Below are 288,358 nucleotides of genomic sequence, written 5' to 3' on the forward strand. Positions count from 1 at the left end.
CTGTTTTAGCCTATGGGGGACCTCCTAGAACCTATGTGGAGTCAATTGGTGGACTTTGAAAAATTGAAGTGTTTTTTGGGGAAAAACTTGGTTTCGAATTCGATCAAATGCGCTATTACTTCAATTAGTACGATTCAAATTCGGCTGAATACGGACCTATTCGATCGAAAACTGACCTATTTGGCTAAAAACTTAGCTTCAATTGGTCTTTTTGAATTCGCATTTCGAAGTTTTTCAAATTTGAAATTAGACCCTTGATAAATATGCCCCTAAGTGTCAACCACAATGACAAAGGAATTCTGGGGGGTGGAGGGGAGGGGCTGCATTGTGACGAAAAAACTCATATATAAAGTGACTTCTATATACAGGGACTTCTAATATCCTTATAATTTACAATAGGGGGCAGATTATCTTATAATATATTAGTTATAGAATTCCCTGTATAACTCAGCCTGCAGCCTTGTGCCTTTATATGGTCACAGAACAACCCCTCAGTGACTTCTAATATCCTTATCATTTACAGTAGGGGGTACATTATCCCTTATAATACATGAGTGATACTCAGAGTTCCCTGTATAACTCAGCCTGCAGCCTTGTGCCTTTATATGGTCACAGAACAACCCCTCAGTGACTTCTAATATCCTTATCATTTACAGTAGGGGGTACATTATCCCTTATAATACATGAGTGATACTCCGAGTTCCCTGTAAAACTCAGTCTTCAGCCTTGTGCTTTTATTTGGTCACAGAACCCCTCAGTGACTTCTAATATATTTATCGTTACCCTTATAATACATGAGTGATACTCAGAGTTATCTGTACAACTCAGCTGCTGCCTACTACCCCCCTCTGCTGTCAGGTAGCTTATAGTTGTAGCTGAGTGGGAGGGGCACTGAGGATCTGGGGGTGGGGCTTGCAATGCTTTAAAGTCCACACTGTAGTGAAATGTGTCCCTGGATCACAGAAGAATAATCAGCAGCAGTGTGGGAGCAGTCATGGAGATTTCCACAGTAAGTGTGAGCCTTTGACATCTGATTAATCATGTAACCCCAACTCTCCCCAACAGGTTACCCTGCACCTACCGGTGCCACCCCTTCTTTCTGTAGGTCTCAGACTCCCAAGCCTCTCCCACTGACACCACAGGCACTGGTACAAAGGGAACTGGGTTAGTGGACATTGGGGTAGTGCAACTGTCATAACTGTTATCATATCATATTATAGTCAGAATATAATGGAGGTGTCATTAACCCCGTGCAATGCCAGGGTCTGCTTTTAGCCTTGGCTAGGATTGCCAACGAGTGTGCCTGGGGCCCCCAGTATTAAAGGGCCCCATGGGGGGTGCGTTATTTGTATATACAAAGTACATGTTATATTGTTTTTTATATATATATCTAAAGCATCAAAATTAGCCAGCACTCGCGTTACAAGAAAATCAAAGTGCTTGGATGCAGTCATAAAATATAGAATAATCAAGCAATAATGCTTTCTAAAACCTGAGAGTGAGGACATTAGTATTCAAATATATATATATACACATATATATATATATATATATATATATATATATATATATATATATATATATATATATGTACGTAGTCAATATACGTCACGCTCATAGGTCTTAGAGTAAATCAGAAAAGTTTTCGGCCTTTTTCAAAGACCTGTGAGTTCTATGGACTACGTTACTATTGATATTTCTAGGACTGCACCCAGGCATTCTACTTTTCGTGAGTGCTGATATTCAACAAAAGTACTATATAGAGAGAGAGAGGGTTGTGATACTGGGGCGTGCTGGGCAGACCGTGATTGGTACAGGGGGCTGTGGCACTGAGAATGCTGGGAAATGAGTCTATTTATGTACTGCTGTACTACTTCCCATCAGCCCTCCTTGCCTGCAGATTCTATTGAGCTGCAGCTTTCAGCATAACTGGCAGGGTCTTCTGGGAGTTGTAGTTCAGCCACATCTGAATTAGTTACAGGGTAAAGTTCATGGGTACAGTGAATAAAATAGGGATATTTATATGGAATCTCCCCCATTCATTCCAAGGGGAACATTGACTTTCCCTCTTCTTGTCCCTCTGCTCATTGTCCATGTTACTGTGAGCCAATCAGGAGCGAGCTCTGAGCTGTGAGACCAGTGAGAGGGGCCTGTGTTGCTGTAGTGCTGCCCCACGCTATAAGCTGCTCTCACACCATGGGAGGGGCCTACGTGCTGTGTGTGTGTGTGTGTACGTGTGTTGGTGCGAGTGTGTGTGAGAAAGGGGATTGTGGGAAATGCCACTGAAATACAGAATATAACAAAGTACACTGAGGCGGAGTTCAGGGGTAAATGAGAATAAGACGTTTTGGCCCTGTATCAGTCACAGTTTGGGGGATACTGCGCCCCTTATTGTCTGTGAAGGATTTATTCAATGATCTTTTCTTGGGAAAGAAGGAAAAGTTGAATATCCAGTATTTTCCTGGGGTGGATAGTAAGGTACACTTAGCAAAAACAACAGGGGTTCCAGGTGCTCAAGCCCTAGACCTTCAGCTTGGGGAGGCAATTTGGCAATAATATGTTTAGTTGTAGGCTGGCACAAACCGGACTTCACTCGAAAAACTGCAATTAGAAAAGTAGTTTTATTTAACATCTCATGCGATAGCCTTATGCGTTTCGTGCCTTGGCATATTCCCACAAGGCACAAAATGCGTAAGGAAAATGTGTTCAAACGTTCCATAACCTGCCAACTTTTGTAAAAAGGATGTGGTATTTAGGGGGTGTGACCATAAAATGGGCAAATCTTTTTGTCCCTCTTTCTATTTACAAAATGCTGGAAGGGAAGCCTTTTTAAGCAGGATTTGGCCAACTCCAAAAGCCTGGCCCAACCAAAGCCAAACCCTTAGTGCTGACAGGACTGTCTGAGTAAAGCACCAAGGCAGCTCCCACTCCAGTGTATGAATGTAAATATGGAGAAAAATGTTCTGCCATCAAGATATGCTGAGACCCAGTACTGACTTAGCAAAGTACTAAGGCAGCTCCTAATCATATGTGTAAAGTAGGGATGCAGCGAATCCAAGATTCGGTTCAGGATTGGGTCTTTTTCAGCAGGATTCGCCCGAATCCTTCTGCAAATTAGGGGCGGGTAGGGAAATCGCGTGAATTTTTGTCACAAAACAAGGAAGTAAAAAATGTTTTCCCCTTCCCACCCCTAATTTGCATGTGCAAATTAGGATTCGAAATCAGTTCGGTATTCGCTAAGAATTCGTGGGTTCGGCCGAATCCAAAATAGTGGATTTGGTGCATCCCTAGTGTAAAAGGAACTACATTAAGAAGAAATGTTCTACAGTGGGAGCATCACCCACGGCCAGTGGCATAACAAGATGTTACTGAGACCCACAGCAAAATAGTTTGAGGAGCCCCCAAACTCTCCAGAGATTATCCTGTTTTACCAATATACGAATATAAAATTTACTTGTTAATTAGAACCTAATGGGGCCCCTATACCTCCTGGGCCCCCCTGCAGTGACAGGGTCTGCTTCCTCTTTAGTTACACCTCTGCCCACGGCTGTGGGGGTCCTGAAGAAAACATGGGACCCTGTAAGGGACCGAACCCTCCCCTTCCCTGGCCAAGGCCTGTTCCGTAGTCTTCAGCAGCACAGGGACAGTGTATAGATGAGGAATATGAAGAATAAGACTGGAAATTCAGTATGGCAGCTCCAATGCATGTCTAAGTGCAGATATACACTGTATAACAGACTTCTCCTTTTCTTGCAGGACTCAAACACGCTGGTAGCCCTGGCAGTGATAGGAGTAACAGTCTTATTGTTCCTGATTAAAACTCTGGGATCTGGGGCAAAGAAAGCACCAGTCACTCTGCTGGACTCCAATGCCAAGTACCCACTACCTCTCATAGAGAAACAGGTACTGACGCCATTGTTACAATCAGTCATTAACTGCCTCGTTTGGAATGACTCAGGCAGTAGCAGCTAATTGGGCCAGGGTTGAGTTTCTATTAGTGATTAGTAACAGGGGCCTGTCCTGCCTCCTAAATACAGTATAAAAGTCATAAATAAGCCACCCAGTTGGCTGCAGAGCATGGATATAACGTTTAAATCTAACTTTTATTAACAATGTTAAAGGTTATATTCAGAACAGTATGAAACAAACTAAAGGGGATATGAATCTAAAAATAAAAATTGAATTCGGAGAAACCTTTCAATACACATTCAGTACCAGGTTTCAATGGTTTTAAGGTCATTGCTATTGGAATCAGTATTTGTCTGTCCCTTGTTATTCTATGCACTGCTGTTTCTGACTGTGGAAACAATGTAGCAGTTGGTAAAGAGACCTGTGAAGAAACTGCAGGAGGTGTGACTTCTTCTACATTGAGTCTATAGTCAGAACCGGTAGTGCGCACAGAGAATAGCATAATAATAAAAAACTTGGAAAGTTACTTAGGATCATATTTTTTTTTCAGAGGGCGAAATTAAGCTGTTGCGTTTACACCTCCTTTAAATGGCAGTTCATCTTATTGTTTTTCTCTCCCATTTCTAGGAAATCAGCCATGACACCAAGAAATTCAGGTTTGGACTCCCCTCTGCAGAGCATGTCTTGGGGCTCCCTGTAGGTAATGGACGATGTTGCTTGCTTTCCCATTTGTGCATGAAAGGGTTAATTCACTGAGTGTTAAATGATAATTAGGAAGAACTCAGCAGGTTGGAGATTGAATATAGACATACTTGACTTTTTGGGTCTTTTTTATTATTACTCTGGGGGCAGCCATATTGGTCACTGGGGGCTGGGCTTCCTTCTTTATGACACTCCCACCTGTATGTAAAGCAGTGGAGCCAGCATATAAGTGGGGTGAGAGTGATATCACTGATCTGTTTTTATACCCTGCGTGTATATGGGGTGCTGGAAATGTTTAAAGGGTTCATTCACCCTTAAATGAACTTTTATTATAATGTAGAGAGGGATATTCTGACACAATTTCAATTGGTTTTCGTTTTTTATTATTTATGGGTTTTAAGTTATTTAGCTTTGTATTCAGCAGCTTTGCAATTTCAGCAATCTGGTTGCTAGGCTCCAAATTACCCTAGCAACCATGCATTGATTCGAAAATAAAATCAATTAAATATTCTGCATTGTTTCTGAAATAATCAGGTTCATCTTCACTATCCCTCTCTTAGCATCTGTTTCTCCTCATTATGTCTTCATTCAGCATTTGGGTGTCAGATAAATGATCCAATATATCTTATAGGGGGGCTCCTTTCCCAGCAGATGTATTAGAGATCACTAACTGATTCCAGTACAAACAAAATGTACCAACATAACTGCATTTTGCACAAATCCTGCATGCAGAGAGACATGATGTCTGTTGATTTTTATAGATTGAGCTCTAATACATCTTCTAAAAAAGGAGCCCCCCTATAAAATATATTGGATCATTCCTCTGACACCCAACTGCTGCGTGAAGACAGAATGAGGAGGAACAGATGCTGAGAGGTGTGTAGTAAAGATAAACTTGATTATTTCAGAAACGGTACAGAATTTTTATTTGATTATATTTAGAAAGTTTCTTATTTCAGTATGATGAAGCTTATATTACATTTTCATTTTCACGATCGTTCCCCTTTAAGAAAAGGTTAGGGGCAGGATTGGGTTAATCAGGGGCAGAATTGGGTGGATTGGGTGGATTGGGGATGGGCCTATGGGCTCTAGAATAGCTGGCTCAGGCAGGCTTGGGGCAGATCCATGAGATTTAGCATCTACCTTACTGATTCTCCTCCCTGCACAGGTCAGCATGTTTACCTCTCAGCCAAGATCAATGGCAGCCTGGTGGTTCGGGCGTATACGCCAGTGTCTAGCGATGACGTCAAAGGCCACGTGGATCTGATTGTGAAGGTTAATTGCTACTACTAAACTCCTATATAAATGTAATAATTGTATACTTTATTATTTTTAATTATATTCTGGCTTCTGTATGGTTAACAGAGTTTGCCATGATCATGTCAATCATCAAATCATGGACACAAAACGACCCTTTGGACATATTTATTAAAGGATAAAATGGCGCAATGTTCACTGTGGTTCCCCTTTGTTTCCATATTTGCATAAATCCATACGAGTGGAAGGCTGCCATACTGCTTGCCGCGACAGCAGTGAGCATAGGGTTAACAATAATCAGCAGCCAAGTGTGCATAGAATCATGTTCAAATGATCTAATGAATATTATCCGACCTGAGGTATGTAGTGAGACCGTTATTAGCAGTGTAAAACCGCTATTATCATGAAAATGGGTTGCATCACTGTTGTGGAGCTTCTCATTTTACTGCAACGTGTTCTGACATATTTCCTCTATTTCCAGGTATATTACAAAAACGTAAATCCTAAATTCCCTGATGGAGGCAAAATGTCCCAGCACCTGGACAGTCTTAAAATAGGGGAAACGATTGATTTCCGGGGTCCAAATGGGCTTCTTGTCTACAAAGGAAAGGGTAAGTGATGTTTTCTATAAGGGTTTTATGTAGGGGCCCACGCATTAGGCACACACAAGAGGCTACATAGATGAAATAATATATTATAGTATGTAAAGAGACTAGGACTATAGAGGTTGAGTGAGGAGAGGAAGAATAATAGTACTGAGAGTGGGCCCCTGGTCTAAGGTTTTTTGATGGGCCCCTGGTGTTCCAGTCCGACACTGCCAAGCTAAAGGGCAATATGGAGAGGCCTGATGGGATACTGTTATGGGTGCCCCCCACCCTGTGCAGTCTTGCCTGATTTAAGCTAGGTATTGGATGTGATGGGCGAATAAATTAGCCTGACGCGAATTCGCAGCAAATTTCCACTTTCGTCGCAGTCGAATAAATTCACAAAACTCCTGGCTGCGTCCAAAAAAATTGCCAAAAATCATCAAAAAATCAACGCCAGCGTCAAAATTGACATGAACGACTTTTCGGATGTGCGTCCAAAATTGACACGGGCGTCAATTTTCGAGTTTCACAATTTTTTTACCGTTTAGTGAATTACGCAGGAAATTCACACATTTTTTGGCGAAGCGAATCGGGCGAAATTCGCCTATCACTAGTCTCTACCATAGAGCAGAGCCAACAGCAGAACTGGTGGGAGCTGAATATCAGTTGCTCTTTGAGTCTAGGTGCCTCTGGTGGAATTCTGTACTTGATATGGATGTGATGGCAGATACATTAGATAGTTTCAAGGAAGAGTTGGATGCCTTTTTTTTTAGCAATGGGGAAAATATAAGGTTACCGATATTAACACGTTCTGTTCTTTCCAGGGAAATTTGCTGTGAGGCCAGATAAGAAGTCTGAACCCAAAATCAAGGTGACCAAACATGTCGGGATGCTTGCTGGCGGAACTGGTAAGAGCGTCATAGGGAAATGGAGAATTATTTGCTCGTACAGATGTGGGATAGGTCAATGGTTACCCAGCACTATCTATCTAACTAAGAGATAATAGATATGTGATTATGAGGACTATACTGGGAGGAATGCAGACCTGAATTTGGTCTGTCTTAGAGTCCTGAGTCTTCCCTGCTCAGTTCTATCACTCCCATCACATTGACCAATAGAACTGAGTGGAGAAGCGTCTGACGATGCCAGCTAGTCCAATAGGCCTTCAGGCTGCCCCCATACAACGTTTTGGTTCACCCTTGGACAGGTGAAGGGGTGGAGAGGAATTTTTATAATGTGTAATTAATGCTACTCATTGTTTTTCTTAATTGGGATTATTTTAAAGGGGTTGTTCACCTTTAAAGGAGACATATAGGATACATGAAAAAAACTATATAATTTTGTAGGCAATTATAAGTAATACATGGTGCTAAAAATTATTATTATCTTTAAAAATAGCCCCTTTTTTGGAGATCCCTATAAATGTTCTCTAGTCCCTGCCTATGTTTTAAATGAGGGGTGGGCGTGTCCTAACGGTCCCTGCCAGAAGAACAATAGGAGGGGGACAGCCAATCACAGCCCTGCAGTCACACGAGCACAGACAGGCTTCAGTTCCCTATCAAGTCCTGCTAGCTGCTGATTGGTTCCTGTCCTACAGTGCAGTGAGCTGAGAGCCGCCGGCTCCCCTGCACAGCCTGGGAATTCAGGGAGCAGGAAGTGGAACAGAAGGGAAGGATTATTAGGATTTTCGCAGAAATATTCAATAAATCAGCCTGAAACACTACTTTTTTAAGCACAATTTTTCTATATCTAAATGAGTATAATGCACTGGTACATTCTTATTTTTAACACAAAATGTCTCCTTTAAATTAACTGTTAGTCTGATGTAGAGAGTGATATTCTGAGACACTTTGCCTTTGGTTTTCATCTTTTACTATTTGTGTTTTTTGAGTTATTTAGCTTTTTATTCAGCAGCTCTCCAGCTTGCAATTTCTGCAGTCTGGTTGCTAGGGTCCATATTGCCCGAGCAACCATGCAGAGAGGGGCCTGAATAGAGAGATGAGTAATAAAAAGTAGCAATGAGAATACGTTTGTAGCTTTACAGAACATTTGTTAGATGGGTCAGTGACCCCCTATCTGAAAGATGGAAAAAAAATCAAAAGAAGTCAGCAAATAATTAAAAAACTATAAAAATAAATAAATAATGAAGACTAATTAAAATGTTGTTTAAAATTGTCTATAATATAACATACTAAGGACCAGGAATGTTTTAAACTCAGTATCAGAGCCCATGTCCTTAACGGGGAGGTTCTCCTTTAAAGGAGAACTAACCCCCCCATTGTAACAACAGCCTCCAACTACCTTCTATAACCTCCCTTTTACCTCTCCGGGCAGAAGATGGTGCCTCTCTTCATTTTAGGCTTAGGTTTTTATTCAGGGGCACCTTTCTGTCCAATGCACAGAGAGGGAGGGGTGAGGGTTTAGTTCTCCTTTAGAAGTGAACTACCCCTTTTAAAGAAATGGGCTCTGATACTGAGTTTATATTATAAGGAATAAAAAAACAAACAAATACAAAAAGTATTGAAGTATTGTAGAAGTGATACCTATATTGGCTAACAATAAAATGTAGAGATAATACAATGAATTAGGGTGGGTTTAAAATAGTCCAGGAGTCTGGATTCACTGGGGCAAATTTACTTAAGGGCAAAGTGGCTAACGCAAGTGAAAATTCGCCAGCGTGACGTCATTTTGACACTTCACCGATTTACTAACGGGTGCTGGCGTAAATTTGCTAGCGAAGTAGACATACTCTAGCGCTACTTCGCACCCTAACGTCAGACGTATTTGCGCTCTGGCGAAGGGACGAAACTACGCTAATTCACCAACTTGCGGATTTTACTGAACGTTACCTCTTGCGCCAGACTTGACTTCGCCAGCTCAGACCAGGCAAAGTGGAATAGAGCAGATAGGAGTTTCTTTAAAAATAGTTGAAAATCTTTCTAAGTCCCAAAAAACGCTGGCTTTTTTTTACTTTTTACTGGGTGATAAGAAGAAAAAGATCGAAATCTTTTTTTTTTGGGGTACCCTCCTTCCGCCTTACATTTGGCACATAAACTATACAGTGGGCACATGTGTAGAGCAATATAAGGACCTCTATTTAATTTTGTTACGTTTCCCAGGCTTGTGTAGTGTAATGTAGTTGCTGCAGCATACACGTCCATTGTACATTAACTGCACGCCATATGCTAATTAGGCATCACTAGCGTAACTTCGGACTACTTATCATATTATCGCAAGCACAACTTCACAATCGTTCAGTAACCTGTGCGCAACTTCAGATTTTCGTGAATTTGCAGAGCCCTGGCTAAACTACACCGGGCGCAGTGTGGCGAAGTGCGGCGAAACGGTTACTAGCGCATTTTTGGTGCTTAGTGAATTTGCCAAAGTGAGTTTATATAGAATTCCTGGTATAAAGCAAGACAGGGCTTTTATCGTAGCCCATAAAGGCTAGAATTAAAAATTGAAAACTTTATAGAACTGTATTTGTTTATTAAACCCATTTATTATGATGCCAGGTTTGTTGTTTTTTTGTTGAACTGCTCCTGACATACACCCATGTGTCTGTTTCAGGCATTACACCCATGTTACAGCTGATCCGTCAAATCACCCAGGATCCCAATGACAACACGAAATGCCACCTCATATTTGCTAATCAGGTAAATATTAATGTCACAGTCCCGTTGTGTCTTTTGTTCCAGGACTCATTTACTAATGTAAGTGCAAAGTGGAAAATAAACGGCTGCACATCACATTCTGACCTACAGACTCCACTTTAACAATGACATCTACCAATGACTCCAAAATCACGAACATGTGTAATGTAATGTTCCCTGGAAAGTTGCTTCTATTGTGCCAAAAATAGTTTGTTGTTCAGGTTCCCAATAAGGAGCTTCCTTCCTATATTTGCCTGCCTGTAAAACCCAGCAGAAGGATTCTTACAGTTTCATATTATCGATGTGTTTGCAGACGGAAGACGACATTTTGCTACGATATGAACTGGAAACTGTAGCCAAGAGCCACCCGGAGCAGTTTAAGCTTTGGTACACGCTGGATCAGCCCCCGCAAGGTATGGTTTTGCTTGTTATCGTCACTGGCCCCACTGATATTTCATGCACCCTGCCTAGCACCCAGCGTTGCATGAAGCACAAGGACCTGCATCTGTAGGTGCTATAGGAGGAGTAGGGTAACCCTAACCCTGCACTTCATCCATGAATACAACCTGTGATTGGTAGAGGGTGAGGGGAGGCAGGTTGGTGTCCCCACTACCTTTTCAGCTTTCATGTCATTCAGATGTGCAAGTTAGGGACGGAGCCCATCTCCAGGGGTGTAACTGCAGAAGGATCAGACCCTACGGCTGCAGGGGGGCCCCAGGAAGTATAGGGGAGCCTATGAGGCCATAATTAATGTGCCATTTCAATATATATTGGTATAACAAAAAACCTCGATATTTAGGGGGACCTAAAATTAATTTACTGTTGGGCCTAATAACATCTAGTTACACCACTGCCCATCTAATCTCAATTTGGAGAAGTTCAGACAGAACTATCACCCCCAGGGCCCAGGTGCCGGCAGAGCAGCCAGGCGCCCCCACCTTCCCCCTGGATGCAGTTTTCAGTGCACATTCTGGAGGGCCCCTTGGGGGTGCAGGCCAAGTGCAATTGCACCCCCCACATCACTGGTAGTTCCGCCCCTGATTTCATAACCCAGTAAGACCCCCAAATGCAAGTCCTTCTTGAATTAGCACTAAGAGGTGCAATTTTGCTCCATTCTAGCATCAAGTATTATAGCAGTCCACCAATGACCTTTATGCCCAGTCATGCCTTGCCATACCACCTCCTAAATATCATGTCTTGGGCCCAACAATATAACGTTCTGCAGTTGTAACTCTGCCTTGTCCTGTACTCTCCCAGCTGAGAATGCTGGGAGTTGTAGTTCACAAAACAGACCTTTGTATTCTGGTAATTTCTACGGCATTAAAGGAGAACTAAAGACTAACTAAAGAAGCAGGCAAGAAATGTTGTACAATATGTTTTGGGCTTCTGTACCAGCCCAAGGCAACCACAGCCCTTTAGCAGTAAAGATCTGTGTCTCGAAAGATGCCCCAGTAGCTCCCCATCTTCTTTTCTGCTGATTCACTGCACATGCTCTGTGCTGCTGTCACTTACTGAGCTTAGGGAGCCACTCACAATATACAGTACACATAGAATAGAAATGTCACAATATAAGGCTGATTAGTAATTAATACAGATAATTACTACATGGCAGCACAGAAACCAGTGCAATTAGCATCAGAATTTAATAATCAGCAAACCTGTAGCATCATCTTATATTACAGCCAGGGAAGCTCATTTTCTGCTGGATAATTAGTGACGAGCCCTAAGCTTAGCTTCTCAACAGCCAATCAGAGCCCACTGAGCATGTGAGTGTCACAGACACTTTCCAAGATGGTGACCCCCTGTGACAAGTTTGAAGTCCTGGATCATTGCTGCTATTGACAAGCTGAAACTTTAGCCTCGTGCAATAAGTTCAGTATATAAAATATTGCATTTTTAGCCACATTAGTTCTCCTTTGCTTTGCAGGGTGGAAGTACGGCTCTGGCTTTGTCACCGCAGACATGATTAAAGAACATCTGCCGCCTCCATCCGAGGATGTCCTTGTGCTGATGTGTGGGCCTCCTCCCATGATCCAGTTTGCGTGCCAAGATAACCTGAGCAAGCTTGGCTACCCTGAGGCCACAAGGTTTGCTTACTAGTGTGGAAATGAATGCAAAGCCGACTGTGCCAGGGGATACTGCCAAGCTGATGTTTTACAATCAATGCCATGGACAAACTTCAATATCAGAACAGCTGGGGTATCCCATAACATTCCGATGCTCAGGTTCTGCCACCTGTCCCAGTGGTACCACCAGGGCTGTGCCAAGACCATTCCTGTTCAGTTTTGCTGCCTTTAAATCTGCTGGGAACTTCTTATTTCTGTCCAAGTCTCACATAACTCAGTGAGTCTTTTTATTATCTCACCAGAATCCAGATGCACAGAGCATGCTGGGATTATTTTAACCCATTCCTTGGATCTGATGTCTGTTTCATATCAAGAACTCTTGATGTGGATTATGATTAAATGGAGAGATGCAGAATCTGCAAATGTTTAATAAATATGTTTTACTTACTGCCTTGCTCATCACTTAATATACAGGTCGGGAACTTTCAGTAGCTCATGGATTATAAGGGATAATGTAGCCCCACTGTAAATGATAAGGATATTAGAAATCACTGAGGGGTTGTTCTGTGACCATATAAAGGCACAAGGCTGCAGGCTGAGTTATACAGGGAACTCTGAGTATCACTCATGTATTATAAGGGATAATGTACCCCCTACTGTAAATGATAAGGATATTAGAAGTCACTGAGGAGTTCTGTGACCATATAAAGACACAAGGCTGCAGGATGAGTTATACAGGGAACTCTGAGTATCACTCATGTATTATAAGGGATAATGTACCCCCTACTGTAATTGATAAGAATATTAGAAGTCACTGAGGGGTTCTGTGACCATATAAAGGCACAAGGCTGCAGGCTGAGTTATACAGGGAACTCTGAGTATCACTCATGTATTATAAGGGATAATGTACCCCTACTGTAAATGATAAGGATATTAGAAGTCACTGAGGGGTCTGTGACCATATAAAGGCACATGGCTGCAGGCTGAGTTATACAGGGAACTCTGAGTATCACTCATGTATTATAAGGGATAATGTACCCCTACTGTAAATGATAAGGATATTAGAAGTCACTGAGGGGTCTGTGACCATATAAAGGCACATGGCTGCAGGCTGAGTTATACAAGGAACTCTGAGTATCACTCATGTATTATAAGGGATAATGTACCCCTACTGTAAATGATAAGGATATTAGAAGTCACTGAGGGGTCTGTGACCATATAAAGGCACATGGCTGCAGGCTGAGTTATACAAGGAACTCAGAGTATCAATTATGTATTATAAGGGATAATGTACACCCTACTGTAATTGATAAGGACAGTAGAAGTCACTGAGGGGTTCTGTGACCATATAAAGGCACAAAACTGCAGGCTGAGTTATACAGGGAACTCTGAGTATCAATCATGTTATTATAAGGGATAATGTACCCCCTACTGTAAATGATAAGGATATTAGAAGTCACTGAGGGGTTGTTCTGTGACCATATAAAGGCACAAGGCTGCAGGCTGAGTTATACAGGGAACTCTGAGTATCACTCATGTATTATAAGGGATAATGTACCCCCTACTGTAAATAAGGATATTAGAATCACTGAGGGGTTCTGTGCCCATATAAAGTTGGTCTCTGTGCTTTTAATGGAGTTTCTTTCAACCAATATAGATTTATACTTCAGCATCTGGTATTTCCATTACATGCATACAAGAAAATAAAACAAATTCATATTGACCAAATGCTCTTTATTACATATTAGACCATAAAGATATTAGCGCAGCTAAAAAAATATACTTTTTTTTTATAGAAATGTTATCTGTTAAAACCACCCTGGGCATGGAAACTCTCTTCAACTTTATATGAAGTGCTCTCTGTGTTAGTTGGTGCAAACAATAGAAAGAGAAGCTTTCATCTTCACAGAGGCGATTCCTATTAAGACCCCCAAGTCTGATGTGACCTTCTTTCTTTGGCTGCCCAATTGCACAACTGATTAAATTACTAAAGGTTTAATAAATGAGGCCGTAAGAGTAACAAAGGACCTGCCCACAACATGCTAGAGGATGATTTTATCTGTAGTATTTCATTTATGACTTATTTTCTGTTCTATATTTACAAAACATAAAAGGAAACAGAAAGGAGGTACCACAAAGCTGGTCCACTGATAAACATATACTACTGTGACATAAACATACATGTCATATGTCTAAAAATTCTAGGTTCAATCACATGCCTGTATGCTCTATAATAAACTGAATTTATGGGAACCAAAGAATATTCATTAGCTTCTTGTATTTTGCAACTTGTCAGGGATATGGGTGGAAGTTCTGGATTTAGAAGTCCTGGGTGGGCAGCCTCTCGTACTTGGACATCCTGGCTTTCTTCACGTAGACGTGTACCGATAGTGAGATGAGCGCCACGATAACAACTCCAGACAGGGCCACCACAACCGTGTTCATATTGAGAGAAGAGCTTGCACTTGAATCTGAAAACATGAAAACAGGTTTCTACTTGTAAATCGAAGTGTTTCAGCAGGTAGAGCATGAATAGCACATGTCCCTCTAAATGGTACCATGGCTTCTTTGATATGACTTCATAGCACACACAGATGACTATGAAGATTTTCATTCATCCAGGTCATGGTATATCTATTATAGGTAATTCTAAAACAACTGGACTTGCTGAGTAATCATTGAAGACTTTCACTACTCATCCAAGCAGCTTCTTCAGTTCAATTGACTGATGTGGTGGGAAGTCCTTGGCATATAATCCTTCCACTAATAGCACACACAGGTTACACAGGTGCTCTCAAAACCATAAGGACTTGACCTTAATATAGACTGATTGTGGTCCAACCATCTGGGGTGAGCTTGGATTGGCCTATCTCCTACGTTCTTCTGAAGGTTGCACTTCCATTATATTCTAGCCTTTAGGTGCGCTTGGCCTGATGACCAAGACGTTGATTGTCTGGGAGATCTGTCCCCTATTAAAAGCTTCAGTAGGAGGATCAGCCTTTGAGACTAGGTTAGGAGACACTTTTTGACAAGATAAAGAAACTAGGCCATCTACGGCCTATAAAAATATGACATGAGGTACTGTAACTAGTTAGGACCACCATATGGGGCTTATTTTGTCATTCTATGATGGCTTAGCAACATTATAATCATAACTGAAGAACCTTAAAAGGCCACCCTTACCTCTACTGCCCGAAGATGTGTTTTTTATGCGCAAAGGACCCTGGGAAATGAAGTGCTGCTGGGATTCAGAAGCAAGGTTCCTTCTCTGACGATATCCTTCTTTGATGGTAGCCAATGGCTTGATACATCCCTTGTTACAGCGGGTGTCTGGCTCACCCAGCTTGCATAGGATAACTGTGCAGCTCAAATAAACCTATTAAGAACAATCATTTGTAGTAGAGTATCAATATCCATAACAAGATCAGAGAAAACGTTTTGATTGTACAACCACCTACCCCATCACAAACCATATCAAAGGTGATCTCAATAAAAGTCCTGTTCCACCATTCCACCTACTCTCCAAACACCAGAGCTGAGCAGCTACGTTGGCAGTTTGGCTACATCACTTTCAGTCCTTGTCTCCCTGATTACGGACCAGGATCAAATACAGACAGAATGTAGGGAAAGGGAGTGGTTTGATTTGATCTGGTGGTGGGGCAGGGTGGGCTACATAGGGGCTTAAATGATTAAAAAGTGATCTTGGAGAGTAACAATTTGCTAAAGAACTTACTTCTTCATAGCTTCCAATGAACGCAAAGGCCTCCATTCCAAACCGAACTCTTGTCCTGCTCCCAGGATACATGACCACAGATTCATCTATAATACACCTGTATTGAAAACATTGATAATATAATGAAATAATGAAACTATTTTGGTTTGTAAGTAAAACACCTGTGCTCTAAGATTGCATAGGAACACAGAACCTATACTATTTAGCCAAACTGGAACCCTAAGCTTTAGGCAGATTCCATAAATATGACAGGCCAGAAGATGAAGAAGCCTTAAAGATCATGAAATAATTAAATTTCCCAAAATGCTCACTTTGTTAAGGTTAAAGCTTATGTGAATTTACCCATTGTTCAAGATGTCATAAAACACAACGTCGTTGGGGTCATCATGAGGGGTAGCTCTGCAGGACTCTACAAATAACTGGACATTGGGAACTGTTGACGTGACCTGTATTTCCATAAAGAGTTGGTCCCTCAGTAAGACTTCCAGAGGATACTGCGTCTGAATATCAATAAACTGCTCATCTGTATAGAACTGAAACTTGTAGGTGAAGTTTCCAAACCCGGCCTCCATGAACTCATAGAATGCCTTCTGGGGACGGAATGATGAAGACACCCGGTTCTTTTTTGGGAAGGAGCAGTTAAAGGGAATAGCCAGTTGGTGCTTTCTAGTAATCACCTCTCCAGGGTTATCAAAAGAGGTGACTTTGTTCTTGAAGACAATGTCCTTCTCTGTTTCCTGAAAGAAAGAAATATAAAGCAATGACATGCCACATGCTCTCCAAATTCCCAACTGGTTGTCCTCAAGACAGCTCCTCAAGCTTGTTGTTGGTTAAAAAAAAGCTCATTGGTTGCTATGGATTATTACTCTGGTGCAAATCCACCTAAAAAAGTCCATTATGCCACAAAAGGAGAAGATAGTTGGTATGGCTAATGGGGATATATGGGCTTTTTTAATGAAAAGGTACAGGCTGGATTAAAAAAAATGCTAAAGGGGTTCTCCCATGAGGCTAGACAAGCACCTCAAACAGACTTAGCAGAAAAGGTTCTGCTGGGCTGTTTAGTAAATAGAAGGAAGCCAACAGAGTCCATCAAAGATATCATGAATTAGGTATGTTCATATTTTTGGAGAAACGACTGCTAAATCTCAACCAAAGGAGGAGGTCATGAAAGCTGTGTGAGGTCCAGGGTATATTGGGGCATAAGAATGACCAAAACCTTTCTTGTAAGGCACATTACAGAATTTTCCTTTGCATGCAACTTGCTTAGACATACCTCAGTTTTTGTCCCGCAAGAATTGTATCCAACACTGGCTATATAGTGGGTGCTGTTAGAGGTAACCAGACAACGTTGGTCATCAAGGCGCCAGTTATTTTCATACAGGCCATTCTCAGGGGATTTTGCAATGATCAATGTCATGGTATTCTCAGAGCATGTCAGAGAGGCTGTGTCGGATGAACAAAAATATTGACTTTTGTGAAATAATGCTACATATTTAGTCTGTAAACACAGTTGCTAGATAGTCTACTTTTAGAGATGGCACAAAGCTACCACTTTACTTCTCTTGTATGCATTTCCCCCAACAAGCTTACTGGAAAACACAGGCAGTTTATTCTATGAAACTTCCATAAAAATCAAACGGGAGCAGGTTGGAGGTATTACGCCAGAGTTTATAATGAGGAGCAGCATACCTAGCTTGCTGGATCCAACAACTACGATGATGCATCTTAATTCAGACTGATACCTTAGGAGAACAAAACAAAACCCTTAATAGATATTCTTTAAGAAGATAGCATTACATTGTACTTCTCAGCTCTCAATGCCCAGACACCCAGTTCCTCATGGCCCCATACAAGACTTTACACCAGAGAGTCATAAGCAGAGGGCCAAAGCATGGTCTCATAGAGACGGGACTGTGAGCAGGTCAAAAATTGAACTAACATTATACTGACCCATTAAATGTTTCAGCCACAAAGCAAAAGGGAACGCGGTCTCCAATGTCATCTTCTTCTGGTGTCCACTCCACTACCATAGAAGTACTAGAGGTGAACTCTTTGGTTATCCCAGCGGGTCCACTGATCTTAAAGTCTTCAATTCTAGAGAAATGAAGGACAGGAAAAAATGCATATGGCTTAATTAATATTATAGACTCATGGTGAGCTATGGCATTATATCTGTTAGATTTATTGAAGCTCCAACTTGACCAAGAAGTTCAAGAGTCCTAATCCTGCAAGTTCTTGATCAATAAAAATAATAATAATAATAACCCCAGTGTCAGCTCCATGGACAAGCCAATCCTCCTTAACCCACATGGTTGGTCCAAAAAATATTTTTTGGACTGCTGGGAAGCGTATTATTATATTGTCCTTTGCATGATCTTCCTATTGATCATGATGCTCTCAATTTTAGTGAGGACAAGGAGAGGGGGCAGCGAAAACTGGAGACATAGTTGGCATTATTTTTATCAGAAATATGTTACTAAGTACTTGCTGACTATAAGCATTTGATTAAGCACCCTGGGGATGGAAGTTGTTCTTTTGTTTGCAGAAATTGTTTGATAGAGCATTATAAGACCACCAACTAAGGCAACTTTTATGAGCAGCAAATATTTGATTCCTGAGCCTGATTGGGTGCATGACCCCAAACCTTCAAGCTTTGTTGTTGGAGCTGTCGGTTTATCCTGGCAACTCTACAGGCAAATGAAGATGCTGCTTTACCTTTCCCTTGTTGTCTGTGCAGAAAGATGCAGTTGGAAAGGAGACCCGGCCATGGCCCTCAGGATTTCTCCGTGATTAGGAGTCGGAGAGAGAAACTTTGGTCTGTATTCTCCATAAACACATGAAGACACCGGACTAGTAACTGCCAAAGAAGAAATGTTGTTACTCATTAAGAATTATACACATGCTTACTTATCAAATGAACACTATCCAGAATGCTACAAATGCTGCCCACATGTAAAGGTCTGTATGTACTTGTAGACTTCACCTTGAAAGCACCTTTGTCACTCATGTAGAAGCCAAATAAAGTATGCACCACTCTTGGTAGAGAATGTTGCACTTTGTGCTTTGCTCCAAGTGCAGCAATACGATGCAAAGAGCATTAAGCTTATACTGTATTGTGTCATTAGGAGCTCAATTTAATACCCATCAGTATTTATATCTCTCCTTTTAGTGACATGAATAAACCTGACACCAGGGATCCCCAGCCAGTGGCTCATGAGCACCATGTTGCTCACCAACCCCTGGGATGTCCCAGTGGATTCAGGCAGTGGATGTGGCTCATGGATGAAAGAGGTTGGGGACCCCCACCTGGCACAATGACATTGGTATTGGTAGGCCCCATCCAGAACTCCAGTTGAACATCCTTGCTTTAGAAGCATATGTAATCTCTAATGAACAGGGCCCTTTTTACCTTCTGTAGTCAACTTGTATGGTTGAGTTATACATAGACCTTTTTGTTGTACAGTTATGGCATATATGTTGGTGCTTTGTAAATACTTGTTCATAATAAGAATAACAACCATAAAACGACTTCATTACTGGCCAACAAACAAATGGCCATGATTGTTTCTGTATGTCTTTGGATCCCAGATCTCTAACCCAAACTGACTTTTTTTGCATTAGAACCCACCCCATCCCAGTATAATTACCTTCCAGTATGAACTGCAAAGGAATCTTGCTCAGAGAATTCATATATGGAATATGCGGTGAGTAAGAGGAGTCCCATGATGGCATTGATGTTTCATAGTGTTCAGTGTATGCTGTTGTTGTTACTGCAGGAAGCGATTGAGTGGCAAAGTCTGTGACATAGTGACCGGTGGTGGACTCATGTGTATAATATTCTGAACGATCAGTTGGACTGGTAGCTATATGTCCTTCTGTGGGGTCCTCAGGAGTAGAAACCTCATGTGTAGGATACTGTGTGTGGGGCTCAGAAGTAGCAAAGTCATGTGTAGGATACTGCGTGTGGGGCTCAGAAGTAGCAAAGTCATGTGTAGGATACTGTGTGTGGAGCTCAGAAGTAGCAAAGTCATGTGTAGGATACTGCGTGTGGAGCTCAGAAGTAGCAAAGTCATGTGTAGGATACTGCGTGTGGAGCTCAGAAGTAGCAAAGTCATGTGTAGGATACTGCGTGTGGAGCTCAGAAGTAGCAAAGTCATGTGTAGGATACTCAGGCCCTGTAGTGTATTCTGCGGTTTGGTGGGATTCAAGTCTTGCTGTATCAGTTGCTAGGTAACCTGGTGTTTTTTCTTCTGTGTGCCATGAGGAAAGGTCAGGATGGGAAGTTGGATACATTGGAGCTTCTGATATTAAAGAGTCAACTGTTACTGTAGTTTCCAGTTCAATAATTGTGCTTTCTTCAATGGAAGTTATTGCATCGGTTTGATATGTCTCGGTGCTGTACCAGTAATATTTACTGTCCTTCTTCGCCTCTCTGCTTTTCCGTGCCCTATTTCTGTACTTGTAGCTAATGCTCCCGTCGCTGTATCTGAGGAAAATGTTTGTACTAGGGAAGTCTTCCAAGACCAACTCAAAGGCGTAGGTGCCCGTGCTGGGGGTGGAGGAGAACGACAGGACGCAGTTTTTCTGCAACACAGAGAAGGCATAATAGTAAATAGAGGTATGGGATCCGTTATCCACAAACCCGTTACCCAGAAAACTCTGGATTACAGGAACGCCATCTCCCATAGACTCCTTTTCATTGAAATTATTAAAAAGTTTAAAAATGATTTCCTTTCTTTCGGTAATAATAAAACAGAAGCTTGTATTTGATCCCAACTAAGATAAAATTAATCCTTATCGGACCCAAAACCAGCCTATTGGGTTTATCCCATTAAAGGTGGCCATACACGGGCCGATAAAAGCTGTCGACAGACCGTGTCGGCAGCTTATTGGCCCGTGTATGGGGCCCCCCGACGGGCTTCACCGATCGAGATCTGGCCGAAAGTCGGCCAGATCTCGATCGGATGGGACAGAAAATCCCGTCGGATCGCGGCCGCATCTATTCGTTGATGCGGTCCCGCGATCCGACCGCCCGTTAAGGCATCGTTAGGATCCGATCGGATCAGCCCGATATTGCCCACCTCAAGGTGGGCATATCGGAGGGAGATCCGCTCTTTTCGCGACATTGCCAAACGAGCGGATCTCTCAGTGTATGGGGACCTTTAGAATGTAAGCCCTACGGGGTAGGGTCCTCTAGCCTTTTGTTTCCTTGACACTGAGCACTTCATCTGTATTGTAATTATATTTTTTATATTTATGTGAATTGTATTTCTAATAATGCACTTAATGTTACTTTTTATTCCGATGACCCCTTGTTTGTTACTACTAATTTATTGTTTTGCTGTACACCGCTAGGAGTTTTAACCCTGCTCCATCGAGATCTCCCCAACTTTCGGCCAGATATCGATCATGAAACCCCGTCAGAGGGCCCCACGCATGGGCCGATAAACTGTTTATGCCAATTAAGGCAATTATGGGAAGGCCGTGTCCCATAGACTCCATTTTAATCAAATCCAAATTTTTAAAAATTATATCCTTTTTCTCTATAATAATAAAACAGTAGCTTGTTCGTTATCCCAACTAAAATTGAATTAATCCCTGTTGGAGGAAAAACAAACCTATTGGGTTTAATTAATCTTTGAATGATTTTTTAGTAGACCAAGGTATGGAGATCCAAATTACGGAAACATCCCTTATCAGGAAAACCCCAGGTCCTGAGCATTCTGAATAAAATATCCCATACCTGTATATAGAACATTTTCTGTAATAGGGAGCACCATTCCTTAAAGCTTCTAATAAATAGTTGAGCATTGAAAACAAACTCCATTCTGCAGACTGCAATGATTTCTGTGCAGCCTTGCAGAATACAGTAAATACAAATGAATTGCAGTGACACTTGAAGTCTGAATAAGGTGGAGCCAGGGCAATCCTGGAATACTTACTTGATCTAACTGGAACTGGGAATGCCAGTTACAAGTGCCACACTCCCCGTATTGATATCCATATCTGCACTGCACTGTGTCTCCGTCTGGATCATGCGCCATTAATTTATAGGAACTGGGGCAATTTCTGGGAACCCTGCAGGAGGAAAGAACATGAGTGTCGGAACAGTTAATCCTTACCCCATAAGCTGAAAGGGGTAGTTCACCTTTAAATTAACTTATGTTAGTAGTATGCTGTAGACATTGACAACTTGCAAATGGTTTTCACCTTTTTATTATTATTTGTGGTTTTGAATTGAAAAATAAAGAGCCAATTGGCAATTGTAGAACATATTAAATGTTAACTTAAAGACGAACCACTCCTTTATTAGAGCCCAGGCTTTTACCTGATCACTGGGATTATTGTAGTCACCGGGGAGTTGTTCGGTTTTGTTGTGTCAGATCTGGTTCCCAAATCCACACCGGTCTGAAGACTCCACGAGCCGTAGTTATTATTGGCGTTCACCCAGCAGCAATTGCTATCCCTGTTGGAAAACATGAAAAAAAAACATGTTTTTAAAAGAATTCATTTATGGATATGGGATGTAGTTACGCAGTTAAATTGGGTTGAAAAAAGACCAAAGTCCATCAAGTTTAACACCCTCCAAATGAAACCCAGTTTTCCAACTTAGACAAATGACTCTGCAAAGTGGCAGCATCCTGCATGGAACCTATAGTTCTGCACAATTTAGTATCATCTGCAAAAATAGAAACAGTACTTTCAATGGCCACCTCCAGGTCATTAATAAACAAGTTGAAAAGTAAGGGACCTAGTACAGAGCCCTGCGGTACTCCACTAACAACACTGGTCCAATTAGAAAATGTTCCATTTATTACCACTCTTTGTAGTCTATGCTTCAGGGATTTTGAGGTGAGGGGTCTTTTCATAGCGCAAAGCTCCATACATTGTAAATATGTTGGATATGCTTCCTTTTTTTGTCCACTTGGCATCCCTTTTCCGGCAATTTATATAGGGGAAAAACAGAAGTAGACTGTCCATAAAAACGCTGCAAAGACCCAAAACTGACGGTGGCATGGCCCTCCAAGACATGCACTTGTATTATCTCTCAGCCCAACTCTCACAAATCCGTACTTTGAAAAGTGCTCAGCCCGAGGACGCTCTATATCAGCTTTGCCAGTGTTTATTAAAAACTGATCTCCCCCCATTCTATGCCATTCTGGCCCTGAACCTATATAGGAAAAAGCAGTTGATAAGTAATTCCTTACTGGTGGAATCTCAAAAACTCAGTTTACAATGGTCTCTCCAATTGGTTCAACCAGCAGTACTAGAACTGCAAACCCCCTTATGGTCTAACAGTAAACTGGCACCTCTAGATAAACTAACTACTCCAAAAGAGTGGATACAAGCCGGGGTATGGTCTATAGGCCAGGTTTGGTCTGATAAGGGCATGATACCCTTTAACGAACTAAGACAAACATATTCATTGCCCAACTCTCAGTGGCTAATATACCATAAAGTGAGAGCTGCGCTTTACAAACTGAATAAGTCCAAGTACCCGGCCCGCAGTTTGGTACCTCCTCAATAATGGAATTATTGATATCAGAGAACTCCAGGCACTCTATAACCTACTTTTACAAAGCGCTACAAAACTTGATTTTACGGAAAAACTCAATATAAGCAAAGGCACAATGGGAACGCTCCTTTGACTTTATAACTGATGACCAGTGGACCCAGGTGTTATTGACCCCACTGACTATTTCCCCCATATATAAATATAGAATTTTGCAATTGTATTTGATTCACAGCATGTACTAAACAAGATCTCGGCTGCACAAAATCAACCCTGATATTCCAGATACCTGTGTGAGGTGTAATGCAGCGGAGGGAACTTTAATCCATACGTTCTGGTCCTGCCCTGTGCTAAATGAATACTGGGCCAGAATACAAAACCGAATTACCACTATCCTAGGCTTTGAGCTTCCACTTGACCCCAAATGGTATATTCTGGGTATGGGCCCACCTAATCAGCTGACTCGTCCTGCTAAAAAAATACTACACAAAATATTATTTCAAGCACGTAGACTTATAGCCCAACTATGGAAATGGCAGCTCCCCCCCCTCTATATGCAGACTGGGAAAAGTCGGTTCAAAACATGTGTAACGTGGAACAACTAATTGCTAGGCGAAACAATAACTCTGACCAATGTATGAAAATATGGCAGTTGTGGATTCTGGAGAATGTATAACTACTTATGCTTACATGTACCTAAATGGAGATATTGTTTTCAACAAATAAAAATCTCACCTGAGTTAAAACCTGAGTTAAAAAAAAAAATATGTTGGATATGCTTATGTAGAAACCCAAAGAGTTAATGCCCTTGGTTCCCTTGCCTTTGCCTTGTAGGATGGAGGTTTTAGGGAAAAATAATGGGAGGAAGCACATGGCTGTTCTTCTCTGGTCTCCACCTTGTACCAGGGGTGGATGTGCTGGGGAACCTGGAGCTTAAGGCTCCAATATCATGTTTGAGCCCTAAGGAGACCAACAACATTAGAAGTTGGGGACCAGGGACCTCATGAAAAAAGCACATAGACATCAAAAAGAAAAGGACGGCACTCCGGTGCATGGAATATGTTTTTTATTCCAGATTGAAACAAGGATCCAACGCCCCCCCTCATGAAAAAAGGCCTTATAGTTTGGGAATCAGGGTTCCAAGATAAGAGGACCCCATACCTGTATCTAAAAGCTCAAAGGATAAAAGTAAATAATGAGTAAAACAATACAAAATAGAACTTACGCGAGATAAAACGGCTTGTCATTCCTCACGTGTGTGACAATGTGGCCTTCAGATTGGTACCACCTGTATGTGCTGTTATCTACCCTTGCATAGGAGTGTTGTACTTGGCTGCCGCAGTTGCCGTACTGACAGTACCAGTAAAAGTTGAGACTATATTCATCGATAAACGCAGCTTTGTATTTGAAGTCGACCTGGAAAGGAGCAAAAGCTACAGCCACAACCACAATAAGGAGGTGCAGGGGAATATATACAAATCTATGGCGCTCTAATGGATACAGAACACCAGAAATTGCTTCACCTGTCATTAAAGGGGTTGTTCACCTTTGTTTTAACTGTTAGTATGATGTAGAGAGGGATATTCTGAGACAATTTGCCATTGGTTTTCATTTTTCATTATTTGTGGTTTTTGACTTATTTAGCTTTTTATTCAGCAGCTCTCCAGTTTGCTATTTCAGCCATCTGGTTGCTAGACTCCAAATGACCCTAGCAACCATGCATTGATTTGAATAAAAGACTGGAATATGAATAGGAGAGAGCCTAAATAGAAATATGCAATATATTTGTAGTCTTAGGAAGCATTTGTTTTTAGATGGGGTCAGTGACCCCCATTTGAAAGCTGAAAAGCGTCAGAAGAAAAAAGGAAGTTATTAAAAAACTATAAAATAAATAAATAATGAAGACCAATTGAAAAGTTGCTTTTAAGTTCTATAACATGTTAACTTAAAGACGAATCACCCCTTTAAAGGGCGTGTAAATGCAAAAAAATAAAATCCAATTTTTACTTTCTTTAATGAAAAAGAAACCTATCTCCAATATACTTTATACCCAAATGGAAAAATCTCCTTGAAACTATTGATCCACCAACCCAGGACAAATTCTAATTGGCTGCAAGCGTATGCGCCTATACCTGCACCAATCAAAGGTCATAGTAGGCAACTTTCCATTTCACCTTAGTTAAAAGGACGCTAAAGTTATTTGTAAATATAATATAAGCTATATGTGTCAGTATATTCTCTGCATCATGGGTTCTGATTCAAGAAACAATGTATCCAGTTGATAACCAGCATAAGCAGAGGTATGATTTCTGCTTGTTTCAAGAGTCAGAACGAGCAGTGAGTGCAGAGAACAGAAAGGGACAGACACTGCTTTCATTAGCAATTATATTTACACATAACTTTAAAAATATGTAATTAATGCATATGAACAGTTGCTTTAACCACAATTTAGACTAAAAATAACCCCAAGTCTTGGTGAAGATTTACTATAACACGAGTTGTCTTATTGTTTTCCTTAAAAGGATAAGTAAACCTTAAAAATAAGTGAATGTAAAATTGATGAGGGGGCTATTCTAAGCACTTTTGCAATGTACATTATCAATCAATCATTATTTATTTATTAGAAACCTTTCTCAAATCTTTCCTAAGCAGAAGAACATCAGAGCAGCCTCTTTCTTTCTCCTGACAACTTCCTTGACTACTTGGTGGTCAGACTGGTCAGAAAATGACCAGCAGGTGGCGCTGTTGTAACAAAATTCATTTATATCATCAATACATGTTTCCCTTAATATCTTGGAATTCAAAAAAAAATAAAAAATGAATGTACATTGCAAAAGTTTGTTAAAAAAAGCACCCTTATCAATTTTACATTTACTTATTTTAAAGGATTTATCCTTTAATAGTGGTCCAAAATGTGCAGAGAATCTCCATATGCAAGGGAAGATTTACCCTTCTGGCCAACCAATACTTTTCCCTGTTGAGTGTTAATGCTGGACAATAATTGTAGCCCAACAGCATTGAATTAAAGGGCAAATAAACCCTTCATAGAGTGATAAAGTTATCTTCCATGGAGTTGCTCCACCCAAGTGCTGATAGACTACAGCTTCCAGCATTCAGCTGCTTATTATCAAGGATTAAAGCATGATGGGAGTTGTAGTCCAGCAACCCTAGAATTGCTTTGTTTATCGTTGACCCTCTTGTTTGGTTAATTTTTGCCAATGCAATTAAACATATATTTACCCTATGAAAGAAAATGTTAACAATGTACATGCATTACACGTTTTAGTGGCTATTACAGTTGTAACTGTGAAAGCAGTGTCTGTCTGACCCTTTCTGTTCTCTGCACTGCTGGTTCTGACTACAGCAACAATGTAGCAGTAGCAAGCTGATTAACAAACCTGGCAGAGAGAACAGATTTCTGCAACAACAGAACGGGGCAGACGAATCCTGCTTTCAATAGCAATCACATTTACCAATACGTTTACAACCACCGACATTTTTAAAAAAAGAATATTGAAAAGTCTTGAAATCCTTATAAATCCCCCATTTTTTTTGGTGGAGTTTCCTTTTAAATTTGGGAGCACTAGAGGGACAAGGTCACTTGTAGTGAAGGTTTATATCCTCTTTACCTGTGAATACTAAAGTGCAATATAATTATACTTTATTATAGTAGTTATACTCCTACGTCCCATTTTAATTTTTTTAGAAATTTATTTTTTTCCTTACCTTTAATGATCCGTCAGGATTTATGCCCCTTGGGCGGAAAGTCATGACCCCCCCCATCATGTGTGATGCGGTCACCGCCGCTAATAGAGAGGAGCACCAGATTAAGACTCTTAGCAGCGCCATTGTAACTCTTTGGGGTTCATATGAAATGAGAGACAGGATACCCTGCTCCTTATATATCTCAATTTCAAGGAAGTGCTAGTTATGACCTTTCTGTTGTTAAGTAATATCACAGTTCAAAGATAAGGAGATCTCATTTGTTTGTGAGTGGCATGTAAATCAAACCCAGGCACGTTACACATTTGATAAGGAAGCTGCTCTGTTCCATAAACACATAATTGATGTGACATTATGATCTTAAAATGTGCATTATTGCTGCAATATATCTCCCAGTGTTAATAGAACAGGTACGTTGTGAAACTCTATGTCTATAAATAAAAGATTTCCATAATGTAGGACTGTCCCCAAATGGAAATGGGGGGCACAAAGTGTCTGATAGGGGCCCAGTCTGATATTTGTACTATGGAAGGATAATGTATTAGACCATGTTAAGAGAAAAGGGGAGCCCTGGCCAAACAGTGAGCCATAATAAGTGCATTGGATTCAAAATGTCTTCAAAATACTGCTTTTCATACAGTAAATATCCCCTGACAACACTACAAAATACGTCAAGCAGTAGTTCCTGAACTGTCGGGTGAAGGCTACCTACGATGAGATTTAGGAAGAATTATTTGCTTTCCTAGATAAATCTGAAAGCCCAACTAGAGTTCTACAGTTATAGTGAGATTTAGTGAGAATGGTTATTTGATCTACTAGATACATCTGAAAGTCCTGTTAGAAGCTTAGTTTGGGTGTATTTTTTAGAGAATGACTACTCTACTAGATACATCTGAAAGCTCAAGTAGACGTCTGGTTAGTTGAGATTCGGAGAAAATAATAGCTACTTGCTCTACTAGATACACTTGAAAGCCTAACTAGAAGTCCAGTTAGGGTGAGATTTGGAGAGAGTGGCTATTGGCTCTATCCTCTGACAACAGTACAAAATATGTCAAGCAATGGTTTCCAAAATGTCAACTAAAGGCTACCTAGGGTGAGATTTGGAGAGAATGGCTATTTGCTCTAGCCTCTGAAAACAGTACAAAATATGCAAAACAATGGTTTCCAAACTGTCAACTAAAGGCTACCTAGGGTGAGATTTTGCTCCCCTAGATACAGCTGAAAGTCCAATTAGATGTTCAGTTAGAGTGATATTTGTAAAGAATGGCGATTTGTTCTCCTAGATACATCTGAAAGCCCATTTAGAAGTTCGGTTAGGATGAGATTTGGAGAGAATGCCTATTTGCTCTACTAGATTCATCTGAAAGCCCAACTACAAGTTTAATTAGAGTGAGATTTGGAAATAATGCCTATTTTCTCTCCTAGATACATCTGAAAGCCCAGTTAGAAAGCCCAACTAGAAATTCAGTTAGGTTGAGATTTGGAAAGAATGGCTATTTGCTCTCCTAGATACATCTAAAGGTGAAAGCCCAATTAGAGGTTCCGTTAGGGTGAGATTTGGGGAGAATTGTTATTTGCTCTCCTAGATACATCTGAAAGCCCAGTTAGAAATTCATAGAGGTGGAATTCTGAAAGAATGGCAATTTGCTCTCCGAGATGTAACCCTGATTATTTAAGGGGCATTCTGAAGAAAAGGTTGTCCTGAGAAGGGCTTAATCCATAAAAACATCCAACAATCACAAATCTAACCCATTTCTCTGTTGGACAGGCTGCTTCTCTCATGCTGGTCCATTCCTAATGGTACTTCCTACTGGTGTTTCAGAGGTTGATGTCCCTGACCAGTCAGGTGTCCTCAGAGTTTACTTTCAAAATCTGGTAACTAGAAATCTTATTTTAACCAAATCCTGGGTTGTTAAAGCTTTCCCTATCCTATCCTTATAGAAGTCTCTTACTTTAGGCCAGCACTTCCCAGCCACTGAGGTTTTTGCTACTTGTGTTGAGTCTCACGTTTCTTGGATCAAACACAACCTTCCTCACATATAACACTATCACTGTCAGGGTTGAACTGGCCAACTGTGGCAACGGGAAAAATTCTGGTTGGCCTAGAACTTGTCTGCCCATTGCCGTCCCAATTGTGGACATGAAACTATGAAACTAACTCATTACATAACTAAATGGAGTCATATTGCCCTGCTCTCATTCCAATCCCACAGACAGACAATGGTCTCAACTGCCCTTAAAGTCTACTTCACAGTAGAAAAGATAGGCCTTCCATTAGTACCCATTACTTCTAATATATGTAAGAGTCAGCCCTTGATATAAGATTCTCTGGTGGTCCTTTGGGGCCCAATCTGAACCAGAGTTCACTGACTTATAAGAGAAGACGTCACATGGCCTGGTGCATTTATAGAACAGGAAATTCTTCCGTGACCTTAATACTACTTATATTATATGTCTGAAGGTTTAGTTATTGACAGACCTTGGCATATAAACTAGATAACATGATTATCATCAGATTATATCTTCTAGACGTATCCCATAGAGTACCAAGCACTGCTGTGGTGACATTTATAACCCTTATTGCGCTTATAGTTCCCAACTACGTAGTCAATAAAATATTATACACGTATGTATCCAGAAGGCGGAAGCCTAAGTATCTCCAAAATATATTATCATTTCCCATGGGGTATATTTAAACCTATTTTGCATCTGTTATAAGAAGCCGATACCGTTCATGGAAAAAACAATCCCTTTAGGTTTTATAAGCCCCCATTGGAAAGATCCCTTATATATAGGTCCCAGTCACCCCAGCTAACTGATCCCACACCCGTACATATACATTACAGCCATTACCTTCAAATGTCCAAAATTCAAAAAGTTCTTAAAGTGCCTTATTATGAATAGTGATGGGCAAATTTGCGAATTTCCTGCGAAATTCGGGAAACGTAGAAAAATTTGCTAAATTGTCAGTTTTTTTTTATCTCTGGCGGCCGTTTTTGACGCCAGCGTCCATTTTTTCTTACGCCGGCGTCAATTTTTTTGACGCCGGCGAATTTACGCGGTCGTTTTGCGAAGTTATTCGCCAGCGCAAATTCGCCGCAAATTCGTGCCTGCCTAATAAATTCACCCATCACTATTTATGAATACATTTTGTGGAACCAGGCCTTGAGATTGGGGGCTTTATATGTAAAATACTGGTGGGTGTAGCTACAATTCCCATAGCTGGTGTGCAAATTCCAACGCAGTGTGTTATCAGTGGTTTACATAAGTGCAGATATGCAAAAATGTTATAACAATTTCTCAACTTTTTACAAATTCTTATTGCCAGGTGAAATACATTTTATGCTCCGAAATGTGTTTAAGAATTGTCTATTCTACAACATACTAAAAGGTAAATTAAAGGTTCCCCTAGACTGCCCCTTAAAAAAAAAATTGTGATAGAATTTTGGCAAAAATCACAACAATAAAATGTACAAATATCTGGAATACATATTAGCTACAATCAGCTCATATAATAAAATATTTTTTATGGGGTATAAATCATACACAGGAGAATAAAATTGATTTGCACCCAGTTTATCACTCTAGGGTTGTTCTACTACTAAAGGGGAAGTGAGAAAATTATTAGCAGAATTCAAATACATTCATCTGATCATCTAAACCCTAAAAATGAATATGGTATATTTTATATAGTGAACTTATTGCACCTAAAGTTTTAGCCTCTCAATAGCAGCAATGATCCAGGACTTCAAACTTGTCACAGGGGGTCACCATCTTGGAAAGTGTCTGTGACACTCACATGCTCAGTGGGCTCTGATTGGCTGTTGAGAAGCTAAGCTTAGGGGTCGTCACTAATTATCCAGCAGAAAATGAGCTTCCCCTGTAATATAAGCTGATGCTACAGGTTTGCTGATTATTAAATTCTGATGCTAATTGCACTGGTTTCTGTGCTGCCATGTAGTATTTATATGTATTAATTATTAATCAGCCTTATTTTGTGACATTTCTATTCTATGTGTACTGTATTTTGTGAGTGGGTCCCTAAGCTCAGTAAGTGACAGCAGCACAGAGCATGTGCAGTGAATCAGCAGAAAAGAAGATGGGGAGCTACTGGGGCATCATTGGAGACACAGATCTTTACTGCTAAACGACTGTTGTTGCCTTGGGCTGTTACAGAAGCACAAAACATCATGTACAATATGATGCATATAAAAGCATACGTATAATAGAATTTGCCATCGCTCGGCAGTGTGCATCAAATGAAAGTTCAACTTGAAAGTTCTGTTGGGTTATAACCAGTAATGTCCACCTGCTTCCTCCTTGCGTGTGTACCTTGCACCTGTATCTGCACTAACCCATCAATTAAACGATGCCGTCATTATGCACGTACCCTTCTATCTCTCATGCTTTTATACTGAATGTGGCTTTGTTTCATGTTTTATAGGATTTATGGGTTAGGGCAGATACAGGGGACATGATTGGTTATAACCCAACAGAACTCTAAGATATAACCGACTGCATCTCAGATTGTAGAAGTGCCCGTTTACATTTTATTGGAACAATATACTAAAATAACATGACACCCTCTGACACACTGACGTAGTTAATCAGTGATTGAAAGGCATTTACTAACATCGGTGCAAAACTCACACAAGCTCTCTCTTCGGCTAGCACCGATGCTCTTGTTGCACCAACACGGGCTAATTAGGTGTTGGAGCAACGTGCAGCCCCTAGAGGTGCCAAGGAACCCGTATATAGCTCTTGCTTTTCTTCTGTGTGTGCCAGTTTTCCTGTGCCCTGGGAATCACATGTATTTGAAGGCCTTCAATATACACCTAATGATACATTTGAAGAAGATTTACTATTTATTGTAGCAGAAGGGGGATCAGGGGCGTTACTACAGAGGAAGCAGACCTTGCGGCTGCAGGAGGCCCAGAAGGTTTAGGGCAGGCATGTCCAAAGTCAGGCCCGGTGGCCAATTGTGGCCCTTTTTCAAATTTACACTGGCCCTCAGCCTCCATCATAAAATGAATAATAATGTGCCCCCCAGCACAGTGTGATCAGGAATCCCATAGCAGCAGGACCGCCATCAGAAATCGCAGGGCCCCATATGACAAAATTTCCTGGGCCCCCTGGGCTAGGCCCACTGCAAGCCCCACCTACAGGTCCGCCCTCCCCACCACACCGTAAAAAAACAAAAAAATATTGGTGTTCCCACATGTTAATAAAAAGTAAAAAGATATTGGTGGTCAGGGCACCAATAAAAAAACATTTGTGGCCAGGGCCCCTCCATTAAAAAAATATTGGTGGCTAGGACCCCACATGAGAAAAAAAAATTGGTGGACAAAATTGGTAGCCAGGGCCCCCCCCTCATTATACGAAAATTGGTGGCCAGGGACCCTTAAACGACCATGCCTTCCCGAAGTCAGCAGCTCTCAGAAAGATGGGGGGCCCGGCTAATCAAGTAAGTGTGGTGTGACCTGGCCCCCCTTACCCTCCTACAACTCTCCCCCCTGTCCCCCCCTGATGGCTGCCTTGCATAGCAGTAATATTTGGGCACATAAGTGAAATGATCTGCCACTCGGTCTATACTGCTGCCTGTGTGCTGAAGGTGTTAGTAATAGACACACTGGCACATACTGACGCGCCGCTCTCACATACTTCTTTAGGGCTGAAGGTGCAATAGACGTACTGACGTGCCGGTACATTAAACTAAAGAAGTATGTGCCAGTACGTGTCTATTACTAACACCTTCAGCACACAGGCAGCAGTATAGACCAAGTGGCAGATCATTTCACTAATGTGCCCAAATATTACTGCTACTATCAGGGCCGGACTGGGAGGAAAAAGCAGCCCTGGCAAAAGTATCGAAGCAGCCCATGTATTCACACGCATGCAAAGCATGATATCTATTTCCAACCTCAAGGTTAACTAGAACTTGTGTTTATTAATATATATTTTAAGAGTCCTTTAGAATATAATTCCCAGCAATATTATACACCCTGTGTGCTGGAACAGGCCCTTGCAACAAATATCTCACCCTAGTTTCTATCACAACTATTCTATCAGATGGATTAGTGGCCCTATACTTACAGTTTATTCTAAATTATCCTTTGTGTGCCCCCAGCTGGACCAAGCACCGTGGCAGATAATTGGACTTTAATTGCCATGTGTGTCATAGGGCCAAAGTGAAAAGACTAGGCTGCCTCACGCAATTAATGGTACATATCTAGTGATGGGCGAATTTATTCACCAGGCGCGAATTCGCGTCAAATTTGCGCGATTCGCCGCCAGCGAATAAATTTGCGAAACGCCCGCGAAAATTCGAAAAACGGACGCCCACGCTGTTTCGCGAATTTTCCGCCGTTTCACGAATTTCGCGCAAAATTCTGCGCAAATTCGCTCATCACTATACATATCACGGTTTTCCATATACAGGCTGCAGCTCCTGTTGCCAACATACCTATCATAATAAGCATAAGGAATTGGGTATATAGCAAGCAACTCTAGTATTACTAACTGAAGTTGGTCAGAATTCCTGGTTCCGCCCATATGCCAGTACTGACATGTATACTAACAAATGCAGGCATCGACTTAGCTGTGGCTAGTTCTTACGGACAGCTAATTTACATTTCTAAAGTGAGTGACTCATTTACATATTAAAGACATATCTAATTTGCATTTTTAGGTGAGCAGTCCATTTACATTTAAAGATAGCGGCCCATCTGGCATTTGCCCGAACTCACAGATTACCAGTCCGGGCCTGGCTACTATTACTCGATTCCTGTTATTTAATGTTAATGGTTCAAAGAATGTCAGGCTGAATGGTCGGCCCCACACATTTTCACCTTACCAAAATCTGGCCCTCGTTGCAAAGAGTTTGAACACCTCTGGCATAGGGGGCCCCATAAGGCCATAATTAAAGGGGTTGTTCAGCTTCAAACGACTAGTTGTTTTCAGACAGATCACCAGAAATAACGACTTTTTCCAATTACTTTTTATTTTCTATATGTCACCGTTTTTCTAAGATTAAAGTGTAAAGTATCCTTTTTCACCTTCTAAGGGCAGAGACTAATCTCCCCGAACTGCCTCCTGCCGGCTAGAATCTAAATGGCCGGCGGGAGGCACTCGGATCGCTTCATTTTCCGAAGTCGCCCGAAGTTTCTGAGCGTGTGTCTCTGCCTAAAAGCATCTCTGGGAGGGGAGGTCGTCGACCCTGTAAACTGTTCTAAATTGATACATTTAAATGATACATTTTTCATCTTTGTCTCTGCTGAACAGAATCTCTGAGTTTCATTAAAGGCAGCTGTTAGAATTGATACAATAGTTGCTGATACTCCAGAGATGCTGCTGAGAAATGGATCAACTAATTGCTGCAAAATTGTTTCACTAGTGTATATCTTCAACATTTTTATATTTTATTAAATGGACCTCATGCTGGGGAAGTGCATAAACTTTCAGGAAACAATAACAGATGTTTTTGCTAATGTTCTGACAGGTGAGTTAATTATACTCTGGGAGGCAGAAAATTTCCAAATCATAAATCCTGCAAGATTCTGGCATGAAAGTGTTTTAGTTCTCACTGCCCGTGTGCTGAGCCTGACCTTTATGCTCATAAACATGTTTATCATTCGGTGCCTTGATTTCACTGATACAGTGTATAATACATCCCTATATGTTAATCATCTTCCTCTGCTCTTCCCACATTTGTACATTGACACATGAGGAAGTGAAAGGTTTATATTCCGGACGGTATAAAAGGGACTGATCAAGGTGTTTGCACCAAACCCAGAACACGGGAACAAAATGAATTCCTTTCTGCTGAAAGTCCTGGTGTTCGGCACACTGGCAGGTAAGGGCTAATGACATCTCTACTCTTTCTTGATGTATCGGAGAATTGAGTTGTTACATTTTTACTGCCCAATGAAAGAAAGTGCAGTTCTGAGCAACTTTCCTCTATACATTCACGTTATTTGTAATTGTAATTGAAATCATTATCTGTCTGTCTCTTTCTGCACTGGTGGTTTGGACTCATATAACAATAAAGTCAACTCTCCTTCAGCAAAACCCTATTTCTTCCTTGTCTCTTCACTGGTCTGATCATTTCTCCTTATTTGAGATAATATATATATATATATATATATATATATATATATATATACAAATGTAGAGACAAGTTATATATATGTTTATACATTATCTATCATCTGTTATCTATATACCTATCTATTTAAAATGTCATATCTATCTATCTATCTATCTATCTATCTATCTATCTATCTATCTATCTATCATCTCTCTCTCTCTCTCTCTCTCTCTCTCTCTCTCTCTCTCTTATCATCTATCTATCTATCTATCTATCTATCTATCTATCTATCTATCTATCTATCTATCTAACTGCCATCTATTTATCTATCTGGCTATCTGTCATTTATCTATCTATCTGTCTGTCTGTCTGTCTGTCTGTCTGTCTATCTATCTATCTATCTATCTATCTATCTATCTATCTATCTATCTATCTATCTATTTGTCTGTCTGTCTGTCTGTCTATCGGCCTATCGGCCTATCTATCTATTGGCCCATCTATCTAACTGTCATCTATCTATCTATTTATTATCTATCTATCTCTCTCTCTCTCTATCTATCATCTATCTATTGATCTATCTATCTAACTGTCATCTATCTGTTTTCTATATACCTATCTATCTAAAATGCCATATCTATCTATCTATCTATCTATCTATCTATCTATCTATCTATCTATCATCTCTCTCTCTCTCTCTCTCTCTCTCTCTCTCTCTCTCTCTCTCTCTCTATCTATCTATCTATCTATCTATCGGCCTATCTATCTATTGGCCCATCTATCTAACTGTCATCTATTTATCTATCTAGCTATCTGTCATCTATCTATCTAAACAGTCATCTATCTACTTTATCTATCTGTCTGTCATGTGTGTCTTTCTATCATGTGTGTCTGTCTGTCATCTGTCTGCCATCTATCTGTCATCTATTTACCAATCTATCTATCTAAACTATCTATCTCTCGCTCTCTCTTGCTGCCTATATCATTCTGTTGTATATATGTGTGTGTGTATATATATATATATATATGCCATCTCCTGTATGTAAGACACATTTCACCCTCTGATCACTCTTAAACTGACTCTGTATTTATATATATTTCTCTTGCAGGCATGGTGATAACAGCCCCTAATGCTCCGAAGGAACAAGAAGTGAGTTGCAACTTAAAATCTCCTTTGTTTTAAAGCAACAATCAGCCATTCGGACCATTAAAAACGGCTTAAAGGCAATGTTCAATGCTCAGAGCTCTTCTAAGCACTTTAGCTATTTTTGCACAGGTGGTGCTGTTGTTCCAAAATCTTTATATCAGCAGTGTAAAAACTGCTAATATTTTGAAAACTAGGGGGGAAATTATGTAAACTGCAAAAATAAACAAGAGTACTCTGAGCAATTTTACATTCATTTATTTTGAGAATTTTCATTCAATTTAATTCAGTTTCTATGAATCCTTGTACGGTCTGGTCATTGAGCAGCTCTGAAACAAGTATATACTCAATTTACTGTGAATTGAATGGATTATCATGTATGGATGGTGTAACTAACATCACGGTAGCCTCTATGTTCCAGGTATGGGCAGACACCATGTAAACTGGAGCACAACCCAGTCTGTGGGACAGATGGAAACACATATGGCAATGAATGCAGCTTGTGCCATGAAAACAGGTACGGAAATGGGGCCTGTAATGCAATGCAATCTGGTCATCATATATTTCACCAAATTACAATATCTGACTCCCTATATCTGACCCACTAATAGATGAATTGGAACCCTTAGTTAATATGTAGGTTGCGCAACATTGGTTGCACCCCCTATTATAAAGTATAAGGATACTCAAAGTCATTGAGAAGTATCATTGCCACATAAAGGCATGAGGATGCAGGCTTTGTGCTTTGGAACAGGTCATGTGCCTTCTAATATCCTAATTTTTTACAATGTCATGTGGCACAGGTGACATCACTAAGCACTGTTTATGACTGATGACATCATCACCATCACCTCTCCTTATATTTTTATATTTTATACTCTGACTGGGCTGCTAGTGCCGTGTTCTGACTGTTAACCGACTCCCCCTGTTTGGTTCATACACTGTGTCTCTAGCAATTGAGCTGTTGTGACATAATAAATTCCAATTTAATGACATCATATTTCTTATTTCTCTTCTTGTGCCTTTCAGGCTTCGCTCTGAGAAAGTCCACATAAAACACGTTGGACATTGCTGAACCCAGAGACCAGTGCCTTGAATTCTGGAAGATGAACTTGATTATCCTGCTAATTTGGCGTTTTGTGTACTGAAACCCTAGCTCCCTCTAAAACGCAATCAAGTCATGTCTTCTTGGTGGGAAAGTGTAGCCTGTATAGACACTGTTATCTTCCAAATAATCATATAGTAAAGAGTGCTGACTGGGCTGGTGAGGACCCAACAGAAGACCATCCTCCTCTTCTCCTTCCCTTTTTTATACTCCATTTGTCCATTTGTATTTCTCTTCTCTTTGTTCTATTCACACCAAGCCTTTGGTCATACTCATACTCATAGTTCATTTTCTCTCTTGTTGGCCCTCACCAGCCCAATCAGTCCAGTGATCTCCTCCCATTGGTCTATGTACTTCTCAAACTCATTACTTATCCTGTCTCTCATCTGCTCATCTTTGATTTCTGTTCCACCCCTCTGGGCTTTTACTCACCTCTTCTGTCCAACTCCTGTCCCTACTGTTTCTCCATCTTCTGTCTTCACAGCTCCCTCAGGAGAAGAATAGCCACAATAACTAGGTTAGAAGGGTGGTTACCAATGTACATCAATTCTGGGACCATAACATACAATATGTGTAACTATCCATAAAGTCATGGGGTAATTAAATTCCTTCTTATATTGGACCCTAGTGTGCTTCTTGGGTTATCCATTGGGGACTTGCTTAGGAAAACTGTGTTTTGATTGGTCGGGATGCACAACTCTGAAATACATACAGTGGCCCAGAGTAAGGAATCTGAGTGGGGAAATAGACTGGGTGGATACTGTCAGCCCACATATTCTTGAGGGGTCTGAGATCTTTAGTTTAGCAGCCCCTGTAGAGCTATAACCTGGAGTCCTCTGTGCTCGTTTCACTGATAAATTTACGAACTGATCAGAAAGAGAATAAAAAAACAGTAGCTTTATTGCTTAAGGAAATTGTCATCACTTTGCGCAAATTGAATAAATACTATTTTGTATCTAAAACTGACACCTGTTTAGTGTTTAGTGTTTTGATACACAAAATGATTAAGTGTTAAGTGATCTTGTTCATTTAACTCAGCCTTAATCAAAGTAAGGCTAATGTAAAGCAGGCCACTAATTGAGTTACAGCTCCCACAAGCCACTGCATAAAGGACTATACTGCTTACCGAAAAGTCTGAAGCCACATGAAGAATGTAAATCCCTACTTTTACTTATATGAGTTTGCTCGTGGGAAGGGATATAAGTGGCACTTGCCTTGGGCATAATTACGTCTTGGTCCAACTCTGGTGTTATCTCCTACCTGCATCCTGGTGGGGGCCCACAATGAAATGTGGAAATAGGGAGGTTATTTAATGGTACAAGAGGGCATATCTGGAAGTAGAAAGACTGTATAGAGGTTCATGAGGGGACATATAAAAATATGCGGACTGTGTAGAGATACAGGAAGGGAAAACTGGAGGTAGGGAGGTTGTGTAGAGGTTCAAGAGGGGAAATAGAGAATTATAGAGGGTGTGAAGAGGAACAAGAGGTAATATCTGGAGGCATGGGGGATTGTGTAGAGATACAGGAATGGATAACTGGAGGTAGAGGCGTTGTAGAGGTTCAGGAGGGGAAATAGAGAATTATAGAGGCTGTGAGGAGCTACAGAAGGGAATATCTGGTGGTATGGAGGCTGTGTCAATGTTCAGGAGGAGATACCTGGGGGTAGGGAGGCTGTGTAGAGCAGGGGTCCCAACTTTTTTTTACCCATGAGCCACATTCAAATATAAAGAGAGTTGGGGAGCAACACAAGCATGAAGATGTCTCTGGGTGGTGCCAAAGAAGGGCTATGATTGCGCATTTGGTAGGTCTTAGGTCGACTGGCAGCCTAAAGGAGGCTCTGTTTGGCAGTACCCCTGTTTTTTATGAAAGGAAAAGTTGCCTCCAAGCCAGGAATTAAAAAATAAGCACCTTCTTTGAGAGCAACATCCAAAAAATTGGTGAGAAACATGTTCCTCACAAGCCACTGGTTGGGGAACGCTGGTGTAGAGGTTCAGGAGGGTAAATAGAGGTTGTGAAGAGGTACAGGAGGGAATATCAGGAGGTAGGGAGGTTGTGTAGGGGTATGGGAGGGGACATACAGAAGTATGGGGGTATATAAGAATAAGATCTATATGGTCTAAGTAAGTGATGGCAAATGCATGGTCAATATTATATTCTATAAAGTTCTGGCCTTCACCCACAAAAGGAGAAATGCTGTATGTTACTTTATTCCTCCTCTGTGCCTGTGATGGAAAATGACACCAGCAAAGAAGAATAAAAAAAAAATACACAACTTTATTGCACTCATTAATGTAACAGATAACAGCAATGGATAAAAGCAGAGATCTCCCTATACAGTTTTGGGTGTAATATACAATTATAGTGCAGGGAAGAGGCTAAAGCCATAAAAGAGTTCCTGATATAAAAATAAGAAAATAAGAAAAAAATAACAATGATAGTGGCCAATGGCTTAACCCTTTATGTGCCATGCACTTTAAAATTGATGCTACTGACAAAAAGTACCATTGTCCACTATAGATTCAACCCAGTTCCATTTTGACTGATGACAAACTGAATCTGGGCCTTCTGGAACTACCTTTATTACACAGCTAGAGAAAGGCACTGCTCTCTCTTCCTATGTGGCCCTGAAGTGCTATTTACTCATCTTACAAGGCCCTTAGAGGCATTTGATCAGGACTGATTTAACTAGAAAATGAAAGCTAACATCTCTGCACTGGAGCAATATAGCACCTTTAGTAAATGGGCCTCCGTGTGTCCCATGCAGTTTATCCTGTACAGACAAGTGGCCTGTTTTCGATTTGCCATTGAGTTTCTGGCATTGTTTTAAGCATCCATGGGAATACTGAAATATGGAGTCCTCCTTTGGTCTATCTCCAAGTATCATATGCAGATAAGAACCTATAATTTTTTAGCAGCTCATCTTGACTGAGCATGTTCTGTAATAGAAATGGTTATGCATTATTGAACCAATAACCTAACATGTGCATCATATATAAATGAGAGAATCCAGAAAAGCCTCTGTATTATAACAGATATAACTGTTGGGATGGGGCTTTGATGATACAGGTATATTAGGGAGAGATGGTGCCTATAGTAACAGTGGATAATAGTCTCTGGGAAGGGAGTGTGACTGTGGGATAACAGGTATAGTAGGGAGCGATGGTGTCTATAGTAACAGTGGGATAATAGTCTCTGGGAAGGGAGTGTGACTGTGGGATAGCAGGTATAGTAGGGAGAGATGGTGCCTATAGTAACAGTGGATAATAGTCTCTGGGAAGGGAGTGTGACTGTGGGATAGCAGGTATAGTAGGGAGAGATGGTGCCTATAGTAACAGTGGATAATAGTCTCTGGGAAGGGAGTGTGACTGTGGGATAGCAGGTATAGTAGGGAGAGATGGTGTCTATAGTAACAGTGGATAATAATCTCTGGGAAGGGAGTGTGACTGTGGGATAGCAGGTATAGTAGGGAGAGATGGTGCCTATAGTAACAGTGGATAATAGTCTCTGGGAAGGGAGTGTGACTGTGGGATAGCAGGTATAGTAGGGAGAGATGGTGTCTATAGTAACAGTGGGATAATAGTCTCTGGGGGAGTGTGACTGTGGGATAGCAGGTATAGTAGGGAGAGATGGTGCCTATAGTAACAGTGGATAATAGTCTCTGGGAAGGGAATGTGACTGTGTGTATAATGATCACATTAACATGAGACATGCAAAGTGACTGTGGCAGGTACTGAGGCAGAGATAGACACAGTGAGATGACATGGAAATAACCCTTTATATCAGTGTTGCATCTCTTCCGATTATTGTGACTCCAAGTGGTTTTATTTTATGTTTATTTAAACAATAGCTGCAGCCTTAAATCCATACACAGAATCCATGATATACGTGTATAGGAATCTATTTCTGATATTTCCCTAAAGTCTGGGATAAAGAGTAGGAACAAGGAAGGAAATACTTACTGTGAGGTTATTGATTCCATCAGAGAAAGCCCCTATTTGCTTTACCATACCTTCTGAGTGCTCCATCTGTAAAACCAGCCAGCAGTCACATGAATAGGAGACCTCCAAACGTACATGTTTTTGTCTCATGCAAAATGAAGTCACGTCATGCTCCAAAGGTGAAGGATGGCAAGACAGCAGTTATCAAGCAACATGCTGAATGATACAAGCATTCCTTTGTCATCCCCAACTTGTGGTAGTTCGGACCAAGTGGACCCACAATACCCCTAGAATCACCACCTGTTCTTCTGTTTCCCAACTACAATGCACTGTGCAAATCATCTTACCATGTCCCTATTCTCTCTTTGCTTCTTGTCCCATTTATAACCCAGCTGCATTACTTCAAGCTTCTTCACTGCACTTTACTTTGGACACTTCCTCTCGTAACCCAACTCTATTGTCTAGAGATTCTTCACTCCTCTCTGCTCTTGTCTCTTCTTTTTCCATCATTGACCAATCTTGTGCTCTCAACCTTCTTTTCTCATCTCCACTGATTACAGGATTCACTACTCAAATCATAACCCAACCGCCATACACTTAAGCTTCTATACTCCACTCTACTTTGGGCCACTGTTTAACTTCTTCCTCTTAACCCAACCCCATATTCTTGAGCTCCTACATGTATCTCTGCTTTCAACATTTGCTTCTCTTCCCCACTTGTAATCCATTCTTTTTCCCTTGAGCTTCTACACTCCACTCCGGTCTCCGGAGTTTGATTGCTTCTCTTAACCCTCATAACTCAACCCCATTCTCTTGACCTTCTGTCCTCCACTCTGCTTTCAGGATTTGCTGTTCTTCTCCCATCACAACCAACCCCCCTTCTCTTGAGCTTCTGTCCTCCATTCTGCTTTCAACCATTTTTTATTCTTCTCACATCACAACCCAGTCCCATTTGTTTTTAGCTCTTTGGACATTTGGAACCTTCTCCCCTCACAACTCAACCTCATTTCATCCAGCTTTTCTGGATATTATAATGGATTATCACCAAAACTCTTCTACAACTTTATGGTAAATGTGTTCTACTGATCTTCCAGACTATACACCTGTATGAGCAGGGCCGAATAATGGCCTTGTTTTATTCTGCTTAAATTTTAAATGCTTGAGTGTTAAAGTAGTAATCAAACTTTTGCTAACTCACTGGTGCTATATAAATAAATGGTGGCGATGAAGGTGTGAAGCCACTGTAAAATCTTGACCATCCTTTGATAGTTCATGTTGTACAAGGAAAGGCAGCACTTATTATAGTTATTACCTAACACTGAAATGTTCCATTTTTCAGCCACAACTACCTCCAAGTTGGTCTTTCTCATCACATTTAATGGACACCATAAAGATCATCCCTTTAGATGTGGGCTGCTTTGGACATTCCAAAAGCTTCGTTACACTAAGCTTGGAAAGTTTGACTGAAATTCACAAGTTTCACAGAATTTCAGTGACACAACATTTTTAATAAACAAGGTTTCCATCAGATTTTCCTCTCATTTTGCCAACATTGACATCTCCTGTAGGAATGTATGTTTTTAGCCAGGTCTGGAGTGCAGAACAGATTTCTATATAAATTGGTTGACAGACAAAATGGCTGAAATACCATCATCAAAATCTGTTGGGGATGATGGACATATAAACAATTTTGATCAAATAAGGATTTTATAAAAAGCCTAAATAGGAAGCTCGGACTCCTTTGTACTAAATGTTCTTCACCCAGACTGCAAGGTGCATACGTATCCCAGCATGCAGTGCAGTTATCTCAGATAGACACTACTTGTTAATGAAACAAGAAAGACCATGCAACCTGTAGACCAGGGATCCCCAACCTTTTTCCACCCGTGAGCAACATTCAGATGTAAAAAGAGTTGGGGAGCAACACAAGCATGAACATTTTTCCTAGTTAGTGCCAAGTAAGGGTTGTGATTGACTATTGGTAGCCCCTATGTGGACTGGCAGCCTACAGGAGCCTCTGTTTGGTAGGACACCTGGTTTTTATGCAACCAAAATTTGCCAAGCCTGGAATTCAAAAATAAACACCTGCTCTGAGGCCACTGAGAGCAACATCCAAGGGGTTGGGGAGCAACATGTTGCTCACAAGCTACTGGTTGGGGATCACTGCTGTAGACCTTCAACTACTGGACTACAAAAAGTTTACATTTTCTGTACTCAGCCTCCAAGGTGCATAAGTTTCCCAGCATGCCATGCAGCTAACTGAGAATGCTTGCAAGTTGCATCTTCCAAGTCACACTCAAAAAGTACAGTAGGAAGCAAATGGTAACATATGGGCTGGGGGAATAGCAGGCACAACTGAAGAGTTGCCTCTGATCTTCTGCTCTGTTGGCCAACCAATGCCTGCCTTAGGTTGACTTAGTTTTGGTTACTTTGTTAAAATAGGACTGACACTGAGTAGCACTTGCATATGGTAAAAGGTGACTAGAAGAACATAATGGTGCCTAATAACTTGCCACCTGCCAGGGATTCTACGTTCCTTCTACTTTAATAGATGGAAGTTCTTTGAGAAGAACATAGTTGGTCTTCCTAGTTTGGATAACTGCTACTACCAGTTTTTGGCAAGAAGAGTAAAGTAGGTGTCACTGCTTCATTAAGGGTTTTGGATAAAATGACCTGATCAGAACAATAAAATGAAGATTTAAAGAAAAAAAAAATGACTCTCTGGGCAGAAGAACCATTTGTTTTACTAAATATTTATAGAAAAATAAAAGTAAATGTAAAGCCTCTTTATACACAGAGCACATTATCCTTTAACAAGATCCATTTATTACATGGTCCCTAAAGCGAGTGATCTTCTCTTTGAACCATATACACTAGGATACATAATTTGTATTTAATCTTTTGGGGATCACAATTTTATCAACATGTTCTCTCTGTGCAAGTGATATTTACACTGTTTTAATCCGGGGATATTTAAATACTAGTGGATAAGGTAGGACACAGGTGTATTGGGTTGGCCATTAGCTGGTGCTCCTCAAGTCTCTTGGGAAAAGTTCTATGGAATGTTCTGTTGCCTCGGTGACGATATGGGGGGGAATGAAACTCTGCCCCCCACATTGATGCCATGTATGTGAGGTTAGGAAGATGAGCTAAATGAAGATGCGTAGTTATTTGATAAACACTGAGGATTATGGGAATGGATGCCAGATGCCATCAAACCAGTCTGCCCACCTGCTCCATTTTGTCACTCTCTTTGGTGGAGCTCACGCTTGTGACTTTGAAGTCACTGTAGCCCTTTTGGGTACCGTTAGCATTGTCCACCGGGCACACGTAATCTGTTGTTTCGTCGAATTTCTTCTTCCGCAGCTGGCCGAAATTCGATAAGCCAATTTTCTTTGGCTGAAACGAAAACAACATTTTCCTGACAATTATAATGAATCCAGTGTATCTTAATATAAATATATTCTCAGTATAGAGAGTGTATGTGTGGTTATTTTATGGGTGTTTATTACACGCGTTTCTCCATGACTGGTATTTTTATTAAGTTGCTATCAAAATTTTTTAGTTCAGGTTTCTATCAAGGTCCAACCTTTGGCCAGGGCCTCCCTTAAAAGGTCTAACCTTTGGCCAGGGCCTCCCTTAAAAGGTCCAACCTTTGGCCAGGGCCTCCCTTAAAAGGTCCAACCTTTGGCCAGGGCCTCCCTTAAAAGGTCCAACCTTTGGCCAGGGCCTCCCTTGAAAGGTCCAACCTTTGGCCAGGGCCTCCCTTGAAAGGTCCAACCTTTGGCCAGGGCCTCCCTTGAAAGGTCCAACCTTTGGCCAGGGTCTCCCTTGAAAGGTCCAACCTTTGGCCAGGGCCTCCCTTGAAAGGTCCAACCTTTGGCCAGGGCCTCCCTTGAAAGGTCCAACCTTTGGCCAAGGCTTCTCTTAAAAGGTCCAACCTTTGGCCAAGGCTTCTCTTAAAAGGTCCAACCTTTGGGCAAGGCTTCTCTTAAAAGGTCCAACCTTTGGCCAGGGCCTCCCTTGAAAGGTCCAACCTTTGGCCAGGCCTTCCCTTAAAAGGTCCAACCTTTGGCCAAGGCTTCTCTTAAAAGGTCCAACCTTTGGCCAAGGCCTCCCTTAAAAGGTCCAACCTTTGGCCAAGGCCTCCCTTAAAAGGTCCAACCTTTGGCCAAGACCTCCCTTAAAGGGTCCAACCTTTGGCCAAGGCCTCCCTTAAAAGGTCCAACCTTTGGCCAAGGCCTCCCTTAAAAGGTCCAACCTTTGGCCAAGGCCTCCCTTAAAAGGTCCAACCTTTGGCCAGGCCTTCCCTTTAAAGGTCCAGCCTTTGGCCAGGGCCTCCCTTTAAAGGCCCAGCCTTTGGCCAGGGCCTCCCTTAAAAGGTACAACCGTTGGCCATGGCCTCCCTTTAAAGGGTACAACCTTTGTCCAGGGACTCCATTAGCAGATGTAGACCAAAGGTTGGACCTTCTATGTACCTATCCTATTCTTCCATGCCCTGTATCTGTCCAAGCCTCCACTCTCATAATATATTGCTTTCACTCATCTACCCAAACTCCACCTCTGATGTCATTTTCCCATCCACCCACTACCAGTTAACGTGAATATTGGCAACTCTAAATGAAACAGGATGGGCCTGCCAATCCATTAGTCAAGGTATAACAGAGCATTTATAGCCTTCTTCTTATACAAGGTTCAATCCATTGCGGTACAGAAGAGTTGGGCAGTGCACGAAGCTCAGCTGGAAATATAACCTACCCGGACTTTGGCACTGGTAGACAGAGGTGAGAAGGTTGTGGAATCCATTATTTCTCTCTTTTCTTGTTGGGCTTCTGGCCCAATTAATAAATTGAAGTTGGTTTTCAAGTGTCTTCTTAATAAGGTCTTTTGGGGTGGAATGTTTAAAAGCATGGCCAATGTGTCAGAGTTAAAACGAGGTTCCAGTATCTGTAAGACAATGTCAAAGCCATTCAGGTGCAGCAACCCTAATGAATTTGCTTGTCACACACTGTACATTAAAAAATACAAAATGTAAATGAGTATACAGGTACCAGCACAGCTGACTATCAATTATTATACAATGGCAGCAACAGCATTGGGCATCTAGGCCTGCTTTTATATAACCGAGCCTGCTTTAAATGTAACCCAGCATCTCTATGACTATGACTTCTTCTAGTGCCTCAATGCCTTGTTCATGTCTTCTCCACTATGTCAGATTGGGCTTGCTCAGCAGTTGTCAATATACTCCAGTTCTGGTAGCCCATTGCAACAAATCAAGTGGTTGCTTTCAACAGGCAGTCTAGTAAATTCTCAATTCTGATTGCCTTGGAAAGTTGACTTTACTAACCACTGGAAGTACTGTAAATAATGCGCAAGTCCGCCTGAAACCTGAGGGACTCAAGGGGTGGGCATGTTCTAGCTGAAGTCTGCACATCATTACTGGGTTTGGGTGATGGTTACAAATTGGGCCTTAATGGTCCTGGCACCAGCTGATTAAATGAGGCAGGTATTTTAGTGCAGGTGGTCATGTAGTGACATTACAACTCCATGCATGTTGTATAGGTCCACACTTAAAGGAGAACTAAACCCTAAAAAATTATATTGCTAAAAATGCCATATTTTATATACTGAACTTATTGCACCAGCCTAGAGTTTCAGCTTGTCAATAGCAGCAGTGATCCAGGACTTCACACTTGTCACAGGGGGTCACCATCTTGGAAAGTGTCTGTGACACTCACATGCTCAGTGGGCTCTGATTGGCTGTTGAGAAGCTAAGCTTAGGGCTCGTCACTAATTATCCAGCAGAAAATGAGCTTCCCCTGTAATATAAGCTGATGCTACAGGTTTGCTGATTATTAAATTCTGATGCTAATTGCACTGGTTTCTGTGCTGCCATGTAGTCATTATCTGTATTAATTACTAATCAGCCTTATATTGTGACATTTCTATTCTATGTGTACTGTATATTGTGAGTGGGTCCCTAAGCTCAGTAAGTGACAGCAGCACAGAGCATGTGCAGTGAATCAGCAGAAAAGAAGATGAGGAGCTACTGGGGCATCTTTGGAGACACAGATCTTTACTGCTAAAGGGCTGTGGTTGCCTTGGGCTGGTACAGAAACCAATTACATAATGTACAACATTTCTAGCCTACTTCATTAGTTAGACTTTAGTTCTCCTTTAAGTTATTCTAACAGGAAAGGGTATTGGACTGGTCCACCTGTATCAGAAACCTCTCTGTGAGCCCAGGTGCCAGTGGGCCCTGTTGTTCACCCAACTATGAAGCCTTGTATGTATTTTCTCCAACCATACCATGACATGAGTCGGCTCAGGTCACAGAGAATTTTTATTTTCAGATAATTATTTTACTTACAATAAGGCCGCCATGGACACCACTTCCACGTAGATTAGGTGCGTACTCTGCCAAATCCACAGATCTCAGCCACTCCATAACCCTGTGATTGGACCACTGAACCACTTCCGATGGAGAGATGTTGTTCTGAAAAAAACAAAAGCCCATTTCAGTTTGAAAAAACAGAATCTTTTTTTTTTTTTTTTTTTTTTTTTTTGTGAACTAGACCAAAGCAGGAAAGCCCACCTCATCTGCTGGTCGGCGACGTAAGCAGTGCGGATTGAACTTGTTGGCGTGTAAGACGTGAATGGCGCATTTAATGCTGAGGTGGTGCAGCTGGCTGGTGACTTTAAGAAACAGGAGATCATTCTGGAGAATAAAATAAAGAAACATAATATAATGTGTTATAGACCACGTCATTCATTGATAACGGTCATTCCCATGAAGGTCTAGCTCCCTTATGGACTAGGGTGGTTGACCCTTGAATGAGAAGACCCTTGAATGTTTTAAGTTAGCCCCTTTCATGTTGCGCTGCTTAGAATTGACCAGAGAATTGTCACACCGCTCTTCTCACCAACTTTCATTTTGTGAACAAGGGCAAGGTTTCCCTTTACTCGGTAATTAATTTTTCGACCGCTGTTGAAAACAAACAGCAGATGGCGCTGTTGCTTCAAATTCATTACATTAGGCCACAACCTGTGAGCAACATTCAGCTGTAAAAAGAGTTGGGGAGAAACACTAGTATGAAAAGTGTTCCTGGGGTGCCAAATAAGGGTTGTGATTGGCCATTTAGTAGCCCCTACGTGGATTGTCAAACTACATTGAGACTCTGTTTGGCAGTATACCTGGTTTTTATACAACCCAAACTTGCCTCCAAGCCTGAAATTCAAAAATAATCACCTGCTCTGAGGCCACTGAGAGCAACATCCAAGGGGTTGAACATGTTGCTCACGAGCTACTGGTTGGGGATCGCTGCATTAGGAATTTGAAAACGGCTAATATCTTGAAAAGTAGAAAAACGTGACTGACTGTAAATTGCTCAGTAGAGTGGTCTGAGCAATTTTACATTAGTTTGGATGATTTAGATGTGTTTTAAATGGGAAATTTGATCTAGTTTATAGAATTTTTTTTTAGTCCCCATTTACCTCCCCTCCCCCCCACCTCTCCTGTAATCCATTTGGTTTGACCAGGAAAGGCAATGGAGTCAGCCAGTCCAGTGCACCTGTTCCCTGGAACAAGAAAAAACCTTGTGGGAGCTGAAAATATCCGTGTTCTGATCTGTTAGGTATAAACCACTAAAAGCTTGAGATGTGCCAGTCCCAGTAGTCAGAACTCATTAAAAAAAAAATCAACATATCAAGGGGAAGTTTACCTTACAAGGACCCACCAGCTGTTGGTTTATAATGTGTCCCTGCACCATCCTGTTCCACTATACTCGTTACCCCTCTACATCGGCTGCCCTGTAACCGGAGCTGAGCAGCCCCAAATACATACAAAAGCCACGTCCCACTTACCACAGTTAAAAATTGCAGCATTTTCCCATCAACCCTTGAGTCGTGAAACTGATCTTTGTATTGCGGTAACCCAATGTCATCCAGCCACCCTGCCAATAAACAACATGTATAGGTCAATGTGCCATTTCTTATCCCCCTGTATTTGACTAGAAACTATAAAAAATTATAATACAAATATGGGACCGGTTATCCAGAATGCTTGGGACCTGGGGTTTTCCAGATAACAGGTCTTTCTGTAATTTGGATCTTCATACCTTAAGTCTACAAGAAAATCATGTAAACAGTGATGGGCGAATCTGTGCTGTGAAAAATCCGAAAATTTACTTGAAATTCGCAAAACACCGGAAAAATTCGCGAAATGCCTTGAAGTCAATGGACGTCCAAATAATTTTGACTTGCGTCAATTTTTGACTCAACAATTTTTATTTGCAGAACTATTTGGTCCAAATGCGTTAGTCAATGGGCCTCTGAATAATTTTGACACGTGACATTTTTTTTTTGACGCGGCAGATTTTTTGCCGGCTAATTGTCGCCACAGTTTCGTAAAATTAATTAAAGTGCGGAAATTCGCTGCAAATTTGTGTCTGGCAAATTTATTCGTCCATCACAAGTGAACATTAAATAAACCCAATAGGCTGGTTTTGTTTCCAATATGATTTAATTCTATCTTAGTTGGGATCAAGTACATGGTACTGTTTTATTATTACAGAAAAAAGGATAATATTTTTAAAAATTTTGATTAATTTGGTAAAATGGAGTCTATGGCAGACGGCCTTTCTGTAATTCAGAGCTTTCTGGATAAAGGGGTTCCGGATAACAGATCCCATACCTATAGTACAATAAAATGAGCTTACGTGTCACCCATATATGGTCCAGCTGCCCCGATTTCTCTTCCTTTTTGCCGTTTATGGTATTTATTGCCAACTGAAGTTTCTTTCTGTGTAACGGGTGCTTTATTCCTAATTCCTAAAGAATAAAGAGGTGATAATAATAATAATAATAATATGCCACAGTTAATATCACGGTCTCCTGTAGGGTAAAAAAAACAAACAAAAAAAACACACAACTTTTTGGCTACACCTCCAGTCCATATAGGCCACCAGGGCCCCCATTGGCTCTCATGGTGCCCCGTATTCAGTGGCTTAACTATAAAGGAAGCAGACCCCACTGTCACAGGGAGGCCCAGACTGTGGGGTCTGCTTCCTCTAGAGCGAATAAAAAAAAAACCCTCCTCCCCAGCTGATCGTCTGGCGGGAGTGGGCGGAGTCAGGTCTGGATGTGGGCGGATGGAGGCGGGGACAGGGAAGTGGGTGGGAGGATGGGGATCGGAGTACGCCGGGCCCCTCTGAAGATATTTTTGCAGGGGGCCCGGTGCACTCTAGTTACGCCACTGCCCGTATTATTAAGTTAGCCCCACTGGGGACCCAATGTACTAACCTACAATCACCTGTGCCCTGCTAATTTAAATGGTGCCCCAGTGTAAATGAATTGCCCCTTGCATACACGACTACACCACTGATCTGTCTGGGCTGCTCTATAATTAGTCTAAATCCCTCCAAAGACCCTCGCTGGTTTTGATAACATTTTATATGAATAAGAGTCATAATAATATTATTATAATAATATCATTATAATGACAGACTATAATAATACAAATCATTATTAGATTAATAGGGTTATTAACCCCAAAATAAAATGTTTCCTAATTGAAGAAAATCATTCTAAGCAGGTTTTAATGTTCTACGGTTTTAATGTTGTTTGTAAATATTATTGCAAATTTGTCTGTCCCCTTTCTACACTGCTGGTGTTGACTCATGAAACAATGTAGCAGAAGTCGAGCCCAAATTGCAATTCCCACAATGCCGTTCATGCTTCTTCACAGGTCTGCAAATCAGCTGGCTTTAGCTAAACTGTTTCAAGAGTCAGAACTAGTGGTGCAAAGGGACAGATGGATAGCAAATACATTTCTGGGGTTATTTATCAAAGGTCGAATGTTAAGAGTATTTTTATACCTCGAATTAACTCACTTTTTAAATGGTATTTTATAGGGATGCACCGAATCCACTAGTTTGGATTTGGACAAACCCCCGAATCCTTCGTGAAAGATTTGGCAGAATACAGAACCAAATCTTAATTTGCATATGCAAATTAGGGGTGGGAAGGGGAAATTTTTTTTACTTCCTTGTTTTGTGACAGTCATACGATTTTCCCTCCCGACCCTAATTTGCATATGCAAATTAGGATTTGGTTCGGCCATAAGGATTTGGCCGAATCCTGCTGAAAAAGGCCGAATCCCGAACCGAATCCTGGATCCCTAATATTTTATTACGAAAAAACTTGAATGCGAAAAACCCGATTCTGTGAGTTCGAGTCCCAATACCCAAAAACTTCAATTAATCAAGTTTTCCTGTGGAAAAAACTCGAATCTCTCAAATTATTTGAGTTGTCGGCAAACCCTTGGATTAGAGCCATTTCCAAGGTCGGGTATATTAAATATCCAAAAATTTAAGTTTTTTTAAAAAAAAAAAAAGGTAAAATTTTTAAATCCAAAAATGTGAGTTTTGACCAAAAAATACAACTTTAAAAGAATTTTGGAAAGCAAAACTCGAACCTTAGGGGCATATTTAAAGTATCAAGGGTCAAATTTCGAATTGAAAAAAACATTGAAATTCAAAAAGACCAACCGATATTAAGTCAAAGGTTTTTTGTTTTTTTTTGGCCGAATAGGTCAGTTTTCGAATAGTTTAGAATTGTGCGAACCAATAGTGCATTCGATCGAATTTGAGTCGAAGTTTTTTCCCAAATAAAACTTAGATTTTTCAAAGTCCACCAATTGACTCCAAATAGATTCTAGGAGGTCCCCCATAGGCTAAAATAGCAAATCAGCAGGTTTTAGATGTAGAATGTCCAAAGTAGAAATTTTAAAAGAGACAGTACATGATAAATTTCGATTTTCGATTTTTTTTTTTAATTTGGACTATTCCCTAGTCGAAGTACACAAAAATAGCTCGAAATTCGATTTTTTTTCATTCAAAAATTCACCTTGACCTTTGATAAATCTGCTCCTTAATATAGCTACTCCTTACTGTTAAAGGGCTTACCTTCTCCATAGCCTGCGGTGTGGCCATTAACAGGGTGTGACCAGAACTCACCCACTGCCGGGCAAAGATGAGGTACTGGCCCAGGCCCAGGTCTTCTAACCAGCTGCACACTTGTTCATTGCTCCACTGAGCAAAAGGAGCGTTGCAGTCACTAGTGGAAGAAGATTGAACACAGATATTTATTTATTGGTGGAACACCACTTTTAGCATGTTATATAATGACCAATTATAAGCAACTTTTCAATTGGTCTTCACTATTTTTTATAGTTTTTTTTTCAATTATTTGCCTTTTAATCCTGACTCTTTCCAGCTTTCAATTGGGGTCACTGACCCCATCTAAAAAACAAATGTATTGTTGTTTCTACTTTTTATTACTCATCTTTCTATTAAGTCCCTTCTATTCACATTCCAGTCTCTTATTCAAATCAGTGCATGGTTGCTAGGGGAATTTAGACCATAGCAACCGGATTGCTAAAACGGCAAACTGAAGAGCTGCTGAATAAAAAGCTAAAATAACTCAAAAAATACAAATAAAAAATGAAAAACAATTGCAAATTGTCTCAGAATCTCACTCTCTACATCATACTAACAGTTAACTCAAAGGTGAACAAAATAAAATATTATGAACAGAAATACGGAATATTACTAGAGACATGTTGTACATGTAGGAACATCTCTCTGACTAACCACAGGCTGCCGGGAGCAGAATCCCAAGTTTAGGCTTGAAAGCCGACTGCTAAATGAGTTCTTTTAGTGATTATCCATGTGGCCGACTTAAAAGCATCAGCCCCGAGCAGAAATATCAGCACAGGAAGTGGGAATGGGGAACACGTGTTATTCATTTAGCAGCTTCCCATTTAGTACATATAGTGAGATGCAAAAGGCTACTTCAACAGTGGCTGAGGGCTGTATTCTTTTTTTATGTCTCCTGTTACTGTGACTATTATCCCACTGTTACTATAGACACCATCTCTCCCTACTATACCTGCTATCCCACAGTCACACTCCCTTCCCAGAGACTATTATCCACTGTTACTATAGACACCATCTCTCCCTACTATACCTGCTATCCCACAGTCACACTCCCTTCCCAGAGACTATTATCCCACCGTTACTATAGGCATCATCTCTCCCTACTATACCTGCTATCCCACAGTCACACTCCCTTCCCAGAGACTATTATACCACTGTTACTATAGGTACCATCTCTCCCTACTATACCTGCTATCCCACAGTCACACTCCCTTCCCAGAGACTATTATCCCACTGTTACTATAGGCACCATCTCTCCCTACTATACCTGCTATCCCACAGTCACACTCCCTTCCCAGAGACTATTATCCCACTGTTACTATAGACACCATCTCTCCCTACTATACCTGCTATCCCACAGTCACACTCCCTTCCCAGAGACTATAATCCACTGTTACTATAGACACCATCTCTCCCTACTATCCCACAGTCACACTCCCTTCCCAGAGACTATTATCCACTGTTACTATAGACACCATCTCTCCCTACTATACCTGCTATCCCACAGTCACACTCCCTTCCCAGAGACTATTATCCACTGTTACTATAGACACCATCTCTCCCTACTATCCCACAGTCACACTCCCTTCCCAGAGACTATTATCCACTGTTACTATAGACACCATCTCTCCCTACTATACCTGCTATCCCACAGTCACACTCCCTTCCCAGAGACTATTATCCACTGTTACTATAGACACCATCTCTCCCTACTATACCTGCTATCCCACAGTCACACTCCCTTCCCAGAGACTATTATCCACTGTTACTATAGACACCATCTCTCCCTACTATACCTGCTATCCCACAGTCACACTCCCTTCCCAGAGACTATTATCCACTGTTACTATAGGCACCATCTCTCCCTACTATACCTGCTATCCCACAGTCACACTCCCTTCCCAGAGACTATTATCCCACTGTTACTATAGACACCATCTCTCCCTACTATACCTACTATCCCACAGTCACACTCCCTTCCCAGAGACTATAATCCACTGTTACTATAGACACCATCTCTCCCTACTATCCCACAGTCACACTCCCTTCCCAGAGACTATTATCCACTGTTACTATAGACACCATCTCTCCCTACTATACCTGCTATCCCACAGTCACACTCCCTTCCCAGAGACTATTATCCACTGTTACTATAGGCACCATCTCTCCCTACTATACCTGCTATCCCACAGTCACACTCCCTTCCCAGAGACTATTATCCCACTGTTACTATAGACACCATCTCTCCCTACTATACCTGCTATCCCACAGTCACACTCCCTTCCTAGAGACTATTATCCCACTGTTACTATAGGCACCATCTCTCCCTACTATACCTGCTATCCCACAGTCACACTCCCTTCCTAGAGACTATTACCCACTGTTACTATAGGCACCATCTCTCCCTACTATACCTGCTATCCCACAGTCACATTCCCTCCCTAGAGACTATTATCCACTGTTACTATAGGCACCATCTCCCTACTATACCTGCTATCCCATAGCTACAGTCCCTTCCCAGAGGCCATTCCCATATTCCCATATAAATACCTGTTTTTAATGCAGTTATCCTTTGTTCTGTTAAGTCTTGGCCCAGCAGTTGCCCGCAAACCCCCTCTTTTAAATTCAGACAATCCAACGCCATCCATGCTAAAATTTCCAGAAGGAGTTCTCCTAATTCTGCAGATATAAACAGCACAAAACTTGTGAAAATAAGGCAATAGCAGGAGAATCTATGTCTTTAAAAATATTGTTATAATAGCGAGGCCATAATAATTATATAGCTATCACCCACATGCTTGGTTGCTAGGGGTTAAACCTGGTTCAAGCTTGTAACTTTTATATCATTTCACCCTCTGTAAATTTGGTATAAATAGTGACACCTAATGGTGGTAAGCAGTATTGTGTGTCGGGTTTACTCCTAGTTTGCAATGAGTGTCAGGAGAACAAAAGAAATCCTATAAACTTACTTTCCCCAGAATTTTTTGATTCCTTTAGGGCTTTTCTTTGATTCAGGAGACAGAGGGGACTGTGGTGCCGAATCAGTCCCAGAAGAGAGGGAAAGATCATTCGAAGTAAATGTGATATCCAGATTGTTCTCCTTTTCGCCTGCAAGAATTAAAGACATCTGCTCAGTCTGCTCCCCCAGAATAGAATCCAACATTTAATAGTCTGGTTTTAACCCCAGAATCCACTGGCTGTTATTGGGACACACTATAAGGCAGCTTCTATAGTTAGAGAGACATCTGTCTAGTGCTACCAATTTCTGCAGGGGAAATGAGATCAGAGCAGGCAGTAAAACTTCTAACACTTTCCTCTGTCCCTATATATTAGGCACCTATCTAGTGCTACCAATCTCTATTTCTGTAGGGGAAATGAGAGCAGAGCAGGCAGTAACACTTCCCTCTGTCCCTATATATTAGGCACCTATCTAGTGCTACCAATTCCAATATTTCTGTAGGGAAATGAGAGCAGAGCAGGCAGTAACACTTCCAACACTTTCCTCTGTCCCTATATATCAGGTACCTATCTAGTGCTACCAATCCCTATTTCTGTAGGGGAAATGGGAGCAGAGCAGGCAGTAAACCCTTCCAACACTTTCCACTTGTCTCAGTCCCAGGGTCAGACTGGGCCAATGGAACACCGGGAAAAAACCCGGTCGGCCGTGGTTCACGGGTCCAGACGGCCCAGATCCGCATCCTGCTCCTCTTCTTCTCATCCTCCCTTTGCGTGTAAGTACGATTTCGCACATGCTCCTCTTACTCTCTTTGCCGGTCACGGGGGGTCCCTGAGGCAGAGCCCTTGGCCCCCCAGTCCGACCCTGCTCAGTCTCTGTATTAGAGATTCACGAATCCACTATTTTGGATTCGGCCAAACCCCCAAAACCTTTTCTAAAGATTTGGCTGAATACCGAATCAAATCCTAATTTGCATATGCAAATTAGTGGTGGGAAGGGGAAACCATTTGTTTCTTACTTGTTTTGTGACAAAAAGTCACGCAATTTCCCTCCCCGCCCCTAATTTGCATATGCAAATTAGGATTCGTATTTGGTTCAGCCGGGCAGAAGGATTCGGGCGAATCTAAATCCTGCTAAAAATGGCCGAATCCTGGCTGAATCCCGGCCAAATCCCAGATTCGGTGCATCCCTACCCGGTATATTAGACCCCTATCTAGTGCTACCAATCCCTATTTCTTTAGGGGAAATGAGAGCAGACAGTAACCCTTCCAACACTTTCCTAACGTCTCTGTCTCTATATATTAGGTACCTATCTAGAGCTCAACAAAGCTCAGCAACACAAAGCATGACACTTATTACTGTTAATATGGCTGGTACAGTACCTATGACCGGGGCACTGATACTTCGGGTGATATCTTCAACCAATCCCAAAAGAAGAAATGAAGAAAGAAGGAAGAAGAAGATGAAATTTCAGCCAGGAAAGCAAACCAAAAGCCACAAGCTCAAATGAAATTGCAGTATAGAAAAGTGGAAAAGAAAAATTTTATAGCACACTGGTTGCTAGGCCAACTCACTGTAGCAACAACTGCAATTTCCTTGTCCTTTAATAAGGAAAATAAGCAGCACAAAAACAGATTGCGGAGTAATATTTAAATTTTCAAGCAAAACAGAAAGATGTATTTGACCAACTGCAAAGCTGCTAATATTTTTGTTCCATCTGCAAAATTAAAATTAATTTGAAAGCAGAATTCCAGTCCAAAGCCCTCTCCCTCAAAAGCTCAAAACCGTCATTCAGCCAATCACTTAGCTGGATTCCATCTGCAAGCAGCCAATCCCAACTGCAGTAATAAAAGATAAGCATTGTCCCCTTTAACATTTCCATTGTTGTAGGTTATTGTTCACTGATTCACAGCAGTATGACCACACGAATGATCCCCATGTGACTTACATGAGTCGTAAATCCCATTGGTTTCACTGGGGACATGGAGGAGATTTTGGGAAGTAGGCTTCCGGTGGGGGTCGTGAGCTCCATTCTGATTGGCCCGAGAAAGCTTTCCTGGCAGGGTCTGGTACCGAGGATCATCGATGTGAGCTTTACTCTGGTAATGCAAGTTTTCATATAGTAAATGTCATGCAACGTAATTGATCTTCATTCTATCACTCCCTGAGTCAATAAGCACCTATGCCCAACCTGTGCCCTATCGTATTTAATTTTATGAACGGTTAAATAAGGCTAAAATAATGGCTGTGCCCCCTGCTGTTCTGTCCTGGTGGTGGCTGGATGAAACAGCAAAAGCATAAGTTACTTAAACTGGAAGCGCCTCCTGATGCTTCTCTGCTCAATTCTATCACTTTAAAATCGAGGGAGCGTGGCTCAGTTCAGGCAAAAAAAGTACAGCAGATGTCAACCCCAATAGGCCCAATATGAAACAAGACTGTATGAAGTAGTGCGGTTAATATACCTCAGGAGTTACAACAGGATCAGTGACTTCCACATCAACATGCTATGGAGGTGACGAGGAGAGAGAAAAACAGGACAAGGACAATGATGTTAGTGCTGGGTGCAAACACAGACTGGTGATTGGTTAACATGAACGTGGCTTTACTTTGGTGCCAGAGAAGCATATCACTGGCACCTCTAGCAGCACTAACTCTAGCAATTCATCCCTCTCTCATCATTGGCCCTCCCTTATGCTTTTAATGAATTCTTGGCCTTGCCCTAGGTATTATCAGGGGTGTAACTTAGAGGAAGCAGACGAGAGAGAGAGAGAGAGATGATCGAGAGAGATGATCGAGAGAGAGAGATGATCGAGAGAGAGAGAGAGAGAGAGAGAGAGATGATCGAGAGAGAGAGAGAGAGAGAGATGATCGAGAGAGAGAGAGAGAGAGAGAAAGATGATCGAGAGAGAGAGAGAGAGAGATGATCGAGAGAGAGAGAGAGAGAGAGATGATCGAGAGAGAGAGAGAGAGAGAGAGAGAGAGAGAGAGAGATGATCGAGAGAGAGAGAGAGAGATGATCGAGAGAGAGAGAGAGAGATGATCGAGAGAGAGAGAGAGAGATGATCGAGAGAGAGATGATCGAGAGAGAGAGAGAGAGAGAGATGATCGAGAGAGAGAGAGAGAGAGAGAGAGATGATCGAGAGAGAGAGAGAGAGAGAGAGAGAGAGATGATCGAGAGAGAGAGATGATCGAGAGAGAGAGATGATCGAGAGAGAGAGATGATCGAGAGAGAGAGATGATCGAGAGAGAGAGATGATCGAGAGAGAGAGAGAGAGAGAGAGAGATGATCGAGAGAGAGAGAGAGAGAGAGAGAGATGATCGAGAGAGAGAGAGAGAGATGATCGAGAGAGAGAGAGAGAGAGAGAGAGAGATGATCGAGAGAGAGAGAGAGAGAGAGAGATGATCGAGAGAGATGATCGAGAGAGACAGAGATGAACGAGACAGAGAGACAGAGATGAACGAGACAGAGAGAAACGAGAGAGAGAGAGAGACAGAGATGACCGAGAGAGAGACGATCGATCGAGAGAGAGACGATCGATCGAGAGAGAGACGATCGATCGAGAGAGAGACGATCGATCGAGAGAGAGACGATCGATCGATCGAGAGACGATCGATCGATCGAGAGACGATCGATCGATCGAGAGACGATCGATCGATCGACGATCGATCGATCGAGAGAGAGACGATCGAGAGAGAGACGATCGATCGAGAGAGAGACGATCGATCGAGAGAGAGACGATCGATCGAGAGAGAGACGATCGATCGAGAGAGAGACGATCGATCGAGAGAGAGACGATCGATCGAGAGAGAGACGATCGATCGAGAGAGACGATCGATCGAGAGAGAGACGATCGAGAGAGAGACGATCGATCGAGAGACGATCGATCGAGAGAGACGATCGAGAGAGAGACGATCGATCGAGAGAGAGACGATCGATCGAGAGAGAGACGATCGATCGAGAGAGAGACGATCGATCGAGAGAGAGACGATCGATCGAGAGAGAGACGATCGATCGAGAGAGAGACGATCGATCGAGAGAGAGACGATCGATCGAGAGAGAGACGATCGATCGAGAGAGAGACGATCGATCGAGAGAGAGACGATCGATCGAGAGAGAGAGAGACGATCGATCGAGAGAGAGAGAGACGATCGATCGAGAGAGAGACGATCGATCGAGAGAGAGACGATCGATCGAGAGAGAGACGATCGATCGAGAGAGAGACGATCGATCGAGAGAGAGACGATCGATCGAGAGAGAGACGATCGATCGAGAGAGAGAGTCGGACTGGGACACCAGGGGCCCACCAAAAGTTTTTAGACCAGGGGCCCACCCTTAGTACTATTTTTTTCCTCTAATCACTCAACCTCTATTCTCCTAGTCTCTCTCCGAGAGAGACCAGCTCATGTTCTATATAGGCCCCTGTGAAGCTACAGCCCTCAGATTCCGATACAGAAAAGTCAGCTTGGGCCCTCCCCTAACCCAACTGCTCCCGAACCAAAGCCCACCTGACCCAGGACAACACATCCTTAAATACCTGTGCCCACCCTGCCACTCTCTGATGTCACTAGAAGGGGCAGTGCAAGTAAATCAATAAGCAATCGCTATGCTGGGCCGAACCCACAAAGAAGTTGACTTCTTTAATATAAAAAGTGTGAAACATAATGCTGTATATTGAAGCCTCGAGCGTTGAATTGCCATAGAGATTAGAATAAATGACAATTAAAAGACACATTAAATGCATGCTGACCTGCTTTACACACATTCTCTAATATATTAAATACTAGGGATGCACCGAATCCAGGATTCGGTTCGGGATTCTGCCTATTTCAGCAGGATTCAGATCGGCCGAATCCTTCTGCCTGGCTGAATCCGAATCCTAATTTGCATATGCAAATTAGGGGCGGCGAGGGAAATCACGTGACTGTCACAAAGCAAGGAAGTAAAAATGTTTTCCCCTTCCCACTGCTAATTTGCATATGCAAATTAGGATTTGGTTCGGCATTCGTCTGAATCTTTTGCGAAGGATTCGGGACTTCAGTTGAATCCAAAATAGTGGATTCGGTGCATCCCTATTAAATACTATAGTCTCCAACATATAAACGAGCATGCAATACAGACTGAACAAATACAACACTGAGCACAACCAGCCAATTCCATTCAGCACAGCTTTCGAAAAGGGGGTCGCTGACCCCATCTAAAAATTATATACTCTTATTCAGTCTCTTATTCAAATCAATGCATGGTTGCTAGGGTAATTTAGACCATAGCAACCGGCTGAATACAAAGCCAAATAACTCAAAAACCACAAATAATAAAAAATGAAAACTAATTGCAAATTGTCTCAGAATATCCCTCTCTACATCATACTAAACGTTAATTTAAAGGTGAACAGCCCCTTTAAAAGAAAAGGGTAACTACTGAATAGCTGTGACTGTGCAGCCAGGGTGTAGGTGACAATGTGTTACCCATGTTTCCTCCAGTTATTTGGGAACAGACCATCTGAAAGAAATGATTTACACACATTTGCCTTTGGGTAATTACCTTTTCCGCACACTGTAAATCTTCCAGGCTAGTTGAAAGCTTCCTGGGTAGAATTCTATAGCACCAAGAACAAAGCAAAAATGTCACTTTGTGTTGCAACACGACACCAGTATTTAAACATCTTGGTTTAGAATTTCTCGGGAACGTAAAGCCACCACCTAAGTCTTTTCAAGTAATAACGGAGATCTAAAGGCAAGGAAATGAATGCAACATTGCTCTGCTGAGCACTTTTGCAAATTACATTTTTTTTCCAGCTTCAAAGACATGAGATTTTATACCGGACTTTTAAGTAGTGCATAGTGCCCATGTGCTAATCAGACTGCAGAAAATACGTTCTCAGCTCTTACCTGTTTTTATATTCGGGTGTTTCTTCCCAGGAGATCGGGCAGGGTTCAGACGGACTCAATGAGCTTATACTGCCAGGGAATAAATGAGACATAAATCAGAGGCATTTTTCTTTAATCCATATTAGGGATGCAGCGAATCCAGGATTCGGTTCGGGGTTTGGCCTTTTTCAGCAGGATTTGGACGAATCCTTGTACCCGACTGAACCAAACCTGAATCCTAAATTGCATATGCAAATTAGGGGCGGGTAGGGAAATCACTGCAAACTAGGATTCTGTACGGTATTCGGCCGAATCTTTCGCAAAAAATTCGGAGGTTCGGCCGAATCCAAAATAGTGTGTTTTTTCCCCCAAATCGCTCATTTTTTTCAGATTTTTTCCTGACAAACGTAATTTTTTTGGATTTTTGCCTGAAAAGCAGGGGTGATCCTGGCCCCTCCACTGCCTGAGGCAGCTGTTGCTGCTGCCCCCCTCCCCCGGAAATTCGCTCTTAAAGTACCAGGAGCAGCATTTTTGCTGCCCCTGGTACCTAGTGGGGCGCTGCCGCCTGAGGCGACAGCCTCAACTCGCCTCATTGGCGAAGCACCCCTGCTGAAATAGTCTAATTTTCTGGCTAATTCCAGCATAGACCACAGAAACTTCCAAATGGGATGGGGACCTCTCCCATTGACTTATATACAACCTTGGCAGGTCTCAGATGGCTGATTTTCTGATTCTGTCTTTTTGCAGCTATGAGGTATAATAAATTACAAAAAATTTTTGTTTTTCCCCCACTAAAAATTCGAATTTTACAGTAAAAGAAAAAAACTTTAATTTTTCAAGTTTTTGCCATTTGAGCTTTAATAAATAACCTTTATTTCTTACCTGGTTTGTATGTTATTTGGTGCAGACAAAGGGGATATGATTGAGGGAGGATCTTCTTGGCACGTCTGTTTAAAAAAAAAAAAAAAAAATTGGCATTTATACTGAAAATAAGCAAAATGTTCCATATTTTTTATATATATATAGCTTCAGTGGTTGTAGCACCCCATACCCCCCCTTTAAACTAGTGGTGATCCTATGCTTTTAAAATTGGGCGTTTGTTTTGGGAATATCTCTCCTTTAAAAGCCTGATTGCTGGCTGGGGAGGATTTAGCCTTCAGTGAAAAAACAGCGTTCAACGGACATTGATTACAGGTAATGCTTAAATGCACATAAAATATAAAACAAGTTAGGGACCGCCATTCGGGGTTTACCTTGACGTGGTATGGTGGCTTATCAATTTTATGATCATAACTTTGTAACAAAATAACCCCTGTTTTGGGTACATATGCAATAGCATTTATTATACTTATATATATACTTTAAAGCCTTTAGAGTGCTCCCACAACCCCCCTGTTTTGATATTATATATATATATATATATATATATATATATATATATATATATATATATATATATATATATATATATATATATATATATATATATATATATATATATATATATAAATAAATAATTATTGCAGCTCATATATGATCACAGGTTGAATTTAGGTCCAGTCTGATTCAAAATTTCAGGTTCCCGGTTTTTGAAAACCAGCCAAATTTTCATCCAACTGCAATAATATCATAACCACACCCATATCATGACCCTACCCCTAAAAGCCTCTGTCCCACCCCCTGACATCAAAGTCCCACCCCTCTCTACGCTCCTCTCCACTCAACAGGTTGGGCAGAACTTTTTATATTGGCACCCAAAGGCCTCCTCCTTAAAGGATAAGTAAACAGTGAATAGAAAAAAAATAAAATAATGAATGTACAATGCAAAAGTGCCTAGAATAGCTCACTCGTCAATTTTATGTTCACTTATATTTAAGGTTTACTTATCCTTTAAAGCTGCCACCCTAGGTGGGGAAAATATGGTTCAGTGTAACGCTAATCCATGGCCCCATTAGAAAAAAAAAAAACCCCCTTCTTTGAAAGATGTAATTTCATATTTACATAAGCTATGTATGCAAGAAGCTGTTAGATTTAGGATGGATGATTCTATTCAAAGAAATAAAGTTAAAATCAGATGGTCCCTGTATATTTCATCTTTAGATGTTTCTAAAAAAGATTTTATCCTTAAACTGATGGGACAAGATGATCGCTAATGAATGAATTTGGTAATAGTGTGTTAAAACTATTTGTACTGACTTCCCATGTCTTAATTATCTTTTTTAAAAAAAAGTACGGGTCTTTTTGTTTTTGTTTTGATTTGTTTCTGGTTATTTCATGGTTCAGATACATGAAAACATCTCTTGAATTTTACTCATATGAATTGTTCTTTTATTCCATAATATGATTGTTCATATATTTAATTCATTGTATTTTCATGAAAATTCAATAAAAAGAATTTTAAAAGAAAGAAAGAAAAAAAAAAAAAAAACAACTCACTGCCCATCAAAGTGACTTACATCTGGTTTTGGTAACTCGTTAGTCAGGTTATTCACTGGACTCAGTTTCCTTAAAGTGGCCTCCACTTCTTCCTCGCTGCTTAGGGACAGCATTCGCTCAGAGGAGGCTGTAGAGAAACATGGCATTGCTTAGCATGTAAAACGCCATCACTGTAGCTTAATGATATTAAAAGCTAAAGGGGAACTACCCCTTTAATTCTCTGCAATTGGCCAGGCCTGGGTAATGGCCTAAAAGATAACTTTTAGTATGTTATAGAATGGCCAATTCTAAGTAACTTTTCAATTTGTCTTCATTATTTTTCAATAGTTTTCTAATTGCCTTCTTCTTCTGACTCTCTCCAGCTTTCAAATGGGGTCACTGACCCCATTTAAACATGCCTGGAAAAGGTACAAACATACTGTTACTTTTTATTATTCATCTTTCTATTGAAGCCTTCCCTATTCATATTCCAGACTCTAATTTAAAGGAGAACTAAACCCTTAAAATGAATGTGGCTATAAATGTCATTTTATATACAGATCTCATTGCAGCAGCCTAAAGTTTTAGCATCTCAATAGCAGCAATGATCAAACTTGTCACAGGGGGTCACCATCTTGGAAAGTGTCTGTGACACTCACATGCTCAGTGGGCTCTGATTGGCTGTTGAGAAGCTAAGCTTAGGGCTCGTCACTAATTATCCAGCAGAAAATGAGCTTCCCTGGCTGTAATATAAGCTGATGCTACAGGTTTGCTGATTATTAAATTCTGATGCTAATTGCACTGGTTTCTGTGCTGCCATGTAGTAATTATCTGTATTAATTACTAATCAGCCTTATATTGTGACATTTCTATTCTATGTGTACTGTATATTGTGAGTGGGTCCCTAAGCTCAGTAAGTGACAGCAGCACAGAGCATGTGCAGTGAATCAGCAGAAAAGAAGATGAGGAGCTACTGGGGCATCTTTGGAGACACAGATCTTTACTGCTAAAGGGCTGTGGTTGCCTTGGGCTGATACAGAAGAACAAAACATTATGTACAACATTTCTAGCTACTTCGTTAGTTAAGCTTTAGTTCTCCTTTAAATGAAAGCATAGTTGCTAGGATTATTTGGACCATAGGAACCAGATAGCTGAAACTGAAGAGCTGCTAAAAAGTTAACTCAAAAACCCCAAAAATAAAAAATGAAAACCAATTGCAACCTGACTCAGAATATCACTCTCTAATTTAAAGGGGAACAACCCCTTTAAAGCAATCTGTAACATTATAGGAGTTTTATGTCACCGTCATGAATCGCTAAAACTGCTAAAATCATTCATTTTTGCAAAAGCAGGGAATACGTATGTAATATGTTCTCTAATAAAGTCCATTAAGTCCCAGATACTTAAATACAGAATAATATTTACTCGCTGCCATGGTCCCAAGCAAAACCAATGCTGTTTAGTCATCTGGAACAGGGAGTGCTGCCCATGCCAGAGCTTTGGGGCTGAACAGCGGCAGCAGTAATAAAATCAAATGTCTGAATCCAGAGGTGCTTTTATTTCTTATATAAGAACTGCTGATGAATCATGTGCTTCATAAGACATTAAGGGATCTGTATCATCTATGTACATTTCCTATACAGGTATAGGATCAATTATCCAAAAACCCATAATCCAGAAAGCTCCAAATTACGGAAAGGCCGTCTCCCATAGACTCTATTTTATCCAAACAATCCATATTTTTTAAAATGATAAAACAGTCGCTTGTACTTGATCCAAACTAAGATATAATTAATCCTTATTGGGTTTATTTAATATTTAAAGGGGTGATTCACCTTTAAAGTAACTTTTATTATGTTATAGAACGACCCAGTTGGAATCAACTTTTCAATTAGTTTTCATTATTTATTTTTTTATAGTTATTTGTCTTTTTCTTCTGATTCTTTGAAGCTTTTAAATGGGCGTCGCTGTCCCCTTCTAAAAAACAAATGCTCTTTAAGGCTACAAATGTATTATTGATACTTTTTATTACTCGTCTTTCTATTCAGGCCTCTCCTATTCATATTCCGGCCTCTTATTCATCTCAATGCATGGTTGCTAGGGTAATTTGGACCCTAGTTACCAGATTGCTTAAAATGCAAACTGAAGAGCTGCTGAATAAAAAGCTAAATAACTCAAAAACCTTCAATAACAAAAAATGAAAACAAATTGCAAATTATCTCAGAATATCACGCTCTAAACCATACTAAAAGTTATCTCAAAGTTGAAAACCCCTTTTAAATGATTTTCTAGTAGAATAGATCCAAATTACGGAAAGATCCCTTATCCGGAAAACCCCAGGTCCTAAGCATTCTGGATCACAGGTCCCATTCCTGTATAATAATGAAGTCATATTATGTGCAAAAAAAAAAAACAAAAAAAAAAAAACCATTACCATGAGCTGCCAATACGAAATTCTTCACTCGTCTGTATTGACTCAGCAGCATCGTGAGTTCCTCTATTCGACGGTCCTGAAAGCAGAAAGTCGCAGTCGGTCAGCAGTTCACTTCCCCTTTGTGCCCCAAATCACTAACAGCAGAGCCACAGTTGTTCCACATTTCCCTTCTTATCACTATTAAACTTGGAAGGTTTGGTGGTTTGTAACGCAGCGGTTTTATACACCTTTATTAATCCCCCTCTATAAATTGCTCTGTTAAGTGAACCCAAATGTTTTTGTCAGGGGGACAATTAATTGGAAACATTTTTATTAGGAGGCTGCTTGAGAAAATCACTTCCAGACTGAGCACTGGCTAATAACTCTTCAGGGGGGACTGTGTGCCAGAGCAGGGGCCACGTCTTCACTTACCCACTCCAAATTCTCCCTTTCAATTTAAATGGCTGGCCGTCTGCTTGTGCCTCTCCCTCCCCCACTCACACCCCGCTTGGTTACTGCTAGGATCCAAATTACCCTAGCAACCAAGCATTTTTTTTTATAATTCGTGTTTTTTTGAGTTATTTAACTTTATTCATCAGCTAACCAGTTTGCAATTTCAGCAATTTGGTTACTAGGGTCTAATTTACCCTAGCAACCATTCATTGATTTAAATAAGAGACTGGAATAGGAATATAAGAGGCTTGAATAAAAAGAGAAGTAATAAAAAGCAACAATAACAATACATTTGTAGCCTTACAGAGCATTTGATTTTTTTTTTTTTTTTTTTTAGATGAGGTCCATGACCCCGTATTTGAAAGCTGGAAAAAGCCAGAAGAAGAAGAAAAAAAGCTATAAAAAATAACGACCAATTGGAAAGTTACTTAGAACTATAATATAATAAACTAGATTCTATAATAAACTAAAAGTTAACTTAAAGGTGGACCACCCCTTTAAGAAAAGTAAAAAGAAGTAAATTAAATAACAGAATTCAATTATGCCCAATACTCCTATAATCTCTAACGATATATTCCCATTTAAAGCTCAGTCGCCAGCCATTCCCCTTATCCAGTGTCGGACTGGCCCACTGGTATACCAGGAAAACTCCCGGTGGGCCCAGGTGTTAGTGGGCCCTCTTGTTTACATTTGGTCTATTTCATGGTCATTTTTTATTGGGGGGAAAATAATAATAATGGGAGAATATTGTAAGTATATATAAAAAACGAGGAGAATAAAGAGGTTGAGTGGGGAGAGGAGGAGTAATAGTTTGGAAAGGTCCACTGTCTTAGGTTTTCTGGTGGGCTCACAGTTTTAGGTTTTCTGGTGGGCCCAAGGTCTAATGCTTTCTAGTGGGCCTCTGGCATCCCAGTCCGACACTGCCCTTGTCCCGTTGGCCTGAAACATTCCAATAAAGCACACTCACTCACCTTTTCTTCGTTTGCAGCTAATAATGTCTCCATGCCCACTTTCAACCTCTGAACTTCTTGATCTAATGTGTAAAACAGAGACAAATTGGTTACTAGTGTCCGATGGTGAAAGAATACTGTATATAGGACACGGCCAAAATGATGCTCTCCCATGCATCCTCCATGCCTTACAACCACCATTGGAGCTGGAGGCGAAAACACGCGAGAAAACTCTTTTTGTACATAAGACACAAATACAATGCCCCATTGATGACAATTTTAAAATCCACCAATAACAACACAATGATCAGATTAGGAGAAAAGAAGGTTGGGGGTTATGGAGCTGAAGCCGCAGCAGTTACTAATCACAACACTGTCCCCAAATTCCAACACAAATCTCTATCCGCTCCCAACCAATCACAATGATGGAAAGCCTTGTAAATATGCTGCCTGATTTGGCCATTGGCTGGGGGGGGGGATGCTGCAGGAAGTTAATGGGGTCAACATTGACTGGAGAAGAACAGCTTATAACCGAAGGAATACTGAACTTTATGAACATTGAGAGCAAAAAAGGAGTCGGACATTTGGACGCAACGGGGAGGTGGCAGGGTTTACCATCCTGCTATGAGAAATTCTACTTGTCCTGTAACAATAAAGGGTTAGCTGGATGTCCAGGAATTCTGAGCTAGAAGTTCTGAGTTGGTGGCTCAGGGCTGAACATTCAACCAGGAATGGAACTTACTTGGTGTGTGGCTTAACCTAAGGGGTTATTTATCAAAATCTAAATTTGTTCTGAATTATACTCCGACCAAATCCTGCAAGGCTTATATCCCCTTATTTATCAATACATTTTTCAGAAAAATTTGAGTGCTGGAAAAAACTCCAAAAATATCTTGAAAATCTTTCGAAAATTCGAACCGTACAATTCTAAAACCGGGAAATCTTCGGATTTTTGCACGAAACCCAACTCAGACCAAGATATCTTCGGGACTTCTATTGATTTATATACAACCTCGGCAGGTCTGAGATGCCAGATTTTCTGACTTTTTTGGACTTTTTCCATCCTCTGGGTATAATAAATCACGAAAATTTTTAGTTTTTTTATGGTAAAAAACAACTTGGATTTTTCTTGTTTTTGGCATTCAGACTTTGATAAATAACCCCCTAGTGTCAATGGAACCACAATGACAGATAGAGTATGGAGGGTGAGGGATATAGAAGACTAGAGGGGGTAATAATTTAGAATCATAAGAAGGGCCCTGCTTCACATTCTCTACTAGGGTCCCATAAGCCTCCAGCTACATGCACTCAACAGGAGGTGGCTCCTAGGGTAGCTGACCTTGTAGAAGTTCTCTATGGGCTTGAGCAGTCAACACACCCTTCCCCCATGTCCAGGGGGTTCCAATAGGCAATGGTCCCTTTCAGTCAGGTGCTGCATCTGCCATAGGCAGCTTGTTTTTGTTTGTGTCGATGGACAGTTGCGGCATTTTACAGTCATACACTATGACAGTCAGAACCCCTAGTGCACTACAGACCTAAAATACTTCTAGGCATTATTAAAGTCAATAGAACAATAACTTGATGGCCCATGTTGGGTTAAATAAAGGAAACGTGTAGAGCTGCACAATCAAGTTAGGAAATGTTAGGTGGAATCAACAATCTGGTCAGTTGCGGCATTTTACAGTCATGCACAATGGCAGTCGGAACCCCTAGTGCACTATAGACCTAAAATACAGCACTTATCTTACTTCTGGCCATTAATTAAGTTAATAGAAAAAACTACTAGATGGCCCAGGTTGGGTTTGATAAAGGGAACTTGAAGTAGAGCTGCACAATCAAGTTAGGGAATGTTACTTGGAATCAACAAGCTGACCCCTACCAGAAAGGAGACAGGCTTTGAGCATCCTCTACCAGATAAAATTGCTCCTCAGCCACCCAGTTCTTCACTTCTATTTGGGTGAAGCCACGAACATTAATTTAGCCAACATTGATAATTATGCAATAGGAGACACCAGCTAAGGAGAAGTGATGGTCAGTTGTGGCATTTTACAGTCATGCACAATGTCAGTCAGAACCCCTAGTGCACTATAGACTTAAAAGTTCTGGGCATTATTTAAGTCAATAGAAAAACTACTAGATGGTCCAGATTGTGTTGGATAAAGGGAACTTGGACTAGAGCTGCACAATCAAGTTAGGGAATGTTAGTAGTTGGAATTAACAATCTGAGCCCAACCAGAAAGGAGACAGGATTTGAACATCCTCTACCAGATAAATTTGCTCCTCAACCACCCAGCTCGATTGGTTCTTCACTTCTAGTTGGGTCAAGCCACAAACATTAATTTAGCCAACATTGATAATTATGCAACGGGAGACACCAGGAAAGGAGAAGATTCTGGTAACAGGTTAGGTGGTGTGTTTGCGATGATTGGTAAAAACAAATCAACAGCACCCTGGGTGGGTTATTGCAGCGGTGCCATAGAACATTACTGGCGGGGAAGCGCAAGAACAAGACAGGTGGCTTACGTTTGTCTTTTATCCTTCTCCTAAATGCTTCTTCTACGTGTCCCATAGGAGTAAAAAAACAAAGTGAAATTATATGGTCATCTGGATAGTCATTGCTCAATAGGTTCATCAAAAAAATGTAATCTTTTACCATAAATATTAGATCCATGGCAAATATATATATATATATATATGACTTTACTTCTGGGGGTTCCAAGCCACCTAGTGACCTGCCAACAAGTATAACCCAGTGCAGAATTGTGACTGTATCCATACCCATACCTCCCAACTGTCCCTTTTTCGGAGGGACAGTCCCTCTTTTGACAGCTCAACCCGCAGTCCCTCATTTGTACTGGAAAGTCCCGCTTTTCTCTGCACTGAACAGCCAGAAAAAGAAACAAAGTTTCTCACTTAATTGGCTTTTAGCAGAGAGCCCAGAACAGGTAACAGGTGCAAATAAGATACTTTGTAACAATTTTGAGACACAAAAACACAGTTTAGATAAGGAGAAATATTTTCAAACTTTCATAACCTGCCAAATTTTGTAAAACAAACATGGTGATTAGGGGTGTGTGGCCACAGAAAGGGGTGTGGTCAATGTTGTGTCAAATGTTGGGAGGTATGCATACCATTCTTGCTCCTGGCCTTGTACCCATACCAGCTGAATGCTGAATGGTTACAGTAGTACTGGTGGGGCAAGCAATACTTCTTAATGGCAGAAAATGTTATATATTAGATATATCATGTTGGTTCAATAAAAGTTCTCATATGTGTTGTACTACTGTAGCAATGGCAATAAGCATGCCTTAGAAATAGGATATATTTTCACTTTAAGGAAGGAAGAATCCATGCACGGATATATATGTTTGGGAAACAGATCACGCCGTGTAACAGAATAGCTTGGCAGCCTATTGGATCCAGTCATGACTCTGCAAGCCTGCATTTCCGAATGGGATACGAGTTTCCGGCACGCCTGGGATCAAGTTACGCTTTCATTCACTTCTCACCGAGAGAACGGATTTCTCTGGCACATACTGGAGACAGTCTTACTGGCAGGAACTGGGATATGTATCAGGGGATGGCATGAGTATCACAGGGGCACAGTGCCAACACTCAAAGCACCATAAGAGAACATGGTGAAATAAACATATACCTATGTGAGTGTGCTAATGCACGGGGCTTGGATGTGTTAGTGCATGGGGTAGATACACATGTGCGTTAGTGCTCTATTGCATAGGATGTGTGTGTTGCATATGGAGGGGGCAGATACAGACAGACTGGAGCCCAGACACAATTACAACATGAATTAATACTACAAAGTCATATTAGCTGACTGTTACCTCTTTCTGCGGATTCATTCTGTGCAATGGTCCTGGATGAAATTTGGCTTTTTAACCGTTCAATTTCAGCATCCTTTAATGCCAGCTGCTCCTGTAGTTGGGCAATCTCTGCCTGAAATATACAGAGTACACCATAAGCATTTTCTTTAAAGGGCACCTCTCAGTGGAAAATTGTTTTTCCCTCACTGCAAGCGTGGGGTAATAGAGGTTGCATTTCAGTTGGGGGAAACAAAACCATTGAGGGAGCACTTAGTGTGGGTGGCCAGTTGGGATACAAGCATGGAAATAATGCTTAATGCTTCTTTAAAAAACAATTAATAGAAGAAGTAAAGGTTAAAATAGGGGTTGTTCCAGGATACTGGGAACCTGCCATCAGTCAAATTATTAACCTTGCAGCCATAGCTGGTGCTTCCATAAAAATCACATGGGCCCAGAGTGCCGCCATATTGGACACCATCTGCAAAATGTTTTACTGGACTGTATGTGAAGGGGGAAGACTAGGGATGTCATAGGGGCAACAACAGGGTAGATTTGGGGCAGGACTTTGGGGCAGCTGACTGGCTTGGGAACAAGGACTGGGGCATATTAAAGGAAAAAGGGGGTGGATTGAGGGTGAAATGAGGCAGGAGCTGTAATTTAACAAACCAGGGTTGGAAGTGACAATTATTTTAATATAGACCCCAGCTGAAGATTTATTGGCTTTGCTGGTGACATACTGGCTGGGACCTGGGTTGCAAGCCTAGTCAGTGTTGGACTGGGCTGGCGGGACACCGGGAAAAAACATGGTGGGCCCTGGACTTCATGGGCCCTGCTGACCTATACCTGCTCCCCCAACTATACCATCCCCCCCCTCCCCATGGCATTGGCAGCGTGTTGTTGGACACCGAGCTCCAAGAGGGCCCTTCAGTTTACATAGAGGGCTCTTTAAGTCAAGGTCCCAGGGGGCTCCAACATCCCAGTTTGACCCGGAGCCTAGTTCCAATTACCCAACAATCTCCCTGCTTTTAAATGGGCATGTGCAGGTGCAGTATATTAAACTTGGCCAAAGTATAAAACAGCACAAGTGCCTGCCCAGCGGCTGCAGGGGATCCACTGACCTATGGGAGCCAACATGATGGTGTGGGGCTGTTTAAAAAAGTACCTTGGGCTGGTGGAATTTTAAAGGAAGACATTCTATTGGCTCCAGCTGATTCACTTAGCGGTATTGGCACCAAAAGCGTATTTAACTTAACTTGTCCTTTAATGATAGTGCATCTCAAATTAAACAACAAAAATGTAAAAAAACAAAAACAAAAAAAAAAACTCACTCACTTTTGTTGCCTTTAATTTCCACTCATACTGGGCCCGCTCATTTTCCAGCTCTTCTACTTTTATTTTAAGGTTTTTTAGTTCCTGTAGCAGCCCCTGGGATAGAAAGGAGAAACGATAAAGACAAGATTGGGCCAACACGCGGCATTATCTGAACATACCGAAACACCCAAATCAACGCCCCTGATTAAATAAATATATATCCACTCACCTAAGCACAGGCTGACCTGTTTGCACATGACTATAAAGCAAATAGCATTGCTAAAGCAAATAGTTTCCACTTGTGTGAACTATGATTTTATAGGATATTTGCAGAGACATTAAGATGCTTTGACAAGTCTCTGCAGAACTCCATTTATCATAAGCAAGTTGTCTGTCAATTCAGATCTCCGTGTCAGCTGCATAAAGGGGCTTTAGAAAATAATTCTTGCAGTTTTAAACTCCGATTAGAGATTAGAAAGGCACTAGGAATCCCCTCAGGTTTTATTATAAAACTATAGATGGGCATGGCAGGGATTACAGTTTCTGACTTGCACAAGGACAACATTGTTCTCAGGCTTCTATTTCTCTCTCAGTAGCTTTGTAATGTGATAAATCTCTTACTCTCAATACTTTATTACACTAGGGACATGGGCAACCAACAATGACCAGTTTAAAGAGATGGTGGCCATGTTTGAATCTCTTACACAGGAATTCTTCTGTACTGAGAGTGATTCAGTAACAAATGTTCAGGGATTAGTAACCTATGGGCCGGGACCCCGTGCTGTTTAGGGTGGGTCCCATTATGTGAACGTTCTTACTACAATTTATAATAAGGTGCTATGGTTCTATGCCAAATTATGGGTCAAGAAGCTGGTTTACTGAATTCATTTGGGTGCCCTGCAGAAGCTGGAAAAGCTAATTTTAAAGGAGAATTCAACACTAAAGTTAAAAAACCCCAACCTCCCTACCCTACATAGACCTCCCTCCTCCCCCCAGCTTAAGTGTTACCCTGGGCAAATGCCCCTAACGTTTTACTTGCCCCTTGGTGCAGATTCAGGCATCGGAGTTCATGGAAGCCATCTTCAGGCAATTTTTATGACTTTCGGCGCATGCGCACTTGTCACAAACCAGAAAATTGATCCAACTGCGCATGCGCCGACCGCGCCGGTCTCATTCCGAGGATTTCTGGAGAGAAGAAGATGGCACCCGTGAACTCGGAATCTGCACCGAGGGGTAAGTGAAATGTTAGGGGCGTTGGCCCGGAGTAACAATTAGGCTGGGGGGGAAGAGGTTCTAAGTATGGTAGGGGGGGTCTATGTAGGGTAGGGGGTAGGGTTTTTTAAGGCACTATGTGCTGTTTAAGAAGAGTATACCATTATTGTCGGTGTCTGACTGAGACACCAGGGGCCCACCCAAAAACCCTAGACCAGGGGCCCACCCAAAAACCCTAGACCAGGGGCCCACCCAAAAACCCTAGACCAGGGGCCCACCCAAAAACCCTAGACCAGGGGCCCGCCCTCAGTACCATTATTCTTCCTCTCCTCACTCAACATCTATTCTCCAAGTCTCTTTTCTTTACATCCCTGAAAGTGATGAGTTTTCACAGCTCTGGACAATTGAATGTGACATGTTTAGTTTACAGTTGTTGGTTGTCCTTTTTATATGAACGTTAAGTGTTCGGATTTCGTTTGGTAGTTTAATCTTTTGTGGAGGATTCCATATTGAGCCCAGTGGGTTAGCCTATGAGTAAGTGCCCACCCTAGGCACAAAACGCGTCAGGCTTGAATGTCCTAATAAAGATTTTCTATTTTTATATATCATCTGGGCACCTTTTTCAACCAACAGTAAGTCTAACCCATTTTTATTTTTTGTTGGGTTAGCTACTTGCCTACTAATTTTTCCAAGTGAAAATAAATCTGTAGGTTCAAAATGATTCAGCATTTCATTTGAGTGAACCACAAGGACCTATTTATTAAACATGTTCATTATTTCTTAACAGTTTGTCAATGAGAATCACAAACACTCAGTCCTGTTTCTAAAGCAGGTCACATCTTGGCAGGCAGAACTAGGATTCCAAAAGACCCAAAGGAGAATATTTCGATCCATAGTATCGGATAGCCCTTTTGCCAGAAAAAAAAAACCACCACCCTATATTGGGTACAGATTGGCGACAGGAAATCTTAAATGCTCCAGCTTTTGCAGAAAAACAAAGGACAATAACCATCATCCCTCACCCTACCCAATGCAGGACAAGGCAGGGATTGGAAATTAGTCTTTAATCATTTGAAATAATACCCAGTATAGTTTGTGTAGAGTCCAAGCTCTAGAAGACCTGGCAAACCCAAGACCAAATTGTTAAACAAAAAGTTCTAGGTCATCATAGGACCCTGTTTTTATTGTCTTAAGTCTCTGCCTCCTCTACCCTGCAGGCTCTCGGCCTCCTCTACCCTGCAGGCTCTCGGCCTCCTCTACCCTACAGGCTCTCGGCCTCCTCTACCCTACAGGCTCTCGGCCTCTTCTACCCTACCCTACAGGCTCTCGGCCTCTCCTACCCTACCCTACAGGCTCTCGGCCTCTCCTACCCTACCCTACAGGCTCTCGGCCTCTTCTACCCTACCCTACAGGCTCTTGGCCTCTTCTACCCTACCCTACAGGCTCTCGGCCTCTTCTACCCTACCCTACAGGCTCTTGGCCTCTTCTACCCTACCCTACAGGCTCTTGGCCTCTTCTACCCTACGGGCTCTTGGCCTCTTATGTCCTATAGTCAACACCTCTTCTAGCCTACAGTCTTGACCTCCTCTAGTCTACAGTCTTTACCTCCCTTAATTGTTAAATCTTAACCTCCTCTTGTCTCAAGTCTTAACTAGACCATGCGCTTCTCCAGTCTTAAATCACTAGATACATGTATAATCATATGAAAGTGCAGATTCACACAGATCTGCATCAAATGAAGACATACCAAACTGAGGTTATTTAGCAAATTTGCTTTTTGCACCAGCTGGAACACCGATTTTTTTATTTTTTGGAACAGGGTTAGATATTAAGTCACACTGCATATTCTTGTTAGTCTACAGATGAGCAAGATGAATTGAAGCATCTGGAATGCACAGAAACAACCTTTTTTGTTACCAATCTAAATAAACATTGTTTGGTGTACACCAGATTCACCAATTTTGCTTCATCTGTACTTCAACAGCCCCAAGAAGGCACAAGCACATGCTGAGATAGAGAATACTTCTCGTACTTCCTTCCCTTCACATCCCGGGCACTGCATCTGCTGGGGGCTCTCAGTAAGGCAGAGAGTGCTGACATAGGGAGACTCAATTATTAAGTCAGATTGGCTACCCTTAGCCTCCCTCTCGTGGATCTTATTATTGATCTCCAGCTGAAGTTTGCACATCTGCTCCTGCAGCTCATTTATCAGATTCACTACCGACTGTAAAAAGTTTAGACACACAAGTCAATCAGGGACATTTGCTGAAAAATAAAAAAGGAATATAATTTCCTACCCAAGAATGTCATTGCTGGAATTTAAAGGATAACAGACTAAAGCAGTGCATCTGTGGATCTAGTTATCCAGTAGGCATGTGTAATAAAATCAGAAAGAGGACAGGTCGACTGGAAATCTTTTAAAGGAGAAATAGACCTGGAAATGAGTATGGTTAGATATGCTGTATTATACAGGTATTGGACCTATTATCCAGAATGCTCTGGGTTTTCCAGACAAGGGCTCTTTCTGTAATTTAGATCTTCATACCATAAGTCATGTAATCATGTAAACCCAATAGTCCAGTCCGACCCAGAGTACAAACTACTGTTTTATTATTACAGAGAAAAAGGAAATCATTTTTAAAAATGTAGATTATTTGGATAAAATTGAGTCTATGGGAGGCAGCCCTTTCCATAATTCAGAGCTTTCTGTATAAACAACTTCCGGATAACGGACCCCATACTGGATTTTCTGTACCAGCCCACAAGCTCAGCAGCCCTATAAAAGAAATGATCCAGGCCTCCCTAGAAGCTCTCCATCTTGGATCTTTTGAGTGTCAGTGGCTCTGCACATGCTCAGTGGGCTCAGGGCTGCCATTGTGAAGCTAAGGTTAGGGGGCGTGGGAAATCATCAAGCAGAAAATAATGGTTTGCCGTAGAAGCTGATGCTACAAGGACGATAATTATCTTCTGAGCAGACGGCACATTAATTACTAATAAACCTAATTACTAATAAAATGCGAGCCGGAATTATTTACTACTAAATCTTGCATTGTAACTTTCATATCATATATATATATATATAAAAATGTGTATATGATATGAACATTCTGAGTGGGTCCCAAAGCTCAGTAAGTGACAGCAGCACGAAGCAGGTGCAGTGAATCAGCAGAAAAGAAGATGGGGAGCTACTGGGGCATCTTTAGGGGCACAGATCTTCCTTGCTAAATGGCTGTAGAGGCCTTGGGCTGTTAATAAACCCTGTTAATAAATGTTGCAGTAGAGAGAAATAAATGTGGCCTAGACTCTATTAGCAATGGATAAAAGAGGATTAAACAGCTGAGAAGAGAAGGGATAGGGAAGGGATAATCCTCCATGTGTTGTCTCCCCATAAATAGACCATAAAGAAAGAACGCAGAGCTTGTTATGTGCTGAGTAATCCCCATCCTCTGCTTATTTGCATGGAAGCATTCAGCATAACCCACACCAGCTATACCGCCTGTCTCAGATGAGGGATTCTCCAAAGGCGCCGGATATTTACAGCCTTGGTGCCATTTAGGTGTATACAATAACCCTTGCAACAGCTACGGGTGATACTTCAACCGAGGCAAGCACCATGGCAGCTCACACTTTCAGCAGTCTAAATAGTCATTTGAATTTCAAGATGTTGACCATGGATGGAGCCAATAAAGGGACATTTCTTGTAATTAGGGATGCACCGAATCCAGGATTCAGTTCCCGATTCGGCCTTTTTCAGCAGGATTCAGGATTGGCCGTATCCTTCTGCCTGCCGAACCCTAATTTGCATATCCCTATTTATAGTACAAATGAAATATAGAATATATTTGTATTTTAGGTGCAGCGTGTGCACAAAAATCCTTTTAGCGCACACTTGCACACCAATATGGACCCATTTGTGGGGCTTATTTATAAACATTGGGCAAATTTGCACTGGGGCAGTAACCCATAACAACCAGTAGTAATTGGCTTTTTGGTTGAACAATGAAAGCAAATATTTGATTGGTTGCCATGGGTTAGAAACCATTTGCATTCCAAACTTAGGAACGGTCCTAGGAAAAAAAACAAGATAACTGGCATCAATTAATCTGATTTAGGGAGGATACAGATACCAGCCAACCAGCATTAAAGGTTGTTCTCCTATAAATGAACTGTTAATATGATGTAGAGAGTCATATTCGGAGACAATTTGCAATTGGTTTTCATTTTTTATTTATGGTGGTATTTGAGTTATTTAGCTTTTTATTCAGCAGCTCTCCAGTTTGCAATTTCATCAATCTAGTTTCTAGGGTCCAAATTCCCCTAGCAACCATGCACTGATTTGAATAAGAGACTGGAATATAAATAGGAGAGGCCTGAATAGAAAGACGAGTAGTAAAAAGTAGCAATAATAATACATTTGTAGCCTTACAGAGCATTTGTTATTTAGATGAAAAGAAAAAAGAAAAAAAGAAAAGAAAAGAGTCAGAAGAAGAAGGGAAATTATTAAACAATAAAAAATAAATAATAGAGAGGAGTCTAATGAAGGAGTCTAAAGGCAAATGCATTGTGGGACTTGTAGTTCCTTAACAGCTGGAGAGCCAAGGTTGCAGATCCCTGCTTTAACATATGAAAAGTTGTTTTTTAAAGGCGCAGCTAAAATAATGAAAGCAAATGCATGATTGGTTGCTTTGTGATACTGCACCGCTGCCAGCTTGCTTTTGCCTGGCTCGTTAATTTAAGGGGTGGTTTACCTTTAAGTTAACTTTTCGTATAACATAGAATGGCTAATTCTAAACAACTTTTCAATTGGTCTTCATTATTTATTTTGTATAGTTTTTTTTTTTAATTATTTGCTTTTTTCTTTCGACTATTCCAGCTTTCAAACGAGGGGGTCATTGACCCCGTCTAAAAAAAAAAAAAAAAAAAAATGCTCTGTAAGGCTACACATTCATTGTTATTGCTACTTTTTATTACTTGTCTTTCTATTCAGGCCTCCCCTATTCATATTCCAGTCTCTTATTCAAATCAATGCATGGTTGCTAGGGTAATTTGGACCCTAGCAACCAGATGGCTGAAACTGCAAACTGGAGAGCTGAAGCGAAATAACTCAAAAACCACAAATAATAAAAAATGAAAACCAATTGCAAATTGTCTCAGAATATCGCTCTCTACATCCTACTAACAGTTAACTTAAAGGTGAACAACCTCTTTAAAGGAGAAGGAAAGGCTAAGCTTTATCAGAAAGATCTATATAAATACACCAGTAAACCCTCAAAGTAATTCTGCTCTGAGTCCTCTGTCTAAAGAAACCCAGCATTTCTTTCCTTCTATTGTGTACTCATGGGCTTCTGTATCCGACTTCCTGTTTTAAGCTTAAACCTCCAGGGCTAGGGCTTGAGCATGCTCAGTTTGTTCCTCTCCCTCCCTGCTGTAATATGAACCCAGAGCTATGAGTGAGCAGGGAGAAACTCAGGCAGGAAGTGATGTCACACCAAGCTAATATGGCAGCTGCTATCCTACACAAACAGAGTTTATAGAGCTGTTTACTCCGGTATGGTAAAGCATTTGTAGAATATAGTGTTATAGCTTACACTATTGTGGCTAATCTATTATCTTACCTTCTCCTTTAAATCTTTTATAACGTTTTTACTGTGACTCCAACTCACCATTTTAAAACTGGTAGATTATACGCCAATAAATTATAGGAATCGTTAGGAGGCATGTTTCATAGCTTCACTGAAGCAAGTGCAGTCTGCAGCAGACATCCACAACTACACTGCTAATTAGTCTTCCAGATCATAACTTGATATTGTGTTAAACCAGAAACCTTTAACACAAATCCTACTAAAGCCACAAACACACAGCCACGGGATGGGGGAAACAAAGGGAACAAACGGAACTCACTTCTGCTTTACTGTGCGAATCCTCAAAGTTAATCTTCTCCTTCTCGAGGCCGGCCAGCTTGATCTTGAGGTCGGAAAGCTCAGCCATGAGATCGAGCTTCTGGGTTTCCAGCGAGGTGCGACTCAGAAGCTCCTGAGAGCAGAAAAACAAAATAGTTCATGAGCAACGCGGGGTTAAAGGGGAAACTAACACCACCCTATAGATATATATATATATACCCTATACAGAAATAGATTGTTTCCTCTTGGGCTGTGACAGGAGCCAATGAACTGAGCAGAGAAGCATCAGGAGGCGCTTCTTGACATGAGCAGCCAAACAGATACTATACAATGATGTCAGCAAAAGTGCCCTTTCTGCTGCTTCATAGTAAATATCGGTCATTTCATGCTGCAGTTGTTAAATTGGATGCATCTGGGTTTTACACGGGGGTTAAATTATTCCCTTATGGTTTTTGGTATCTAATGCCATCAGACCAGTAAGAAGGCAATTCTGCTTTGCAGGGTAGACGAGGAATCATGGCGGTTATGTTATATAAATCACCAAACCTGCTACTAGTAGCTCATTCCAAAAACATCTCATACCTCCCAACATTTTGAAAATAGAAAAAGGGACAAAAAGATTTTTGGACCACACCCATTTTGTGGCCACACCCCTAATTACCATGTTCATTTTACAAAATTTGGCAGGTTATGAAAGTTTGAACACATTTCTGTGGTTTTTAGGTGTTATTACAGTTTTGATAATGAAGGTGAATTGGTCTTTAAGCTGTGAGTTGCAGTTTCCCCAAGAGACCTGCTTATCTTAAATTGTTACCAAAGTATCTAAGTGCAGCCAGGGTAGGACTGGAGCCTTCGGGCCCACTGGGGCTGCACAATGAAGGGCCCTCCTGGAAGTCCCCGGGGACCCCCTCGGACTGCTGAATTCCCGGAATGCATGAAAAATGGTGCCGATGCGCATGTGCAAAAACGCAGTGACGCGAATGCACGTAAATCCGCATACACAAAGAATTTCAACTCAAGCCTTCGGGCCCCACAACAAAGGGCCCTCCTGGCAGTCCTCGGGTACCCATTCCAACCGATAAATTCCTGACATACGCATGCGTGAAAAACCACGCTGACGCGCATGTGTAAAAACGGGAATACGCGTAAATCCGCATGCGCAAAGAATTTTCGAAAAAGGGGGGCCAGGTCTGAGGGTTGGGGCCCACCGGGTTTTTTCCCCGGTGTCCCGCTGGCCCAGTCTGACCGAGTGCAGCTGCCACATATTATAGGCTCTCTGCCAAAGTCAACTAAGTTTGAAACATAGTGGGGCTCATTTACCAACACTGGGCAAATTTGTCCAGGGGCAGTTACCTATAGCAACCAATCAGTAATGAGCTTTTTAAAGCCAGCTGCAAGTAAAACAATGAATGCAGCAATTGGATTGGTTGCCATGGGTTACTGCCTATGGGCGAATTTGTCCAGTGTTGATAAATGAGCTCCAGTATCTTTTTCTGGCTTTTCACTACAGGAAATCAGAGATTTCAGTAACAATCCGGGACTGTGGGTTGAGCGGTCAAAATCTTGACTGTCCTGCGTAAAAAGGGGACAGTTGGGAGGTATGACATCTGATTGGTTGCTATTGGTTACTATACCTGGTGCCTACTTTTCACCTCTTATTCAGGCCTCGTGGGCCCGCTCCCCCAGCAGGACATGTGGGCGCCGGCCCTTCCCCCCGCCCCCCGGTGGGCCCTGGACACTGCGTTTATTTTATTACCCCAGAGCACTGCTGTACAACTTTTTATATGTAGTTCCTTATACGAGTGAGCCCATGGGATTTAGCTATAGATATACTGTATTTAAATATGTTGGTGTCACTTTAAGCAGGTATGTTAATGAGAAAATTAATGAGAAAATTCCTAAAGCACAAGCTCATAGCGTTTGATAAGTCCCTGCTTGTTCTTTTTTTTTTCCTGTATGTTAAGAAGTTATTTCTTAAAGTTGATGGGGGAAATAAATTGCAGATGTTAAACCTCCCAGATTTATGTACATCAATCTATAATTTCACAATACATTATTTATAACGGTTTTAACGTTTATTTGCAAACGAAAGCAGCAGCTGTCCCTTTCTGCACTGCTGGTTCTGATTTAGCGAAAGTCAGTCTTCACAGCTCTGTTATCAACTGGCTTCTGTTCAGTAGTCACAACCAGCAGTGCAAACAATAGCTAGAGATGCTGTTCATTAATGTATATTGTCCACAAGCTTAAAATGACACTTTTTATTAGGCAAGATTTTATCCTAGGGTTTACATCTAGTGATGAGAATTTCTCTCGCAAATTTCCCATGAAATGGCGAAAAATTCACAAAAAAGTAGTAAATTTTTTTTTGAAATCTATAATTTTCGCAGGTGTTTTGCGGCGAAACACGGAAATTCTCGCCAAGCATATTCGCCCATCACTATTTACGTCCCATCAATATTACAGGTATTCTGTTATCCAGAAAGCTCAGAATTACGGAAAGGCCGTCTCCCATAGACTCAATTTTATCCAATTAATCCAAATTTTTTTTTTTTTTTTTTGTAAACAAATCCTTTTTCTGTGTAATAATAAAACAGTAACTTGTACTTGATCCCAACTAAGATATAATTAATCCTTATTGGAGGCAAAGCCAGCCTATTGGTTTTATATACTGTTGTACATGATTTTCTAGTAGGTATGAAGATCCAAATTACAGAAAGATCCCTTATTCAGAAAACCCCAGGTCCTGAGCATTCTGGATAACAGATTCTATACCTGTACAATATAATACAATATTTTAGACTTGATAAACAAGCACCCTGAAGATAGGAATCAATTTCAAGGGTCAATATTTACAAGAGGGATATCCAACTTGAAATTCTGCAGCTCTTGTTGGACTACAGGTTATCCTTGCCAGTCACAGAGGATGCTGGGAGTTATGGTTTTAGCAGCTGCTTCAGTACAGTAAGCCGGACGTCTCTGTTTATTGCTCACATTCCCTAAGCACAAATTCAAAACACACTCGTTTTCTTAGCCGTCGGGGCACAGGGTGAATCACTCAGGAGCCAATGATCTGCAGTCCTTTGGCTTCCGACCCCTTTGCTACAGCCAGAGACTAACAAGCTGCACATTTCCTAGCTCTGCTGCTTATTTATATAGAGAGTAACTTGCACCTCTTTAAATTCACTCTCAAGCCTACTGTTAACCTAATGCGATACAATGTGTATGTCCAGCATAACAAGATAGTAGCAGGGAGTAGCCATTTCCATAGTGCCCTGGCTAGATTGTAAGCTCTTTGGGGAATGCATTCCATTCTGCATGTTTGCCCCAGCCTTGTGCATGGGTGTATGTTTCCCAACATCAGACTAACAATAATACTGTTTTATTGCCCAACAGGGACTCAGGCACCCCTTCATTCAGTGCTAATGTGAGGGAGGGCCCTAAACTATATAGGGGGTCCCTTGGCACATACTGTATCTGCTCTTACTTAAAGGGGTTGCTCACCTTTAAATTAACTTTTAGGATGATGTAGAGAGTGACATTCTGAAACAAAAGGCAATTGGTTTTCATTTTGTATTATTTGTGGTTTTTGAGTTATTCCGCTTTTTATTCAGCAGCTCTCCAGTTTACAGTTTCAGCCATCTGGTTTCTAGGGTCCAAATGACCCTAGAATTAATGAACTGATTTAAATAAGAGACTGGAATATGAACAGGAGAGGCCCGAATAAAAAATAACAATAACAATACATTTGTAGCCTTACAGAGCATTTGTTTTTTTTTTTAGATTTGAAAGCTGGAAAGAGTCAGAAGAAGAAGTCAAATTGAAAAGCTGCTTAGAATTAGCCATTCTATAACATATTAAGGGTCAGGGCACACGGGCAGATTCGGGAAGATTAGTCGCCCGGCGACAAATCTCTTTTTCGGGGTGAATAATCTCCCCGAACTGCCTCCCCTGCCTTCCTGCTGGCTGAAATGAAAATCACCGGTGGGATGGCACTCTGAGCGATTCCTTTTCCGAAGTTTCCTCGTGAGGCAATTTCGGGCCACTTCAGAAAACGAATTGCTCCGAGTGCCATCCCCTCTGCGATTTACATATTAGGCGACTAATCTCCTCGAATCACCATGTGTGTCTCTGCCCTAAGTATGATGTAGAGAGGGATATTCTGAGACAATTTGCAATTGGTTTTCATTTTTTATTATTTGTGGTTTTTGAGCAATTTAGCTTTATATTCGGCAGCTCTCCAGGTTGCAGTTTCAGCCATCTGGTTGCTAGGGTCCACAATACCCTAGCAATCATACATAGATTGGAATAACAGACTGGTATATGAATAGGAGAGGCCAGAATAAAAAGAGGAGTAATAAAAAGTAGCAATAACAATACATTTGTAGCCTTACAGAGCATTTGCTTTTTTAGGTGGGGTCAGTGACCCCCATTTGAAAGCTGGAAATAGTCAGAAGAAAAGGGCAAATAATTAAAAAAGAACTTAAAAAAGAAATAATAAAGGCCAGTTGAAAAGTTACTTAAAATTGATCATTCTATAATATACTTCTTCAGGCGACAAATCTCCCCACAATGCCTTCCAGCCGGCCAGAATCGAAATAGCCGGTGGTATGGCACTCGAAGCACTTCGCTTTCCGAAGTCGCCCGAAGTTTCCTCATGAGGCCACTTTGGAAAACAAAGCGATCAGAGTGCCATCCCGCCGCTGATTTATATTGTAGCTGGTGGGAAGGCATTGCGGGGAGATTAGTCGCCCGAAGAAGAGGCGATTTGTCGCCAGGCGTCTGAATCTCCACGTGTGTCTCTGCCCTAAGTTAATATAAAGGTAAACAACCCCTTTCACTAAAAGGTATGGAGTCCCCATCAAAATCGTTTTAGGGCCCCCTTTTAGAAGAAGATATTTTTTGTAAAGTTATATTTAGTCTTCTTACCAATCACTGCTCAACTGGGCCCCCCAAGTAGGAACAAGATGTGCCGCCTCTCTAGTTACACCCCTGGCTGCTGCCACCCAAGTGGATGTGGCAAAGGCTCCTGATGCTTTTGGTGGTGCACAAGGACCTACCTTGGAAGGAACTCACAGCAATAAGTGGTCATTAAGATGCAATTCAGATGCTCCGATACGTATCAGTCTCCCCAGGGAGAAAAGCTTAGTTCCTTTGTACTGTAAAGTTAATATCCAGTAAAATAAAGTAACAGCCTCTGCCCTGAGCAGACAAGGAAATGGCAAGAGGGAGCAGCCGTCTCTCCACTCGGCCATACGCTATATTCAGGAGATAATTAAAAGCCAGGCAACCGCACATCAGCTAATCACAGGCTTGCTTATGCATCCACCTTCCTAACCAAAACTGCACCCGAAATAACAGCCCGAGCTCCATGCAAATAGGAAACAAATGTGCCCTGTACAGAGAGAGAGAGAAGAGACAGAGCTCGGCACAAACTTAAGGAACAATAAGAATGCACAATCCACATGTTCCCCTATTTAGCCTGCCAAGTAGGGAGGCCTTTTGATGCTCACAATTTACTGATGGGACCCAGGGCTTTTATATTTTTTGATATTCGGAGGCCAAGTCCGACGTGTCTCTCGTCAGCCTGGAAATATCCCGGGTATTTTTGGGATCTCTTAAGTGCAGGTCGGGCAGCTCCTCGCACAGGGCGATGCGATTTATTAGGAGCTAATTGGACAGATCGGACATGAGATGTTAATGAGGCTACAGGGCGTTAGACTGTAATCTCACAATAATTAGCGATTGCTGGGATGGACGGGTTGATGATAGAAAGATAGAAGCAGAAGACAAAATTAAAAGTTAAATGCAACAGGTTTTGGGCAGGGAAGTGTTTTCTCTATGGGCACATGAAGCACATGCCTAGTGTGGCAGCTCTAGGAGTGACACCTTAGGTGCCTATGTAGATTTTTTTTCCTTCAACCACCTCCGAGGTAGTGACGGGCTAATAAATTAGCCAGGCGCGAATTCACTGCAAATTTCAGCGTTTCGCCGCTGGTGAATTAATTTGTGAAACTCCCGTGAAAAATTCGCCGGCATCAACAAAAATCACAAAAAGTCGATTGCGTCAAAACCGTTGAGCATCAACATTATTTGGACACCCAGTGACTTTAACACTGGCGTCAACATTGACGCAAATTTCGTGGGAAATTCGTGAATTTTTCGTCAAAGTGAAACGGGAGAAATTTGCCCATCGCTACGGCTCCCAGCCCTTTGTCCGACACTTGTGGGTAAATCTAGCAAATCAGCTGAGTGAGGCACCCTTCTTCTACTAACTATAATGTAGGGATGCACCGAATCCACTATTTTGGATTTGGCCGAACCCTTCGCGAAAGATTCGGTCGAATACCGAACCGAATCCGAACCCTAATTTGCATATGCAAATTAGTTGTAGGAAGGGGAAAACATTTTTTACTTCCTTGTTTTTATAACAAAAAGTCATGCGATTTCCCTCCCTGTCCCTAATTTGCATATGCATATTAGGATTTGGTTCAGCCAGGCAGAAGGATTCGGTCGAAACCTGCTGAAAAAGGCCGAATCCCGAACCGAATCCTGGATTCGGTGCATCACTACTATAATGCACAACCAGATAGAATAGGGGCAGGTAAGGCAGACATTAACCACAGACCTTGTCCCATGGTCCCACACTAATCTAGCACCCTTCGTGGGAAGCCCCACCACTTCTGTGAAACTCTGGGCCTCCTGTCTTGACAAGGTCCCTGGTAGGATTTCTCCCTGCCACCCAACCCCATCTGTATTAAAGGGGTTGTTCTCCTTTAAATTAACTTTTAGTTTGATGTAGAGAGCAATATACTGAGACAATTTGCACTAGTCATTTAACCCCTTGGTGGTTGGCCAGCCAGCACCTAAAGCTCAGAAATGCAGCAAAAAAAAAAAAAAGCATATCAGCAGAGTAAAACTGTTAATATCAAGAAAACAAAAAATTTAGAGAATATACATATGCATTTACAATTTTACTTTCATTTTAATTCCCTTTATGGTGACGATAATCCACTTTGGGAAGCATTTGCCAAACATTTTCGGTACAAGGTGAAATGTAAAGGTTAGAGAAAGGCGACCAAGCACATGCCAGCAGCGAGCTTCCAATGAAACGTTGTGCAAGTGTTCATATCGTGTCTGATCCAGGCTGAGCGTCTGCTGCACAAGTGGAAACCTAGACACAACAGTAAAATATTCCGAAAAGCTGCCAAGGACGGCAACTGGAAATTCAGCTGATCTGCTACACGATGCACAGGCTCAGCTTCCCAGAGACGTCCCAGACGGTGGTTAGAGAAGCCGGTCCCATCGGTGGCTGTTTCCTATTGAGAAGGGCTGGGCGAGTCTTCTACACACTGTTCAGCAAGTTGTGATGAAAAAGGGGCGAGAGATTTATGTGTTGGGAATTGTAGGAAGTAACCCCCCAAAGTGGCCTCCATGGATAAAACCGATAAGCCCAAAGTGGCAGTTCCCACGTGAAGGGACGGCCATCAGGAAGGCCTCATACATGGGCCATAAGCTGTAGAGTTGCCAGTGTGTATTCCTATGCAAGCACCTAGGCAGTTACACACAGGTTTCCTTCCTTCATTGACAGAAAATAGCTGTCTCAATGGTGTTAGAGTTCCTGTTAGAACTCCAATGGTGGGCATGGGAGCTTTTAAGAGACGCAAATAATCTCACTTCCTTTACAGTTGTCGCTCCATCTGTACCTTGTCGGTGGGTAACTGGATATTGGGCATACTTACCCTTTAACAGCTAAGCAGGATCCTTACATGGACAGTACTGTTCCGACGCATTCCTTTTGAAGCCAAACATTTGATAAGAGGGAAGGTGACAGATTTTGCATTTACTGTGAGTGTTCCCTTTCATGCCAGAGGCACATAATGGGCAACTCATGCTCACGGGTGACAGTAGATCCTGCTCAGCTGCCCAACTTGGCCTTGGGTAAATACTGACAATGCTGGCCACAAGGCAATGCACAGATCAGATCTGCACTCAATCAACAACCATATTGGCCAAATAAATGATTATTGAGTAATTTGTCAGATTAGATGTAACAGGAACTCTGAGTGTACTATGAATTAGTCCCATCCTCCTAGGAGGAGCCATTCTGTACAGTTAGGGGGCAACATCCCATCCTCCTAGGAGGAGCCATTCTACAGAGTTAGGGGCAGGCCCGGATTTGTGGCGAGGCCACATAGGCCCGGCCTAGGGTGGCAAAAAATAGGGGCGGCATGCCGCCCAGCCGCATTATGGGGACGTGTGCGTCCCCATTCAATTACACCAGTGGAAGTGTAGGCGGGCGTTAGGACCACGCGGCCGCCTGGTCGGCCTCGCGGCCTAGGGGCGACCAGCATACAAATCCGGCGCTGGTTAGGGGGCAGCATCCCATCATCCTAGGAGGAGCCATTCTACACAGTTAGGGGGCAGCATCCCATCCTCCTAGGAGGGTCCATTCTGTACAGCTAGGGGGCAACATCCCATCCTCTGTTCTTACATAGTTATATAGTTAGTTACAAATTTGGTTGAAAAATTACAAAGTCCATCAAGTTCAACCCCTCCAAATGAAAACCCAGCCCCATACACACACCCCTCCCTACTTTTAATTAAAATTCTATATACCCATATCTATACTAACTATAGAGTTTAGTATCACAATAGCCTTTGTATTATGTCTGTCCAAGAAATCATCCAAGTCCCTCACTGTCCTGAGTGTGAAGAACCCCCTACGTTGTTTCAAATGAAAGTTCTGTACAGATTGGGGATATTTTCTTAGTGGCAGCTCTAGGTGGCTATTTATACAGAATCCAGTTATACAGTTTTCCCAAAAATAAGTATCCAGCTCACAATAACAGATCTGACTCTGATCCAAAATAAACACAAACAATTCCAGAGCATATTCCCATAACAAACACTGGGTCACAGGTCCCTTAGAATCATTTGAATGGGAAATATTTGCCCTTTCAACCAGTTTCTATCAGTCATATCAAGCAAACAGCAGTCCACTGGCAAAATTATAGAAGGAGGGACCCATGCAATATAGATAACCCGGGGGCCCCATCTGATATCTGCTGTTAGACTACAACTCCCACAAACCCCTCTGTCAGTCTATCATTAAATCAACATTTTCTCCTGCCAGTAGGATATATTCTGAACATTGTATGTTTCCACTTCCTATTTTATTTGGTTTGGGTGTCAGAAATCTTGCCTACTCATTCCATAACTTAAAAAAAACAAACAAAAAAAACCCCACAACAAGCAAAATGGAGAAGTCAGTTTCTTTGAAGGGGAAGTTCACCTTGAAACTGACTCAAGTGGAATGGGGCCCTTTTAAATTTAACTTTTTGTTCAGCTGTTCCCTAATTTGAATCTGGTTGCTGGGGTCACATGTAGCCTAGCAACCAGGCTGTGGTTTGACAGGATGAATAGGAGGGATCTGAATAGAAAGCGATTGAAATAGGAGTAACAATAAACCCCCAGCCTTGGAGGTGATGCTGCATTTTGGTTGCTGGGGTCACAGACACATATTTTTCAAGGCTATTGAACCCAATGGGGGACATATCAACACTGGGCAAATTTGCCCATGGGCAGTAACCCATGGCAACCATTCAGATTGCTGCATTCATTATTCCACTTGCAGCTGGCTTTAAAAAGCTAATCACTGATTGGTTGCTATAGGTAACTGCCCATGGGCAAATTTGCCCAGTGTTGATAAATGAGCCCCAATGTGAGAAGCTAGAGGAACTTGCACCCTAAAATACACGTGCCTTTCTAACAGGCCGGCATTGCCCAGTATTCCTGCACCTTTGTTAGCTTTTGGGCGAAGCCGAGAGGAGGTTCCGTATACCTTAGGGAACAATGGGAAGTTATGCTACTTTAAACAAACACCAAGCAATCAGATCAACAAAAACCCAAGGTGTTACCTAATACAGTGAGTTGCGACTGTCGCATCCCATGTCTCCCTAGTTGATGTTGTACTTGGAGCAAGTTCACCTTAAGGGCAGAGACACATGGTCAGATTCAGGGAGATTAGTCACCCGGCGACAAATCTCCTCTTCTTCGGGCGACTAGTCTCCCCTTAATGCCTTCCCGCTGGCTAGAAAAGTAAATCGCCAAACTCGGATCGATACGTTTTCCGAAGTCGCCCGAAGTTCCTTGTGAGGCAACTTCGGCCAACTTCAGAAAACGAAGCGTTCCGAGTGCTATCCCGCCGGTGATTTACATTCTAGCCAGCGGGAAGGCATTAAGGGGAGATTAGTCGCCCGAAGAAGAGGCGATATGTCGCCGGGTGACTAATCTCCCTGAATCTGACCATGTGTGTCTGCCCTTGATATAACTTTTAGTATGCTATAGAATTGCCAATGCTAAGCAACTTTTCAATTGGTCTTCATTATTTATTTTTCTAGAGTTTTTTTCAAACTATTTGCCTTCTGACTTTCTAACTTTCAAATGGGGGTCAAGGACCCCATTTAAAAAAACAAACAAATGTTCTGAAAAGCTACAAATGTATTGCTATCGTTACTTTTTATTATCCATCGTTCTATTCCGGCCCTCGCCTATTCATATTCCAGTCTCTTATGCAAATCAATGCATGGTTGCTAGGGTCATTTGCACCCTAGCAACCAGATTGGTGAAATGGCAAACTGGAGAGCTGCTGAATAAAAAGCGAAATAACTCAAAACCCACGAATAATAGACAAAATTTCGACATCATACTAGAACTGAGCAGGGAAGTATCTGAAGATACTTCTTGCTTCAGTAACTAAAGCTTTTGCTACAGCAGGGGGTGCTCAGGTTACACATTCACGTAACAGTTGAGGTACACGGTGAAAGGGCTCAAAAGAGCATTCTCAGAAATGTTACATTAACTGCTATGCTGGGGAAAAAAAAGCTACCAAAGAATAACATTCCTTATGCAGCAGTAAATAAACACTGCCGGTTCCCACCACCTGAAAGCAGAAATGCCTCTCAGTAGGTCTGAGGAATAATCACAGAGCATCGAAAAATGAAAATACAGAACCAGTTCTACAGGTCCCCCCCCCACGCACCCTCCTATCCCAGTGTCACCTTTCATCTACACGCACAGGGCAAACAAGTTCTGCCGATTTCTTTCTAAATAATGTCATTATACAGTGTGGGGAGAGCACAGAAATTCAGTATGGCAGCAGCAGGGGCAACAAAGAGCCCTGGAAATCTATGCGAGCTTGCATAAACCTCAACATAAACGTCTGCCTAAGGAAAGTTAAAACAGATCTGAGGGTGGCCATAGACGCAAAGATCCTATCGAGGATTCGTACGATTTTCGGACCATGTGTGGAGAGTCCCGTAATTTTTGGTCCTGCGAAGATCGGTCGTTTGGTCAATCGAACAGGTTTGATTTTGTCCCGACCGTCCCGCCCATTGCGCTCTCATTGTAATCCGATCGTTCAGCCATAGAGCCGAATGTTCAGATTACCCCCGATATAGCACAAACATTTCTCTTTCCCACTCTCAGCGCTGACAGACTTCTCACCGGGAGACCGTGCGTAAAAATCAAAAGCGGCTTTATTGAAGACCCTGCTGCCACGGGCTAGTGCGCATGCGTGCGGCGCCGTGTTTGTGTGCACGCACGCAGTGCTACGTTTGTGCACAGATCTTCTATTCTACCGCGACCCGGACAAAGTGGGGTCGCACCGCCCCACTAAGTAGCGGATCTGGGCCGGCGGGGCCCAAAAGAGCCAGGGGCCCACTGGGTTTTTTCCCGCCAGCCCAGTCCGATACTGCCTGCACGTTAGTGGCATATCGGGGAAAGATCTTCTCGTTTGGCGATGTCACCAAACGAGCGGATCTTTGCGTCTATGGCCACCTTAAGACACTTGCCAGTCTACATTAATATTAACTTTTCAGTGGGTTTAATGTTACTAGTAAATTTAATTGCTAATAAAAGCATTATCCGTCTGTCCATTTCTGCACTGCTGGTCCTGACTATTATAAAAAGAAAAAAAATGTAGCAGAAGGCAGCACTCTTCCAGCCAAGACTGGTCTGTTAAAGGGGTTGTTCACCTTTAAATTAACTTTTAGTATGACGTAGAGAGTGATATTCTGAGACAATTTGCAGTTGGTTTTCATTTTTTATTATTTGTGGTTTTTGAGTTATTTAGCTTTTTATTCAGCAGCTCTCCAGTTTGCAGTTTCAGCCATCTGGTTGCTAGGGTCCAAAGTAACCTAGCAACCATGCATTGATTTGGATAAGAGACTGGAATATGAATAGGAGAGGGAATGAATAAAAATGGGAGTAATAAAGAAGCAATAACAATAAATGTGTAGCCTTACAGAGCATTTGTTTTTAGAAGGGGTCATCCATTTGAAAGCTGGAAGAGTTAAAAAAAAAATATATAAAAAAGAAAAGGTCATTGAAGGTCAATTGAACAGTTAATTAGAATTGTCTGTTCTATAACATACTAAAAGTTAACTTGAAGGCGAACCACCCCTTTAATCAGCTGCTACATTATACGGGGGGGGGAGAGAGAAATTTCCTGGGCCCCGTGGGCTGTGCCCACCGCAAGCCCCACCTACAGGTCCGCCCCCCACCACACAGTAAAAAAACAAAAGAAATATTGGTGGCTAGGGTTCCCACATGTTAATAAAAAATAAAGATATTGGTGGTCAGGGCCCCCCATAAAAAAATATTTGTGGCCAGGGCCCCCCCATTAAAAAATATTGGTGGTTAGGACCCCACATGAGAAAAAAAAATTGGTGGCCAGGGCCCCCCCACATTATAAGAAAATTGGTGGCCAGGGCCTAAACCTCCATGCCTTCCCAAAGTCAGCAGCTCTCAGAAAGATAGGGGGCCAGCTAATAAAGTAAGTGTGGCCGGGCCCCCCTTACCCTCGGGGCCCCCTACAACTCTCCCCCCCGTCACCCCCTGATGGCGGCTCTGCCTCCTGGGCCCCCCTGCAGTGGCAGGGTCTGCTTCCTCTGTAGTCCCGCCCCTGTCTGGATCCCTAAAGTGGCTGCCTGTGACCCTAAATCTTTACCTTTGCCCCCTGAACCAATTGGACCCTGAATAATATGAATATGCAGAATAACCAGTTTCCATTTATTTCTCCTCCTAAGCCATAAACATCCGCTTTTGAAGTAAGAATGTGCTGGGCCAGACGTGTGACTTAAAAGGGACAATAAAGCAAAGTGACAGGGGGCGGACGTCAGGTGAATGAGAGCAGGGGACTTGCCTTGGGGCGCCCTTACCTTTTGGCCCGACTCTGACACACGCTCTTCATACTGTCTGGGGAAAAAAATACCTATTTTTGTTGACTAAAACATAACATCTCTATGTCTGAGCAGTGTGGAACAATCAGATGGCAATATTTCCTTTTTAAAAAGAGGGGGGACCAAAAATGTTCCCCCTTTTTTTAAAAGGAGATATTGGGAGATATGATAGACTTGGCCAACAGAGGGGGCACTTGCTTGATAGCAATCAGTGGTGTAACTAGATATTAGTGGGCCCACAGCAAATTATTTTTTAGGCCCCTAAAATCTTGAGGTTGAACTGTTTTACCAAGTGTTATTGAAATTGTATATTAATTAGGGCCCCTATACCTCATTGAACCCCCCCCCGCAGCCGCAGGGTCTGCTTCCTCTGTAGTTACGCCCTTGAATTAGAAACCTAGAACAAGTGAACCTTGTCAGAACAATCATGGCTGCTCCCAGGCGTACAAACAATACTATGCAAAATAAACTATAACCTATAGCAGTGTTGTGCCACCCAAGTCTTGCAGGACTACAGCTCCCAGCATTTATTATCCATGCTGCAATCACTTCACAAAACTGCCACTGCAAGAGTTAATGTTTCCCATAATGCATTTCAGCTGGGACTTCTTCCTTATTAAATTATCCATGCAGATTTTTGTTTCCTTTGGCTCATGTGTGTACAACATCACCAATGATTCTTCACTGTGCAGTAGGGGCATCAGTGGAAGGGGGTGTATAGTAAGGCAAGCTAGTGAGTGTAAAATAAGGCAGCAAGCTAGCGAGTGTATAATAAGGCAGCAAGCTAGCGAGTAAAATAAGGCAGCAAGCTAGCGAGTGTAAAATAAGGCAGCAAGCTAGCGAGTGTAAAATAAGGCAGCAAGCTAGCGAGTGTAAAATAAGGCAGCAAGCTAGCGAGTGTAAAATAAGGAAGCAAGCTAGCGAGTGTAAAATAAGGCAGCAAGCTAGCGAGTGTAAAATAAGGCAGCAAGCTAGCGAGTGTAAAATAAGGCAGCAAGCTAGCGAGTGTAAAATAAGGCAGCAAGCTAGCGAGTGTAAAATAAGGCAGCAAGCTAGCGAGTGTAAAATAAGGCAGCAAGCTAGCGAGTGTAAAATAAGGCAGCAAGCTAGCGAGTGTAAAATAAGGCAGCAAGCTAGCGAGTGTAAAATAAGGCAGCAAGCTAGTGAGTGTATAATAAGGCAGCAAGCTAGCGAGAGTAAAATAAGGCAGCAAGCTAGTGAGTGTAAAATAAGGCAGCAAGCTAGTGAGTGTATAATAAAGTAAGGATGATCAATGGATACTGGGATTTGCAGTTCAACAATAGGACTATATATATTTATATATATATATTGTATATAATTGATATTTTTACCACCAATAAGAACAAGAACAGCTTTAATGAGTAACAGGGGACACTGAAAGCCCACTAGGACCCCCGTCCCTTGCCTACCTGCTGAAGCATTTCCTCGGTGGCATTAAGCTTCAGGTGGTGCTCCTCCACACACGACTCCAGATCCCGGATCTTATCCCCCTGGGCTTCCACCTGGTCAGTGAGCACGCTCACCTAGTGCAACACAAACACACACAAACGGAACAAGGTCACCCAGTGGGAGCGTTTGCATATCAAAAGCAGAACAAACAGCACTTCCTTTTCTGACACCCAAGAGCCTGATCCTCACCTTCTCATCCAGCTCCCCCCAGGCACAGCAGTCACTTTATTTCCCCTGCCTGTTTCTCAGAGAGGCAATAAAGGTGCTGTGGGAGCAGAGTGGGTGCTATTAGTGCTAACGAGCTGCCTGGAGCCTTGCCTGTAATGTGCTGTGATTGGGGCACGTAGTATCACTTTAAGGCGTTCAGCAGTCGGACTTCCCAAGCGTTGCAAGTTCCTGCATGACTGAGAAATGCTAACGTAATGGGGCTGAGTGTTTATCAACAAGGGCAATAAACAACCAATGGGATTGGCCCGTCACATTGTTCTTTAAAGGAATTCTTCACCTTTGGCTTAACTTTTAGTATCGTGTAGAAAGTGATATTCTGAGACAATTTGCAATTGGTTTTCTTTTTTTATTATGTGTTGTTTTTGAGTGATTTAGCTTATTATTCAGCAGCTCTCCAGTTTGCCATTTCAGCAATCTGGTTGCTAGGGTCCAAATTACCCGAGCAACCATACCTTGATTTAAATGAGAATATAGAATATTAATAGGGGAGGGTCAGAACAGAAAGAGGAGTAATAAAAAGTAACAATAACAATAAATATGGAACTTTACAGAGCATTTGTTTTTTTGACGGGGTCAGTGACCCCCTTTTCGAAGCTGGAAAAAGTCAGGAGAAGAAGGCAAATAATTCATAAACTATGACAATGAGGACCAATTGAAAAGTTGCTTAGAATTGGCCATTCTATAACACACTAAAAGTTAACCTGAAGGTGAATCACCCCTTGAAGCCAAAAACTACACTTTGGTCTGTTGCCTTTAAAAGGATTGTTCACCTTTAAATTAACTTTAATATGATGTAGAGAGTGATATTCTGAGACAATTTGCAATTGTTTTTTTTTTTTTAGTTATTTAGCTTTTTATTCAGCAGCTCTCTGGTTTACAGATGTAATAATCTAGTTGCTAGGGTTCACATTACCCTAGTAACCACACACTGATTTGAACAAGAGATGAATATGAATAGGAGAGGGGCTGAATGGAAAGATGAGTAAGTAGCAATGACAATAAATGTGTAGCCTTTTTTTAGATGGGGTCAGTGACCCCCCCCATTTGAAAGCTGGAAAGCGTGAGAAGGCAAATAATTAAAAAAAAAACTATAAAACAATGAAGACCAATTGAAAAGTTGCTTAGAATGGGCCATTTTATGACATACTAAAAGTTAATTTAAAGGTGAACCACCCCTTAAAAACACACTTAAAACTTCCATAACAGTGTTGGGCCACCCAAGCCTTGCTGAACTACAATTCTCTGCATACACCAATATTCCATCAAGGGTTAAAGCAGGCTGGGAGCAGTAAGCTAGCAACACCAGCAATTAATACTTAAAATGCCAACAATGAAACAACACATTTTCAATGTTTCAGTTTGCCTTTGCTATTCTCTGCACTGCTGATTCCGACTCTTCAAACATAGAAGAAGGCAGTTAAATGGGTTGTTCACCTTTGAGTTAACTTGTAGTATGACGCAGAGAGTGATATTCTGAGACAATTTGCATTTGGGTTTAAATTTTTATGGTTTTTGAGTTATTTAGCTTTTTATTTAGCAGCTCTCCAGTTTTCAATTTTGGCCAAAATGACCCTAGCAATCCTGCATTGATTTGGAATATGAATAGGGGAGGAGTAATAAAAAGTAGCAATGACAATACATTGGTAGCCTTGGTAGCATCTTTTTTTAGATGGGGTCAGTGACCCCTATTTGAAATCCGAAGAGTCAGAAGAAGAAAGCAAATAATTAAAAAACTATAATAAAGAAAAAAAGAAGACCAACTGAAAAGTTGCTTAGAATGGGCCATTCTACGGCATACTAAAAGTTAAGGTGAACTGCTTCTTTAAAGGAGATAAAAACCCGAAAATGAAATGACACTTTTGAATGTTTTAGTCTGCCTTTGCTATTCTCTGCACTGCTGGTTCCGACTGTTGAAACAAAGATGAAGGCAATTAACAGACCTCTGAAGCAGCATGCAAGAACTGGAGACATGTCTGATTTCTGCTACATTGCTTCAAGAGTCTGCATGGCCTCCATGGAGGATCCTCCCATAGGAATTTTGTTAGCTCTGCTGCCCACTCTGCTCACTGTTCTTTGTGTGATTAAATCTATTTCTTATAGCTCTGAAAATGCCTGAACAGGTCTGTCTCCTCCCCTCTAATGTCTCATTAGAGTGTAATAACCACAGGCACAAATAGCTCGGTAGCCTCCCTACTTTATATAACAGAAAGATGACTGCCTCCAGCCCGCTAGAATGTAAATCACCGGCGGGATAGCAATCGGTGCGCTTCGTTTTACGACGTTGCCCGAAGTTACCTCACGAGGAAACTTTGTGCGACTTTGTAAAAATGAAGAGCTCCGAGTGCCCTCCCGCCGGTGATTTAGATTCAAGGGCAGAGGGAGGCAGTTCGGGGAAATTAATCGCCCGAAGAAGAGGTGATTTATCACCGTGCGACTAAAGGCAGAGACACACGCTCAGATTCGGAGAGATTAGTCTCCCAGTGACAAACCTCCTGTAAATTGCCAGCAGGATGGCAGTCGGTGCTCCTCATTTTCCAAAGTCGCCCGAAGTTTCTTCGTGAGGCAACTTCGGAAAACGAAGTACAACGATTGCCATCCTGCTGCCGATTTACATTCTAGCCGGCGGGAGACAGTCCGGGGAGATTAGTCGCCCGAAGAAGAGGAGATTTGTCACTGGGCGACTAATCTCTCCAAATCTGAGCGTTTGTCTCTGCCCTTAGTTGCCCGGTGATAAATCCCCTCTTCTTCGGGCGACTAATCTCCCCGAACTGCCTCCCTCTACCCTTGAATCTAAATCACCGGCGGGATGGCACTCGGAGCTCTTCGTTTTCCAAAGTCGCCTGAAGTTTCTTCGTGAGGCAACTTCGGGCGACTTCGGAAAACGAAGCACACGATTGCCATCCTGCTGGAGATCTACATTCTAGCCGGCGGGAGGCAGTTCAGGGAGATTAGTCGCCCCAAAGAAAAGGAGATTTGTCACTGGGCGACTAATCTCTCCGAATCTGAGCATGTGTTTCTGCCCTTAAGGAAAACATAGGTGACTGCTGCGGGCTGCACTGATTTCTATGTAGCTATGTAGTTGGCATCTATATGAATATCTAACTAGCCATGCAGTATTAGGACTTTATATATGTTTGGACTTGTAGACTGTGCTGATTTCTATGCAGCCATGCAGAACGCTGCATTTGGGCTTGGCTTTATAGGGTTGAGGTTTAATCAAAGCATGGAAGGGTTGGGTACCCCATACCCATTAGGCCCTTATAGGTGTCCAAAGCCAGCTAAATCAGCTTAGGCAAAGATAATGATCCATTCTTGGTTTTTGCAATGATCCATTTAGCTGGTGTTTATGTTCCCCTTTAACATATAGAACAAAGCCAAAACTAGAAGTGGAGTTGAATGTTACTGATGGAATGGATTGAGTTCAGCTGGTTTACTGTCTGCCTGGGAACAGGTGGGAAGATCAACAAGCTGATCCTTATCACATACATTGTTAGGGCTCTTACTGACGAGCGGTTGAAGCTGCGCTCCCCTGCGTTTCGTTTTTCTGCGTTCAGCCGCAGGGGAGCGCAGGAATAGACGCATTACGTTTTTTCCAATGGGGCTGTACTCACACAGGCGCGTGTAGGTTGAGACGCAACATGCTGCATTTTTCCTGCGTTCCGGGCCTACATGCGCCTGTGTGAGTACAGCCCCATTGGAAAAAACGTTATGCATCTATTCCTGTGCTCCCCTGCGGCTGAACGCAGAAAAATGAAACGCAGGGGAGCGCAGCTTCAACCGCTCGACAGTAAGAGCCCTTAGACTGGGGGCCAGTCTCTGTGCCTTTGAAGAAATGTACGCACTAAAATGACCCGCGCTGTCCAGTAGTTAATAATTAAAAAGTCACAGACTCTATTTGCTTAGGAATAATACAGGAAAATAAAACTCTAATAATACTATACTAGGTGACCACAGCGCCACCTATTGGACATTCCTACCCTACTATAGAAAATGGGAAGTTTTCCCTTTAATAAAATAATTCTCTCCCTATGAAAGGGGTGGTTCACCTTTAAGTCAAATTATAGTATGTTATAGAATGACCTATTCTAAGCAACTTTTCAATTGGTCTTCGTTATGTATTTTTAATATTTTTGTCAATTATTTGCCTTCTTCTTCTGACTCTTTCCAACTTTCAAATGAGGGGGGGGGACCCATCTAAAAACAAATGCTCTGTAGAGCTACAAATGTATTGTTATTGTTACTTTTTATTTCTCATCTTTGTATTCAGGCCTCCCCTATTCATATTCCAGTCTCTTATTCAATTCAATGCATGGTTGCTAGGGGAAGTTGGACCCTAGCAACCAATTACAATAGAATTACAAACTGGAGAGCTGCTGAATAAAAAGCTAAATAACTCAACAGCCACAAACAATCAAAAATGAAAACCAATTGCAAATAGTTTCAGAATATCACTCTACATCATACTAACAGTTAATGTAAAGGGGACAAACCCCTTCGTTTGTTTAACTACAGCTTTGGGGACCAGGCCAGCCCTATATTTTGGGAACTGATGATGTAAGGAGAACCTATTTTATCTGCCAGGGGCAGTGTTGGACTAGGTTCAGGTGGGGGAGGGGGGGTTTAGAAGTCTGGAGGGGGCACTCGGTGACACCAGGAGGGCCAATCACTTTTTCTGGAAAAAAATACTGGTCTTCCTATATATTTTTCCCTATTAATAACATTGGTACAAACCACCATTTTTACCGGCCAGGCCGGTAAAACCCCGGCCAAGTGGCAACCCTACTCCCAATGGACTTGCCCATTCATCCATCATTCTAAAGGAATGGTGACTTGGTGAAGACGAAATGCACCTACATACCTGCGGAACACCCATCATTTACTTGCTTACCGATGAGCTGCATAGAGATAAATAAATCATAAATGTACCTGTAATATTAGAGATTCCTTGTCACCTTCCAGTCGTGCCAGTCTTTCGTGGTATGTTTCATTATTTACTGCTGTGTAATTTACCTACAAGACAAAAAATACACCAATAAGCCATTTTCAGCTAACTAAGGCCTAATATGGTTACAGAAGAAAAGCCTGATATGTACATGTGTATAAAGGCACAAGGCTGCAGGCTGAGTTATACAGGGAACTCTGAGTATCACTCATGTATTATAAGGGATAATGTACCCCCTACTGTAAATGATAAGGATATTAGAAGTCACTGAGGGGTTCTGTGACCATATAAATGCACAAGACTGCAGGCTGAGTTATACAGGGAACTCTGAGTATCACTCATGTATTATAAGGGATAATATACCCCCTACTGTAAATGATAAGGATATTAGAAGTCACTGAGGGGTTCTGTGACCATATAAAGGCACAAGACTACAGGCTGAGTTATACAGGGAACTCTGAGTATCACTCATGTATTATAAGAGATAATGTACCCCCTACTGTAAATGATAAGGATATTAGAAGTCACTGAGGGGTTGTTATGTGACCATATAAAGGCACAAGGCTGCAGGCTGAGTTATACAGGGAACTCTGAGTATCACTCATGTATTATAAGGGATAATGTACCCCCTACTGTAAATGATAAGGATATTAGAAGTCACTGAGGGGTTGTTATGTGACCATATAAAGGCACAAGGCTGCAGGCTGAGTTATACAGGGAACTCTGAGTATCACTCATGTAGTATAAGGGATAATGTACCCCCTACTGTAAATGATAAGGATATTAGAAGTCACTGAGGGGATGTTCTGTGACCATATAAAGGCACAAGGCTGCAGGCTGAGTTATACAGTGAACTCTAAATATCACTCATATATTATAAGGGATAATGTACCCCCTACTGTAAATGATAAGGATATTAGAAGTCACTGATGGGTTCTGTAATCATATAAAGGCACACCGGGGCTGGCTGAAAGATCCCTTTTGCTCCTATAAACACTGTATTTTTAATAGAAAGCCTTTACTTAATTAGAAATGAAGCCATTATACATCCACTCAGGTTTCTGCCCCTCTATTGAAATCAACACATTGAGGTGCTGGTGTAACCCTGCAATAGTTATGGCTTTCTCCTTAAAGACTCTGAGTCAGCCAGTGGTGCCTGTAACATTATAACGCCCAAGCAATTTATGAGGGCCTCTGGCAAACAACACCAATAACGAGAAGCTCATAAGTGATGTCATCCCGTGTCGCCACTTTTATTAGAAGCCGCCCTGCCTAATCAACCATAGCTTATCCCAAATGCTGACTGACTCCATCATTTTAATCAGGGCTCCGGCAACACACATGCTAAAGAAAATGTAAAATTGCTCAGAACTCTCTTCTAAGCATTTTTGCAATTTACTGTACATTCATTATTTTTCTAGTTGTCAAAATCGGAGCAGTTTTTAAACTGCCAATATAAAGAATTCGGAACAACATCGCCACCTGCTGTTCACTTGGTACATTTGTCTGCAAACCAATAAAAGCAAAGGCCTGTGATGTTGCTCTTCTTAAAAAATGGAGTTAGTGAGCAGAGAAGAGTCATTTGATGTATGTACGGACAGTTCTATGCAGAGAAGCATCATCAAGTCATCCCTTTTCTCGCTAAATTAATTTTTCTGCTGTGATTGAAGCTCGTTGGCTGTAATGAACAGCAGGTGGCGCTGTTGCCTTGATTTTATGATATTAGAAGTGTAAAAACTACTACTATCTTGAAAAGTAGAAAGAAATAATGTAAACTGTAAAAGTGCTTAGAGTTTTTCAGCAATGCTCAAAGAGTCATCAGGCCCTCCTAGGTTTGGCAAAGCTTTTGCCAATGTTTCGTCCGAGCAATTTTAGGGAGGCCCAAAACCTGATGGACACACAGCCTTGCCTAGCTCTGCAGGACATGTCCATAATGGGCCCACTGCACCCTTTTGTGCTTGTTCTGAACTCCAATATAACCTTCTTTCTAGGAATGCACCGAATCCAGGATTCGGTTCAGGATTCAGCCTTTTTCAGCAGGATCCTTTTCGGCCGAATCCTTTTCCCCGAATCCAAATCCTAATTGACATATGTAATTAGGGGCATTTCGTCACAAAAGAAGAATTTTTCCCACTTTTACCTTTCCTGCCCATAATTTGCATATGCAAATTAGGATTTGGTTCGGTATTCGGCCGAATCTTTCACCAAGGATCCGGGTATTCGGCCGAATCCCAAATAGTGGATTCGGTGCATCCCTACTTCTTTCTGTTGGTTGATTCCAATATAATATGAGCCTGTTAGATAAAGAGCAGTATAGCCCTGGAAGGTTTAGTTTGCATTGGTGCCTTCTCTTGCATCTGCAATGAACTGTTTGGTTCACCTTTAAATTAACCCTTAGTATGTTATAGAATGGCTAATTCTGAGCAACTTTTCAATTGGTCTTCATTTTTTCTTTTTCATAACTTTTAAATTATTTTTAGTGTTGGGCAAATTTGCCCTGTTTCGATTCACCTGAAAAAACGATAATTTTGACGGCCGCGTCAATTGTGACGCGCACGTCGATTTCGACGACAACGTTAAAGTCAACGGGCGTCCGAATAATGTTGCCACACGACGGTTTTGACACAAGCAACTTTTCCGTTGCGCGTCCAAAATAGTTTGACACAGGTGAATTTTCGCTACAGTTTTGCGAATTTAATCACCGGCGGAAATTTCCTGTGAATTTGCGCCTGGCGAATTATTTTGCCCATCACTAATTGTTTTCCTTCTGACCCCCTCTAAAATACAAATTCTCTGTAAGGCTACAAATGTATTGTTATTGCTACTTTTTAATTACTCATATATTTATTCAGATCCTCTCCTATTCATATTACTCTTATTGTCTCTTATTCAAATAATACATTGCTAGGGTAATTTGGATCCTAGCAACAAGATTGCTAACAATTACAAACTGGAGAGCTGCTGAATAAAATGCCAAATAACTAAAAAAACACAAATAATAAAAATTGAAAACCAATTGCAAATAGTCTCAGAATATCACTCTCTACATGATACTAAAAGTATTTTAAAGGTAAACAACCCCTTTATGTTTTTTGTGCCTACTCTAGAGAGCACAGTGGCAGAGTTTTATAGAAGGTTTAAAGGGTAAACATAAAGAATACAATCAGACGATATTCATTTTTATGAACCTGAAACCAACTGTCCAAGATTTTGTTGCAGAGGGAATCATATTTATCAAATCACTACGGCCGTCACTTGCTTATTAAGATGGTGCTTTCAAAGGGGTGGTGTCTAATTCTGAATTCCCAGAATGGAAAGGGAAATCTCACAATAGACCACAAATGTGCTGAGCTCAATATATATTTATTTTTCTTACTGTGGCAAGATACCACCAAGTCACAATGCTTTACTGTACTTAAAGGGGTTGTTCAAGTTTCAGCTAACTTTTAGGGGCACATTTAATTAGCTCGAGTGAATGAATAGAATAAAAAATACTTCGAATTTTGGCTACTTCGACCATCGAATTGGCTACTTCGACCTTCGGCTACGACTTCGACTTCAAAACTAAAAATTGTTCGACTATTTGACCATTCGATAGTCGAAGTACTGTCTCTTTAAAAAAATCTTCGACCACCTACTTCGCCACCTAAAACCTACCGAACATCAATGTTAGCCTATCGGGAAGGTCCCCATAGGCTTTCCTACCAATTTGGGATTGAAGGAAAATCATTCGATCGATGAATTGAAATCCTAAAAGGATTTTACTTTGACGGTCGATTATCGAGGGTTAATTAACCCTTGATATTCGACCAACAGTAAATGTGCCCCATAGTATATAAATATATATATATATAGAAGTCCAAGCTGGTGCACTCCTCAAAAAGCGAATAAATGCCTGGGTGCCGGTAAAAACTTACATATACAGGTATGGGACCTCTTATCCAGAATGCTCAGGACCTGGCGTTTTCCGGATAACGGATCTTTCCATAATTTGGGTCTTCATGCCTTAAGTCTACTAGAAATGCATTTAAACATTAAATAAACCCAATAGGCTGTTTTTTCTTCCAATAAGGATTAATTATATCTTAGTTGGGATCAAGTACAAGCTACTGTTTTATTATTACAGAGAAAAAGGAAATACTTTTTAAAAATTTGGACTATTTGGATAAGTCTATGGGAAATTACCTTTCAGTCATTTGGAGCTTTCTGGAAAACAGGTTTCCGGATAACAGACCCTATGCCGGTATTTTAAAAGAAAACTGCAGATTAAATAAACTGAGCGTGTCCCCCTATTATTACTGGGTCTCCTCAAGGTCTTACGCCTAATTATACAAAGTAACAATGCCTCATTGTGTAATACAATTTTGTTACATTGTGTTATTATTGCAATGCCAAACAAGTATTACATATGTATCCCTTCAAGGCTAACACCCGGGCAGCTGCCTCTAATTACTCTGTATAGGGCCTCATAATTTAAAGGGGAAATAAGTAGAACAGAACAAAGTACCTATAATCATGATATATTGCCTATACCATTATACACTATAAACAGTTTTACTATGTAACAAAGGCAGACTGGGCCGCAGAGATAAGGCAGGTAAACACACACACACAAAGCTTTAAATCAGTTTCTAGGAGATCCAGTGTCTGCCCAGAATGTTATCGGTAATGAGCAGGAGTCGGAGACTGAAGGCGGCGGAAGGAAAAATGACATCCAGTTCCAGTTTATGGGAAATCAAATACACAACTGAATGCGATGAAAGTGTTTATGCTGCTGCTGCTTGTGTTGATTGGGAGGAGGAAAATGTACTAAATCAGTAGCCTTTGTTATTACTTTATGACTCGGCGCCTCCAGCAACTGAATTCGATTGTAAGCTCTTTGGGGCAAGACAGGAGTGAACAATTCTGTGTGCAGCTTTCTACAATTACAATAGATTAGTTTTTAGTAATCTGAATTAGGGTAGGACTCCATGAGCGTTTTTGTCGCAATCCGACGCGCTGCAAAATAAGGTAAATCATAGCATTGTCGCACCGTTGATCCGACGCAACACGACTCTCAGATGCAGACGCTGCAGTCGTGTCGCGTCGGATCAACACTGTGACACCATGTGACAATTCTATTGCTTACTTTGTTTTTGTCGCATGCATCAAGTCGCATGCGTTTTGTCGCAGTGCGTCGGATTGCGACAAAAACGCTCGTGGAGTCCTACCCTTAATCTGATTATTTGCTCAAAGCTATGTGTCAATTGTAGGGAAGCACCGAATCCACTATTTTGGATTCGGCCGAACCCCCGAATCCTTTGCGAGAGATTCGGCCGAATACCAAACCGAATCCGAACCCTAATTTGCATATGCAAATTAGGGGTGGGAAGGGGAAAACATTTTTTACTTCCTTCTTTTGTGACAAAAAGTCAAATTAGGATTCGGATTCGGTTTTGGCCGGGCAGAAGGATTCAGCCGAATCCGAATCCTGCTGAAAAAGGCCGAATCCTGGCCGAATCCCGAACCGAATCCTGGATTCGGTGCATCCCTAGTTAATTGGGACCTCACCATCAGCCCCCGTTTTGGGAGACTACCCCCCACCCTTCCCAATCAGCTATTGGAGGATTTTTGTCTCACTAGGTAATCTGGACCCGTGTGGTCAACTGCCCAAAGCGACGCAAAATTGTAACATTAGTATCAACACAATACAGAGTTGTTTATTCCAGACTCACAGCTCAGGAAATGTTTGTACAGTGAAATCATCGGCCTACCATCGGCCTTTAAATTTGAGATATATTAGCAGACGTTCTTGGTGGTAACTCTAAAAATCAGTGTAGTAAAAAAATACAAAAAGTAGACAACGGCCTTGCGCGTTTCGTGCCCATTGGGGCACTTACTCAAAGGACTATGAGTAAGTGCCCCAATAGGAACGAAATGCATTGGAGATCACCCCTTTAGATGGTGATGCATTATTATGCACCCTAAGCACCCACAGCGTTCCAGAGCCAGTATCATTCATCCCCACATATGTCCTCGCCCCATGAGCTGACAGCTATTTGTCCCATGTCAAATGATTGCAACACTTTGGACACACCTTTTGCACAGCCCTTCCCTGTATATATGAAAAGGTGCTACAATAGGTGCTGAGTACTTTATGGCTAATCTTCCTTAATGTATTCTTTCCATTAAAGGGGAACTGTAAGCTAAATTCAACATTTATTGGAATATATCTTAGCTGTCCTTATTCTACAGCTCTTTTATGAAATCTGGGATTTCGTTGCTAGAGCTTGCTTTCCTAGCAACCCGGCCATCGTTTTGGTAGTCAGAATATAATATCGAGCTGATAAGGAATACACTATAATATAATATAATAATATACAAGAGCCATGATTATCCTGTAAATTATATCCTTATAAACGGTGCTTAGTGATGTCATTAGTTATAATTAGTGATGGGTGAATCATTCCCGTTTCACTGCAAATTTCTCTCGATATTGGTGAAATGGGCGTCTGCACAGTATTGACGCGGAGTGGTTTTTGGATGCGCGTCCAAAAAATTTTTTCGTTGGAGTTTTGTGAATTTATTCAATGGCAGCGAAACGTGGAAATTCACAGTGAATTTTCGCCAGGCGAATTTATTCCCCTATCACTAGTTATAATTAGTGATGTAATTTCTGTCACATGAGTCACTAAGACTTGTGTATTATAATAAATAAAGTACCATCTGTTGAGGATATTAGAAGTCGCCTTCAGCCTTTTATTCTTTTATATGGTCATGGAACTCCTCGGTGATTTATAATATCCTTATATATTACAAGAGGGGGTACTTTATTCACGGGTTAGCAATGGGGATTGGGCTTCAGTGGAAGTGGTGGGGGAGCTTTTCAGTGGACCCAGATTTTGGCACACACTTTGTTCAGGGAAAAGTAAAAATGACCCAACCATAGATAAGACACTAATGTATCTCTATGGAAGGTTTGCATTCCGCCAGAGCATTCCATTAGTAGCCCTTTACTCCCCTCGGATTAGATCACAGTTTAATAGTTATACCATATATGGACCCAAGAGGGACACACTCTCCTTATATTCCTCTTAATATCTCTCTACAGCATTAGTTGTAATGGAAACAATATCCCTACAGGGTCACACTAGGAACCAAAATCTAGTGGCTGCTGCAGAACCTCTTTTGAAAGCCCAGCTGTCATTCTTCCTCTTCCACAACTTTCCCTTTAAATAGATAAAACACTGTTTTGCAGCAGCTCAGTTAATAAGGGAGATTTACCTACGTATTATTGAATGATTATTATCATTATTATTATTACTGTTATTTAAGCACTAACATATTCCTGTATAACAAGGGATGTAAAAACCAAACATACACGTCACATACAAATACTGACCAATACAGGAGGGTCTATCTCATTGAGCTTACATAGGGAAGTACTGCTATAAATATAGATTTTGTTGGCCCACATGAAGTCAAACAACACCAGGGGATAGGCCAGGTCCCTTTGGCTTTTTGTAATTATATTATAACACAGCAGGAGGCCTGTGGGAGATGATAAGAAAACATCTGCACAGGGAATACTTAGGCAACACTACAGAGTATTGGAATTGTGCTAAGCTCTACCCAGTGTTGAACTGGGTGTCTGGGGCCCCCCCGGGGCCGTCATCTTAAGGGTCCCCTCTACCAAATGCTCCAATGCAAACCTCCTCTTCCCATTACTTTCAGCCAGCAGGGGGCAGACCCTAGCCATCAGTAAGGGAGGAAGGCAGCAGTTCTGGGTCGGCGGGGCCCACCTGGTTTTCTCCCGGTGCCCAGTCCGACCCTGATTTTACCCTCAGCATCTCATCAGATTTTGTTTTCAAACTGCTAATGACCAATACATTTTAACTGCTGATTGGTTGCCATAGGTTACAGGACTTAGAGCCGGGATACGTCATTGTATGGGGCCCTATGATGGCTGCTTGAACCAATGGCAGATTTATTGCATTACACCTGCAAACCGAGCTAGGCAATAAAACAAATGGAAAATAAATACAAATATAGCTCTTTCTATTACAAAAATCCATATATAACATATACAATGATAGCGTAGTGGCCCTTTAAACTACCAACTCCCTTATCTTCCTTTTCTTTCAACTGCCCTTTTCTCTCCTTTGTGCTAAAGGTATGTGATTGATGATATGGAATGCCCGTTATCCAGAAAGCTCCTCTATACAGAAATGCCATTTCCCATAGTCTCAAACTGTCCTTCATTTTTAACCCTTTTTCTCTTTGCTCTGTAATGATAAGACTGTGCCTTGTATTGAATGGTCACTAAGATGCAGAAACCGATGTTGACGGCAAAACTATTTAAAAGTGTTTTACGAGTCAATGACGTGGGGCATTTGATTCCAGAGGCCTAAGTGGTTAAATTAGATCATTAATTCATGAAGTCGTGAATCCAGTGCAAGGTGCAAAGCAGAGAGTGAATGCAGCTGCCCTTTAAATCTAGCTGGCAGTGAGCTGGGTTTTGCTTTACATTTGAACTTGGGCAAAGACAAATAAACAACCACAGGGTAAGTGGACTAAGCTAAAATATTAGCGCTGAAAAAACAAACAGCATTCCAGCATGTTATTTTTCGGAACCAGTTGGGCAACAACAGGGGAGGGGACGGCAATAGGGGGAGCTCAGTAATCAAGTTGCCCCATATACAAGTTAGCAGGGCCCTCCCACAATTATTTGTGGCACTTGGGGTGCCCCTGACTGGCGTTTCCCTCTGTACCCCCTGATGCCGGCAATATATAAAGTATATAACAGATATTATCAACATAAGCTATTCTCTCTCTTAACTCTCTGTCAAAAGGAGACACCAACTCCTATTGATGAGTTGGAGATATTTCAGTTTGGTTGATCACTTGAAACTATTTTATTTCCCAAGGTTTTGTTTTGTATGTTCCCAAGTTCTTGTTTGCTGCCAGTTGCTAAAGAGGGGTCACTGACCCTAGCAACCTTTGCAAAGTTCTGCGGCTGAATGCTGGGGGAAAGTAGTAAATCGTGCTGAAAATGCTATCAATATTTATCAACTAAAGGTGGCCATAGACGCACAGATAATATCGCACAAAACGAATTTTCGTATGATATTCGGTGCGTGTATGGTGGGAAAAAAATCAACCGATCTCGGCAGAAGACTTGGATATCGGTCGGCTCGTTGATCAGGCTGGACGGAAAATTTTAATCGGGTGCCTTTGAAGTAACCCAAAAATCGGCCATTGTTAGTGCCGAATCGTCATTAAAAAGAGGTTAGTCGCCCTGCGAGAATCTAAATCGCCGGTGGGATGGCACTCGGAGAGCCTCATTTTCCGAAGTTGCCCGAAGTTCCTCCTGAGGCAACTTTGGGCGACTTCGGAAAACGAATCGCTCTGATCGCCATCCCTCCAGCGATTTACATTCTCGCAGGGCGACTAATCTCCTCGAATCTGAGCCCTTATGCTTCACCCTAAACTCAATACCGTTATTAATTCAATAACAAACGTTTCTCTTTTCTGAAATAAAATGAGACTCTCTATTGGACGTTCCCAGTTCACCCCCTGCCTATCTACATATCCTGTTCAGCATTCCGGTACCACTACCATGTGAATCAAAGCACCAAACATCTCGTACAATATTGACACAAACTAAACAGTTAACCGTTAAAGATTAACACAAGCTAGTATTATTAGTAGTAGCTATTAAAGGGGTAAACACCGCTGTTTTATAGTTGTACAATAAAAGAAAATATACAGGTATGGGACCTGTTATCCAGAATGCGCGGGACCTGGGGCTTTCCGTATAATGGATCTTTCTGTAATTTGGATCTTCATTCCTTAAGTCTACTAGAAAATCATGTAAAGATGAAATAAACCCAATAGGCTGGTTTTGCTTGCAATAAGGATTAAGTATATCTTAGTTGGGATCAAGTACAGGTATGGGACCTGTTATCCAGAATGCTTGGGACCTGGGATTTTCTGGATAACAGATCTTACCGTAAATGGGCTCTTCATACCTCATTAAGGGCCTGCGCTCCCCTGTGTTGCGATTTCTTCTGTTCAGCTGCAGGGGAGCGCAGGAGTAGACGAAGTCAATTATTTTGAAGGGGGCTGTACTCACACAGACGCATATATGCGCCAAACGCAGGTGAAATGCAACATGCTACGTCCCAACCTGCGTTTGGCGCCAAACGCAGGTGAAATGCAACATGCTGCGTCCCAACCTGCGTTTGGCGCTTACATGCGTCTGTGTGAGTACAGCCCCCTTCAAAATAATTGACTGCGTCTACTCCTGCGCTCCCCTGCGGCTGAACGGAATAAAGCGCAACGCAGGGGAGAGCAGGCAAAAACAGGTATGGGACCTGTTATCCAGAATGCTCGGGATCTGGGGTTGTCCGGATAATGGATCTTTCTTTAATTTGGATCTTCATACCTTAAGTCTACTAGAAAATCATGTAAACATTTAATAAACCCAATAGGCTGGTTTTGCTTCCAATAAGGATTAAATATATCTTAGTTGGGATCAAGTACAAGCTACTGTTTTATTATAACACAGAAAAAGGAAATCATTTTTAAACAATTGGATTATTTGGATAAAACGGAGTCTATGGGAAACGGCCTTTCTGTAATTCAGAGCTTTCTGGATAATGGATCCCATTCCTGTACAATATAAAGCAAGCTACTTATTAACAACTGACAGCCGTTGTCGTGGCTGTACTAATGACTTCTATGTGTAGTTATCCTTCTCTAAACACAACTTTGTGCGCATAAAGCAACTCACCCTCTTCAGCCACCTGAAATGCTTGTATATATCAATTTCAATATCCATGCTGTGTGCCCATTTCGCAAGGTCAGATCCCCGGCTGCTTTTGAAAAGCTCCTTTGTCTTTGCCTTTTGTTTTACGTGTGATTGGAAAATGGCTCGTTGTGTTCCTCTGAAGGCAAATATCTGGTCACATTTTTTTTTTTTTACCAGTCAGTCGTTCAGCCCCAGAGGCAGGCGGTCTCTGCAGCGATTTAACTGCCGCGCACACACTTAAAGCAGCAGTCTGTCGCGCGGTGCAGCCTCTCTAATAACGCTGCTCTGGCACGGGATGCAGAGACCGGTTCTACAATGAGCTATACTCTCTGAATGGAATTAGGAACCTCCTGTAATGTAGATCCTGGCACATGGACAGAGAGAGAGTAGAAGCTACACATTGCTGAGCAGTCACAGGGAAACTATTTTCCAGCAATGGCAGAAGCTGGAACTCATTAGAAAGAGACCCCTGTTTCCTGTCTCCCTCTGTTTATGAGCAAACGCTATAAGCAGCCCCTGTCGAACTCCCTGGCCCGCTCCTGTGTTCTCTCCACTACTAACAACAATAACCAAATATTAATATTAATGGCAATAACTAAGTCTGGCATGCAAGGAAAGAAAATGATCATTCTTCATAATTACGGGGGAGTTGTAGCAAGCCACTCCGAAAAGAGAACAAAATATTCACTAGAGGGGCAGTTTACCTTTAAATTAACTTTTTGTATATTCCACAATGGTTAATTCTAAGTAACTTTTCAATTGGCCTCCATTTTTGCTTTTTTATAGTTTTTGAATTACACGTATGGGACCTGTTATCCAGAATGCTCGGGACCTAGGGTTGTCTGGATAACGGATCTTTCTGTAATTTGGATCGTCCTACCTTAAGTCTATTAGAAAATCATGTAAACGTTAAATAAACCCAATTAGGCTGGTTTTGCTTCTAGTAAGGATTCATTATTTCTTCATATTTGGGGGGGGGGGAGCTGTATCAAGCCACTCCGAAAAAAGAACAAAATATTAATTAAAGAGGCAGTTTACCTTTAAATTCAATTTTAGTATATTCCAGAATGGCTAATTCTAGGTAAATTTCAGTTGGTCTCCATTTTTGCTGTTTTATAGCTTTTGAACTACAGGTATGGGACCTGTTATCCGGAATGCTTGGGGTTGTCTGGATAATGGATCTTTCTGTAATTAATTATATTAGAAAATCATGTAAATGTTAAATAAACTCAATAGGCTGGTTTTGCCTCCAATAAGGATTAATTATTTCTTCATATTGGGGGGGGGGAGCTGTATCAAGCCACTCCGAAAAGAGAACAAAATATTCATTAAAGAGGCAGTTTACCTTTAAATTAAGTTTTAGTATATTCCAGAATGGCTAATTCTAGGTAAATTTTCAGTTGGTCTCCTTTTTTGCTGTTTTATAGCTTTTGAACTACAGGTATGGGACCTGTTATCCAGAATGCTTGGGACCTAGGGTTGTCTGGATTACGGATCTTTCTGTAATTTGGATCTTCATACCTTAAATCTACTAGAAAATCATATAAACATTAAATAAACCCAATAGGCTGGTTTTGCTTCCAATAAGGATTAATTATATCTTCGTTGGGATCAAGTACAAGCTACTGTTTTAATATTACAGAGAAAAAGGAAATTGTTTTAAAATTTTTGGATTATTGATTAAAATGGAGTCTATGGGAGACGGGCTTTCTGTAATTTAGAACTTTATGGATAATGGGTTTGAGGACAACGGGTCCCATACCGGTACTAAAAAAATAACCAAACCGCAATATTAATGGCAATGACTAAGTCTGGCATGCAAGGAAAGAGAATTGTCATTCTTCATATTTGGGAGGGGGGGGGATCTGTAGAAAGCACCTCCAAAAAGAGAACAAAATGTTCATTAAAGGGAGTTATACATTGATACAGTTGAAAAGTTTAATAGGTTTGCTTAGTCAGTGAAGCTTTTTTCTTCTCTTTCTCCAGTTAAATCCACCTCAGTGCAGCAGTGAAGTAAATGAAGCTACAATGGGCCTCATTTACAAATCCTGTGGTGCAAATGCCGGAGCTCTAGGGGGCGTGGGATTTGTGCATCTTGTGCTGTGCAAAGCAAATAGCGGTGGGTGCAATGAAGTCCTATAAATAAAGTACTCCAGTGTTTCTTGCACCCATTGGCGCTCCGTAGATTGCACAGTTGCTTAACGAATAAGCTTGGGGGTGCCCATGTATGCAACTTAGCGTCATGACTACAATGGCAATGGCAAATATATTCTGTGCTCCAGACCTGCACCTGCTGTGTTAAATGAGGGGCATAACAGTTTGCACCCACTTTTTGCACTTTGCATTGTGCTGTGCAAGTGAGGCTTCATGTGTCCTGTGAGACTCTAGTTATGAGTATATATCTTCTCCTTGGCAATTGTATAACTAAATATACATGGGCCCCTGGGAACTTGCAGCCTTAAACCCTCTCCCATCATATTGTACTCTGTAGAATTAATTTTTGAAACCCGGACCCAACCTGGAACCACTACCTGCAGCCTGCATTTTTACCCACTAGGACCTGACCCTCAACTGTTATTTCATACCTCCCAACATTTTGGAAATAGAAAGAGGGACAAAAAGATTTGCCGCACTAATCGCCGCAAAATTTTCGGACAACGCCCATTTTGTCGCCACACCCCTAATTACCATTTTAAAAAATTTGGCAGGTTATGGAAAGTTTGAAGACATTTCTGTGGTTTTTATGTGTTATTACAGTTTTGCTAATGAAGGTGAATTGCCCTTTAAGCTGCCTAAGTTCTCCCAAGAGACCTACTTATTAGTGATGTGAGGGTCGAGAATTTCTCGACCCGCACCCAACCCCAACCCGCCTGCTCCCTACCCGCATCCTACCTGGGCCCACTGCTCCCCTTTGTTTATAGACCCATGCAAGCCCCGCCCTGTAATGATGTCACAAAAGGGGCGTGGAGGGGCAGGCAAAAGTCTATAAATTCTGGCGCCGGAAGCCGGAAGCCAGCAGTACTAGGTCGCAGGTGGGGAGAGCAGGAGAAGAGCTCGACCCGCACCCGCCCCGCGCATTTCATCCAGGGGTTGGCCCGAACCCGCCCGACCCACGGGTAAACCCGCGAGTCCAGCGGGCCTCGGGTCGCAGATCACTACTGCTTATCTTACATTGTTACAAAAGTATCTAAGTATGTATTCTGGGCTCTCTGCCAAAAGCCGATTAGGTTAGAAACTTTGCATCTTTTTCTGGCTTCTCAGTGCAGGAGATCAAAGAGAAAGTTGGGACATTTCAGTAACAAACCCAGGACTGCGGGCTGAGCTGTCAAAATTGGGAAAACTGGAGGCGTTATTTGCTAGGCTCCAAGTAACCCCTAGCAACGACGCACTGATTTGAATAAGAAACTGAGATATGAACTGACAGCCATTTGCCAGTCCAGTTTATTGAGCAATGTTTTGGCAGTTGTCTGGGATTATGATGATTGAGGCCATTCTGACTGTGGCAGCTGCAGAACCTCTTGCCATCCTTGGGAGCTGGCACTGCTAGGGCCCCACCCCTTGGTTCACTCCTTATTATCCTGCCTTTCACCTCTTCTGCTGCCTGCACAGTTACATTTCTTTGTATAGAGCAGCTGCACCCTGGGGCCCCAGAAACTCAGGGATGAGTAATGAAAAGTAGCAATAACAATACATTTGTAGCATTACAGAGCATTTGTTTTTTAGATGGGGTCACTGACCCCAATTTGAAAGCGGGAAAGAATCTGAAGAAGAAGGCAAACAATTCAAAAATTATAAAACAGAATAATAGAAGGCCAATTGAAAATTTTTATTTCTTTTTAAAATAACTATTGAGCACAAAACTTTAGAAGCCCCCCCCTTTTTTTTACTAACCCTTATTTTCATAACCACAATAACACCTCCAAAAAAAGTCCACATATCCACTAAAAATAACAATTGTGTCCTATGTTACGTCTTTGTTCTCCAGACTCCCTATCTAAACAAACGAGGGGTTCTGTATGACTTCAGCCCTGCCGAGATTAGCCCCGGAGATAGGTTTCCTTGCAGCTGTACCCCTCGCAGTTAGGCTAATTTATGTCCAGCACAGGAGATGTAATTCAATCCCAACACTTTCCAGGCTACAGACGGGAGCAGCTTGGCAGCTCTTTCCCAGGGATCAGATTAATTTTAGGGGTCCAGATATCAAACCATTGGTCGCTTTTACACATCCGCTGTATATATAGACTGGGCTGCTAAACTCATTAGTATGTTTGGACAGGGGCGAGGAAATCAGAATTGAAATGTCTCAGCAGCTGCAGAACCTCCAAAAATAAAGAGCAGTCAACATAGATGTAAAGGGGGTGCAGGCTGAGTTTCTGGGGCCCGCAGTGCAGCTGCTCTATACAAAGAAATGTAACTGTGCAGACAGCAGAAGAGGTGAAAGGCAGGATAATAAGGAGTGAACTAGGGGGCCCCTAGCAGTGCCAGCTCCCAAGGCTGGCAAGAGGTTCTGCAGCTGCCACAGACAGAATGGCCTCAATCATCACAATCCCAGACAACTGCCAAAACATTGCTTTGCCCGACACCTCAATAAACTGGTCTGGCAAATGCCGCTCAGTCGTGCGCCTGTGAGATATCCAAGTTCTAACTGATCAGAAGTCACAACTGGCAGGGTAAGTGGCAGATTACCCACGAGGCAAAGCGGCAAATGCCAATATGTGCCCTGGTGTCAGGTGGCAGTTTGACAGCTGGGCTTCCTCTGTTCTATTATTTTACTTGCTTGGCCTTTCTCTAGTTCTACGAAAAACCCCCGAACCCAGAAAAGGTGGCCCCTGGCCATACAGCAAGAATGGGGCCCTTTATGAACTTTATGAAACCCTCCCGGTGGTTACTTGTCAACACATCTGACCATCTGGCTTAGAGCCGCCTGAGTTTATCCTTCAGCATATAAATATTTACAGCTCTGTATTTCCTTTATAGCCAATTGGTTTACACATTAATAACGGGCTTCTTCTCAATGTTTTGGACTGAACTACAGACTCGCTGACCTTCAACTCTCCCCCAGTCCATTCTTATTCCCACTGAGAGAGTATTTACTGGGGTTATCTACATCTTGCTCTAATGGTTTTGCTACGGCACTAAAATAGTAGCTATTTTTGATCTAAATAATTGTGTCCCATGATGGGGTGATGTGGTGTCCCCATCTGACATGGCATTTTAGCATATGCTGCATCTTCAGTTCTTTCCCATGATCTATTGGACCCCAGCATTTCATGCCACATTGTAGCTCTTTCTAGAATTTCATGATGCAGTAAAAGCCCCTGCACCAGACTTTAACATCAGTGCTGGTGTCCCCCTTCCAGTAATGTAACTAACGAGGGTCAGGCCCTGGAGCAGGTCGTGCAGCCGGGGCCCCCTCTGGATGCAGTTTTCTGTGCTCCTTTGCATCAACGTGATGTTGGGGGCCTGGATACGATCACACCCCTGCACCCCTGGTAGTTACGCCCCTGCTCAATGCAGGTAAGAGAGCAACTGGGGAGGAGGGTATTCTTAAACTATAAAGCAAGCAGATCTCTGTTCCCAGCCCCCCCTCCCCAGAACTGCAGGGTCTAGTTCCTTTATAGTTACACCACAGCTACTAGGGGTGTCTCATTTCGAGTGATTGTCACTTACACTCTGGAGGGGGACAGCTGGGAGGTTTGCAGTGCCAGGACAAGCGAGCCAGGTGCCCTAGGCAACCCATTCAGCCTCCTTGCCACACTGTGTTATGACGGGTGGTAATTCGGGGTTGGGAGGCTTTGGGCCTGGACTAAGGTAAGTTAACAGAGGAGAAATGTGTCCAGCTCCCACCTACAGCTGTGCCCTAGGCGTGTGCCTCTTCTGCCTACCCCTAGTTCTGGTCTTGGAGGTATGCCACTGTGCAGGGGCCCCCTATCAGGCTCTATAGGTTCTGTGTAGACCAGTGGGTACATGGTTGCCACCAGGCAGGTATTTTACAGGCCTAGTCTGGAAAACACCTGCCAGGGCCGGTATTACAAAGTTAATGTAGTTGCCAGTAAATTTGTAATACCCCAAAGTGCAGTCCATGGCCGGACCCCAATCTGCACCCTTAAGCCCCCGCCCCACCCCTTGAGCCCCTCATCCAGTAAAAATATACCTGTCACTTACTCTTCATCCTTCCCAAAGACTTTCGCAGAAGTCTGGTGATGCCATCGCCGCGCCCCTCGCCGCCATCATCCCACCCCTTTACGTCATCGCCCCGCCTCCTGGTGTGTAACCGCCCTCACTAGCTGGTAAGAATATTTTAAAAAGTTGGCAACCCTAGTGGGTACCCATTTAGATCATTTACAGGGCTTCACCTACCATGAGCCAGAGCATTGAGCATGTTCACAGGGCTATACCAACCTGCAGCCAATCATATCCTTTAAACATTCACATGGCTGGACCAATCTTCATGCCAATTAAAACATTAGACTGTTTAGTCTATTCAAGCCACCCAAAACAATAGAAAAATGACCACGATCAACCAGTGTCCAATCAGAACATCCACTGGGCCCCACCAGCCTGAAACCAACCATGTTCACAGGGCTGGACCAACCTGTAGCCAGTCATACCACTAGAACATTTGCATGTTCATATGGCTTGACGAACCTGTAGACCATTGGAACATTCAAAGCAGTATTTCAGCCTGCAGTCAATCACAGCATTAGCATGCTCACAGGGCTGAACCAACCTGTAGCCAATCATATTACTCCAACATCCACATAGTGCATCAACATTTATGTCAATCAAAGCATTAGAATGTTTAGAGGTCTAGAGCAGGAGTGCCCATACATTACTACTGCAAGGTCTACTTTAAGTGATGTTGTCTGATTAGGATCTACATCCATAAAAGCATTGTTAGCATGCTGTTCCATGGAAAATATTACTTAAATAGTATATTGATTTTTGGGAGAATTTATATTGCTATATTTAGCCTAAACATAGTAAATATCTGAATGAAAAGTTTGAAACAGGAGGATGATACAGACAAGCAGTTTGTTGACATTGTTGAGATCTACTGAACCCCAGCTAAAGGTCTACTGGTAGATCCAGCACCCCACCCCTGGTCTAGACCAACCCGCAGCCACTCAAAGGAGTAGAAGATTAAGGCCAGGGCCAGATCATGTCCGATCTCAGCCTGGCCAAGAATCTTCTGCCCCACTACTCTTCCGCTCAGCGCCGTTTCTGTATGTATTGCCGCCTGAGGCGGCTCCAGTAATGCCGCCCCCCCAGCCCGATTCGATTTCCGGGGGGGAGGCAGCAACGCTAGTGCGGAGAGCGCAATTGCGCTCTCTCGCCCTAGTAAAGCCGAATTTCCGGTTCAAAAACCGGAAATTCGGCTCTTAAAGGCACCAGGAGCGGCTTTTTGCCGCCCCTGGAAACCTAGCTGGCGATGCCGCCTGAGGCGAGCGCCTCAGCTCGCCTCATTGACGGATCGCCCCTGCTTCCGCTCCTGATCTGCCTGAACCCGGAAGCATTGTTTCCGCTCGGGTGGAGCAGGCAGAAGCAGTGGATTTCGGCAACGAAATCCAACATTTTACATTTTGTGCTGAAATTTACAAACAGCTCCAAAAGGCTAGGGGCACAGCAGGGCAGTGGATTCTCCTCTTATGGGAAATCCGCAATGTAATACATCATCTAGCCTTAGCCTTAATGGTCTAGATCAGTGGTCCACAACCAGTGCCTCACAAACAACATGTTGCTCACCAACCCCTTGGATGTTGCCTCAAAGCAGGTGCTTATTTTTGAATTCCTGGCTTGGAGGCAAGTTTTGGTTGTATAAAAACCAGGAGTCTCCTGTAGGCTGCCAGTCCTTATAGGTCTACCAAATAGTCAATCACAGACCTTATTTGGCACCTCCAGGAACTTTTTTATGCTTGTGTTGCTCCTCAACTCTTCGTATAGGTGAGTGTGGCTCATGGGTAAAATAGATTGAGACCTAGATCAACCAGTAGCCAAGCTTGGGTGCAATTTTACTAATATCCTATATCAGGGGTCAGCAACCTTTACTATCAAAAGAGCCATTTTGCCCCCTATTCCATTAAAGAAAAATAGTCTGGAGCCGCAAAACATAACACAGCTTATAAACTTTTAAATGTTTAAACCTTTTTTTAATTGTAACTGTTACAACAACAGAATACAACAAACAGAAGTGCCGTGTGTATGTGTAGGTCTTACTTTGAAATAAATTAAACACTGAATAGCCCTATTAAATGCTAGTGTTCTCATCTGTTTAATGTGACTTCTGTTTCTGAAGCTCCTGTAACAACTGTACCTGGTGGTCTAGCGGGAGGGGGTCTGCAGGGACGCCTGAAGCCCCCTCAGCGGGGATGCCCGCCACGCTGCTCCTCTGGGCCGCAAAAAGGGGCATGGTTAGGGGGCGTGCGGCGCGTTCCTTCCTGATTTATTTGCGCGCTGGCGTGTGACGTCAGTGCACAGTGGCGCGAAATTTAAAAGTATTTAAAGGCACAATTTGGATTTTCACATTGCCCTTATAGGAGTTTATTCCTGGTGCTATCTGAGCTTTTGCTAATCGGTTTTGAACCTGTTTGTTTCCTGTTGTGACCCCCTACCCCCTTTGGCATAAAGACTCTCGCTAACAGTCGTGCCCCTCTGCCTATCCAGAACCTCTAGCCTTGCACCTCTCCTTTAAGTCCTGGTGGCATCCAAGTAGCTGAGGGCTCCTCCCGAGGCCAAAGGTGGTCACACTACAGAAGAAGCACAAGCCGAGACCAGGGTGCTTGGCATTTGTTCTGGTGTTGGGTGCCGACCGTGACAGCTCCATGCTGATCTTCCCTCTCTTGTCTTGAGTGTGTGACCGCGGTAAGGACCATAATGAATGATCTTGTTGCGGCTCGGTCTTACATGTCACTCCTGGGACATCTATATAGCCCTCACACCTGCTGGCGGCTTCCTGAGTGTGCGACCGCGGTAAGCTTACCGTGGTCGCACACTCAAGAAGCCGCCAGCAGGTGCGAGGGCTGTATAGACAATGTGACAGGCAAAGCCGCAAGACTGAGCCGCAGCAAGCAGGATAAAGAGCCGCATGAGGCTCCAGAGCCGCAGGTTCCCTACCCCTGTCCTATATATTAGTGTATTTATACAAATGACACTGCTACTGTAGCTACTCCTTGTCATATCTACCTGCACTGACGCTTTAAAGTCAAATTCCAGTGGTATAATAAGAAGTGCGGGTGTGTGCTGGTTTCTATCAGGACACAATGGAGCCTTTATACCGGCCAGGAGGAGAATGCTATAAAGAAACATCCTGACAATCTAATATTTGATTGAAGCAGAGAAGAATAAAGAAAAAGGTGCAGCAAAGGAATACAAAGGGGTAAGTGGGACACTGATATCATCAATGTAACCACAGACTCCAAAAAACAAGGTCTTTCAGTTTCTTAAAGCAATACCAACCCACGTCCTTTCTTTCTAGTTATCCTAAAAAATAAATATAAAAGGTGTCAGCTCTGGGAGGTTTTTAATCACTTTCTGGAACAACCAGCCATGCCCAGGAATGCCCAAACTACACCCCTGGCTCCACCCCCAAATACCCGGTTTACAAATCCAGGTAACACCTTCTAATATTGCATTGTTTGGTGTTCACCTCCCCTTCGCTCCAAAATGTACAAAAAAGTACAGCTATGAACACTGGGACTAACCCTTATCTATCAAGGGGTCCCCATTCTGTACCTTTATTATGTTCCTGTTAATCCTCAAAACAAATTAACGCTCTCCTAAGCACTTTCACAATTTACATTGATTATTTATTTTCTAGTTTTCAAAGAAATCATCATTTTTTACACCAAAACAATGAATTTGAAACAACAGCGCCACCTGCTTTGCATTTCGGCTGACCGGCCACAGTCAGGAGAAGGTTAAAGGGTTTGTTCACGTTTGTGTTAACTTTTAGTATATAGAGAATAAAATTCGGAGACAATTTGCAATTGATTTTCATGTTTTATTATTTGTGGTTTTTTAGTTATTTAGCTTTTTATTCAGCAGGTCTCCAGTTTGCAATTTCAGCAATCTAGTTTCTAGGGTCCAAATGACCCTAGCAACCATGCATTGATTTGAATAAAAGACTGGAATATGAATAGGAGAGGCCTGGATAGAAAGATGAGCAATAAAAACAATAAATGTGTAGCCTTACGGAGCATTTGTTTTTAGATGGGGTCGGTGACCCCCGTTTGAAAGTTGGAAAGAGTCAGAATAAGAAGGCAAAAAATAATAAATCTCTGTGAGCTGTGGCATCTATGTCAACACTAAAGAATAATAATAAAGGCATTCTTGGTACACAGGCAGTTCATTTATAGTGTGTATAATACCCCTGCTTGGCAATCGTTCAAAACAGAGATTCAGCCTTGGTTGATAAATGTTGATAGTGTTTTAGCACGAATGACTTCTTTCCCCCGGCACACAGCAACAGAATTTTGCATGGTTGCTAGGGTTAGTGACCCTCTTAGCAACTGGTCGGATCTGCAGCTAACAAGAACTTGGGAACATACAAAGCAAAACCTTGTTCACCTTTGGGTTAATTTTTAGTATGACGTAGAGAGTGATATTCTGAGACAATTTGCAATTGGTTTTCATTTTTTATTATTTGCGGTTATTGAGTTATTTAGCTTTTTATTCAGTGGCTCTCCAGTTTGCAATTTCAGCAATATAGTTGCTAGAGACCAAATTACCTTAGCAACCATGCATTGATTTAAACAAGAGACTGGAATATGAATAGGAGAGGCCTGAATAAAAACACAAGTAAGCGAAAATGAGCAATTACAATACATTTGTAGCCTTATTTGTTTTTGGATAGGGTCACTGACCCCATTTGAGTCAGAAGAAAGAGGCAAATAATTCAAAAACTATAAAAAATAAATAAATAATGAAGACCAATGGAAAAGTTGGTTAGAACTGGCCTTTCTACAACATACTAAAAGTTTACTCAAAGGTGAACCACCATCATAGAAGAGGCATCTGACATTTCTCTAGTCAGTTATTAGCAGAGCAACCTCACAAGTCTTTCCTCTTCTCACTTACTTCATTTTCTGCCGACTGTGGCCAAAATTATTGAGCAGCGGGTGGGTTTTTTTTTTTTGCAAATGCATTATATATATATAGTTGCAGGTAAAACTTAGTCCCTTTGTAAAATGTATAATGAAGCAATTGAATTCTTAATGAATCAGATGAAAATTAAGCGTAGGACTGGCCAGATATGGGATGACTTTGACGTAGTTGTTCAGCTTAAATATATTGCAATATATGGACAAACAATCCCTGTTTTGTTTAAAGGGTAAGGCATTTTTTAGTAGCAGTATGCACAAAATGTCGCTGTCTTAAATATATTGATAATGGGTTGAGTGCAGAGGACTCTTGTATTTGTCTATATATATATATAAATAACTTACCACATTTTTTCATCAAAATCCTAGGAGTGCGGTTTCATTCTTCCGTTTGTATATATATATAAATATATATATATGGGTTGAGTGCAGAGGACTCTTGTATTTGACTATATATATAAATATATATATATATATATATATATATATATATATATATATATATATATATATATATATATATATATATATATATACACACACACACACAGGTATTGGATCTATTATCCAGAATCCTTCGGACCTGGGGTTTTCCAGGTAACGGATCTTTCCATAATTTAAATCTTCATGCCTTAAGTCTACTAGAAAATAATGTAAACATTAAATAAACCCAATAGGCTGGTTTTGCTTCCAATAAGGATTAATTATATCTTTGTTGGGATCAAGTACAAGCTACTGTTTTATTATTACAGAGAAAAAGGAAATTATTTTCAAAAATTTGGATTATTTGGATAAAATATAGTCTATAGGAGATAGTTCTTTATTATCGACAGCAAACAATGCACTAGGCCTGCAGCACTAACCTACCCACCCTGTGCAACTAACTGTTTGTTCCCCAATACAAAGGCCTATTGTTTCCCTTGCCAATGTGTTGTGCTCCCTTCTCAGTTCTCACGGTCACTGCCTGAGATATTGGCTTTTATTGTTTTATATCAGGGAGGTCTGAGTGTCTCTGAGGGGGGCAGGGTCTCCATGAGAAAGGAGTTTAGATCCCCGTTGCCCCTGTTATTGGGATTTTTCACCTATTCCGCCTCTGTTAAAACTGAATTGCCAATTGACTGGTCTACAGAAAGCATAGTTCATAGCTACATGTCAGGTTTTCCTTATACAGGTATAGGATCCGTTGTCTGGAAACCCGTTATCCAGAAAGCTTCGAATTAGGGAAAGGCCGCCTCCCATAGACTCCATTTTCATCAAATAATTCACATTTTTTACAAATGATTTCCTTTTTCTGTGTAATAATAAAACAGTAGCTTGTACTTGATCCCAACTAAGATATACAGTGATTAATCCTTATTGGAGGTAAAATCAGCCTATTGGGTACATTTAATGTAATGATTTTTAGTAGACTTATCTAAATCATGGAAGGATCCCTTATCCGCAAAACTCCAGGTCCCAAGCATTCTGGATAACTGGTTTGTTTTTCAGATGGGGTCAGTGACCCCCATTTGAAAGCTGTAAAGAAGGCAAATAATTCAAAAACATTAACATAAATAAATAAATAATGAAGACCGACTGAAAAAAGTTGCCCAGAATTGCCCATTTTATAACATATTAAAAGTTACCACCCCTTTAATAATCATTCCCTTAGGGCTCTTACAGACGAGCATTTGAAACTGCATTCCGTTTTTATGCGTTCAGCCGCAGGGGAGCGCAGGAGTAGACGCATTCAGTTTTTTTTCAATGGGGCTGTACTCACACAGGCGCATGTAGGTGCCGAACGCAGGAAAAATGCAGCATGTTGCGTCTCAACCTGTGTTTGGCGCCTACATGCGCCTGTGTGAGTACAGCCTCATTGAAAAAAACTGAATGCGTCTACTCCTGCGCTCCCCTGCGGCTGAACGCATAAAACCGGAACAGCAGCTTCAAACACTCGTCTGTAAGAGCCCTTAAGGTGGCCATACACAGGGAGATATGCACGTTTGCCGATGTCTCCAAATGTGCGTATCTGTCCCCCGATGTGACCCCGATATCAATGTGGGCATACCGGGGAGATCCGCTTGTTTGGAGGTCGGATCGAGGGACCGAATCAACGTACAGATGCGGCCGCGATCCGATGGGATTTTTTTCCCTGCCAGATCGGCTGCCCGACTTTTGGCCAGATATCGATCGGGGACGCCCGTCGGGTGGCCCCACACACAGGCCAATAAGCCGCCGACTCAGACTGAGTCGGCAGCTTTTATCGGCCCGTGTATGGGGGCCTTTATTTGACGTTAAAATCATCTCACTGTTTAATTTCGCAGCAACCTATAACACACACAGACAGGGTCGGACTGATGGGCCCGGGGCCCACCAGGGTTCTGCCTCAGGGCCCCCCCGGGGTTCTGCCTCAGGGCCCCCCCCCTGCCATGTGTGTGCGCATGCGAGCAGTTTTTGCTGCGACCGGCAGAGGAAGAGGCGCAGGTAAGAGACTCAGGGTGTGGACGTAGGCTGGCGGGACCCACAAGAACCGCGGGCCCACCGGGTTTTTTTCGACCTTGCACACAGAGTGAAAAATTACTGGTATTCTGGGTAAAAAGCACCATGTCCCTGTTGCTTTAAGAACTCCCCCCCACAACATGTATAATAATAATACAAGGCACATGCAAATAATTGTTTATACCAGACCCTACAGAATGCAGTAGAACATGAATATGATATGAAAGTCTAATAATAAAACAAGAGAAATACCTGCTGGTAACTGTGGGTCAGTGATTCCTTCTTTATCCCTGTGTCACAATGAAAGTGAATGTCACCTCCCACACTGACTCAGCAGCACCCGATCTATGTGCCCATTCCTCATGTCCGCATTCTCTCTGGCACCCAAACACCCTGGCCCTTTCCTTATGGGGCTGAACTTTGCACCCAAACACCGGAAAGGAAGAACAAGCAATAAGGGACAAGTGCTGGGCAAAGGTCGTAGCTTTCAGCAGATACTTGTGGAATGCTAAGGAATTTTAATGACCTTTTCTTATTATCTGTGTCTCTTCCAGAAACACCAGGAAGAGAAGTTTCGAGCGGTTTTAAAGGGATTGTTCACCTTAAAATTAGCTCCTGAGACAATTTGCATATGTTCTTCATTTTATATTACTTGTGTTTTTTTTTTTAATTAGTTAGCGGCTCTCAAGTTTGAAATTTCAGCAGGTATCTGGTTGCTAGGGTCCATATTAACTTGGCAACCTGCCATTGATTTGAATGAGAGACTGGAATATGAATAGGAGAGGGTCTGAATAGAAACTAACAGTAGTAATAAAATTGTAGCCTCACAGAGCAATAGTTTTTGGCTGCTGGGGGTCAGTGACCCCCATTTAAAAGCAGAAAAAATGTGGCGTTGATATACATCTTACTACAAGGTAAACTACCCCTTTAACTGAATAATACTCTTATGGCTTTTCCTTATGGTATTCACCTGCCACGGCACATCAATAACCCTGTGTGTTGCAGGAATTGCTTGTCACTGACTCCTGATAAAACTACTCTGACTCTGGCTATACTGATCCAATAATATCCCTGTTAATAAATCCTAGAGGCCAAGAACCAATTACTAGTGAGTAAGTGATAATCAATTTTGCATACCTGGGCTTATATATATAACACTCTCTCTATAATTTCTGCTTAGGTCTGGGCTGACTGTACCTTTAAAAACTTTCCAGCCATAGAACAGGACTCATTGATTAATTAATTAATTGATTGATTAATTAATTAATTAAAGGGATACTGTCATGGGATTTCCCCCCCAAAATGCATCAGTTAATAGTGCTGCTCCAGCAGAATTCTGCTCTGAAATCCATTCCTCAAAAGAGCAAACTGATTTTTTTTATATTTAATTTTGAAATCTGACATGGAGCTAGACATTGTTAGTTTCCCAGCTGCCCCCAGTCATGTGACTTGTGCTCTGATAAACTTTAGTCACTCTTTACTGCTGTACTGCAAGTTGGAGTGATATCAACCCCTCCCCCCCCAGCAGCCTAACAACAGAACAATGGGATAGCAGCTCCTTGGTCACGATCGGCACCCTAAATCCAGAACAAGTGCTAGGCTCCCTGGTCTCGGCTCTGCTTCCGCCTGTAGCAGCCGCCTTTCAATTTGGGAGGAGCCCTCCGCTAATGGGTTTCCGCCAGGTCTTAATAAGAGACAAGCAAAGGGGCACGATTGTTTACCAAGGATTTAGGATGGCAAGCCATAGAGAAACCGGGGCTTGAGGAGAACCATGCAGCGAGCATCCCCACCGGCCACTAGACCACCAGATATGGTTGCTACCTGCCCGGGTCAAAACTCCCTTGATTGATACAATGATAGTACAATTTTCCGCATCATAGCACCAGCCCCTGATGTCACGACCCCACCCCCCTACCCGGTCTCCACCGTTTCAAAAGGTGGCAACCCTACCACCAGGGTAAGCTATCATTGCATCCCTAACACAAGATAACAGCTGCCTGGCAGATCTAAGAACAACACTCAATAGTAAAATCCAGGTCCCACTGAGACACATTCAGTTACATTGAGTAGGAGAAACAACAGCCTGCCAGAAAGCAGTTCCATTCTAAAGTGCTGGCTCTTTCTGAAAGCACATGACCAGGCAAAATGACCTGAGGTGCACCTACACACCAATATTACAACTAAAACATACACTTGTTGGTTCAGGAATAAAATTTTAATTTGTAAAGTGAATTATTTGCAGTGTAAACAGTGTCATTTAGAAATAAAAAAAATACATCATAATAATCAAGACAGAATCCCTTTAAACATTAAGCATTGTTTTCCGATGCAAATACTATTTTCTTTGATTGCGTCCCATTAAAGGAGAAGTAAAGGGAAAATCACTGGGGGTGGCAATTTTGATAGCCCCATTGCCACGCTACAAGGTAAGGGTGCCCAAGGCAAGCCCCCAACCTCTCAGGGGTGTAACTATAGAGGAAGCAGACCCTGTGGCTGCAGGGGGGCCCAGGAGGTATAGGGGCTCCATGATGCCCTTATTCATATTCAATTTCAATAAATATTGGTAAAAAAGGTCATCTTCTAGACATTTTGGGGCCTGAAAAATAATTTGCTGTTGGGCCCAGTAATATCTAGTTACACCCCTGGTTGTCCTCGTAGCTGTGTGTGTCTGTAGGTACTCAAAGAAAGACTGTCAATCATTGGCTGATGCAGCCAGTAGGGACTACTCACTAGGTTACGCTGCAGCCATTCCATGACATAAGAGGCCGTCGAGTTTGGTATCTGATTGCGGAGTGCATCTCTTTCCTGGGCGTTCTGTACCATCTCCAAGGAAATCTTCAGCTCCTCCACGAGATGCAGTACCGATATGTTTCCAAAGTACTCCGCCAGAACTGGAGATCCGATTTCATACACTCCGTTCGCATACTCCGTGGCTGCCTTTGTGCCTGAAACATTCCCACGGGAAGAAGAGAATATTATTTCTAGCACGTGTTTTAGGCTGCTGTCATCTGCCTGACATTAATTAGGGAGCAACTCACCATATATAGTATATATACAATATAACATTTAAAATGCAAAGATTAGTAAATAATTCAGTCATATTACACAGAGGCTCAGAAACCAGTGTAGTCTACATCAGAATATATTAATCAGACCTGTAGCAGCAGCTTCTATGCCAGATTCTAACATCCTAATGTTTTGACAAATCCCTAATCTTAGATTCCCAACAGCTGCTTAGAACCCACTGGGCATGTGCAGTGTCACTGACACTCAAAAGATGCCTAACCATGGGCAGCTGTTGTGAGAAACTCTGAGATATTGACTCCCATTTTAAGGGCAGAGACAGACGCTGCTATTTCGGGAAATTAGTCACCTAATCTGGCTACTAATCTCCCCGAACTGCCTTTACTATCAGCTAGGAGGGCACTCGGAATGCTTCGGCTTTCCAAAGTTACCCTATGTTTCCTCTTGAGGCAACTTTGGGCAACTTCAGAAAACGAATCTTTCCGAGTGCCGTCCCGCTGGCGATTTACATTCTAAAAGGCAGTTCGGGGGGATTAGTCGCCCCCGAAGTAGAAGCAATTTGTCGCTGGGCGACTAATCTCCTGAAATAGCAGCTTGTGTCTCTGCCCTAAAGGAGATTTTAAGCTTCCCTACCAGTATTTCTGGACCATGGATCACAACAGAGGATCCAGAGGAGAAGGCATTTTTAGTGTTTAGTCATCTGCCAAATCTGTATTTGTCCTACAAGTCTTAGGGTTAGTTCACACGAGGAGATTCGGGGAGATTTTGTCGCCTGGCGACTAATTGCCTCTTCTTCTGGGCTCCCTGAACTGCCTGCGCGTGTCTTCCCATCTGCTATAATGAAAGGTTGACTGTGCTAAAGCACACACAGCGCTGCGTTTTCCATAGTCGCCCGAAGTTGCCTCATGAGGAAACTTCGGACGACTTCGGAAAACAAAGCGTCGCGTGTGCTTTAACACATGCGACTTTTCATTATAGCAGATGGGAAGACACTCGGAGGCAGTTCAGGGAGATTGTTGTCCAGAAGAAGAGGCGATTAGTCGCCAGGCGACAAAATCTCCCCGAATCTCCTCGTGTGAACTAACCCTTAGAGCTAATGAGAGTATTCGACAATGTGACTCTTTGTTGCTGGTGGTTAAAGACAATAAATATCTAGCTCAGCTAAGGCAAACAGTATGGCTGCTCCTACTCAAATGCTTTTGTGTAGAGATGGAATCTATAATGTGCATAGAAAGTAATGTTTTTGAAACTCTAAGGGTAAGGCCACACTGGGCGTTTTGGGGAGATTTGGTCGCCTGGCGACCAATCGCCTCGTCTTTGCGGTGACCAATCTCCCCAAACGCCTTCCCTCACTCTGCGCCGGCTAAAATGAAAAAAACTCCAGCGCTAATTACACGCGTCGATTTGTTTTCCGAAAATGAATCGCCGCGTGTGATTAGCGCCGGCGTTTTTTGCATCTTAGCCAGCGCAGAGTGGGGAGATTGGTCGCCGCAAAGACGAGGTCATTAGTCGCCAGGCGACCAAATCTCCCCAAAACGCCGTGTGGCCTTACCCTAAAACTAGGTATGAGCCATCTGGTAGGGAGTTGTAATTTAGCAACATCCACAGATTTTTCCACCCCTGTTTTAAATGCCTGTTCCTTGATCTGTTCTAAATAGATTTTAACTTTCCTTTGTTTTCCCCCATACTCCCATGGAAAACCACAAGGTGTCCCCACAGCTCAATAATGTGAAATATGTGCATTGATAATTATGAGGATCTAAGGGAGAACTACATTTTATGTCCATCGGACAAAATTAAAATCGATGCAATTAACGCTGATTGATAATCCTCCCCCTGTTTTATATCATTGTTTCAAATTGTCTTACTTGAAGGGTCGTTAAACCTTCCCTAAGAATAATTATTTTGCTCTCCAAAGTACACATCTCAAACTGTCGGATACCGAGGGCTTAGAAGAAAAATATTAATAGTATAATGTTGCTTTAAGAATATAGCTCAATGGTTTTTGGGACTACAACTCCCATCATGCTTTAACCCATATTAATATGCTTGAGAATAGTCTATCAACATACGGGTAGAGCAACAGTTCTATGGAAGGTTTATGTCCCATTTATGGAGATGACTATGACTATGATTGAAGGAAGCCATGGCTAGTAACATGCAGATGAGTTAAAGAGGTGGTTCATCTTTAAGTTAACTTTTAGTTTGTTATAGAATTCTAAGCAATGTTTTGATTGGTCTTTATTATTATTTTTTTTAAACTATTTGCCTTCTTTGATTCTTTCCAACTTTTAAATCAGGGTCACTGACTCCATCTAAAAACAAGTGCTCCGTAAGGCTACAAATGCTACTTTTTATTACTCCTCTTTCTATTCGGGTCTCTCCTATTCATATTCCAGTCTCTTATTCAAATCAATGCATGGTTGCTAGGGTCATTTGGACCCTAGCAACAGACTGCTGAAGTTGCAGCTGCTGAATAAAAAGCTAAATAACTCTAAAGCCACAAATAATAAAAAATGAAAACCAATTGAAAATCGCTCAGAATATCACTCTCTACATTATACGCAAAGTTGATTTAAAGAGTTTAAAGTTGAACAGCCCCTTTAAAGGGCATAGGACTGAAACTCCCAGAATTCCCCAGCATATTATCAACGGTGAAAGGAAAGCATTATGGGAAATGTAGTCCAGCAACCATAGAAATGGAGTCTTAAAGAAACAGCATACATACAAACACCAACTTTTTTTTGAAAAATGTTTTTTTATGCATCTCGCTGTTCTGTTTACATTTGACTCTCTATTCTTGGTAGGGATGCACCGAATCCACTATTTTGGATTCAGCCGAACCCCCGAATCCTTCGTGAAAGATTCGGCCGAATACCAAACTGAATCCAACCCTTAATTTGCATATGCAAATTAGGGGTGGGAAGGGGAAAAATGTGTAACTTCTGACAAAAAGTCATGTGATTTTCCTCCCGGCCCCTAATTTGCATATGCAAATTAGGGTTTTGATTCGGTTCGGCCTGGCAGAAGGATTCAGCCAAATCCGAATCCTGCTGAAAAAGGCCGAATCCTGGCCGAATCCCGAACCGAATCCTGGATTCGGTGCATCCCTAATTCTTGGTGTCATATGTGGCATGACTGCGTGTGTCTTGGGTCGACCCGTGCATCGCTAGTGTTTGTGGCTACTTATTTAAGCATTCATATTTTTAACTGTTTATATTTATATAATACACAAGAGCCATGAATATCCTGTAAATTATATCCTTATAAATGGTGAGTTCTGATGTCATCCATTATAAACGGTGAGTTCTGATGTCATTTCTGTCACATGACTCACTGAAACTTGTGTATTATAATAAAGTACCCCCTGTTGTAAAATATGAGGATATATACGGCCTCGTGTTTTTATATGGTCATGAAACTCATCGGTAACTTATAATATCCTTATATTTTACTAGAAGGGGTACTTTATTCACTATGTAATACACAAGTGCTTAGTGATGTCATCAGTCATAATCTGAGTTAATAGTGATGTCACATGACTCACTGAAACTTCTGTATTATAATAAATAAAGTACCCCTGTTGCAAAGGATGAAGATTTTAGAAGTCACAGAACTCCTCGGTAACTTATAATATCCTTATATTTTACAATAGGGGGTACTTTATATACGATTATAAAATCTCAGGCAGGGAAAAAGTGCTGATATGAACAAAGAACCAGGAGGATGGGATTGTTATTATGGGAGGTGCTCTGTACTCCCGGGGCCCCCACGGCCCTGAATGCCAAAACATCACGAGTAACTGATTAGAAATTGGAGTCGGTTTCCATCCCCAGAGCGATTGTTGATTTAACAAACTTCTTTAAACAGAGCGTGTCAAGGTTATGACTTGCAAACATGTGATTGCTGGTGGGTTTAACAATTAGTAGCAGGAAAATAGACTCCCGAGCACAGTTGGGGTTGGGAGCCTCTGTTAATGTTCACAGGACCTTCCTCTACCTCTGAGCGGTTTAATCATTGAACCAAGTTAACCCCCGGCTTCTACTGTACCTGTAAAATCCTTTCCCAACTTTATATCTGGGTCAGAACTGGGCTTAGACAGCAGAAACGCATACCTCCCAACTGTCCCTTTTTAGGAGGGACAGTCCCTCTTTTGACAGCTCAACCCGCAGTCCCTCATTTGTACTGGAAAATCCCTCTTTTCTCTGCACTGAACAGCCAGAAAAAGAAACAAAGTTTCTCACTGGATTGGCTTTTAGCAGAGAGCCCAGAACAGCTAACAGGTGCAAATAAGATACTTTGTAACAATTTTGAGACACAAAAAGACAGTTTAGATATGGAGAAATATTTTCAAACTTTCATAACCTGCCAAATTTTGTGAAACAAACATGGTAATTAGGGGGTGTGGCCACAGAAAGGGGTGTGGTCAAAAAATTGCTGCGCTACGTGAAAACATTTTTTGTCCCTCTTTTTACTTCCAAAATGTTGGGAGGTATGGAAACACATGCCTAGGGTGCAACCAGTTTGGGGAAGGGGTGGCAGAATTGCAGAAAAAGTTTATTTTAGTTTATTGTCCTCTCCAATGAAATATCAATAACTGTCTCTTGTCTCGTCCCTTCCACAATAGGAGTCTCTACTGGTAAATTAGGAACTGTTACATACATGTCTATTCTATATTTCTTCTCTTTTGGCTTCCCCTCTCCCAGTTTCCTACAGTGACAGATCCCTTTCTCTTTTCTTATAGTTTGCGCCCAAATTCATTTTAAAGGGGTTTTTTGTCTTTAAATTAACTTTTAAAAAATGAATCAGTTAATAGTGCGGCTCCAGCAGAATTCTGCACTGAAATCCTTTTCTCAAAAGAGCAAACAGATTTTTTTATATTCAATTTTGAAATCTGACATGGGGCTAGACATATTGTCAATTTCCCAGCTGCCCAAGTCATGTGACTTGTGCTCTGATAAACTTCAATCACTCTTTACTGCTGTACTGCAAGTTGGAGTGATATCACCCCTCCCTTTCCCCCCAGCAGCCAAACAAAAGAACAATGGGAAGGTAACCAGATAACAGCTCCCTAACACAAGATAACAGCTGCCTGGTAGATCTAAGAACAACACTCAATAGTAAAAACCCATGTCCCACTGAGACACATTCAGTTACATTGAGAAGGAAAAACAGCAGCCTGCCAGAAAGCATTTCTCTCCTAAAGTGCAGGCAAAAGTCACATGACCAGGGGCAGCTGGGAAATTGACAAAATGTCTAGCCCCAAGTCAGATTTCAAAATTGAATATAAAAAAATCTGTTTGCTCTTTTGAGAAATGGATTTCAGTGCAGAATTCTGCTGGAGCAGCACTATCAACTGATGCGTTTTGAAAAAATTTTTTTCTGATGACAGGATCCCTTTAATATCTTCTTCTTGTTTTTGTGGGAATTTTACCTGCTATGATGTCATCCATTTGCTCCAGAGCCGCCTCCAACATGTGACTGGCATCCGACGCCATGGCTGCCGTCACTCTGCCTTTTCAGGAACTAAAAGAAGGAAACATATACACATACATGAATGATTTTTTATTATAAATAGTATTTATAAATGTCGGCAGGCCTCTACAGCCCTAGGTCAGCTCTTGGGATCCAGGCCGGGCCTATAGGCAAGTTATGGTGGGATCTGATTTCTGATATTCTTGTACAGGTATGGGACCTGTTATCCAGAATGCTTGGGGGTTTTCTGGATAAGGGATCATCTTGTAATTTGGATCTTCATACTCGAAAATCATGTAAACATTTAATTAGCCCCTAAAGCTGATTTTGCTTCCAATAAAGATGAATTATCAGGGATTAGGCACAAGCTACTCTTTTATTATTACACAGAAAAAGGAAATCATTTTTAAAAATGTGGATTATTTGATTATAATAGTGTCTGTTGGAGACGGCCTTTCCGTAATTCAGAGCTTTCTGGATAATGGGTTTCCGGATAACAGATCCCATACTTATACTGAAAATGCAAATAGTCATGGGGTGGGATCAGTGTTTCCCCTAGGGCCCTATGGAGGTTTTACTTGTGAATTTAAGTGTTAAAGCAAACATTTGGAGTAATAATATCGAATACTCATAGTCAATTAAATCCCAAGGTTTCAGGCGAGTAACTGCAGAAACCCATTGTCTCTGTTTGGCTCAATAGCCCAGCCCTCTGTGTATTGAATGGGCATCCTCCCTTCCTTATTCTGCCCCAGTTTGCTCCATTAGTTCAAGTTTATATTTCCCAATACATTTAAATCTATCGTCCGTCCTGTAAGGCATGAATGCAAATACTGTATACAGCCTGCACTGTCGGTTTCATGAAAACCAAATTAATGTGCTGGCAGGGAGGTGAGCGAGAAGAAGGGCCACAGGCTGCTTAGTCATATTGTAAACTTAATTATGAAAGCTAAAGAAACCGGCAAGCCAAGAAATAGAGCAGCAAACATTATACACAGCATCAGCTTGTAAATATTTCTCTCTCCCAAAATCCCTTGTGCTGACATGAATACAATGCGGCCAAAGAACTGGTGTCTGTCGGTGCATTCTGTCTCTTCTGCTCTTTAAAGGGATCCTGTCATGGGAAAACATGTTTTTTTCAAAACGCATCAGTTAATAGTGCTGCTCCAGCAGAATTCTGCACTGAAATCCATTTCTCAAAAGAGCAAACAGATTTTTTTATCTTCAATTTTGAAATCTGACATGGGGCTAGACATATTGTCAGTTTCCCAGCTGCCCCTGGTCATGTGACTTGTGCCTGCACTTTAGGAGAGAAATGCTTTCTGGCAGGCTGCTGTTTTTCCTTCTCAATGTAACTGAATGTGTCTCAGTGAGACATGGGTTTTTACTATTGAGTGTTGTTCTTAGATCTACCAGGCAGCTGTTATCTTGTGTTAGGGAGCTGCTATCTGGTTACCTTCCCACTGTTCTTTTGTTTGGCTGCTGGGGGAGAAAAGGGAGGGGGGTGATATCACTCCAACTTGCAGTACAGCAGTAAAGAGTGATTGAAGTTTATCAGAGCACAATCCCATGACTTGGGGCAGCTGGGAAATTGACAAAATGTCTAGCCCCATGTCAGATTTCAAAATTGAATATAAAAAAATCTGTTTCCTCTTTTGAGAAATGGATTCCAGCGCAGAATTCTGCTGGAGCAGCACTATTAACTGATTCATTTTGAAAAAAACATTTTTTCCCATGACAGTATCCCTTTAACTTGCTTGTGGGTTGAATCCGGCAAAATATAGTTTCGGTGGCATCATGTGAATGTGAACGCTGACCATCACAAGCTGGAGGGGTAAGGTGAAAGGGACCTGAGAGCCCTTAGTCTTTCATTTCTAAGGGCATCAAGGCTCCTGCCATTATTGAGACATGCCAACATGCCAACATGCCAGGTTATCTCTTGATAAGGCTTTCTATTGTGAGTAGGGTTGCCACCTGCCCGGTAAAAATTTTGCTAGAGGCCAATGTTATTTATAGGAAAAAATACAAAATATGGGAAGGCCGGTATTTTTTTCCAGAAATGGTGGCAACGCTAATTGTGAGTGAGGTCTAATGTGCAATGTTCTAGGCCCAATGGAGTGCTGATAAGTGGCCACAAGGTATAAAATAGATTGGCCCACTGTACCCCTCATTGAATCTGATGTGCCAGGATGTTAGTGCCAATATTTTTTAAATATTTAAAATATTTAGGGCCAGAACTAGGGGTGGGCAGGGAAGGCACATGCCTGGGGAACAATTGGTAGGGGGTGAACCTGAAGAGAAAACCAGCAGAGTTTTGTTCCTTCCTACTGGAACCTCATTATAAGTGGTGTAACTATGGAGGAAGCAGACCCCGACGCAAGGGCAGGATGGGTGGCAAGTGTCCGGCAATTTTGCTCACGTCTGACTGTCAGGTTACAATTCCAGCCAAAACGCAAGACCTCACAGTATAATATCTGAATAGAGATCACTGATAATTATTAACTCTGAAACAATGAGATTTAAGTTAAAGATAAAATAAAGTAGGCATTTAGCCAAATACTGGGCCAGTTAGACAACTGCCAGTTTTAACATACTAAATGCCTCCTTAACCCCTTACCATAGGCCTGGAGTTGACTACAGTAAGCTGCCATAGACAGGGTTCAGCCAGGCGATAGTGCTGAGTGACGACGCTTGCGGCATTTTGTGTGTTGCAACTATAATGGCAAATCTGGTGCAAGAAACGGCAGTAATGAGTTAAGCACTCATGGGTGCAATGTATGCAAGCAGTGCTGCATGCTGAGAAAAGCGCAAGTCTAGGGGGCAAACTTACTTAACTTCGAAGTTGCGCCAGCGTTGGCTTCGCCGCACTTCACCAGGGCATTGCTAATTCACTCAAATCCGAATTTACGATCAGGGAGGTGAAAGGTAGCGAAGTTGCGCTAGCGTTAATTCGGCAAGCAAATCGAAGTTGCGCTAGCGATGCCTGATTTGCATACGGCGCCAAGTTAAAGTACAATGGACGTATATGTAGCAGCAAATACATTACACTACACAAGCCTGGGAAAGCTTCATAAACTAAAATAGAGTTGTTATATTGCCCTATACATGTGCCCACTGTATAGTTTAGGTGCCGTATGTTAGGAAATGTAGGGGGGAAGGAGGGTACCCCCCAAAAAAATTTACGATCTTTTTCAGCCTATCACCCTTAAAAAAGTAAAAGACGCCAGCGCTTTTTGGGGCTTTTTAAAATTTTAAACTTTTTTTGAAGTAAGTCCTATCTACTCTATTGCACTTCGCCTGGTCTGAGGTGGCGAAGGCAAGTCTGGCGCAAGAGGTAATGTTCAGTAAAATGTGCAAGTTAGTGAATTAGCGTAGTTACGTCCCTTCGCCATAGCGCAACTTTGCCTGGGGTAAGGGTGCGAAGTAGCGCTAGAGTAGGTCCACCCGTTAGTAAATCGGCGAAGTAACGAAATGACGTCACGCTGGCGAATTTGCACTAGTGTTAGCCACTTCGCGCTTTAGTGAATTTGCCCCTTTGTATCTTGGATGTGCCTGTCATGCCCTGACCTCACTGTGCCCTTGAAGTATTGTACACACCTAGCTATTTCATTTTATTCCTTCAATCCCCAGCCCCAGTGATAAATATGCCCTTCACCACTGATTTAAAGGGTAACTTTCCCTGTGAGAGCAGATGCTTCTAAACCTTTTGCTACCACAGCTGACACCAAAGCCTGTTAAAGCGGTTGTTCACCTTTAAATTAACTTTTAAGATCTTATAGAAAGCCCATAGGCTAACATTGCACTTTGGTAGCTTTACTGTGACGAAGTATGAAGTCGAAGTTTTTTTAAAGAGACAGTACTTGGTCGAATAGTCAAACCATTTTTTTTTTATAGTTTTTGAATTATTTGCCCTTTTCTTCTCACTTTTTCCAGCTTCCAACAGAGTAAGGCTACATGTCATCTCCTATTCATGTTCCAGCCTCTTACTCAAATCAATGCATGGTTGCTAGGGGAATTTGGATCCTGGAAACCAGATGGCTGAAATTACAAACGGGAGAGCTGCTGAATAAAAAGCTAAATAAGTCAAAAACCGCAAATAATAAAAAATGAAAACCAATTGCAAAATGTCTCAGAATATCCCTCTCTACATCATAGTTAATTTAAAGTTGAACAACCTCTTTAATGTGCCAACAGCTGCTGCAATTACTTATCAAAAGGTCCCGAAAGAGTTACAGTATGGAAGTCCCGGAAGTGTGATAGATACCAGGCACCATAATTTGAATCCAATCAACTCGTCCCCTGCATGTGTCTAATAAATCAGGGCCAAATAACAGACAGGAGCCCCCAACATCACAGGGGCCCCTTGTGGGGAAAAAAACATAAATGAACACGGTTTAAGCACTTTCAGCTATTTTCAGTAAATACACACCACTTGCAGCCTTTGAGTTGTTGTTCAACTGCAACTCCCCTTGTAGGCTGCCACTTTCAAGTTGTAGTTTAATGGATATCAGGCTGAAGATTGGACATCTGCCTTTATTACAGGGGTCCCCTTTTCTTGAAATGAAATATACCCAGTCCGTATGTGTCATATCAAATGGCACGTCAGTCCGCAGCCTCCTAGCTTGCCTCATTAGCCCAAAGAGATATATGGGCGTCAGGAGTGATACAAGAACAATACAGACACAGGGTAAGGCATTTCTGGTCCTACCTGTTCTGCCACTGTCACACTAATTTGTGTTCACCCCAGACACTCCTTAAATGCTGTACAGATTTTTATTTTCTTTCTTAATGCAAAGAACCCATCGCTTTCAGCGGGAAATCTCACCCATGAGACGGATACAATATAATATCTATATATGTATATATGGGAATGACATCACGGAGATGCCCTTATTAAATGCCTGGCATCATGCACCAACAATGTGACTTTCCCCAGGACAGGGCAATGGCAGGGATACCAGCACAACATTACAAACCTCATGGGTAGCAAAGCAAACGTACCTTTTGTTATCTCTTCCTACAGGAACCTTATTATTTTCTCTCTCCCTCTCGGCTCTTTAATGGGTACGAGTCTTCCCATGTAATCAGACCATAGTGATGACTTTGAAGCTAATGACAAGTCTTGTGAAACACGGCACCACACCAAAGGCTCCGGCAGAACACGTCCCATAAAAACACACACACACAAGCACATCTACAATTCGATTACAACAAATATTCAAGTTCAGCCTCTTCTGCCTGTGCAGAACTAGGGAGGGCATAGGGAGAGATCTCAGTCTGGCTGAGGTTAAAGAGTTCCTTTAAAGACAGACCCACATGTTACAGTGCAGACGATAATCACTGCCCTAGGGCTGTTGTATTGACCTACAACTCCCAGCATCCTCAGCTAGACAGGATGGCCGGACTTATAGAACAGCAACAGCAATTGTGACATCACCAGGGCAAAGCAACACTTATAAACAACAAGGGAAGGAGGGGGAGTTAATAAAAACAGGTGCACCCCTGGTTTGGGAACACATAACAGCCAATCGGTTGGCTGCTTTGCTCATTCTCGCTCTTTGACAGCCGGGCATGCTAATTAAAGAAACATCAAACGGAATATGAATATTTATTAATACAGAAAAGTGGCTTGTTTTTTTTTAAATAGGACAATCAAACAAGTTTAAATCCTATGATTTTAAAGAAGAAAAAGTTACAGAGTTACAGATTAAATGTGCTATTTAAATGACTGGGGGGGCAAATTATTAGGCACCCAGTCACTTACCTGTAGGGATGCACCAAATCCACTATTTGGGATTCGTCCGAATCACAGTGCTACGCAATATGTTGGCGCTATATAAATACATGTTAATAATAATAATCCCAGAATCATTTGTTAAAGATTCGTCTGAATACTGAACCGAATTCAAAATCCTAATTTGCATATGCGGGAAAGGAAAAAGTGTGAATATTTTTTTTTCACTTCCTTGTTTTGTGATGAAAAGTCACGTGTATTCCCTCCCTATTCCTAATTTAAATATGCAAATTAGGATTTGGATTCGGTTTGGCCAGACACAAGGATTTGGCTGAATCTTAATCCTGCTGAAAAAGGCTGAATCCTCACCGAATTCAGAACTGAATCCTGGATTCTATGCATCCCTAATTACCCGCTACCCCAGGTTCTTCAAAATATGCACCAGCCGAGGGTTCTGCTTGCTTTATCCTTTTTTGTTTTTCTGACAGCCCCCACCAGGCTTGGGTGAACACATGTGCAGTACTATAGATGTACCCACCTGGAACTGGCACAGGGGAGACCCGGGGGAACGAATAATGGTGGCTAACAACTTGGCTCACCCTAGTGATTTTACCTTTCTTGCCCTATATTGTCCCAAGGTCAACCAGATGGTGGTCCTTGGTTTGATAAAGACAACTCCATCTCTGTACTTTTTAGCTATTATACTGCAGGGAGTGACAAGGGATGAGAGTCTGCTTAGAAGAATAGGGTGAAAACAAAGGGGCAAGAGAAGGAGAACATTAAGCCAGCATCAAGGCAGCTAAATTAATACACAGCCCAAATGTACCCTATAAAGTGTAGATTCATCCTATGGCATCAGATGCTATAAAACACGGGCACTTTACAAAGTAATGAATATCTTTAATGTGTAACCAAAAGTGAGGCTCTTCTAGCATAAACAGTGCAATTGAGGTCTCCTCATCAGTGATCCCACCCACCCGTACCCTGATTTCAAGATAAGTTTGGGGGATGCCTCAGGTGTGTTGGAACCTGAGGCACCCCCCAAACTTACTTTGTTTTTCTAAATTCTGACCCTGCTAGGGTTGCCCCCTTTACCAGTGTTTCATCACTCTAGGGTTGCAAAAGGTGAAGAGAACATGCACCTGCCTAGGGTGCAATGGGGAGGGGGGTGTCACTGGGCTGTCTAACCCCACTGCTGCTCCTCATTTCTTGTCACCACATGTTTCCCATCATGAGCGTCACTGCAAAGGTTGGATTGGGGTGCCGGGCCCAACCAAGGTTGACTTGAAGGGTCCTCCTCCCAACATCATCCCAACCCTCCTATGCCCATAACTTTTATCTCCCTCTTTCTGAACTTTCTACATATGATTGGGGAGATGATTGGCAATCATGTTGGGGGAGTGGCCGGCTAAAGGAGCGGTCCAAGGTCAGTAGGGCCGATGAAGGCCAGGACCCAGCAGGTTTTTCTTGGTGTCCCACCTGCCTAGTCCAACACTGGTCACTGCGCATGTACATGGTGGAGACGAGGTGGTCTGTCAGGTTGCCACCTCTGGATGGAAATGCCTAAGGATGGGGAGGGGGTAGATCGGGAAAAGTGAGGGGGTGGGTCAGGGTGGATCCAGTTGGATGGCTGAGGTGGGATTAAACATTTGGGAGGAATGGGCCAGTAGGGGATTTAAACTGGATAGGGAGATGGACCCGAGGTCTCCTTGTGAGGCAACTTCGGAAAACGAAGATGCCGAACGACATCCCGCCGGCGATTTACATTCTAGCCGGCGGGAGGCAGTTCGGGGAGATTAGTTTAGTAACTTTAAACATAAAAGTCTTTATTTCTGGGGAACAATCTGAAAAGAACTGAACTGAAAAAAAGTGTTTGGAAGGTGAACAACCCCTTTAATAGTAATTAGAGTAACTGTGCCTCACTCAGGATGGAATACTGGTATTAAAGTCTATATAGAAATATCTATGTCTTATAATTAAACCCTTCCCTGGGATTGAGTGACTTTCTCCAAGCAAAGAGCATCCTTATATCTTCTTACAGGCTCCAGTCATTTGTTTCGGTAGCCATAACAAGCTCAACTGGGGACCAATTAGCAAAGAGAATGCGGCACAGCAGAAATAGTCACAGGCTTATTAAGAACACATTCCTATAGATCGCGGCTGGATTAAGGCATCGGGGAGTCGTGGCTGAAATCTAATTTGTACACCCCATACCAATAAGGACATTGGGAACCCAGGCTGTATAGGAATGTATCGGGTGCTGGATGATATGTCATTGCTGTCACCTACAAGTTAGTGGACCCCATAGAAAGAATCCATTTAGGGCCCCTTTACTTTGGGAATAAGACCTTTTTTTTTATTAGTCAGTACCCCAATGGGCCCCTATACCTTCTGGGCTCCCCAACAGTCACATGGTCTGCTTCTTCTATAGTTACGGCCACATTTGAGTGCTTGACCCAATGGGAAGCAAGAGGTTTTGCAGCTATTTTGGGCAAGCAATTGGCCAAAATTCCCAATGGAAATATTTTTTTGCATTCTCACACATACATTAATGGTGGCCTGTAGATTCCTGAGCTATATGTGCCCAGATTTGGTCATGTTTATAAGCTTAGGCTGGTGGCAATGGGGAGATTAGTCATAAAGCGATTAATCTTCGCACTGCTTGCGAGAGACTAATCCCGAAATGCCTTCCCACCTGCAAGAATGGGAATCAATGGCGGCGTTGCTTCATTTTCCGAAGCGCCCGAAGCTGCCTCGCAAGGAAACTTCGGGAGATATTGTCATCTGCCAATGGACCATGTTGGCCAGTCTATCTTCAGATAAGGAAGTGAAGAAGAACTATTGGCAGAAAGAAATGGAACAATTGAATGTGGTCTTCTTCTCACATGGAAAGTCATAAGTAGATATGGGCTTCTGCTATAGATGTAAACTAAAAATATGAACTCATGGGAATAAAAACATTTCTGAAAAGACTAAAACAACATGGCGGCAACCAGATAAGAATCTGTAACCTGAAATAAACTGAAATCCATTCACCTGGTGCCTTTGCCCTCTGAGCTCAAAATAACGTAGGTCAAGCCAATGGGTTCCCAGAAGTCCAGCAGTTTGGGCAATATCACACAGGTTGCTATGTTTAGATTGGCCATGGAATGTCTGCTGAGGAATGTCACTGATAAACATACAGCCGCTTATCTCCCACACGTACCTGATAAGAACATTCTGTTTTGGAATAGCTGCAGGCCCTGTCCACCAGACACCAGGCGTGTAACAATTAATAGCCTAGAGTTGGCTGTCCATTGATTCTAATATAGGTTAGCATTGTAATGTTAGGGTATGGATCTGATCAAGTCTAATCTACGGGAAGGTTTTTACCAATATTGACCTTTAAGATAATGTTACTCTGAGCAAACTAACCACTCACGCCCTACAGTTGAAAACAGCAGTGATCAGACTCCTGCCACCACTTGACCTATGTGGAGAAGTGAAAGGAGACCTCGAAAATACTCAAGCGAGCAGGTCTGTCTATAATGGTCCTTGTGGGTCAGATGGAACTTTGAGGACTGTCCATGGTGAAATGCAGATGCTGTTCCCTGCTAGAGGGTAGTGGGGATTAATACGAATGAGTGGCCGCCCAACGTGTGATAACATTGTCGTATGGCAGTTGGCTTCTCATAATACTGACCCTAGTGTGTGTTTGAGCATGTGACTGGGAAATTAGATTGTAGGTTCCACTGGGGGGAGTGGATGATGTGAATAATTATGGAGCTGTGGAATAGGTTGGCACTAGATTGCAGAAAGTAAAGTATAAGGCAGTGGTTGTTAGACCTTTTCAGTTCAAGCACCCTTTGGAGGTTCAACCGTTGGTCAAGGCCCCCTTTAGCTCCTAACAAGGATACAGATTTACAGCGGCATAAAAAACAGGGGTGCAAAGGGGTGCAATGCATTTACTGTTTAATGCATGAGCGTCTGTCCCGCAGCAAGCAATTTAAAGGAGAAGTAAAGTGAATTTTAAATCAAAGAACCTCTGGCCTACTGTAACACAACATTGGCATTGCTCAGAACTTGCTCAAGCTTATTCTTTATTGCTGGTCCTCCTGGGCTGTTATCAGTTCCTTCCAAAGGAGTTCAGTTCAAAACAGCCACAGAGACCCTTCCTTTCCGATTGGCTGCTGAATATGTATGGGTGGAACTTAAAACATTCTAGGGAACCAAAAAAATTTAGGAGGCACAATTGCACTTCACTTATTGCTATGGAGAAATGCAGGATGGGAGCAGGGGCCCAAAGCACAGGGATTTACATTTATTTACTTCCCCTTTAAATTTGGAATGCCTTCTTTTTTAGGGAAAATGTATGTCCAATTTCAACAGTAACCATATCCCTGATGTATCTAATGATGTATCTGTCGTTTCTACCCTGGTTTTGGGTTTCAAAACTACTCATCAGCCTTGGGTTTCCTTTCATTCACAGCATAGAGAACTGTATCCCAACCCCAGGTGCCGTTTATATTTAGGAATATTTAGGAACACCCTTGCCCTTCAGTTTCAGCAGTGACAGTAATAGGGACACGGTGCAGCCCGGGGTTATCCAGAGAAATATAAGCCGGCCGATTAAGTTCAGGATGTGATGTGCCATGTGATACCCACTGACTCTTCCCTTGTTTACACAGCCAATATTTAACATGCCGGCACCGAGCAGAAATGGAAAGCCTTCTTTTAACTGATTGCAGAGTATTTTTCCAATTAACCGGGGTTACATTTATTAAACAGGCAAAAATGATCACGCGGCCAAATTTGAAGCCCTGTAAAAATACATCTTGGTTTTTGGCTTCAGACTCAGTCCGGACCTGCTTCAGACTATAATAATAATATTATTATAGTATTTATTCTGGGTATTACCTGCATTGAGGCACCAAATACATATCTCCCAACTGTCCCTTTTTTCGTGGGACAGTCCCCATTTTGACCACTCAACCCGCAGTCCTAGATTGTTACTGAATTGTCCCGACTTTCTCTTTGATCTCCTGCACTAACTCAATTGGCTTTTGGCAGAGAACCCATACTAGATACTTAGATACTTTTGTAATAGTTTCAGATAAGCAGGTTTCTTAGGAGAACTTAGACTCACAGCTTTAGGGCAGAGATACACGCTCAGATTCGGGGAGATTTAGTCGTGAGGCGACTTCGGAAAACGTGCCATCCCGTCGGCGATTTACATTCTAGCCGGCGGGAGGCAGTTTGGGGAGATTAGTCGCCCCGAAGAAGAGGAGATTTATCGTTGGGCGACTAATCTCCCCGAATCTGAGCGTGTCTCTGCCCTGAAGGGCAATTCACCTTCATTAGTAAACTGTAATAACACATAAAAACCACAGAATTGTGTATAAACTTTCATAACCTGGCAAACTTTGTAAATACAGGGTAATTAGGGGGGTGTGGCCACAAAAAGAGGGTGGTCAAAATTTCTCTGCTCTCCGCACTACACGCAGCAAATCTTTTTGTCCCTCTTTTTATTTCCAAAATGTTGGGGGCGTTATGCAAATAGCATCTTGATAACCTGTAATGGCAAAGGGGCATATCTCCATAAACAATGGTAGGTTTCATTGTATTCAACTCACGTGTCCGTTCTCCCTCTTCCTCACTTAAGGCGCACCTCCCGCTGATATTCATTCCTTTACATGCTGGTCTCCGTTCCAGCCAGTTAGCAGTCATATATTCAGGGGAAAAAAAGGAGTTCAGGAATAGATTTAACAGCGGTTCCTTAAAATCAAAAAGCTTTATTCCAGGTTAGATTTAAAAACAGTGGACAGGACTTCACAAGAGACATACTTCCAGTTCTATGATCACCTTTTTTGAACTCCTTTTTTCCTGAATATATCATTGTAGGTGAGTAGTTCCATGCTGTGATTGGCTCATTGGTATGGGCTGGTAATGGAGCAGTGGCATAGGGATCAACCTTAGGTTCAGTTTGGGGCACATTTGAGAAGAATTCATTTTTCTTCTAGATTGCACCTGAAAACCCATCTTAAAGGAAAATTAGGGTGAGATTGGGGTAAAAACGTATTTGCTGCCAAGATATTTTGGAACTATGGCAGAATGAATGGTGCACCAATGTTTGCCCCCATCTGTGATTTTGTTATTAGCCAATGGGGGCCTTGACTAAAGATTTGGGACCTTCTTTAGGATCACCAAATCACAATCTAGAACAGGGGAGGGCTGTCCAACTAAAGGTCTGTTGTCTAGATAAGCTCCTTCGTGGGCATTTTATGATCCTCAAAGACTGTTCAGAGGCTCCATAGACTTCTGTTTGTAACATCAATGTTTTTATATAATTAATTTCTGTACAGGGCCACTACCACCATGAGAAAAGGTAAAAATCTTATTTCAGATGGCAGCGCCCCACAGGTTACTTGGGGCAGCAAAAACTGCTTCTGGTAACTTGCCAAAAGTTCGATTTGTGGCCTCTGCACTAGCGATGTGGCTCACCATTGCCCAGCTCCAAACCTTGTAAAGGTAAGCACAGGGGTGGTATTTCGAAAGGCCCCTTAGGGTGACCAGGACTACCCCTGTCTCTGTAACAAGGTATAACAAACAATTGGCTCACTATATTTGTATAGCACTCACCTAGATAAGATGTTGGACTAAAGTTTCTTGTCGGCCCAGTCTGACCTTTGTTCTTCAACACTGTTATTGAAGGTTTAAGCCCCTATTAGTATATCTAGCCCAAATATATTCTTTATTTTGCTGCAAACACACCATATGCATATAATGCGACTATCCTCTGAAGCACAGAATATATGTTTGTATTTGTGGTTGCATTTGTTTAGCAAGTCCATGCCAGCGAAGTGCTCACCGAGCAGTAATAGAAAGCGTTTGTCTTCTTTCTTCTCGACCCCAAGTGTTGTGACTCGGGCACCAGACCTTGGCTTGGTGTTGGTATAACGTCTGTATAAGCAAAGCATCAAGCACACGATAAAAGCTTTGCAGCTAATTTGTAAGATACACCCATTATGTCACGTACCATAAGTCTCTTGTTAGAAGATACATTCCAGACAATGCCCTGCACATCTTCAGAAAAACAATACAGCTCATGGAATCCCCGACGTGTCTTATGGATTCCCTTGTTGTACAATAAATACAGGGCTGCCATGCTCAGAAATGCGTGCGGGAGGCAATCATCCTACAAGGTTTGTGGGGCATCTGCCATACACCAATTGGTTGCACTAAAATTGCTTTGTACCATATGGTAATGCAGTGGCTACACCTATCCAAGGTGAATCCCTCTATTATGGACCTCTTCTTCATTATACCTTAATTGGGTACAGTGTGCTGGACATACATGGGTGTCTTCAAGATGATGTGCACAGACTGGTATCCTATGGCATGATAGTTTGGTCTGGGTATGTACAATGATGCACCTTCTTAGAGCTTCTTCCAGGTTCTCCTTCATCTCCTCGGAGAAGATATGGATCTTCTATTAGTCCTTAGGGCTCTTGCCCCTTTATGATTTTCTAGGCAACCTCCAAAATCCAACAAGACCACCCCTAGTAACATATCAAGAGGCTTGTCTTGCTGGCCCAGCCTGACCCTGATCATATCGAGGGCCTATGGAGATCCCATCAACAAGCTTCATTGCAAAAGATAGGCAAGGGGTCTGTTATTCTTGGGGTTAAGAGAGGATAAAACGTCCCATCATGGCTTGAGAGTTCTCAGAAAAGGACCAAACTGCTTGTTTTGTCATTTGTGCACTCAATTCAGTGGTTACTGGGAACATGATATACAGCACTGTGTATCTTGTCGGGCTATATAAATAAATGATAATGATGATGATGATGTGAATTCTGGTGAGCACAGCGCTGTATAATAGACATACATGTCCACAACGATCAGCATCTCCTGAACTAGGCCAGTGTGTTGTCAGTTTATATAAATAACCATAGTTATCCCTCTGTATGAGCCGCACATTTAAAGAAAGTTATGTAATTCAGTATTTTTATGGATTCTCCATTGATGTGTAAAATGATTGAAGGCAATGCAGCAGACTTCCCCCAGACTGAAGGGCAGTCACCAGTTTGAACCATTTACTCTCTTGAATACAAACGCATATCTACTGCCTGGGAAATTATAGATGAGGATGAAAAAGTGCAAATGTCCATTGATTTTGCCCAATACATTCTATCTATGGTACATACTGGGACATGTAATATAACCAGTAATATCTAAGGGTGTTACTTTTGGAGCCCAAATATTTAATATTTTATAGAATGACTAATTCTAAGCAAATTTTCAACTGGCCTTCATTTTTTCTTTTTTTATAGTTTTTGAATTATTTGCCTTTTTCTTCTGCCTATTTTCAGCTTTCAAACGTGAGTCACTGACCCCATCTAAAAAAAAGAAAGGATCTGTAAGGCTACAAATGTATTGTTATTGCTGCTTTTTATTACTCTCTCCTATTCATATTCCCGTCTCTTATTCACATCAATGCATGGTTGCTAGGGTCATTTGGTCCCTAGCAACCAGATTTCTAAAATTGCAAACTGGGGAGCTGCTGAATAAAAAGCTAAATAACTCAAAAACCATGAAAAACCAATTGCAAATTGTCTCAGAATAGCACTCTCTACATCATACTTTAGAGTTAATTTAAAGGTGAACAAACACTGTAACTAACACAAAGTCCATGTGTTTTGTTGTCGGATGGTGTAACAAAACGTGCAGCAGCTGCCCAAAACCTTGCAAGAAGGGAAGCATCAGAGTTTGTTGTTTATTTATAGAGAGAGATTTTAAATGTCATGGAGCAGAGAGATACAACAGTGGGCAGAGCCAAAATAGAGGTGGGGGGGGGGCATGGAGCAGGTCTGGACTGGGAGTCAAAATAGGCCCTGGCATTCCAAGTACACAGAGGCCCAAACAGCCCCCCACCAGCCACTAAATATCGACTGTATATGACATCTTACATTAGTCCCTCTGGCAATTGTTAAAACCCACAGATTTCCAGTTAAAACCTGGCATGGAGTGTGTTCCGCGGGTCCCCAGTCTCAATAAATGACTTACATAAATATACAGATATTATTGGGTATTTTTAGCATTTTAATCAGAAATGTCCAACCTCTGCTGCTCCACTTGTTGGCCACCTACAACTAGAGGCCACCTACAACTAGAAGCCACCTACAACTAGAAGCCACCTACAACTAGAAGCCACCTACAACTAGAAGCACGTCATAGATGACCAAAGGCTGGCAGGGGATGCGGGGTGTTGTGGTTTAACAGCATTTACAAGGCTGAAATCCGTCTCTTTACTATCCAAGTCTGATCTTTTTTGAAGGATATCATGGCTCGAACAAAATACGTTTCTGAGAACCTCAGAAAAACTGAAGTTCACTAGGTCAGAAAAGGTTCCAAAACTATTTCTAAAGAGTTAGGAATCCACCAGTCTAATATCATGCAGGTCATGTACAAATGGAGACAATTCAACACCATTGTTACCTCCCCAGAATAGGTCACCCAACAAGGATCGCACCAAGATCACACCAAGAGCAAGGCGTGTAATAATCTCTGGAGTATCTCAGAAGGGAAGGAGGTTGGCTGGCAGGAGGGTCTAGTGGGGCAATAAGTAGACTGGGACCCACCGGGATATTTCCTGGTATCCCAGTGGTCCAGTCTGACCCTGGGCAGGGTTACAAAGAGAAAGCCACCAGTTTCCAAGAAGAACATTACTGCCTGTCTACAGGCCTTGTGACTATTAGATCAACGTCTTGTGGACTGATGAGACCAAAATAGAACTTTGACTTGAATGAAAAGAGTTGGCGAAAAGGTAAACCCTGGATCCCAGCAGAAGAAACTTATCCCATCTGTGAAAAATGGCGGTATCATGGTTGGACCTACGAAGAAAAACATCCAAGTATGCTAAAAATCAAGTCCATCTACCAAAGAATGGCTAACGCAGAAGAAAGTCAATTATAACCTTCCCATTCAGGACATGCCAGCTTTGATATAGAGAATTCCATTATTAGCACAAAACTCCCATGCACTTGTACATTGATTCTCTGCCTAGAACCTCTCCTACGTTCCACCACGGGGCGACCCAGAGGAAGTGACTTTTATTCCTGACACGACAGGGACATTTAACTGACATCTGATGCTGATAATTGCTCTCCTTAAATATATTAGTAACTCAGCTAAGGAAATAGAGCACAGCTCTGGCAAATCCCATGGCTTGTCAACAATTCCTCAGAATGGCAGAATGAGCCACCGTCTCTAGTTAAACCTCTAATTATAACCAAGCAGCCGAGGTTGGACTGAAGGGAATGGGGTAACTGCTTTTAAAGAACCAGTAACTGGTATTTTTTTATGTGCCATAAAAGCCTTTGTACATTTAAATGTTGGAGGCCCCAGACCAGATGTCTGTGCATTTCTTGTGTCGAGAATGGATCCTGCTCCGCCGGGAACAATGTGCTTCTGTGCGAGATCAGTACCCCGAGCGCAGGGGCTGATAACCCATGGATGTACCTTAAAGGGGTTGTTCACTTTTAAATAAGCTTTTAGTATGACTTAGAGAGAGATATTCTGAGACAATATGCAATTAGGTTTCATATTTTTATTGTAATGGTTATTTAGGTCTTTTATTCTGCAGCTCTCCAGTTTTCAACATCTGCAATCTGGTTGCTAGGGTTTAAATTACCCTAACAACCATGCATTGATTCGAATAAGAGACTGGAATATGAGTAGGAGAGGGCCTGAATAGAAAGATGAATAATAAAAAGTAACAATATATTTGTAGCCGAAAGGGCCCCATAGACGCAAAGATTTTTCTTGCCGAACGACCGATTTTAGCGAAGTCCGACCAATCCTTCGAAATTATTGTGCGGTTAATGGGATTCGAACGATCGTACATCTTACGATTTTTTGGCTGACATCTGTCAGGAAATTGATCGGCCAGGTCCCAGTGCAATCTATCTATGTTTGCAGGGCCAAGCAGGCAGCTCCCCTTTGTTTTCCTGGCAAATTGGTCTTTTTAGTTGATGGACAATTCGTACGATCGTTTCGAGATAATCGTGGTCTCAGGATGACGATCGGATCTTTTAAAAATCTTTATATCTATGGCCAGCTTAAGGGCAAAGACACACGCTGAAATTGGGGGAGATTAGTTGCCCACAGGGCCGTATTTTATCTAGTCGCCCATTTGTAAAGATAAGATTGTCTCTCCACAGAAAATAAAGATAAAGGTGCTGATAAAGGTGCTGTATTTGATGGTTATAACAGTTTGTGGCTATAGTCCCAGGTGCTTGATATCATGTGGCATTGCTGGGGGTCTGTTGGTTTATTCTTTAGTGCTGTTGCTAAGGGCGAGGGGTCGCTGGGGGAATACAGCAGATACAATAACTAACCGGATAGATGCAGAAGACAAAATGCAGACCAGATGCAAATTGCCATAAAATGTGTACATTCCACTAAAAGTGAAATAATACAGTGAAGTTCCCCTTTAAGTTTCCGTATTGGTACTTATGATAAATGTAGGACTAAGGCCGAGATCCTGAGGCCTGGGGAGGGCCATCGTTTTCAATCATACATTAAACGGGTGGTTCACCTTTAAGTTAACCTTTAGTATGTTATAGAATTACTAATTCTAAGCAACTTTTCAACCGGCCTTTATTTTTTCTTTTATATAGTTTTTGAATTATTTGCCTTCTTCTTCTGACTCTTTCCAGCTTTCAAATAGGGGTCACTGACCCCCATCTAAAAACACACATGTTCTGTAAGGGCAGAGGCACATGCTCTGATTCGGGGAGATTAGTCACCCAGCGACAAATCTCCTCTTCGGGGACGACTAACCCCCCAGAACTGCCTCCGGCCGGCTAGAGTATGAATTGCCGGTGGGATGGCAATCGTTACGCTTCATTTTCCGAAGTTGCCTCACGAGGAAACTTCGGACGACTAAGGAAAACAAATCCCTCCGAGTCCATTTTAGTTTAGGGAGATTAGTCGCCCCAAAGAAGAGGAGATTTGTCGGTGGGCGACCAGTGCGGCAAAATTTGAGGGGGAGGCATGCCACCCAGACGCATCTACGAGAGCAGAGGGAAGTGTGTGATTGCGGTGAATGTGCCCGCATGCGGGAGCTAGGACCTGATGGACTACGGACTAGCGTATGCGCTCGCACAGGGGGTTCGCGTTTGTGGGTGGCGCTAGGACCCAGCTGGCCTAGGGGTGTGAAAAGATAAAATACGGCCCTGTGGGCAACTAATCTCCCCCAATTTCAGCGTGTGTCTTTGCCCTTAAGCTGGCCATAGATATAAAGATTTTTAAAAGATCCGATCGTCATCCTGAGACCACGATTATCTCGAAACGATCGTACGAATTGTCCATCAACTAAAAAGACCAATTTGCCAGGAAAACAAAGGGGAGCTGCCTGCTTGGCCCTGCAAACATAGATAGATTGCACTGGGACCTGGCCGATCAATTTCCTGACAGATGTCAGCCAAAAAATCGTAAGATGTACGATCGTTCGAATCCCATTAACCGCACAATAATTTCGAAGGATTGGTCGGACTTCGCTAAAATCGGTCGTTCGGCAAGAAAAATCTTTGCGTCTATGGGGCCCTTTCGGCTACAAATATATTGTTACTTTTTATTATTCATCTTTCTATTCAGGCCCTCTCCTACTCATATTCCAGTCTCTTATTCGAATCAATGCATGGTTGTTAGGGTAATTTAAACCCTAGCAACCAGATTGCAGATGTTGAAAACTGGAGAGCTGCAGAATAAAAGACCTAAATAACCATTACAATAAAAATATGAAACCTAATTGCATATTGTCTCAGAATATCTCTCTCTAAGTCATACTAAAAGCTTATTTAAAAGTGAACAACCCCTTTAAGGTACATCCATGGGTTATCAGCCCCTGCGCTCGGGGTACTGATCTCGCACAGAAGCACATTGTTCCCGGTGGAGCAGGATCCATTCTCGACACAAGAAATGCACAGACATCTGGTCTGGGGCCTCCAACATTTAAATGTACAAAGGAAAACAGAGGAAGGATAAATACGCCCAAGCACTGAGGTCTCACCAGTCAGCAAAAGTACAACAAAAGCTCCTTCTGTTGCCTTGATATTTGTCAGTGCAGCGTAGGCTGATCCAACACTCTGACCTTCAGATACTGAAGACTGGACCTTCCTTATTTATATAAAGCAGGACTGTCTAACCTGTGGGAGGCAGACGGGGGCAGGCCACCCTAAACAGAGGGAGAATGTTGCTCAGCATGGCACGTCTAGTTGTTAGGAAATGACAAAGTCCTGCATTGCCTGACAAGGGATGCTGAGAGCTGTAGTTTGGTTATATGGGCAAGGGAATGCCTGAAACTCTGGGGTGGAGCTGTATGTGGCTAATAAGGAGACAAACACTCACTGCTGAAGGCGCCCTGGGTACAATGACCTATGTTGGCCCATTATTTAGAACATACCTCCCAACTGTCCAATTTGTCGCGGGACAGTCCCAATTTCGACAGGCCAACCCGCAGTCCCGGATTGTTACTGAAATGTCCCAACTTTCTCTTTGATCTCCTGCACTGACCAGCCAGAAAAAGATACAACGTTTCTAACGTAATTGGCTTTTGGCAGAGAGCCCAGACTAGATACTTAGATACTTTTGGAATAGTTTCAGATAAGCAGGTCTCTTAGGAGAACTTAGACTCACAGAGAGCCCAGAATACATGGCAGGTGCACTTAGATACTTTTGTAACAATGTAAGATAAGCAAAGAAGCAATTGTAAGATAAGCATCCCCATTACAGCATCTTGCTTTACGGTAAGTATCTCACACCCCCAGGCTCTGATACAATATTACCTTACTATTTCTACTATACCATAGTTAAAGCCCCTTCCCCTGATACTCTTGCCATGCTATACACAATAATGTGAGGCCACCTCTTCTTGCAATATACATAATTCCCTGCACCCGTCTGTCTTACGCCTCTGCGTGACGCTCCAGTTTCCCTTTATCTCTGACCCTTTAATTATACTATTCCTGGATTTTTTCAGAATTTTTCCTGGTCTGTCCCCCAGCCCTAACCCTTCTCCTAGCTTCCCACTCAAAGGGGATCTTCTTCTGCTTAGGAATACAATTAAAAACCTTTCTCAAATCTTTTCTAAGCAGAACATCAGAGCAGCCTCTTTCTTTCCCCTGACAACTTCCTTGACTACTTGGTGGTCAGACTGGTGGGAAACTGACCAGCAGATGGCGCAGTTTTAACAAAATTCATTCATCTTCACAGTACATGTATCCCTTAATATCTTGGAATTAAAACAAAATAAACAATGAATGGTCATTGTAAAAATTCTTAGAATAGCCCCTCATCAATTTTACATTCACTTAATTTAAAGTTTTACTTATCCTTTAAGGTCCAAGCTCTCACTCTGCTCAGTGCTGAGTTATTTTCCATCACATTTAAATTTTACTTATTAATATATATATATCCCAATTTCCATATTTTGTTTGCTTTGGCCCATGTCTCCTGGATAAATTTTCTGCCCCAACTCAGGACTCTTAAATGCGCCCAACAAACCACATGCTCCGGCAGCAAAAATGCGGATCTTTATCGCCATCTTGTGGCCCATTCCAAAAATTCATATAAAGATATTAAATGTTAAAATGGAACTTCCTTTAAGTTAGGGCTCATTAACTAAAATACAGCCATTCAGCTCTGCATGTGTATTTCTCATGGGGGCTGAGGATCGATGGCCCAATTAAGTCCCTGGGATCTCATCTAATTTGCCTGTCTTAAAGGACATCTGTCACCCCAAATTGTTTACCCCACCGGCAGTGGTGTAACTATAGAGGAAGCAAACCCCAGAGTTGCAGGGGGTCCCAGGGAACCGGGACCTCCTCAGCCGGCAGGGAAGGGGGGTGCAGGCTGCTCCAGCGCTGGGTGGGGAGTAGGCGGGCATGAGGTGGGAATGGGTTGGTTAGTAGGTGGGGTGGTGTAGACTAGGGTTGCCACCTGGCAGGTAAAAATTATGGATGATCCCAATGTATTTAATAGGAAAAAAAGATATATAGGAAGGATGGTGTTTTTTTCCGAAAAAAGTGGCAACCCTAGTGCAGACAGGTGGACGGCTTGGGAAGTGCAGGGAAGATTTTTTTGCAGGGAGGCCCAGCGCGCTGTAGTTACGCCACTGCCACTGGAGGTGCCGACTAATAGTCCCCACTGTGGTTGGGGACTTTTTTTTAAAAAATCGCCCCCGGTGAGCACTATGTCACCCACACAGGCAGTGCTCTGGGCATGGGCAGCCATTTTTAGTTTGTGTCGCTGCTTTTTCTACACATTTGTGCAAGAGCATTTGCATAATGAGTGTTCTGTGCAATGAAGTGCATGAATGGAAGCTCCCTCCCGATGTGGGCAGTCTAGCTTTTAAATAGAACCTATTGTTTTCCCCTAAATGGCGTGCGGGCTCTATTAGTCTGCACCTCCGGTGGGGGAAACAATTTGAGGGTGACTGGTACCCTTTAAGGCACAAACTATGGGGCCAAGGATAGGATTCTGCAGGCTACAGTGACCCATCAGGATAGAATCCATAATTTTCAAAGTGATCCTCACACAACAGGATAATCACCCAATAGAGGGCCCCTTGCACAGACCAATAAAACAACGACTTGACTTGCAGGGGCGGAGTTTTCCGTTTTTTAGGCTTGTGTATGGCCAGCTTTAACTCTGCTATTAACATACTGAACGCAGCATTGACAAAGCGTTTATATAATTATGGCCGGACATCTCTAATCAGCTTTTATATGCTTAGAAGCTCATATTGCTTTTATATTTGTTACAGTAATAATAATGGACTACAGTAAAAGTTACAGCACATCACTTCTGCACAACAACAACAAATACGTCAGATTATTTCAGTTCTTAAAGTGGCCATACATGTGCAGATCCAATATGCAAACCTTGAGTGGGCAATATTGGGCTCAACAGTCGCATCACAGCACCTGGAATGCAGGCGGTTAGTGCGAGGACCTCATAAACAATGTTTTTAACAATGTTAAACAATGTTTTTTAAACAATGTTTTTAAACATGCACAATCGACTTCTGCCCGAAAATCGGTTGGGGAAGCTCGGATGGCCCCATACATAGTGATGGGCGAATTTATTTGCCAGGCGCGATTCGCCGCCGGCGAATAAATTCGCGAAACGGGCCTGAAAATTCACTGACGAAAGTTCACAAAAACGAGTAAAACAAAACGAGACCCCGGCACATTTTCGCGAATTTCGCGTCAAAGCGAAACGCCGCAAATTCGCCCATCACCATACACTGACTAATAAGCTGCTGACTTTGTCTGTTGGCAGATTTTATAGGCCAGTATACAGCCACCTTTACTCAGTAGTGATGGCTAATGGGTATAGAAAATATTCACATGATGCATCTGGCGCTGGAATGTACATTTTTTTTTTGGTGCCATTTCAGTAATTTTTAAAGGCTGATCCATTTGTGTAAAGTAGTGATGAGCGAAATTCACGAAACAAAACGCGAATTTTGATGCCCGTTCCAATTTTGACGCCCATGCAAATGGTGATGCCCGCAATGTTGACGCTGTGAATTGTAACAGAGAAATTTTTGCCGCAGTTTCGAATTTATTTGCCGGCAGCGAAAGGTAGAAATTCACAGCGAATTCGCACCTGACGAATTTAGTCGCCCATCACTAGTGCAAAGCCTGTTTCTTTTGTGTTTGTATAAAGGAAAGAAACAGAAAAGAGACACCTATACAGTAATACTCCTGTTGCAGGGAACTCTCCAGCTTCTATAAAGGTTCTTTGGACTGTGCTGGAACATTCACCCTTGTACTACAGAGTTACAGTTTATTCCTTATTCCATCAGCCTTTTCTGACCCAAAACACTACCATTACTCTAAAATATAAGGACGGGGAAAGCACCTATTTAGCGAGTCACTGGCTGGTGGCCAAACGCTGCCCACCTCACCTGTGATGTTAGCAGTTGCCAATGCCACCAGCAGACACCTGGTATACTATATTATATATACATCATGGATGTTCATATTTAGCTCTTGTATCAAGTCTATAGACAGTCTGGTAACCCTCATCCCAAGCATAAAGTGCCTGATCTATAGGGTTATACTTCACGGAGGCATGGCTGCTGTAGCGCCTGAGGAAATATAAGGTGGGCATCTTATCAGTAATGATACCAGAAGTGTCATAAATGCAATCAATATGAGAACGCCCCCCGCTGGCTGTGTTATACACCACGTACAGTGTCCCACATATGACAAAGGCCGCCTCGGCATTGGCGCTCTGGCAGGACGTGTTCCAGGCGTGTTCCATGACCATGGTCTGATAGTTGATCTTTGTCAGAACTATATTCCCACCATTGCTCACATCTCCATGCATGGACCACAGGCCCTGCTCATCAAAGGCAAGATCAATGTATGTGAATGGCGACAGCTGATAGGGCGGAATGCTACCAGCTCCTGATAGTTCAACCGTCTCTGTGACATTCTCCCTCCCCAGATCATATTTAACAATTTCATTCAAAGTTGCATTTTTATGGAAAAACAGGAAATTTTCATGCACGGCCTGCCCGGTGCCTTGCCAGGAATACATCAGGGAAATGTTCCTGGCCTTTTCCAAATAATCTCTGCTGGTGAATTCTTCCATATTTGCAAATTCTAGAAGTGTGTCCCCATTTGGACCACTAAAGAAATATAATCTCTCTGAGCTGTTTCCTGCATTCCTTATCCAGGAGCCGATGGCACCACCAGATCTTTTCACGGTCTTCTGGGATTTTATTTGCGCCACCATAATGGTACAACCTGAATGAAAGGGTATATTAGTTAGTTGGATGCTCTCATTACACCATTGCTTATTTTGCAATAATTCACATATTTTCTGATCGAAGCTCTTCCAGAATACAAATAAGTCTATGATTAACCATAAAGAAGATCCTGTGAGCTTGGAAAAAGTCTAGGACTTCTCATAATGTTTCTGGTATTGCCCAGGGCCTTCATGTATGACATCTAATTTCTTTCCACCAAAATTGTTGAAATTGGGAACCCTGAACCCCTGCTCACCCCTTTTGGGCTTCATGGATTCAGGACAGTCCTTTGGACCATTAGAGGGTACTGTATTTATTTCAGAAACCCGATAGGGTTGAGAGATTACATCAGTAGTGAGGAGATGATATTTAGGGGGAGGTTAATTACATCAGAGGTGGCATAATGATGTGGCAGGAAAGATTGGTGGATTTGGTAAGCTCTAGAAGCAGCTTAGTTTGTGTTTTAGATCTTTAACACCCGGACAACCAGTTTTGAACCACACAGCTCACAATTTTTTTTGGAAAGCAACACAGAGTATAATGGAAGGAGATGGGTGCTGAGAAAAAGCCACTTTTACTCTTGGATTGCCACCTCTGTAGAGCTCCCTGAGAAGACAAAGTTTTTTGGGGATTCAAGCAAGATATTTTAGAGCCCCTAAACCAACGAGAAGACAATCTGTTTTGAGCTCAACTGCATTGTTTATCCTACAGACTCCACAACCACTTCCAGGAGGTCGCAGTTGGATTGTACTTCATTCCATACCATAACTATTGTGTGCATGTGGCAAAACATTCTCATTACATACTTGTGTTTAATTTTTGCAGTATTTTTCTTTTTTCTTCTTCGGCGCTTTCCAGTTGAGTCTCCACCAGCTGCTCGTCCATCTCCACGCACGTATTTGAAGGGGACGCGGTCTCCAGGTAGTCGATATCCCATTCCGCTCGCTCAATCCTAGCGAGCAGATTCTCTACCTCCCTCTTTACGTCGGCCCTGTGTTTACTTTGTTCTTCAAGGCGTGAAATGAGTCTGTGGGACAGTCCCTTCAGTTCATAATCATAATGGTGCAGGACTTGTTCACATTTGTATAGTCTGTCCTGAAATGAATAAGAAAAATAGGAAACAAAGTGAATATCAGGAATCCATATTGCTCTCTACATTTTTATAAAATCTTAAACTGGTCATGATGCTCCAAGTTCACCAAATAAGTAGATCTGCAGCTGATGGTTAACATTGGGCTGATCATTGGGTCATTTGGCCCCAGGACATTAGGCCACCAATGTGATGACCTACCCAACAAATATATGAATTGGCTTGGTCCCATCAGGAGACCTCCTAGTTCTCACCAGCCTTCCTATACACTATCGGTCAGGAAGGTCCTCATTTTGACCAAACAGTCAGGACTATTCTAATCCATGGCTTGCTTGGGGTTCATAACAACGGCACAAGTGAATGCAGTTTAATACAAATACCCCACGACATGGTCCAGAATTAAAGTAATGTAGCCCCAGTTAATGTAGGAAGGCTGAGGCCCTACTAGATCTTCAAGGTTGCTTCTTGTCCCAGTGTATAGAAGCTTTGCATCACTTTTCAGGTACAGAAACCTTTTTATCTTATGGTATAAGTTTGCACAGTACAGAATATTTCTCATTACAGAATAAACAGAACAATTTTAGGCCTACGAGAGACAAAGAAGGCAACGTACCTCAAGAGAAATGACACGGCTTTCAATGTAACGCATCATTATAGAGTCTTGGGCCTCACGCTGGCTGTTGGCATCTGTATTTAGCGCAAAAAGAACCAGTATCTGAATGAAGACTAATTCCATATTCTCCTGCAGTCTGATGAACTTGTATATGAGCGATACCGCAGCCCAGAATAAAATCTTCAGTCAAATGAAAAGGTTTATACAGAGCACAATGAGGAGGTCCTGCTGCTGTTTGTGTTGCACAAACAAACCCAAAGAAAGAAATTCCCAGTGAGAATTATATTCCTTTCTAAACACAGAACACGTGGCTTCTGAGCATTTGTACTCGCTGCTTATCACATCCATATGTTCAATCTGTGGTCTTAACTCCACATCTGGAAGTGAAAAAAAAATCTCTCTCGTGATTTAAAGAACAAGGAAAGCGATTTATCCATCATAGGGTCTATGCAGAGGCCCGTTCTTCTCCTTCTGAACTGCACCACCCACACTCCCCATTAGGGCCCCATGCCTAAAAGGCAGGGTAGTGCATCAGAGCTGGTGGATTCCATGTCTGGCTGCTTGATATAGCTCTATGACCCGATGGTCAGGCATGATCCTGGTTGCCCAACACTGCCAAAGAGCCAGGGATGGATAGTCAATCAGCCAATATAGCGCCACCAACTAGTTACTCTTCCATTTGTTGTCAGGTACACAGAAATTGGATCCTATTGGGGAATGTGGGTGGTGCAGTTCAGGAGAAGCGGTTCTGCAGGGTCCTATCATATATAGATCACTTTTTTGTCCATTAATAAATGGGAAGTGTCCTTTGTATACAGTGAAATGTAAGCACTACTCCATGTCTTCGGAAGGAGAAGATTCTAAGGAAAGCCATGCTAAGGTGGCACTTTGACATTACAATCTAAAGGACAATGGGTCACATGTGGATCAGATGGCAATTGAGTAGGATACAACTCAAGGACCAATGAGAAACACTGTGTGATGGAATCTTTAATCTTGAGAAACTGGTGCCAGTCAATAGGATCTCACTGTGGTCTATCCAAACTGTCACCCAACACATGGCTTTACAGCAAAGCAATATTGAGATTTGAATCCTAAAGGATTTATTTTTATGGAACCCCACAGGGCCAGGTGGGTATTAAATGGCAGCCCTGGACCTCAAGTGGTCATATTGTCATGAAAAAAGGCCGAATACTCTTGTAGCTTTACAAACTAATCCATATGTACCCAAAAGTAACTATAAATTCTCAAATGTACTCAACACAAAGTAATTATACTAGACAATACATATAATTTTCACCATCATGTATTCTTTACATAGGGCCAACGTGCTATATAATGTCAGCCTTATGTTTTCATACAGAACAACAACATCACAAGCATCATGTTATATGGGTTCATATCTGCTACAAGAGGTGAAGAAACACAATGGGGCACAATGATGTCCTCACCTGCAGCTTGGATAATTAGGAATACTGTTTCATTTCGATTGTTTCATTGTATCAGTTGGGGTATCTGCTTCCAACTCACATAGAAACACTGACCAGCTCCCCGGAACAAGAATATTCTAAAAACACAAACTCGGTGATGCTCATTGTACTAGATTGAACCCATCCCATAAGGTGTCTGGTTATAACCAGTTGCAATATCACACAATAAGTCATTTAGTTAACCAAATCTGCACTCAAAAGGTGACCACAAGATGCCCCCAGTGATGTTAAGAAAACCTTAGCAGCATCAACAGGTGTCTTCCAGAAGGAGGCTCCCGGCTGCAGGTGCCCTGGTCAGTATTCCAGTAGCCTTGGGGAGAGAAGCCAACTCCCAAGGCCAGCTCCTCACCCTTGGGACCACCAGAGAAGCAGCCCTGGGTGCCCACAATTACAATATAAGACGGCTTTTCTTCCACCAACACTGCAGTGAGATGTTGCGAGATAACCAGGTCCGGATTTACATAGCGGGCACCCCTAGACCCGCTGCCGTTCGTCACCCCTGTCCCCTCCCCTTCATTCGTGCACATGCACAAATTTTCATCATCAGATCGGGGACACTGGGGATTGGCGCACAGGAAATTTAAAAAAACTATTGTAACTCATGAGCAGCTCTAGAGCTTCCAAACCATGTGGATGTGGTTGGGCAGCATGTCACCCCCCTAAAATCCTGCCTCCCTAGGCCTGGGCCTTGGTGGCCTTTCCACAAATCCGTGCCTAACTAATTACCATACAATGAATAGTTTTATTTGAAGAAATATATTTTTCTCTATGGTTTGTCAGTCATAAAAATAAATGGTTCCATTCCATTATTCCATGTGGTTAACTTGTCAAGACAATAACAGGCCCCAGCCATCACATCCTCATTGGAAGTGGCTCCTTTTCTGCTCTGATTGAAATATCAGGCAGTCGAGTAACAGGAGAAGCAAGAAAAGCAGAGCCAAATGGCCGGAAACTTCAGCTTCCCTTATACCCAAGGATATATATTTATATTTATGCTTAAGAACACAGTTGTGAAGGTTGGCCGTGCTGCCTATGATGGGCCCAAGTCACAGATAATTCACTCAAGTTCCACACTGCATTTCCCAACCATCATTGATAGCTTCAACTTTATCTAAAGCCCATTTGTATTGGTCGATTCTGGTTTAATCAAAGTATAAGTGGGTTCTGAGAGCGCTGGTACTGATATCCTTGTACTGGGTCACACTGGTCACGGTGCCTGGCATCAAGTATTATTATATTGAGATATCAAATTGAACTGAACATGCTGTAGCTGCCCTTGAATGGCCTTTAATTAGATGTGTTCTGCTTCAACCATAGAGGTTGCTTTATTTATATCTATGTTCCTACTGATCTAACAATGGTTTCATCTTCTTGCTGCCTACCATATCTCTTATGAGAGAAAACTTTCATATCTTCTTGTATTTATTCACCGACTTCACCAATACTACCTCTGTAGATAAGGAATTTGGGGTATTGGAATGGGCACTGGGACTGTATGAAGAAATCAGTAAAGAAAATTCATTTTAATTAGCCTTTCCATATGAATAAATCAGCATCCATCTATGGAAGTGGTTCCCAAACTTTCCCCCCAAAGGGGGTCGCAGAGGCTTGGCTGAGGACCCATCCTGAAGGCCACAAGGACATTTGGTGGAATGTTTTTTCCTGTCTTAAATTCCTTTGAAGGTGCATCTTGAAGAACAAGAAGAGCAGGATTTTGGATGAACGCTTAGTTGATGTCCTAGATATAGTTATGACTTTAGCTGATAATAATTTCACATGGGCCTGGGCTAATGCTGGGCCTCAAATAGGAGCATAATCCAAATAAGTCTGAAGAATGAATGGCTTGAGGGATAGGATATCTAAACACAAGGAGATGAAGCTCATATAAGAAATTTAGGAGGCCACAGAAGCATCTTTGAGAGACAGGAGAATTAAATACAAGCCAATGCAAGAATTTAAGAGGGGTAATATTGATGACTGACGCCATGGGAACTTTAGCTGAAAGACAAAACCGATGGTATTTCATTGATTTGCATGCAATATTTTAAAGCCAATCTCAGCAGATATCAGGAGCATGTGGCATCTTCCATGCAGGGATTAAGTTGGGTTCTCTGGGGACCACAAGTGCTTACAGGCACCTCTTTGTATTGATCTGTATCAAGCTGACATTGGAAGTGTGACAGGCTGTTGAAGTGCATCATTCTGTGCTTGTGCTAAAGCTTTCCATAGCTTGCAGTTGTTTAAAATCCTTATGGTGATTTCAGAGCTTATATTTCATATGCATGAAATATCTCTTTAAAATATAATTGGAACATGTATAAATAAATATTCAGTAGTGAGATTTAAGGGAGAAAACGACATTTGCAGTGTATTTGTCATTATATAACATTGTGAAAAGGGAATATAGGTTTGTATACTTAGCAAGTGCAACTCCTGACCAGCAGGGGTCAGTAAACTCCAGCCCACGCACTGAGCTTCCCAAGAGGTTGCTGAAAAGGAAAGTAGGGCAAACTTAAATATTAAATAAACTCTGGGAAAACTGCAAGAACAATACAGCCAAAATGTGTGTTATATCTCGGTGTACTTTATAGCTTTATAGATGACATTATATAAGCCTGACTCTTCAACTGAAAAGGGATGGCATGCAGTTATATATATATATATATATATATATATATATATATATATATATTATATATATATATATATATATATATATATATATATATATATATATATATGATGAAGGGATCAGCCACACTCATTTGTAGATGAATCAAAACGTTTCGGTCCCACCTGGGGACCTTTAAGGATCCCCAGGTGGGACCGAAACGTTGGACACAATGCTGTGTTAAATAAAAGCACGTTTTGATTCATCTACAAATGAGTGTGCTGATCCCTTCATCATATATAATACAATATTTGATCGTGCACCTCAGCAAACTACGAGAAAAGAGTGCGGACACCCATGAGACTTATATATCTATATATATATATATAGTGGCACCTCCCTTATCATTGGGTCCTGGATCAAGGTACTAAGGATAGGGATAAAAATAGCTGATACTATCAGAGGTGCTGCAAACAAACTCTGAAATAACAATAAATCCTGTCTTGAGCGCTCTCTTTCTCAGCTGTGGGATAGCAGGTATAGTAAGGGAGAGATGGTGCCTATAGTAACAGTGGATAATAGTCTCTGGGAAGGGAGTGGGACTGTGGGATAGCAGGTATAGTAGGAGAAGATGGTGCCTATAGTAACAGTGGATAATAGTCTCTGGGAAGGGAGTGGGACTGTGGGATAGCAGGTATAGTAGGGAGAGATGGTGCCTATAGTAACAGTGGATAATAGTCTCTGGGAAGGAGTGTAACTGTGGGATAGCAGGTATAGTAGGGAGAGATGGTGTCTATAGTAACAGTGGGATAATAGTCTCTGGGAAGGGAGTGTGACTGTGGGATAGCAGGTATAGTAGGGAGAGATGGTGCCTATAGTAACAGTGGGATAATAGTCTCTGGAAGGGAGTGTGTCTGTGGGATAGCAGGTATAGTAGGGAGAGATGGTGTCTATAGTAACAGTGGGATAATAGTCTCTGGGAAGGAAGTGTGACTGTGGGATAGCAGGTATAGTAGGGAGAGATGGTGCCTATAGTAACAGTGGGATAATAGTCTCTGGGAGGGGAGTGTGACTGTGGGATAGCAGGTATAGTAGGGAGAGATGGTGCCTATAGTAACAGTAGAATAATAGTCTCTGGAAGGGAGTGTGACTGTGGGATAGCAGGTATAGTAGGGAGAGATGGTGCCTATAGTAACAGTGGATAATAGTCTCTGGAAGGGAGTGTAACTGTGGCAGATAGCAGTATAGTAGGGAGAGATGGTGTCTATAGTAACAGTGGGATAATAGTCTCTGGGAAGGAGAGTGTAACTGTGGATAGCAGGTATATAGAGGAGAGATGGTGTCAATAGTAACAGTAGTGGATAATAGTCTCTGGGAAGGGAGTGTGACTGTGGGATAGTAGGTATAGTAGGGAGAGATGGTGCCTATAGGTAACAGTGGGATAATAGTCTCTGGGAGGGGAGTGTGACTGTGGGATAGCAGTATAGTAGGGAGAGATGGTGCCTATAGTAACAGTAGATAATAGTCTCTAGGGAAGGAGTGTGACTGTGGGATAGCAGGTATAGTAGGGAGAGATGGTGCCTATAGTAACAGTGGATAATAGTCTCTGGGAAGGAGTGTGACTGTGGATAGCAGGTATAGTAGGGAGAGATGGTGTCTATAGTAACAGTGGATAATAGTCTCTGGGAAGGGAGTGTGACTGTGGGATAGCAGGTATAGTAGGTAGAGATGGTGCCTATAGTAGCAGTAGGGATAGTAATTTCTGGCAAGAGGTGGTGGCAGAGAAAAAAAGAGAAATGTATGTTGTCTGATTAAAATGTTATATAAGCTGCCAGTTAAGGCACAATTGTTTTCCCTGCTCAAATTAATATTTAAGTTCTTAAAAGTCTCTTTGTGCTCTTGGACTCTCATGACTGGAGAATTAGGTTAAGAGGAATACAAGGACATGTAACATGCACTTTGTAGTGTGCTCTGCAGACAGAATAATTGTTGCTGGTCCCTATGTTCTGTTTCAGCAGGAATAGGGTTTAGGCAGAAGAGGCACATGTCAGGGTGCAATGGGTGGGGGGCCCTAGGCACAAAGCTCTTTTTCATGCATACATCTAGTACTGACCCATCATCTACTCAATCCCTATTGAGCCATCTCTGTGTAGCTCCCCAGTATAAATTCTAATCATGGTACAGTCACACCGGACCGGCTGTCTGTAGAATTCATTAGGTGGGGTGCGATCCATTCCGGCGACCGGCGAGACATCATTTCTCATGTAATAACGACGGCTGCGTCAGGAGCTGTAGGAGCCTGAGCCGAGTAATGAGGCCGCTGACAGGGAAAGGATTAGGACAGATGGGGATTGTGCAGCGCCAGAAAGTAATGACTTCACTAGATTGTAATGAAGCCCCGGCCGCCATGGGGTGGGGACCGTTATACAGCTCCAGGGTTGGACTGGGCTGGCGGAATACCGGGAAAAAACCTGGTTGGCCCCGGCCCTCATGGGCCCCCGCTGGCCCAGAATCACTCCCCGATCGGCTGGCCCCATAAAAAAAAAGGAAATGTGGCCCGGAAGTTTGGAACTTGGTGGACCCCCAATGGTCCAGTCCGACCCTGCAAAGCTCAGCATTATGGATCCAAAGGTAATGGGCTTATTCTGTAACCTCTGGCTGGATAGGGAGGAATTGCTCAGCCGCTCTGAGATGAATGGAGAATTAAGTCAGTGACTAGTGATGAGCAAAAAAGATTTCATAATTTCGCCATCGGCAAAAAGTTTCATGAAACTGCAACAAAAATTCTCCATGCGTTTGGTTTAGCGTATCAAAAAAAGATGTTAATCAAAAAAACAAAGAGACATGCACGAAAAAAAAATCACGGCTAAAAAAAACAAAAACACCCATAGCCTCCAATGCATTTGGCTACAAAAAAAGTCACCTAGGCAAAAAACGGTTTATGAAATTTTTCACCGCTTCACAAATTTTCACGCGGGTACGGGAATTTTTGGCAAAGGGAAACATGAGAAATTCGGTGACGCTATGGAAATGATTCATTAAAGGGAAAATATACACAGTCGCAGTCGGAGCATAAATTTTATCTGAATGCCCAGAAATAGATGTAAATGTATGTTTTCCTGCCAAACACACCTGGTTCCACAGGTAGAATGGAAATCATGATAGTCTGTCTCTGTGATCGTAGGAACCCCTCCCCCTTAGGCTCCCAGTGTACTACAGCCCCTCCCTCACCATGTTCCACCTGGGGAGTGATGGATTCTGGGAGACTGGAATGTAAAGGGACTACAAATCCCATAATCCACCACTGCACAGTGCAACAAGGAGAGGGAGGGGTTGCATTATGCTGTGAGTACTTTTGTTCCTAGGGGTCCGTGTATATTTAAACTTGAGCTATATTTAAACTTCCACTTCTAGGAATTCCTTCAAGTCCAAATCAATAGATTTATTTATGCCAGATATATATTCTATAATATATGGTAGGGTGACATTTAGAACAGAACAGACTGTATGACTGTCAGCCATCATAGGTTTGTTTGTAGGATTTTTTTTGGGAGGAGTTTGAGGTGTGGCTGGTTGTATTGGGGTATAATTGGGGGTGTGGCCTGGAAAAGAGCAGCTTGAAAAGGGGGTAACCCTGGCACTGCAGGAAGGCTGGACTGGGAACATAGACATAATAAATCAGGGGTATCCAACCTGCTGTTATTGGATTACAATTCCCAGCATCCTCCCCTTAGACAGTTAGGCCATTGGGAACACCCCGGGTTTCTAAAGTAACAAGGACTGTGAGTGCAACATTCTATTTGCAACATACAGGGGGTTAATTATTAAAACCTGAATGATAAAATCTTGAAAAATGGAAAACTCTAATTTTTTATTTTTCGAGATGTATTATATTTCTATGCTGCCGAAGAGCCAGAATCCGAAAATCCGTTATCTCAGACCTGTCGAGGTCCTTATTTAAATCAATGGGAAAGGCACCTACTGTATCTCAATTTGAAGTTTTCATGGTTTAGCCCGAAAATCTGAGTTTTTTGGGGGTTTCAAGCAAAAACTTGAGCAATTCAGGAAAAAAGCCAGAAAAATCCGAGCAATTTGTACGTTCGTTAGATTTTATCGAGTTTAAATTAATAAATAAGTTAAAATCAGGCATGGAAGTTTGTGATAAATTTGTATTTTAATAAATAACTCCCACAATGTCAGACTGGGGTCAATAGCAAATTGTGAAGACACTAGGTCCCTTTGAAGACTTTTGGGGGGCCACAGTTCCCCTAACCACCCATGCAACTTGCCCGTGGATGACCAAGTTAAAGGAGACTGACCATGTGCCCAAGGACTTTTCCCAAGGGCCCCCCCTGTGCCCATGGGGTCTGCTTCATGGTAGTTACATCACTGACTGGGATATCAGGGGCCTAGTGGGAGCCACCCCGTCAAGGGCCCACTGTGCCAACCATGGAAGTCGCTGTTCCCATTGCAAACCCAACCTCCACCATCCTGCAAAGTACCTACTTTTGTTGCCACTCCCTACTGTCCCGATTTCAGCGGGACAGTCCAGCTTTTGACAGCTCAACCCTCAGTCCCACGTTTGTACTGAAAAGTCCCGACTTTCCCTGCACTGAACAGGAAAATAAATAAAGTTTCTAATTTAATTGGCTTTTGGCAGAGAGCCCAGAACAGCCATCAGGTGCAGCTAAGATACTTGTGTAACAATTTGAAGATACACAAATAAGTCATTGTAACAATTTAAATAAGAAGGTCCCTTGGGTATAGTTAGGCTACAACTACATGAGTCTTCAATGCGATTCCGGTGGATCCAACGCTGTGCACCAAAACTTAGTCCCTTTGTAAAATTTATAATGAAGCAATAGAATTCTTAATGAATCAGATGAAAATTAAGCGTAGGACTGGCCAGATATGGGATGACTTTGACGTAGTTCAGCTTAAATATATTGCAATATATGGACAAACAATCCCTGTGTTGTTTAAAGGGTAAGGCAGTTTTTAGTAGCAGTATGCACAAAATGTCGCTGTCTTAAATATATTGATAATGGGTTGAGTGCAGAGGACCTCTTGTAGTTGACTATATGTATTTTGTGGTCACACCCTCATTGCACCCCCGCCTAATGGTTTTAAAAAATAGTGGTGAGCGCAACTTTCCCTTGTTTGTTAAAGTCATTGTAACAATTTAAATAAGAAGGTCCCTTGGGTATAGTTAGGGTACAACTACATGAGTCTTCAATGCGATTCCGGTGGATCCAACGCTGTGCACCAAACGCAGGCGTTTTGACGCATAGCGTCGGATCCGCCGGAATTGCGTTGAAGAAGTTGTACCCTTAGACACACAGCTTAAAGGGCAATTCACCTTCATTAAAAAACTGTAAAAACTGAAAAAAAAAATCAGAAATGTGTTTTATAACCTGACAAATTTTGTAAAATAAACATAGTAATTAGGGGGGTGTGGCCACAACAATGGGCGTGGTCAAAACATTTTCAAAATGTGTCCCTCTTTTTAATTCCAAAACGTTGGGAGGTATGCATAATTATCTACATAGGGAGCTGTTCATACAACATTACACCCCCCTCCCATTCATAGAGAGTAGGAAATAAACTCAATTTAATCTGTCATTCTGTCTTCAAAAGGCAATGGGGGCAGTTCTGCAGGGAAGAGAGAGTAGGATGAGTTAAAGTGAAAGGAGTGCATTATACACTGAACTATATTCCGCAGCCTCAGAATTGCAGTCTTGGGGCCACTGTAACAAGCGGCAGTTTGGAAAGCTAAAGGGAAAGCGGAAAGAGGTCAGTGATCTTTTAAAACACAAATGGGGTGTGAAATTGGTTTCAGGTTTCTGTGCTTCAAATGAATTCAGCTTTCTGTGTGTCACAACAAGGGAACAACTTCATATATAGACTCATATATCTTGGGGAAAAGGCGAAGGATGCCCCTGAGTGCTTTCCTGTAAGTTGCTCAGGTAGCACAGACTGGGCTCATTGATTTCTAATGGATATTAGATAAAAGCAGGACTGACCCCAACATACAGTATTTGGTCACGGTCAAGGTATAACTCCCAACATCTGATGGGCTGGTTGAGTAACAGCAACACTGATAGATAGAGAATAATGTACCCCCTCCTGTAATTATAATATTAGAAGTCACTGAGGGGTTGTTCTGTGACCATATAAAGGCACAAGGCTGCAGGCTGAGTTATACAGGGAACTCTGAGTATCACTCATGTATTATAAGGGATAATGTACCCCCTACTGTAAATGATAAGGATATTAGAAGTCACTGAGGGGTTGTTCTGTGACCATATAAAGACACAAGGCTGCAGGCTGAGTTATACAGGGAACTCTGAGTATCACTCATGTATTATAAGGGATTATGTACCCCCTACTGTAAATGATAAGGATATTAGAAGTCACTGAGGGGTTATGTGACCATATAAAGGCACAAGGCTGCAGGCTGAGTTATACAGGGAACTCTGAGTATCACTCATGTATTATAAGGGATAATGTACCCCCTACTGTAAATGATAAGGATATTAGAAGTCACTGAGGGGTTCTGTGACCATATAAAGGCACAAGGCTGCAGTCTGAGTTATACAGGGAACTCTGAGTATCACTAATGTATTATAAGGGATAATGTACCCCCTGCTGTAAATGATAAGGATATTAGAAGTCACTGAGGGGTTGTTCTGCGACCATATAAAGACACAAGGCTGCAGGCTGAGTTATACAGGGAACTCTGAGTATCACTCATGTATTATAAGGGATAACGTACCCCCTACTGTAAATGATAAGGATATTAGAAGTCACTGAGGGGTTGTTCTGTGACCATATAAAGGCACAAGACTGCAGGCTGAGTTATACAGGGAACTCTGAGTATCACTCGTGTATTATAAGGGATAACGTACCCCCTACTGTAAATGATAAGGATATTAGAAGTCATTGAGTGGTTGTTCTGTGACCATATAAAGGCACAAGGCTATAGGCTGAGTTTATACAGGGAACTCTGAGTATCACTCATGTATTATAAGGGATAATGTACCCCCCTACTGTAAATGATAAGGATATTAGAAGTCACTGAGGGGTTCTGTGACCATATAAAGGCACAATGCTGCAGGCTGAGTTATACAGGGAACTCTGAACTTGCATTCATAAATGATCCTGAGGATCTCTACATTACCTTATACAAGCACAAACTAGACTATAGATATAATAATAATAATATATGTTGTTGTAGCTATAGCAGTAACATCCTAAAAACAAGATAAAAGGTGAATTTTCTTTCTTCCCAAATCCCTTTAATCCATATTTCCTGCGTCTCTTCGGCCGCATTGCCCGGCAGTCCGTCAGCGCAATATACTTGGGACCCTTCCTGACATCATTCTTGTCAGGCGCACAGGGGAAATCTGAAAGGGTCAGAAAATAAATTGCCTTTTTAGAAAACCCTTCCTGCCAATAAGAGCTGAAGTGTATGTATTAAGATGTTTAATGGATCAAGGCTGCCGGGCAGCGCCCAAGGAATCGTTCAAGGCAAAGCGCTGGAGATTTCATCCCTACTGCAAATAATCAAAAACCTGATGTTTATATCTCTGATGGATTGTGCACTGAGTTCCTAGCCAGGCAAATATGGTGCTGATTTCTGTGGCTTATTTACAAAGGCACATGTGCAAAGTGCTATGCATTTTACCCACAATGCACTTCACAAGAGCAACTATTTGCACTAAATGGTGGTTTCATACCTCCCCAAATTTTGGAAGTAAAAAGAGGGACAAAAATTTTTTTCCTGCACGTAGCGCAGCAATTTTTTTGACCACACCCCTTTCTGTGGCCACACCCCCTAATTACCATGTTTGTTTTACAAAATTTGGCAGGTTATGAAAGTTTGAAAATATTTCTCCTTATCTAAACTGTGTTTTTGTGTCTCAAAATTGTTACAAAGTATCTTATTTGCACCTGTTAGCTGTTCTGGGCTCTCTGCTAAAAGCCACTTAAGTCAGAAACTTTGTTTCTTTTTCTGGCTGTTCAGTGCAGAGAAAAGAGGGACTTTCCAGTACAAATGAGGGACTGCGGGTTGAGCTGTCAAAAGAGGGACTGTCCCTCCGAAAAAGGGACAGTTGGGAGGTATGTGGTTTCGATAAGTTGTTTCTTAATAAAGACTTTGCGATTTTAAAGTTTCATTTGATGTGGTGTTTTTTTTCCCGATGTATGCTAACGAATTTCTAAAAAAATCTTTTTTGATGTTACTGGTCCTTTAAATAAACCCAATAGGCTGGTTTTGCTTCCAATAAGGATTAATTATATCTTAGTTGGGATCCAGTACAAGCGACTGTTTTATTATTACACAGAAAAAGAGAAAAATCATTTTTAAAAAGTGTTATATGTTTATAATGGAAACCACCTTTCCTTAATTGGGAGCTTGCTGGATAATGGGTTTTCAGATAACAGATCCCATACCTGTATTGCTTGAAAGCTGATAAAATCCTCTGCAGATCATTCCGAGGTCTCTTCTCCATTGCCCCACTGAGGTTTTTATTTTTCTCATAGGGAAGCTGGATGGAAATGATAAATATTCATCAGAGCAGCCTCCTTGCTAAATATAGTACAGCCGGCCATAAATAGAGCCATTGTTCTGTGTTTAACAGAAGGGTACAAATGACGGCCGCCTGATAGGATGGCTTGAGAGATGAGGCCGGCATCTGTAAACCAGTTAAAGGTAAATTGGCTGGCGGAGGAAAAGAGTTTGGAGATACACTGAATTAATGGGAAACTGAAAAAGGAGAGACAGGGAGCTGAGCTGGAAAATACCGTATACAGATAGAGTGTGGAGACAGGTTTTTATTTTACCCTTAATACCACAACTACCCCAGAATTCCAGTTTAAAGGGGAAGTAAAGTCTAAAATAGAGTAAGGCTCGTAATGCTGTATTTTGTATACTAAACATAAACATGAACTTACTGCACCACAAGCCTAATCAAACAAATGATTTATGCTTTCAAAGTTGGCCACAGGGGGTCACCATCTTGTAACTTTGTTATTCATCTTTGCAAGACCAAGACTGTGCACATGCTCAGTGTGGTCTGGGCTGCTTAGGGATCGTCATAAATGATAAAAACAGCACAAGTCAAATAATATCTGCCAGAAGCCGATACAGCAAGACTGATTAATAATCAGAATATACAGACTGCACTGGGTCCTGTGTTGTCATGTAATCTAATGTGGATTTTATCGTTTTTGTATTGTTTTATACAAACTTTCTCCAACTCTGCAGAACCAGTGGCTGCAGCAAAATAATCCTCCAAATAGAATCCCAGTTTATCTGTTTAAATCTGGCTCCGTGATCTTTGTCCCTGCAGCTGGAGTTGGAAACAGTAAAGGGGATGTAAAGGCAAAAAAAAATCCAATTCAAATCTCTACACAGTCGCCGACTGCTTAAATTCTGCATGGCTGGGAAGTAAGGCGGGGGCTCCCCCTGCTGTTCATAAGTATGATTGTTTCCCTGCACAGCAGTTAGGGACCATCTGACAATTCCTATCCACAGCAGTAAACGAAGAGAGAATTTCACTGCATACAGTCAGGTTTCTTATAAAAATGGTACACATTTTTTAATTAGAGTATATTGGACATAGGTTTCTTTTTCATTAAAAAAAGTAAATATGGGATTTTATTTTTTTGCCTTTACATGCCCTTTAAGGGTAGCATATGGGGCAGCAGACAAGTGAGCACTTAAAAGTGGTTCTGTTTTTACTGGTAGGTCTCATTTATAAATACTGGGCAATTTGCTCCAGGGCAGTAACTCATAGCAACCAATCAGTGATTAGCTTTTTTTTCAGCCAGCTGCAGGTTGAACACTGAAATGGTTATGGGTTACTGCCGAGTTGCAAATTTGCCCAGTGTCTATAAATAACCCCCAATGTATTTTTTTTTCCGCATCAAAGGGTGTCTTTTCTTTTGTTTTTCTTGTGCCAAATAAATGGGCATATTTTCTCATACTTTTAGGTTTGTCTCACATATTTCTTCCACAAAAAATATAGTGATTTTTTTTTCCTGGCAAAAACTCATGTAAAAATTCTAAGCAGATTCATGAACATGATCGCCTTGTGCAAAAATATAAATTTCACCCTGAATATCATTTCATTTCAAATGAGTCAAATAATGCCACCACCATCACCTCCCAGCCCTACCATCACAAATTTTCCTTGCGGTTTCACAAAATTCTTCAGAAAAGTGAGTCAGAAGGACAAAAAGTTCTGCCCTGCGTTCTTAAATTCAGAATTTTCAGCAAAGTTGATTAATAAAACATGACCATCCGTAATTTACTTTCAGATTTTAAATCGAGAATTCTGGGCTGATTGTATGGAAATTCCAAGCCGCTGTCACTTCGGATCCTGTTAGACCTGTCTGTGACTTAAAATTGCTTCTGACATGCTCCTATCCCCTTGGATGCTTTTCCCTCTCTGTAACCTGCCGCTAATAATGCCATTTCCAGTCCCATTTAGGCAATTTACAAGCGGATGAGTAGATAGAATTTGTTTCTGTCACTGGACTGGAGTCCACGTTACATGCGTGTGACAAAAAGAGGAGCATTTGGGTTGACAGATTTGGGCTTATGTATCTGTGTTTAATGTCTATCTATTTATCTATCCGTCTATCTATCTATCTATCTATCTATTTATCTATCCGTCTATCTATCTATCTATCTATCTATCTATCTATCTATCTATCTATCTATCATCTGTCTGCCTGCCCGTCCGTCTTTCTGTCGGTCTGTCTGTCTATCTATTTATCTATCTATCTATCTATCTATCTATCTATCTATCTATCTATCTATCTATCTATCTATCATCTATCTATCTATTATCTATCTTATCTGTCCGTCTGTCTGTCTATCCATTTATCTATCTATCATCTATCTATCTATCTATCTATTATCTATCATCTGTCTGTCTGTCTGTCTGCCTGCCCGTCCGTCCGTCTGTCTGTCTGTCTGTCTGTCTGTCTGTCTGTCTGTCTATCTATCTATCTATCTATTTATCTTTCTATCCATCTATCTATCGACCTATAATCTATCTATCTATCATCTATCTATCTATCTATCTATCTATCTATCTATCTATCTATCTATCTATCTATCTATCATCTATCTATCTATCTATCTATCTATCTATCTATCTATCTATCTATCTATCTATCATCTATCTATATATCTATCTATCATCTATCTATCTATCTATCTATCATCTATCTATCTATCTATCTATCTATCTATCTATCATCTATCTATCTATCTACCTTTTCTCTCTCTCTCTCTCTCTCTCTCTCTCTCTCTCTCTCTCTCTCTCTCTCTCTCTCTCTCTATTTTTCCATCTCTCTCTCTCTCTCTCTCTCTCTCTCTCTCTCTCTCTCTCTCTCTCTCTCTCTCTCTCTCTCTCTCTCTCTCTCTCTCTCTCTACACTGTACATATATAATACCCACAGGTCTCTGCTTTATTTAATCCTTGACTTCATGCTCACTAGTCTGATGACATGTACATATATCTGATGCCCTCTGATATAAAAGGAGCAGGCAGTGCTCTGACACTTTATGGTAGAACAGTACATTTCCAAGGTCCACCAACTGTCAGATCACCTTGTTCCATGTAGAGGCAGAATTTTCCTTATATAGAATGCAGAATATACTAAATACAAAGTTGATTCAGGGACTGGTTCAGTTGCCCTTTAGAACTAAAAATCCCCCAACCCCAGTAAAGATGCTGGTTGACCTTGAGGGAGTTGTGTTTTTTCCCTCATTATATACTTTGGGGTCATATACTAAGTGCAAAGCAGTATGCAACAGCGCCAAAAAAACCCAAAGGGGAGCAATCCGCCATATTTTGTGTCCTGCCCTTAGAGAAATTGCCAACATAACAGAGAGCAGAGACCCACATTGAATACAAAGCTGCCTGCATTTTGCAGCTCTGTATTCATGAGGAGACGGCGGGGGGAAACACACAGGCACTTTTATGCCCCTTAATACCATTGTGTTTGGGTTCAAAGTAAATATTCCCTTATGTATTTTGAAAGTCCTATATAAAGTAGAAAGTTTCAGATTCGTGGAGAGCACGGGAGGCTAAGGGATCATTCTACTGTAGGGCAGAAAGGGGTTCGATTTTGATCCCCCCCAATATTAGAACACCCCATTGGGTAGAGCAGATAAAAGTACATGGACATATTACACTGTTTAACACTTGTGAGATATTTTCAGTATAATCATCAGGTATGTCCATCCTGTGGCCCCCAAGAGCTGAAGACTGATGTCCAATATATTCCTGGAGCTACAGTAAGTTGTTTCATATATCAGTTACGTAAGTATGGGGTAAAGTCTTCCTCTCCAAAGGTTGACCCACAAATTGAGGCACTGAGGTAGCAATCTTTGCCACTAGGTCTTGTAACCCATAGCAACCAATCAGATGTTTGCTCCAAAATGAGTGCCCAGTAAATGTTACATTCTGTAGTTGAGGAGACGGCAATATGTTACTCAATGGAGTAATTATTGGGGGGTGCAGTGGTGGGGTTGCAATTAAGCCCACCCCCGATTGACACTTACTTTGGAGTATTACCTTCTGTTCCAATGCAAGATATAAATATATATATTTATATATATATATATATATATATATATATATATAATTTTTTTTTAAAGTGAATAAAGTATAATAAGGATAAAGGATAATAAGGATAAAGTATAATAAGGATATTATAAGTTACCGAGGCGTTCAGGTCATGGAACTCCGAAGTGACTTCTAGGGGCAGATTTACATAGGGTCGAATATCGAGGGTTAATTAACCCTCGATATTCGACTGCCGAATGTAAATCCGAATATTGAAGTCGAAGGATTTAGCACATACGATCTAAGGAATAATCCTCTGATCGAACAATTACTGTAAATCCTTCGAATCGAATGATTCGAAGGATTTTAATCCATCGATCGAAGGATATTCCTTCGATCAGAAAATTGTTAGGAAGCCTATAGGGGCTTTCCCCATAGGCTAACATTGGCCTCGGTAGGTTTTAGGTGGCGAACTAGGGGGTCGAAGTATTTTTTAAAGAGACAGTACTTCGACTTTCGAATGGTCGAATAGTTGAACGATTTTTAGTTTGAATTGCTTGATTCGAAGTCGAAGGTCGAAGTAGCCTATTCGATGGTCGAAGTAGCCTATTCGATGGTCGAAGTAGCCATATTCGAACATTCGAAATTCGAACATTCGAAATTCGAAGTATTTTTTCTTCTATTCCTTCACTCGAGCTAAGTAAATGGGCCCCCTAATATCCTCATATTTTGCAACAGGGGTCATTTATTTATTATAATACACAAGTTCCAGTGAGTCATGTGACAGAAATGACATCACCAAGCTCCGATTATAACTGATGACATCACTAAGCATCGTTTTTGAAGGCTATCATTTACGGGATATTCATGGCTCTTGTGTATTATATAATGATAATGAGGGCTGGTAATGCTCAGGCTGTTCAGACTTGATCAGTTTCAGATCGGCACAAATAACTCTCCAGCGAGTTCCAGTTTAGCATTTGATTACAATGTTTTCTGGGTCAGATTAATAATTCATGGGACAAGCGAGTGGAACAGCAGTTCTGTGCCTTGTCATCTTGTGTCATATTTAGATATGTGGCCCTGTGACAGGAGGAAGAGCAGCCGCTACATCCCGTACTGAGGCCGATTCTCAAGACAAAATAAAAAAAATCTGGTGTAAAAGGTTATTTTTATAGTAAAAGCACATGTTTGAAAACAGTTAGAGAATCCACTGAAGCAAAGAAGTATTTTTTGGGAACCACTTCTTGCTTGGCCGTAGTCCATTGCTAAAATAAGACTAGGATTATGTTTTGCTCCTTATTGGCTATGAATTATTCACAGTGAAAATGGTACAGTCCTGTCTCATAATTAGGTCATGCACAGTTGCACTTAAAGAGGACCTGCCTGCTCCCCTGCATGTTCCTGCTGGTAAATCACTGCAGAAACAGAAATGCCAATCAGTATCTGAAGTGATCTTGGCTCACCTACCCTGTTTTGCTTGTGCTCCCCGCTCCAGTGCTTTAGAGGTTTTATTTTTTATTAAGGGGTACGTTTTCGGTGCAAATTGCAGACAAAGGGTAAAAGATCTGTTACTGGGAGTGAGGGTGAGTTAAATCAGGGTGCGTCCCATAAAATACTGTATGGGTGAGAATGTCTGCAGAAAGCACTGCATTAACCCCAGAGATCTTAGTATAAAGTATTACTGCGGAGAATGGGTTTAGAGCATTGCATTAACTCCAGATATCCTAGTATATAGTATCACTGCAGAGAATGGGTTCAGAGAATTGTATTAACTCCAGATATCCTAGTATATAGTATCACTGCAGAGAATGGGTTCAGAGAATTGCATCAACCCCAGATATCCTAGTATATAGTAGCACTGCAGAAAATGGATTCAGAGCATTGCATTAACCCAAGATATCCTAGTATATAGTATCACTGCAGAGAATGGATTCAGAGCACTACATTAACCCAAGATATTTTAGTGTATAGTTTCAGAATTGTATTAAATCCAGATATCCTAGTATATAGTATCACTGCAGAGAATGGGTTCAGAGCATTGCATTAACCCCAGATATCTTAGTATATAGTAGCACTGCAGAGAATGGATTCAAAGCATTATGCTAATCCCAGACATACTAGTATATAGTATAACTGCAGAAAATGGATTCAGAGCATTGCATTAACCCAAGATATTCTAGTATATAGTGTCACTGCAGAAAATAGATTCAGAGCATTGCATTAACCCAAGATATTCTAGTATATAGTATCACTGCAGAGAGTGGATTCAGAGCTTTACACTAACCCCAGATATCCTAGTATATAGTATAACTGAAGAGAATGGATTCAGAGCATTGCATTGACCCCAGATATCCTAGTATATAGTATAACTGCAGAGAATGAATTCAGAGCATTGCATTGACCCCAGATATCCTAGTATATAATATAACTGCAGAGAATGGATTCAGAGCATTGCATTAACCCAAGATATTCTAGTATACAGTATCACTGCAGAGAATAGATTCAGAGCATTGCATTGAACTCAGATATCCTATGATATAGTATCACTGCAGATAATGAATTCAGGGAATTACATTAACCCCAGATATCTTAGTATATAGTATCACTACAGAGACTCAAAACATTGCATCAACACTAGAAATCCTAGTAGATAGTATCACTGCTGAAAATGGATTCAGAGCATTGCATTAACCCCAAATACCCTCATATATAGTATCACTGAAGAGAATGGATTCAGAACATTGCATGAGTCACTACTACTTCAAAAGAGAAACTCATTTCTAGCCTTGCTCTTTTCTAGATTTTATCTCTCCTTTAAGCCTGCCTGACAAATGAGATTGAGCATTAGTTCAATCCTGGTTTTAAAGCAGCACAAAGTATAGGAAGCTTTTCCCAAACTTTTTCCAAAAAATGCAATAGGTATTTGACATAACTGATTCACAGGTCCCCAGTAAGTAAGACAAAGGTTGTATTGTAATAAAAGAAGCAAAGTTTGCACCAGACACACATCATACTCCTGACAATAAATCTTGGAAATATTCATCCTGATTACGACTCCATTTCACCTTATACATTGCTATTCCAATAAAAAAGCCAGCAGAGCAGGCAGCGGTATTACTGCTCCCCGGTATTGCTTTTGCTTCCAATTTCCTGGAGTAACGAGGAATTTGTATTTACACGGAGCATCTCACTAAATGAGCACCTCTGGAACAGAACCCATTTGGGCAGATGTATCAGCTGGGAATGGATTTCTGTACTTTATAAACGGCTGTTTTTCACCTGTTTGCGAAATTGTTTTTTTTTGTTGTTACAGTGCCTTTCTCTGGATGAGTCTGTGCTATTAACTGCCGATCTATATGTGCAGCTGCCATCCTTTCTCCTGCTGAGAGTCTAGACAGAAACTATATCAGCGTTATATACATTCTAATGTCCAGTCTAATGGGCATTTTGAAGCAGCATTGAATGTAGAGTTGCCACCCGTTGCCCATTTTCCCCCAATGCTATTCAGTTCCATGTTTTAGGGTTCTGACCCTTATACCTGTGGCTGTGATCCCTGATCATCTCAATACCCATCCCTGAAATTACCACCTGACTCCATGGACATCACAGCCCCACCCCTCTTTGGCAACATCCAATTTTTTCAAACTGATCTAGAGGGGAGATGTGTTGCCATTGGCCTCCCTATTCCCCTGCCAATGATGCAAAGTTTTTTGGGGGGACTTCAGTAGTTCATTTGTGTTAGTTCATCTTGTATGCCTTCAGGCCGGTGGTAGACGGATAAAGGGGACGACCTATCCTTGCAACAAAAGGGATCTGAACATCTTTACCTCCTTAGGGCCTTTTGGCCTGGAAGGTCAGGGATAAAGGGGCCAACCACAATCTTTGGATGAAGGTAGGCCACTTTTAAGGCAAAGCTGACTAAGACTGTGCCCCTTTTAGAATAAGACTTAGATTAAGACTAAACTGTGCCCCTTTTGTATTTCATGATTTAATGCCATTGCTTAATGCCTGGTCTCTGATTATAACAAGGCCCCTGTCTGGACTCCCACCTATCCCTCTATTTAAACTGTAAGGGTTTGACTGCAGGGTTGGACTGGGCCGGCAGGACACCAGCAAAAAACCCAGTGGGACATGGACCTTATGGTCCCCACAACCCACACATGACCCCCTGCCTGCCCTCTGACGTTGCTGCCCTCCCTCATCAAATTGAACCAAAAGCTGCGTCTGGGGGGGAGGGTGAGAAGGGATTGGCAGTGGGTGAGTGCACTGTGGGAGCCCCATAGGGCAGTGGGGTGGGCCCTGGGGTAGGAGCCCTGTGGGCCTTGCACATCCCAGGTCCACCCTGTTTGACTGTCTCTACTTTTTGCTGTAACTCCAAGAACTGTTTCTGTAATAAATGTTCCTACCGCACACTCGCCTTTCCTCTCACTGCGTTGGTGGTGCTGGTTTCTCCGTTGACCCCGGCCAGGTCCCTTAGCAACAGCAAACAAGAAACGGATCCGCACACACGCTATTATCAGCAGTTGGGGGGACACCCCTCTTTATTATATCAGCTCGTGATCAACGTTTCCTTTGTTCTTACCCCTTTTCTTGTTTTACCTTTATAGATGAGGCACATGGAGAATAAACAGAGTATCAATACATAATAGAACATTATTTATACAGTGAGTAATTGATCCTGTAATATTTAGTAAGCACATATGCACTTTTCACGTTTCACTATGTGTATGGAGAATTGTTTAAATATTTATCACTGTTTTTTATAAAAAATTTAAAAAAAATTTTTTTCCCTTATATATATAAAAAATGTCTTATGAAAAAATCTTTTTAACCTGATTGTATAAAGTAAAACTGGATAAATTAAGTATATATTTGCACAGTAATGTAACTGGCTATATTGAAAGTTTCACAGTTGTTTGTTAATTGATTAATTAACCCACCCTGGAAGGGGAGGGGTTTCACCAATATAGGGTCTGTTCACATTTGTATTCTTATCCTGATGAAGGGAGGTTTATCCCCCCGAAACGTTGATCACGAGGTGATATAATAAAGAGGGGTGTCCCCCCAACTGCTGATAATAGCGTGTGTGCGGATCCGTTTCTTGTTTGCTGACTCCAAGAACTGTACCATAGGCATCAGCAACACCAAAAGCCTCCCAATATCTCCAGCTGGCAACAAGGGAATTGCAGAAGGGTCATTCATCTCTGCCTTTTTTGACAGTAAAAATAAGAATATATATTGCTTTGGCTTCCAATGTGATATATACAGTTGTACTATGGGCATGAAGGGGTTACACTGGTGGAACCAATTAAAGATGCACTCTATACCCTGTGTCCTACGTCGGCCTCCTACCGAGTCCACCATCACATTCCTAGGCAAGGTGAAAATTATTTGTACAAGTGCAATATATCATATTTTGTAGACATACGAAAGCAATTATATGGAGAGAGAACTTTAAATTCCGAATGCCTCAATGGGGACAGAATACTAGCATACAATCTGGGTCAATGTGACAGTGCATGCCAAGAGACTGACATGAGAGCACACACACACTATTATTCTATTATTGGATATATTAATCAGAGAGAGAGAGAGAAAGAGAGAGAGAGAGAGAGAGAGAGAGAAATATATACAACATATAAAAAATATAATATATATAAAGAAAATATATGTGAGACAGATACAGTATGTAGATTGATAGCTATATAGATAATAGATTTTTAGATGCTAGATAGATATACAGTATAGATAATAGATAGATAGCTAGATAATGGGTAGATAGATAGATAGATAGATAGATAGATAGATAGATCTATCTAGCATTTCGGAATCTGCAAATTTTTCTGCGAAACTGTGGCAAAATTCGCCATGGAAAAATTTGCTGCGACAAGAAAGTCGCAGAGACAAAAATGTTGCAGAGACATAAAAGTCACCATAGGAAAAAACACCCATTGACTTTAATGTGTTTTGCGAAATTTCACTTTTCACTATTAGATAGATAGGTCATAGATAGATAGATAGATAGATAGATAGATAGAAATAGATAGATAGATAGATAGATAGATTATTAATAGATAGAGAGATAGATAGATAGATAGATAGATGATGATAGATAGATAGATAGATGATAGATAGATCAGGGATGACTTATTCCAGTGGTGTAAGTAGATGTGTCTGGGTCCCACAGCAAATTCATTTAAGGGTCCCCAAAAAAACAGCCAAAAGTTGACCCTGACGGATTAACATTATTTGGCATGTGGGTGAGTACAGGGAACCCATTATTTTCAATTATTCATGACTAGGGCAAAAAGACCTAAAAAAAGTGAAGTTAAGTTATTACTACTAACACCACTACTACTACTACTACTACTACTACTACTACTACTTATGTTTTCTAGCAATGATACAGCATTTGTGAGAGCGCTGATTCATTATGCATCATGGCAACTGATTCTGTCTCTTACAATGTGGCCCTTGTTCCAGAGTCTCCATGGGAACACCTCTGAATCTTGCCGTTGTTATTCATGTTGCACATCGTTGCTGAACAGCAGACAAAACCGGATTTTGGCATTCACTGGATTTCACAGACTCTCAGTGCTTTCTCTTTGTGAGACCCTTCATGGTGTTTACATACAATGATGGCAATTCGGAGACCCAGGTGCCTTCAGACAAAAGGTTCTGTTTGCATGATTTATTACAGAATGATAGTTTGCGGCTTGGGCCTCATATTTATTTATAATGTTTTTTAAAGGAAAAAGCTTTGAGTACAGAAAAGATTTAGTTTCTTTCCATTTTTCAGTTTATCTGTCAAGGGACCACCAGAGAACCTAACTTCCACGTCCCACTATCATAAGATGGAGAAAGTGACAAATGTTGTGGGGATCACATAGTCTTCTGATGGAAATAATCAAGGACTTATGATACTTTATTCCCAATGGGGCAACACTATGACCTGTGCCTTCTGGAAGATCCTATTTAGTAGATAAGTCCAACTCTGATGTTACACAGCTAAACTGAATGCCTTAGCTAATACAATCTAGTGAAAACATAGTTATACTGCTATTCCCATGCCTTCAGGTTACAGTGACATCACCAAGATTCACTACTGGCCAGGGATTCATCCGATTGGTTGATGAGTCACAGAGCAAACCACAACAGATTTTGGGAGCAGAAGAAGACAATGGGAGATGAGGAGAACCAACAAATGCATGAGGTGGAACCTTTGACCTTAGTAGGTGGGGGTTGTGTGCCATTGTGTATTAGAATTGCCACAGATGGCTCCCATGATTTGCTCAATCAAGTAGAGTGTAGGCCTAATTAAAGGTAATTAGCAAATTACTCTGTTTTGGGGTCTCGGAAGGATATAGGTGATAGTCTCCACAGTTTTTCTTATAAATGGGTTCCTCACACAGATTTAGGCACCGCCAGACCTTCCAAACTTCACAAATCAGCAACAATATCACTCTGGAGAAGTCATCTTTTTTATTGTAAAATGCACAACATGTTTCGGATCAAGGATCCTTCTTCAGGTGTGTATGTTAACAGTAGATTATGTACACTTTTAACTTTATCACCTAAAGAAGGATCCTTGAGCTAACACATGTTGTGATATTGTTGCTGATTTGAGAAGTTTTGTTGTGTCCTTGTCCATAACTACTTAGAAAAGAAAGAAACTGTATGGCTGTATTGCGTTGTGTAGCTGGCCATGAACTCATCACATAGTTTCTGGTGATTGGTTAACCTTTATGCATGATTAATAGTGAAAGCACCGAATAATTAATTTAGCATGTGTCCCTTTAAGTCCATGAATGCCAACCCTTTCAAAATACTCTACAAGCTGATCTTAAGTCTAAATGTGGGCAAATAAAACAACACCAGGCCAACTGTCAATTTAGCCTCACAGGGGTTGTAGACAGCTCATTGCACTTCTTCATTTGGTAGGGGATTCTATATCCCTCAGACACCAAACCTTTTCTACTCCAATCTCAAAGGATGTCCTCCTGTCACCATATTTTATATATAAGATCTTCCAATCCCATAATTCATTAGGTTCTCTTCCCTTTCCAGACCTTTTAGTCTTTTTTTTGTTAATGGGTGACTAATGGGCTGATGGGTTTAGATTTAAATTCTGTAGAGAAAGAATTAGCAGCATGTTATTAATAGCTTGTAGAGTTTGTTGGGAATTGTAGAACATCACCAGAAGAAGACCCATAGTGACAAAAAATAATTTCCGAATCATGATATCACCCTATTATTTTTGGGACTGAATTTGCATTTCATTACACAATGTTGCATCCCCCAAGCGTTGCCAAGCCAAGTCGAACCTTGATTTCTACAAGTTGTGATACGTAGTCTACAGCTAAGGTCACTCGTAGCTTGAGATCACCTCCCGTGGTTCCCTTTGACTTCCTTAAGGGAAGTGATGATGTAGGAACCTTTTCCTCTTGAAAACTCTCACTAGTGGTTTAAGGTTTCAAGTGTTTTGGTGCTGCTGAAGGTTCACTATGCATGACATTGGCCAACGGTGAATATTTAAAAATAGCCTTGCAATAAAATTCACATCACCTCTTCAATGAGATGGTACATCATGTTAAATCACAAATGATGGTGATGATAATCAGGCAAGGTTTACAAATATGTCTGTAATGTTTTTGACTGCCGGGGTGGGATGCTAGTTCACCAGCTCGAGAGGTGGCAGTTGGAAATGTCTTATCTACAGAATCATCTGAAAGACATAAAGGAGGCTATTTAACTATATAACATTCCTTCTGTGCAATCAGTTTTAATATTTCTAGATTAAAAATCACATCTTGTAAAATCCAACACCGCTACCATTGTTTCAAATCTAATTTCATGCCATGCTAAATTGCCTTGTATCCAATTAGCATCCAATTGCAGCCTGCCAGTCATCCCGGCTCACTTTGTACCCTAGTTACATCCTTATCAGAGCAGTTTATATCATGGAATGCATTTTTCATGCTGTTCTGGCCTGCACATGAGCTTATTGATTGGTAAATCAAATGTTCAACTTCTGATCCACACCACAAGGTTCAGGCCACATGAGTCCCTGTTCTAGTGGAACTTACAATCCAGTTAGGCTCAATTTCATCAGATGCCTAGTATCCTGCCTGGAAGGCAAACACAAGACTCAATGTAGATACCCTTGAAGGTAATGACCCAGGGCTGCAAGACATCAAAACTAACACTGTACCACCATGCTGATTCCCTGATTTCCCTACTGAAGACAAGAGGACACTGCCAGGAGTCACTGGATCAACAACCAAACAGCATGTTAACTTTCAGGTTACATAGAGGTGGACTAGAACTAAATACTAGACATTTAGGGCTGGTGGAGATCATCAGTGCATTAAACCCACTTACACTTAGAGTAGTGGTTGCCTGACTTAATTCAGTTCATAACTTATGGGACAAGGTCTCCTTGGCTCACCCATGGCTCATAACAAGGCAGCCAATATATGAAAACATTGCTGAATCAGCCATAGTTCCAGACCCCAAACCTTGATATCTAATCTAACTGACCAAGTTGGACTTCCAGTAAAATCTAGAAATGCATGTAGTCATTCTGCCTAGATTTTTCCTATCTGGGCTGGGCCCACCTATCTAGCAAGGCCAGCCCAACAGTTTGAAAACCAATATCTATTTACTGTATAACTTGTACTCCTAGACTAATTCAATGTAGAACCTAGCAAACCTAACATATGCCTAAACACCATCAACCCTTCTTCCTTGAGGGCATTATCCAAAAGTAAGCTCTTAGTTCAAAAGTGGCAAAGTCGTCCATGTATGGGCTGAGAATCAAGGGAGGGAGTATACGCACTAGAAGCCAATCAGGTTCTGGTTTCTATTGTGCAGACTCCAGGTTAGTGATCAGTTCTAGAGGGCATCCACTATATCTGGATCTGATATAACTGATGCAGACATGGTGGCTTCCAAATGCTGTTGTGATACTCTGCTTGGTCTGGCCAAATATAGGACCAAGAAGACACAGTTAGGGAGAGGGAAAGGGAGCCTTTTTGAGAGTGTTTCCTACTCCATTAAAGTGCAAGGGCTCATTTGATCTTGCCTTGCTGCCGTGCATATCTATGCAAAAGGGACCCTGGAACCCACACAGTGGAACCTGCACTGTACAACTGTAGTTTTAGGTTGGCAACATAGACCCTACATTTGCCTACACTTATAAAAAGGGCCACCATCAGAATTCATGGGGCCACGTACAAAACATTTGGTGGCCAGGGGCCTATATAGTGTTAAAACAATACATTGGCGGCTACTGGGCTTAAGTTTCGGCTCCTTTCGTGGCTTTGGGTCTTTTTGTGGCTTCAGGACTTCAACTCTGTGTCTTTTCATGGCTTTGGGTCTTTTAGAAGCTTCAGCTCAGTTTGTGGCTTTGGGCCTTCAGTTCTTTTTGCGTCTTCCGCCCTGTTAGCAGCTTCGGGCCATCAGGTCTTTTTGCGGCTTCGTCGCTACGGATCTTTGATGATGCGGTCTTCGGTGGTGTCAAGGAGGACCCAGTTAATCCAAAAAGTGCAGCACAGCTGGGCCCCCTTTAGGCCTGCTACAGATGTACCACCTGTGCCCCCCTGATGGCGGCCCTTCTTATAGGGTTACATAATGCAGCCCTCTGGTTGGATAAGATACAACCTGTATTTAAAACCTGCCGCATATATATTACCAATATGTAATTTAATGCAACAGCTTCTCTAAAAAAATAAAACCTGTTAAAATGCTGACCAAATTGAACTGAGGGAACTGGCAGTGAGTAGTGTTATACTATGAAAACCATGAAACCATTCCACAGAGCCAGACTGTGATTTGATAGTAATGGTTTAATTGGGGGGCTCTGTCTGCACATAGCATTTACGCATGAGCGGTTTCCAGTAATTACACATTTCTGTGGACTTCAGGCTGTTGTAATTGCAGTTTGAAGCCTAAATTATAACCTAGCGGTAACTGTAGATTATGTGCAGATTATAAATCTTTTGCTTTTATAAATAAAGGAATACATTTAAACAGTGCTTTAGAGAAGAAATTCTAAATAACGCAGAAATATGATAAATTCATCTTGTAATACTCAAAAAAACCAACAGTGCTTAGTAATGTCATAATTTATAAAAGAGGGCTTAGTGATGTCACTAGGCTCATTGATGCTTAAATATTATTAGAAACTAGAAGGCTTTGATTTTCAAAGATAGATGCTAACATGCAATCCCTACTTTACTCCCCAGGACAAGTCAACTTGTAGTTCCTTTAGAACTTGACCTGTGGTGCCTTTATATCAGTGGTCCCCAACCAGTAGCAACATGTTTCTCTCCAACCCCTTGGATGTTGCTCCCAGTAGCCTCAAAGCTGGTGCTTATTTCTGAATTCCTGGCTTGGAGGCAAGTTTTGGTGCATAAAAACTAGGGATGCACCGAATTCAGGATTCGGCCTTTTTCAGCAGGATTCGTATTCGGCCGAATCCTTCTACCCGGCCGAACCGAAATTAGGGGTGAGGAGGTAAATCGCATGACATTATGTCACAAAACAAGGAAGTAAAAAATGTTTCCCCTTCCCACCCCTAAATTGCATATGCAAATTGGGATTCAGTTCGGTATTCGGACGAATCTCTCGCGAAGGATTCAGGGGTTCAGCTGAATCCTGTAGGTTGACAATCCCCATAGGGGCTACCAAATGGCAGCACTTATTTGGCACCCCAAGAACATTTTTCATGCTAGTGTTGCTCCCCATCTCCTTTTACTTCTGAATTTACTCACAGGTTGAAAAGGTTGGGGATCCCTGCTTAATGTTGGTCATGGAACTCCTCCTTGACTTCTTATGCTAATTGTAATATCCTCTTATTGATCGTCTCCCACATATTCCAAACTCTATCCAATTTTCGCGGGAAGGCAGATCCGGAATTTTTGGATGAAAGGTAAGTTTGCACCATTCCGATAAGTCTGGTTCTTTTATTCCACAGGCTTGGCAGAACGGCGATATATCCTCTGGGCTTGTCAAAGTTGCTGTAGTTCGATCTTTAGTGACTTGTAGTCCAAAAGGATAAGTCCATCTGTACAATAGTTTCTTGTCTTGTAGGCTTGACAATAGCGGTTGTATGAGTCTGCGTTGTTGCAGGGTATGCCAGGAAAGGTCTTGTAGTATAATTATTTCAGCGCCCATGAAAGTGATAGTCTTTTGCTTCCTTGCTCTGGTTAAGATTTCCTCCTTAATAGTAAATCTGGACAGGCAACAGATTATGTCTCTTGGTTTATCTTTAGCCAACCCACGCGGTTTAAGTGCTCTGTGCACTCTCTCAATATCCACTGTAAAAGTGTCCGGTTTTTCTAAGATAAGTCTGAACAGTTGTATTTTGGAGTGTAAGGTTTCATTTTCATGCGATTCGGGCAGGCCTCTGATGCGCAGATTATTTCTGCGCCCTCTGTTGTCTATGTCATAAAGACGCCTTTGCATAGCCCCAATAGTCTTGATATGGTGATTATTAGCCAGAATCAAGGCTTCCACGGTGGTTTCCACCTGGTCATGTCTTTCCTCTGTTTCAGCTATACGGGTATGCAAGGCAGCAATGTCTGCTTTGACACTACCAATTTCCTCTTTTAGGGTTGATTTAAACTGCGCGATCATGTCTGTGAGATCGGACTTAGTGGGTATTGATTTTAAGTGTGCCAAAGTTATCTTTCCTGTACTTACAGGTTCGCTGTCTGAATCTTCCGGCGGGCTGCGCGCTCTGCGCTGCGTCGCCATCTTGGGTCCTTGTCGTGGGGAGCGCGGAAGATCAGAAGTTGCGAAGTACTGCTTCAATAATCTCTGTGAGTCTCCGAGTTTGCTAGCTTTGCTGTCGTCGCTATTTTGCTCCTTAGATTTGCCGTGCTTGCCCATTCCAGCAGTCCATCTGGCTATTACACCGGTACAAGGCCTAGGAGCTCAGCTCTCAAGCGTCCTCCATACTCCGTAGCTGGCCACGCCCCCCCGTCTCCCACATATTCCGTAATAAACCATACAACACCAAACTGGAGACCCTACTCCCTACATTTTCCACGCCCTCACCAAAGGCTCATTGACACAGATATTATATTAAATCTAGAAGGCTTCTATTTACTAAGATAGATGCTAAATTGTACTCCCTACTTTATATATGAGGATAAGTCAACTTGTAGTTCCTGTAGAACTTGTCCTGTGGTGCCTTTCTATAGTCATTGAACTCCTCCTTGGCTTCTTATGCTAATTGTAATATATTGTTCGTCTCCCACATATTCCATAAGGGTAAGGGCACGCAGGCAGATTCGGGGAGATAAGTCGCCCCCGGCGAAAAATCGCCTCTTCTTCGGGGCAACAATTACCCCGAACTGCTTTCCCCTACCTTCCCGCCAGCTATAATGAAAAAACGCCAGCGGTATGGCACTCGCGGCCCTTCATTTTCCGAAACTTCGGATGACTTTGGAAAACGAAGTGCTGCGAGTTCCATACCGCTGGTGACTTTTCATAAAGCAGTTTGTGGAGATTGTCGCCCCGAAAAAGAGGCAATTTATCTCTAATCATTCTGAATCTGCCCATGTTCCCTTACCCTAATAAACATATCTCACCAAACTGGAAACCCTACATTTTCCACCCCCAAGCAGAACTACATATAAATAGTAACTCCAGATTCCACTTCTGCTAGATGTTGTACAACCTTACAGGGGCAGCTTTAAAAAGGACAATTTCAGAGTATGGCAACGAGGACATTTGCATCACAGGGATCTTTTAGAGGATAAACTATACAGACAAATATTTTGTAACAGATTTTTGCAGTATACCTTAGTGGTGCTTGTCTGGCCCTGAAGTCCTTCTTAGCTTCTTCTTTCTGGACCACAACATTTCAGCAAAGAATTATCCAGTATAAAATATGTGACCAGGCCAGAATTACATAAAATAAGTCAGTGGAGCCCATGGGCAGACTAGGAACCATAAAAATCCCTTGGAAGGACATTGCAGCCAAGTGGGCCTTCTGCTCTCTCTAGATTACTGCAGGGTTTGGTAAATTCCTTGAAGAAATAAGGAAAAAAGGTCTCCTTTTAAGTCTCTTCCATCAGGTTTTTGGGCTGGGGTTGAGTTGCGTAAAGGTTTCACCACGTGGAGCAGTTGTGATGCACATCATCAGAAAGCATAAGGATGAGGGTTAATGAAAAACCAAACTCCAGGCCTTCAGAAAGGATCTGGATACTGGTCAACATGCCTTGGCTTTGAGAAGACACATTGATTTAAAGTTCCAATGAAAATCTAAAATGTGTGATGTTATCATAAGGCTTTGCATTTCGATACATGGACATCTCTTTGCACCACTACTGCTCAAAAAAAATCACTCAGTCCATGAGCCAAAATAAGCAACTATGTACTATTATGGCTTGACCCTATACTCATTTTGCTTTAGGAATCTTTATTTTGGTTTGGGTTCTCATTCTCTACATCTGCAATGTAAATCTGGCCAAAGTGGATAGAAGAAAGCTGCTGTAGACATCACAGTTGTTTTCAAAGTTGTTATAAAGCACAGCCAATACCATTCTGAAATTCAAAATACAATAAAATATAGTATTTCGTGAATAGCAGAATTAGCTTGGCACTGAAAAGTGTTTTTTAAATTGCCCCCTAATCACAATGTTTTCATGCTGTTTCATGATTTAGCCCTCCTGCCTATTAATTGGACAATTTGGTTGCGCGTGGTTGCGCACTGCTACGGCGGAGACCGAAATGGTCGGCCCGGCACTGTAGGACATGGTTTTACTCTCTCTCCATTGCCTAAAATCCATAATGTTAATGGACCCAAGAGGAGACAAGGAAAATGAAATGCAGCTCAGTCAAAAATGAATCTTTTTTCGGCAAGCCGTTTTATAATTGATACAATAGGGGCACAAATTAGACTAAAATATTCCAGCGCACTCCTAAAAGGGACGCTACCCGCACAAGCACATTTCAGTAATCGGAAAACAGTCTTCTTCATTCCGTGTTTACCCAGGGCTTTCTCTCGTCTCTGTAATACACTTTTTTTCTGCTTCCCTCGCCTGTTGAACAATGAAATGATAGCCGGGAATAGGGGTAGCAGCACGGGGAAGTTCTGAAACGTACACTAGTAATTTCTGGTCAATAAAACTGGGTTATATGTATATTTTGGCACTTTAGGAGGGGTTGTTGCTATTTCCAATGGCTGGATATCTATTTAGACCAAAAAAAGGGAAGGGGTTCAGGAAATGCAGATGGAGCATGAGGAAATGTATGGGTATATCGGGGCATTAGGAAGTATGAGAAAATATGTCTAATTCTGATGTAGGGTAAACTGGGTGAGTATGAAAGGTATCTCAGCAAATGTTGGTGACCATAGTTGAGTCATAACAGTGTAAAGCAAGAGCTCAGTGTCATCATTCAAGTGAAGCTCTCAAGGTTTTTGGGCAGTGGTCTATTTTGGTCCAGTGCCACTCTAGGTCAGTTGCACGTGGGCAAGCAGGTACCCCCTTCCCCCACCCCCTTTTCCACCGCTACATTTAGTGATTTTTGTTTTTGGTGAAAATGTTAATTTACCATATAGGCACCGGAGGGGGGCCAACTTAAAGCTGCTGCCCTAGGTACAGGCCCCTGAGTGCCTACATGTTAATTACGACCCTGTCTACAGAATGGACCAATCCAAATTAAACAAACCATAGGTATAAATTACAGGACCCTCTTGCCACCTAAACTCTGGCATAGCTATCCCAATGTAAAGTAATGATGTAATGTGCATAATTTATTGCCAATAGATTAGCCACAATAATGCAAGCTATAACACTATATTTATTCTGTAGAATGCTTTACCATACCCGAGTAAACAGCTCTAGAAGCTCTGTTTCTTTAAGATAGCAGCTGCCATATTAGCTTGCTGTGACATCACTTCCTGCCTGAGTCTCTCCCTGCTCACTTATAGCTCTGGGCTCAGATTACAGCAGGGAGGGAGAGAGGAGCAAACTGAGCATGCTCAAGCCCTAGCCCTGGAGGTTTATGCTGAAAACAGGAAGTCTGATACAGAAGCCCATGAGTACACAATAGAAGGAAAGAAATTATGTTTCTTTTGACAGAGGACTCAGAGCAGCATTACTGGTGTATTTATATAGACCTTTCTGATAAGGCTTACTTAATTTTAGCCTTTCTTTCTCCTTTAAGAGGCATAGTTTTGCATCTGGGCCCTTTATATGTGTCCTCTTATACGGTATCTCATATTCATCATTCCAAATATTCTATGTGAGTGATAATAAGGCCAGTGGGTGTTACTTATGCAACTTTAAAGGGCACTGGCAGTCCAGATGATTTTGGGGAAATTTTTTGGAACTGGAGGGCACTAATTCACCCCAAGTGCCTGCTATAGCAATCACCTGTAAGCACACGTGCAAGAAACTCCTTTCAGACAGCCACCTCCACCTTCCGGGGATTCCCAAACTGTCCAGTGGTGGGTCACTTACCCAATCGGAGACAAAGCACAGCCGGAATAACTGTATAACATGAAACAAACAATTCTCATGAAACCGTGGGCTGCAATATACATCATTTTATTAAGAACAAAATAAGTCGAACATACCGGGCTTATAGAAATAAAACACAGTACACGAAATGCGTGTTTATAAGATTCTGACTTTATATAAAATTTGGGAAAACAAAAAATCGGAATGGTCGATATTCGCTCATATCTTGAAATGAAAACATGCACCACCAACAATACGGTATAATAGAACAAGCCGCTAGTGCCAGGGGGTTGTCAGTGTAACACTAAGGGGGTTATTTATCAAAATCGCAAAATATCTCATTATTTTTAGAAAGCAACTCCGACCAAATCTGAACAGGTTTTTTCCCGCTTATTTATCAATACATTTTTCTGAAAATTTCCGATTATATTTCGGATTTTTGCCCGAAAACCACGAAATCTTCAGATCAGGATATCTTCGGGACCTCTCCCATTGACTTCATGAACTCGGCAGGTCTGAGTTGGAGTACTTTACTATTCAGACTTTTAACACCCTCAGGGTTTAATAAATTTCGAAAAATTCTATATTTTTTATAAAAAATTTGGATTTCATAGGTAAAAAAAAATAGCAATTTTTTTTAGTTTTTGGCATTCAGACTTAAAAGGGTTGTTCACCTTCCAAACAATTTTTTTCAGTTCTGTTGTTTTCAGATTGTTCCCCAGAAATAAAGACTTTTTTTTAATTACCTTCCATTATTTATTTTTTACTGTTTTTCCAAAATATTAACTTTAAAGTTTAATGTCTTTGCTGTTTGAGTCTGGCAGCTCAGTAATTCAGGTGCAGACTCTAAACCATTAACATTTTGCAACAATTAGAGGCATATTTATCAAGGGTTGAATTTCGAATTTGAAAAAATTTTGGCAGAATAGGTCAGTTTTCGGTAGGTCCTTATTCAGCCGAATTCGAATTGTATGAATCAAAGTAATAGCACATTCAGTCGAATTTGAATCAACGTTTTTCCCAAAAAAAAGGTTGTTTTTTAAAGTCTACAAACTGACTCCAAGTAGGTTCTAGGAGGTCCCCCATAGGCTGAAGCAACAATTTGGCAGGTTTTAGATGGCAAATGGTCAAAGTCGATTTTTTAAAGAGACCGTGCATGATAACTTTCGATATTCAAATTTTAGATTTTTTTTCAAATTCGAATAGAATTTGGACTATTCCTTAGTCGCAGTACACAAAAAATTAGGAATGCACCGAATCCAGGATTCGGTTCAGGATTCGACCTTTTTCAGCAGGATTCAGATTCGGCCAAATCCTTTTGCCCGGCCGAACCGAATCCTAATTTGCAGATGCAAATTAGGGGAGGGAAGGGAAATAATGTTACTTTTTGTCGCAAAACAAGGAAGTAACAAATGTTTTCCCCTTCCCACTCCTAATTTGCATATGCAAATTAGGATTCAAATTCGGTTCGGCCGAATCCAAAATAGTGGATTCGGTGTATACCTACAAAAAATAGCTTGAAATTCCAATTTTTTGAATTAGAAAATTCACCTCGACCTTTGATAAATCTGCCCCTTAGTTGATCCATTTCTCAGCAGCATCTGTGGAGTATTAGCAACTATTAGCAACTATTGTATCAATTAACAGCTGCCTGTAATGAAACCCAGGGATTCTGCTCAGCAGAGACAAAGATAAGAAATGTATCAACTAAGGGGCAGATTTATCAAGGGTCGAATTTCGAAGTAAAAAATACTTGAAATTCGACCATCGAATTAAAATACTTCGAATATCAAAGTCGAAGGATTTTTCAACGAATTTATCGTGCGATCGAACGATTTTTAATTCGACTTCAAAAACTTAGAAAGATACTGTAGAAGGTCCCCATAGGCTAACATAGCACTTCAGAAGGTTTAATTTGGCGAAGTATTGAAGTCAAAGTTTTTTTAAAGAGACAGTACTTAGATTATCGAATATTCGAATATTCAAACTATTTTTACTTCAAAGTCGTAGTATCCTATTCGATGGTCGAAGTATCCAAAAAATTACTTTCGAATTTCGAATTTTTTTACTTCGAAAAATTCCCTCAATTCACTTCGCCCCTTGATAAATCTGCCAGTTTACAGTTTACACAGGGTCGGCGACCCCCCACCCAGAGCTGCTTTAGAAGGTGAAAAATAACAATATTAGAAAAACGGTGACACATAGAAAATAGAAAGTAATTGGAAATAGTCGTTATTTCTGGTGATCTATCTGAAAACAACTAGTTGTTTGAAGGTGAACAACCCCTTAAGAAATAACCCCCTTAGGCTTTAAGTATGCTCCAGGTCTAGTTGCCCATAGCAACCAGCTGTCTGTTTGTTATGCGTTTCACCAACAGGGGAGCAGACTTTCTGCCCCCGGCACTTCTTTATCAAGAACGGACGGTCTTTGACACTGCAAGAAACACCATTGGAGGAGTCAAAGTAACACTGACGTGATAGGACTTAATACAACAGAACAGACTGGAATTAAGAGTCAGAAACCATAAGGTTGGATGTGTAGGTGCCATAATCGCAAGTAAATACAGAAGAATACGACAATGTGCGGAGGAGACGTATGTATGGAATGACCGGCATGCCCGTCTTGTAGGAATGAGTCAAAGGGAGAAATCAGCAAAGAGGTAAAAAATTAAAAAAAACACCCCAAAAGAACGTGAAAACAAACAATATCGTCTCGTCTTGGCTCTTCCCTTCCGGCATTAAAAAGGGGCTCGGGCAACGCTTTGATGTTGGCACTCCTTGATGTGCTTTGTCTCCCCCCGTTTCAGAAGAAGCCTTCTCATCATGGAGATGGGGGAGCCTTCAAAGAATTGCAAGACCCGTTGCCTGTGGCTGCAGCCTGAGCAGACCACTGCATGTACAAATAAAAAGAGAAGCATAAAAAATAGGAGAATTTAGTACTCAGTATTCAATACATATAACAAACAGAACTACAATGGCACGTTTGATTATTATTAAAGATAAATTCCATCTTTTGCCGCGGCAAGCAGCAAAAAGAACAATGGAGTTTTGTTCAAGGCAGGATCTGCAAGCCGCACTTATTGTACAGGTATGGGATCCATTATCCGGAAACCCCTTAGCCAGAAAGCTACCAATTATGGAAAGCCCATTTCCCATAGACTCTATCAGTTCAAACGACCTATCATGTTTTTCATAGCTATGGCGTGACTTATTTTAGAACATTTCTTACATACACTTTGCTATTTTGCTATAAAGGTATGGGATCAGTTATCCGGAAAGCTGATATCTAGAAAGCTCCAAATTACGGAAAGGCCATCTCCCATAGACTCCATTTTATCCAAATAATCCAAAATTTTAAAAATAATTTCCTTTTATCTCTGTAATAATAAAACGGTAACTTGTACTTGATCCCAACTAAGATATAATTAATCCTTATTGGAGGCAAAACCAGCCTATTGGGTTTATTTAATGTTTATATAATTTCTAGTAGACTTAATGGGGTGGTTCTCCTTTAAGTTAACTTTTAGGGGCCAATTCATTAACTTCGAGTTAAGGATTCGAAGTAAAAAAACTTCGAATTTCGAAGTGTTTTTTTGGCTACTTTGACCATCGAATGGGCTACTCCGACCTTCGACTACGACTTGGAATCGAATGATTCGAACTAAATATCGTTCCACTATTCGACCATTCGATAGTCGAAGTACTGTCTCTTTAAGAAAAAACTTCGACCCCCTAGTTCGCCACCTAAAAGCTACCGAACCCAATGTTAGCCTATGGGGAAGGTCCCCATAGGCTTGGCTAAGTTTTTTTGGTCGAAGAATAATCCTTCGATCGTTGGATTGAAATCCTTCGAATCGTTCGATTCGAAGGATTTAATCGTTCGATCGAACGATTATTCCTTCGAACGTACGATCGCAGTATTTGCGCAAAATCCTTCGACTTTGAAGGATTTTCATTCCCAGTCGAATATCGAGGGTTAATTAACCCTTGATATTCGACCCTTGATGAATTTGCCCCTTAGTATAATGTAGAATGGCTAATTCTAAGAAACTTTTCAATTGGCCTTCATTATTTATGTTTTTTTATAGTTTTTGAATAACTTGTCTTTCCAGCTTTCAAATGGGGGTCACTGACCCCATCTAAAAACAAATGGTCTGTAAGGCTACGCACGTATTGTTATTACTACTTTTTATTACTCCTCTTTCTATTCAGGCCTCTCCTATTCATATTCCAGTCTATTATTCAAATCAATGCATGGTTGCTAGGGTAAATTGGCTAAAATTGCAAACTGGAGAGCTGCTGAATAAAAAGCTGAATAAAAAGCTAAATAACTCAAAAACCACAAATAATAAAAAATGAAAACCAATTGCAAATTGACTCAGAATATCCCTCTCTACGTCATACTAACAGTTAATTTAAAGGTGAACAACCCCTTTAAGGTATGAAGATCCACATTACAGAAAGATCCATTATCGGGAAAGCATTCTGGATAACAGGTCCCATACCTGGACAGTCACCTTCATTAAATACCCATTAAACAAATACAAATGTTACAAATAACATTTAACAACCACTTTGCAGCTTCACAGACCGAGGAAGATGCCGATCCCTTTTAAATGATCCTGTTGAATAATGAAACATAAAGGAAAAAAAAGCTGATTTTTACCCCATTTCGCAGCTCTCAAACCATAGCTGGTTAAACAACGCGCTGCTAAATGTCATTTTATTTTTCTGCTGTATTTTGATTATTCCCTGCTATTCACTCTCATTTCTCCCCGCCATGCCCTTTCTCCTGGCTCTTGCCTGTTTCACTTGCTCTAATAACACGCTGGGAATCTAGAAATCTCTGCCATGTGACTCATTCTGGCACATTGCTACATAGACGGATTAGGGGTTTATAGCTTTTATTAAGGCAACAAAACTGCTATTACGCAGTCATCAGAAATGTCAGACGTATCATAAACGCTGCGCTGGAGGGTTTATTGTAACAGCAGCTGATGGAACCCAGGATGCCTGGCAGCCAGGTTGGAGTCCCCAGCGAGTCAATGGCCTGGCATCTAAATTACAATATGTGATCCATGGTTTCAGTAACACAAAGTCATGCCTTTAAATCACCTGTACAACTTTATTTCTACCTGCTTTATGTCTATGAAAAATCCCTTTAAAGGGATACTGTCATGGAAAAAACACATCAGTTAATAGTGCTGCTCCTGCAGAATTCTGCACTGAAATCCATTTCTCAAAAGATCAAACTGATTGTTTTTTATATTTTATTTTGAAATCTGACATGGGGCTAGACATATTGTCAGTTTCCCAGCTGCCCCCAGTCATGTGACTTGTGCTCTGATAAACTTCAATCACTCTTTACTGCTGTACTGCAAGTTGGAGTGATATCACCCCCTCCCTTCCCCCCCCAGCAGCCTAACAACAGAACAGTGGGAAGGTAACCAGATAGCAGCTCCCTAACACAAGATAACAGCTGCCTGGTAGATCTAAGAACAACACTCAATAGTATAATCCAGGTCCCACTGTGACACATTCAGTTACATTGAGAAACAATAGCCTGCCAGAAAGCAGTTCCATCCTAAAGTGCTGGCTCTTTCTGAAAGCACATGACCAGGCAAAATGACCTAAGATGCCCCTACACACCAATATTACAACTAAAAAACGACACTTGCTGGTTCAGGAATTACATTTTATATGGTAGAGTGAATTATTTGCAGTGTAAACAGTGTCATTTAGAAATAAAAACTGCATCATAATAATCATGACAGTATCCCTTTAACCTGCAAATTCAAGCCTTTTGGTGCCCACGCATTTCCAGCTTGGTACGTGGGAAAATGCTCATTGGAAAAATTGTGTCTCCATGGTCCTTTATGGAATTAACTGGGCCCTGCGGGTGTATCCATGCTTACTACCAATAAGGGTTGTGGATAACACTCGCCCCCATCCTAAGTGGGCTTGGCCCAGCAACAAAGATTTGTTCAGTGTTGGAGCAGCAATGGCTGAAGAGGTGGTGGGAGTTTGGGAAACCAGTGCTGGGTGTTAGTGACTATAATAAGTGCTGGGCCAAATGGCAAGGGCGACCAAGACAAGCCCAAACACTCTAAAACACCCCAAAAAGATGATGAGCGAGGTGGAATTAGGGTGTGTGACAAGCTTGAGGCAGAAGAGGTAGGTATATAGTCCCCACAGTCAGGACCACAACTTGGGGCATCTCAAAAACGCAGCCTCAAGGAGGCTGAAACCCCTACAACCCCTACTCATACCCAAGGAAGCTGAAACCTCTCTTCATAGACTATTATTGAAATTGGCAGGTAACGATTGTGTCAAGTGCTGGTGCAGATGACTTCAATGCAAGTCTACGGAGGAGGTGGTATCTGGCACTTTGGCACTGCATTTTTGAGTACTCAGAGTGGCTAAAAGCACCCCATGTAACCTATGAAAGGGAGTGGGGGGCAAAGATAGGCAAAGTGTTTGTTTTAACAGATTGGAAAGCTTGGAAGCATTTGAAGTGATTATTAGAACCTGGAATGTGTCATTATGCCTGAATGGTGAAGGTATATTTATTAGGGATGCACCAAATCCAGGATTCGGCCAGAATTCAGCCTTTTTCAGCAGGATTCGGATTAGGCCAAATCCTCCTGCTGGTGGGCCGAATCCTAATTTGTATACACAAATTAGGGGCGGGGAGGGAATTTCATGACTTTTTGTTACAAAACAAGGAAGTAAAATATGTTTCCCCTTCCCACCCCTAATTTGCATATGCAAATTAGGATTCAGATTTGGCCAAATCCAAAATAGTGGATTTGGTGCATCCTTAATATTTATACTATATGTTTTTACTTTCACTAGCTTCCATGAAGTTGTCATTGCTGTCTCAGTCTTGCTTAGTTTTCCATTGTTTCTGGCTGGTTACCATCTTCCTATTATGCTAAAATCTCGTTATGCCTGTATAGAAGTATGGCCCAGCAGCACATGGAGTATGCTTGAGCCTCATTGGGGTGTAAGCAGACCAATATAGGTATAGGACCAATATATGGAATTTTCCCTACCAGTTACAACTAGGGTTGCCACCTGGCCGGTATTTTACTGGCTTGGCCGGTAAAAATGATGGTAGATCCCAATGTTATTAATAGGGAGAAAAGATAAATATATAGGAAGGCCGGTATTTTTTTCCAGAAAAGATGGGAACCCTAGTTACAACTCTTTTACTTTCTCCTAGCCTTTACACAAAGACTCCATAATCAAATTTCAAGTACATCTCTTTATGATCTAATGTCATCAGCTTCCAAACAACTTGGAGAGTTGGCTCCGCTTCAGAACAAGTTACTTGTTAAGTTTACTTTAGAGATGAGACGTGCACTTTTGCCTGTTTGCATAAATTAATACAAAACTCAGCTTATCGAGGATGAATCACTTTCACGGGCTCCTGCTAAGGTGCTGATTTTCTTCAGCCCACAGTATAAACAATGACAAACGCCTCCTGAACCATTTATTTTTCCTTGCTTATCTCTGGAATTAACTGTTTCTTCGCCTCTGGTATCTGCTGGTATCTCCAGGCTGGAGCTTATAGTTCTCACCGGCCCTAGACATGGTTCTTCTCCAGCTTCATAGCCTGATTGTCAAGTGCTGCCAAAAGTCAATCCAAGGGCGAAGATGGGAACCTCTATGAACCTTGGTTTGCCACCAGACCGGCCTAACACAAGTAGCATGAAACACCAGGCATTTTAAATCTCTAACTGCCTGTTCAATACTACACCTAACACATACAATTTAAGTTTACATTGGGGAAACTGGAGATTTTTATCCCCCAGCCACTGGACTACAAGATGTTGGGGAAACAAAACACTGCAAACTGTCATTTTAGCCTAATGCAGTGGTTTCAAAGCTGTAGAGATGACCCCCCTAATAAATTGTAAGCTTTCTGGTGCAGGGGCCTCATTCTAACTTTGTATTGAAGCCACTAGAACCCCAATTTGTTGTTATATCTTTTATGTTCATTTATAGTGATTTATAGATAAATAAATGCAATACAATAGAGGAGCCCAGCCTGAAGGCCAGCTAGGATGAATTTTTTTTATAAATCCTTGGAAAATCAGTGACTGTTACCATGATCTTTTCACATCTCTATAACTTTGCTATAAGCTAAAAGAGGCACAATAAAAAGTTTGACTGTAAAAGGGGGGCTGAACCCAAGAAATCTCAAGACCTAAAGCTTCAAAAAAGCTGTGGTTGAAGCTGGAGGTGAAGTGATATAGAAAAATAGAAAATTTCAAGAAAATATTTGGCAGGAGGAAGTAGGAACTTTTTAAAATCAGTTTGCCAAAAACATTTTTGGGCATCCCTTAGAATATGTTCTGAACTCTTGGTTGGCCTTCACCCTGCACAGGAAGCTTGGCTCCATGCAAGATATCTCCCATCCTGAATGAACAATGACATGATGAGCACCCTCCTCAGCCCTATTTCCCACAGCTTTGGGTCATGACTTTACTTGCTTGATGACACAGTGTGGAGTATGAGATGGGCATGACCCAGGACTGGTGAGGTGGGACAGAGAGGGATGAAGGGGTAGAATCAATTCTGCCACAGTGGCCTCCAGAGTCCCCTTTCTCCCATTCATGAAGGTGGCCTTCTTGACCGATCTGTGCTCTCAACAAGGCAACTGAACTCAAACATTTCAAACCATGGTGAAAATATGTTGTCACGGTGGACGTTGTTCTTACCTCAGTAAGAGGATGCCAATGTGCTATAGGTTTCCGTGGGTACGACAGCATCTCACTCCAATGTTCCCGGCCTAAACTCTCGGCATCGTTGCCAACTTGACATATACCAATAACCTCATTGTGACCTACGCTGTGAAAAAGTGGGATATTGTTTTTCTGAAAATGTTAACTAATAACATGGCACTGAAAGCATCAATGGCAAAGATGTGACTGAAAACTCCCATCTTGAGCATTTAAAACAACTATATCTATGTATATCCATGAAGAACCAAAAATAAATAGAATTTATAATAAAATGGAATTATAAAGCTTTTTCATATTTCTTGTCCTGGTTCTACTAGGATCATCATATATGAATGACATAGGGGCCGATTCACTAACTTCGAGTGAAGGATTCCAAGTAAAAAAACTTCGAATTTCGAAGTGTTTTTTGGGCTACTTCGACCATCGAATGGGCTACTACAACCTTCGACTACGACTTCGACTTCGAATTGAAGGATTCGAACTTAAAATCGTTCGACTATTCGACCATTCGATAGTCGAAGTACTGTCTCTTTAAGAAAAAACTTCGACCCCCTAGTTCGCCATCTAAAAGCTACCGAACTCAATGTTAGCCTATGAGGAAGGTCGCTTTTAGATGGCGAACTAGGGGGTCGAAGTTTTCCTAGGTTTTTTTTGATCGAAGGATATTCCTTCGATCGTTGGATTTAAATCCTTAGAATCGTTCGATTTGATGGATTTTATCGATCAATCGAAGGAATAATCCTGCGATCGTTCGATCGCACTATTTGCGCTAAAATCCTTTTTAATTTTAATTCCCAGTCGAATATCGAGGGTTAATTAACCCTCGATATTCGACCCTTTGTGAATCGGCCCCATAGTGTGCACCGTAACTCTTGTATTTCTATATATTTGAAAATTATAGGATTCACGGCTACTCTACTGCTACTTAGCTTTTATAAATGACACAACAGTTAATTAGCTCCATTCTTAAATGAAATAAAGAGACTGAACTGTGTATAGCTGTGCCCAGTATTATAAATAATTTACTCTGATTGCTGCTCACCGGTCGTAATCCATTACGGCTATTAATAAACTGATTTGATCAATATTTTCTGGAGGGACATCGAACACTATGGCTTCGTTGTAAACTGGATTGAGGGTGTTCCTCTTTGTGGATGTTTTCCTTTTCTTTACCCTTCTCCCTTCGCACATGATCGAAACCTTCACATAGGGATCTGCAGGATAAATGGGATAAAGAAAGAAAGAAAAGCAAAAGGTTAACAGGCAATAATTGGAAACGCCAACCATTGGCCATTGTCTCTTACTCAAAACTCAAGAGGTATTCAGCTTCAGACTTCTTGGATGTGAGCCCTTTCTTCTATTCTAGTTTATGTCCATCCTATGTATGCATCATACAGATTTTTTCATTTAGTCTAGTTTACATTGTTTCATATTTAACTCCATCAATGGATAGTCCATCACATTCAACCTAGGTAATGTCCCATCCATCCTATACTGCAACACTATCACACCCAAAGAACGCAGAGATCTTCTCATTCAGCCTAGGATCTTCCTTGTCCATCTTATAAACCACCAATATCAATTTGTCCCATCCAACCTAGTTTCTGCCTATACTCCTTTACTATCACACCCAAACACTGAATTATTTTTCATATTCAGTCTAGGTTCTACCTTGTCCATCTCGTATATTCAAACACTATCACACACATACGATGTATAGATCTTCTCATTCAGACTAGTTTCTGCCTTGCCCATCTGAATCTCCATCAATATCACATCCATACAATGCATAGTTCTACATATTTAGCCTATTTATTCCCCATCTATCATATGCTCCATCACTATTTCACCCAAAGTATGCAGAGAATTTCCAATTTGGCCAAGGTTTCTTGTCCATTCCATAAACCATCAATATCATACACAAACAATGTATATTTTAGCACATTCACAGTAGTTTCTGCTTTGTCCATCCTATATATCCATATCTTCTCATTAAGCCTAGGATATTTCCTCCACCATGAGCAATCATACTCATAAATGCTGAGATCTTCTCATGTATCTTAGGATCTTCATTGGCCATCCTATACTCCATACTTATCACATCCATCAATATATGCTCTAACAATATGCATATAAAAACAGGCAGCAAGATCTTTTTAAAGTATCCCAACGCAACATGAATGTCTCAAACTATCTCACAATTTATGGGCGAAAGCCTTACAGCTTTCAGGGGTAACTCCCCTTCTTCAGGTAAAGCCATCACAGTATGTATGTATAATAGGAGTTGGTTTCACTTTAATTTCAAATAGATGTTTATGACTAACGTTCCTGAAAAACTTGTGCCATATGTTCAGATGGATATTTATAGAAAATGAATCCCAAGAAAAAAAAACTTCTCAATCAAGAAACCTTCTCACCTGATGCTCCTGTTATATCCATGGCCTTCAGGTTTCTTGCCTTTATGATAGTAATTGTGAGCCTTCCCGCAGTAGGGAGATAGCAGAGCGAAAACATCAAATCACCAAGATCAACATTATCCTGTAAAACAGAAAAGACTTGAAAACTAAACAGAAGACACAAGCCTATTTTTAGTTCTGCAAACTCCTGAGCAAATAGCCGGCTTTAGAACTCCAGCTACAAAATGCTGAGCTATCGCACTAAAAAGAAAGGAAAAGAATTTCCTAAAAGAACTCAATTTTAAACTCAATTATTTCCATCAAAGGGATGAATGCCTTTTTTTCCTTTCTGAATTATATTTTAAAGGTTACAGTATCTCGAAGGCTAGCTGTCTATCAAATCAAATAATATTTGCCTTGTTCCTGGATTGAAGAACAGAGAATATGCATTATTTCAGAACTGTTGTTATTAAATACATCCATCATGATATGAAAATGACCTAATAAAGAAAATTCACATTTTAAAGGATTAGTTTTTTAGAATTGCCTCCCATTTTACCCCTCTTTAACTTTATAATAGGGACATAAGTTACCAAGCTGCTCACGGCTTAATTTAAGTAACCCAGGTTATAGGTACCAGTAATAAACAAATGGTAGTCAACAAGCAAGGAGAGCCCCCATAACTACTGAGACAAGAACAGTAATTTCCAAACTGTTAGGCTGACCCCCCTGGGGTGGCTTTGGGCAGTGGTAAGGCCAAGTCTGATGGCCATTTTGAGTGAGAATTAGTCATTAGCTATCCAAGATACTCCTGAAAGGTCCACCTTGAAGGTCAATTGAAACTATGGCTGAAATACTGATACATCAATATTTCCTATATCTGTAAAAACGTAATTATCTAAGGAAGGCACTGACCAAAGTTTCAATATTAAAACATTGTGCTGAAAAGGTTAGGCAAGCACCATTTTAGAAGGCCTAGCACAAGGAAATGGCTTGTCCGTGCTCCCCATTCCATCAGAAAATACTACAATCTCCCCCACACTGATGCCCACTGGGCATCTTGAAGGATACTATGGAATTGCAACTGTCCACCTAACCAAATGTTGTGGTGCCATGGTCCTCCATATGTTTGCCTTCTAGCACTGGTAATAGGCCAGCGATGGGCAATGGCTCCCAATATATCCTGAATAACTGCCTCAAGAGTGTTACCCTAGTAATGCTTCTGGTAGTGTTCCCCAAAGGGAGTCCTGGGCATAGCTTACCCAGGCTGCTACTATAGGGGGAATATTCCCAAAAGTCTCCTCTCTGCTTCAACTTAGCATTGTGGATGATGCTTCGATGTAATTACCAAAATGTGATATTTGGAATTCGAAAAAGACAATTGTTGATTTGCGATAAAACATTTCTGGATCCCCATGATCAGGAGTGTAACTACAGGGGAAGTAGAAACTGCAGTTACAGGCGGGTTAGTTACAGAATTTGTCCTTACGTATATAATAACAGTATATACAGCAATGCTCCAATCGAAGCCAAGTTTCACTTTGGTTGACCTCTAACTGGAGACGTCCTTGCACAGTGTCTATACATTTTCTTTTCTGTCCTATCACAAAATACATGGTTTGCAAAACCCACAAAACACCATAAGAGGAATGTTTAATGTACATATCAATTCAGCATGCTCAGATAATCCAATTAACTGGCAAGGGGAGAGCTTTGACTGTCCACCAGTAGGACCAGAGCCATCTCTTTTTGAAACTACAGTACAGTTCCATAAACCGATTCCATGGGCTGCAAGGAAATAATAGATTTAATATAATATAATATAAATATCATTAGTTAATATAATGATCCCCACAACAAAAAAACATTTAAGGGACCCCCTACATACATAGTCTGTGCCCCCCTAGACCTACACCAAGTGCAAGGTCTGTTTTCTCTATATTTACACCCCTGGACAGGTCGAACTGGACCATTGGTGGCCCACCGGGTTCCAAACTTCCAGGGACCCCGCAGCACACATGCCCCGGGCCACATTTCTTGTTTTTATGGGGCCAGCCGATCGGGTCTGGCTCAGCGGGGGCCCATGAGGGGGCCCAGTCCAACCCTGCCCCTGGATTTAGGATATATTACTAAGCTTTCTGCACTGTAGCCTCCAAACAAAGGGCTTTTCAATGGAGATTTACTGAGCTAATGAGATATGATTGCAAATGATATGATATTTTGCATTAACCAGCCATTTATTTTCTTTTTTTTACTCAGAATGATGGGCACAGTTGCAGTTCAGAATAACTCCATCTACATTAAGGAAAAAAAATTGGCACATAAAAGCAATTTGTATTTTAGAACTGAGTGCTCTGCTTGAGCACTGATGGGTCAATGAAAATGACAAAAGCACTTAATAGCTCATCTGTGTTCCAGCATAAATACCTTTCAATGCTAGTTTGCTAGCGGCTCTTGCTGGGGAGACCCTCGGTTTTTAGGAAATTAATTTACATACCTATCAAAGGTTTTAGATTAAACATTGCTGGAGCTTTAGCATGTGGATACATTTTAAAATAGGTTTTGACTAATCACAACGAGGAGGACCTGCCTGAAGGCTAGGCTCTAAGTAGGCACCAGGTCAGGCTTATTACAATCCTCTATGATTGTTAAAATGTGCTATTTTAAAAGAGCCAATAAGGGTTGTTTGGATAAACAACAAAATAATACACAAAGCTACTACTGACAATATGCAACATCTGTACTCAACTGATACTTACGTATACATGGAGCAAATTTTTTTTGGCATTCATGAGGTCCATACTATGAACCACAGCCACAACATACCCAACCACATGAGTTCTATTGGTAAAAAGGGGAAGTAATATGTAAGCACAACATAAATAATTTCCCTCTCCCCCTGTCTCCATCTCTTACCAGCTCAATTAAAATACATAAGACTCATCACACAAAGTCCTTCAATCATCATCATCTGAAGAGGTGGAGCAAAGAGCAGAGCAAGGAAAGTGGGATAGAGGTACAACAGAGGCAGGGCCAGGGTGGAATGGGGCAGGGGCAGGATGACAGAAGCAGCCAAGATGTCCCCAGATCACTTCAGATCTGGGTTGGCATCTCGTCCTCGTGTAGCTGTTGACCCCTCACTTTTTATAATAAAGAGTGAGGGATCAGCCTGCTGCCACTCCTAGTTGTGATTGGTTTGACCCATGCCATGCCCCATACTTTGTTCCTCCATGACTAGCTCCTTCCCAATACCCTGACTCATGTTATTGAGCCCAACCTTCAAGCCACCTCCATCCACTCACTATTCCATTCCTTGGAGAAGTTAGTTAGGTAGTACTTAATGTCTCTAACCCCACTACCCTTCTCTTTTAACCCATCCCATCTCTTTCTCCCTCCTGCTAGACCCCTGTAAACAACAAACACTACAAATGTTATCCATTGACCTATCCAGTTCCCTATTACTAACCATATCATGGCCTTGTAATTCTCCAGTTTCTGGCTCACTCTCCCTGGGCATTCTTACATTTAAGAGAAGATAAGGTGTGGCTATGTGCCAGATGCTTCACTTAATAAGAGACCTGACTAATAATAGCTACATTTATATGGCACTGGAATACCATCATCCTTTCTTACTTACCCCCATAGTAGAGCACAAGCTCTGTATGACAAAGGCCCAAAACACGTAGCACGGGCCTTCACTTTCTCTTGTTTGAAGCCTTATTACATATTTCTGCAATTGACTGTTTCAGAAGAACTTGTTTCTCTTGTGATATTGCCTTTTTTCATTCTGCTTCCTCAATATTAAATGATTTTGAATTGATTCCATATTCCACTCTCTGTTACCTCCTTAGAGATTCCATTAACACTGAGATTCCTTCTTGAAAGGACATGTAATCCACTGAGACCTTCTGTAATTGCCACAGCAATAGAAACGCAAAGTCAAACTATTCCGGTTTTGTTGCTGGGAGAATTTTCTCTGTTTTAAAAAAAATAGCAATATAACATGCTTTCGGCTAGCCAATGGCATGACTCCATATATATAAAGATATACAATATACCTTATTTTTATGCCTTTAAAATTTTCTCTTTGACCTTATGAATCTTTTCTCATTTTGGGAGGAACCATGGATCCACAAATATAAATAACAGGCCCCTCCACTACTAAAACTATAGACTACACTGATTTGGAGATCACTGGGCTTTATTCCATCCTGCCCTTCCACCATCATCAAATGAAAGGAAAAATAAAGTCATGTAAAGATACTTGTCAAGGCACAGGGAGGGTACATATCCTGGAGGGCTACTGTCTTTAGGTTGTGGAACAGCAATGGCAGAAGAGGACATATTTGACCATTGATAACCCTATAGTTGCTCAGCAACTGAACTAGCTCTTCTGCAGATCCTTTACCCTACTACATGCTTATTGGTCTGCTTGTCTCCAAGGTGCTCAGGAACAATACTAGGCATTTAATTAATCTCGTGTTGCATAATAAAAAGACAATAGAACTGCACAGGTACTTCTCCTCCAACCTTCTTCAGGTGGATACTCTTGGTGAACTCACTACCATGACTATATAGAAGTATCTTCTCCTAAAGTTCTAAAGTCTTCCTGGCTTCATTCTCCTTCCACTTTCACTGAATAAATGCTTAATGTGTAAACAAATAGCTTTCTCTGTTTCCTTCTTCTTATCTCTATCCCTTGACTACTTGTCCGATGTTAATTTCAACCAATAAAAGAAAACAAAATAAACATGAGTTTTGACCTTTGCACCCCGTCTGTGGTGGCATGAATTTTAGTGAGTTGGGTGAAGTAAGTTGCAATGGTTGCTAAAGAGTGATCATTGAACATCCTGTTGATGAAGCTTTAGTTGGCATAAACATGGCGACTCTCATTGATAGATTTAAATGTTTTTGATACTTTACAAACCTATCTGGTGTGGCAAGAAGGGTTTAATTTTACCCCAAGGATATGTCCACACGAGCAAGAGTGCATGAGTCAGTGACTGTTATTGATACGACAGACTCACTATGGCCCAGGTTAGAATGCCCTACCACTGAGGTCTATTGACTGACCTTGAAGAACCTGTGTCCCAGGGCACTCTAGATCTCTAGAATCCTTTCACTGGAAGAATTTCTCCTGCGGGGGCTGACTCTTTGCATGAACCATATGAAAGTGAGCGCCGAACACTCATTATGTCCTCATTAGTATTAACGAAAGGAAAATTGCTTACAACTGCTGGAGATGTAGATGCCAGATAAGAGCAACATTACGGTAGCATTACCGTGGGCTTAATAAACAAATGAGTCGCTCTCTGCTTAATTACAGCAACAGATCATTTCCTCTGGAAATATTGGAACTGCCACCCTCCAAATAATTGCACATAAATAGAAAGAACAAATTCATCATAGGGCACTGTCTAATTAAGACTTAGGGTTTCTGTAGGCAATGCCAAGGTGAATTCCTCGCCGTTACGTACTGGGGCTTCATTCAACCATAACATTTCTAAAGTCGGATTTGTTGTTTTAATGAGTAATGCAGTATATTAGGGCACCCAAAAGTGCTAAAGGCTGGGAAATGACATTTCATTTCTATGATTGACAGGGTGGGGTGTAGAGCGATTTCTCTGCTAGAACAGCCAAGCAGGAGCCAGGCTGGTATTTTCTGATGGGGATAAAGGTCTTTTAAATAATAAGTTCTTAAACATTTCCACTTGTCCATAACTCATTAAATAAGACAGGCAAGTTGAGCTGGTGCTGCCCTGAAAAATACTGCAATCTGCACCATGGGATGTCAAAACAATATCTTCTCTTTTGCAGATTATACACCCAATCAATTCTAAAAGAACCTGAATTATCCCATAGAAAGTATTACTGTCCAACCTGGGATCTTTTTTTAGACCATTGATTATTATACCTACAGCAGCAGCAGGGCTGCCTACAAAAATTATGGACTTCCTATTTCTTAGCAAAGACCACCCCCTTTGTCTAGGCCCCCACAGGGACTGGGCACCTCTCAGGGCACCTCAAGTGTAGACTTGAGTCTTGAGCTATTTGGAATAAAAAAGGCCCTAATTTGCATACCCCAAATAGGGGCAGACAGGTCAACTCATCTGAATTTTTTGGAAGTTACCCTGTAATAACCCCCAGTCACCAGCAGTTACAGGTCCACAACTCAATGTCAATAATTTGCTTGCCAATCCTATCTGACTTGCTCTACTGTATGCATAATTTATCACCCAAATTCAGGGTCAGACCGTGCTTCCAGGACACCAAAAAAAAAGTCAATGGGCCCTGTCAGCTGACCCAGACTTGCTCCCTCTCTAAAAAGTCCCAATGTATACAAAGTAAAACTCACAGTACAGAACAGTTGACTTTCCTTACAATGTGAGCTTATCATATATATATATATATATATATATATATATCAGACACTTGCTCTCTATAAGCAACACCAGTTCATATCACTGCAAGACATTTGAACTTCAAATCAGTGCAGAGACCAGCAGATCATTACAGTCGCCCCCCATTATACATTGATCTATGAGATATATAGAGATGCTGCATCATTCAACACTTATTGGGGTTATTCCCGGTGACTAGACATATGGACCAATTACACAAAATACTGTGTCATCTCCAAAGTGTGCCGATCCAGCGTCGCTATGTAAAGAATCATTCGTCACTCTCTTCACTCAGCCCACACTATCCAAATTCACTTCTGAAATACATGAAAACATACACCAGTACACCTACTCACATATGGCGAGGGATAGTCAGCCTGGGAGACTGTTGCAGAACTATACATTTCTTAAAAAGTGACTCCCAGCATCCTCAACAGTGGGAGGGTTACATTGCTCCAAATTATAGAAAGTTCCCTTACTCAAAAAACACAGGTCCGAAGTATTTCATATAGAAGACCCCATATCTGAAACAAATGACAATACAGGGTTGTCACCTTTGCTGGTGGTTAAATCTAAATTAAAAGGGGCTGGGCGGTGATGTTGGGGGCATGTCAATGACGTTGAAGGGGGCTGATGATGCTAAGAGACAGGGTAGTAGTGATGTGCGACTGGCCTGAATCCCTCAGGCCAGTTGGGTTTGGGCCAGCTACCGCCCCTCTCCCCCTATGATCTGCTCCCTCAACTATAACTCCCACCAACTCTTACACATATGTCACACCCCGCTTCTGCCTACCCTTAGTTCCAGGCCTGTCTAAATATGAGTTTCAATTGGTAACTTTGGAAGAAGAAGACATCTGTTTGGCCAATAATTTTAGACCCAAATCCCTTGTCGGCTTCTTGTAATGGGGTGAAGACATATAGGTATCTCATGAGACAATGGTGCTTAAAGGAACAGTTCAGTGTAAAAATAAAAACTGGGTAAATAGATAAAATAAAAAATGTTTCTAATATAGTTAACTAGTCATAAATGTAATGTATAAAGGCTGGAGTGACTAAGATGTCTAACATAATAGCAAGAACACTACTTCCTGCTTTGCAGCTCTCTAACTCTGAGTTAGTCAGCGACTTTAAAGGGAGGCCACATGGGACATAACTGTTCAGTGAGTTTGCAATTGATCCTCAGCATTCAGCTCAGATTTAAAAGCAACAGTTATGACCCATGTGCCCCCCTCAAGTCACTGATTGGTTACTGGCTGGTAACCAATCAGTGGAAAGCAAGAGAGCTGAAAAGCAGGAAGTAGTGTTCTGGCTATTATGTTACACATCCAGTCACTCCAGCCTTTATACATTACATTTTTGCCTAACTATATAAGATACATTTTTTATTTTGCACAGCCTATCTATTTACCCAGTTTTTATTTTTACACTGTACAATTCCTTTACAAAAGGCCAAAATATGCATGTCTACCCATTAACACCTTCATGGAAGCTCAATGGGAAAGAAGGGGGGCAATAATTATAATAATAATTCTAATAATGCTTTCATATTTTTACTACAAATGGAAATGATCCTTTAAATTTGTAGGCTTCCACATCAAATTACACTCCCATCAAAAACATGAAATCATTTCCTTTGTACGTCTGTCTGCCGGTTATCATGTCAGTGCCTATTGTTCCCCGTTTGTGCTGCTCTCGAAAAATGTTCCCTTTTCTCCATTCAAACCAGATTTAGCAGGAATCAGACGATTCTGGGTCTATTATAAATCAATGAGCAATCCCAAGTGCTATCGATCGGAGAATAAAGTAACTGCCTTCCGGTGTCACAAAGCAATTTATACCATTGGAATGCGAAGATCTGATCATCAGTTTGACGGGTTGAAAGCAGAAACATCACTTGAATTGGTTCCTCATTCCTGATACATTTCCGCAATACTTATGTCAGGTTGTTGAGCTCCGACCAATTGAGAAGATGAGGATATTCAGAAGGGCCTAATGATAGAGTGGCAATGCCATGTAGCATTTTGTTTCACTAGCGGTTGACAGACAAGTTGGGAGAGCAGAGGAATTGTACAAGTAATTGTAGGAAGTCATGTCAGCATGACAGGTTCTTTAGATTCCGAATTCTTGAGTAGGGATGTAGCGAACTGTTCTGCTGCAAACTAGTTTGCGCGAACTTCGACCGTTCACGTCCGCCGAATGTTCGCGAACGTTTGGGAACGTTCGCATTTTGAGTTCGCGTTCGATTCGAATACAAGTCGTTCGACCATTCGACCATTCGAATTCCTTCGACCGCTAAAAATCTAACGATTTCCATTCGTTGGAAGGATTGTAAGCATTCGATCGAATGAAAAGCATTCGATCGAATGGCTTCGATCGTTCGATTCGAATGAAAATCCTTCGATCGAATGATTAAAATCCTTCGATCGTTCGAATCGAACGATTTTAGCGGGTGTTCGAAGTTCGCGAACTGTCCGCATTTTTTGCCGGTGTTCGCGAACGGCGTTTGCGAACACCAAATCGGCAGTTCGCTACATCCCTATTCTTGAGGGAGGGTATACTGTATTGTTTTGTGTAGGGAATGAATAAAGAATGAGGAACAGCAAAATATTAAATTAAAAAAATATATTCAATTTTTCAGTGGAAAAATGTGTCATAATGATTTAAGAGAAATTGATGTGGTAGCATGTGGTGAATCATCCAAGACAAAAATCTAATGAACAATGCTCCATCTGTAGTTGTGTGTCAATTGTTTGAACTTTCATATTTCAAACGCAATGATCTGGAAAAAGGTGCACAGATGGAGCAAGTGATGATCTGGAAAAGGGTGCACAGATGGAGCAAATGATGATCTGGAAAAGTGTGCACAGATGGAGCAAATATGATCTGGAAAAGGGTGCACAGATGGAGCAAATGATGATCTGGAAAAGGGTGCACAGATGGAGCAAATGATGTCTGGATAACACATGGCTCATGTGGTGCACCAAGGAACAGCATTCCGTTTAATGGAAAATGGTATGATAATAATGATCTATTGAGGATAAGTTACATGGTGGCATGAAGTGAGACATCGGAGCTAAAGGTCTTGACACATTGCTCCATTTGTAGTTGGGTGGTTAATTTTGCCTTAAAGGGATACTGTCATCCCTGTTTTTCTTCTACAAGGTACAGCGATAAGCAAATAGCGGCTATGAAGGAAGCGTTGCGTCTTCTGAAGCGATACAAGCTCAAATAAATGCATTTCTTCATGTTGAAGAAATTCTCTCTGTGATAATACGGAAAGACAGAATAGGACAATTCCTGACACATGAGACAGATGAATGATTGGTGTTTCTCTCCCAGCAAATGAGGCATGGGCTTTAGGCCGGTGAGATGGTGGATGGCATCTCGGCTGTCAGTTCCGCAGCAAGAAACTGTAAGTTATAATTTGTCACTTGGTTGATGTTTGGATTTGGGTTGGAAGTGTAGCCTATAAGTCAAATTGCATTTGTCCATTAAAGATAACACAAGCCAAGCTGCCTAATCCAAGGCGGGGGTATCCCAATCCCTATTCAATTGATCAGGAAAGACTGATCATTTCTGTGTTACGGGTCTGATATAATCAGGTTCAATTTCAAAATTAGCTTTAAGGGTGCTATACACAATCTTATTTCATATACATTTAATTCTATTAATGTGAAATAACTAGTGATGGGCGAATTTGCATCATTTCGCTTCGCGAAACGGCAAAAAACTTGCGAAACGTCTTGTTCTTGACGCCGGTGTCCGTTGTTTTTGACGCCAACGTCCATTTTTTTGACGCCGGCGAATTTTCGCGGCCGTTTCGCGAATTTATTCACGAATTCGCTCCTGGCCAATAAATTTGCCCATTACTAGAAATAACCTAAGTCAAGACCCTTTAGACTGCAAGCTCTTCTGAGCAGGGCTCTCCAATCCTATTTTTAATTCTGTATCCCTAGTTTGCTTAGTTATTACAGGACCCCCTGCTATTGTAATTTATGTTTTGTAGTAACAAATACATTGTGAAGACCACTATCCCATCCTTTTCTATCCCACCCATGGCTAATAATGTCAAGGCATGTCCCCAATCTTCCCAAACCCCTTCCACTTTCCTGTAAGCATGGCCTGCAATTCCTCCAATCAATTCCACTTCGGCTACTAATGTCACTGGGGTTCATTTTACAAAAGCGTCCCCCAAAACTGGTATTTAAAACGGACCAATTGCATAGAAGAGGTTTAGTGATTCTGTGATAAGAAATAAGCTACCATCGCTTAGACAATTAGTTTTTTACTGTACATACACCATGTCTGAAAGTCGGATTTGGGTTCAGGGGATGCCTGGGTAGATTTGGGAACATGGTGGTGGCCTACTGGCCTGGCCCACTGTGGTCTAGGAGGGGATTAGGAGGGATGTGCAAGGGGCCTAATGTTCTTAAATGGCTGCTGTTCTCTTCAGTGTAAATAGATATCAAATACCACTACTCTGGCTTGCACTAGCTTATCCAATTCCTACAGTTTGGGAGCAGCCTAGGACTAGGGTGCATTGATGCTATGCAGAAGGGTCCCATGCATGCTCCTTTGCAACTTGTGGTGAGTGCCGAGGAACCCCTTCAACCTGCTGAGACGAATTATGTGCAAGTGAACAGATTAAAGCACAATCACCCTGGGTTGTGTAACTAGCCACAGCTGACTTGCAGTGAGCGAATCCGATGCTAATGCTGCAATGACCAAACCAAATACCCATTTTTTGACAACATATTATGATGAGTGCACTGCTGCCATTAACAAGGTGCTTAGACGTTACAGGTAAAGGGAACGCTGCTGACATGATAATACTTTTAGAGCAGTAGCGACTGTAAAGCCATTATCAGGGAAGGGTAACGTATAAACAAAACCAATTAATAGGAGCAGTTAATTAGGAACTCGGCTAAGTGAAAATAAACACAAGACAAAGGCTAAGTGACAGCTACTTCTGCACATTTGTTGACACGAACACGGTAAGTCCATTACGCTTTATGACTTCCCCTTATACATAATAGATAACATGGCTAACTCTTGGAGCGGCTGGCAGGCACTTAACAGTAACGCGTGCAGATGAAGAACTGGAACTCAACATAACTCGACCAGGATGGCATCTCTATGTTTGGGATAAAAACCTTAACCCATATTTGGGGCAAAGTTGGACTGATCTGACCCACTATGGCCTGTATAGTGACCAAACTTGCAAGATATTTATCTATGTTGCTTGTATCGCCCCCAAGACTTTAGATAGGGCCAGCCAGTGGTTTACCTTCAATTTGCTTGTTTGCTGCGGCTGGTGCCCAAACTCCCTCTACACCAAGGCTAACGAGCATGAGGGCAGAGAAGTTTCAAGAGCCCAAGGAGAGAGGAACTAACGTACAGAATCTTGGCACCAGCATTGGACTCAAGGGTCCAAGGCCCACTAGGGTTTCCCCCCTTCCAGTCCCCCCTTACCCCAGTCGCAAACCACCTCTAAGCCCGCCACACCATCTGCAACCCGCCTCTGGGGCCCCCCAGATGTACCTGTTCTCTCAATCGGAGAAATATCGGGGGCAGCGTGGACCCATTTGGGCAGCAGATGGGTGTGGGTCTCGGACAGTGGAGCTCATTAGGTCTGGAGCCCACTGGGTTTTTACCCGGTGTCCCGACGGACCAGTCCGACCCTGGTGAGATCTCTTGTACCCCTGGCTCCCCCATGCCAGTCACAGGGTCTGCTGTATCGTTATTAAACCACTGGCGGTGGCAACAAAAACTAGGTCATAGCAAATCCTATAGGTGACCAAGGCACGTTCCAACTCTAAACCTTTTACCGTCAGTATGAAGGGGAAACTGAGAGGAGCAGGTGTGAAAATGTAAAAAAATCATTAACAAGAAAGTAGTAAATTTCACTGTAAAGGTGCGAATGACGGCACTGCCTGCGCTAAAAATACATTCCCCACCCGGAGGTGAAAGAAATTTCCAAAGTCGTGACAAACTGCCCTGCATTTATTCTGCATAGAGGAACTCTCATTAAGCTTTTTTTTTCTTCTCTGTTTAATTGTCACAGATACAGACAGAGTTACCTTTTTTTAAATGAGGTTCCTGAAACACAAACATGGAGATTAATATAGACTTTCTTAGATGAGGTGCTAATAAACCATCCTGGTTTAGGGAGAATCCCCCTTCTTATCCCCCCAGGAATAAGATGAGGGAGGCTTTTTTTTCAAGTTACAACAGAGTACTGCAATGGGTTGGGTACCCCCAGAAAACTCTAGGGAATCCACAGGGCCACAAGTATAAAGTAAAAACCACTGTTTATTTAGACTTGCTTAAAAAGTGAACATCTCCTATGCATTTCGTGCCCTATAGGCAAAAAAAAAAAAATTGTCCCAACCGTGTGGGTTATCCAGAATCAAGATTTCCACATTTCTGAAATAAAAATTCTGGCCTCACTGAAAGGGACAGTGGTGGTGCCACTAGAGTGCAGATCAGTGATGTAAAGGGGGCAGAGTGATGATGTAAGGGGAGGCAAAAGGGCTGGAGAAGTGATGTAAATTAGCAGATTTAGGGCCTGAGTGCCAGAAATTTAGTCAGTATGGGCAATAAGCCCGAGATTGAAGTGAGGATTGGGGCGGGCCAGCCCGGATAGAATACTGTATTTCTCTTGTTCGACCAATCTGCCTCCAGATGGTCTTTTTGTGATGTCACACTTTTTAATGACATCCCATCCCGGTCAGGGACTTTCTGTGGCACACGATCTGGGGAGGGTTCGGGGCAGTGATGTCACTGGGGCGGGGCAGTGATGCAACAGGGCGATATACACCATGGGGTGGGGCTATGATATGGAGATCAGCAAATGGCTGATCACCATATCAATCAAGGGGGATCCTGTCCAGTTTATTAGGAAAATGGGCAGATGTCTTGATCCGTGTAGTCCTTTTGAAAACCATGGCTGTCCGGGTCAAAACCGGACGGGTGGCAACCCTATTCCAGGGTGAGGGCCAGGGAGCTTTTTAATCTGGATATGGGTCGGTTCAAAGATGGAGAAGGGTGGGTCTGGGTCGGATTGCTTCTTGGTAGGTCTCTATCGGAAACCAATATTCTGCAGTAGACTCCGGCAGGGCTCTATTCTGAAGTTACCTAGTTGCTATAGGGGCACTTTTAGCTGCATACCTCCCAACTGTCCCGTTTTTAGAGGGACAGTCCCTCTTTTGACAGCTCAACCTGCAGTCCCTCATTTGTACTGGAAAGTCCTGTTTTTCTCTGCACTCAACAGCCAGAAAAAGAAACAAAGTTTCTAACTTAATTGGCTTTTGGCAGAGAGCCCAGAACAGCCACAACAGAAGATAAGATAATTGTGACAATTCAAATGTATCTAGATAAGCAAATAAGTAATTGTAACAAGATAAGATAACAGTTACACTCGCCACTTAAAGGGCAATTCACCTTCATTAGCAAAACTGTAATAACTGAAAAACACCACAGAAATATGTTCAAACTTTACAACCTGCAAAATGTTGTAGCATGCACATGGTAATTAGAGGGTGTGGCTGCAAAAATGGGCATGTTCAAAAAAATTCGCCACGCTACGTGCGGCAACTTTTTTGTCCCTCTTTTGATTTCCAAAATGTATGTAGCCGCAGACACCAATGTGGTTGGAGGGTCCCCGTCGGTGAGATATCAGTTAAAGACACACAGTGGGGAGATTTAATTTTACTGCATTATTTATATCTTCTCTATATATTCTGTGTGTATATCTTTTCATATGCACCCCAACACAGTTTGTCTCCAAGAACCATTTACGCAGTTGTCTTCTCCGCAGGCTACGTGAAAATGCAAAGCTTTTGATGAGTTCTCACTAAAAAGCGTATGTTATTTTGGGGGAGAATCTCTACAAGGTTGTTGCTTTATCCACCCTGCTCAGAAGGGAGTGACCTGTTATTATGTTTGAGCGGCTTGCTAGGGCGTGAAGCCTGCGCCCCCCACAGCTGACTGCTCTTGTGGCCAAATGATGTGCATCGCAGAAGTCCCGAGTCGCTCAGTAGTCAGAGATTTGCTTGGCTTCCTGCAGCTCCTGATTGCATTCATCTCACCAACAGTTGCAAAAATACATTTCTCTCAGCTGCTCGGCTCACAACGGGGCACGGCCGGATAAAACAGCACGGTTACAATGACACGTAGGCCGGAGCTTAAACACAACCGTTGCTTTTTTTTGTCAGTTTACGGCACCAGAGATGGTTTAGGGAAAGTGGCTGTATCCAGTGCAGGGACTTAAACCCCTCAATACACAGTGCAATATCTTCCTCAAGATGGTGGCACATGGTGCTTATTCTCTACCACAGGTGTACCCAACCTCCTTTACACGTGAGCCACATTCAGATGAAAAAGGAGTTGGGGAGCAACACAAGCATATCTAATGTTCTTGGAGTGCCAAATAAGGGCTGTGATTGGCCATTTGGTAGCCCCTATGTGAACTGGCGCCTACAGGAGGCTCTTTTTGGCAATACACCTGGTTTTTATGAAGCAAAAACTTGTCTGCAAGCCAGTAGCTCAAAAACAATCGCCTGCTTTGAGCCCATTGAGAGCAACATCGAAGGGGTTGTGAGCAACATGTTGCACATGAGCCAATGGTTGGGGGATCACTGCTCTACCAGCAGAGAAACAGCCATGTCTGACAGCAAAATTCTTTAAGCAGAACAACTGACTAAACCCTATTAAGGTGGTCATACAGAGGTCGACATTCCAGAACAAATTGGCAGTTTATTTTATTCTGTATGGGCAAAAATAACTTCAGCTTTTCTATCCAATATCTGCTAAATGGTGAGGACAGCATCAGGCCGTTGATGTGGTACTCTACCAATTGGTCTACATAGGCCCCCATTATAATCTGGTAGTTAGCCTTGAGGCCAAACAAATCAACCTGATGTGGCACCTGGTGAGCATATTGAGCAACGATACCAAAAGAGCAGATCTTTCCATGTATGGACAGCTTGGAAGGGGTGTAAAACCTTCCCCCGCATTGTAGAAATTCTAGTAGAACCCCTTAAAAGAAAGAAAAAAAGAAAAGAAAGAATCTAGATGTTGGGTGCTATTGTAGGAAGAGTAGGGTTCAACAGTATGTAGGGTCTGCTTAGTGGTATATATGGCAAGATAGATATTAAGCTCCAATTCTGGCCCTTCCTGTGTATGGTCTTTGTGATGTCTGGCGTAAAATAGCACCCGTAAGTGGGACAAGCAAGGAGGAGTTGTTATCAAAATAAGGACCTGAAGGTTTAGGCCAAGTGGTCATAGCAAAGCCCATTAAAGTGGTCCAGCCACTTGCCAACTTTCTGGGCAAGGGTTCCACTGTTTTTGATTGTTTCATCTGTTACTGTGCAATTAATGAACCAGTCTGGAGCAGCATCCCCACCCCTATGATGCCTACATGGTGTACAAGAGTACTGCTAGATATGGATTTACTGAATATCCATAGATTGTTCTATCCATTAGCATACTAGTTCTGAGGAGGCAGAGCATCAAAGGTTTCCTATACCTCTTACAGACCAGTCCAGTAATAGAATATCTTCTACAACCTACAAAGTAGGGCTATAAAGCTCACTCATCTGACTGCCTCCCTTAAAGTACCAGTTCTTTATAGGCTGTTCCAAGGAACTTAAAGAAACCTCTATCTATTATTTTTGAAAAGTGAAACCTGACTTGGTCCTTCCTACCATCTCTTGAAGCAGTTAGGATGGACCACCGCTTAGCTACACTGTGTTGATTAAGTGCAACTACTGTAGGGTAGAGCTCCAACGCTCATTAAATATAGATAACCTCTCGCTTGTGTGGCTGCTCTCTAAGAGTTCTCTGTTCTTGCCCCTCCGACAAGGGAATCCACTGGCGCTTTTGAACACTACAAGCTAGAAGTGACCCCAGGGCATCCTTCTTAAGAACAAATGCTTCAGAAGTTTAGCCAGTAAAAAAGCCAGTGAATAAAACATATTCCCTGTCAAGTTGCTTTTATCTGCCATATGCATTATATTTTATCTTGTTCCGACATGAAAAGCTTAGGAAGGGAGTCGTATCCTCGCGCACTACGATTTTTATCTGCCTTGGTCGGTAGTTGAATATTTTTGCATAAAGAGATCGAAATTAGCAGCGGTGCTGAGCAACGGGACTCTATATCCAACAAGTTCTACAAGGCACTAATATAGGCTGCATTGTTGTATCCTTCTCTAGTTATTATCCTAAAATTCTTCATGTTTGCAGCTGTTGCCCTTACTGTACATGAGGCATTATAGACAAACACAGGGGGTTGTGCCATTATCTTTTCTTGCAGGGTGATTATCAAACTGGAAGGGTTACACGAGGAAACCAGTAAGAAGAAAAATGTGAGCAATGGAGTTTAGTGCAAGACAGAATCTGCAAAGTTTCTTAGAAGTTTATGGAAGGTAGGGGAAGCCCTACAACAAAAATATAAATATACTAGTAGTGGTATTCTAGATACAGGGGTGGGTCTACTTAATTACAAGGAACAACCCTACTCCCAACCTTCCCACCAACGAGATCTATTAACTGAGACTGAAGGTGAACACCTTCTTGTACTAAAATATTACTTCATTGTGTATGTATGCAGCCTTTTCCCTTACTCTACAGGCGACACTGGGGGTTGTGTCTTCTCTTGTGACGTGATGGACAAACTAGCGAAATGGCTATAGGTGGAAAAATTAAGAAGACAAAGTCCAGTGGACAGAATCTGCAGATTTCTATAGACATTTAAGGTAGGGAAAGCCCTTCAACAACATTGGCCATGGATGTGCCCCATTTCTTCTCCACCAACATTTACTGTTCCTCCTTTGCACCCTCAACATGCCAGCAGGTCCATTCCCAACACCTCCACCACAACTCTGCCCCTGTATCCTCCCTGCTCTAGGAGATGGGCCCATGAGGCCTAGCCAGGCTTCATGGACCCATGAGGCCTAGACAGGCTTCATGGGCCCATGAGGCCTAGACAGGCTTCATGGGCCCATGAGGCCTAGACAGGCTTCATGGGCCCATGAGGCCTAGACAGGCTTCATGGGCCCATGAGGCCTAGACAGGCATCATGGGCCCATCGCCTAGAGTAGGGAGGATACAGGAGCAGGAGATAGGGGAGTAGATAGGAATAATGGTAATCAACCACTGGCGTGCTGGTCAGCCTGGGGTCCATAGTTCAAAGGAGGCCCATTGTTGTTGAAGAAGGTCTGGGGAGATTGAAAAACACCACCTAGGGCTGTACAGGCAATTAATCTGCCCCTGGTTACATCCTAACAACATGGGTAAATATCGGGCTAACTACTCCTAAGGCCCCTACATCCTTGCGATTACCCCTACCTCCCAGTCCATCTCCAACATCAACAGAAGTGTTGAGGGTTCTGAAGCTCCTTTGCCAGCCCAGGCTAGGCTTAGTCCAAATGGGGAATAAAATACAAAAAAAAACTGTGCAATAACCTATAGCAACCAAACCAAACCAAAGTCACTCATTGATTGGCTGCTATGCATTTCCGAACTTTTCCCAAGGTTAGTAAATGAGCCCCAATGTACCAATCGCTGGCGTATATACGGTAACATGAATCAGTTGGTGCTTCTCAGTAATGTCAATGTAAAGGATCCTGGTGTGAAAGACTTCAAAGCCGACATAAAATATTCATTAGGGGAAAAATATTTAGCATAACTCCCGGCACCTATTGGGACGTATAAATCTATGGGAAGCTCAGCTCGTCCTCTACAGGAGAAGTCTCTATATCGTTAAATAATGTAGGCTAATGAAAAATATCCACGCAATAAATTGTCTCCTGCTCTCTCCAGTAGATGCCTATGTGTGTCGTGTAAATTGTTCCGCATCTGGAGATGCCAATTCTGCTTTGTAAATATTTAAACCTGGCATTACATAATGATGCTCATCTGGCACAGGGAAAAGGCATGTTTTTTTCTTTTAGTGGATATTAAACGGGTAGCTCACAATTAAATTAAGTTTTAGTACAGTGTAGATGATATTATTCAATGGTCATGGGTCATATTTTATTTATCTGCAGATCTCCAGTTTCCAATTTCTATGGTTAGTTGCTAGGCTGGTAATTTGGAACTCATGAATATGAAATGGCTAGAAAACAGACATTTTAAAGGGCAACTACCCCAAATGTATGTATTCAACAATCAGAACCAGCAGAGCAGAGAGGTACAGGCAGAAGCTGAACATGTTTACTGAATGTATATTTGACAGTTGCTTAGAATTTCACTTTCTGGCATTAGGCAAATGTTGGAGTTTATATCTCCTTTAAGAGAATAGAAATAAAAGATACACCTTGCTCGTAAATAGACCTGTTTTCCTTTAACGGGAATGTTCTTAAAGATTGAACTTTTCCTGCAGGGAAAGTGGAGGGATAAGTGAGAAAGGGCTGACAGCAGAGAAGTAGAATTTATTGCTACAACACGGGATATTGACAAATCCACCGCAGGGAATCCTCGTGCTGTGTCACAGCCAAGCTCCATCAGCAGGTGTTTCTATGGCTACCAGAGGTTACCATTCTCTTTATGGGAAGGGGGGATTAACAGAAATACACAGCTATATCATCTATCTATCAATCTATTTATCTATCTATTCATCCATTCCTCTATCTATCTAACCTATCAACCATCTATCTACCTATCATCTATCTACCTAACTATCATCTATTTATCCATTATCTACCTATCATCTATCTATCCATATATCATCCATCTATGTATTCAATTAATTCCCAACCGATCCCGATGACTTATGGTCAGGCTCATCAACAGCTTAGTGGAGTAGCCACCTCCACAGTAGTATCATAGGATAAGGAAGTAAACTGGAGAGCCTTCCAATGTGAATAAATGTAGTATTTATTGAAACTTGCACCAGAGGAAGGACCCTTGAGGTCCGAAACATATAGTATGTCAATAAATACTACATTTATTCACATTGGAAGGCTCTCCAGTTTTCTTCATTATCCTATCATCCATCTTTCTATCTATCTGTCTGTCTGTCCGTCCGTCTGTCCGTCCGTCCGTCTGTCTATCCATCCATCCATCCATCCATCTATCTATCATCTACCTTTCTATATCTATTCACCCATCTATTTGATCTATTGAATCAATTAATCAATCAATCAATTATCTATATCTATCTGTCTGTCTATTCATTGACCCCTCTATCTACCTAATCTATTAATAAATTATCTATCTATCTATCTATCTATCTATCTATCTATCTATCTATCTATCTAACTATCTATCATCTATCTATCTATCTATCTATCTATCTATCTATCTATCTATCTATCTATCTATCTATCATCTATCTATCTATCTATCTATCTATCTATCTATCTATCTATCTATCTATCATCTATCTATCTATCTATCTATCTATCTATCTATCTATCTATCTATCATCTATCTAATCTCTCTCTCTGTCTCTCTCTCAATTATCTATATCTATCTGTCTGTCTATTCATTGACCCCTCTATCTACCTAATCTATTAATCAATTATCTATCTATCTATCTATCTATCTATCTATCTATCTATCTATCTATCTATCTATCTATCTATCATCTATCTAATTTTTCTCTGTCTCTCTCTCAATGCAGTTTTACCCACTATCCACCTTTAGGGAACACAGGGCCCTATACTACTAAATTGTTCCCCTATTATACAAGTAATACTAACACAGCTTGCAGTTTCAGCTTTGAATAAAACTCCATTGTAGCTAAGTTAAGGACTTTTTTTGTTTAAAACTGTTCTTATTTGTACGTGTATATACATGACATTTTTGCGCACCCAAAGAACTCACCCACAGAGCTCATACATTGATTCACGCCGTGAAAGCGTACAGATTATTTATTCCCGGGCAGACATCATCTTCACAAGAAATTTCTGGCGGATATGTCATCTCTCTGGAAAGAGGAGCCAAAGAAATTGACTTCAAAGCGTAATGTAAAATGTCGTCTATGAAATGAAATACTTTCGTTCCATTCGGGCTGCGCGGCTATTCCCTTCCCTTAATGTCTCTCCGCAATAATCTTTCTGCTAATATGTATCATCTTAAACACTGTGTTATAGAGTAGGGTGACCGGCGCATGGTAACCATAGTTACCCAGTTTAAATGAAAAATGTTCTATTTTTTAAGGTACCTAGTAAGTTATCGAAAAAGGAAATTCAGTCTGGCAGTCCTTAAAGGGGAAGTAAAGTTAAAATCAATTGGGGAAGCCAAAAGTTAGGTTAACTGCAATTAACTGTAGTTATCTGCAGAAAACTGCCCCAGCCCGGGGGTTCTTCTCAACAAGCACCATGGAGTGATCTTCTTCTCATACTTCTTCCTGCTTCGAAATCCCAGGGGCGACACATGTGTAGTAGGGTGAGAAATATCGCTCTGTGGTGCTCGCTGGAAGACTCCTGGGCTGGGGTAATTTTCTGCTGATAGGAACACCGGCCTGTGGTACCAGGTAAGTGATTACAGGTAACAGGTCCATCTACTGTTGTCAGTAATTTGCACCTGAAACCTAATTTAACAGCTTCACTGAAATGTATTGCCACCTGAAGTCCTTCATTATCATCTGAAGCAGTCAAGCAGGGGGCGGAATGGGGCGTGGTCAGAGCATGACAAGCACGCCCCTGATCCACCAGAAACCCTGTTCTTGTAAGTCTCACCCATAGTTCTCAACTGTGCCATATAGGATTTACCAGTGTCAAACTGGGATGTCAGGACCACCACCTTACTACCTTAAAGGGGAAGTAAAGTGTAAAATAGAATAAGGCTAGAAATGCTGTATTTTGCATACTAAACATAAACATGAACTATCTGCACCACAAGCCTAATCAATTAAAAGGGAATTAAAGTCTAAAATAGATTTTTTAAGTCTAATTAAACAAATTATTTATGCTTTCAAAGTTGGCCACAAGGGGTCACCATCTTGTAACTTTGTTAGACATCTTTGCAAGACTAAGACTGTGCACATGCTCAGTGAGGTCTGGGCTGCTTAGGGATCATCATAAATGATCAAAACAGCACAAGTCAAATAATATCTGCCAGAAGCCGATACAGCAAGACCGATTAATAATCAGAATATACAGACTGCACTGGGTCCTGTGTTGACATGTTATCTAATGTGGATTTTATAGGTTTTGTATTGTTTAATAAAAACTTTCTAAAAAAAATAATCTTCCAAATAGAATCCCAGTTTATCTGTTTAAATCTGGCTCCATGAGCTTTGTCCCTGCATCTGGAGTTGGAAACAGTAAAGGGGATGTAAAGGCAAAATAAAATCCAATACAAATCTTTACACAGTGGCCGATTGCTCTATGGGGAAACAAACAAAGCTGCTTTATTTCTGCATGGCTGGGAAGTAAGGCGGGGCTCCCCCCTGCTGTTCATATGTATGATATTTTCCCTGCAGAGCAGTTAGGGACCGTCTGACAATTCCTATCCACAGCAGTAAATGAAGGAAGAATTTCACTGCATACAGTCAGGTTTTTTATAAAAACGGTACACATTTTTTAATTAATGTATATTGGAGATAGATTTCTTTTTCATTAAAGAAAGAAGTAAAAATTGGATTTAATTTTTTTTGACTTTACATCCCTTTTAAAGGAGAAGCAAAGTCTTCTTCTACTTGGGGTTGCCAAATGTTAGACACCCCCAAATGATTGTACTTACTTACCTGAAACTAGGGATGTAGCGAACTGTTCGCCGGCGAACTAGTTCGCGCGAACTTCGACTGTTCGCGTCCGCCGCAAGTTCGTGAACGTCGCGCGACGTTCGCCAATAGGCGTTCGCGTCAAAATCGTTCGACCATTCGATCGCTAAAATCGAACGATTTTCGTTCGAATCGAACGATTTTCGGATGTTCGAAGTTCGCGAACAGTTTGCGAACTGTTCGCATTTTTTGCCGGTGTTCGCGAACGGCGTTCGCGAACACATACTCGGCGGTTCGCTACATCCCTACCTGAAACCCCGGGCCGGTGCTCCTATCAGCAGAAAACTGCACCGGCCCTGCGAGCACCATGGAGCCGGCTTTGTCTTTCTTCTCGCGGCTTCACTTGCACAGTAGAGTGAGAAATCGAACTTTAACTAAAAAGTCGGCTATTCTGTTCTACTGGGCATGCGTCTGTCCTGGGAGATTTTTACTTGCTCTGACTGCTGTGTATAGGAAATGGTCGCTAGCTGCTCTGTAGGGAAACAATCATACATTCAAACGGCAGGGGGACCCACCCACCTTACTTCCCAGAACTCAAACAGCTTTGTTTGTTTCCCTGTAGAACAGCCAGTGACCATGTAGAGATTTGTATCTGCAGACCCAGTGCAGTCTGCATACATAGCCTTGCTGTCTCGGCTAATGGTAGATATTATTTGACTTGTGCTGTTTTGATAATTTATTACGATCCCTAAGCAGCCCAGACAATACTGAGCATGTGCACAGTCTTGGTCTTGCAAAGATGTTTTGCAAAATTACAAGATGGTGACCCCCTGTGGCCAACTTTGAAAGCATAAATCATTTGTTTGATTAGGCTTGTGGTGCAGTAAGTTCATGTTTATGTTTAGTATACAAAATACAGCATTTCTAGCATTATTCTATTTTAGACTTTAATTCCCTTTTAACCACCCTACTCCATTGCAAACTCTTCCTCCCACAATGCCCCATTAAAAATTCACACCCCAATGTGAACCTCCCCTGTCTCTTCTTGGGCCCTCAGAGACCGTCCAGGCAAGAAGGGCCCACGATTGATGTTAGGGTTTACTGTAGGCTTGTTACCTATTCTGTTTTGAACCAGTTTAGTTTTTCTTGGAAATGTTTGGTTCAGAATTGTGAAACCCGAGCAGAAAATCTGGCCAAAACCCACCTCCAATGTCACAGTCCTGCCCCCATACAACACAAAATCCAATGCCATGACCCTGACCCAAATGTCACTGCAACGTCCTCTGATGTCAATGGTTTGCTCCATTGTCCCCTTTCTGGCAAGGTCCAAGATGACAACCCAAATGAACTGGGAAGGAATGCACACATACACATATTAAAACCATCTCTGACCAGCACTTCCCTTAGGCCTAAAAGCATCTCCCCAAATACAATTCTGATTTCAGATTATAAGGCCAATCATGAAAATGGGGCACAAAAAAAAAACTAAAAAAAAAAAAATCAATGGAAACAAACAGAAAAAGGGAGAGAAGCCGATGAGTTGTGTCCTTTAATTAAAGTACACATTCACCCTTACTTTTCTCACTGAAGCATTGGGTGGCTTCTGCTAGTTCTATACCAGGATACAATTATATATATATAGCACATGTAGGGTGGGGGAAGTATTTGCTTTGTGTCCCTGTAAAGAAATGAAAAATTGAAGGGTAAAAAGGTTCTGAGTAGATAAACAGGAGACAAAGAAAAATACACTCACCCCCACCTACAGTACCTTTCCTATATTCTTCCCTGTTAACATAAATGCTGTTAAGAGCTTAGTGGATTGTTATACAAGAGGTTGTGTGACCCAGATTTATCTTGGAAGGCACTGGAAGGGAGAAATAAAGCCAAGTAATGCTTTCCCATAAACACAGAGCAATATATCTAAACTCAACATGATTTATACCAACACTAATCACTATATGTGCCATATAATATAATAATATAAACATAATATTAGCTATGTTGTCTTTGGTGCAATCTATATTCCATGTTAAACACAGTCTCCTGTGAATCATTCATGATCAGTCTGTTGATTTACTCTCTTGTCAGAAATAGATTCAGATCTGTAGTGCATGTTATATTTAAAGGAACACTAGATTTTAATTCAACAACAGGTTATATATTTTATGAATGCTCAGCAAAACATATTGGCATCAGTTGTTTTGCCCAATGACCCTTTATTATCTGCCCAGGTGTGTTTGTTTGTATCAATGGGGTCAGCCATGTTTGCTCTAATTAAACAACATGTTTAAGAACCAGTGCCGTTTAGTGGCCAAACAATTCAGAAAAACGAAGTGCTTAGATATCACGATAGATACATACTGAATGACATATCTGTCAGCCACGGGAGGAATCCTTTTTTCAATCCAGAATTTAAATACAGATGGAGCAGACTTTGTTATGCATCTGTGAACTTTTTCCATACTAACAACTGAAGACAAGGGGAAAGGAGGACTTTGGGTAATGAAAAAAAGAGTAAAGAAGTACAAAGTACATTTTTAGGCACCAAAGAATCTACTAAGTAAGTTTGCACATGAAACCTAACTTGTCTGCTTTATTGAAATGCATAGAATCGTTAGCCCTTATTGTTCTCCATTATTCTGAAGCAATGGAGCAAGGGGCACATAAGGGAGCAAGACCAGGCAAGGTGTGGCCTTGATACACGTAAATCATTTCAGATCTAGGTTGTCATCTCTACTTGTACTTGATCCATCGCTGGAATTGATCAAATGCTTAAGATAGGGTAGATACCTTTTCAATTCAAGGTTGATGATGTAAGAGGGGTGGGGTAGTGACACCAATAGGTGGAGTTATGACAATGGGGGACAGACTGGGACATATTCTGATGGATTTGGTGAAAAAAAGGTAAGATTTAGGGGTGGAACAAGAGTTATTACTTGGGGTATGCAGCAGATGCACGTTCCCATAGGCACAGCTGTGGGGGGCAGATTTGTAGAGACAAAGGGTGTGAGAAGGAGGTACTTGTGTTAACAATGCTGTGGAGGTGGTGGCAGAGTTGGACTTTGTTACCCATGGTCCATTGGGCACCAGACTCAAGGGCCCATTACTAAACTGGTGGGCCAGTCTGACCCTGGATAGTGGATTGCAGAGATGGGTGTGGACCAAATGGAGGGGAGGTTGAGTGTGATGGAGAGGTGAATGAGTGGATGGCGGGGCAGGAGACAAAGAGCAGGGCCAAGTAGTACTGGCTTGGTCATCTGGTCAGTAGGGTTACATAAATTCCCCACTGAACCAGCACACCAATAAGCCAAAAGGGGTTTTTCTGTGTGTGCCAAATGCTTCCATAAAGCCTCCATCTGTAGCATGAAAACTCTTGCCTCAATATACAAAATATACATACAGCACTTTTTCCTGAATGAATTTACCTCTCATCCAAGGCTCCACCAACCTGTAGCAACCAAAAAAAACCTTAGATCTGTGGCCATCAGAGCCTTAAACTACCATTCCCGGTTAAAAGAGCAGAGCTCCCCATGTAGCCATCTCTGAGGCCAAACGCACTGAATTTTTTTATTAAGGAAATGCTTTTGTGTTTGGGTCATCATCAGCGGATGATTAAGTAAGTTGCCAAATTCTAAAGTGATGGATGTGGCAGTTGCTCCCTTTGATAAATGGCAACAGGTCCCTGCGGATGTCCCACCCAAAAATCAATGGCAGCGACACAGCAGAAGCTCGGGGCAGAGTCGAGATGTTAGGCCGCTAATGCAGAAGACGACAGGAGAAACTTCACAATAACACATAAATCATTTAGCACGAAAAAAACAAAACACAAGAGTATATTCAATTTACGTGCAATTTACGTTTAGTTTCACGCAGCCCCGACAATTACATTCTTTTTAACAGAAGAACATTGCCCTTAGGTAACCTTCCTGGCTAGAGCAACAGTTAAACAATCATGTCTGCAATGTCAAGTTTTTGTTTTTTGCGTGTTATTTAAAGGGGAACTAAATCTCAGAAAAGATGTGAGGGTAGAAATGCTGTGCCTTATGTTTGGGGTTCTTTACCAACCCACGGCCCCTTAGCTGTGAAGATCTGTGCCTTCTTCAAACAGAAGAGGCTGCCATATTTCCTAGTGCTTTCAATTAAAAAATTGGGCCACGCACTTGATCAACCTAACCACACCCCCACTAATTTATAATAACTCCTTTCTGATAGGCCAAATCTCTTTCATAGGAAGCAATTATTCTCCACATATTTGTTTTATTATGAATGATGAATAAGATGAAAATTCTGAATATTTTTTTCCTCCTTCTCCTCTCCGGTTCTGCCTTTTGGCTGTTTTTTGTTCTGTTATTTAAAATTGTCTGGCTTTCTGGCCTAACTGAATGTCATCCATGACTTTTCGGGCCAGATTCAGTGAGAAAAAGTTATCTCATGGTTTATCACATGAAGGGCCAGATTCAATTCAATGGGAAAAAAAGGTTTATCATGTGAAAACTCATGGACGAGATTCAATTTGAGATGCAATTCAATTCAGAAAAACTTATCTCACGGTTTATCACGTGAAAACTCCATTGAAGTCTATGGGGAAAAAAACTAGAACTGAATTTGGAGAAAATGTTTTTCTCCTCAAATTGAATCACATGAGTTTTCACATAATAAACCTTTTTCTCACTGAACCGAATCTGGCCAAGACAAACCAAGAGATAACTTTTTCTGGCTTGAAAAGTCGTGGACGAGATTCAATTAGAGGAGAAAAAACTTTTCTCCAAATTCATTTCCACTTTTTCCCATAGACTTCAATACATTTTTGACGTGATAAACCTTGAGATAAGTTTTTCTGAATTGAATTGCATCTCAAATTGAATCTTGTCCGTGATTCTTTGAACCAGATTCCAGTGAGAAAAAGGTTTATCACGTGAAAAGTCAAAGATGAAATTCAATTTGAGATGCAATTACGGATGCACCGAATCTAGGATTCGGTTCGGCCTTTTTCAGCAGGAATCAGATTCGGCCGAATCCTTCTGCCCGACCTTATTTTGGATTTGGTCAAACCCCCGAATCCTTCGCGAATGATTTGCCCGAATACCGAACTGAATCCTAATTTGCATATGCAAATGAGGGTCAGGGAGGGAAATCGCATGATTTTTTGTCACAAAACTCTGCCCCTAATTTGCGTATGCAAATTTGGATTCGGTTCGGCTGAATCTTTTGTGAAGGATTAGGGGGTTCATCCAAATCTGAAATAGTGGATTTGGTGCATCCCTAGACGCAATTCAATTCAGAAAAGCGTATCTCACGGTTTATCACATAAAAACTCCATTGAAGTCTATGGGGAAAGCTGGACCTGAATTTGGAGAAAAGTTTTTTCTCCTTGAATTGAATCCCATCCATGAGTTTTCATGTGATAAACCAGGAGATAACCTTTTTTTCACTGAATCGAATCTGGACTATTGTGTCCTGTTCTGTTTTCCTCACCCTTTCAAATTATCAAAACCTTCCGTCCTCCTTGTTTACTCAGGAGTCAAGGCTGTCTGAACAAAATATGGGGCCTGATGGGAAATGTAAAACATGGGGCCATAAAAAATTACCAGGTCTTCTCCTCTTAAGACATATTAGGAAGACCATAAACTCCAATAGATGCCAGTGAAATCACTTAACAAAATGGATAGTCAGCACTGGATTTACCCTAGATATGCCAGTAAGATCACTGCAAAAAAAAAAAATAATTATCCCCTTGTTACTCCAGGTACCAGTGGCGTAACTAGATGTTACTGGGCCCACCAGCAAATTCATGTTAAGGTTCCCAACATAACCAGAGGTTGTCCTTTTTTTTACCAATATTTGTTGAAATTGCTCATTAGTAGGGCATCATGGGGCCCCTATAGTGCCTGGGCCCCCCTGCAGCTGCAGGGTCTGCTTCCTCTGTAGTTACGCCCCTGCCAGGTACGCCACTAACATAATGGTAAAGTATGGACAATCAGCTTTGCATTAACCCCACTAAGATAACTGTAGTAAATCGATATTAAACTCTGCATTAGCCACAGATATGCCAGCAAGGTTACTGTAGAAAATTAATAATGATCTGTGCATTAACCCCTAGACATACCAGTAATATCACTGCAAAAAAAAATGGTGATTCAGCGCTGCAGTACTTACATTAGTGACATGCTCAATATCCCTCCAGATATTGCTTTCCCTGGGAAAATCGGCTAAGTCTAAAAAATTATCCACTATGATCTGGCCGATGACATCATGTCTGGAAAACCGGTCGAAGTCATAGACGGAGAAGTGGAGTTTCCTGGTGGGCAGGTCATTATAAGGTATCGGGAATAGGAAAACTTCATCAAACACCGGGTTGAGAGTCTTTCGATGGACTTTTGTCTGGTGCTTGGTTTTTCGATCTGGAAGCAAATAGATCTTGACGTAAGGATCTGAAGTTCCAGAAAAGTCCTTGGCTGGAAGGTTGACCGCTTTGTGAATCTTAACTATAAGTTTTTCCAAGTCACAATCATACTTAATGATGAAATTGAGCTTCCCGCAAGATTTGCTATTGTTCCTCCTGCCATCGTCCGTTTCCACCGACTTTTGCTTGTACAGCTCCGGCTTGATTCGCCCGATTCCCGTCAGCTGCTCTTGCTTTTGGAACTGCTGGATGTTGAAATCCGGGTTGGAGAGATTTAGTTGTCTTCTAATGGAATTGTGTCTTGAGGAGAAAAAGACATTATTAATTACCACTACAAATGAATATTCTTTGAAATGATAATAGTCATGAAAACATTGTAGGTTTTCCAATGTTCTGAACACTGTTGCTCCACCAAACTTTACATGGACTACAGCAAAGTATGTTGGTAGCTGAGGTCCAACAAAAGTAACATTGCTCAATAAAACCTTCTCTAGGATCTCCAAGGTCAGTAGCCTAAAGAAAACAAGAAGATGCTCCTAGAAGATCCTACTCTATGCACATCTAGCTCATAGAGTTTTTTGTTGCTATTGTTTCTGGACGTATTAAACAGGTCCAAACATTCCAACACCACTTTATGTGCCCATCAAGGTCACTTAATATGGTAAAGACTCGTGTCCACACCCTTCTTAGACTCCGTGCTGCCCCTGATCTCCCCCCAGCTCTGTCATGGCCGCAACTAGAGAACAGTTACATGTGGGGTGCCTGGACCTGGGGTACCATGAAAAATTCAAGTTTTTCCCCATAAAGCCTGACCAGAAAAAAATTGAGGTTTAGTAAATAACCCCCTTAGGGTTTAGAGTTGGTTCAGCTGAACACTTTGGATTCAACCAAGATTTGGCCAAATATAGGAAAGGGAAGCCCTGCCATTGATGAAGCATTGGTGTCTTCTATGTATCAGAGCTGAAAACCAGCACACAGCCAAAGTGCTACCATGTAACACAAAAAAGACAGATGTCAGGCAAAATCAGGTGTGTTTTTTTTTTAAAATAATTGAAGACCCAAGAGGTAATTACTTTAGAATGGGTCAGTGTCACCTTCTTTTCACTCATGTCAAGTGTCTGCATTTAGTTGGACAGCATTCGATTTAAACCACGGGCGCACAAAAGATTAAGTGGAATTGCCTTCTTCAGAACCAACGCCAGTTCATTTGTGCAACAAAAAAAAGGGTGTTAATCATTTATATAAGGTTTCCTAGAATCTCCCTGATGGAAAGACTTGATCTCAGTATGCCCATATGTCTCAATTGTAAGTCATTAAAGCTGCTTCTGCAGCTGTTTCTTTCCTAATCCTTGACTCTATACAGAGAAAACTAGTTCCAGGATAGCCCTGCTTGTAATTGCCCCTTCAAGTGAAATCCTCTGTGTTCTTTTCCAGCAGCCTAGTTATATTGCTGGGAGTTTTCCGGCACTTGTTTAATGTCTCAGCGCTTAACAAACACTGTTAGGAAACAAGACAGGAACCAAAGAGCATGTAGAGATTTTTTTTATGTGGTTGCAGAGGGAAGGTGCCTTCTACATTGCATCTACACTGCCCTGTGTAACCCAATATTTTGGAAAAATAATCTCACTTTACAAAACAGGCATCTTTGTCCCCTTAGCACATAACAAGGTTACAAATACTGGAAAATTTTGGTGTATCAGTCATTCTTTCAGCCATTGTTCCAAGTATATCTGGGGGAGCGATTATATCTTCAGCCCATATCTCGCCCTTATTGGCCATCAAGAAGGATTTTCAGGCATATCAAAAAACAAATTAGCCTTCTCCCCAATTCTCACCCTAACTGAGCCTTCTAATGACTGCTCCAGGCCCCCAAGTGTTCCAGACCCACATTTTGGGCACCACTTGGGCACCACCTTAAGATCTATGGATCTATTGTGGACACTACGTTACTCATGGTGATTCTTATAGGAAGCAACCAGAAACTGATCCTGGAACCTTGACAAGCTATTTCCCCTTATTTTTCATGAGGCTTGGTCGTCAGTTATGTTGAAGAAGAGCCTTCTAGAAGAGCCTGGTGCTTCAACTTCTGCAACATGAGATAAATTCATTTGCCAGAATAGATTGGTGTGCTTCTTCCCTACACAAAACCTTAAAGGTATAATTGGCCTGGAAGAGGTCTGGGATATGAATGCACCCTGCAGTGATAAGTAAGTGTGTGTGCAAGAAAGAACTGTTGTTGACTCTTATAGGAAGCAAACTGATCCTGGACAAACTACATTGCCCTTATTTCTCATGGAGCTTGAGCATCATCAGTTGTATTGAAGAAGAGCCTCCTAGAAGAGCCTGGTGTATATTTCAAGATATTCAGCTGCCACAGTTCATTTCAGCACCTTTACTGTAAATATTAATTTCACAGTTTCTTGTTCCTTAATCAAAGTTTTATTTTAATTTTTACTGTTGGCATAAATTCCACAGTGACAATTGCTCCCTTCGACCCCCTTTACAGGCTGTCATCTCAAACTGTCTAGTGCCACCAAAAAAATACACAGGCGCTGTAGCATGATCTTGTTAGATCTGGCACAGGTGTCTGAGCTATTTTAGATGTGTTACATATTGTTCTGTCAACTGACATCCAACAAGTAAAATATGTTCTGATGGGAAATGCAAATCTCTATGTTTTCTTCTTTGGAATGATTAGAAGAACCATTTTACCTTATTGTGCTTTTTTCATTTCAATAGTTAATGTCAATATATTTCTGAAAACCCAGGGCACTAAGTCTAATATAGTCAGTGATATGGAGCCAAAATATTTCAATGGTCCCTCATAATTTAGGAAATCTAATGAAAAACCATAATCAATTACAACCTATGCACCATCAATCCCAATATTGGGTGAAGGCACTGGGCCTTATTTTACTAATACTGGGCATCACATTATTGACTAATGGCTTCATAGATTTATGCTCTGACAAGGTTCTTCTTATTCTATCTGCTATATTGGTTATTGGTCAGAAATCTCAGATCCTACTTAAATGCTTGATGCATCTGCCTTACGTTCACAGCTTCTACCTAAGGTTCATCTGTTGTGTTCCATCCTTCCTCACTAATTACAAAAGTAAAGTAATGGTTCATGCCCTTAGAATAAACTCTGTACAGTACTGCAGCACCCAAACTGGTGCAATCAGACCCTTCTTCTCCTCAAAGGACCTCTCCTATCTACCAGTCTCTCCAATGGCTGTTAGCACTCCATCTGTTGATCCCAATAGAGTACTCTATTTGCACAGTGATAACTGCATTTTCTAATAACACTGACCTAGCAGAAGAGGTTGGCTCAGTGATTTGGCGATGTATCCGGACATTATGGACACAGTTTTCCTTGGTACTGGTCTTGGCTTCCAGTTGAATATCAGGAGAAGTATGACTGATCTTCATTGATGACTCTGGGAAGAGCGAGGGTTGCCCTAGGTAGTTGTCACTGTAATCACGCTCATTGGTGTCACTGTCCGTGTAGTTAAGGTGCTCATGTTCTGTAATCCCTTTCAATCCATGCTCACGCCACGGAATCCAGCAGAGTTTCCAAGACACAAACAGGGAGACCCCGAAGAGGGCAAGCCCACAAGCAGTGACTAGTAGAGACAGCAAGCTGACTGAGACATCTAAAATAAGAAAAATAATAGGAAATTGTCAAACGGCAAAGGCTTTGACCACAATTAAAATATTTCCTTCATATACTGCAGGGTTTGGTAGACCTTTCCTACCAAGAACTCATCAAATATTACCCATGACTATGTCTAAGCCCTACTACTGTATATCCATAAAGGGCAACTAAAACCTGCAACAAATCCTGGTTGCAAATAAATAAACTCCTTGTTGACTCTCACTGCCACGTGGCCTTAAACAGGGCGTGGTGCATCCATAGATCCATACAATAACCTCACTGCACAATTCTTCATGTGAAGAAAATGTACTGCCTGCTTCTTAATGTGCCAGTAAAGCTGTTGGTGAGGGAGAAAATGGTTCTGTTTGGGGAGCTTGTAGGTTTTTCTCCTTTTAAAAAGGGATCAAATCAACTTGTCACCGCAGTAAGATACATTGAACATTTGAGAATCCAGAAGTGGAATTTTAGGTGACATCCCTTATGCCGAAACATTACTGGCTGTAACCCTTTTGGGGTCAATGACTAGGAACTGTCCTGACTAAAACCATTGGGAGAGGAGGTTAAAGCCAACTCGCTTTTCACTAGATACTCAAGGGCATTGCCAGGGCTTTAGATGGTCTTCTCCAAAGTAGGAACAAGTCCCTAGGTTGTATTTCTTAGTACAAAGAACAAGAGATCATGGCAGTAAAGTATGAAGGTATAGTTTATTTGTAGCGTATTTGTAAGTTTCTAAACTGATTAATCATTATATTTCTGCCCTTACAGTTGTGCCAGGGAATCACAAGGACGATGCTAAGTTTCCTCAATTCATAGAAAGGCAAGTTCAATGCTAGTGATGTTTGCTCAGCACACAAGCAGTCGCTTTCTAGATAATGTCACTGGCTGTACGTTAACTGATGCCTGGCATGTTAGTTTTACTGTAACGCAATCTCCACCGATCTCTGAGGAGGCCACTCTTGCCTGCTTTGCTTTATTTGCACTTCTAATGATACAAGTCATATACGTTTCCCCTTTGCTGTGCTGGAAATGCTGCAACCTTATGTCCTTCAGCCCACAGAAAACATTGCATTATCACTTTCCAAGCACAAAACCCCTTGGTATATTTCATTGCAGGTCAATTCCCACAAGCCCAGACATCTTTCCCAGAGTATCCATGTCATGAAAGGGAAAATGTAGTAGAGTGGAATTCTACTGCCTTTCTGTAGGGTTCCATTCTAAACACTGACCCTGTACCCTGTGGGTTGAGGGTCTATTTTATCAGAAGCTAATTAACTTTATTCTATGTATTTTGGGTGTGAAGAAAAAATACATATGGGGATAACATAAAAACTCCATGTAGAAAAAATTTAACTCAGGACTCCAGTGTTGTAACATATCAATCCCTAGAACTGGTCTACCATTCTGCCCAGAGGCCTCCATCTATATTTAACAAAGGAGGAGATGGACCGGTAGATAGGTCCCTTGGTAATTCTGGTTATAAATTCCTCAACTCAATCCCCCCTGACTTGGATTATTTCAGTTTTCAAGATAGTCTTGGTCACCAGTACCCTGGCCTTGAGACAGAACCACCTGCTTGGCAGTAAGAGTAGTTCTTTGATTTTCTGTGCTGTGGAGAGTTATCTCTATGCTCTCCCACTGTTAACTCCTTTTTTACAAGTCGTTTAAGACCCTGTGATCCCTTTGTTCAGGGTTCTGACTCTTCATGTGTTCAGAATCCATGGAGCTGGTGTCAAATAAACTTTGTCGTTCACCTCCAGTGGTCTCTGGTAACTGAATTTCCCTTTCAAGCCCGTAGCGACCAATCAGCAGTTAGCTTTTGCCTGTCAATTGATGGAGGCATGGCTAAGTGTTGTAGAGGTGGAGCTAAGATGTATTGAGTCTCTGCATCACGGCTGTCAACATTGAGACCTGCAAGTCAGACATGACCCTAGTATAAAGGATATATATGGCCCCCAGAGTGCTTTAGAGCGCCAAGGCCTAGTATACCTTTTTCTTTTCCTACTGTAAAAATAATATGTTTACAACTGCATGTATCATTATCTTCCTTTAGTATCTTTCCATTGTCTCAAGCTGGCTGGCCAAAGACCCCTTATCATCTTCCATAGCACCCTCAGAGCAGGGACAACTCCTTCAGTATCCCTATAGCCTGAAAGAAACTCACAGTATGCCGGTATAGGCATTTCCCATATTCCCATACTGTATGTACAATTCTGCAGGGTAAAGTGACCTATTAAAGGGCATGTTTGCCTGTGTGATTGTATTTGCTGTAGATGACACTTTATTGTGTTGTTTCTATTAAGTTAAAATAGAATGACAAACTATCAAACTGATAAACCTGTGACAGGGAATAAAATCATACTCAGAGGCCGCTAGGTTGCTACAATAAACCTGAAATGTTTCGGATCAGCAGAATAAGAGCAGCATTTAAAGAGAGAAAGGGGATTAGGGATTATACAGTGACAGCAAACAGCCCAATGCACGGTTATGTGGAGGTTGGCATGGTGATTGGAGGTGGATAAAAATAACCCCCTGCCATAAATAATAAGGATATTCCATGAGCCCCTGACTTTGCCTCCTTAAAGGTCATAGGATTTGAAAGTGCTAGTTGATCCAGAGGAAGGCAAAAAACACCAATAAAAAGCCTACCCAATTTGCCTCAGAACGGGAAAAAATTATTTCCTAACTCTAAAATCGGAGCAGTCCCTGGATCAACTTGTACTATGAGCTATTTCCCATAACCCTGTATTCCCTCACTTGCTAAAAAGCAATCCAGCGCCTTCTTAAAGCTATCTAATGTATCAGCCTGTACAACTGATTCAGGGAGAGAATTCCACATCTTCACAACACTTACGGTAAAAAAAACCCTTCCAGATATTTAACCGGAAACCTTCTTGATCCCCTCATTTACTGTATTTATACATAGTTATCATATCACCCCTTAAACGCCTCTTCTCCAGTGTAAACAACCCCAACTTGGCCAGTCTTTCAATTTCTTTAAATCCTGCCTAAGTAGTGATGGGCGAATTTGGCACCATTTCGTTTCGTCGAAAAATTTGCGAATTTCATGCAAAATTCGCGAAACGGCAAAAAATTCGCAAAATGGCGCCAGTGTCTTGTTTTTGACGCCGGCTTCTGTTTTTTTGCAAAATGCGTCGGCGTCCATTTTTTTCCGCCTGTGTCGAAACGCGCAAATTCGTCACGAATTCGCGCCTGCCGAATAAATTCGCCCATCACTAACAAACAGACATACCTCTCTTAATTTTCTACTGCCTCTGTCCCTCCGAAACAAAGTATAGCCACTGATTAACTGCCCAGTCATGCGACTCATTCAGCCACGTTTCAGCCACAACCATCATATTTTCCCTCCAGCACTTCCAGCTCTCCCATTTTACCAGTCAGACTCCTTGCATTTGAAAATACATTTGGGGGCAGATTTATCAAAGGTCGACGTGAATTTTCAAATAAAAAAAAAATAATCACATTTTGAGCTATTTTTTGTGTACTTCGACTAGAGAATAGTCCAAATTCGATTCAAATTTGAAAAAAATGTAATGTCTCTTTAAAAATTCGACTTCGACCATTTGCCATCTAAAACCTGCCGAATTGCTGTTTTAGCCTATGGGGGACCTCCTAGAACCTATTTGGAGTCAATTGGTGGACTTCGATCGAATGCCCATTACTTTGGTTCATACGATTCGAATTCGACCGAATACGGACATATTCAATCGAAAACGAACCAAAAACTTCGACTTAATTTCGGTTGGTCTTTTTGAATTCTAAAGTTTTTCAAATTCGAAATTCGACCCTTGATAAATATGCCCCTTAATACTGAAACCAGCGTGAGGATTTTGTAAATACAAAATGTGGTCCTCCATGTCCTTAACAGTACCCCCAACCAAATCTCCTCCCCCGTTTTCGCTCACTATCCCACTACCTCATCTAACCTGTCTTCCATGTAATCCCTTAATGCACTCCCCCACACCTACTTTAACATCTCCTCCAACCCTCTACCCATCTTCTCCCCCAAAGCAGCTGCACCATCATCATTAAGTTACAGCCCATCCCTGGAAAAGAGCCTGTAGCCAATTGTGAAATCAGCCCATTTCTCAAAAAAACCCCAAACCCTACTCCCTTCACCAATCTCTCAGCCACACATTAATCTCCCTAAACTCCCACTGTCTTCTTAATGTTGCTCGTGGCACAGGTAATATCTCTGAGAAAATTACCTTGGAAGTCCTCACCCTCAACTTTTCACCTAGTTTTTATAAACTCTTCTTGAGGACTTCCCCCCTCTAATTTTGTCATTGGTACCTATGTGTACAATATCCCCAGCCCCTCCCAATAATCTGTCCACACCCCATGCTGAACCCTAGCACCAGGCAGGCAGCAGGATCCTTTCAACAGATTACCCTATCCACCTTTTTAATAATCGAATCCACCATAACTAAAACCTTCCTCTAGATTCTGTTCTCAAGCTAGCCTTGGTCACTAGTACCCTGGCCTTGAGGGCAGAGCCACCTGCTTGGCTGTAAGAGCAGTTCTTTGTTTTTCTGTGCTATGGAGTGGCATCTCAGTGCTTTCCCACCAGTAACTCCCTTTGTTGGGGTTCTGTGATTTCAGAATCCACGGAGCTTATGTCTTTCACCTCAAGTGGTCTCCAGTAACTGAATTTCACCGACAAAAGTGACTTGAAGTGTCCTTCCTTGATAGAAGCTTAATTTTCATTTGACTTGAGCAGTGGGAGTAGCCATACTGCTGGCCCTTGGATGTCTTGCCTCTCCACTTAGCATTCTATTTGCTCTCCGCTGTACTGAATTGAATTATTGATGGACAAGTTGGAAACCTATCAATGAAAGGAATCATTCATCATTTTATTTCAGAGTGATGAGTAACTGTAAGTTGTGTATGTGTGTGTGTGTGTATGGGGTTGGAGTCCATCAGTCATCACAGCTAAATCCCAGTTCAAACAGAATAAAGAAAGTGTTTTGGGGCCCGGAGAGCTGCTCGCTATTGTTTACAGAATTCCCAGATACATTATATATCACTTAATAGCCACAAAGCCAAACCAGACGCATTACTGGCTGCTCTCCGGAAGCCCAAAGCGTCTGCAGAACATCTAGTGGGACTGAATCCTTTTGCACGCTATTTAATAATGCATGCTCTGATTCATGGCGACATTTCTCACTTGGGCCTCATTTCCTGCTCTCACAAATAACCAACATTCTCCATGATGTCAACACGTGGAAATTAGGGTTAAAAGGGACCCATTTCTATCTGTCATAATTTGATTTTAAACAATTAGAGTTTTTAGAAATTATTACATTTCATTGTTTGTGTGGTTTAACATTGCCCTAAAATATCATTATAAGGTTTGACAACTGACATTAAAGCGGAAAATTGTCCATCTTTCCAAGACGTCTTTAATAGTGACGGGGGATTGTGGTTGGATCTACAGTAGGTATTTATATAAATGTCGATATATGGAGCTTTAGTTGTACTTGAACTGCAATCATAAATATGGAATAGGGAGAACTCCCTGCATGACTCCCAGACGTATGTAAGACCATGTCAATAGATGCATATAGAGTATATAAAGGAAGGGGACCCAGCACACACCAATATTCACTGCTGTGATAGCTTTATTGTGCAATGCCAGTTATATGAAATGCAATTCCCAGCACCCTGTCAGTATTCTGATCAAACAACTCCCTTTCTACCCAGATCAATTATTTTGCTCCACTTTCTTACCAGGTGTATAAATAGGGGTGACTCCAGAAAAATATAGGAGGCTTGACAGTAGTGATGTACAGAATGCAATTTTTACAGAGCTGCAGCCACCATAACCCACCCCTTCTCAACCTTGACCCAGCCTGAGTTTGTGAGTGGTCTTTCAAGACCTAACACCACTGCATCTCTTAGCAGATGTCAGAGGGTTCCAGATGGGGTTAACTATCAGGAGCCCAACTACAGTCCACAAATGAAGAATTATTTATACTGAGGCTGGGCAGTGGTGACCTGCACTGGACCCGAACCTGAAGTGGTGGCCAATTTTTCATCAGCTCAACCCATGGGTCCTTCACATTTGAAGTTGGCCTGCACATCACTCGTTAACAGGTCTGCCTTCAAGGTGTCCTATTGTTTCCAGCTTCTCCTACTGAACCTGTTATGCCCGGTAGTGATGGGCAAATTTGCGCCATTTCGCTTTGCCGAAAAATTCGAGAATTTCGCGCGAAATGGCGAAAAATTCGCGAAATTTATTCGCTGGCGGCGAATCACGTAAATTCGCCGCAAATTCGCCCATCACTAATGCCCAGTTCTGCCTTCAACCATTTAAGCAACTGCTCTGCAGGTCCTCACATGAGAAGAACCCTGCCCAAGGCTTTTGTCCCATTTGGACCCCCTAAACAAAGCCACCTATTAATTTACATATCCATATCTATCTGTCTATCTAGCCATTATATACAAATACTGTAGAAACGTCATTTGCACAGAAATGCTGAACTGTCCACATTATAGCCAGTGTGGTGTAACTGATGCCCAGAAGCTGTAGGTAACGGTATCCCAAGACTATTGCCCTACATGATCACCTATCATTGATCAGCTACTGTTACACTAATATTCTGCTAATATTTAAATGATTTCCCACAACCCCTTAGCTTAGTTTCCAGCAGCAGCCCAAAGTCCACTGAGCATGTGCAGTGCCACTGACACTCAAAAGATGGCTTAATAAGATAGAAGATAAATCTGCTGAATCTCTTAGCTGGTTCATTAGGTTCAGCGCCAGGAAAAGCCAACCAGGTACCCTAGACGACCTGGCCGACCACCGCGCTCCCACACCATGCAGGCGCAGCCCACCCCCGAGAGCAGGGTGCATGCGTGGGAGGCAGGGCGAGGGGTAGGCAGTAGACAAGTACTGTACCTGCCCAGCGCCCCCTTTCGATTGCGCCATAGGCAGGTGCCTAGACAATTTTGGCGCCGGTGTCTAAGTTCACACTCAAGTCAATGGGCGTCTGTTAATCGTTGCCATTGAAACCGGCGGTGGTGAAACGCAGTGGTTTCGTCCCTGGCGAATAAATTTGCCTATTACTATTCAGCACATAAAATCCACCACGCAAGCCATATTCTGCCAAATATGTTGGTGCTTTATAAACGCATGTTATTATTATTATAGGTATGGAACCTGTTATCCAGAATGCTCGGAACTTGGGGTTTTCCGGAGAATGGATCTTTCTGTAATTTGGATTTTCATACCTTAAGTCTACTAGAAAATCATATAAACTTTAAATATTAAATAAATTAAATTAAATAAACCCTATAAGCTGATTTTGCCTCCGATAAGGATTAATTACATCTTAGCTGGGATCAAGTACAAGCTAAGGTTTTATTATTACAGAGAAAAAGGAAATCATTTTTAAAAATCTGGATTCTTTGATTATAATGGAGTCTATGGGAGACGGCCTTTCGGTTTCTGGATAACGGGTTTCTGATTAATGGATCCCATACTTTTTATTAATAATAATAATAATAGTGTGCATATGGATGCAGGAGAAACCTTGGTGTTCAAGCTGGTGGTAGCTCCAGGGTTCCACTAATGGCCAATATCAATACATTTGTGTGTGTTTTTAGCTGAAATGGTGTTGATGTTGAACGCAAGTCTCTCTTATACCCGTAATTACTCTGGAATCTTGGTAACGGAGTAACATATTTGATGATGAGTTGATTATCCTTTCAAGCAATTGGTGGACCCTTACACAAAGGCATCACACTCAGCTACTATTTCCACATTTCTACAAATGACCACAAAAGGATCACAAAATATCGCTGTGCCAAGTTAATACATAAGCCCCAATATTTTGACCTGGAACCAGCTCTGACAATTTCATCTCTTATGCCTTCTAATTATTTGCTTTTATAATACAGTACAATGCTAGAGATGACAGCAGGCAGGTTTTTTAAAGCTCAATAAAGGCAACTGTCATATGACCTTGGGAGTATCAGCTTTTCTGGTGGATAAAAAGGATATGTTTTTTAATGCTCTGGGGATTGTGCATACATTTAACATATGTTTGCTTTCCTGCGGCAAATGTATGGATAGCAGTGAACACAACCCATCTGCATCATGAATCTCTTAAAATGTGTAGAACACGTATGGGTCAGGATTTTGAAAAAAGGATATCCATATTGTCTCCATTATCATTATTGAATACAGTAGAAAAGTCATTAAACAAGGAACAAGTATGGGATCTGTTATCTGGAAACCTGTTATCCAGAAAGCTCCCAATTATGGGAAGGCCATCTCCCATAGACTTCATTTTATCCAAATAATCCAAATTTTTAAAAATGATTTCCTTTTTCTCTGTAATAATAAAACAGGAGCTTGTACTTGATCCCAACTAAGATATAATTAATCCTTATTGGAAGCAAAACCAGCCTATTGGGTTTATTTAATGTTTACATGATTTTTTATAAGACTTAAAGAGATACGGTCATGGTGAAAATAGTTTTTTTCAAAACACATCAGTTAAAAGTGCTGCTCCAGCAGAATTCTGCACTGAAATCCATTTCTTAAAAGCGCAAACAGATTTTTTTTATATTTAATTTTGAAATCTGACCTGGGGCTAGAGTCTAGACATATTGTCAGTTTCTCAGCTGCCCCAGTCATGTGACTAGTGCTCTGATAAACTTCAGTCACTGCTGTACTGCAAGTTGGAGTGATACCACCCCCTCCCTCCCCCTCCCCCTCCCCCCAGCAACCTAAGAATAGAACAATGGGAAGGTAACCAGATAGCAGCATACCTCCCAACTGTCTCTTTTTCGGAGGGACAGTCCCTCTTTTGACAGCTCAACCTGCAGTCCCTCATTTGTACTGGAAAGTCCCTCTTTTCTCTGCACTGAACAGCCAGAAAAAGAAACAAAATTTCTCACTTAATTGGCTTTTAGCAGAGAGCCCAGAACAGCTAACAGGTGCAAATAAGATACTTTGTAACAATTTTGAGACACAAAAACACAGTTTAGATAAGGAGAAATATTTTCAAAAGTTCATAACCGGCCAAATTTTGTAAAACAAACATGGTAATTAGGGGGTGTGGCCACAGAAAGGGGTGTGGTCAAAAAAATTGCTGCGCTACGTGCGGAAAAAAAATTTTTGTCCCTCTTTTTACTTCCAAAATGTTGGGAGGTATGTAGCAGCTCCCTAACACAAGATAACAGCTGCCTGGTAGATATACTGTAGGAACAGCACTCAATAGTAAAATCCAGGTCCCACTGAGACACATTCAGTTACATTGAGTAGGAGAAACAACAGCCTGCCAGAAAGCAGTTCCATCCTAAAGTGCTGGCTCTTTCTGAAAGCACATGACTAGCGATGTAGCGAACGTCGGAAAAAAAGTTCGCGAACATATTCGCGAACTTGCGCAAAAATGCGAGCGGTTCGCGAACGGTTCGCGAACCCCATAGACTTCAATGGGAAGGCGAACTTTAACATCTAAAAAAAAAATTTCTGGCCAGAAAAATGATTTTAAAGTTGTTTAAAGGGTGCAACGACCTGGACAGTGGCATGCCAGAGGGGGATCAAGGGCAAAAATGTATCTGAAAAATCTGCCTGTGTGTGCTTGGAAGAGATAGTGTAGGGGGAGAGCTGTTAGTGATTTCAGGGACAGATGATAGTAAGTTTGCTGGCTAGTAATCTGCTTGATACTGCTCTGTATTGGAGGGACAGAAGTCTGCAGGGATTTGAGGGACATTTTAGCTTAGGTAGCTTTGCTGGCTAGTAATCTACTGTTCTCTTTAAACAACTGCCATACGTTGACCTTGTAGGCATTGTTTGCCCAGTTTTTTTGGACGCAGCCACTGAAGCACAGTTGCCAGAAAAAATATGCCATATAAATGCTGAAAATAGTAATTTTTCGCCATACGTTGACCTTGTAGACATTGTTTGCCCAGTTTTTTTGGTTGCAGCCACTGAAGCACAGTTGCCAGAAAAAATATGCCATATAAATGCTGAAAATAGTCATTTTTTGCCATACGTTGACCTTGTAGGCATTGTTTGCCCAGTTTTTTTGGTCGCAGCCACTGAAGCACAGTTGCCAGAAAAAATATGCCATATAAATGCTGAAAATAGTAATTTTTTGCCATATACGTTGAGTCAACGTATGGCAAAAAATGACTATTTTCAGCATTTATATGGCATATTTTTTCTGGCCTCTGTGCTTCAGTGGCTACAGCCAAAAAAACTGGGCAAACAATGCCTACAAGGTTAACGTCGTTGACCTTGTAGGCATTGTTTGCCCAGTTTTTTTGGCCGCAGCCACTGAAGCACAGAGGCCAGAAAAAATATGCCATATAAATGCTGAAAATAGTCATTTTTTTGGTCGCAGCCACTGAAGCACAGTTGCCAGAAAAATTATGCCATATAAATGCTGAAAATATAAATTTTTTTGGTTGCAGCCACTGAAGCACAGAGGCCAGAAAAATTATGCCATATAAATGCTGAAAATATAAATTTTTTTGGTTGCAGCCACTGAAGCACAGAGGCCAGAAAAATTATGCCATATAAATGCTGAAAATATGCATTTTTTTGGTCGCAGCCACTGAAGCACAGTTGCCAGAAAAAATATGCCATATAAATGCTGAAAATAGTCATTTTTTGCCATACGTTGACCTTGTAGACATTGTTTGCCCAGTTTTTTGGTTGCAGCCACTGAAGCACAGAGGCCAGAAAAAATTAAACCAGTAGGGTTTGCACCCTAGTTTGTAACGGTGGCGGAGGGAGGAGGACGCTAAAGGACAGCTGTGTGTGGAGTCATGAGGCTTGAAGAGAAGGACAGCTGCATAGAAGTCAGAACAAGTCTTCCGGCGTGCAGTAACCCTCCGAGATCCACCCCTCATTCATTTTAATAAAGGTCAGGCAATCGACACTTTTGTGACCTAGGCGAGTTCTCTTCTCAGTTACAATCCCTCCTGCTGCACTGAAGGTCCTTTCTGAGAGCACACTTGAGGCTGGGCAAGACAAGAGGTTCATGGCAAATTGTGACAGCTCTGGCCACAGATCAAGCCTGCACACCCAGTAGTCCAGGGGTTCATCGCTCCTCAGAGTGTCGATATCTGCAGTTAATGCCAGGTAGTCCGCTACCTGCCGGTCGAGGCGTTCTTTGAGGGTGGATCCAGAAGGGTTGTGGCGCTGCCTTGGACAGAAAAACATTTGCATGTCTGACGTTACAGACTGGCCAAAGGGCTTTGTCCTTGCAGGTGCGCTCGTGGCAGGATTACTGGCACCTCTGCCCCTGGAATGTTGATGAGTTCCTGAAGTGACATCACCCTTAAAAGCATTGTACAACATGTTTTGCAGGCTGGTTTGTAAATGCCGCATCTTTTCGGACTTGTGGTATGTTGGTAACATTTCTGACACTTTATGCTTGTACCGAGGGTCTAGTAGCGTTGCGACCCAGTACAGGTCCTTCTCCTTAAGCCTCTTGATACGGGGGTCCTTCAACAGGCATGACAGCATGAAAGACCCCATTCTCACAAGGTTGGATGCAGAGCTATCCATCTCCGCTTCCTCATTATCAAGGACTGCATCATCCACGGTCTCCTCCCCCCAGCCACGTACAAGACCAGGGGTCCCCAAAAGGTCACCACTAGCCCCCTGGGAAGCCTGCTCCTGTTGGTCCTCCTCCTCCTCCTCCACAAAGCCACCTTCCTCCTCTGACTCCACTTCTGGCACCTCTCCCTGCGTTGCAGCAGGTGCCTGGGTTCGTTCTGGTGATTCCAACCAGAAATCGCGCGCTTCCAGCTCCTCGTCACGCTGGTCTACAGCCTCATCTGTCACTCGTCGCACGGCACGCTCCAGGAAGAAAGCGAAGGGTATTAGGTCGCTGATGGTGCCTTCGGTGCGACTGACCATATTTGTCACCTCTTCAAAAGGTCGCATGAGCCTGCAGGCATCGCGCATAAGCACCCAGTAACGGGGGAAAAAAATCCCCAGCTCTGCAGATCCAGTCCTACCACCCAGTTCAAAAAGGTACTCGTTGACGGCCCTTTGTTGTTGCAGCAGACGTTCCAACATAAGGAGCGTTGAATTCCAGCGAGTCTGGCTGTCAGAAATCAAACGCCTGACTGGCATGTTGTAGCGTTGCTGAATGTCAGCAAGGCGTGCCATGGCTGTGTAGGAACGTCTGAAATGGGCCGACACCTTTCTGGACTGGATGAGAACGTCCTGGAATCCTGGGTACTTGGAGACAAAACGTTGGACTATTAAATTTAACACATGTGCCATGCAGGGCACATGTGTTAAATTGCCCAGTCTCAACGCTGCCAACAGATTGCTTCCATTGTCACACACCACTTTTCCAATCTGCAGTTGGTGTGGGGTCAGCCACCGATCGGCCTGTGACTGCAGAGATGACAGGAGTACAGATCCGGTATGGTTTTTGCTTTCCAGGCACGTCATCCCCAAGACAGCGTGACAACGGCGTACCTGGCACGTCGAATAGCCTAGGGGGAGCTGGGGGTGCACAGGTGTGGAGGAGGAGAAGGAGGACCCAGCAGCAGAGTAAGAAGAAGAAGAGGAAGAAGACGAGGTAGAGAGCGATGGAGGAGTAGAGGTGGTGGCAGAACCGCGTGCAATCCGTGGCGGTGACACCAACTCCACTGTTGTTGTTGAGCTACCCATTCCCTGCTTCCCAGCCATTACCAAGTTCACCCAGTGGGCAGTGTAGGTGACATACCTGCCCTGACCATGCTTGGAGGACCATGCGTCAGTAGTCATATGGACCTTTGGCCCAACACTAAGTGACAGAGATGCGGTAACTTGGCTCTGCACATGTTGGTACAGGTGTGGTATTCCCTTTTTAGAAAAAAAATTGCGGCTGGGTACCTTCCACTGCGGTGTCCCAATTGCTACAAATTTGCGGAAGGCCTCAGAGTCCACCAGCTGGTATGGTAAAAGCTGGCGGGCTAAGAGTGCAGACAAGCCAGCTGTCAGACGCCAGGCAAGGGGGTGACAGTCAGACATTGGCTTCTTACGCTCAAACATGGCCTTCACAGAAACTTGGCTGGTGGCAGATGACTGGGAATGGGAACAGGTGGTCAAGGTGGAAGGCGGAGTGGAGGGTGGTTCAGACGGGTCAAGGAGAGCAGAGGTAGAGCAGTAAGATGCTGGACCAGAAGGAGTGTGGCTTTTAGTTTGCCTGTTGCCTTTGAGGTGTTGCTCCCAAAGTGCTTTGTGCTTGCCGCTCATGTGCCTTCGCATAGAAGTTGTACCTATGTGGCTGTTGGGCTTACCAAGGCTCAGTTTCTGACTGCACTCATTGCAAATTACAATGCTTTTGTCAGAGGCACACACATTAAAAAAATCCCACACTGCTGACTTTTTGGAAGTGTGCGATCTGGCGGTAACAGTAGAAGTTGGCGGCATTGGCGGCAATGGCGGGTGCGTTGGCCGGCTGAACACAGGTGCCGATACATGTTGTTGCCCTACTGATCCCTGCGGGCTGTCCTCCCTGCTTCTTCTAAGTCTTATTCTCCTACTGCCTCTCTGACTCTCCGTCTCTCCATCTGAACTACCCTCCTCTTGCTCTCTTCTACTAGGCACCCACAAAACATCAATCTCCTCATCATCATTCTCCTCAGATGCATCAATTTCTTCTGACACATCACAGAAGGAAGCAGCAGCGGGGACCTCCTCCTCATCACTCATTATGTCCATCTCTATCGTGTTCTCTGCCAGAATTAAATCTGGTGTAAGGTCCTCATCTCCTTCATCTTCTTCTGGCAATAATGGTTGCGCATTACTCAGTTCAAGAAACTCATGGGAAAATAACTCCTCTGACCCCAGTGAAGAAGGGGCACCGGTGGTGGAGGAAGTGTTACGTGGGGTGGCCATAGCAGTGGAGGATGAGGAGGATGTTGTGGTAAAGTTAGAAACGGTAGAGGATGGGGTGTGCTGTGTAAGCCAGTCAACTACCTCTTCAGCATTTTGGGAGTTCAGGGTCATTGGCTTTTTAAAACTGGGCAATTTGCTAGGGCCACAGGATTGCATAGCAGCACGGCCCCTAGCACGGCCTCTGCGTGGCGGCCTGCCTTTGCCTGGCATTATTTTTAAAAAAACAACAACAACAAAAACTCAGTTGGTTTTTCTGGAAACGATAATACACACAGCTAGATGGCAGTTTGAAGAAAACAGTGTGCAAATAATGCCTACAAGGTCAACGTATACACTACTACAGCGGTGGATACGGATTACGTAAAATATATGAATGCTGCTTGAAAAAAAGTAACTCAAGTGGTTTTTCTAGAGACGATAATATTATCAATATTTAGACAAAATGTGAACAAGCTCACACAGCTAGATGGCGGGTTGAAGAAAACCCTGTGCAAATAATGCCTACAAGGTCAACGTATACACTACTACAGCGGTGGATACGGATTACGTAAAATATATTATGGCTGCTTGAAAAAAGTCACTCCGGTGTTTTTTCTGGAGACGGTAATATTATGGATATTTAGACAGAATGTGAACAAGGTCACACAGCTAGATGGCGGGTTGAAGAAAACAGTGTGCAAATAATGCCTACAAGGTCAACGTATACACTACTACAGCGGTGGATACGGATTACGTAAAATATATGAATGCTGCTTGAAAAAAAGTAACTCAAGTGGTTTTTCTAGAGACGATAATATTATCAATATTTAGACAAAATGTGAACAAGCTCACACAGCTAGATGGCGGGTTGAAGAAAACACTGTGCAAATAATGCCTACAAGGTCAACGTATACACTACTACAGCGGTGGATACGGATTACGTAAAATATATTATGGCTGCTTGAAAAAAGTCACTCCGGTGTTTTTTCTGGAGACGGTAATATTATGGATATTTAGACAGAATGTGAACAAGGTCACACAGCTAGATGGCAGTTGGTTGAATAACACACTGGGCAAAAAATGCCTACAGGGCAAATAATGCCTAAAAGGTCAACTTATACACTACTACAGCGGTAGTAAAATAAAAAAAAGTAAAATAAAAAAAAATGAATATTAAAAAAAAAAATTAAAGTTGGTGCTGCTGAACTACTAGGAGCAGCAGATTAGCACACCAGTCCCACTCCCCAACACTGCTAGACTAATAGCACTGGGCTCTTATAGTAGTAGTAGTAGTAGTAGTAGTAAAACAACAAAAAAATAAATAAAAGCAGTCCTTACAAGGACTACTGTTATTGCAGCAGTCAGCAGATGAGATCAGAAGCAGGACAGCTGCCCACTGCAGCTACATACAGAGCACTGCAGTAGAAGGTAGATTACTAGCCAGCAAAGCTACCTAAGCTTAAATGTCCCTCAAACCCCTGCAGACTTCTGTCCCTCCAATAACAGAGCAGTATCAAAACGATTACTAGCCAGCAAACTTTCAACTGTCCCTGAAATCACTAACAGGCAGCAGCTCTCTCCCTACACTATCTCTTTAGCACACACAGGCAGAGTGAAAAAACGCTGCAGGGCTTCGGTTTTTATAGGGAAGGGGAGTGGTCCAGGGGAGAGCTTCCTGATTGGCTGCCATGTACCTGCTGGTCTGGGGTGAGAGGGCAAAAAAAAGCGCCAACAATGGCGAACCCAAAATGGCGAACGTCGCGCGACGTTCGCGAACTTCCGGCGAGCGCGAACACCCGATGTTCGCGCGAACAAGTTCGCCGGCGAACAGTTCGCGACATCTCTACACATGACCAGGCAAAATGACCTGAGATGCACCTACACACCAATATTACAACTAGAAAAATACACTTGCTGGTTCAGGAATGAAATTTTATATTGTAGAGTGAATTATTTGCTGTGTAAACAGTGTCGTTTAGAAATAAAAAATACATAATTAGGGATGGGCGAATTTGACCGGTTTCGTTTCCCCAAAAATTCACCGCCACCGAAAATTTTTGACGCACGCCTTTTTTTTTTGCCGCACAATGCCATACAAGTCTATGAGCATCATTTCCGGCGGCGAAACAAGGAGACAAAATTCACCCAAATTGTTTCAGCAAAACAATGGCTTTACCAAGGGAACTGGTACAGGTTTGGGACCTGGTATACAGATTGATCGGGACCTGGGGTTTTCTGGATAATGGATCTTTATGTAATTTGGATCTTCATACCTTAAGTCTACTAGAAAATCATGTAAACATTAAATAAACCCAATAGGCTGGTTTTGCCTCCAATAAGGATTAATTATATCTGAGTTTGGATCAAGAACAAGGTACTGTTTTATTATTACAGAGAAAAAGGAAATTATTTTTAAAATTTTTATTTGGATAAAATGGGAGTCAATGGGAGATGGCCTTTCTGTAATTTGGAGCTTTCTGGATAATGGATTTCCGGGTGACGGATCCCATACCTGTAGTTCACTTTAAAATAATTTTTAATTCCAAGAAGATTTGCGATTGGCTTTCACTTTTCATGGTTTTTGAATGATCATTTGTTTGTTGTGCAGCCCACGGGAACAACATTTTGATGTAGCAGTGGCTGGGACATGAGAATGGAAGATGTATAATGGAAATAAAAAACAGAAAAAAAACAGAAAAAATAATAAAAGTGAAGCCTTGCAGTCAATCTTTTTTTGGTTTCCGGGGTCAGTGCACCATAAGTTATCCGAGCTATCCAATAATTATTTTTGATGTCATTAAAATTTTGAAAATTTAGCTGGTGACTAACAAATAAACCAACCAGCAACAACAGTGAAGAGAATTTTCCTCTTTTAATATGGTCTTCAGTCTTAACGATCTTCTAAAACCTTCACTGCACATTGAGGGGAAAATTTACTTTTCGGTTTAGAGTTTGTGCCCTCTAGTCTATACAAACTCAGGGATCTTCTGTCTGGAGCAGAGGCGCTCGTCAATTTTGTCACAGCCAATTCTCGCTGTAGTTTCGCAAATTTATTCGCAGGTGGCGAAACTCGGAAATTTGATCATCACTAGCCACAAGCCCTCCAAGAACAGAACCTTATGATATATGCAGAGAGATTGCAGAGTAAATACCTATACGTTGTAGAAATTGTATCCCATTAAAAGCTACTGCTATTTATTGTAGTTCCAATAAGAAAAGGTGATAGTGTCTTTTTAAATTTAAGCCCAACTTATTTACAGAAATTATATTCAGAGACTCTAGGGAATCTATAAGTCTGTAAGTGGCGCTAACACCACCCCCCCAAAGCTCCTCATAATGCATTCTATTTATTTCCCTCTTTCAGAAGGCTGCTTCAATGGGACTCAAAAGATGGCACGGAAAATTTGCAAGAGGAACTATCAATACATAGTTGATGTATTCCCATGGCAACGGGACCTTTCTAACTCAAAACACTCACAGATTACCTTGAAATCCTGTCTATGAACCTTTCTGGGAAAAACCACTAATAATGACATTATTCAGTTCTGCATTTTGAATTTGGTTCCTGCCAGCAGCAAAATTCATCATGAAAACTGCATATAGGTGGAATTTATTATTATTTTTCACAAAAAAGAATTTAAGGAAGAGAAATGAAAAAAAAGGAGAAAAAGAAGAGAACAAATGAAGTAACATCTACCATGACAATAACTTCACAGTAGGATTAATGGTATATAGGTGACATCAGCACAGGTAATATGGTATATAGGTGACACCAACACAGGGAGAATGGTATAGGTTACACCAATGCAGGGAGAATGTATATAGGTGACATCAAGGCAGGGAGAATGGTATATGGGTGACATCAATGCAGAGAAAATGGCATAATGGTGACATCAACTCAAATAGAATGGCATATCGGTGACATCAACACAGGGGGAATTATATATAGGTGATCAACGCAGGGAGAATGGTATAGGTGACACCAATGCAGGGAGAAATTTATATAGGTGAAATCAATGCAGGAAGAATGGTAAATAGCTGAATTCAAGGCAGGGAGAATGGTATATACCGTAGGTGACATCAATGCAGAGAAAATGGCATAATGGTGACATCAACTCAAATAAAATGGCATATAGGTGACATCAACACAGGGAGAATTATATATACAGTAGGTGATCAACGCAGGGAGAATGGTATAGGTGACACCAATGCAGGGAGAAATTTATATAGGTGAAATCAATGCAGGAAGAATGGTATATAGCTGACATCAAGGCAGGGAGAATGGCATAATGTTGACATCAACTCAAATAGAATGGCACATAGGTGACTTCAAGGCAGGGAGAATGGTATATAGTTGACATCAACACTGTGAGAATGGCATATAGGTGACATCAAGGCAGGGAGAATAGTATATAGGTGACATCAAGGCAGTGTGAATGGTATATGGGTGACATCAATGCCGTATTGATTTACAACCTGGTGAAAAGTGGTCTACACAAGACCACTCTTCTCCAGGTCTTATATCAATAAAGCATATGAGCAGCAATTTCATTCCAAGGGAAATTGAGATGTGAGCAGCTATTTTATGGTGGGAAATGACATGTTACCCAAGGTGTAGCATGGGGGCAAGATAACAACTAATTCATGGGCAGAAAGGGTAGGAAATAACTAATAGTAGGATAGGGACATGGTATGGTTGAGTGCAACAGAGGGATAAGACTTGCAAGCCAGGAGACATCTGCCCCTGCATCTAACAGCATAAAAGCAACCTCTTGTTTGGCTATTATGAGACTTCTAAAGATATCACTGTAATGACAGCTCTAACAGATAAAGGACCATGACCAATCTAAACACATTCTACAGTTAGATAGTCTTCTCTTATTGTAAAATCACAATGCTCCTTATTTCTCATAAAATGATGGTACAACCGTTAGGAACCATTTCTGTTCAAAATTGTTCCCTGTATTGTTACCCTCTGTTATCTGCTCTTCTTTTCTGTATTACAGCAAAAACTACTTTAATATCGGACGGGAAAAAAATCCCATTAAGGTTTCCAAGGTGGAATTCTTTGCAAACATAGTATTTCAGAAGACGGCAAAATTGGAAGATGAAAGCTAGCCCTAGAGCTGACAAGGATAAAGGATTTCTTGCTTTCGGTGGCCACGCAAATGCAATTTAAGATAAAGACAAGGTCTTACATCCGATGTCCAGCACTACCGAGGAAGAGGATATTTGTCAAAGATAAGATTATATCCAATTTGATAAGAAAAGGCTAACGCAATTATGTAATTTAACCGGATTAAAGAAGAGTACACTGGAGAAGATTGAGAACAAGCAGGCTGAAATATTACAGACTTCCATCAATGATAATGGGGATAGAAGGAAATTTGACAAGTGTACTAACCATGTTCAGCCAAGAGAACAGCATCATGAACCAAATTCTAAGATTCTCATCACCCATGAGCCACATTCAAATAAGAGTTGAGGAGCAACGCAAACATGAAAATAGTCATTGGCTATTTGGTAGCCCCTACGTGGACTAGCAGCCTACTAGAGACTCTGTTTGGCAGTAAACCTGGTTTTTATGCAACTAAAACTTGCCTCCAAGCCAATAATTCAGAAATAAGCACCTGCTTTGAGGACACTGGGAACAACATCGAAGGGGTTGGTGAGCAACATGTTGTACACGAGTCACTGGTTGGGGAACACTTTTCTAGATGGACTACAGCACATTGGAGTAGATTGTATCCTTAGAGCTCTACAGGTAAGAACATGAAAATTTTGGGAGCCCCAAATTCCACAAAATAGACCACCTGCTATATACTGTATTCATAGGTTCTCCAATGAAAAGCATCTATGGCAGTAGAAAGTAGATACATGTTGTATGTTTTAACCTTGGGGCTATTGATATGATTGACCACCATTTTTAGACTGAGAGTCAAAATAGGTCCTGTTATTTTGAAGCCAATGTGTAAATGAAACGGATCCGCACACACAACGATTAATGCAGTCGGGGATTATCCCCTTTTATTCAGCCACCAAACATCTGTGGCTGAATAAAAGGGGATAATCCCCGACTGCAGTAATCGTTGTGTGTGCGGATCCGTTTCATTTACACATTGGTTGCTAAGGGACCCGGCCGGGTCAACGGAAGGATGCACCACCAGCTTGCAGGATTGGTGAACTACAGGTGTGCGGTAGGAGAATTACATTGTAATCTGTTATTTTGAAGTACACAAAGACCCACACAGCCAACACATGCCCAATATTAATCTTATAGAAAGCCTTCTGCTATTTGCTAGAAAATACAGATAGTCGGTCTGTGTCTGGCTATGTTATTATCAAACAGAAAATGGCTCTATCCCAGAAAAGAGTGGGTCAAAAACTGACTATAGAAATGTGCTGCCTGGGTGTGTAAAGCCCAAAACTCCACATACTAGGCAACTATCTACTGATACGTAATAATGGACACTATGATTACGTATCAGTAGATAAGAAATGCGTCAGGAGGAGCGGTTTTCGTAATGTGGAATAAAATCAAGTTTTATCTTCAGCGGCTGGTTCAGGAGTGTGTGCTCATTTTGTCTATTTATGTGTCGAATTTTTGTGGCACTTTCACTAATTTATTCATCAGAAATTTGCAACGAATTTGTGCCTGCCGAATTTATTTGCCCATCACTAGTGAAGGCTTCATGTTCTCTTTGTCAGCAGCTAAACTATAGAGAATATGATATGGAAATGGGGGCCAATGTACCCTGATACAGTAACCAAACCGACATTTGCTTTTTATTCCTTTAACTAGGAATTGTATCAGTACAGAAAGACTCCCTGCTCCTTCCAGCACTCCTGGGTCGCCTATAAAGGTAGAAGCAAAGTCCCAAGCATTCCAGATAATAGGCCCCAAATTTGTAGTGGAACAAAAGTTCGTTTTATAAACAGGCCAAGTTTGAAAAATGAGTGAAATGTGCAAATCGCCCTTCTGCCTGTTTTTTCCATTATATATACTGCCCTATATCTCAGTTCCATCCATCACTGGCTTATTTGTTCCAATTTAGCCCTGTGTCTTGTCACTCATTACACATTATTTATTGCAGTGCGTCCATTCATATATTGCCCATTACTTAATGTCTCTCAATGCATTCCTTTGTGTATTGGACTGCTTGTAAATATTCTCCTTCTCTTCTCCTGTGTTCCCCTGAAAAACATTTATATTCGTATAGTGTCAGTTTGATAGCGGGGGGGGATTAAACTGGCCTTTCTTTTTTTTATTAATTTTGTATCTACCCTTGTGTAGTCCCTGAGGTGCACTTGTCTCTTTGTTGTGTTAGTCTGATAGGGGGGTGTCATTCCTAGCCCCTGTGCTATCAGTTTTTGGTTGTAATCCCATGCATTTGCTTTTTGGAAATCAATAGGAGACAACAAGTCAGGCAGAAAACCCAATCTTGTGGGCCTGAAAGGGGTCTGGACATACACATTTTACCAGACTTCCCCTAAATTCTGTATTGAAATGGTATTAATCCACAAACAATGCTGGAACCTTGGGTTACACTCAGTAGATCCCCACCATACTATGGAGTTACAGGTTGGGCCATGTCAACATCAGCTTTAGAGAAGAGAATACAGAGGAGCAGTCACAGCTCACACAATTGGAAATTGAAGTTCTCAATTATTGCCCAGTTGTAGGCAAACTCACAGCTTTGGGCCCCCAAGCTGCCAACAAAGCCATATTTATAATCTTTCAATGGCCCCTGTAGGCTCCACTACTATTCTTCAATTGAGAGTAATACGTCTTCGTTGTTCAACATGGATAAGACCTCAAACTTATGGTCTCCCTGTCAGCCTTCCTTTCCTATATGATGTTACAGTGGGACCAGGAGCATTGTATCTTCTTAGTTAGCCAGTTAGTGGCATTACAACAAGAACAAGCAACTGCTCGAGGGCCATGAGTTTAAAGAGCCCACTAGGTACTCTGGCTGATCATTTGGGTGTATGGACCTTAAAATGATTTGCTGTGGGGTCAAGTAACATCTGGTCACTGCTCTGGATGATGCAGTGGAAATGAGTTGGAAAGAACCGATGAACAAAGACCTAAAATGTTAGTGTGTTAAAGGGACAATATACCATCACCAAAAACTTCTGTAGTAAAAGTTTAAAATCTGACACATCTAATTTCCTCCAAGTCACAGTGGTGGCGGTATATATCTTAAAGCCCCCATACACGGGCCAATAAAAGATGCCGACAGACCGACAGGCTTCCCCGATCGATATTTGCCCAAAAATCGGGCAGATCTCGATCGGGAAGGTTAAAAAATACCGTCAGATTGCAGCTGCATCTGTGCGTGTATGCAGTCCCGCGACTGCGCGTATTGGATGCACTATGATCCGATCGTTGGGCCCTAATATCACCCATTACAACGTGGGCATATCGGGGAGAGATCAGCTCATTTGGCGACATTACCAAATGAGCGGATCTCTACATCTATGACCACCTTTACATCTAAAGGGCAATTCTCATGGATGATATAATTAATTCCCTCATTTTACTTGTCTGGAGAACAGGATGTAATACCTGATGAAGAGCACTTTGCTCTGGGTTGTTCTTGAGCCATGGGAATTGGCTCATGCTAGAACCCATCCTCCCAAGTGGGATGGGACAGGACAAGGACTAGGCTAGGTATTATACTAACAGAGAGTGTCAGTGACAGCTAGTTTCTTCCCTTTCTCTGAATCCAGAATTTTTTAGTCAAGCCCCATGGCTATCCAACCTTTGGTCACAGTCCCCTTAGTTCATGATAAGGTGAGTAATCTAGAAAATCATTGATGTACCACTCACTCTGACATGGTTGTAAAAATATTAGTATTATTAATATTATTAAAAAAATTAGTTTACACTACATATATCACCCTTATTGATCTTCAAGCTGGACTTTCAAGTGAGAGCAAAGGAGAGCAAATAGACTTTCCTCCAATTCTCACCATAACTGGCCTTCAGGCTGGGCTCATGCTCAAAGCCTCCTCCAGTTTGGGAACCACTGGCTCAAGCTTTACAGTTGCACCAGTGTATTCAGGAGGCAACACAAGCACTAGAAACATATGTTGGACTTGGAATGGAATTAACAAAAATCACTGACACTACACAAATGTCACAACCAGTTGCCCATGACTCATGCAAGAGATGGATAGGGGACTTGAATATTATTACACCACTCTGGCTTTTTATTGGGCAAATATGTCTGCCATGCCAACAGTTGCTTCAAGACAGTTCCAAGTTTCACCCTATATTGTTGGCTGTAAAGTGGGTGTCAGTTGAAGCTCCCAAGCAGTAGATCTTTGAGGGAAATGGAAGATGCAATCACAGCAGAGAACAATATTCCCAGTATTAAGAAATCACTAGAGATTAGACATTCCCTTGCTATCGCCATGCAACACAGAGGGACTCTGAGGAGTTTCCAGCACGTCTGGGCACTAAATAAATTGTATTAATTATCAGAAGAGAGGAAGAGACACTGCCTGCTCACACCAAGCTTAATGATGTTATCAATACATGTAATAACACATAGATTGTATCATGTGTAGCACAGACACCCATTGCTTACTCTCTCTATTAGACAAATGCTTGGGTATCCTTCACTTCTAACAGATCTATAATTCTTCAATGAAATATAAACCATATTTTAATTACTTTCCATTCACTTATCTTAAACAGAATGTCATTTATGAATATGTCCTACTTTGTGCTCAGAACATATTTCTTAATTGGCATTATTTATGGTTTAGGAGCCAATGCCGGTGTGATTTGGTGGTTGTGTACCCACTAGGAACCCTCAGATACAGATATGTCCTCCCATCATTCATCTCTTTATTCTTCTCTTGAATTTTTACTCTCTTGTCTGATCCCTTCTCTCCTGATTTGTTGCTTCACCTTATACCACTTATACACTAATTGAAGGGGAAATAAAATGCTGATAGACTTGCTGCAATGCCGCCATAGGCCATAATGATTTTTATTCTGAAATAGTCTCTCCAACAAAACGTAGGCGCTGATGCCATAAGAAATTCCAGATTATTATACCAGGTTAGACTAGGACATCCAATTCCCTTCATTTCACAGGCCATTGTCTGGCAACCAGTAGCAATGATTAGAGTGCCCTCTCCCAGAGCCCTCCATTACTCATCAGGACAGAATAAATAATGGGTCAATGAGATTTGCCCGACATTTACCTCCCAGGCAGTAACGGCTCAGGTCTTTAACTTTTAAGACTTCTAATTAAGCTGTCAGCCTTATATTGGTGGGCAGATACTGTATTTTATCCTGTGGCAGTGGTTGGTCCTGGTAATCACATACCCAATAACGGCGAAACAAGCTGCATTCGTTTTCTGCTCGTATTGTTAGTAAAAGCTGGATATTTCCCATTCCTCCTCTATACGTTTTGAAACATGCAACACAATTACTTAACAAGGTGGTACGATAAATAATTTTAAAAAAAAGGGTAACATAATGCATTATAATAAAAAGGCAAGAGTATTACTCAAAAAGCTACAGTGGTTAACAATATAGAAAAAAATGCTGCAAGGAGCAATATTGATGAAATAGATAGGGTCCCATGGGTCTGCACTCACCATACAACTACACTGAGTAATATCGGCAATGATATGTGTGCCTTTACTGATGCTGGAAATCTTACTGTAAAAAGAATTTGAGAAGCATTTTCTTTCCTCTTTTCCATCTACATTAATAAGCTACAGTAGATTTAGGGCTGCTCCATGTGCTAGAACTCTACTAGTAATGGGGCTGAAAGAAAATAAAATTCTGTGTATGCAGATTACCCCAGGAGCTACCCTGATTTGAATGGATTCTCTTCTCAAGCTAGGCTTGGTCACTAGTACCCTGGCCTTGAGGCAGAGCCACCTTCTTGGCTCTAAGAGCAGATCTTTGTGCTGTGAAGAGATATCTCTATGCTTTCCCACCAGTAAGGGAAGGGTGCAAGAGCGCTCTGAAACACTGGAGAACTTGGGAGCTTCTTAGGATCCGGCTGAGCGGCATGTAGGGTTGCCACCTTTTCACAAAGTTTTTCTTCACAAATAACAAAAGGGGCGTTCCGTGATGCAAAAAGGGGCGTGTCCACATATCATGATGCAAAAAGGGGTGGAGCCACATAGCACAATGGCCAGAAGGCCGAAAAAAGTTAAGTTCTAAGCAAATTGAAGGCAGGCCGAGGGCTTTTTTAAAGGGTATTACAAATTTAACAGCAATTACATTGCCGGTAAAGTTATAATACCGGCCCCAGCCTTGGCAGGTGTTTTACCGGCTAAACCTGTAAAATACCAGCCGGCTGGCACCCCTAAAATTTTGGCCCGGGCCTTTGTGGCCTCACCAAAAATCTTACTGTCCTTGTCAGAATATTTAGGCTGCCTTATTTTTCCATCCCTGATCTGCTGGTCACATCCCCAGCACTCACAGTTACACCCCCTTCCTCCATTAACTCACAGCCAATCCCCCCCCCTAGTCTGCTTGATCCTGCCCCAATCCGTGGCTCTTTATATCACTACCCCTATTTTTATAAAGTGGAAACTCTATTTACTGGTAGTATAACACATGCATGAGCAATGGGTTGGCATACCAGTCCAGAGACTACAAAACTTGTAGGTGTTCTCAAATGGAAATAATTTACATTATTTAATGTACTTGCATCCACAAACACTCCTGTAAGACTAGCATATGAACCCATGTAGGCACAAAACGCATAAAGCTTTTTGTTCACACTATGTTGAAGGGAACCTTTTGATAATAAAAAAAATGTACAGCATCTACTGACTGAGGTCCTGATTATGCCAGCTTGTTTAATGGAAGAATTGTTTGGTGACCTCCCTAAGCTGAAGGTCTGGGGCATGTGTACCCAGACCTCCTGTGAGTTGTGGTGAGTCCACTTCATGTTCCTAATCCAAAATTTACACACAAGTTTGCCAATGCACCCAACCTCTTCTGATGAACAGTAAGCAACTGCACCTATTGATTCTAGGAACCCTGGAGCTACTGCCACCCTGGACCTGGTGGAAACTCCAGGGATCCCATCAATAGGTTGCATCAATAGGCTCACCTGTGAATAGGATGCAAATGCCTTTCTAGATATGACATAAAGTCCATACCATCCAATAAGGGGTGTGAAAATCTGCTGCATTGTGGGTAATGCATGACAATTCTGGGTAAAAACATGGCAATTTTCATCTAAAATTGCAATTTGCACACTGCAAATCTTAGGTGCAATAGCCTTACATATTCTGCTTGATCAAGAAGTCATCCAACTCCTCTTAAAAGAACAATTTTGCTATATTCTTTCATTTCCCTTACATATGAACGGACAGAGAAAACAAATTTCTTTTCCAATTGTCTGGGGGTTGGAGTGTATATACTCTTAATAAAAACACCCCATGGCGTTATATTGTTTCTGCGTAACGCACACATATGGATATTCCACCTCCAAATAATCTGCCTGCTTTTTAATAAAGTCATACAGATCTTTTTTTTTCCCAGGGGAACAGTCATATTTCCTGAAGTTTTTAATTGTTTGTCTCTGTATAGGTGGAATAATCTTTTTAAGTAGTGACAGCAGTTCAATATATATACGTTGTTTCATTGCGTGGGCGTAAATTTAGCATTGTCTGCGCTTATTATCAAGGCAATTAAATTCGGCACTTCACAGGAGAAGTCTATTTTCGGCACGGGGAGAAGGTGTTAAAATAATCGTTAAACATTGTTCTCCATCTGTCCACATTCATCATCCTTTTGCCTTACTTTTTCCTGGAGGCTTGAAAACAAATTAAGAATTGATATCAATAGTTTACGGGATACAGAGAATAATAATCCCTGTTGTATAAGACTATCTCAGGGCATCAAGGAATTCCACCATGCTGAACCACCAAATGCTTTTATTTAAGTCTTGGAGCTCCAAGGGGACTTAAATTGTTATACCCAACTGACAGATCATCCGGATCACAACCCCATTGGCCAGATAAGAGCTTTTACCCTTCTCTGAACCTCAAGATTGACTCCAAGTCAGAGAACTGAGCAGGGAACTTACTTTTTCATGGGACCTGCATTAAGAGTTGTCTTCAGGGACGCCGAAAAGGGATGATGAGGGAGAACAGAAGAGAAAGCAGAAACAGTCACAGAAAACAGCAGTGGAATGCCAAAATAAAGTGGGGCTTATTTACTAACACTGAGTACAATTGCACCAGCTTTGCACAGTTCTATTAGCTTTCAGCTGTCTAGAGTTCTCCCTAACTAATTACAGGTATCCCCACTGTTACTATAGGCACCATCTCTCCCTACTATACCTGCTATCTCACAGTCACACTCCCTTCCCAGAGATTATTATCCCACTGTTACTATAGGCACCATCTCTCCCTACTATACCTGCTATGCCACAGTCACACTCCCTTCCCAGAGACTATTATCCACTGTTACTATAGGCACCATCTCTCCCTACTATACCTGCTATCCCACAGTCACACTCCCTTCCCAGAGACTATTATCCCACTGTTACTATAGGCACCATATCTCCCTACTATACCTGCTATCCCACAGCTACAGTCCCTTCCCAGAGACTATTATCCCCACTGTTACTATAGGCACCATCTCTCCCTACTATACCTGCTATCCCACAGTCACACTCCCTTCCCAGAGACTATTATCCCCACGGTTACTATAGGCACCATCTCTCCCTACTATACCTGCTATCCCACAGTCACACTCCCTTCCCAGAGACTATTATCCACTGTTACTATAGGCACCATCTCTCCCTACTATACCTGCTATCCCACAGTCAAACTCCCTTCCCAGAGACTATTATCCCACTGTTACTACAGACACCATCTCTCCCTACTATACCTGCTATCCCACAGTCACACTCCCTTCCCAGAGACTATTATCCCACTGTTACTACAGACACCATCTCTCCCTACTATACCTGCTATCCCACAGTCACACTCCCTTCCCAGAGACTATTATCCACTGTTACTACAGACACCATCTCTCCCTACTATACCTGCTATCCCACAGTCACACTCCCTTCCCAGAGACTATTATCCCACTGTTACTACAGACACCATCTCTCCCTACTATACCTGCTATCCCACAGTCACACTCCCTTCCCAGAGACTATTATCCACTACAGACACCATCTCTCCCTACTATACCTGCTATCCCACAGTCACACTCCCTTCCCAGAGACTATTATCCACTGTTACTACAGACACCATCTCTCCCTACTATACCTGCTATCCCACAGTCACACTCCCTTCCCAGAGACTATTATCCCACTGTTACTACAGACACCATCTCTCCCTACTATACCTGCTATCCCACAGTCACACTCCCTTCCCAGAGACTATTATCCACTACAGACACCATCTCTCCCTACTATACCTGCTATCCCACAGTCACACTCCCTTCCCAGAGACTATTATCCACTATTACTATAGACACCATCTCTCCCTACTATACCTGTTATCCCACAGTCACACTCCCTTCCCAGAGACTATTATCCACTGTTACTATAGGCACCATCTCTCCCTACTATACCTGCTATCCCACAGTCACACTCCCTTCCCAGAGACTATTATCCCACTGTTACTATAGGCACCATCTCTCCCTACTATACTTGTTATCCCACAGTCACACTCCGTTCCCAGAGACTATTATCCACTGTTACTATAGGCACCATCTCTCCCTACTATACCTGCTATCCCACAGTCACACTCCCTTCCCAGAGACTATTATCACACTGTTACTATAGGCACCATCTCTCCCTACTATACCTGCTATCCCACAGTCACACTCCCTTCCCAGAGACTATTATCCACTGTTACTATAGGCACCATCTCTCCCTACTATACCTGCTATCCCACAGTCACACTCCCTTCCCAGAGACTATTATCCACTATTACTATAGACACCATCTCTCCCTACTATACCTGCTATCCCACAGTCACACTCCCTTCCCAGAGACTATTATCCACTGTTACTATAGGCACCATCTCTCCCTACTATACCTGCTATCCCACAGTCCATTCCCTATCCCACAATCACATTTACATTTACATTTACAGTATGTTTGTTTTTCACACTATTTGTATCTATAGTCAGGGAAATTGTTGCTATGAGGCAAGATTTGAACCTAAGAGCTCAGGGCAGTTGCTCTCCTTGGCCATTCACTCCATCAAAAAGAACTCCAAATATAATTGTAATACTGTCTCTGCTGATTTAAATTAGAAAAATAGAAAAACAACCTCAGTTGATCTGTTTGCCAGTTATACCCCATGATGGGAACATATTCTTCCTGTAAATACTTTTATTTTGAGGCCACAAACACTTTAAATTGATAAGTAATAAACTTTCTTGTTGTCTGATTGAGAGGGAGTGACAGAGCTAAATGATTTATTAATACCCAAATGCACACAGATCATAAATGGATGTGCAGAAGACATTGAGTCAGACTGGAACTGTGTAGGGGATCCTCAAGGTCACTGAGGTTGGCTGTGCGTTAGAATTGGGAAAAAGGACGTTAAAGGGACAGTGCTAGAAAATATATTTCAGCCTAATGGAGACCTCAATAGTACCCAAGGGTCCCTTATGGTAGAGTTACATCAGATTGGAGACACATGTAGGACAGTGAATTGAAGGACAGGATTTACATGGCTCCAATAGAACTGAATGCAAGCAAGTGGCCATTGATCTGCTGTATCAAAGGGGCACCCATAGGAGAATGGTCAAATGCAATAATCCAACTGGTTAGTTCACATGCTGGACTGTGCAACAGTGGGTTCAACGATGACCCCCATGGGAGCACATTCAGCCATTTCTATTTTCATTTTGAATCTAGCAGCTCAGAAAATAGACCTTGATTTATGTCTGATTTATGTCTGTAGCCAAGGGCGTAACAATAGGCATAACTAACCTGGGACTGTAGGATGCAACTATGGGCCTATAAGTGGAACCAAACTCCATAACTGACTACTGTCCACGTTCTGAACCTAAATGCTTTCTCTTGCCTGATTTATTAGCCAATTTCAGGCTTGTGTGCGTCTGCCCTGAGCAATATGAGTATAGTCAACAATAATCTTTAATACTAAGAGCAATAAGAGACATCATATTGTGCTTTCCCAAACTTATTTTGTTTTTACTGTTTGTTATGCAACAACCCAACCTGTACTCAGCAAACACTGTCCTCCTCGCCATCTGGAAACAAATCATTTCCTTAATCTTCCCCAATAGCGCTTGTCCTTAAGACTGAGCAAATATGACAGTGACCTGAATTAAAGAAGAACATGTAACACCATCTGCAATTCCCTTCAACACGTGATTACATGCGCAAAGACATAAATCCCCCCCAGAAAGCAGTTAACCAGCCTAGCTGAATGGGGCCATATTTTTCTGCTTCTTTCGTGTTTAATAGACTGCTTGTCAGTTAACGCCACGTCGGTGTATGGCAGAGTGCAGTACAATGCAATACAATGGGCACAAGGCAGCTGGTCTTTGCTTTGGTAAAGGTGTCAGTCACCAACTCATTTATTAGCTAAAAGACAGGTGTGACTCTGAATAATGTGCAGCAAGCCTAGTTGGAAATAAAAATACCATTGTTGTACCAATTTCTGATAGAAGTGTAGAAAATAAGGGCCCACCAGGGCTTTTCTCTGTATCCCTGTAGCCCATTCTGGCCCTGAAATTAAGGCATTATAGTGTATTAAAACATCATACTTCCCACAATGCTTCATAAATGCCCTATATTTAGTTTATTAGTGGTTTAAATATACGCTCAGGCCTCACCCCCCTGTAAGTATGCCAGGGCTCTGGTCTGACATACTGCTCGAGCTTTGGATTGACGGAGTCTCATCCTTATTAGCACTAATGGGCTGAAATGTCAATCATAAGAGTCAGTTAAACTCAGAACACAAAATCCAGCCAGGTATATATCTCTATGGTCGAAGAAGAAAAATGGTCCTAAACAGGCCCGGATTTGTGGAAAGGCCACCTAGGCCCGGGCCTAGGGCAGCAGGATTTTAGGGGGGCAGCATGCTGCCCAACCACACCCACCTTGGTTCAAAAACACTGGGGATGCGCTGGAGATACAATCATTTTTTAAATCCCCATTGCTCCAGTTCAGATGATGAAAATTTGCACGAATAAAGGGGAGGGGACAGGGGCCTAGGGGCGCCCACTATGTAAATCCGGCCCTGGTCCTAAAATAGAGCGAGCTGGCACAGATAATAATCAGAAGGAAGGAATTTGTCCCCTGAGCTGTTGATGTTCAACATCGGAGAAAAATGGACATGGGTGGCCGAATGGAATTTGTCCTGTACTGCCTTGTTGTATTATAGGGTGTAGCCACCCTGCAGGCCAGTAGGTAGAACATACTGGGGACAGAACAACAGCCCAAAATGCATCTGTGTATGAGAACTCCTAACATGCTTCAACTGGCTTTTAGGCTGGATTGGTGAAATCTGGCCACTATTGACTAATCAGGTCCACCAGTTGGAGCCAGCAAAGTGGCAAACCATTATCAAATCATTACAGACCGCAAAAAGCTACCGACCCCTTTCTACCCCTGAATATTTATTCTCAACTCCATGCCAATGACCATGCTGGAGAAAGTTGCCCCCCTTCAGCCAGATAGTGACTCTTACTAACTCCTCTCATGACTCCACTCTACAGGGATTTCTTTTTTATTATTATTTATTAGATCTATTAATTAAGGCCTACACGACCTGCCAGGAGGTTGGAAATGAAGTGTCCATACCAAGACCCAACTTGATATTCCTCCTACCCTAAATATGATACTATATAGTCATGTGGGCAGCCATTTCAGTTCAAGTATCTTGAAGTGAGTGGCATTCAGAAATTCATGGGTGTGTTCACCATGGCTGTGGACTAATATGCCATATATGTTGGAAGCTACGTTTCCAGTTCTTTTAGGTAAATTGCTCATTCTACTCTCATTAGTCGGAAAATTACAACTGGCAGAGTTCAGAAACTGATCCTTGCAGCCACTCGTAAGAAATGAATATAAAACACACTCTACCTTCATCTGCTTTGCATCTAAAGTTGAGACAGCAACATGAGATTCCATGAACCAAAGCATTAACAGCCCAGAAATGTTTGGTTATGGCATCTCAAAATAATAAGCCTCCTGTTTCTGTTCCAAAAGGGTCACTTCAGCCACAAAATCATCATTGAAGTTCAGTAGAGCTTAGCATAATAGAAAGTAATTCACAGATGAGCTTTAGAGGTGGATACCTAGACCCAAAGCTTCTGATGCACTGGGTGTTTTTGGGCTTACAATCAACAAGAGCTGCTTTAGATCAGGGATCCCCAACCTTTCAAACCCATGAGCAACATTCAAAAGTAAAAAGGAGTTGGGGAGCAACAATAGCATAAAAAATGTTCTTGGGGTGCCAAAGTGATTGTGATTGGCCACTTGGTAGCCCCTATGTGGACAGTCAACCTACATTGAGACTCTGTTTGGCAGTGCACCTTGTCTTTATACAACCAAAACTTGCCTCCAAGCCTGGAATTCAAAAATAAGCACCTGCTTTGAGGCCACTGAGAGCAACATCCAAAGGGTTGGAAAGCAATATGTTAGTCACGAGCTACTGGTTGGGGATCACTGCCTTAGATGGCCATTATAGTTGCCATCTTTTCTGGAAAAAAATACCGGCCTTCCTATATTCTCTACATTTTTTCCTATTAATAACATTGGCATCAAGCATCATTTTTACCGGCCAGGCTGGTTAAATATCGGGCAGGTGGCAACCCTAGTGGCCATACACAGAGAGACCTCTCCCCGATATGCCCAACGATAGGATCATAACTAAGGGTAATGGGTGGTCGGATCGCGGGACCGAATCAACTAACAGATGTGGGCGCAACCGACAGGGTTTTTAGTCCTGTCCAATCGACATCTGACTTTCGGCCAGATATTGAACGCGGAAGCCCGTCAGCTGGCCCCATACAAGGTCCAATAAATTGCCGACTCAGTTTTAATCTGCCCGTGTATGGCCACCTTTATGCGCTTACATGCTAAGTCTGCTTTCACTTCCGTTAATTCATTAATTATCTATGGATGAGTTTACCAGTCCCCTCTCAGAGGAGGATCTGTAGTTATTGCCACAAACCATTGATTCTGATCCCTGCAGCCATAATTCCAACTGAGGAGACTTGTTTTAGCCATTTTGTTCTAGGGGCCTGAAATCATTCTGACTGTATGCTCCGCTGTGCTGTAAAACTAATCAGATTTAATTTTCTTTTTCCCCTAATAGTGACCCACCAGGGACATGCGAGAGTCTTAGTAATTAAGCAGAAAGCAATCTCATAACCCTTATTAAAAACAATATAACTTGCTCCGCAGCAAAAAAAAAAACAAAAAAAATCCCAGTTTATTATGTTCCCTGTAGAGCAGTGCATCACCTAGTTGACAGTTCAGGAAAGTGATAATTAGTGATGGACGAATTTATTTTTTCAGACATGGAGACGCTCGTGTAAAAATTATTGCGCGTCAAAATAATTTGGACACCCATTGACTTTAATCGCTCGTGTAAGAATTGGCACGCCTCAAAATAATTTTGACGGCCATTGAAGCGATTTGCAAATTTTTTGCCATTTCACAAAATGCAACAGATTCGCCCATCACTAGTGATAAATATCCCCCCACTGCAAACGCTGCTACAAACACCAGCCTGTTCTGGAATCAAATAGATCAGGTGATTATTCCTTAATCACTTTTCACTAGCTCTGCCACACCCCATCCACTGCTACCAATCAATATTTCCAGCCTGAGACTGGAGGGTCCATGGCCCACTGGGGCTGCCAATTTAGGGCCCCCTGCCCCAGCCGGAAACCCACCAGCCTTCTGCCCTAGCTGCACCCCTTGGGCTACCCACCCCAGCCAACGGCACATACCTTATTTCCTTTGCTTGGGGCCGGGCAGGAGCTCAGGGGGCAGCACACACCAGGGTTTTCCCAATGGCCAAGTCCGACCCTGCCTATTTCTTTCGCAGAAGGAATAGGGAAGCTTTTGCCCAGTCTGCTTGAGGGGCAATGGCAGCCAAGGCAAGGAAATCACATTGTGCTGAACCAGTAACCCCTTCATAGAAACTAGGCAGGTGGTGTATACTGGGCAATTTATAAAGTGCCACTGGCTCCATGCCACCCTATTATACCTGCTATGTCACAGTTAGTGATGGCCGAATTTGTCCCGTTTTGCTTCTCCACCAATTTCTCGAATTTCCCATGAAAGTGGCGAAAAATTTGCAAAACTGCGAAAAGTCAATGGGCGTCCGGTAATTGTCGCCGGCGTCAAAATTTTTATCGACGCCGGCGAATTTTTGCCAACAAATTTTCGCGGGAAATTCGCAAATTTATTCGCCGGTGGGGAAACGCGCAAATTTGCTGCGAATTTGCGCCTGCCCAATAAATTCACTAGTCACAGTCCCTGGAAGCAGGATACATGGGCTGCACCTATAGGCCCAGTCAGAAGATACTGTATGGCAGTTAGTATAGATGATACTTCATGTGGATCTATACACGTAGAGATCCACTCGTTTGGCGATTTCACCAAACGAGCGGATCTCTCCCCGATATGCTCACATTGAGGTGGGCAACATCGGACTGATCCAATCATGGGTCTTAGGGCCCAACAATCGGATAATAATGCTGCCAATACAAGCGGTCGGATTGGAGGCCAGATGTCAACCACACACGGGCCAATAAGATGCCCACTCTGTCTGCCAGCAGCTTGTGTATGGCCTTTAGTCATTACAAATGAAGATGAATGAAAGCCCCCTGTCTTTGATCCAAGCCCACCCGGGCAATTTCTGATATTGTGCACTGAATCCACTGTACACACTGTATGGAACGTGACTGGCATCATATAGATACATTGATAATAACAGCCTCTTGCTGTTGGTTTAGGGACAGGACTGACATCTGTACGGGGTAGGCACAGACTTGCAACACATTCAGCGAAGGCAATAAATAGCAAACAAAGAATATGGCAATGAAAAAAACACTTCAACTTTTTTCTTTCACGGAAACAAAGGTTCCCATCGGGGAAGCAGCTGATGTGCTTGGTGCCTAAGTGCTATATAAGCTCTCAGCTCTGTGCATCCAGAAAATTGCTTGAAGATCACACACACACACACACTTCTCACAAATCAGCAATCAGCCGAGGGAGATGCACTCAGGGATAATCACTGTGCTGTGCAACAAGAACAAGGAGATCCATTTGTTTGCACCACAGTAACAGTAGCAATACAGGCTCCGCTCAGCACCCGGGTGCCCCCAATGAACAGAACACAATGGGGGAGTGAGGAGGTAATGAGATAAGGTGGAGTGGGAAGGAGTTAAAGCTTGAAGATTGCAAGCTCTTCAGGGAAGGGACCTTATGACATTGGTTTCTAAGCATTTGTATAACCTGAAACTTTGAGTGTGTGTCTTACTGTGCCACCATAGCAATACATACAGGTGATGAGTGAGTTTAGTAACAGTTACAACTCATATTGGGGGTTCAGATATAGTTTTCTTATGTACACAGACGGGAATGAAAGCAGAGGGTTTGGGGAAGAAAGATATTCATAGATAGTCAGTATTGGGTATGGACAGCAAGGGTGCAAATTGGGGGTCTCCTACTTCACAGAGGGATAGTTGGAATGCAGAGGACACTATATTTAGGAGGTAGGGGCAGCAGGGTGGAGTTATTTCTTAGGAAAACTTAAAGGGATACTGTCATGGGAAAACATGTTTTTTTCAAAACGCATCAGTTAATAGTGCTGCTCCAGCAGAATTCTGCACTGAAATCTATTTTTTAAAAGAGCAGACAGATTTTTTTATATTCAATTTTGAAATCTGACATGGGGCTAGACATATTGTCAGTTTCCCAGCTGCCGCCAGTCATGTGACTTGTGCTCTGATAAACTTCAATCACTCTTTACTGCTGTACTGCAAGTTGGAGTGATATCACCCCCCTCCCCAGCAGCCTAACAACAGAACAATGGGAAGGTAACCAGATAACAGCTCCCTAACACAAGATAACAACTGCCTGGTAGATCTAAGAACAGCACTCAATAGTAAAAGCCAAGTCCCACTGAGACTGATTCAGTTACATTAAGTAGGAGGAATAACAGCCTGCCAGAAAGTAGTTCCATCCTCAAGTGCAGGCACAAGTCACGTGACTGGGGCAGCTGGGAAACTGACAATATGTCTAGCCCCGTGTTAGATTTCAAAACTGAATATAAAAAAATCTGTTTGCTCTTTTAAGAACTGGATTTCAGTGCAGAATTCTGCTGGAGTAGCACTATTAACTGATGCGTTTTAAAAAAAACATGTTTTCCCATGACAGTATCCCTTTAAGGCAAACAAGATTCTCCAGAACATAATGTAAATAGCTCACCAAGAAGTTGATGTGGTCCAGGTGCACCAGACCCCCAGCTTTAGGGAGCGGCAAACCAGGATAATCAACGCGAAAAACAGGGCTGTCCAGAATCCACAGTATTGGTTAAAAATGACTTTATTAATCAAAGTTAAAAATATACTAGCATCTCCATGAGCCCTACACATTTCGTACCCACAGGGGTACTTAATCACGGGCTTAATCATGATTAACAGTCCATGATTAAGTACCCCTGTGGGTATGAAACGCGTAGGGTTCATGGAGATACAAGCACATTTATACCTTTGATTAATAAAGTCATTTTTTAACTAATACTTTTTGGCCCTGTGGAGTACTGGACAGCCCTGTTCTTCGTTTCGTATATCCTGGTACCAAACAGTCGCTGTTATGTTCTATGTTACAGGGTAAGAATTGGATGGATATGACACGAGGTGAGAGCACATATGGTGGGCATGGGGGTCTTATGTGCTGAAATGCAGTGTAATAATATTGTTGATTGTAAGGGGAAATAAAGATGGAATCATAGCGAGTGCAGTGCTGGCCTTAGAGCAAAGAGCACCCTGTGCCCATCACCGACAATCTGACCAGTAATGGGCGAATTTGTCCCGTTTCGCTGAAAAATTTGTGAATTTCCCGCAAAATTTGCGAAATGGCGAAAAATTTGTGAAACGCCCCTGGCGTCTCGTTTTGGCGGCAAAATGCGGGAATTCGCCCATCGCTAAGTCTGACATTATAAAATCTATAAAGTACATCTCCGCCAGCTTGAAACAGACTAAAGCAGCCTACAATGTCTTACCTCTCTCAGTTAATTCTTACAGGCTGATATTGAAATGATAGACTTTTTATTGTAATTTATAAATGTCAAGTGTTTATATAGAAGGGTAATGACCAGCCTGGCATCATTATTATCCGATTTTTTTATGGTGCCCTGGTCAATCACCCTAAAATGTGAGTGCACATATTGCAAGATCTGCATCTCTGTACAAGCAGGGGGAGTGGGGATGGGTGGTAAAGTCATGTTTGGGCACAGTTGACAATTAGTAAGGGCTGGGGTGTATACTGCATTGGGAAAGGGCAAGCACTGGGAATTTGGGTGGCACAGAGAAAGTTGGGATGGGAAGCCTGAGTCAGGGTTGCCTTCAACAAGTGTTAGTGGGTAAGTAGTGGGTAGGGGGCAGAACTAGGGGTAGGTAGAGTAGGGTGCAGTCATGGGAAGGGGCCCTCTTGGCAGCTGCTGGCACAGGTACATATTTGTGGGCAATATCTTGGCTGCTGCTTGCACAGGGAAAAAGATGATTAGGGGAAATATGATGGATTTTTGGCTGCTGCTGGCACAAGTACATGTTTGGGGGGTAATATTGTGGATTTTTGGCTGCTGCTGGCACTGGTACAGATTTGGGGCAATATGAGGGATTGGCTGCTGCTGGCTCAGGTATATAGGGCAATATGGTGACTGCTGGCACCAGTACACAGATGTTTGGGTCAATATGATTAATTTGGCTCCTGCTGGCACAGGTACAAATTAGGGGCAATAAAATGGATTTTTTTGGCTGCCGCTGGCATAGGTGCAGATTTGGGGTAACAATTTGATGTTTTGGCTTATGCAGGTACAAATTGGAGGCTTGGGGGCAATCTGAGGGACTGACTGCCATTGGCACAGGTACAGGGGGCAATATGAATGGTAAGGTGGAAAAAGGTAATGCAGGACCGGGTGTGGGGGGCACTGATTGAAGCCCTTGCATAGTGTGCCAAAATAACTTGGCCTGGCCCTGTAGGGGCACATATAGAGTGTCACTTCTCTTGACACACAGCGGTGCTCAGTGAGGGAATGGAGACAAGCCTATAGCAGGGGTAACTATAGAAGAAACAGACCCTAGGACCTAGTCCTTTCAATTTGTTTTTACTATGACCCCCCTAAACTCATTTGAGTCCCCCCTAAACTTAAGGAATAACAATGACCAAAGTTTAGGGGAGGGGGTAAAATGAGTTTGGGAGGCAGATATCTGATTTAGTGTAGGGCTCAGGAACTTCTTGTTACCCCACTGCCAATATGAAGAGTTAGAATTGGGGGAGGGGGTGCAGCTTTACCTGAGTCGGAGGGGCGAGGTCGGGCGCGGTCCCTTAAGTAGTAGATGAAATCCAAGCAGCTGTCGTCCTCCACGATGCCACTATAGCACAGATCCGCCAGCAGCTGCACCGCTTTCAGACACAGCTCCTGCTCTCTGTCTCCAGGCATTTCCTACCAGCATCCTTGTGCCCGGAGCTTGCTGCCCTCCTGCACCGCTTTACCTGGCGACCCCTCCGGGACAACGCAGAGATCGCTGCGCTCCGGCGCCGTTTGCGCACTCACTGGCGTCTCCAGCTCCCTTTGCGCTTTCAGCAGCTCCAAAGCGCGTCTTGTCGCTCTCTCTTTCTCACCTACACTTCGCAGGAGGAATCAGCTCCGCCTCTCAGGCAGCTTGTGGGGAAAAAGAAAGTGGTTGCTTGGTCTGCACATCTCCCTCCCTTTCTCCAGCGACAGTCGCAGCAAATCCTCCCTGGTGGCTTGAAAGAATCCAACAGTTCTGTATTAAAGGCGCAGGGGAAGGCACAGACAGAAGTGCGATTCACTGGCTCCCAGGCAGCTGCAACTTTCAGAGGATACTGGGAAGCGTCTTGTCGCTCAGTGTGACTGCTGCCTCCCCCTGTGTGAGCTGGTGAAGCCCTATGGATTGAATTCTCACCACTGGCTGACATGGGAGTGGAAGGAGGGGGGTGTGGAGAGGAGAATTAAAGCTGGTGCCACTCATAGCTGGAATGGAGTAGTCGCTTCCCAATCTGTAACATCTCTCTTTCCCAGGACCCAGGGGGATAGGATGGAAATTGGAAACTTTCATGGTTATATTGTATGGGGGCAGGGTTCATTTAGGAAGTGGAGAATGGATGGGAATTTGCACTGGTGATGATGATGTTATTCAAAAAGGTACTTGCACCCATGCATGCAACTGCCAACACCCAATGCAGGATTTACATAGCGGGCACCCCTAGGCCAGCTGACGTTCATTGACCCCTCATCCCCTCCCTTTTTTTTGTGCAAATTTTCATCATCGAGACTGAAACAATGGGGATTGGCGCATGGGAAATTTAAAAAATGATTGTATCTCTTGCACATCTCCAGTGTTTCTGAACCTATGTGGGTGTGGTTGGGCAGCATGCCGCCCCCTAAAATTCTGCCACCCTAGGCCCGGGTCTTGGTGGCCTTTCCACAAATCTGGGCCTGAGCCAATGCACAAGGAACTAATGCCATTATTGCTGCCATGCTATTGATCCCATTCCCACTCGGGGAAAAAAATGCAGTGCAGTGGGTACATTTTGTTTTGCACTTGTGTCTGTGTTAATCAGTGTCAGTCTAGGGTGTCCAGGGCTTCCAACTGGGGCCCCCCCACCCGGTTGCAAGCTCAAGTCATCTCCTCCAAATGCTGCCACCCCCTGCCCGCAATACGTGGCAGTTCCGTCTTGCCAGGATCAGGGGCGGAGGGATGACGGCACTTGCAGTTCCAGGTGAAGGGAGTGGGCCTGGGTCAGTGGGGGGCCCACCAGGTTTTAACCACTGGCCCAACGAATCCTGGTGTTAATAAATAAGGGCCAATTTAAAGGAGAATTCAACTCTCCACAGTGAAAAGTCCCCACTGGCCCCTGAAGGATTACTGACCGCTAGGGATGGGCGATTTTTTTTGCCTTTTTTCGCCACAGAAATGACGTCCATAGAATTATATAGCATTGCGCTATACTCACGACAAATCCGGGCCTCGTCACAATCTCCACAAATCTGGGCCTAGTAGGCGGGTGCTCCTTTTCCCTCAAGGTAGATTCATTAGAGCTCCACACCACCCAGGGCCAGAACTAGGGGCACGCAGCGTAGGTGCTCGTCTAGAGTGCAATCATGGGGGGGGGCACACTTCCCTCTGGCACAGGTACATATTTGTGGGCAATATCTTGGCTGCTGCTTGCACGGGTAAACAGATGATTAGGGTCAATATAATGGATTTTTGTCTGCTGCTGGCACAGGTACAGATTTGGGGAAATATGAGGGATTGGCTGCTGCTGGCTCAGGTATATGGGGCAATATGGTTACTGCTGGCACAAGTACACAGATGTTTGGGCCAATATAATGGATTTTTGTCTCCTGCTGGCACAGGTACAAATTAGGGGCAATATCATGGGTTTTTTTGGCTGCCGCCGGCCCAGGTGCAGATTGGGGGTAACAATATGATGGATGTTTTGGCTTTTGCAGGTACAGATTGGGGGCTTGAGGGAAATCTGAGGGATTGACTGCCATTAGCACAGGTACAAATGAGGGCAATATAATAGGGGCTGGCACAGGTACAGGGAGCAATATGAATGGTAAGGTGGGAATTGGTAATGCAGGACCGGGTGGGGGCACTGCTTGAAGCCCTTGCCTAGGGCAGTTACTAGACCAAACAGAATTTTTAAGCACCCCAAAATGAGAACTGTAACCAACATGCCCAGTGCCCATGAATATATGCAGCACTACTTTATAAGGAACAACAGGTCTTTAAATAGAGCACAAGTAACACGATGCAAATTCATTATTAATAGCAGTGTTCCTCTGTTGCTGGAAGAATTGCAATATAGTAGAGAACACTACTCCTGGTCATCAGAAAGAAACACTCAACTGAAGGCTCCACCTTGTGCAATAGCTATTAGACTTGTGGTTCCACTGGCAAAAGCAGAAGGTAGCGCCCCTAAAAGAAGAGAAGACAACTGTCACATGGTTCAAGAGACCAACAATAGATGGAGGCCCCTTCAGGCAAGTGTTAGGCATAGAGTGGTCAGGAGTAAAATAACTGGTTGCTATGGTCTGGTAGGTAGAATTGTCCTTGGTGTTGAGGATCGTACTTGGAAGTAAAGCATGACCAGGGCATGAGTTCTCTTCGCTATTTTTTGTTGGCCTCTTGCACCCATAAGATAGTTGTCTTCTCTTCTTTTAGGGCCTCTTACACCTCTATATAATGTAAGCAGGAAGGTTGTTTACTTTTAAATAGGTGGCCTGTAAATATTACCTGCTGATTGGTGGCTACATATGGGAGTTACTTGGGTATGATGTTAAGATATTACAGTTCTACAAGTTCTTTTTCTGTGGTCAAGAAATCTATTTTATTTGGAGCCGAGTCAGTTGCTATGTCATAATGTTAGTATATATATATTATAAATGGGCAAGAAGAAAAATGCTGTCGGCCTCAGAGTATCCAATCCCATTTGTCACGTGTCACTTCCTAATAACCAAGGTGTGGAAATCCTGACCCACGAAGAAATGACTTTTTCATTAACGGAGGGAAGAAGTGGGAAATGCTTCAGCAATGTCTCTTGCCAGATAACACACATGAGTGTGAAATATTCAGCAGGTCAGGGTCATAGTTGTGAATTAAGGAGAAAGAATTGGTAGAGGGAGATGCGGCTAATGGAAAGAAATGGCTGGGGCTGGACTTAAAGCCTCGATAGCTTCATGGAAGAGCTTTGACATTAATGGGCACCCAAGGGACCAAATGTGTTGAGAAGCACTGACTAAATTAAGCCTGGGAAGGATTCAACAGTGTTGATGTACACAGCAACTACAGAGCACAAGGAGACTGCCATTGTCTCTCTCTTTCTCCCTCTCTCTCTCTGTTGTGGAACTGGGTTAAGCAATCTCGGCACTTAGAAACAGTATAAAACCTTGGGTGTCCTTTGTGGCAGGTTTTGTTATTCCAACATCACGTGTGTCCCTAAGTGAGTTGGATAGAGAGCGAATGTGTCAGCAGAGGAATGGTTTTCTGCAGGATCTATGAGATGTTACATGGAAAGAAGAGAAGAAGAGTCTAATGCACATCAAGGTTCCCTTTCTTAGAGGAACATTTACACAATGCCTCGTCTCAAACCAACAAGATAACGAGGCTGTGTTATTAATTATCACATGCCTGGGCTTTTATGAATTTTATGACCATAAGACATTTTTTTTCCTTATTGCAACTACTAACCCATTTATATTTGTATTGTTATTTAGTCATAGAAAATGTGAATGTTTCCTATACTGTATTATCCTTCAAATCAATTGGTGCACAGAATATTTATTCACTGCATGTTCACACTAAAGGTGGCCACACACGGAGAGATCCGCTCGTTTGGTGATGTCGCCAAACGAGTGGATCTCTCCCCGACTTTCGGCCAAATCTCGATCGGGGAAGCCCGTCGGGGGGCCCCATACACTGGCCAATAAGCTGCCGACTCGGTCTGTCGGCAGCTTTTATCGGCCCGTGTATGGCCACCTTTAGACATAGCAGCAGAAGACCCGGATCTCAGTCTGAGGCTTAAACGAGACATATTGCTTGAAAAACAGTGACTTATACTTATTTAAATAGAAGGAAAATGCTCGAAAAAGTAGTGTTTCGGGCTGATTTTTGAAAATGTTTGCAAATACCCAACTAGTCCAACCATCCTTTCCACTTACTGCTGCCTCCTTTCCCAGGCCATGCAGGGAAGCCGGCAGCACTCGGCACACTGCACTGTAGGATAGGAACCAATCAGCAGCTAGGCTGACCTGATAGGGAACTGAAGCCTGTCTTTGCTTGTGTGACTACAGGGCTATGATTGGCTATTGCTGTCCTACTGTGCTTCAAGCTGGGCTGTTAGGATGTGCCCACACCCAGGGTTGGACAGAGGGTGACCCACCGGGGCTGCCAACTCCTCACACTCCCTTAGGGTCCTTCATCTCAGTTTTGACTCGCCCAGAGATCAAATCCCTTCCTCTCCTGCCACTGCGCTACCTTTTCACTGCTGTCCTTCTGCGGACACAATCTGGGGAGGTCAGGAGGACTGCAGCGAGAGCCTGGGAGTCCCGCTGGTCCAGTCCCAACCTGCCCACCCTTCATTTGAAACACAGACAGGGACCATTGCAGATCTATGGGGCGCTCCAATAAAGGGGCCATTTTTGAAGATAATATTAATTTTCTAGGCCAGAGTAAAGGGGGGTCATTTCTTTCTCTCTCTCTCTATATGTATATATGGACAGATATATCAAAGTTCTATAGGATTTCCAGACAGTAAAGATTTGATGGACTTTTGATCCAATAATAGATCACAGATGAACCCCTCATTGTTCTGAGCAGTTACTGCCCAGTTACTATTCCCGTTAGTAACAGAAGATCACATTAAAGTGCAACCCCGAGAGTCCTACCAAAAGCATCAATGGTTTATTGCTGCATCAACGTTTAGGTCAAGTCCATTGATCTCCAACCACCACTTTTTCTGCCTCAGATGGATCTTCTAAGAAGCACCAGTGAATGTATGAGAGTAGGTAGGATTTGGATTCCTTTGTATTGTTTCTGGGTTACCATTTGTGTAGGAAAGGGTTTGAGAATATCTTACAAAAATGCATCGTCCTGGGGTACCTTGTTCTCAGTGGCACATAACCATTCTGTACCAGTTTCCCAACATGTTCTTTACTTTCAAGTCTGTAGTCGGCAACTAGAATCACTGAGGGTTGCCCAAACATTTAACAGCCTCCAGTTATTGTACCTTTCCTTGTCGCAACACTGTGTGTTTGGAAATAGGGAACATATTTGGCCCATGGAGTGAGGCACATCTCTTCAATAGTCCCAGCTAAGATTCACTCTTTATTGCATATAACCTACAAGTAAAAAAGACCACCACCACTTCTGCAGGGAAGTAAATCACATAAAAGTAAGTTGCTTCTGAAACTGACTGCTTTTCACAGCTCCCAAACTGCTACAGAACTGAGGAGGAACCCCAACATGGCTCATCACTTTCTCCCTAGTGCAGGACATGAACATAGTCAACCCTCTGCAACAGAAGAAGAACACAAGGCTTACTAACTACATTAAGATCAGAAACCCATATAAAACACCTTCAGGAGCTAAAAAACCAGACCTCAAAGAACTGGGGGACCACGCAAATCACGTAGAAGTAAAATAAATAACACCAGGAGAATGTAACATCTTAACTGATACTTCTACATCACATGAATGAAAATAGCAGATCTAGATGACCACTCTAGGCTAAACAATATCAAGGAGGAATCCCAGATGATCAAGCTAAGACAATATACACAAGAGCTAATATTGGCAATTATCCCAGAAACCCTGCAGACCACCTAGTCATAGAGCAGATATACAGGCTTCATAAACACAAAAGAACCCCCAGAGTGTTCTGTGAGATGTTATAATGCAAATCCATTTTTTCCATATAAAAGAAGTATTTGTGAGATCAATATAAAGCCTGCCAAAGCCTTAAACTAAGCCTGACATATTTATAGACGTCCTCTGCCATTTTGAAAAGAGAAGTGAACATTCCCCATGACATCAGAGCTCAAAATCGAATACACTACAAAATAAAATTACATACATCTCATGGAACCCCCCACCCTGCCAAAGACACCAAAATCACATTAGACCAGATTGGGAAAAGTAACTAAAGGTAGCTATACACGGGCAGATTAAAAATCCTTTAGACCGATTAAGCAGTTTATCTGCCCTTGTGTGGGAGCATCCGCTGGGTCTCCCCTATCGATATCTGGCCAAAAATCGGGCTGATATTGATTGGGAAGGTTTGACTATTCCTGTGATCAAGGACTGCATAGGCTAGTTGATGCAGTCCTACGATCCGTCTGTGTCCATTTCCTTCGTATAATCCAATCGGTTGACCCTAGGGCCGAACGTTCTGATTACTCTGATATCGCCCTGCCGTTGGTGGGCATATCAGTGAAAGATCTCGTTTGGAGATCCACTTGTTTGGCTATGACGTCAAACGAGCAGATCTCTCCCCGATACGCCAAAATTGAGGTGGGCAATATCGTGCTGATCTGATCGTGGGCCCTAGGGTCCAACGATTGGATCAGAATGGAGGCATTGGTGGTCGGGATTTTTTATCTTGCCCAATCAACATCTGCCTGACTTTCGGCCAGATATCACTCAGTCTGTTGGCAGATTTTATCGGCCCATTTATAGGGGCCTTTAGTCAAGAGAAATGTAAATGGCTTGGACAAATGGCAAGCACAGACAAGTGTGAGGAGCAGGCCGAAGGTCAAAACCAGAAGATCAAATAATGGAGTATAAAGACAGGACTTATCAAAGGGAACTCAAAGATCCATCACAGGGTGTCTGTAGTGCTCTCCTCTTTCACAAATAATCACATATGCAACAGATGGTCGGTACATCTACTCCTAGAGGATAGAAGCATTCATTTACTGCCTGGAATTGGCTGAGCGCAGATTCATCTACTCTATACAGATCGACTTTACCGCTGATTCTTGCGCCGCCACGCTGCCTTGGAGTTTGCTCCAGTATGACTGCCAACAGATCCTCTGATAACTGCCACACCTTCGCTTACACAGAAAGTGAAATTCAGCGAATTGTAGCAGAGGCAGAACAAGATTTAGAAGCACAGAAAGAATTATGCTTCAAGAAAGATCCTGCAAAGGACTTGCTTAATTCACAAAGAAAAGAGGTAAGCCTCTCACTTCATCAAAGTACTTTGATACGGTATGTTAAAGCGAAGCAAATCCCTCGAGGTTTACGCTTGGATATTTCACCTAACTTATGTACGGACGATCCGATTTTGATGCAGCGATGACATGAAATTACCAACAAATGCAGTTTGGACTTAATGGTGTTGATGATAGAAAGAGCCCATTGCAAACTCACTGAACTTAAAACACAGATTGCTGCATATAGAGTTGAATTGACGGCCAAGATTGGAGTCGAGGAGGCGGAGCGACTGATGGCACGTCATAATGAGAATCTAGACAAGCTTCGCCAGACTATACTGGCGCGGAAAGTGACAAAATTTGAAAGAGATGAGGAAGACTATGCGAAGGAGCGTGTCTATACTTGGCGTCAGGACCGAACGTGGCAGCGCTCAGATGGGAGCTCCCAAAGGACCGGACTGCCAGGCCAGCGACGCTATAAGACCTCGTGGCGAGAGAGACGCAACTCTACAGCCTTCACGAGTAGTGAAGAGGAAGCCTCCAGCAGCACGCAGCAGCAGCAGCCTTTTTTAGGCGCACACACAGGGGCAGGAGACACAGGAGGACCAGGACAACGCAGCAACCCCAGGATCCCCATCGACAGGGATCAGTATCCGAAGAGAAACAGACGGTTCCCGAGGTAACTAACCTGGTGATTAATCTATCTGCCTATGAATTATCGCCCAGTGAACTCTCTCTATTAAACAAAGGGCTTGGTTTTGTTCCCCTTTACAAAGTACCCACAGAGGATTGGGAAATAGACTTTTTGAAATTTGTGCGTAAGCTGAAACTTAAGATGCATTTTTCTGATTGCACTAATGTTGAACCAGTAAATAAATTTAAAAAGCCTAGCACTTTTATCCCTGATGTACAAAATGAAGCGATTCAATCGTTTGAGCATGTTGTTTTGGCAGAGATGAGGAAAGTTTGGGATATTGAGAAACAACCCACGAATAACAATTTGAGTTTTAAAGAACGGGCCGCACTCAAATCGTTACAAAATAACAAGGATTTGGTTATTCGTAAAGCCGATAAGGGCGGTAGCATTGTGGTACTCAATAAACGGGATTATAATATCGAGGCAGATAGACAGTTAAATACCCCAGGTCACTATACCAAAATTGATTGTGATCCTACAGTAAATATTAAAAAACAAGTGGATTTAATGGTTGAGGAAGCTTGGCTAAATAACATAATTGACGACACAGAAAAGGATTTTTTGTCCACTACACATCCAAGGGTTCCAGTGCTGTACTTATTGCCGAAAGTACACAAGACACTTGTAAATCCCCCTGGACGACCCATCGTCTCAGGCATGGGGTCAGTACTTGAACCTTTGTCAATTTATGTTGATTCTTTTCTACAAAAAGAAATGCTTAAAATAAGTGTTTGTCTTAAAGACACAACAGATTTATTGTGTAAGCTGGAGAATATTGGCACATTACCACCAGAGATTATTCTATGTGGGATCGACATCCAAAGTCTCTATACATCCATTCCCAATAATGAAGGAATGGATTGCATAGAAGAAGTATTATTAGACACAAATTTGTCTAATTCAAAAATTTTTTTCATCATGGACTGCCTTAATATGGTGCTGACCAAAAATTATTTTACTTTTGAGAATGAATTTTTTTGGCAAACCCAGGGTACATCAATGGGGGCAACAGTAGCCCCCTCGTACGCTAATTTATTTGTACACCATCTAGAGGAACAACTTTTCCTTAAAAAAGAACCATATTGCCAACATATTTTTGCTTTTTTCAGGTTTGTGGATGATATTTTGTTATTTTGGAATGGCTCATTAGATCTTTTGAAAGAAATGATTAATAAAGCAAATAATAGCCATAGAACAATTAAATTCACGTATGAATATTCCCACTCTGAAATCTGCTTTTTGGATGTAAAAATCAGTATAACAAATGGCTTAATCAACACAGACCTATATAGGAAAGATGTTGATAAAAACAATTTGCTACATATGCGTAGCTTCCACAGCCCGAAGGTCAAACGAGCAATCCCAAAAGGGCAATTCATTCGTGCTAAAAGGATATCCTCTAGAGCAGAGAAGTATGAGGAGGCTAAGGAAATATTAACTAAACGCTTTGTGGAGAGAGGTTATAGACATGTGTTGATTGATAAAGCCATAGAAGAGGTCGATAACACCCCACGCAATAATCTATTATGCCCTAAAGGTATTGAATCTGTTGATCAGAAACTAACTTTTGTTTCTACATATAACTCAAATAGTAATAGAATGGAAAGTGTCATCAAAAGATACTGGCCACTGCTGAGATTGGATAAACAGTTTGGCCATCTATTTAATTCCACACCCCTTTTTTGCTATAAACGGGGTCGTACACTTAAGGATATGCTATGCCCATCCGATACTTGTCAAAAGAAAGTGTTATTTTTGGGGAAGAAAAAGAAGGGGACATTCCCCTGTCTAAACTGTAATTGTTGTTCCTCTATAATAAGAGGTTGTAAAATTAATCATCCTAGAAAAGGTCATGATGTTAATATAAACGTGTATGCCACCTGTAAATCTTCTCATGTCATCTATTTATTAAAATGCCCTTGCGGCTTAGGTTACGTAGGACAGACATCTAGGGAGGTGAAAACTAGAATCCAGGAACATAAAGGTAACATTCGTAATTTTAAAGCGAACACACAGACCGACACATCAGTCTCGAGGCATTTTTTTGATCATAAGCACAACCCAATGCAATTGCGCTGGTGTGTTCTGGATGAAGCAGCCCTTGATAAACGAGGGGATAACAGACTTAAAATACTGCTACAGAAAGAGGGTAAATGGATTAAGAAATTAGATACACTTTTCCCTGATGGTCTGAATGACTCCTGGAGTTTAAAACCGTATTTGTAATAACTTTTTTTCTTACCTTGCAGACGTGGAATGTGAATAATGAAAATTATCATGAATATATAATTTATTGTCACAAATATCTGCAAAGTATTGGTAAGATTTTAACTTCTTGTTCTGATTATTTTATTTTAATGTTCAATATGTGTCTGTTTTTTGGATACAAGTAACAATCTTGTTAGTGTATAAATGCGTGGTAGACTTTGGATAAGTAGTACCACCAGGTTCCAAATACTGATTTTTTTGCTTCCTGTAGGTTGTGGACATTCTGCACATTTGGATACAGTGTTTTATTAGATATTTTTCTATGGTTCTTATTCCTTTTTACACTTGGATTTTGGAACATTTGGGCCTTTGATGTCACTTCAATCATATGTGGACACTTAAGCTGAACATTGTTGCAATTTGTATATCATCCCTGATTGGACATAGTCAAAGAAGGGGGTGGAGGGGGTGTGTATAAAACGTCATTGTGTATCTGTGTTTGTTGCACTTGAGAAAGGGCAATTAATAGCCCGAAACATGTCGTGTACAGCAGCTTTAAAATAAACATCAACCACTAGCAGTTAATCTGCGTCTGTAGTGCTCTCCTCTTTCACAAATAATCACATATGCAACAGATGGTCGGTACATCTACTCCTAGAGGATAGAAGCATTCATTTACTGCCTGGAATTGGCTGAGCGCAGATTCATCTACTCTATACAGGGTGGAGAAAGAGGCAGGCTAAAATACTTACTAGTAACCCTTACCCAGGTCCTTTGGTCTTCAAATCTTCAGCAACCTCTAAATACAAGGTGTCTGTTAGACAGGGTCGAGCCAAGCTGACCATGTGCCCTAGGAACTAATTATAAAAATCTTCTAGATCTTTACACTTTATCCTATCCATGATAACTTCCCAAATGCTTGTCTTTATTCATTCATTTGTTCCTTCGTCTCTTTACATTCTCTATCTCTTCTCATTCTCTGCCTCTTCTCGTTTTCTCTTCCAATAAAAAAATTAAAAAAAAAAAAAAATACTAGGACTTCTTCCGACAACAAAAAGTTAACAGTGACAGATAATCTCCTGCATCCAGATACTACAATCTCTCTGCACTTAATAGTGATGGATAATCTCTGCTATAGTCATATTAAAATCTGTTCAAATATAAACATCGATGCTCTGTTTTTATCACATTTCCCAGCTATTACTCAGCATGCTTAGAATTAAGGAGGAAAAATATATAAAGAGCAAATGTGTAAATATTTACCTTACAAATATCTCTAATTTATTGTATTTTTGAGCCAATATTCCAGCTTCATCTGGCTGTTGGTTTATTTTAAGCGTATATACAGGTTCAGCCACACAAGCTGCCAATGGAATAAGAAGTAGAAATAAACATAGATGATATATATTCATGGGTAGGGATGGGCGATTTTTTTGCCTTGTTTCACCGCAAAAATGACGCCCATAGACTTGTATGGCATCGTGCGTCAAACAACATTTTTTTGACGCCCATAGACATTAATGGGCATCTGCAACATTTCGCCAGCGCCAAATTTTTGTCGAAATGAAACGGGTCACATTCGCCCATCCCTTTTCATGGGGTTTAGGATGGAGTCATAAACAGGAGGGCTTAAGGTGACATAGAACAATATAATGAGAACAGGTTACCATCGCTAAATGTATAGGCCCTTTTGGGGGGCTGTTTCACAAGCCTTTTCTATGACGCTATTAAATTGGAACTTGTATACCAGTGCCCACTGCCTACAACTGATTTATGAGCATTGGATCACTCCTACTTTCGATGAAATTTGATAGATTTGGATTGGTTACCTTTTAGCATGTCATAGAGGGGCTAATTTCAAGCAACTTTTCAGTTGGTCACATTATTTATTTTTTATAGTTTTTGAATTATTTCCCTTGCTCTTCTGACTTTTTCCAGCTTTCAAATGGGGGTCACTGACCCCATCTAAAAAAAAAATGTTCTGTAAGGGTAAGGCCAGACGAGGAGATCGCCTGCGCTAATGCACACGCGGCGATGCGTTTTCAATAGTCGCCCCAAAGTTGCCTCAGTGAGACGCTGAGGCAGTTCGGGGAGATAGTCGCGCAAAAGACGCGGCGATTAGTCGCCAGGCGACAAAACCTCCCTGAATCTCCTCGTCTGGCCTTACCCTTAGGCTACATTTTGCTACTATTGCTACTTTTAGTTACTCACCCTCTCCTATTCATATTCCAGTCTTGTATTCAAATCAATGCCTGGTTGCTAGGGGGATCTGGATCCTAGCAAGCAGATGGCTATAATTGCAAACTGGAGAGCTGCAGAATAAAAAGCTAAATAACTCAAAAATGACAAAAAATGAAAACGAATTACAAAATGTGGCAGAATATCACTCTCTACATCATACTGAAAGTTAACACATTCATTTTTCAATATTTTGAGAGTTAAGCTGCCGACAGACCGAATCGGCAGCTTATTGGCCCATGTATGGGACCCTCTGACGGGCTACCCTGATATCTGGCCGAAAGTCAGGCAGATGCCGATTGGGCAGAGTTAAAAATCCCATCGGATCTGTGCGTTGATGCAGTTCCGTGATCCGACCGCCTGTTTACCCTTCGGATCAGCCCGATATCCCCACCTCAAGGTGGGCATATCAGGGATAGATGCGCTCTTTTGGCGATATCGCCAAATCAGCGGATCTCTCAGGGTGTGGCCACCTTAAGCCACCAGAATAACATAAGACAATGTAAACATAAAAGATCTTATAAAAAGTTAACTCAAACCTGAACCCTTTAAATGCACATATAAATGAACATATATGTGTAAAAAATTTTTTTTAAAAACTTGAATTTTGGAAATCCTTATGAAATCTGAAAATCCACCATCTCAGACCTGCCGAGGTTGTGTATAAGTCAATGTCCGAGGTCCTTATCCTATTTTCCTAAGTTTCTGTGGTCTGTGCTCAAATTAGCTTGAAAATCGGACCATTTTGGGTAAAAATCCCAAACATTTTCAGGAAAAAGCCCCAAAAAATTATACGATTTGAGATTTTGCTTGATTTTTACCCAAACCGATTAAATATAGATTTTTAAATAATAAATAAGGTAAAATCGAGTATGGGAGTTTGTTTGTGGTTTTTTTATTTAAAAAATTCGATAAATTCAGATTTTGGTTAATAACCATTTAGTGACAGACCGGGGCTGTATATACGGAAGCATTCAGCAATGCGATTGGTTAACTTTCTATGCATGTTAAACTGGAAATTACCAGCAACTAAAATTCCAGTGAACACATTGCAATTTTGGACACTATTCACCAGTGAGATAACTAGACAAAAAAGTCTTAATGAACACAATTGTGCTGCGAATTCTCAGAGTCAGGATTACGTCCTTTCCAAAGCTTGACATCAGAATGTGGCACCATGGGAATTACTGCCTCATTCATTTTAGAGGTAGATCCAGAGGTTTCGAGAGATTCACAACAGGAGGCGGGTGCACATCGAGTACATCAACATATGACAAAGCTAAAAACCCATCCTAATATTGTAGGTAATATTTAGGCAAGGTCAATATTATCTCTAAAAAAAGGCCCCTTTCTTGGAGTCCCTATAGATCTCTTATGGTCCCTATCTGTGTTTAAATGAAGGGTGGGGTGTCCTAATGGTCCCTGCCAGAAGTAGTGATGGGTGAATAAATTCGCCAGGCCCGAATTCGCAGCGAATTTCTGCGTTCTGCCGCCAGCAAATACATTTTGCTGAAAATATCCAGTGAAAAATCAGCTGCGTCAAAATTTTTGCAGTGCGTCGGAAACAGGCGCGCAACTGAAAATTGTTGCGCTTCAAAATTATTCGGAAGACCATTGACTTTAATGCATTTGGACAAAATAGGCGAGCGTATAAATATTTTGCGGGCATCGAAATTGACACGTGTCAAAATTATTTTGACGCTCATTAACTTCAATGTGTTTCGCTAATTTTGCGGCGAAGTGAAATGGGACAAATTTGCCCATCACTAGTCAGAAGCAAAGTAGGTGAGGGACAGCCAATCACACAAGCACAGACAGGCTTCAGTTCCCTATCAGGTCCTGCTAGCTGCTGATTGGTTCCTATCCGACAGGGCATCGCTAAGTGCCATCGGCTCCCCTGCGTGGCCTGGGAAAGGAGGCAGCCGGAAGTGGAATGGATGGGCGGGATTAGTGGGGTTTATGCAGAAAAGCAAACATGAACACTGCTTTTTCAAGCCGTTCCTACCATATTTAAAAGAGTAAATGGCACCGGTGCATTCACTTTTTTTTTTACATATCTCTCATTTAATGAATTGGTATCCATTTGTATAATGAATGGGTCCATTTTTGCAAACCTCCCAACATTTTGGAAATAAAAAGAGGGACAAAAAAGTTGCCGTGCGCAGCGCGTTGAATTTTTTTGACCATGCCCATTTTTGTTGCCACACCCCCTAATTACAATGTTCATTTTATGAAATTTGGCAGGTTATGAAAGTTTGAACATATGTCTGTTGTTGTTTTCAGTTATTACAGTTTTGCTAATGAAGGTGAATTGCCCTTTAAGCTGTGAGTCTAACTTTACCCAAGGGACCTGTTATCTTGTTACAGTTACTTATTTGCTTATCTTGAAATTGTTACAAAAGTATCTGCAGCTGTGGCTGTTCTGGGCTCTCTTCCAAAAGCCAATTAAGTTAGAAACTTTGTTTCTTTTTCTGGCTGTTCAGTGCAGAGAAAAACAAGACTTTCCAGTACAAACGAGGGAATGTGCGTTTTGATGTCAAAAGAGGGACGGTCCCTCTAAAAACAGGACAGTTGGGAGGTATGAGTTTTGTTTGGCCGTAGTGAGTGATGTAACTAAAGACAGCACTAAACACTGTTTATAATGTTCATCTTATTTGTGGCTCGTGCTTATTATAAGAAAGTCTTGTTCAAACCTAGGGGACGATTCACTAAGGGTCGAATATCGAGGGTTAATTAACCCTCGATATTCGACTGGGAATTAAAATCCTTCGACTTTGAATATCGAAGTCGAAGGATTTAGCATAGATAGTACGATCGAACGATCGAAGGATTATTCCTTCGGATTATTCCTTCGATCGAAGGATTATTCCTTCGATCGAACGATTAAATCCTTCGAATCGAACGATTCGAAGGATTTTAATCCAACGATCGAAGGAATATCCTTCGATCAAAAAAACGTAGGAAAGCCTATGGGGACCTTCCCCATAGCCTAACATTGAGTTCGGTAGCTTTTAGATGGCGAACTAGGGGGTCGAAGTTTTTTTTAAAGAGACAGTACTTCGATTATCGAATTGTCGAATAGTCAAATGATTTTTAGTTCGAATCCTTCGATTCAAAGTCGTAGTCGAAGGTTGAAGTAGCCCATTCGATGGTCGAAGTAGCCCAAAAAACACTTCGAAATTCGAAGTTTTTTTACTTCGAATCCTTCACTCGAAGTTAGTGAATCTGCCCCCAAGTGTCATTAACATTTTTCCAGTGTACGTGAAGGCATAAAAATAATAAT

The 288,358-nt window shown here is 41.9% G+C and overlaps 6 protein-coding genes and 1 long non-coding RNA gene across 22 annotated transcripts; 2 read left to right on the forward strand and 5 right to left on the reverse strand.

Annotated features, from left to right (window-relative positions):
• The first annotated feature begins 904 nt into the window (after positions 1-904).
• Positions 905-12,622, forward strand: cyb5r2.L (cytochrome b5 reductase 2 L homeolog). Its single transcript, XM_018257426.2, has 9 exons — positions 905-1,009; positions 3,757-3,903; positions 4,537-4,609; positions 5,780-5,886; positions 6,350-6,479; positions 7,280-7,363; positions 10,026-10,111; positions 10,422-10,521; positions 12,036-12,622. Exons 1-9 carry the CDS (start codon positions 995-997, stop codon positions 12,206-12,208), a joined length of 915 nt encoding a protein of 304 aa, XP_018112915.1. The 5' UTR covers positions 905-994; the 3' UTR covers positions 12,209-12,622.
• A 1,265-nt stretch (positions 12,623-13,887) lies between these two features.
• On the reverse strand, positions 13,888-27,771 carry LOC121402928. 3 transcript variants are annotated; one of them, XM_041589895.1, is made up of 14 exons: positions 27,147-27,771; positions 24,646-24,836; positions 22,236-22,373; positions 21,850-21,985; positions 20,065-20,491; positions 19,555-19,980; positions 18,623-18,764; positions 17,858-18,001; positions 17,597-17,649; positions 17,181-17,350; positions 16,250-16,644; positions 15,908-16,004; positions 15,358-15,550; positions 13,888-14,645 (listed from the first exon to the last, which is right to left on the reverse strand). In XM_041589895.1, exons 1-14 carry the CDS (start codon positions 27,267-27,269, stop codon positions 14,494-14,496), a joined length of 2,787 nt encoding a protein of 928 aa, XP_041445829.1. In that variant the 5' UTR covers positions 27,270-27,771; the 3' UTR covers positions 13,888-14,493. The 3 variants fall into 3 exon arrangements, with proteins under 3 accessions (XP_041445829.1, XP_041445828.1, XP_041445827.1); XM_041589894.1 differs by having other exon boundaries at positions 19,555-20,022; positions 27,147-27,587; XM_041589893.1 differs by having other exon boundaries at positions 19,555-20,491; positions 27,147-27,583.
• Positions 27,772-34,871: 7,100 nt separating this feature from the next.
• Positions 34,872-38,097, forward strand: LOC121402929 (trypsin inhibitor ClTI-1-like). The gene is made up of 4 exons (XM_041589908.1): positions 34,872-34,995; positions 36,336-36,376; positions 36,778-36,887; positions 37,400-38,097. Exons 1-4 carry the CDS (start codon positions 34,950-34,952, stop codon positions 37,443-37,445), a joined length of 243 nt encoding a protein of 80 aa, XP_041445842.1. The 5' UTR covers positions 34,872-34,949; the 3' UTR covers positions 37,446-38,097.
• A 1,634-nt stretch (positions 38,098-39,731) lies between these two features.
• LOC108713800 lies at positions 39,732-43,353 on the reverse strand. The gene is made up of 2 exons (XR_001935219.2): positions 41,437-43,353; positions 39,732-40,413 (listed from the first exon to the last, which is right to left on the reverse strand). It is a non-coding gene; the product is annotated as an uncharacterized LOC108713800 (long non-coding RNA).
• A 787-nt stretch (positions 43,354-44,140) lies between these two features.
• Positions 44,141-137,685, reverse strand: LOC108713799 (liprin-beta-2). 13 transcript variants are annotated; one of them, XM_041589896.1, is made up of 28 exons: positions 137,459-137,674; positions 132,420-132,511; positions 126,692-126,906; positions 99,577-99,660; positions 94,383-94,496; positions 79,713-79,844; positions 75,844-76,035; positions 72,621-72,713; positions 71,310-71,421; positions 69,991-70,023; positions 67,489-67,550; positions 66,086-66,161; positions 63,694-63,799; positions 62,119-62,193; positions 61,258-61,326; positions 60,911-60,965; positions 57,831-57,872; positions 57,317-57,467; positions 56,751-56,783; positions 55,382-55,520; positions 54,963-55,091; positions 52,380-52,530; positions 50,133-50,244; positions 49,279-49,367; positions 48,011-48,133; positions 47,786-47,911; positions 46,174-46,362; positions 44,141-44,814 (listed from the first exon to the last, which is right to left on the reverse strand). In XM_041589896.1, the coding sequence occupies exons 2-28, from the start codon at positions 132,481-132,483 to the stop codon at positions 44,629-44,631; spliced, it is 2,952 nt and encodes a 983-aa protein (XP_041445830.1). In that variant the 5' UTR covers positions 132,484-132,511; positions 137,459-137,674; the 3' UTR covers positions 44,141-44,628. The 13 variants fall into 13 exon arrangements, with proteins under 13 accessions (XP_041445830.1, XP_041445832.1, XP_041445831.1 ...); XM_041589898.1 differs by having other exon boundaries at positions 62,119-62,183; positions 63,693-63,799; positions 137,459-137,668; XM_041589897.1 differs by lacking the exon at positions 137,459-137,674 and adding an exon at positions 136,887-137,013.
• Positions 137,686-154,847: 17,162 nt separating this feature from the next.
• On the reverse strand, positions 154,848-159,688 carry olfml1.L (olfactomedin like 1 L homeolog). The gene is made up of 3 exons (XM_018257150.2): positions 157,701-159,688; positions 156,804-157,092; positions 154,848-155,995 (listed from the first exon to the last, which is right to left on the reverse strand). Exons 1-3 carry the CDS (start codon positions 157,821-157,823, stop codon positions 155,211-155,213), a joined length of 1,197 nt encoding a protein of 398 aa, XP_018112639.1. The 5' UTR covers positions 157,824-159,688; the 3' UTR covers positions 154,848-155,210.
• A 33,411-nt stretch (positions 159,689-193,099) lies between these two features.
• syt9.L (synaptotagmin 9 L homeolog) lies at positions 193,100-273,227 on the reverse strand. Of its 2 annotated transcripts, XM_018257436.2 has the most exons (7): positions 272,540-273,227; positions 233,804-234,146; positions 230,244-230,790; positions 202,035-202,155; positions 200,660-200,831; positions 199,594-199,723; positions 193,100-193,757 (listed from the first exon to the last, which is right to left on the reverse strand). In XM_018257436.2, exons 1-7 carry the CDS (start codon positions 272,685-272,687, stop codon positions 193,689-193,691), a joined length of 1,530 nt encoding a protein of 509 aa, XP_018112925.1. In that variant the 5' UTR covers positions 272,688-273,227; the 3' UTR covers positions 193,100-193,688. The 2 variants fall into 2 exon arrangements, with proteins under 2 accessions (XP_018112925.1, XP_041445843.1); XM_041589909.1 differs by lacking the exon at positions 193,100-193,757 and having other exon boundaries at positions 199,609-199,718.
• Positions 273,228-288,358: the final 15,131 nt, after the last annotated feature.

Source organism: Xenopus laevis, chromosome 4L, assembly GCF_017654675.1.
Source record: "Xenopus laevis strain J_2021 chromosome 4L, Xenopus_laevis_v10.1, whole genome shotgun sequence".
Classification (NCBI taxonomy): domain Eukaryota; kingdom Metazoa; phylum Chordata; class Amphibia; order Anura; family Pipidae; genus Xenopus; species Xenopus laevis.

Bases quoted from the DNA above. Each gene is read 5' to 3' on its own strand.
- LOC121402928 (XM_041589893.1), bottom strand. From the start codon at position 27,269: ATGGCGCTGCTAAGAGTCTTAATCTGGTGCTCCTCTCTATTAGCGGCG. The intron at 18,002-18,622 runs GTAAAGCAGCAT...TCATTTCTCTAG, and splicing joins GCACAGACAACAAGGGAAAG to AATTGAAGACTTTAAGATCA. The intron at 17,351-17,596 runs GTATGCTGCTCC...CATCCGACACAG, and splicing joins TGTTGGATCCAGCAAGCTAG to CCTCTCTGACATGCTCTGAG.
- syt9.L (XM_018257436.2), bottom strand. From the start codon at position 272,687: ATGCCTGGAGACAGAGAGCAGGAGCTGTGTCTGAAAGCGGTGCAGCTG. The intron at 230,791-233,803 runs GTCAGTGTTATT...TTTCTCCTCAAG, and splicing joins GAGCCAACCTCTTCTGCTAG to ACACAATTCCATTAGAAGAC. The intron at 200,832-202,034 runs GTGAGAAGGTTT...TTTATCCTGCAG, and splicing joins GGATATAACAGGAGCATCAG to ATCCCTATGTGAAGGTTTCG.
- olfml1.L (XM_018257150.2), bottom strand. From the start codon at position 157,823: ATGGAATTAGTCTTCATTCAGATACTGGTTCTTTTTGCGCTAAATACA. The intron at 157,093-157,700 runs GTACGTTGCCTT...TATTCATTTCAG, and splicing joins GCCGTGTCATTTCTCTTGAG to GACAGACTATACAAATGTGA. The intron at 155,996-156,803 runs GTATGTAATGAG...CCTTTCATTCAG, and splicing joins ACTGCAAAAATTAAACACAA to GTTGTACCATTATGGTGGCG.
- LOC121402929 (XM_041589908.1), top strand. From the start codon at position 34,950: ATGAATTCCTTTCTGCTGAAAGTCCTGGTGTTCGGCACACTGGCAG. The intron at 36,377-36,777 runs GTGAGTTGCAAC...ACATCACGGTAG, and splicing joins ATGCTCCGAAGGAACAAGAA to CCTCTATGTTCCAGGTATGG. The intron at 36,888-37,399 runs GTACGGAAATGG...TGTGCCTTTCAG, and splicing joins AGCTTGTGCCATGAAAACAG to GCTTCGCTCTGAGAAAGTCC.
- LOC108713799 (XM_041589896.1), bottom strand. From the start codon at position 132,483: ATGGCGTCGGATGCCAGTCACATGTTGGAGGCGGCTCTGGAGCAAATG. The intron at 67,551-69,990 runs GTAAGCCACCTG...TTTACACATTAG, and splicing joins GAGAAGGATAAAAGACAAAC to ATCAAGAAGTTCAGAGGTTG. The intron at 56,784-57,316 runs GTAAGTCACATG...GATTGGTTGAAG, and splicing joins CAATGGGATTTACGACTCAT to ATATCACCCGAAGTATCAGT.
- cyb5r2.L (XM_018257426.2), top strand. The intron at 3,904-4,536 runs GTACTGACGCCA...TCCCATTTCTAG, and splicing joins TACCTCTCATAGAGAAACAG to GAAATCAGCCATGACACCAA. The intron at 10,112-10,421 runs GTAAATATTAAT...ATGTGTTTGCAG, and splicing joins ACCTCATATTTGCTAATCAG to ACGGAAGACGACATTTTGCT.